This window comes from Bos grunniens, chromosome 1, assembly GCF_055505025.1.
Source record: "Bos grunniens cultivar Pamir isolate PY7600 chromosome 1, Bosgru_T2T1.0, whole genome shotgun sequence".
NCBI classification, from domain to species: Eukaryota; Metazoa; Chordata; class Mammalia; order Artiodactyla; family Bovidae; genus Bos; species Bos grunniens.
The window spans coordinates 64,537,114-64,817,111 of NC_141165.1; the positions used below are offsets into that span (position 1 = coordinate 64,537,114).

Here is a 279,998-nt window from a genome sequence, read left to right on the forward strand (position 1 = left end):
ATAGCGGTAACTTTATATAGTTAACAATTACAGAAAGTCTCCAGGTCAAAGGACTTTAATATAAGAATTATTATCTTTTAGTCATTATAGAATTAAAATATTAGTACTTGATTCCAAACAGTATTTTCAGCAAAACAATAGGAAATTGGACAGTCTATTAGCATAAAATACAGTGCACTTTATGAATTAATTTCTCTATTACTGGGAACTTTAAAATCCTTAGAGAGAAACAAATATGAATTTTATTTGTGTGTGAAGGTTTATCTGAAATTTTCAAGTGGTACAGTTCTTTATAGTCAAAATAGATGTAAATAAAATTCATAGTTAGCAGGAATTCTAAATTGTAAATTTCAGTACTTTGTAACTATGACAGGAGGATTATTCAATTTCAAAATAAATTTTCCAACTTCATCTTTTTATACATTATGGAATTATGGATACAATTAAGCATTTGTTTTGTTTCTTTAAAATTTTATTTATTATTTTTGGCTGTGCTGGGTCTTTGTTGCTGCAGCAGGCTTTCTGTAGCTGCAGTGGGTTGGGGCTTCTCTCTAGTTGTCCTGTGTGGGCTTCTTCTCATTGCAGTGGATTTTCTTGTCGAGGAGCTAGGGTTCAGTAGTTGCTGCACATGGGCTTAGTTGCTCTGCGGCAAGTGGAATCTTCCCGGACTGCCGGGGTCCAGCCCCGGCTGATCCAGGGAGTTCGAAGCAGGGATGGCGTCGGCGAGGATCAGGATACAATAGCTTCAATTAGATATTAATTAAAGATGTAAAGAGTAATAGAATAAGGATAGCTCAGTAGGAAAATTCAGTGGAGAAAAGAGGCTGAGTAGCTTGGTTTACACGGGAGACCAATAAAACTTCAAGACAAGAAGCTTACACCACTTGTATAGGCCGCAGGTGTCCTTCCGTTCTCCTGAAGGAGAGGAGACACTGAGGCCTCCCCGGTCGGATCTTAGAAGCCCAGGCATAATTAGTAAGCATGGCGGGTTCTGCGCTCCAGATGGAGACTCAGCCAGAGTGAGAGAGAGAGAGAGCAACATGGGGAGACCAGTATTTTGAGAAACTGATCCCAATTCTTTATTTTCCATGGTCTACTATTATACACTGAGATGTTATGCAAAAGTCACGTGGGGTCAGCAGTCCTGACTTTTTATCAAAGTCAGGTGCTTCATACAAATGTATACAGAGGTCTTAGGGGTGTTACATCATCTTCTGGCCAGGGGTCCTGCTGACAATTTATGGCCCTCTCCTTGTGACAGCGGTCAGTCAACCAGGACACTTATTTCTCCAGGGGTGATTATTCTTAAAACAGACGCCACTCAAATAAAGTTACATTCCTATAGGGTGAGGGTGTAGTGGGTTTTAGTTAAGGAAAGAATTTACTTAGCCTAAGGTCTAACGTGATTTATATCAAAGGTTAATACTTATTTCTTCTATATATTCATTAATGTGTATAAGGGCAGGGGATGTGGAGACTTAGCAGTAAGCATTGGCTCAACAAATGAAAAACCCTTCATCAATACAATTTCTTATCAGCCCACTATACTTATACTAATAGTTTTCTAACTTCTCAAAAGAACCTGTTTTTAGAGGGTTTAAAGCATCTTGTGCCTCTCACGGTTGGGAGGCTGTGAGCGATCACATGTGGCCGGATGAGCCTGTCAGGCAGGCCAGAGAACCTTCAGAGGAGTTTGTAGGTTAAAAGACTCTTGTCATGCCCAGGAGTTTTTATTAACTGGAGCTCTGTTAACTCCTTCTCCGAAAGAGGTGGTGGGGGACAGCCCCCCGTAAAGTCAGAGGTGTAGGTGAGAGCACAAAGTAGTAAAGTAGGCAGGCTCTGGTTATGGGGGTAGATGCTAGAGGATTTCCAGGGGGACTCCTGAGGCCCGATCCTGCCTTTGTGTATGTCGAGCCTCCTTCCTCATGACCTTTGCCACGGGCGGAGTGCATCACTCTGGCCCCCAACACCGGACCAGAGATCAAACCCATGGTCCCTGCATTGGCAGACAGATTATTTTATTTTATTAAAAAAACATCTAATTTTGTATTAGAGTTTAGCTGATTGACAAACAATGTTGTGATAGTTTCTGGTGAACAGAGAAGGGACTTAGCCATACATATAGATGTATCATTTCTACCCCAAACTCCCCTCCCATGCAAGTTTGGCAGGCAGATTCTTAACCACTGGACCAACAGGGAAGTCTCTTTTTTTTAATTATGCAAGCAGGTAATATATTTACATATTCCCTCAAAAGAAAACAAAAATGCATGCAATGAAAAGGCTCTTTTCATCCCCTTCTCAGACCAATCAGCACATTAAATTTCACCTTTATATGAGTAAATATTGCTGATTTCATACATTTCCTTTCAGAATTTTCTTCAGTTGAGTTCCGTAACTCAGTCAAGCCCGACTCTTTGTGACCTCATGGACTGCAGCACACCTGGCTTTCCTGTCCATCACCAACTCCTGGAGCTTGCTCAAACTCACGTCCATTTAGTTGGTGATGCCATCCAACCATCTCATCCTCTGTCATCCCCTTCTCTTCCTGCCTTCAATCTTTCCCAGAATCAAGGTCTTTTCCAGTGAGTCAGTTATTCACATCAGGTGGCCAAAGTATTGGAGCTTCAGCTTCATCATCAGTCCTTCCAATGAATAGTCAGGGTTGATTTCATTTAGGATTGACTAGCTTGATCTTCTTGCAGTCCAAGGGACTCTCAAGTCTTCTCCAGCACCACAGTTCAAAAGCATCAATTCTTCAGCACTCAGCTTTCTTTATGGTCCAACTCTCACATCCATACATGGCTACTGGAAAAACCATGGCCTTGACTAGAAGGACCTTTGTCAGCAGAGTAATGTCTTTGCTTTTTAATATGCTGTCTAGGTTGGTCATAGCTTTTCTTCCAAGGAGCAAGCATCTTTTAATTTCATGGCTGCAGTCACCATCTGCAGTGATTTTGGAGCCCAAGAAAATAAAGTCTGTCACTGTTTCAATTGTTTCCCCATCTATTTGCTATGAAGTGATGGGACTGGATTGCACGATCTTTGTTTTTGGAAAGTTGTGTTTTAAGCCAGCCTTTTCACTCTCCTCTTTCATCAAGAGGCTCTTTCATTCTTCTTTGCTTTCTGCTGTAAGAATGGTGTCATCTGCATATCTGAGGTTATTAATACTGAGTGCAGCACTTTCACAGCATCATCTTTTAGGATTTGAAAAAGCTCAGCTGGAATTCCATCACCTCCACTGGCTTTGTTCATATTGGTGCACCTGAGGCCTACTTAACTTTGCACTCCAGGATGTCTGGCTCTGCATGAGGGATCACACAATTGTGGTCATCTGGGTCATTTTTTGGACCCAGATTAAGATCTTTTTTTTCTGTATAGTTCTTCTGTTCTTTTCTGTATAGTTTTTCTGTATAGTTCTTCTTGCTACATCTTCTTAATATCTTCTTCTTTTGTTAGGTCCATACTGTTTCTGTCCTTTATTGTGCCCATCTTTGCATGAAATATTCCCTTGGTATGTCTAATTTTCTTGAAGAGATCTCTAGTCATTCCCATTCTATTGTTTTCCTCTATTTCTTTGCATGGATCCTTGAGGAAGGCTTTCATATCTTTCCTTGCTATTCTTTGGAACTCTTCATTCAGATGGACTTATCTTTCCTTTTTCCCTTGCCCTTTGCTTCTCTTCTTTTCTCAGCTATTTTTAAGGCCTTCTCAGACAACCATTTTTCCTTTTTGCACTTCTTTTTCTTGGGGATGATTTTGATTACTGCCTCTTGTATAGTGTTATGAACCTCCATGCATAGTTCTTCAGGTGTTCTGTCTATCAGATCTAGTCCCTTGAATCTATTTCTCACTTCCACTGTATAATCATAAGGGATGTGATTTAGGTCATACCTGAATGGTCTAGTGGTTTTCTCCTTTCTTCAATTTAAGTCTGAATTTGGCAATAAGGAGTTCATGATATAAGCCACAGTCAGCTCCCAGCCTTGTTTTTGCTGACTGTATAGAGCTTCACCATCTTTGGCTACAAAGAATATAATCAATCTGATTTTGCTATTGACCATTTGGTGATATCCATGTGTAGAGTCTTCTCTTGTGTTGTTGGAAGATGGTGTTTGCTATTACCAGTGCTGTCTCTTGGCAAAACTCTGTTAGCCTTTGCCTTGCTTCATTCTGTACTCCAAGGCCAAACTTGACTGGTACTCCAAGTATCTCTTGGCTTCCTACTTTTGCATTCCAGTCCCCTATGATGAAAAGGACATCTTTTTAGTTAGTTTAGAAGGTCTTGTTAGTGTTAGCTTAGAAGGTCTTGTAGGTCTTCATAGAACTGTTCAACTTCAGCTTTCTGCATCAGTGGTTGGGGCATAGACTTGGATTACTGTGATATTGAATGATTTGCCTTGGAAATGAACAGAGATCATTCTGGGTTTTTTTGAGATTGCACCCAAGTACTGCATTTTGGACTCTTCTGTTGACTGTGAGGGAAACTCCATTTCTTCTAAGGGATTCTTGCCCACGATAGTAGATATAATGGTCATCTGAATTAAATTTGTCCATTCTGGTCCATTTTAGTTCACTGGTTCCTAAAATCTCAGTGTTCACTCTTCCCATCACATGCATGTACAAGTATAACCATATCTCCTCTTTATAAAAAGTACTAAATTTTAAATACTGTTCTGTACTTTTTTTTTCTATTTTGTTGTACTTTCCTAAACTGTTTATAGAAAAGTTCTTGATTCTGTTTATTTTCCCTCCAACAACTGTGTAGTACATTCTATTATATAAATGTGTTAAAATTACTTTTACCACTGTCCTATAAATGGACTTTTAGGTTATTTTTAACTTTTGTTATTATAATGAATAATGTGCATTATTTCTATAGAAGCAACTCTTAAAAGCAATTTGCTAGTTCTGGAATATAATTTTGGTATTTGTAATTCTGACGATTACTAAACAGTTCTCCGTACGCTGCTAAGTTGCTTCAGTCATGTCTGACTCTTTGCAACCCCATGGACTAGAGCCCACCAGGCTCCTCTGTCCATGGGATTCTCCAGGTAAGAATACTGGAGTGGGTTGCCATTTTCTATTCCAGAGAATCTTCCAGGGATCGAACCTATGTCTCTTATGTCTCCTGCATTGGCAGGTGGGTTCTTTACCACTAGCGCCACCTGGGAAAGAGCCAAACAGTTCTCTGTAGGGAGTGTGTAATAATTTATATTCCATTCAGAAATGTGTGAGAATGCCTGTTTCCTACAGTTATTTTTCCAATGAAAATTTTAATTACTTGAGAATTCCTAGTTGTGACATTATCCATAAACTAAACCCATAAAGTGACCACTCTTCAACCTAACTAGATTGTCTAAAAAGAGCAGAGTGTTGACTTTCAGATTTGAATAGTTTCAAGTAGACCTCTGCTAAAATATGTACAATATATTGTTGTAAATAAGTATCTATATTGTTGACAGAGCAAAACAAGGATATATATCTTGAAGACTGTCCTTCCCCATTGAACTGGATTAACTCTCAATCTGGAAACAGTGCTCTCAGCTAAAGTTCAAATTTGGCTGGAGAATCTGACTTCAACTTTGATATAGTCTTTAGTATTCTTGAAATTAGTTTTGAAAACTCTGAATTTGTTAAGGCTTTTTAACCTGTGCTTCTGTTAATGTGGTGATTTAGCAACAGATAATGTCGTAACAGTGCTTGGAATGTGACATGAAAGCCTCCCTACCCTGAAGCTGTAAGTTAGAACAATATGGTCTTTTGCAGTCAAAACAATCAATCCTTCCCAAAATAATCTTATATGAAATCTTAAATAAAAATCATATTAGCACTCTAAGGTTAAAGTCAGTTGTGTAAAAGAGACTTGTTACCAAATTGATATAAATTAATATAACTGCTGTATATATAAAATGTCTTGAAAAGTGGATCACTATACTTTACATCATTAATATCAATGAATGATGAATTTAAAAGCTTTAAAAGCAAACACTTGAGTGTTTTAAAAGCAAACACTTTTGAATAAATTCACAAAATGCTCACAAGCCCATGAGGTTTAGTCTACGATGCCATAAGTCCAACTGAAAAAACACATTCATGTCATTCTGGTGACTGAGGTGTTAATGGGCACACAAAGTCAGGTGGTAGATTTTTGTCTTTACCTAAAATAAATGGATCTACCTTAGACCAAAACCTTTGAGGCAAGGAAGGCTTTTTTTAATTTGAATTGACCAGATATTCTAGGTTCCCAGCTTTAGTTTGCCTTTTTGTCTAAAGCAAATTACAGGCCTTTATATTACAGCCGAAAGTTCAAAGGTTCCCTTAGAAAAGCTTCCTAATCTCTTTATTTTCTGGGCTTTGGTTTTGTTTTCTTGCTCATTCTAGTTCAAGGGCTTCACACCATTTAAGATTTTATCTCTTTGTTTCACTTTAATAAAGGTTTAATGATAATGTTTGCTTCAGCCTGAAGGCTTAGCAAAACTGAAACAAAGAGAGTGGGATTCTTATCTTACTTGGGTTTTTCCCAATTCTGCAAAAATTAATCCCCTCAAATATTTTGCTTATGTTTCTATACTGAAAAAGGCACCTACAAGCCTTTTACCCTGCAGGAGATCCCCTAGGAATATACAATTCTATAGAAATTCTTCTAGGAGAAGCTGATAGAGGGGTTTTTGTTGTTGTTGTTTTGTTTTTCTTTGTTTTCTTTTTTCTCCTTTTTTCTTTTATTTCTATTTGAAAGCCTGGGTGATAGAGCAAGGTACCCATTTTCCTTTATCTGATAGAGAAAACTTTCATGCATTGGAGGAGGAAATGGCAACCCACTCCAGTGTTCTTGCCTGGAGAATCCCAGGGACTGCGGGGCCTGGTGGGCTGCTGTCTACGGGGTCGCACAGGGTCGGACACGACTGAAGCGACTTAGCAGCAGCAGCAGCAGCCTTTGGTGCCTACAGTAATTAGGGAATAGAACTGCTTCTGATTTCTATTTGATCCTTTCACAACAGTTCTACTACTGTTTTCTTGTTTGTGTAAAACAACATCTGATTTCACATCTGTTAATTTACCCTTGCTCTCATAAAAACTTCAACCCAAAAATCTTCTTCAAAAAGTTTGACCCTACTTACAGAGGCCTAGCTAAAATGCCTTCCATTCCCTAGTATTAATTAAAACCACTTTTCCTCTAGGCAGTTCCACTGCACAAAAATAATATAACAAAAGTAGATAGAAACACAGTGAAAGCAGAAACAAAGAGGAGGGAGAATGAAAGTGTGAGAAATGGTTACTTGTTTTGGAATCTTTAACTGTATGCTCATCAGTGGGTGGATACTCATACATTAAGTTAGTAGTTTGGCTCTTATTTTCAAGTTCCCTTCTCAAATTTTTATTCACATTCCTTTCTTCCAAAATTGACAGTACAGAGGGAACATCACAGAGTTATTAAAACTAAGCAGAATGCATCCATCTGGCATGCCTTTCAGGAATCCAGCCCACTATTTTTTGCTATGGTTTGATGACTCAACCCCCTAAGATGCAGCACAGGAAGAATTTCCTCATTTTGCAGAGCTGCCAAATCTCATTCATTGGAGCAAAGCCTCCCCATTTGGGGCTCATTTTAAACAGTTGTTTATCTCTTTAAATATTTTAAAATGTCCCTCAGTAGAGAGGGAGTTTATCATGATTTTCTAAATAGCGATAAACATGCTCCTCCTCCTATGAAGCTTCAGCTTTCTGGTCACCAAGCCTAGTTTCTTTTTTCTTCCCTCTTTCCCCCTTTTCCTCTCCCATCTCAGCTACCCCTGTTGGTCTCTTCTGTTTCTTAGAGGTTCCAGTTTCTTTTCTTCCATTGAGACATTTGTCTTATTTATACTTCTTGAAAAAAATTTTTTGTCTTTCTTTCAAAGCTGTTCATCTAAGATCTCTTTTCACTTATCCCCCCTTTTATTTTTAAAGCATAATAATTAAGCTTTAGCAAGTGGAAACTTCAAGCTCAACGTCAAGTACCTTCCCAGTATTCTCTCTTGAGGGAGGTGCTCTCATTATTCTGCTCAACAGATGAAAGAAACAAAGGCGCGGACTGGAGGAACTTGCAGAATAAAGCCCTAAAGCTGGAAGGGACAAGGCTCAGCGCTCAACCCAGCTAGCTACTTGGCTCTGGAGGCAATGCATTTAAAAGAATAACCTTTAAAAAGCCTTATTAGATACATATTTGTAAAGGATGTGCAAATTATAACAGAATCTCATCTCTTTCCCACCATGGGACAAGTTTTCCAGTTCAAAGAAACAAAAAAGCTTTCTCTTTGAGCCTGTCGCCATTTAACACCGCTACTCGAGGCCCCCTTCCCACCTCGCTCGGCAAACGTGTCTTTTATTATGACTCAGCCCAGCTCGCTCCTTGCCAAGCGGCTGACGCTCGCGGCGGAGGCGCCGGGGCCACCGCTCGGGGGCGAGGGCTCGAGCGCTCCTCCCGCTTTACGGCTGCTGAAAACCCGGCCCGCGCCCGGCAGCCGTACCGCAGACGAGCCCGCGCCCGCGCCGCTCAGGTAATCCGAGTCCTTCTGTTTCCAAAGTTTTGCCCCAAGTAGCTCGGCGCTCTGAGGCGGCGCGGCCTCGGCCCAGCCGTCCGGACCTTCCCCCTACTCCCCTCCCGCCCGGAGCGGCGCAGCTGAGGCACGGGCCGCACTGCTGCGTGGGTCCCAGCTCGCCGATGGGGCGTCAAGTCCCGGGCCAGAGGGGCGCCCGGGCGGCGGCTGGGTGAGAGCGACTTGGAGGGGCGCCCGGCGGGGCACCTCGCTTTGGCCGCCCTCGGGCACACGCCTCGAGGCCCCCGCCCACCTCCCGGAGCCCCGCGGCTCTGGATCACCCATTTCCGACACGTTCACACACGCACGCACGCCCGGCCCCCCGGGGCATCCTAGCGGGACGCAGGTAGAGACGGCGGCGCTGCGCAGCTTGCTTTAGGGAAGGCTTTTTGGAGGGGTACCGTTGAATGCCGCTCCGGAGGACGCGCACCAGGGCTTGCTGGAGGAAGTTGAGGAGAGAATGTTGAAGCTTGAGCAGGTTTCTACCCTAGTGTCTGGTTCTTACACCACAGTACCCCCATGGTCTCATTCTTCTATCCTCTTCATCCCCTAGTCCTTCTCCTGTCTTTTCTTCTTCTGCATACTTACTACTACTATTATTTTCTTCTTTATTGGGTATCTCATCCTGTGGTGTCTTCTTTTGCCCCGCACTGTTAGAATAACAAGTACACATACAGTATCCTTTTCTTTTCCATTGTTCTTAGCAAGGCTTTGCTTACCATGGCTTGTGCATTTGAGGAGCAGTCTATTGGATCCTGGCTGGACTTGTACGTGTGATTAAGTTACTGGGCTGTGTCCTATTGCCTCAGTTGGCCATGCAGAACAAAGGAGATGAATTTGTTTGAAACTGACCCTTAGTAATCTAGATGGTGGTGTTGCTTCTTTTGGTAGGCTGCTGCTGCTGCTGCTTAGTCGCTTCAGTCGTGCCAGACTCCGTGCGACCCCATAGACGGCAGCCCACCAGGCTCCACCGTCCCTGGGATTCTCCAGGCAAGAACACTGGAGTGGGTTGCCATTTCCTTCTCCAATGCATGAAAGTGAAAAGTGAAAGTGAAGTCGCTCAGTCGTGTCCGACTCTTGGCGACCCCATGGACTGCAGCCTACCAGGCTCCTCCGCCCATGGGATTTTCCAGGCAAGAGTACTGGAGTTGGTGGGCTACACCTTGACAAATAAGCAGGTGTATCAGGAGTTCCTGTAGTATTCACTCCATTCAGTTCAACCCAGTAATCTTTGAATGTCAATCATGGATAGTTGGTGACTGGTTAGGAGAGAAAGATCCAGTTCCTGTCCCCCAGAGATTACACATCCAGGAGAAGGGGCCATGGTGAGCACTACTATAGGTTAGTGACAAAGTGAATGGGGAAGGTAGGGATTAATGACAGGGTTGGGTTTTAAACTAGGCTTTGATGTTTGAGTTGGATTTCCCCCATTTTATTTATTTTTTTCCCTTTAAGAATTCTTAATAGAAAGACGGGATCTTTCAACAGTATTTTCACCTCAAACTACTCAGACTTTTCTTCTTTGCAATTGGCAGTAACTCAGATCTCAGGACTTCTGGGGAATATAGAAGTAATTCCTCTTCACAAGGGTGATCTAAAGAATTCCTGGTACCATACAAAGAGTTTTATAGACTACTATAGGACCAACAAGAGTGAAATGATAAAATTATAGCTTACAAAAAGCAGTATTAGATTCACATAGAGAGCACAATATTTGTTTATTCATTTAATCAACAAATGTTTATTATATGCCCAGCATTGTTATTGGCACTGGAATAAAGTACTGTTTTCTTGGAATATACATTCTTGTGGAGGGACACGTTATTGTTATGTATAATACATAAAAAAATATGATACTGTATAGGAGTTCCTTGGAGATACTGCAGGTTTAATTCCAGACCATCACAATGAAGAGAATATTACAATGAAGGAAATCACAGAAATTTTTTTGTTTTCCAGTGCATATAAAAGTTATGTAATGCTGTACAGCAGTCTAGTAAGTGTACAGTAGCATTACATCTTTAAAAATTATGTACTTTAATTAAAAAATGCCCTGTTGCTAAAAAGTGCTAAACATCATCTGACAATGCAGGGTTGCTGCAAACCTTCAGTTTTTAAACAATGCACTCCCTGTGAAGTGTAATAAGAGAAGGACAATAAAACGAGGTATACCTGTACAAAGTGCTATGGAAAACCTAAAGCAAGGAAAGGTGTGTGTGCATGTCTTTAGCAGTTTAAAATAGCGTTTAAAATAGCCCAAGGGAAAGCCCCTGGAGTAAGTGACATTTCAGTAGAACTTGAAGCAGGTGAGGGAGTGAGCCATGTGATATTTGGGGCAAGAGTTTTTCAGGCATAGAGAGTGAAAAATGCAGAGGTCCAGCATCTTGGTGTGTTCAGGTCTTGGCAAAGAAGCCAGCATGGTGGAGTGGCATCGAGAAAGGAGGACAGTAGGATATGTGATCTTAAAGTTAGAGGACAGGTAGTACTAATCAGCTATTATAATGACTTTGTCTTTTCCTTGAAGTGATGTGGGAAGCCTTTGGAGTGTTTTGATCAGTACTAAGAGAACTGTTTAATTTCATTACTCTTGCTATTGTTTTGAGAACAGATTAAAGGAAAGCAAGGGCAGAAGTCAGGATACCAGTTGGGCAATTATGATAATCCATGTGATGAAGATGGTGGCTTAGACTTGGGTGGTATGAAAAGTGATGGTGAAAAGTTCATATTCTAGATATACTTTGATAGTATATTACACAGGATTTACTGACAGGTTAGATACGGAGTGTGCCAGCAAAAGAAACGAGGGAGAACTTTATCACCTAAGTAACCAAAAATGTAGAACTTCCATTTACTGACATGGGGAAGATAGCAGGAGAAAGACATGATGGTGAAGATTAATAATTTGAAACTGGACTTGTTAAGGGTAGGATGCATTTTAAATATCCAAGTGGGGTATGTCAGGCATGCAGTCTGAAGAATACTGGAGTGGGTAGCCATTTCCTTCTCCAGGATATCGTTCCAACCCAGGGATTGAACTTGGGTGTCCCACATCGTGGGCAGATTCCTTACTGTCTGAACCACCAGGGAAGCCCTAAGAACAGGCTAACAATATGCATTTAGGATTCTTTAGCATCCTACATCCAACCCTAAATCCTAAACCCAACAATTTAGGATTGTTCATTATACAACTGATTTTAAAAGCTAAGAGATAGAGTAACTTCATTAAAAATATATGAGATTAGAAAACTGGAAAGGACCAGGGACTGAGTGTTGGGGGCTTCCAACATTAGGAGATGAGGCACTACCAGCAGAAGAGTCTGAAAAAGACCTCCATGCTATGTAAGAGGAAGAGCAGGAGAGTATCGGATCATGGAGAGTATTTGGAAGCCAAATGAAGGAAGTGTTTGAAGAAGTAGGGGGATTGTCAAAGATGAGGATTGAGGATTGAGAATTGATTTAGCAGAGAAAATCATTGATGACCTTGATAATACCATTTTTCATGGAGTGATAGGTGGTGAGGCTTGTTTGGAATGTTTGACAAAGGAGTAGAAGAAGAGAAGTTAAAGAGAGTGATGGTATATATCCCTTGAAGATTTTTATTGAAAAGGAAGGAAGAGAAATGGATCATTAGTTGGAGGGCTATGTGATATAAAGAGTTTTAAAGATGTGCAGAACAACAGTATTAATATATTGTTATGCTTAAGAGAAGTAACCAATAAAGATGGAAAATTGTTGATGCAGGAGAGAGAGGGGAGCAGTATTCTAAAGTATGTTTGAAAGGCTGGAACAGGAGAGGTTATCTGTTTCTAGGATTATGGGCTATTTACCTGTAGTGATAAGAGAGAAGGAAGGGACTTCCCAGGTGGCACAGTAGTAAAGAATCGGCCTGCCAGTGCAGGAGGCGCAAGAGACATGAGTTTGATCCCTGGGTCAGGAAGATCCCCTGGAGTAGGAAATGGCATCCTGCGCCAGTATTCTTGCCTGGAAAATTCCATGGACAGAAGAACCTGGTGGGGTACAGTCCATGGGGTTGCAGAGAGTTGGACACCACTGAGCACACACATAAAGAGAGAAGGAAAACTGTGTGGACACAGATGCAGGTGTGTATGTGTGTGTGTGTGTGTGTGTATGTGTGTGTTGGGGGGTAGATTTTCTTGTTGGATTCCTTTTCTTCTTATTGTGATGAGTGGCAGACAGTGCATAAGAAATTTGTAGGAAATATTATCTATTTTTCTGCATTTGGTCAGGGAAATGACCAAATTTTTGATGAGAAAATACTTTGAGATTCTAAGAATTTCTCAAAGCAAAGAACTTTGTTGTGTTTTGTTGAAGAAAGAAAAGGGAGAATTTCTACCTTGAGTTCTGCTTGGGAGAAGCCTTGGAAAGGAAGTTGAGATTATAAAATAGTAGAGGTGAAGGAGGAAATAAGATAAGCAAGATTATATCATGAAATCTGAGGAAGACTATGATGGGACTAAAAATACTGACTCTTAACCTCCAGTGCTGCTGGCTAACTGAAGTAATGTTTTAAGAATATTACTATCATATAAAACAGTTTACTTTTTAAGTACAAAGTGTAATCTAGTAGAGAACAATGTTGTTGCTGGTGATTAATCACCTTATGGAGAGGTGGTATTAGACCTAGAAAGAGATGTTTGCTAGGAATAGATTTCAGTTGAATTTTGAAAATGACTGGATTGGCAACATTCTGAATGTAAGGAAAGAGCATTTTGATAGCATTGCTCATGGATACCGAGCTATTGGACAAGATGGAGAGAATTTTGCGGTTAGAAATAGTACCTTGTTTGAGATGGCTTTCCTTCAGTTATTTAGGGATTATTTATTTATTAAAGCATAATTATAAAATAGGCTATTGTATGAGGTTTTGGCAAAAGATAGTGATAAAGTGAAGTGAAGTGAAGTGAAGTGAAATGAAGTCGCTCAGTTGTGTCCGACTCTTTGCGACCCTGTGGACTGTAGCCCGCCAGGCTCCTCCGTCCATGGGATTCTCCAGGCAAGAATACTGGAGTGGGTTGCCATTTCCTTCTCCAGGGAATCTTCCCAACCCAGGGATTGAACCCACGTCTCCTGCATTGGAGGCAGACGCTTTAACCTCTGAACCACCAGGGAATAAGCCTAAAGATAGTGATACCAAGATGCAAATGACATGATCTCTGCCTTCAAATTAAAATTTCTAGTAAGGAAGAAAAGAATGTATACAAATATCTGGAGAGAATTGATAAATGCCATATGAAGAGAACTGAGTGCGTTGAGTTTTTAAAAAATTCACTGTGGAAATTATTGGACACTCAAAATTAGAATATAATAATGAACTCCAGTGTACTCATCAGTTTTCAAAATCTGTCCGTTTTCTGCCAATCTTGTATGTTGTGTGAGAGTAAACTTCTGTTTGTAGATTGGGATAGAGCGATTTCCTGGAGGTTCTCTTATGTGGATAGGTAGAAAAAACACTGAACTGAGTAAACTGTAGAGTTCTTGCTTCTAGTTCTGTACCTGCCAGTGGCTTGCTAAACTGATTTTCTGTTGCTCAATTGACCTGTCTGCTTTTCGCTTTCTCAGTAGAGTGTGGCTGTTGTTCTGCATCAGGAGGCTGCAAACACTGGCCCTTGAGTCAAATGCAGCCTTCTCCCTGTTTTCGTGAATAGTAAAGTCTTACTGGAACACAACTGTATCCACCAGTTTATTGTCTGTGCCTGCATTTGTCATAGGTTATAGAGTTTTGTGGTTGAGGCAGAGATGGTATGACTTTTTATGGTGGGCCTTTAGAAAATCCTTGCTGATTCCTGTTCTACATGATCTCTGATACTACTTTAGCTCCAGTATGTTATTCTGTTAGCTGAGTAAAAATTAGTAATAATAGCTGTTACTTTTTTTTTTAGCATTTACTAAGAGCCAGCACTGTTGTTTGGTTTGTATTTACTCATTTAATCATCACCAAAACCCTATGAGGTGGGTTCTGTCATTTCTACAAATGAAACTGAGGCCTCAGGTGGGTAGGTTCACTTGCCCAAGTTACATCGTGGTTTACAGTGGAGCCAAGCAGTCCTGTTACAGCGCCCATATCCTTAATTATAACGCTGCATTTCTCTTAGATACATAGAAAAGTGTATATGAAAAATTTTAGCCAATCAGAGAATGAAAATAAATCAATGATTTGCACTTAGGTAAAATTCTGTATTATGATTATAGATGTATAGGCTTTAAGATGCTGACTAATCCTGAATGGATTTTAGGGATGAATGGTGTGTGAAATCCAAATATGCCTGGTTAGAAAATTCTAGTACATCATCATTTTCTCATGAAGCCTTAGTAGATTTCTGAAAGCAGAACACTTTCCTTAAAAAGCAAGTAAATATAAAGTGATATACCAACAGGAGCCTATAATTGTTTCTTCTGACAATATTTACCAGTTTTCAGGAGTCCATGCTTTTAGTATATGACTTGATTGGTACGAAAGAATAGGAGTCAGGGGCCCAGAGTTCCAGACCCAGTTCTGTTCCCAGCTTGATTTTATGTCCTTGTCTTCCCTGGCCTTTGATTTGTTTTAACTGAAAAATGAGCAGGTAGTTTAAGATTGTTTGAGGGCTTCTTACAACACAAAAATATAATGGTGTAACTTTTTACATTGCATATTCAAAGAAATAGATATGATAGCAACGTGAAAGAACTAGGCTCTGTAAAGATAAAAATTTAAGCTCTCCTTTTTTTTTTCTGTCCACCTATGCAAACACAGATACACAGATATGTATACACAAAAATAGAAGCGTCCGCATAAAACTATAAAATCAATGCGATTCATTTTATGTGTGATTTCTGGTCACATTTGATGTGCATACAGCCATGCTCAGATGCTCAGTTGTGCTGTGATCCCATGAACTATAGCCCACCAGGCTCCTCTGTCCATGGAATTTTCCAGACAAGAATACTTGAGTGGGTTGCCATTTCCTACTCCAGGACATCTTCACTACCCAGGAATCGAATCCAAATCTCTGTCTCCTGCATCGGCAGGCAGATTCTTTACCACTGCACCAGTCTTCACCACTGTGAAGCCCCACATTTGATGTGGAACCAGTTAAATTATCTATTCTATGTTAGTGTATTTTCATATTTGTATAAGAGAATGGACGACATTTTTCTCCCTTAGCCAAAAACATACAGTTGTATAGAAAGTGAATCTTGATGAATTCCTTGACCTCTCTGATCTGGCAGTGTGCCTCATGTTTTCTTTAGCAACATTTGATTCATTGCTCAATTTGTTTGCCAGTTAAAAGTAAAGAGTATGCTTGATATCAGGGTTGTCTGTTTTGCCTTGTTGCATGGGATATTGATGTTAGACAAAATTGTAATTTAATTGTTTTGACATTTTGATCTGAGTAGTTCCGATAAGAAAGATGATTTATCTTTCATAGAAACCTTGTATGTTCAGCTCAGCATAATTTTCCCCTACTACTTGCTTATAAATGTGGTTTCAATTTTTTAAATGTTGGGTTTTACTCGTAATGGGAATTTGCTCTCAGTGTTAATTACCAAAGTTTGGCTAGGAGTTTATTACAGATATTTTATGTTGTATATGTTCAGTCATGAAAAACTTTAGAAAAATTTATGAATCCTTTAAAAACAGATAATGAAAATTCTATACTCTTTAACTTTTCCATTTTATACATCATATATGAATACTTTCTATATTACAAATGGGTTTTTGCTTATTTACAGCCTTCACATAGAAAATTATTCATGAACTTCTTCAGTTTTAGGGCTTTATAATATTGGTCTAGCCTTATCTTTTGGTAAGTTGATAACTCTGCATAGCCTGTGCTCTCTTACTTTTGTGTATTGAGTCCAATTATTATTGGTGATAAAATGATCTCAATATATTCCTAAATATATTTTGGGTCTCCTTATCTTTTTACATTTACTGAAGGAAAAATGAAACACAAAGCAGAAACACTTTTAAACAAATCGTACTCTCTCTGTAAATAGTAATGATGTAAAATTTTTGTTTATTTTCAGCTTAACAGACTACCCAGTGATTTGACATCTTGGGGCATCTCCTAGTTCTAAGAAGCACTCACAGCATAGTCAGCTTCCAGAGGGGGCCATTCAGCTTTTCTGAACCAAACCTGAAAATGTGTTCCCTGCTAGGCTTCAGAACTCTCAGAGAATGCTCAAACCAAAGTAAACACCTTCTGGTTGGTGGTGCACTGTACCACTTTTTAAAAAATTGCTGGTTATAGAAGTCTGTTTGATTTTTAAATTACGTTTATGTGATAAAATAGCATCCTTTGTCTGACCTTCAGTGATGTGAATCTGATTGTGAATGACTTGTAGTCTTTGACCCTTTTCCTAAATTTAATCTTGCTAAATTCCAAGAAAACTTTGAAAACCAGGTATTTTCAAGCAAAACAGCTGCTAATTACGCAGGGAGCCTATTCTTGTGTTTGTATGTTTGTGAAAATGCATCAAGTTTTTACTGCTCCTTGTTGAGATAAGGTAGTATGTGAGTGATATTTCCTAGGGAGGCTCTGTCTATAGGAGGTACATGGTTCCTAGGATAAGCCTTTTTCTAGTAAATCACAGCTGAAATCATAGAAGGTTAGCAGTTATCTCTCTTCTAAGAATTTTCCCGAAGATAACCTAATCACCAAGGGTCTCCTGTATACCTCAGAATAGGCCAGACTAAATGATCTGTAAATCACCACCTTGGAGCTATAAAATAAGATGATGATTCTCCAACTGGGGTACTCTGAGCTATGTTGGAAGGCTCCAATTCGGTTCAGTTCGCTTGCTCAGTTGTGTATGACTCTTTGTGACTCAGTGGACTGCAGTCTTCCAAGGCCTGGTGTGCTGCAGTCCATGGGGTCACAAAGAGTTATCCCTCTTCTAAGAATTTTCCCAAAGGTAACCCAGTCGCCTAATTAACCCCTGTTAGAGACCCTTGGTTTCCTGGTGAAAACCAGAAAGTGGACATTGGTACAACTAGTGTATATAGTTCTGTCATTTTGTTTCATATGTAGATTCATGCAGTTAACACCACAATCAAGATATAGAACTAATTATCACCACAAAGATCCCTCTTATCAGTCAGTTCTGTTCAGTCACTCAGTCATGTCCGACTCTTTGTGACCCCATGGACTGCAGCACACCAGGCTTTCCTGTCCATCACCAACTCCCTGAGCTTGCTCAAACTCATGTCCATTGAGTTGGTGATGCCATCCAACCATCTCATCTTCTGTCGTCCCCTTCTCCTCCTGCCTTCAATCTTTCCCAGCATCAGGGTCTTTTCAGTGAGTCAGTTCTTTGCATCAGACGAAAGTATTGAAGTTTCATCTTTAGCATCAGTCCTTCAGTGAATATTCAGGACTGATTTCCTTTAGAATGGACTGGTTGGATCTCTTTGTAGTCCTTATCAGTTCAGTTCAGTTGCTCAGTCATGTGCAACTCTTCACTACCCCATGGGCTGCAGCACACCAGCCTTCCCTGTCCATCACCAACTCCCAGAGTTCACTCAAACTCATCTCCATTGAGTCGGTGATGCCATCCAACCATCTCATCCTCTGTCGCCCCCTTCTCCTCCTGCCTTCAATCTTTCCCAGCATCAAGGTCTTTTCAAATGAGTTAGTTCTTTGCATCAGATGGCCAAAGTATTGGAGTTTCAGATTCAGCATCAGTCCTTCAGTGAATATTCAGAACTGATTTCCTTTAGGATGGACTCGTTGGATCTCCTTGCTGTCCAAGGGATGCTTAAGAATCTTCTCCAGCACCACAGTTCAAAAACATCAATTTTTCAGTGCTCATCTTTTTTTATAGTCCAACTCTCACATCCATATGTGACCACTGGGAAAACCATAGTTTTGACTAGATGGACCTTTGTTGATAAAGTAATGTCTCTGCTTTTGAATATGCAATCTAGGTTGGTCATAACTTTTCTTCCAAGGAGCAAGCGTCTTTTAATTTCATGGCTGCAGTCACCATCTGCAGTGATTTTGGAGCCCAGGAAATAAAGTCTGTCACTGTTTCCGTTATTTGCCATGAAGTGATGGGGCTGGATGCCATGATCTTAGTTTTTTGAATGTTGAGTTTTGAATGAAAGTTTAAGCCAGCTTTTTCACTCTCCTTTTTCACTTCATCAAGAGGTTCTTTAGTTCTTCTTCACTTTCTGCAGTAAGGGTGATGTCATCTACATATCTGAGGTTATTGATATTTCTCCCAGCAGTCTTGATTCCAGCTGCCTTTGGGATGAAGCTAAGCTTCTTATCCTAGTGAACAAAGCCTGGTATAATCCGGCCTCCATTAAAGACTCTATCCTCATGTCCTGTCCATTATCCTAAACCTACTTTGTGATATAAGTAGTCCTTCTGTGCTCTCATCTTTGCACACATATGGACATTCTGCCTGGACTACCTTTCTCCTTTCTCTAAATGACAGGTGCTCACGTATCTAGCAATACCTCTTTTTGTAAATATCCACACCTATTTCCTCCAGAGCCAGTCATTCTCCCTCTACTGTGGTCCTGTATTCCTTGTGTATATGGCTGCCTTTATTAGCACCATTTTCTTTTTTTTAAGTTTTTTAAAAATTATTTATTTTTCATTGGTGGATAATTGCTTTACAGTGCTGTGTTTGTTTCTGCGATACATCAGCATGACTAAGCCATACTTATACATATGTCACCTCCCTCCCATTTCTCACCCCATCCCATCCCTTTAGGTTGTCACAGAGCACCAGGTTGAGCTCCCTGTATCATACAACAAATTCCCACTGGCTGTCTATTTTACATATGATAATGTATATGTTTCAGTCTGCTCTCTCAATTTGTACCATCTTCCTCTTCCCCACTGTGTCTACAGGCTGTTCTCTATGTCTGCATCTCTATTCCTGCCCTCCAAATAGGTTCATCAGTACTCTTTTCTAGATTCTATATATATGCATTAATATATGATATTTGTTTTTCTCTTTCTGACTTCCTTCCCTATGTATAATAGGCTCTAGGTTCATCTACCTCACCAAAACTGACTTAAATTTGTTCTTTTGTATGGCTGAGTAATATTCTGTTGTATATATGTACCACAACTTCTTTATCCATTCATTTGTCCATGGACATTAGATTGTACCCATGTCCTGGGTGTTGCAAATAATGCTGCTATGAATATTGAGTATTGACACCAGTTTCAGTATATCTTCATCTACCACCCCCATCATGCTTTGTTTGCCACATGGACAAAAACAGTGTCTTTTTATTATTTACCTCCTTACTTATCTATCATTATAGTGCCCAGAATGTGGTATCTGCTTTTGGTTCAGATGGTAAAGAATTGGCCTGCAATGTGATCTTGCCTGGGTTTGATTCCTGAGTCAGAAAGATCCCCTGGAGAAGGGAGTGGCTACCCACTCTAGTATTCTTGCCTGGAGAATTCCATGGATCGAGAAGCCTGGTGGGCTACAGTCCATGGGGTTGCAAAGAGTCTAACATGACTGAGTGACTACACTTTCACTTTTCAGAGTGTGCTTATTAAATTTATTAAATGAATTTATCTTCATGACAAAAGCTAAGTACCCTATAATCTGCTGTATCATAGCAGCCCAAATCAAAGCTACTCTCAAGTAGCCCCACCCCCATGTGAAGATGTTCTTCCCCAAATAAATTATAAACTGGTAAGTATCCTCTATCCTGGTCCTTGCTAGACACATAGAGGTTGCCTAGTCAGGTGTGTTTAGGGGTTGAAGATAGAGCTTCATCTTATCACTTCAATGCCTTTTACTGATTAAGCAAAGCTGATAGACTGAGAAGAAAATAGACTGTTAATAAATGAGGATTTCTTGACCTAAAACTGAAAAGTGAAAGTGAAAGTCTCTCAGTTGTGTCCCACTCTGCAACTCCATGGACTATACAGTCCACAGAATTCTCCAGGCCAGAATACTGGAGTGAGTGGCCTTTCCCTTCTCCAGAAGCTCTTCCCAACCCAGGGATCGAACCCAGGTCGTCCACATTGCAGGCGGATTCTTTACCAGCTGAGCCACAAGGGAAGCCCTGAGGCTGTCTGGGAGTAGCCATAAAGGTCCAGGTTTTGCCCCTTTTTAAGATGACAAAGGAGGATAGCACACACATTATGTATGTGTGTGTTTGGGAGGCTATGGTTGGGTGGGTTGGTGAATAGGGCAGAAATGAGAAGGATGATGACTCCTAGGGTCGTACAAGGAAAGTGTTTTGAGATAGTCCCCAAAGATACTTGATGTAAGTAGATAGGGGAACTTTGTAAGTAAAGAAGCAAGAAGCTTAAGAGTAAAAATAGACGTTCAAGAGTTGTATTAAGCAGGTAGACCTAAATAGGGATGAGGAGGGTTAAAACCAAATTGGAGCTGAACTTTATAAATGGGTCACATGTAGATCTCAGGAATGCCATCTGCTGGGCCCATGCTCCGGAGAAGGCAATGGCACCCCACTCCAGTACTCTTGCCTGGAAAATCCCATGGATGGAGGAGCCTGGTGGGCTGCAGTCCATGGGGTCGCTAAGAGTTGGACACAACTGAGCGACTTCACTTTCACTTTTCACTTTCCTGCATTGGAGAAGGAAATGGCAACCCACTCCAGTGTTCTTGCCTGGAGAATCCCAGGGATGGGGGAGCCTGGTGGGCTGCTGTCTATGGGGTCGCACAGAGTTGGACACGACTGAAGCGACTTAGCAGCAGCATAGCAGGGCCCATGCTCAACTTTGGAAGACACTTAATGGCAAGTTACACTGCATGGTAGGCATGGCACGGGGAAAAGTAGAAAAATAGAACAATTACCTCAGGTTGGCCATGTATTTCCCCCAAGTAAATATGAATATGTGGTCTGAAACAGATGGTGGACAGATATGGGAAATCATGGGTTTTTATAGTGATAACAGATAACTGTAGGCCATTTGGGCTTAGAATTCAGTTCAATTTAGTTAAATTCAGTAAACACTGAAAACTATTCTTTGCTGAGGGAAAAAAAAAAAAAAAAAGAATACCCTGATATGCCTTTCACAGAGGTTTTATGTGCTTGGCAGAATGAGAAAATAAAACAGTCATTACATGGTGAGATATTATTTTATCTTGTGTTTTTTTTTTTTTTAATTCACAAAACTAAGTTTTTATCTGAGACTCTGATTTATATTTTATTACATAGACGAGAGATGATGGTTTGATGCTCATATTAGATAGCAGTAGCTTATTACATATATTTAGGGTTTGCTTTTTCAAAAGTTTATTTTGCTACTCTATTTCAGCTCACTCACTGTTTCTTGTTCTGATATTGAACATGTTGAGTGTGAAAAATGAGGTTGGTAAACTTGAAAAAAAAGTTTTTTAGAATATCAGCTTTTTGTTAGAACAGTCTATGTGTCCTTCATTAAAAGCTGTATCTTATCCTTTTTGGAAATATATGACTGATTAAAGTAGGAGTAATAAATAAGCACAATTGTTGGAATATAAAAATTAACACTGTTTTACATTTATTTAGTTGTGTTCTCTAGAAAGATTATTCCTATTCTGAGAGATGTAGTTACTTTAAGAGATCATCTGGTTTAGCCCTTTTTATTTATAAAGAAGTAGTAAATGACTTGCTCAGATTCACATTGGTCTGTCTCAGATGAGATCAACCCGGGACTAGAAATTCATGTTCTGGCTTACAATCCAGGTCTTTCACACTATCCAATTTCATATATTGGAGTTTAAAACACACACAACACACACACAAACACCCCCTGTAATAAGTAGTGGCCTTCCTATTTTTTATTAAAATGTGCATTTGCATTTTCAGTGCACTTTTATTCTTTATTTTTTTATTTTTTTTTCAAGTAATGGAACTACTAAAAGACTCAGGATTGCTTCTTAATTTACTTAGTATTTTCTTCAAGCCTCTCTGATCTTTTAGAGGGCTGTGAAGATAGAATACCAAGTGACTATTTTTCCAGGGTGGAGGATAACCTGAGGAAACAGGTAAGAGAGTGAGGGGAGAAGGGTTGGAAGGAGGGATGGTCCAGAAGAATATTTTCCCCTGGTTTTTAGGAAATTTCCACTGGTCTTTTCCAAAATGAGAAAATAAGGGTTAATGATGCAGTGAATTTTTCCACTCTTGTTTATTATGTAGCCATATCTGTCCTACTCTTTCTAATAAACATTATTGATAAAAAATTGATAACCCTGTATCAGTCCTCTCATATATGTATATTTTTGTTTTGTTCTGATTTGTTTTTTAGCTTTATGGGTATGTGAAGTCTGAAAAGTGTAGGAGATGCTCCTCCAGAATCTATAGTGCTGTATAGGGAGAAAATGCCCAGTGAGGCCTCTTGTAAAAAACCACTGGATGATATTTGGGACTAGAAGTCTGGGATGAGAGAGGTGATAAGGGACAGGTGTGTTTTAAAGTGGAGGAGATGGCGGATTTGAGGATACTGGGAAGTTGGGAAAATGAAGATTGTTTCCTCAGTTGGCTTTCTCAGGGTCAGAGCTGAGTGAGGTTTACGTGGGAAGAGCGTGCAGTGGACAGTGACTTGGAAGCATGCTTGTTTGGAATTCTTTGTGTCTGCACTGGATTCGTTTGGTACTCTTACCCCAGGTAGGGAGCCACTGAGTGTTTACCCTCAAAATGGGGACTTAAAAATGCTGATTGTTAAAGTGCCTTAGGTTCCTCAAGTGAAGTATACCACTCTAAGCTTCAAAGACTGTTTCTTCACTTGGATACAGCCTTTGAAACGGGGTTCAACTGAAGCTTTACAAAGTGGCAGTAGACCTCCTAATGACAGCAGTCTTGCCTTTTGTTCATGTTTCCAACACCACCTGCATGTTATATGTGCTCTGTAATTATGAAGTGATGTGAAAAAATTATTTAATTTTTTTGGAAAGTTGCTTTAACATGTTAGTGGGATACCGGCAGCATTACTAGGACTAAAAAAAAGAAAAGAAAACTGCTTTCCAGATGATCTGACTTTATAGGAACATAAACTCATGCTGCTAAAGCAAAATGAAAAAAAAAAAACCAAACAAACCCCAAATAATATTCCTTTTCCTTCCACCGATAATATCCATAAATAATTGTCCATAATAAGAAGATACGCTAGAGAGCATTAAGAGTCAGAGCATCTGGAATCAAACATACAGAATAAAGCATACAAAAAACTAGTGTTGATTTTTTTCCTCCATATCATGTAAGCCCTAAATGTGTTTTCCTCCTGGATCAGGAAGAGAAATAATTCAAAGATCAGTTTGTGTTTGATTGGCTTTTCTGTTCATGTATAAAAGTAGTGTGGGAAAAATGGAAACATTTAACATTTATTCCTATTTGAAGAAGTTTGGATAAAAAGAGCCAAGTGACATAGATCACATATGTAAGACTTGTTTACTTATTGTGTTATTTTCTGAGAGCAAAGTACAGGTGAGCCTAAATAATTTGAGGGTTAGGGGCACATATCCCTTCTCCTCATCCCTGCCCTACTCAGTTGAAATTCCACTTTTAACTTTACAGTTGGCCTTTCCTGTTATGATACCACATCTGTGGATCCAACCAACCCAGTATTGTACATATTTATTGAAAATAACCCAGGTATAACTAGACCCACATAGTTTAAACCCATATTGTTCAAGTGTAATGCCAACAGTACCACTATATAAAAATAGAGTATTATTCTGATTTGTTACATTTGTTTTAAATTGACTTTCAGAGAATATTTTCTTTGAAAAACATTTTATTTTTATAAAATTTCTCTAGTGATCAAAATATTACAGAGTCATTGCAGAATATTTAGAAAGCCTAGAAATATATAAAAATATGTTTGCCTATAGAACTCTGATTTTTATTTTTAAATATTTTTTCTTTAAATATTTCTTATTAAATGTTGTTTCTTTTTCCCATAAACAGATGATTGGTATTAGAGCTTTTTGTTTCTACTGGTGGAAAATTCTTCAGAACTCAACAAAAAGACAGCACTATCTTTCTAAATGGAAGTCAAATCAGAATATGTAACCATTTTGTTTTCACACATCTACTGAAATCAGAAGGAAAATTTCCTGTCTGTATGATTTGGGGGTTATTTTAATTATGGAACAGTTCTTAAACTATTTAACAAATATATTGAGAATACCATAGACTTAAAAGAATATTTTTAGGGACAAAAAAATATGGAAGTACTATGAAAACCAATGAAAAATTGCTAAGATGATATAGAAAAATCATCAGTATTGTAAAAATCTCTAAAATGGCCGGTGCTCTGAAAATTAAAGGTAGGTCTGATTCAGAATTGACAAGTCTGAAATAGTTTAGAGAATTAAGTCAGTTGTTGGTGGAGAGGTGTCTGTATATGCTTCTTTGAATTAGGAGGTGGCAATGGCAACCCACTCCAGTCCTCTTGCCTGGAAAATCCCATGGATGGAGGAGCCTGGTAGGCTACAGTCCATGGGGTCACTAAGAGTCGGACATGGCTCAGCAGCTTCACTTTCACCTTTCACTTTCATACATTGGAGAAGGAAATGGCAACCCACTCCAGTGTTCTTGACTGGAGAATCCCAGGGACGGGGAAGCCTGGTGGGCTGCTGTCTCTGGGGTCGCACAGAGTCGGACACGACTGAAGCGACTTAGCAGCAGCAGCAGCAGCAACAGCAGGGCTTCCCAGGTGGTGCTAGTGGTAAAGAACCTGCCTGCCAATGCAGGAGATGTAAGAGATGTGGGTTTGATACTTGACTGTGGAAGATCCCCTGGAGGAGGGCATGGCAACCCACTCCAGTATTCTTGCCTGGAAAATTTCACCAACAGAGTAGCCTGGTGGGCTACAGTCCATGGGGTCACAAAGAGTCAGATACAGCAGAGCACACGCCTCAAATAATATAGAACGCTTATTTCTTCTTCACATAATAGTGGGAGGGTAGTTTGTAAGCTTCAAACAAGTTTTTAAAATGAATAAAGTTATCACAAGTATGTTTTCACTTGACACAATTTGTCTAACATAACAGCTAGTTACTCGGATTTTAATGCATTAAAGTGAGTTAAAACAAATGTTTTATTTGGACAGATTCCAAGTGAATGTTAAGTTAGATTATAAATAATTTTTCATTAGGTTAAATATTGTCATTTTTAAGTAGATAACACTTTAAGACATCCTACTATGATTCACTTCTCAGGTGAAAAAGTTAAATGAAATATCAAAGTATTTGCCTATATTTTCCTTCTTGTAATAATTAGAATAAATTCATGCAGAATATAAGGAAGACTTTAGTACATACTATTATTTTAAAGTATTTTCAGTCTTTATTGAGCAAATGTTTTTTTGTAGAAAGGACTAACACATTTTAATATCTTACTTCAGGAACAATGCTGTAAAGATTAAAAGGCATTAATTTGAAGTATGTGTAATGTGAATTTTCATTACACTTCAAAATAATTTTTTTGTTTTCAAACTCATTTTACACACAATGAAAACTTTTTCTTAAAAAAATCTTTGTATTAAAGAGATTTAGTGTATATGTATAATTCTCTGTGTTTTTAAAAAATAATTGTTCAAAAAATTGATAATAAGAAAGTAGTTTTCCCAAATAGGAACTGTTTTATTTACCTTTGTATCCTTAAATCCAGCACAAGTGTCTTGTCAAGCACATATTCAATGTTTACTGAGTGAGTTTCAGTATTTTTTCAGCTAAATTCTTATTTTAATCAAGCTAAGATACCATATTTGTTTTATAATTCACTGTAAATGTATTTAAATGTTTCCAAATACAGTTGTTAATTATATTTGAATCACTCAGCTTTTCTGCTTGTGAGAAATAGTCATTTGAATATAAAACAAAGTATCTGGGCTTCCCTGGTGGCTCAGACGGTAAAGCGTCTGTCTACAATGCAGGAGACCCCAGGTTCGATCCCTGGGTTGGGAAGATCCCCTGGAGAAGGAAACGGCAATTCCAGTACTATTGCCTGGAAAATCCCATGGACAGAGGAGCTTGGTAGGGTACAGTCCATGGGGTCGCAAAGAGTCGGACATGACCGAGCGACTTCACTTCACTTCACTTCATCTAAAGTACAATGCATTTTTCCTTCTAATGCTTTGCAATATTATATAAATTTTCTGAGCACAGAAGATATCTCTTTCTGATACTAGTCTTTTATTTTGGTTGGTTCCTTTATTTTCTTTCTATTGATTATTTTGTACTTATCTTTATTTCTTAGTTGTAGTCTTATGTCCTGATGCCTACACACATCTTTTTCCTTTCATTTGAACTTTAAAAAGTTTTTACCTTTTCTTAATACTTCCACTAGCTAATCTTTGTATGTGTGCATATGTTTGTGTATGTCTGTTTGTGTGTGTATTTTAGAGACAAAATTACTGTAACAAAGATATACATTGGCTTAAATAAGATAGAAGCGTGTTTCTTCTTGACATGACAATAGTAGGATAGTCAAGGCTGTCAAAGTGGTTAGTTCCACACGGTTACCAGTCCCAAGTTTTTTAAATTTTCTTGCTTTGTAGTCCAGAAGGAAGTTGTCCTTGTTTGCAAGGTTAGATCTGGGTCACTGCCATGTCTGCATTCTAGTTTGAGAAATAGGATTAAGCAGAAGTAGAAGGCAAAGAATGTCCTTTTCAGAAAGTGGCCCCAAAATTTCACATTCCATAGGAACTTTTGTCACACGGCTGCAAGGAATGCTGAGAAGTATAGTCTGTATATTCCTGGCCTCTCATTCAGCTGAATCTCCATCACTATGAAGCATGAGAAAATAGATTTAGGTGACCACTACTAGCTCAGCTGGTAAAGAATTTGCCTGCAAAATGTAGGAGACCTGGGTTCGATCCTGGAGAAGGGAAAGGCTACCCACTCCAGTATTCTGGCCTGGAGAATTCCATGGACTCTATAGTCCATAAGGTTGCTAAGAGTGGGACATGACTGAGCGACTTTCACTTTCACTTTGCAAGTCATTTTCACTGCCCATTGCATTTAAATTTTTATCATGCTGGCTACTTATTGTGTTTCATTTGTGCTGTTAAGGAAAAGATCAAGGGAAGGATAGAGTATTCCTGTTTTTCTAGAATGTGTCTACTGTGACCTAGCAGCATGATGTATATAGCATAATTAGTAGGATTCCCAATAAGAAAATTGGATCCTAGTAAATAGTAGTTGAAGGCCTAAGTGACCCCATGTAAGAATTTTCCCTTCAGGACCAGTGTTAACAGAATTTGGACTTGAAGGATTTTATTAAGAGAGTTTGGGTTTCACACACAGCATAGCTGGCTGTCCATCATTAAACACACTACTTCTTTACGTTGTTATTGTGATAATTTGCCTCATTTCTTTCATAGCACTTTGGTGAAGTCTTCATTCCCAGTGCTGCTTTTGGTATATTGTCCACTGCACTCTCTTAGCTTAATAAATGTAGGACCTATTAGAACATTTTTCGTTTATGGCTTATGTATTCTATCTTGAAATGTAACACTTTCAACATTGAAATTCTGGAATTGCTGTGTTGTAAAAGCTGAGGGAGTTCAGAGACATCATATACTGTGGATGGAACTCTAAAATGTCAGCTGTTTGGAGAGCAATTTGTTAATATTTATGAAAATTACCAATACATATTCCCTTTAGTATTTATTATATCATATCTATGTATTTAATGTATATTTCTGCAGGTATACTAACATGAGACATAATGTGTTTATAAGTTAGTTGTTACAACATTGTTTGTAATAGCAAAGATTATAAATATCCTGAATAATTATCTATCAGGGATTGGTAAAATGAACAATGATACTGCTATAAAATGGTGTACAATACAGCTATATAAAATGTTGAAGCTGTTTAAATACTGAAATGAAAAACTCTCTAATATTTATCACCATGAGGGAAAAAAGTGCAGAACACTATGTGTGTTAAGACTTCTGGGTATAAAGAATGAAATGAAATAGTATACATATATTCTTATAAGCATATAAAATATTACCTCCACAGAATTACAAATGCATTTGGCAGAACCAAAATATTTTTATTTAAGTATTACGCTATAAACTCCCTCTTAGGAACCCTAATTGTATCCTTATGAAATTATGTCCATTTCAATATGTATAGGAGATTTTTTTTCATTAAGATGAAAACCAGTGTGTTCATTTTAGAAAATGTGCTGATTGACAATTTCTGTTCTCTCTGATTTAGAAATTCTATTCAATAGTATCCACACTAATTGTTTATCCCCTGTGTGTCTGAACACTGCCACTGATAGGCACTTGGTTACCTTCCCAAGGAAGCTAGTTCTGTTTGTGTAGCTACAGTGAGAAAACAAAAAAAATCTATCTAGGGTGGGACAGAGATCTGGGAACTAGATATATTACAAACCTATCAGTTCAGTTCAGTCGCTCAGTCGTGTCCGACTCTTTGCGACCCCATGAACTGCAGCACGCCAGGCATCCGTGTCCATCACCAACTCCCAGAGTTTACCCAAACCCATGTCCATCGAGTCGGTGATGCCATCTAACCATCTCATCCTCTGTTGTCCCCTTCTCTTCCTGCCCTCAATCTTTCCCAGCATCAGGGTCTTTTCAGATGAGTCAGCTCTTCTCATCAGATGGCCAAAGTATTAGAGTTTCAGCTTCAACATCACTCCTTCCAATGAACACCCAGGACTGATCTCCTTTAGGATGGACTGGTTGGATCTCCTTGCAGTCCAAGGGACTCTCAAGAGTCTTCTCCAACACCACAGTTCAAAAGCATCACTTCTTCTGCGCTCAGCTTTCTTTATAGTCCAAATCTCACATCTAATACATAATTCCTAGAAAAACCATAGCCTTGACTAGACGGACCTTTGTTGACAAAGTAATGTCTCTGCTTTTTAATATGCTGTCTAGGTGGTCATAACTTTTCTTCCAAGGAGTAAGCATCTTTTAATTTCATGGCTGCAGTCACCATCTGTAGTGATTTTGGAGCCCCCCAAAATAAAGTAAGCCACTGTTTCCCCATCTATTTGCCATGAAGTGATGGGACCGGATGCCATGATCTTAGTTTTCTGAATGTTGAGCGTTAAGCCAACTTTTTCACTCTCCTCTTTCACTTTCCTCAAGAGGCTTTTTAGTTCTTCACTTTCTGCCATAAGGGTGGTGTCATCTGCATATATGAGATTATTGATATTTCTCCTGGCAATCTTGATTTCAGCTTGGGCTTCATCCAGCCCAGCATTTCTCATGGTGTACTCTGCATGTAAGTTAAATAAGCAGGGTGACAATATACAGCCTTGACGTACTCCTTTTGCTATTTGGAACCAGTCTGTTGTTCCATGTCCAGTTCTAACTGCTGCTTCCTGAACTGCATACAGGTTTCTCAAGAGGCAGGTCAGGTGATCTGGTATGCCTATCTCTTTCAGAATTTCCCACAGTTTATTGTGATCCACACAGTCAAAGCCTTTGGCATAGTCAATAAAGCAGAAATAGATGTTTTTCTGGAACTCTCTTGCTTTTTCCATGATCCAGCTGATGGTGGCAATTTGATCTCTGGTTTTGTGCCTTTTCTAAAACCAGCTTGAACATCAGGAAGTTTATGGTTCATGTATTGCTGAAGCCTGGCTTGGAGAATTTTGAGCATTACTTTGCTAGTGTGTGAGGTGAGTGCAATTGTGCGGTAGTTTGAGCATTCTTTGACATTGCCTTTCTTTGGAATTGGAATGAAAACTGACCTTTTCTAGTGGCCACTGTTGAGTTTTCCAAATTTGCTGGCATGTTGAGTGCAGCACTTTCACAGCATCATCTTTTAGGATGATGATGAAACAGCTCAACTGGAATTCCATCACCCCCACTAGCTTTGTTCGTAGTGATGCTTCCTAAGACCCACTTGACTTCACATTCCAGGATGTCTGGCTCTAGGTCAGTGATCACACCATCGTGATTATCTTGGTTGTGAAGATCTTTTTTGTATAGTTCTTCTGTGTATTCTTGCCACCTCTTCTTAATATCTTCTTCATTTAGGTCCATAGCATTTCTGTCCTTTATTGAGCCTATCTTTGCTTGAAATGTTCCCTTGATATCTCTAATTTCCTTGAAGTGATTTCTAGTCTTTCCCATTTTTTTTGACAGAGTGCCTGATGAACTATAGACAGAGGTTCATGACATTGTACAGGAGACAGGGATCAAGACCTTTCCCAAGCAAAAGAAATGCAAAAAAGCAAAATGGCTGTCTGAGGAGGCCTTACAAATAGCTATGAAAAGAAGAGAAGCAAAAAGCAGAGGAGGAAAGGAAAGATATACCCATTTGAATGTAGAGTTCCAAAGAATAGCAAGGAGGGATAAGAAAGCCTTCCTCTGCAATCAATGTGAAAAATAGAGGAAAACAATAGAATGGGAAAGACTAGAGAGCTCTTCAAGAAATTGCAAGCCTATAGGTGTTAAAAATTTTTAGATTGATTTTTTGTAATAAAGGGTCAGATTGTTGAGGGATATCAGGCCTACTTAAGGCCGTGCATTCCATTGTTAAATAGTATTAGAATTCCTCTTCATATAAGGCTTTAAAATCCACCCAGATTTACCACTTCCATGACTTCCACATATTGAATTGTAATTCTGTTTTGTGATTGTTATTCAAATAAAAGCCCTCTCGATATTTGAAAAGACATCAGACTACAGATGCTTTGTTGCTTTGATGTTCTTCGTGGTATGTAACTTATAGACTCTATAATTCCTCTTTCTCTTCTGCAGTGAAAACATGGTATGCAGAAATAAACACAAAGATCTCAATGTACAAAAGACAGTTGAGTCCTGTATAGATAAACCTCCCTTGTTTTAGATAGCATGTGTATTTGTGTGTGTGTGTGTGTGTGAGAGAGAGAGTTTATATATGTTTTAATGCCAGGTAAGTCTTTTGGCACCTAATGCACATTTGTTGTCTAATTTTAAAGCTAGCAGTCCATTAGAATAACTAGATATTTTTCATATGAACTGCTCTTAATTATTGTCTCTACAGTTGTCTGTAGTGCTTTTTATTTCTTACATAAAATATTCTTATATTTCTCATGTGTTTATCATAGGAAGTTAGAAAATAGAAAGGCAGAACAGAAATTCCAAATTATACTTATTATAGGCTCTGTTAATACTTCATTGTGTATCCTTGCAGGTGTTCTCTTGATCAGTGTGTTTCCCAACTGCAGGTTTCTACCTGTTAAGTCAGCTGTGACGTTAATTACAACTGGCATTTAAAGCAAGAAATAGAATAGTTTAAGTTAGAAAATATTTTATAGCATTCTACACAGAAAGAGTATTATTCTGTGAAAATGTTTCAGTTAAGTGCTTGTATCTGTGTTTTAATTAAATACTTTTATATGTGGAGTAAGATGTACAACACATTTATTAAAATGGATCACAATGAAAAATAGTTTCTCAGTAGATTCACTTTCCCTCTTTCAGTCTCACTGACCTCCTCCCTCCTTTTACTTTCTCCCTCCCTTACTTTCTCTTTTTCTCCAAAAATGAAACCTATTGTTCATGCTTTTTATAATACATACTTCATTAAACTATATTGTGAACAACTTTCTTTGTCAAGCATTTGTCTTTAGAGGCATTTCAAATGACTAAAGAGTATTCCATTGTATAGATGGCCCCATCATTCTTTGAGTTTGTAATTTAACTGTTGGGTTAGATTCTGGTGTACAACAAAGCGATTCAGTTTTATATGTGTGTGTGTGTGTGTGTGTGTGTGTTTGTGTGTAGTCTTTACATATATAATAGTCTTTTTATTTATAGATTATTATAAGATATTGAATGTAGTTCTGGCCTTTGTTGTTTATCTATTTTACATATAGTAGTTTGTATCTGCCCTGGAGAAGGGAATGGCAACCCACTCACTCCAGTATTCTTGTCTGTAGAATACCAGGCAAGATACAGGCAAATGAAATAATCCTCAGTTCTTGGTAATAGTAAGTGTTCAGTGAGTGTTGATGGTACTGTTAACAGCTCTGGTATGTCTATAATTCTAGTAGAATTATAGGTTAGTAATTCCAGGTTAATAATTACAATAAAAAAAGAAAACTAAAATTTGGTGTGATCTCTTAATGAACTCATGAAGGGTCTTGGTGATCAGTGCTTCCACTTATAAGAGCTCAGATATCATCTTATTAAATAATGATTTTTAAAAGATGTGTTCTTAAAGAAGAGAAGTGAAATGCAAAGGAGAAAGGGAAAGATACATTCAACTGAATGCAGAGTTTCAGAGAATAGCAGTTAAGAAAGGCTTCTTAGGTGAACAATGCAAAGAAATAGAGGAAAACAATAGAATGGGAAAGACTAGAGATTTTTTCAAGAAAACTGGAGATACCAAGGGAACATTCCTTGTAAAGATGGGCACAATAAAGGACGAAAAAATGGCAAGGACCTAAACAGAAACCAAAGAGATTAAGAAGAGGTGGCACAACTCTTTGTCTAGAAGAACTATACAGAGAAGATAGAGAAGGACAGGGCATGCTACTGGCATGCTGCAGTCCATGGGGTCGGAAAGAGTCGGACATGACTTAGTGACTGAACAACAACAAAAGTTTGCTAGGGATTATACAACTTTCCATTCTCTGTGGTTTCCAACCTATACTCTTTTTGAGAATCAGATTTATATTCCAGTCTCAGTCTTCTGGTACACTCAGTGATCATATGTGTACTTCATAAGAAAATTCTGAGCTATAATTTGTCAGGGATTAGGGAGTTGAAATCATTCATGTAAGACAGATACTGTTATTCTCTCTCCATCTATCTTATCCTTCAGTTAGCTCTTAACTTTGTTTATTATACCTTTTCCAGTTTGAAGATCATTCTCTTTGATAGAACTAAATAGGAATTGAGAAATTCCACTTTCTCTATATTTGTTTCCATTCATTCAGCAAATGTTTGTTGAACAGCTACAGTTTGTTGAACAGTACACAGCATCGCTCGGGGTGCTTGAGGAAACCTGGCCTTGAAAACAAGACTTGTCTGTAGAGAGTACCTCTGGGAGTGGGAGTGTGAATGTGTGTAGAGTGGAACTGGTGAGTATCACCAAAAGAAGGAGGGATCACAAAGCTCCATTTATAATATTTGCCATTGCTTTAAAATTTCAGGATCTTTATTTCTTTGCTTTACTTACTATGTTTTTTATTTCATTAAACTTGAGGACAAAAATCATTGTTCTTTGTCAACCGTGATATTCTTAGTATTTAATGCTAGGCATAAGCTACATCTCACAGTGGAATGAATTCCAAGTTTTATTCAGAATCAGATGTGGTTCTTATAAAGGCCATGTATACAACCACTGTTCCTTTTTTGTATTTGTGTTTATTTTCTAACATCACTCCCTTCAGTGGGTTGGAGAGATGAAGATGTCATCTAGGTTTCAAAGTCCTCTGGTAACTAGGACCTCATAGATTTCTTCTGACAGAATCATTTGTGAATGTGTTACAGTGGAAAGGGTCCAACTCTGAAATTTGAGAAACTTGTGTTCAAATCCTGACACCTCCTCTTGTTAGCACCGATTTTTCCCTTTGTTTCTTAAAAACTACAAATCTTAATTTGCAAAAGGGAGCTAATAATACTTATCTCTGTGGATGTTAGTTACCTTCTATTGCTCACCACACCCTATCTGCCAACTTGAATCAGTAGACATGCCTAGAGATTGAGAATTTTTACTACATATGATCTCAGCCAGAAGGCCAAGATGCAATTTTTTGATTTGTTCAGTTGCTCAGTCGTGTCCAACTGTTTGCGACACCATAGACTGCAGCATGCCAGGCTTCCTCCTTCACCACCTCCCAGGGCTTGCTCAAACTCATGTCCATTGAGTTGGTGATGCCATCCAACTATCTCGTCCTCTGTGGTCCCCTTCTACTCCTGCCCTCAATCTCTCCCAGCATCAGGGTCTTTTCCAATGAGTTCGTCACATTTGTTTTGAAATTCAATACTTAGAGAGTATTTGAAATAAAGTTTTCTTGATGAATTTATATTTTGAGGGTAGTATTAAATTATATCGCATCCTTTCACAATTCAGCCTAATGAGAATTATATATGTTCTCTAAATACTGCCTCACTGGATTTAACATATGTCTAGTGAAAGTTTCCTCAGGCCATTGATTCACAATTTTAATTAACAAAGTTAAAATTAAGATTCCTTTAACAACACTGAATGTAGTCATGAAGTTTCAGAGTTTGAAAATTAGGGTTGCAACCTTCCATTTATATGTGAAACATTTTCAGATCATCTTAGAGATGAGAATTTTTGACTGAATTACTATGTATCAATCAGTTAGTGAGGAATGAGAATTAAAGTGCATTTTGCCAGAGTGAATTTTGTCATTACTAAAAGTGTGAAACAACCTAAACATAACCTATAAAGCAGAGTTATTTGAAAATCGATAATATTTACATAGTAATTGGTGTTAATAGAGAAGTGATTAAATCTGTACTTTATAGTTTTGTGTCTTATAAAATTCTCCTGCCACCATTTAACTTCTTTCATTTACTTGGACAAATCTTCCACCTCCTTGTATTTAAATCTTTCTTCTCATAGCACTCTCTTTTTAAGTCTTGTCATAATTCTGTTCATTTCAGCAAATGCTTGCTAAGTCTCTTTGTCAGACACTATATTGAACGTGGAAACTAAAAGTGAGACAGGTATTTTGCTTTCAAGGATCTTCTAATATACTAGGGGAGAGCTACATATGTATTTCTCATTATTATATTGAAATCTCAGAGCAGGAAAAGTTACCGAGAATTTTGTTAACAGAAAGCATTTATTAAGTGCCTCGCTGTTTATTCCATTGTATTGTATACATTATTACATCAGCACAGTTCCATTTTTTTAGTCATTCATAATCTGGCATAGACATAGACCTGAGAATATGATTGGGTTATATGTAAGAATATAATTAGGAAGACAACTCAAATTTGTGAGGAGAGAAATAATATTTAATAAATGGTGTTTGGACTATTTCATAGGGATTAAGAAAAGATTTAGATCTTTACCTAATAGTTCATAGTAAAATAAATTCCAACTGGATAATAGTAAAGTTAAAAAAAGTCAAACCACTGTTACATTAAAAAAGTAAAATTGAATATTTTTCAAACATTTTGAAGGGAAAGGAATTTCAAAGTGTAAAAGCAAAGAAACATTATTAGGGAAAAGATAAATTGATTTGATTAAGGCAAAATTTCTTTACATAAAATATTTAAAAGAGAAAAGAATTGTAGAAAACAAAGTAGGCAGTATGATATTGGAGCATATATAGAATACATTTTCAGAAGATATTAGTGAATGAGTAAGATATATAAGGAATGATCATAAAAATAGTTAATATTTTATATAGCTTGTGAAATGTTTCTTTCAGTCTCGGAAAAGTAGTTATAGGGACTAAATTGGAACAGAAAAGAGTAATCAATGAGAGGATTGATCATGTTTCTAATTAATGATACAAACTTACACTTGTAAGAATCACATGCCCAGTGAAATTCTAACATAAATCATGCACTCATTCATTTGGTAAACATTATTAGAAAATTTAATATCTTCCAGATATTACCCTACCTGCTAAAATGATAAATATAAATAAGAATGAACTCTTTCCAAGGAATTGACTGCCTTGGGATGGAACACTCTTCCCCCATCCCCTTCTTCATTTTTGTAAGCTGAGTCCATCAGTCACTCATCTGTTCATTCATAAACCAGATTTAATGAGTCCCTAGAATATATAGGGTCTTATGCTAAGTGCCAGGATATGAACATAAAAAGTGAGGCTCTGTCATGAGAGAAATTAGTCAACAAGGTGAACAGAGGAAAGTGGTTAAGAGATACATGGATAGAGAAGCCTGATGGACTATAGTCCTTGGGGTTGCAGAGAATCTGAAACGACTGAGTGCACACACACACACACACACACACAGACGCCTTTCCAGAGAATGCATATCTCTAGCTCTGTGAGGGGAAAGCATACAACCAAAATACTAACACATTTTATTTATTCAACTACATTTTTATCACAAAAGTGTTATTGTTCTTTCCAAATATAAGACTTAATAATCAAATCCTTATGAGAATAGTGTCATTACTTGTCAAAGACCCCATGCATGTTTATTAAAATGTAAGCAGGTTTTGCCGACTGTCTTTGTGATTTTTTAATGGTTATTCAAAGGCTAAAAATAGAACACTACAGCTGCTGCTGCTGCTAAGTCGCTTCAGTCGTGTCTGACTCTGTGCAACCCCATGGACGGCAGCCCACCAGGCTCCCCCGTCCCTGGGATTCTCCAGGCAAGAACACTGGAGTGGGGTGCCATTGCCTTCTCCGAGAACACTCTGCTATTTGACATAAAAATCGTAATTATTATTGATTGAAGTGTGAGCAGCAGGAAAAATACAGAGGAAAATACAGCAGAAAAAATAAATCTCAGAGCTCTATAGAGCTCTATATAACATCAGTTATGTTTTTCCTATGTTGAGCTATTTTCATTTAATACTTTTATTTGTCCTGTAGTAGTTTGCTGTTTTCAGTTTTAGTTTTCCTTTCTTTTTTAAAGTTTTAAATCTGTAGTTAATTTGACCTCTTTAATGCTTCATTATCATATCTTAATTTTCTAAAAGTTTATTCAAGTGGTCCATTCATTTTATTCTCAAAATTTTTTCCTAGGTATATAAATGCTCAGAGTGAGTAAAATTCTTACATGTTTCTCTGCTATATAAACTTTGAATTAACTCTACATGTTGCCTGTTATAGAAATGCTAAGGTTAATATTAAATAATAGTAAGTGAATTCTTAGAAACTGATTAATTCTTATAAACCATTACTTGTCAGTATCAATATTTGTTACTTTTTCTTTTTTCCTGCTGATCACTGGATACATGCTTATATATTGACTGAAGTGGTTTCATGAATTATACCCAGATTGGTTGAACATAGTTCAAAAAATCTGTGTCTTAAATGGGAATTATTGAGGAAGAGGTGCTGAAGAAACTCTGGGTAGGGAAGGGATGGAAGTCTCAAAGATCAGATGTCTTTTAGCTAGGTATCTCTAAATATTTTCTGTTGAAATTAATCCCCAATGCCTTATAGTCAGGACAAATGTTCTATGAAAATTAAAGAACAAAATAGAAAAATTATCCATATACATAAACTTTGTTTCAAAAGGTGCATAACATCTTAAATTTATGGAATAGTTTTCCTTATGACCTTATCATGTAATTGATGTTTTCCTTATCATTTGACTGGTGTTTGGACCAAATACAGTTTCTTTGATATAAACCTGGGATTATAATCTCATTCTGATGATTCTTAGCTCTGTGCTCTTTTTACACATTTTTTTTTCTCAATTTTGTTTATAATAGGACTCTGAAAGAATGAAGATGCAGAGGTAGAAAGTAAAAATAAATCAAAACTTTTGTTTAACTTATGCATCCCAGTGGAATGTTTGTGTAGGCACCTTGGGTCACTTTAAAACAGTCGCTAACTATAGATATGCATTTAAAGACTGACATCTTAGAATCACAAAACATCATGTTGGGTGAAAGTAAGAGGCAGTGATTTGCATTAAGTTGCTTCCTAAATTGGTTAATTGGCTTTCAACAGAACTTGTTTAATTTGTTTTTGAAATAATAGCAGTTAAGGCATTAAGAAATATGCTTTCAGAGCAGGAATTTGCATTCTGTAACTTAGCTGTTCAGTTCTTATTATCAGGAACAAATCTGTAAGTGCCCTAGAGCAAAAATTACCCACACATAGATTTCCTCTGGGGAGGGATTAAAACTAGAAAGGCAGTGAGCTAAAGAGACTTAATTTACTTGGTTTATAAACATCATAGAATAGGTGAATAATTGTTCTAAGGAACTGTACAAGTTCTTTCACTGTTATCCATGAGTATTTCTATGGAAACTGTTAAGAAACAACTGTAGTATGACGGTGGTGAAAAATTAAAGGAGTTTTATCAATTAATGGAGAAAGGTCGTTGGTTATATATTATGTATCTATGCAGAAAGAGTTTAATGAAGAGTTGAGTGATTTCCACATTTAGCTGAAGAGGAAAATACCCTAATTATCGGTTATTTAAAGTAAAATATGGCTTATTCTTTTACACGAGGAAACTTAACTTTGTGATCTATTGATGATATGAAACTTAAAATTACCTTTGATATTATATTTTACAAATATTGACTGGTTGTGTTTTCAGAACCTTATGACTGAATTCCAAGGTGGGGCTTTGTCTTGTGTTTTGAATTGTATCTTCTGAGATACATTTATTCATAAAAGTGTACAATTGTAAGATTTATGGTAATTTAAATTTAGCCTCTGGAAAACAAGACTTCCCCCTAGTGACAGTCTCAAACAATGTTTCTGAGAGTTTGAGCATTAGAAAAAGAGTATTCTCTTTTGTACTGTGCAGTTACACAAAAACTGCCGAGAGTCTACTAACAGTTCCATTTAAACTATGCCTAATATAGATAGAAAAAATAATGTTTGCATTGTTACAGTATTGTTCAAGCTGTGGTCAAAATTGAGTCAGTTTTAGAAGTCAGATATAATTTAGGATATCTTATTTCCTTCTAATTCTACAAAAATAAATTGCTCATTGTGCATGCAAGTGTGTGCTCAGTCGTGTCCAACTCTTTGTGACCCCATGATGTAGCCCGCCAGGTTCCTCTGTCTATGGGATTTTCCAGGCAAGAATGCTGATGTGTTTTCATTTCCTCCTCCAGGGGATCTTCCCAACCCAGAGATCCAACTTGTGTCTCTTGTGTCTCCTGCATTACAGCCAGATTCTTTACTGCTGAGCCACAGGGAAGCCATATTGCTCATAGATAACCTCATTAAGATATATTAATGAACCTGGTCTCCTGCCTTGCAGGCAGATTCCTTACTGTCTGAGCTACCTGGAAAGTGCCTAAATATGTATTAGATATCAGTTGAAAAGGTATTCAATGATACTATTCATGGGTAATTAAAAATAAATATTTTTAAACACTTAAGGTACATATTTTAAAGAAATGCTAGTTTTTGTTTTAAATATGTCTTTTTTTAGTACTCTTGCCTGGAAAATCCAATGGATGGAGGAGCCTGGTAGGCTGTAGTCCATGGGGTTGCTAAGAGTCGGACACGACCGAGTGACTTCACTTTCACTTTTCACTTTCATGCATTGGAGAAGGAAATGGCAACCCACTCCAGTGTTCTTGCCTGGAGAATCCCAGGGACGGGGGAGCCTGGTGGGCTGCCGTCTATGGGGTCGCACAGAGTTGGACACGACTGAAGCGACTTAGCAGCAGCAGCAGCAAGGTACATATTTTAAAGAAATGCTAGTTTTTGTTTTAAATATGACTTTTTTAACCATCTAGCATAGCTATGTATGAGAATACATGTTTTAGCTCATCTACACTAATAGTTGTAACCTCTCTTTTAAATGTTTGCAAGCTGATAGGTGGGAAATGATTGTTTGTACTTTAATTAACAGATCTCTGAGTCTGAGCTTTTGTTTAATGTTTTTTCAGTTGGTAAAGAGTCTGCCTGCAATGTGGGAGACCTGGGTTTGATCCCTAGGTTGGTAAGATCCCCTGGAGAAGGAAATGGCAACCCACTCCAGTATTCTTGCCTGGAGAATTCCATAGACAGAGGAGCCTGGTGGGCTACAGTCCATGGGGTCACAAAGAGTAGGACACAACTGAGTGATTCACTTTCACTTTAATTTACAAATCTCTGAGTTTGAGGTTCTGTTTAATGTTTTTTCCCCCAAATTTGATCTCATATATAAATAGCCACTTAATTGCTCATTTTTCTATTGGGCTGTTCATATCTGCCTTACCAAGTTTTAAGTATTCCTCATAACATAGAGCTTAATTACACTCTTTATTTAATATTTTCCCTAAATTTATAGTTTGTTGAGTTTGTTCCTGATATCTTTTACCATTAAAAAGTTTCAAAGCTTTGAACAAATAAGTCTGTTTTCTTTTATAATTTTGTAGTAAATTCATTTTGATCATGAAATTCTTTCAGATCTCCATATTATAATACAATGTACTGTATTTTCTTATGGGATTTTTATTGTTTTATTCTTTTATACTCAAATCTTAATCCTAAATTTTTGAAGACAAGATATGAAATAGCAATTTTTTGACATTCCTCAAGACATATATTTAGTTTTGCCAGTACAAAATGGTTTTTGTTAAGCCATTGACCTCTTTCTTCTCACTGGTCTCATTACTGAGGAGATTAATTATCTGATAATAATATTATCTGATGTACTTTGTTATTACGGTAAATCCATGATTTTGATAATAGAGCCTTCCAGCAACTTTTTTTTTCCTTCAGATTTTGGGCATCTATCCTTCTGTATCGGAGTAGGCAATGGCACCCCATTCCAGTACTCTTGCCTGGAAAATCCAATGGATGGAGGAGCCTGGTAGGCTGCAGTCCATGGGGTCGCTAAGGGTCAGACATGACCGAGCAACTTCATTTTCACTTTTCACTTTCATGCATTGGAGAAGGAAATGGCAACCCACTCCAGTGTTCTTGCCTGGAGAATCCCAGGGACGGGGGAGCCTGGTGGGCTGCCGTTTATGGGGTCACACAGAGTCGGACACGACTGAAGTGACTTTGCAGCAGTAGCAGCAGCATCCTTCTGTATAAATTTAAGGTAATTTTATCTGATAAAGGACAAAAATTGGGATTCTAATAGGGATTTCATTAAAGATACATAGTGACATTGAGAGACTTACTTTTTTGTGATATTAAGAATTCTTATTCAAAACCATTAAATATCTTTCCATTTGGGGGAATCTATATCCTCTAATAAAATTTTAGTGCTTTGTTCAGTGACCATTCTTGATGAAAATATTTCTGAGTATTCTTTACTTTTTTGAGTACTATGAGTGAAATTTCAGTATGTTTATTTATTTATTTCTTTTAATCTCCTTAACCAATTCTCTTACTACTAATTTCCTTCTGTTAAAATTTTCAAGTAAGTGTTTTGTTTTGTTTTAAGTAGTGTAACTTTCACAGGTTTTCAAGTTCCATTTTAAGTGTGGTCTGGTATGTTTGGCAGTAGTAATGCTACCATTTGTAGGCAGTGAACATTAATATCTAGTCTGCATAGTAGTATTGCTCATTATCTACGGAAACCTTATGTCACATTGAGTTTGTACTTGTATTGAATCATCAGTCTCATAGATTCATTTTATTGGAAGATTTTTTTTGATAAATAGATTTCCTAAAATCAGAATGACAATGATAGTAAATTATTTGATGTCTGTCATTAAATCTTTTTTCTTCATACATACCAAATAACCTCCTTGAAATATTTCTTAAGATAGGAAATATACAACTTTTTCCTTTTACATTAACTCCCACGCCCATCCCCTTGTTAAGCACACAATCTTGATTTAATTGTTTTGATTAGTACTGCAGAAGTACTTCTACACTGAAGGATCCTTAGAGGAAAGTAAAGAGGGATACCTGAAGTATTTGAATTGCTGTGCACAGTAGCTGTTTACACTGGCAAAATGTGTGTTGGCTTTTGCCTTGGATGTGATAAAGAATATAGGATGATCAGACCTGTTGATCAGTAGCTTTACTACTTAACTAGACGATAACAGTCAGTGATTCTCCAAAAAAAAAAATCTTTTTCTCAGTTTTGTTTTGATTATGAACTCTTTTTGACACTGATGAGAATATAATACTCTTCCCAAGAAGATGTTTACATGCACATATGTAAAATTTAGCAGCTATGCATTTTGGGGGAGTTACCCTATCTCTTAAAGCCTGTCCATGAACCTATCTGTTCCATTATCTCTAGCAGGCATGAGTTTTAGTCTTTGTTCTAGCACTCTTTATTTTATCCTTGGCTAATCGCTTAAACTCTCTGGCCGTCAGTTTTTTCAGTTAAAAACGAATAGATTGATCTGCAGAGCTCTAAAGTCTATTTCAACTCTAACATTCTTTGAGCTGTAGGCAAAGGTTGTTGCAGTATCATAGCCTAATCTGATGACAGCAATGCAGTCTTATTATTCTGTAATTAAGAGCTCATCCTAGGTAGTATCTGCTGATTTAACTCTTTTTATTCATAAATTATCTGATTTAACAGATTTTATTGAGAACTGACTGAATGCAAAGTACTTCATAGTGCTTGTACAATTGAGTTCCTGCCCTTAAAGACCTTAAACATAGGAAGATGCATAATATAATAAATTATGCTTAAGAGAGATGCCAAATGGAATTTAAAGGAATAAAACTGGTATCAGAAGACTTTGCTTATAAAGGGACAGATAGTTAATATATGTTTTTGTTTGTGTACAGCTCAGCCATAGTATCAGGCATTTGGGATGTGTTATGAAGGAATCATAGGCATTTCGATGGAGTAGAAAATAGGAGTAGGAATTCGATGCTCAGGAGACAAATGATCAAAGACTTAAAGTAAGAATGTTTCAGAAACTGTTATATCATTAATTCAGACAGAGAACTGGATTTTATTAATCTCATTCGGTATTGGAGAGATTCCATGAGAAAGTTTGCCCATTATCAGAGGACCTTTTTTTAACATTCTAAATTTTTACTTCTGTTTGTGCAAGGAATTTTGATTGAGGATGGATGACTTGGAGAAAATTGTGGGCCGTTACTTTGTTTCAAACTTGACATTTACTTTTGATTGTGGTAATCAGGAGAGAAAGCTCTTCCAAAATTTTTCTATCACATGTCCTTAGATTGATAGGGATGCATCTCTCTCTTTTTTAACAGTTTGAGAATAATTGACATACAATATGCAATGTCTATTTTAAAATATACAATTTGATAAGATTGGATTTGTTTATACATTGTCATACCTCACAACAATCAGGATAGTGGACATATCCATCATCCCCAGACATTTCCCCAGGCCCCTTGCTAATCCCTCCCTTCCCACTTCTCTTGACTTCTTTCTTTGCATCACCAAGTAACAACTGCTTTGCCTTCTATCATTCTGTATTGGTTTTCATTTTCTACAGTTCTACATAAATTTAATGGAATTTAATGGTATGTACTGTTTTATTCTTCTGTGCTTTCTTTTATTTTGGGTAAATACCTAGGAGTTAAATGGCTGGATGTTATGGCAGATGTATGTTTAATTTTTTAAGAACCTGTCAAACTGGTTTCCAAAGTGAGTGACCATTTCACATTCCAGTCCGCAATGTTTGTAAGTTGCAGTCCCTCCACATTCTTGCCAACACTTGGTACGGTTAGTCTTTTAACTTCAATCATCATTCTGATAGGTTTTAGTGACAATATTGTTGCCAGTTTAGTGTGTTTTCCCCTAATAGCCAACGACATTTAGGATCTTTTCATTTACTTCCTTGCCATCTCCATACTTTCTTTTGTGACTTTTCTGTTCAAATCTTTTGTGAGAATTATTGGGTTGTGTGTTTTTTTATTATCGAGCTTTCAAAGTACTTTGTGTTTCCATATATAAGTCCTTCATCAGATATATGATTTACATATATTTTCTCCTCTTCTGTGGTTTATCTTTTTGTTCTCCTAAACAGTTTCTTTTGAATAGTAGAAATTATTTTGATGATACCTAGCTTATCATTTTAGTCTATTATGCATTGTGCTTTTGGTTTCATATCTTTTTTCCTTTAATTTTTAGTCTTAGATTTTATGATAAGGTCATGATCCAGCTTGATTGTTTTGATCCATCTTGATTAATTTTTGCAAAATATGGATTAGAATCTTTTTTTTTGCAAATAAATATATAATTTTTCCAGTACCATTTACTTAAAATCTTTTCTCTAATGAGTTACTTTTGTGTCTTTGTCAGAATATTTCATTCATATATTATGGATCTGTTTTTGGAATCTCTATTTTTTTCCATTTTTGCTTATTTTTGTGACAATACTATATTATCTTGATTACTGTAGCTGTGTAAAAAGACTTGAAATCAGACAGGATTGAATTTCAAACATTTCAAAGTTGTTTTGTCTAAGTCATGGAGTTCATGCATGCATTTTATTTTATTTTATTTTTTTTCATGCATGCATTTTAAAATCAATTTTTCAGTATTTATAGACAACTTGATGGAATTTTGTTTAGAATTATGTTGAATCTATACATTAATTTTGGAGAAGGCAATGGCACCCCACTCCAGAACTCTTGCCTGGAAAACCCCATGGATGGAGGAGCTTGGTAGGCTGCAGTCCATGGGGTTGCGAAGAGTCTGACACGACTGAGTGACTTCACTTTCACTTTTCACTTTCATGCATTGGAGAAGGAAATGGCAACCCACTCCAGTGTTCTTGCCTGCAGAATCCCAGGGATGGCAGGGCCTGGTGGGCTGCTGTCTATGGGGTCGCACAGAGTTGGACACGACTGAAGTGACTTAGCAGCAGCAGCAGCAGCATACATTAATTTGGGGAGAAGTGATATCTTGACACTATTCCGTCTTCTGATCCATTGACAGTGTTTATCCATTTGTTTATTTAGATTATTTTTTATTAGGTCATCATTAATAAATAAAGTTTTCAATGTATAGGTCTTTCCTGATTTTGACAGATTTTCCCCTAAGTATTTTATATTTTTAATGTAATTGTAAATGGTATTCTGTTATTTTTATTGTTTATTTTTAGTATATATAAACAAAATTAATTTTTAATATTAAAGTATATCCTACAACTTCTTAAACTCATTTTTTTGGTGCTAGTGGCTTTTTAAAAAATACGTTTTAGCAGTTTTTCAACATAGATAATCATGTTGCCTATAAACAAAGATATTATTACTGTTTTATCTAATTTTCAATGCCTTTTACTTATTTTTCTATTTTCAAAGGCTAGAAGTTGCAATACCATGTTGAATAGAGGTGGTGAGAGTGGACACTCTTGTTTTGTTGGTGATCAGTTAGATTTTCATGCAGACTTTTACCAGGCATTACTAAGTATGATGATAGATGTAGATTTTTCAGATTCCCTTTATCAGATTGAGGAAGTTGACTTCTAGTACTAGTTTTTTGAAATTTTTTATTAGAAATGGATGTTGGATTTTGACAGATGCTTTTTGTCTGATTATTTATCTTTTTGTTAATATGATTAAATACATTGATTTTTGCTTGTTTAATTGGGCTACATCACCAGGGTAATATCTGCTTTGTAGTGATGTAGTCTTCCTCCATGCAATGTTAGATTAGATGTGCTAAAATTTTGTTTCAGATCCTTTTACGTATGTTCATAAGGGCTATTGTTGTGTAGTTTTAAGTCTGTCTAATTTTGGTATCAGTGTGATGTTGGTCTTATAGAATCAGTTGAAAGGTGTTCCCTTATTTTCAATTTCTAGAAGATTTGTGTAGAATTTCTGTTACTTCATCATAAAGTATATTTATAGACTTCACAAATTAAGATATCAGACTTGAAGTTTTCTTTGATTTTCTCCTGTGTTTTCTTCTATGGGTTTTATAATCGTTTTGTGTTTTTTACATTGAGGTATGTCATCCATTTTGAGTTATGTGATGTGTAGTAAGTTCTGTGTCCAGATTTCTTTTTGTTTTGTATGTGGATGTTTCTGCATTGTTTGTTGAAAAGACTTTGTTTGCTGTACTAGATTGCCTTTCACGTTATTCCGTTATTCTTGCTTTGTCATGTCTGACTCTTTGCGACCCCATGGACTGAAGCACAGCCAGGCTTCCTTGTCCTTCACCATCTCCTGGAGTTTGCTTAAATTTATTCCATTGAATTGGTGATACCATCCAGCCATCTCATCCTCTTTCGTCCCCTTCTCCTGCTGACTTCAATCTTTCCCAGCGTCAAGGTCTTATAATGAGTCAGTTCTTCGCATCAGGTGGCCAGAGTATTGTAGACTCAGCATCAGTCCTTCCGATGAATATTCAGGATTGATTTCTTTTAGAGTTGACTGGTTTGATCTCCTTGATGTCCAAGGGACTCTCAGGAATCTTCTCCAACACCAAAAGCGTCAATTCTTTGGCACTCAACCTTCTTTATGGTCCAACTCTCCCATGCATACATAACCACTGGAAACACCACAGCTTTGACTATACAGACCTTTGTCAGCAGAGAAATGTCTCTGCTTTTTAATATTCTGTCTAGGTTTGTCATAGCTTTTCTAGCAAGGAGCAAGCACCTTTTAATTTCATGGGTGCAGTCACCATCTGTGATTTTGGAGCCCAAGAAAATAAAGTCTGTCATTGTTTCCATTGTTTCCTTCATCCATTTGCCATGAAGTGATGGGACTGGATGCCATGATCTTCATTTTTTTGAATGTTGAGTTTTAAGCCAGCTCTTTCACTTTCATCAAGAGGCTCTTTAGTTCCTCTGGGTCTGTTTATGGGCTCTGTATTTAGTCCCATTGATCCACTTGTCTGCTCTTTTATCAAAACCACACTGTCTTTCTGGCTTTATGGTAAGTTTTTTTTTTTTTTTTTTTTTATGGTAAGTTTTAAAGTTGGATAGTGTCAGTCCTCCAACTCTGTTCCTCTCCTTCAATATTGTCTTGGCTATTCTGTGTCCTTTCTCTCTCCATAAAAATTTTAGAATCAGTTTGTTAATGTTCACAAAATACATTGATGGAAGTTTAGTTGGAACTGATTCTACAGATCAAGTAAGGAAAAACTGACATCATGACAATATTGAGTCATCTTATACATAAAGATGGATTTTGCTCTCAATTTATATAGGTCTTTTTTGATCTTCCCTAGTAGCTCAACTGGTAAAGAATCTGCCTGCACTGCAGGAGACCTGGGTTCTATCCTTGGGTTGGGAAGATCCCCTAGAGAGGGAATGGCTCTCCAGTCCAGTATTCTGGCCTGGAGAATTCCATAGTCAATGGGGTTGCAAAGAGTTGGACATGACCAAGTGATTTTCACTTTCACTGTTTGGTCTTCTTTGTGAAAGAAGTTTGTAACTACAGATTCTGTATTTTTAATAGATTTAAGTCTATACAGAGTTTTCTATTTTTCTTAAATGAGCTTTGGTAGTTGCTATCTTCTTGTTAGGGTTTCCATTTTATCTAATAATACTCTTAATTGGTATCGAATATCTTTTTTTGGTCATCATTTTAGATGTTCATCAACTGTTTTGATTTTTCTCAAAGACTCAGCCTCTTATTTAATTGATTTTCATTATTTTTTATATGTTTTGTTGTTTTCTGCTCTGTTATTAATCTCTGACTATAATTATGGACTTATTTTTTTCTCCTCAAGTTCTATTAATTTTTGCCTTGTGTGTGTGTTGATACTGCCTTACTAGATGCATAAATCTTTAGGAATACTATGTTTTCTTGATTAGAGGTTAACCCCTTTATCATAAAAATCCCTTGTCTCTAGTATTATTCTTTGCTCTGAAATCTAATTTTCTGATATTAATATATCCACTACAGTTTTCTTTCAACTACAATTAACATAGTGTATATTTATCATCAATTTACATTTAGCCTATTTGATTCTTTATATTGAATATATTTCATGTAAGCAGTGAACAGTTGGGTCTTGCTGTTTTCTTTAAATCCAATTGTATAATTTTGCCTTCTTATTATAGTGTTTATAAATAATTACATAATGTATTGATATGCTGAGTTCTGTCATCTTGCTGTTCATCTTCTGTTGATTCCATCCTTATTTTGATCTTCTTCCCTCATTTATTTCCTTCTTTGAGATTGAATACTTTTAAAATTATTATTTTATACTATCTCAATTGTTGGCTGATTATTAGCTGTAATTCTCTTTTTTTTTAATTTTAGTGCTTGTTTTAGAATTTATGGTATACATTTTTTAACTTATCAGAGTCCACCTTCATGTGATATTATACCACTTATATACAGTGTCAGAATTTTACAGTAGTATTCTGCTGTTTTCTCCTCCCATTTTTACGCTGTTATTGTTATATGTTTTACTTAAACACATATTATATTCCCCACAATACCTTCTTCTTTTCCCCTTCTTTTCTTTAGTCTTTTTGGTTCTATTTCTTGTTTCTTTTTGCATAGTTTGCATTGTTTTGTTTTCAGATTCACTAGTCCTTTTTCCTGAGTCATGTAATTTGCTGATAAATTGATCCAACATAGTTTTCACCTCAGACATTGTACTTTTCAACTTTATTGTGTGATTTTTAACAATATCTTCTATTTCTTTTCTTAACTTTAGAAGTAAGGTTCCTTTCATCTTCCTTTTATTTTCTAGTATATTTCCATTTCTATCATTTTATTTGGGCTTTTTTGTCATAGATTTTAATTTTGCATTTATATAGAACCCAGGTCATATTATTATTTTTTTCTTTAAGTACTCCACATTATTTTTTAAGTATAGCTTTTTAAATGATAAAATATCTTTTACTCACATATCTTGGCATTTATTTTTATTCTTTTCTTTCTCCCAACAGCTGTTCATAGTAGATTTTATCAATACTCATGGTTCTCTTATCTATCTCCTTTCTTTAACAGGAAAGTTGACAGTTGACAGTTACTTGGACAACTAAAAGCCTGATTTCCCTCTGTTGTCTCCCTCTCTCAGTTGATCACTGCTGGAGTTTTTGCTGAAGTACATAGCAGAGCATTTTCTCTCCTTTCTCAAGGTCCCACAATTAATGAATTTGAATCTGACTGGATCTCCTAATAGCAAGTTTGTTGTTCTGTCCATTGCTTCACTGTATAGATATTTCACTTCTATAGTTAAGAAACTCCTTGAAGCTTGAAAACATCACTAAATGACATACAACAAATAAGGGCTGCAGAAATTCAAAGAAAGAGATATCAGTATGGCCGACAGCAGTTTTAAATGTCTTCATGACAAGGATTAAATTGAGCAATTTAAACATTTAAACTTTGTGTTACTTAAGTAGGAAGAAATAAACAAGAATACCAATAAATGCTAGCTATATTATCCTTTTAATAACATATGAAAGGCATCTATAAGAGTGAATTGATAATCCATTTTACTAACTTCTTCAGAGATAAATTTTAGGATTATATTTACCTATGCCTCCCATTAACAAAAGAATGATTCTCTTATAAAAATTAAAATTTTAAACAGAATTTTAAAGAACTGATGCCAATATTTTCTTCTGGAGAAAGTAGTCTCTACAACTGGACTGTAATTAATAGAAAACCATGATTTGATTTTCAGATCATTAGTTTTGTACATAAGCATTCATTCAATGAGTACTTGTTGAACCTATCTAACAGAATAAAAAATCAGCAGGTTAGATTTTACCTGCAGATTTGCTCTGTCTGGTATGTACAGCACTTGAAAATGTGAGTTGGTGGCTCATATATAGAAATCAAGAGGTTTCGTATATAACCCTGACTTTCTGAAATTTTTTGATATAAGGAACCATCTGATTCAACAACACTCATCTGCCTTCCCTCGATGGAACAGTTGGCTAGAGCAGCATAGCAGCTGCCCGTTTCAAGAGTAGACACTTCTCAGATCACCTTATTTCCTACTCATTTATGTTGTCTTTCTGGTAATTATATTAATGGTTACTTGAGACTATGATTCTTGCTGTCATGTATATATGATACTCTGAGATAAATGAAAAAATGTATAAATATGTATATTTCCAACAATAAAAGTAGAAGAGAGAAATATGATGCCCGAAAGTAAAAAAGTTAATTTACATGAGAAAGGCTAAAATGTATATTCAGTAACACTGTTTTAACCATCATGGAATACTGGATTCCCAAACAGTTAAGCAGTCTTTTTCTTTTTTATATCAATCTGGGAAATTTATCAACAGTTTTACATAGCCTTACTTCTACATAAACTATGCAAAATCTGAACCTGCCAACTTAGGAATGTTGAAGAAAGAACAGTAATAGGAATGGGAAACAATTGATACCATTTGTTCTAAATTCTGTTTATATACTAATAGACTAAAATTTTCCTCTCCTCCTTTTTTTTTGTTTTTAATCAACTATGCAACAGTAATCAGTTATCACTGAAACCTTTCACTACTTATAATGGATGTTAAATATTTGTTTATATCATATCCCTTCTCTCATTTTCTGAGAAAGTACTGTAACACACACACACACATACACACACACATGATTCCTTATTTTATCCATGAGGTCTTTAACTGGCGCTGCTACCTTCTTATGCTCAACTTTAACTACTGTCAAAAGTTCAGCGAATCAGTGAATTAAGCTGGGCAGTCAGAAACTTTTTTTCTGGTATTTTTTAAACAGGTGCAGGTGTCGAGGTGAGTGTTGCAGAAGATTCCTTTCTCTCTGGTGCTGAAGCTTAGAGGATAGAAACCGGTACACCACTAGTGGCCATGTCTGTGGCAAGGTAGTTTTCCTTTTCCTTAATTTGTTCATATGAGCCCCAGACAATTCTCTTTGGGTCTAAATTAGATGGATTTGCAACCAAAATAGTTCTGACTAATGCATCACTATATTTTTTCAACTTTAATAATTTAATCCAATGACGGTTTTTAATGGCCATAATTTCAAAACATCTGCTGAGTGTTTTGGAATTCAAACAAGAGTAATGCACAGGCTTTGCTTTCAGAGAACTTGATGTCTAGAAAGGGAGATTAAGTGACCCGTGAAGATATAGTAATCTACAGTTACATGAGCTACACAAGAAAAAATGTAATTAAAAGAGGAAGGAATTATCTTGAGGGAATTGGGATAGTTTTCCTGGAAGACATGGCATTTGAGAGGGATTGAATTTCAATGGGCAGACATAGGGGAGGCATTCCATGCCAGAGAAAAGAATAAATAAGTGAATTAAGTTTGGAAACATAGAGTAGTTTTCAACAATAAGTAAGTGGTACAGTTTAGCTGTAGGCAGCTAAGATGTCTAGGCTGGAATGGGAAGTCATGGGTATATTATGGAGGCCAGGAATGTGAAGGTCAGTTAGCTCTATTTGATTTGATGGATATGAGAGGAGAGTATTGAATATTTTTGATATTCAATAGTAGATATGCTGTGATCTGAACTATGTTTAAGAATTAGTTTTATAGTAGTGTATCACCTGGATTTATATAAGGACAGTTAACAGGTAGAAAGATACTACAGTTATCAAGTATGATGACCTGAAATAGTAGATCTATGACAGTGGAATGGAAAATGGGTGTCAGATGGAAGTGATAGGTTGGGAGAAGAAGTCACAGATAGCTCAAAAGTTTCATATATAGCTGATTAGTTTGATGGTAATACTAATAACCAATGAAGATTACAAACCCTATTAACCTCTAGCATCCACGGCATATACCACTTTTTATTATTTTAAGTAAAAGACTAAGCTTGATCCAAATGCAGTTTTTCTTCATCTTCACTATTATAATCAAAGACCACATAATTTGGAGTTAGCTAGATCTGGTTTTAAATCTAAACTCAGCTGTTTTATAGCTGTGCGACTTACATAAGATACTTAACCTTTTAAAAATCTTAGTTTTGTCGCCTCCTTTATTAATATAATTGAATTAACCTCCTATGGTACTCACGAGAATTAGGTGAAATAATATATGTAAAGCAATTGGGAGAGTATTTGGGGGTACAGCAAGGACTCAGTAATGCTTCTTAGTTGTAGGTATCAATATGTTGGTAAATCTTTACAAATTCATAAACCAGCCCTTTATAAGGATGAAGTATGTAAAAAGCCTCTTTCTAACCTAAGCGTAGAGACTATTCTCCACTTCACATCTACAGTATCTGGGATAAATTCTTAGTACATTTCTTTACAATCTCATGGCACTCCCCTTTTGTCATATTTGCTTTGTCCACCTGACTTATTTTCCTCCTTCATTTCTTGATTCAAAACCCTATTCTGAACCAGCCAGTAAGGAATTGATTCTCATATCCAGCTTAGTTCCTGCCATTCACAGCTATAGGCACCCCACTTCACCCTTTGAGGCTGCTTATTATCTTCAAGCTATATGAATCATATAAAATCACAGCCACTTACTTGACTTTGGTCGTGACATGATGTCAGATATACTTGGTATTATTGCCTACCTTTGAGGTTTCAGTCTTTCCCCTCCTAGTCCAATATCAACTTTGTTAGTGATATTGATGTAGATAGAGTCTCGGCATTTCATTGCTACATTGTATCTGCCAATTAAAAGTGGGAAAAGAATCTGAACAGACATTTCTCCAAAGAAGATAGGCAAATGGACAATAAGCACATGAAAGGAGGTTTATTATTACACATTAGAAAGATGCAAGTCATAGATAGCCACAATAATACAGCACTTTATATCCACTGCTATGGCTCAGATAATGGTATGTGTTGGTATGCTAAGTCGCTTCAGTCGTGTCCGACTCTATGCGACCCCATAGACGGCAGCCCACCAGGCTTCGCCATCCTTGGGATCCTCCAGGCAAGAATACTGGAGTGGGTTGCCATTTCCTTCTCCAATGCATGAAAGTGAAAAGTGAAGGTGAAGTCGTTCAGTCGTGTCCGACTCCTAGTGACCCCATGGACTGCAGCCTACCAGGCTCCTCTGTCCATGGGATTTGCCAGGCAAGAGTACTGGAGTGGGTTGCCATTGCCTTCTCCAATGTGTTGGTGAGGACGTAGAAAAATTGGAACCATCATATGTTGATGAAGGGAATATGAACTAGCACAACAGTTTTTGAAAATAGTTTGGCTCTTCCTTAAATTGTTAAACATAGATTTTCTATATGACTCAGGAATTCCACTGCTAGTTATATATCCAGGATAAACAGGATCATGTCTGACCACATGAAGACATGTACATGAATGTTCATAGCAGGATTTTTCATAATAGCCTCAATGTGCAAATAAGCCAATTATTCATCAGCTGATGCATGGATAAATAAAATATGGTATATTTATACAGTAGAATATTATTTGGAAATAAAGGAATGAAGTATTGATACATTCTACTATGTGATTGAACTTTGAAAACATATGGTAAGTCAAAGAAGCCAGTCACAAAGACCACATACTGTGTGATTCCTTTTATATGAAAGGTCCAGAATTGGTAAATTGATACCGACAAAGTAGATTATTGATTTCCTAGCAGTGGGAGAGAGGGAAATGGGAGTGACTGAAGTATGGGATTTCTTTTTAGAAGGATAAAACAGTTTTAAATTTGTTTGTGGTGATTAACATACAACATTGTGGATATAGTAACCATTGAATCAGACATTTCAAATGGGTGAATTTTATTGTATGTGAATTATATCTCAACAATGATCTTTTTTAAAAAGATCAGGAACTCCTAGTTTCAAGTTTAGAGAAAAGGGGCAGCCTTATGATTTCCAAAACATGTGGAGAGTAAAAGGAGGGAAAGCTTAGATGAAGTAAAAATAGTGGCGTGAACTAAATAAGTAGGGGGAAGTTCAGCTCCTATCCCACAGGTGGTAAGAGCCTTTTATTCAGAAAACACAGCTTTGAGAGTCTTTTTTGGGTGTATTATTAATTGAAGTGGGAGTTGGTGGATTTCTATTTCATGATTAGCAAAATAAGCTGGCCATTTAATCTCTTCATACTTTAGACTCACCCATAAAATATATAGTATCACTTCTGATCTTAATTAAAATTTGCAATGAGGCTTTCATCCTGGGAGGAAAAGGAGAGATATTTACTTGTAAAGTATGTTACAGGTATATAAAGTAGTACCTATATATTCCAGAGCTATTGCCAGCAAGAATGAATAAACCATTTTCTGTGCACACACAGCCATAAGAAGTGAATCAACCATATAAGAACATTGAGACACTCAGTATCTTGTAAGAAATTACTTGTAGAATGGGATGTTGCTTCAGTGGAAGAATTACTTTATCAATTTTGGGTGATCAGTATCTCTCAGAAAGTACATCATGAACCTCAGATCACCATAACTTATATTAATATTGCTGGTGTTCTTTTTCAGCCCTGTATCACTTTTCACCACTATATTAATTAGTAAATATTGTCAGTATGGGCCATGATTTTATAGCCATCTGCCCCACACTGTATAATACCTTTTTGTTATCCAGAACTGCAGTAAAATTTATAAATCTTAGAAGCTTCAGGTAGTCAAAGCACCTTCTTAGACTCAAGATGTTTATTAACATAGTTATTAACAAAAAGCCCAAACACACTATACTTTTCTTAAAAGTTTCATTTTGGTAGTACTTTTTAAACAATTTGTCATTATTATTATTGTCATGTGTTGGGTATTGAGACAGTTGCTTTTTGAAGTCAGCTTACTTGTTTCTCTCCAATGTCTATTATATGCTTAAGTAAATTAATGACACTTTAATGTATATCTGATATCCTTAAGAATTAGTTCCAGCAGATAATTTAAGTAGATGTCACTTTTAAGGAATTCCTTGTGTTCTAAAAAATCTTCTGAAGTATTGGTGCATTTTTCCCCCAGGGTTGATATTGTCTCAAATTGTCCTAACATATCCTATAGTCTTGTGTTGTAATATCCCATGATTATTTCTCAAAGGCAATGTTCATATGAGTCATTCTCTTTCAACACATTTTCCCCAAAACTTTTGATCACTATACTCTGTATGAAATTTATAAAAGTACTTCTATCAAAAGAAATGGATTCTTTTTCAAATGCATACTTGTTTTTCCTGTGTCAATAAAGATCATTTCATTGTCTTGATTCTGTTGTCTTTTGGTGTTTTTTAAAAATAGATACTTTAAAAATTTACGATTTTAGAATACCTGGTCACCATTTTGTAAGTTGCTTTGAATTATATCATAGAATCCAAGATAATTTTTATAAATTAATATGTAACTTAAATCCTATAACCTGTTGTGATAGGTTTTATTTTTCTAGGACTAATTTTTGAGAAAATGAAGATAGCTGGAATACTCAATCTTGATGCAAATTACTTTGGAGTGGCTTAAGGCACTGCCATGAGCCATACCTACCATAGGTATTTTTTTGTGCTGAAAGCAACATCTGTGTGCATTTACAATTCCAAAGGCAGTTTGTCCTCAGAGAATGGATGGAATTTGTCTAAGAAGTCTGGGAGGTTCATGGTCTTCAGCTGTGCAAACATTTCAAAACTCGACTGAATTTATATTAATCTCTTCATTAAATAAGGACTCCTGTGTTATTTCCAGGTCACCTCCAACAGTGCCAATTGCTGTGGCAAAATAAGACAAGGTAGAATCAGAGTCTTTGGGCTTGTGGAATTGCAGAGGGATTCAGCCTAAACACTTCCTTTTGCAGGTGAAGAACAGAAGCTCAGATTAGTTAAGGCCTTTGCCCAGATTCAATGTTTAATGTCTGAGCCAGGAACAAAATTACTTCAGTTGTTCTTGCTTCAGCTCTAGTGCTGACTTTGATGTAACAACTGGATTTCAAAACCACTGCTACAGACCTTAGGGATTTTTTTCTTCATAAAATGTTTTAAAGGGAATAGAAAATGTCCTGAAAAATCTGATTTATTGTTTAGAAATAGTTTGAATATACTGAAAAACATAACCATAACACACCCTTTTTCTGTGAGTGAGGATAGGTGTTATAGGTTGAATTGTGTTTCCCTAAAAAATCATGTTGAAGTCATACCTGCCAGTATCTCGGAATGTGATCTCATTTGGAAATAGGCTCTTTACAGAAGTGGTTAGATTAAAATGGGGTCATTAGGGTTGGCCCTAATCTACTATCACTGATACTGTTATCAAAAGAGGAGTTTTGGTCATAGACATGGACAGAGTGAAGACCCTGTAAAGGCACAGAGTGAATACTGTCTTCAAAAGCCATGGAAAGTTACCTCTAACAGATTCTACTACACCACCCTCAGGAGGAACCAGCCCTGCTGAGTCCTTGTTGATCTCAGACTTGCAGCATCCAAAACTGTGAGGAAATAAACTTCTATTGTTGAAGTCATCCAACGTGCTTCTTTTTTAATGACAGCCCTAGAAATCAATGTTTTATTTAATTGTATCTAAGGATGTGGGAACAAGTATATTCTGAAAGTTCTAATATGTAAAAAAGGAAAAAAGATTCATATGATTGAACCAGTTACACATCCAACAGAAAAGGGATCTTAGTTCTTCCATGTCTTTTCATTCATTCACTTATGAATTACCTCAGCTGGCATGTATACTCACTATGTCTTAAGCATTTTAATAGGATCTGTGGAAACAAACATCTGTTTGGTATAATCTTTGCCCTTGAAAAGATTCCAGTAGTAGAGGTGAACACGTAAACAAATAAAATTTGTTTGTTTGCCACTCTTATTCACTGCTTAAGACAACTCCCTTGTAATTATTTTCAACAAGTGCTTTTGGGAAAAGGTCCTTTCCCATTAGGTGCTTTAGGTTAAATACAGACAAGCTTGAAGTAGGTCTTTTTAGTAATCACTCAATAGATCAAAGTCTTCCTTGGTGGCTCATTGGTAAAGAATCTGACTGTCAATTCAGAAGATGCTGGTTTGATCCCTGGATTGGGAAGATCCCTGGAGAAGGAAATGGCAATCTAGTCCAGTATTCTTGCCTGGAGAAGTCAGTGGACAGAGGAGCCTGGTAGGCTAAAATCCATAGGGTCACAAACAGTCGGACATGACTGAGTACATGGATCCTTATAGTCAAAGTCTTCCAATTTTTTTTAAATTAGTAAAATTTTAAATTATTACACTAGATAAAAAATTAATAATGCTCCTAATCATCATAATATATAGAATGAAGCAGGTTTATTAAGAAAAAACAGTTTGTTTAGATTTGAGATAGAGATTTACTTTGTACAAATTCATGTTTAGTGGCTACTTGCCCTAGTCAGCAAACCCCAAAGACCACTGTTAAGCCATCTGAAAGTGAATCTAATAGTGTTATTAATTTAATGAGAGATTCTTGTTCATTAGCCAAAATATTTTGCTAGAGAGGTATCATTTCTTTTATAACAGCAATGCTGGGAGAAAATCTTAATTTGCTGAACATATAAAAGTCCTGGCATCTATTTGTAAATGAGAGCCATTTTGGAAAAACTAAAATGTTGATTGAAATTTATAGAGCATTGCTCAAGGAAAGCCAGTTAAAAAAAATAGCCTTAGTGTATTCATAAGGGGAGCAGTTCTTGAACAAGGATTCTTTCTCCTTTGGAAATGATCAGGATGATCATTTCGGGCTTCCCTGGTGGCTCAGACAGTAAAGAATCTGCCTGCAAAGCAGGAAACTCAGGTTCATTCCCTGGTTGGGGAAGATCCGCTGGAGAAGGGAATGTCACCCCACTCCAGTATTCTAGCTTGGAGTGTTCCATGAACATAGAAGCCTGGCAGGCTATAAGTCTGTGGGATTGCAGAGTCAGACAGGACTGAGCAACTAACACAGGGTGATCATTTGTTAGATGATTTATACACCAATTCATTTTTTTAACAAACATTTGTTCTTTACATATAAGGCAGTATCAATGAATATGTAGCCTTGTCCTTACATACTTACAGTCTCAAAACCTTTTTAGTTTAAAAAAATTTTAATTATTTGCATAGAACTTTCTATCTAAGGAAAGAAACATGGAACTTTTAATCAAATCCTTTTCCTAGAGTTCATAGTATTTGATTAATATCTTATTAACTGAAAAGATAAATGATACAGTCTGGAATTCTTGTATTTTCATTGGTGTTTTAGCAGAGACCTGATTCATTTCTCAATTTCCGTTGACAATATGTTCCATTTATAATAAGAACAAAAGAAGAGAAATTCAGAGAAGTAGGAAAAAAATATATTCCCTTGATGTTCTCCAGGAGGTTGAGCTTGGAGCTTCCGGCCTACTAATGTACCCTGTTTTCACCAATGTAGGTACTAGTAAAGCCATACTTTGATAAACCAAGTTATCTCACTCTGAGCCCTTACTTGCCAAAGGAGGAAGGCCAAAGGAGGTTAGATGTTGTACCCTAACATCTCTCCTCTAAGTGTCTGCAGCCTTCTGAGATTTTGACTCACCTGTACTGCCTGTTTTCATGTGAAGCAGGATTGGATTTGTTCCTCTCAGCCAAAATTACATTGTCTATTTTCTCCTTTATGTAATCTGGCAGATTTACTTTTGGCTTCTGAGATATCACTAGGGCATGAGCTGCTTATGTCAGATATTGTTTCAATTGAAAAGGTTTCCAGAACACAGACATCACACAGGTTATATTTGGCATGTTGACAAGGAAGGGCAGTATAAATGAACTCATGGAGAGCTTATTGAGTGATTACACAGAAGACACTAAATCTTTTAGGGAAGCAGAGATTAGGGATTCTAGCTGTCTGTCTTTTTCTACTACAGTTAAGACTTTAAATACTTTAATAGGAGACAGCTTGTGATAGCAAAAACAAACAGCGGGAACTCGAGATGCTATCTCCAATTTGGTACTAGTGAGTTGTGATCCAGTTTCAATGGAACTGTTTCCTCATCCAGTAAAGGAAATGATTGAACTAGATCAGTGGCTCTTGGGCATGTATACATGCAATTTTGCATACAATTTCAAGAAGTTCATGGAATCACTGAAGAACAACAATGATGTACAGACTTGTGGACACTGAACTACATGGTTCCTTAAAGCCTTTCTGGCTGTAAAATTTTTCAGATTGTATGATACTCATGATCTTGAACTCCAGTGATGCTTTCTTTTGGTTCTAGTGGGGCCCCTCAGGCTCTTCTAGGATGGCTAATGAACAGGCAGCAGGCCAGCTATGTTGATTTGTTCCATAACCTCATTAGGCATCCATCAATATTGCCCAGTTCAGTTCATGCACATACTTTATCTACTACCCAGAAATCTTCTCATTTGATGGTTTATGAAAGCATTGGGCCCTCTGAAGCACTGAATATGCCAATGAGAGAATACAATTTCCATTAGCACTTTGGCTGTGTTGTTGACATTAGATGTTGATAATGCATTTGACTCATTTCTTGGCTATTTGCAAGATCATAAACTTGATCTAGGGGTTCGTGTTCCCTTTGCCTAGATCGAACACAGAGGATTTTCTCCTAATGTAGAATTGGGTAAAGAAAAGGATATTCACCCATTTATGTATTTATGCTGAGATCTGTTCAATACTGTGTTAGAATTATTAATCTTTTAAGTATCCTCAGTTATAACTGTTAAAGTCTAATTTCTATCTCAGCTTATTGCTATCCTTGGCCTTGATGAGAGCACTTAGAGTTCTATTATTCTGATGGATGCTGCAATAGTAGAATAATTAAATAACCCTGAACCCAAATTATATTAGAATACTTCCATAACTATTCCTTTTTGCCATCATAACTTCTGTAATTCCTGGGGAACTCCTCAGGGCTAGAATACTACAAGAAGTTAAGCATGAGGTTATTGGCAGTAAGAGCTAGACTAAATGTGTTCATGTTGTTGTATTAATAGTTTATTTCCTTTGTTGTTAACTAACATTTCATTGTATGGATATGCTACAATTTGTTTACCTTGTTCCTTATTGAACAGATGGGATTTTCTGGTTTTTGGCTTTTACAAATAAAGTGGTTATGAACATCATGTACAAGACTGTATATGGACCTATGTTTTTATTTCTCTTGGGGAAATGTCTAGAAGTGGAATGGCTGGGTTGCGTGGTAGATACATGTTTCACTTCTTAAAAAACTATCAAACTGTTTTCCAAAGTAGTAGTTTCATTTACATTCCATCAGCAGTGCATGAGATTTCTTGGTCTACAACATTCTTGTGAAAATTTTCTGTGGTCAGGGTTTTTAATTTCAGCCATTCTAATAGCTGTATGGTGGTATATCTTTGTAGTTTTAATGTGCGTTTCTCTAATGACTAATGATGTTGAGCACTGACTGAACTGAACCATATATATTCTCTGATGATGTGTTTGTACAGATCTTTTAGTTTTTGTTGAGTCTTGAGAGCTTTTTATATTGTTTAGATGCAAGGGCTCTTTATACATTCTAGATACAAATTGTTTATCAAATATGTGATTTACAAATCATTTTCCTAATCTGTGGTATGTCTTTTCATTCTCTTTAACAGTGCCTTTTGACTAGTTGAAGTTTTTAATTTGATGAAATTGAATTTGCCACTTTGTTCTTTTTTTATGGGTTGCTGCTACTGTTGCTGCTAAGTCACTTCAGTCGTGTCCGACTCTGTGTGACCCCATAGATGGCAGCCCACCAGGCTCCCCCATCCCTGGGATTCTCCAGGCAAGAACACTGGAGTGGTTTGCCATTTCCTTCTCCAATGCATGAAAGTGAAAAGTGAAACTGAAGTCGCTCAGTCGTGTCCGACCCTCAGTGACCCCATGGACTCCAGCCTTCCCTGCTCCTCCATCCATGGGATTTTCCAGGCAAGAGTACTGGAGTAGGGTGCCATTGCCTTCTCCGTTTTATGGGTTATGCTTTTTCAATATCATACTAAGAAATCTTTGTGTACACCAAGTTCGCAAAGGTTTTCTTCTGTGTTTACTCTAAAAGTTTTAAGTTTTAAAAATTTAGATCTGTGATCCACTGTGAGTAATTTTACATACAGATTATGGCATGGATCAGCTTTCTTTTTTATTGAAAGAAATATTGATTTTCAGTTATTTCAGCATCAGTTATTAAAAAGACTGTCCTTTTCCCACCCAGTTGTCTTTATTCCTTTGTAAAAAAAATCAGTTGTCCATATATGTCTCTTTTTAGAAAGCCTGTTTTTTCTCTTAATCTTTTTGCCTCTTAGCCGTCACTCCTGTTTTTTCATTGCTAACTGTATAAGACGGAGAAGGCAATGGCACCCCACTCCAGTACTCTTGCCTGGAAAATCCCATGGACGGAGGAGCCTGGTAGGCTGCAGTCCATGGTTCGCAAAGAGTCGTACACGACTGCGCGAATTCACTTTCACTTTTTACTTTCATGCATTGGAGAAGGAAATGGCAATCCACTCCAGTGTTCTTGCCTGGAGAATCCTGGGGACTGGGGAGCCTGGTGGGCTGCCATCTATGGGGTCTCACAGACTTCGGACACGACTGAAGCGACTTAGCAGCAGCAGCAGCAGTAGCAACTGTGTAAGAAGTCTTTTAACCTAGTAGAATTAGCCCTAGAAATGGCACACACAGTTGTTTTGATTATTCTAGATTCTTTCATTTCTGCTTGACTTTTAGAATTAGTTTTCAAATCCCCGCTGGGATTTTGTTTGGGATGTGTTTGATCTTTGTATCAGTTTGGGGAGAAATGACATCTTAACACTATTGCATTTTCTGACATGTGAACAAGTTATGTCTCTCTGTTTACATATATATTTAATTTCTCTTAGTGTGTTTTGTGGTTTTGACTTCGAGTTGCACAGATTTTCTTGAAGAGATCCCTAGTCTTTCCCATTCTGTTGTTTCCCTCTATTTCTTTGCATTGATCGCTGAGGAAGGCTTTCTTATCTCTTCTTGCTATTCTTTGGAACTCTGCATTCAGACGTTTATATCTTTCCTTTTCTCCTTTGCTTTTCACTTCTCTTCTTTTCACAGCTATTTGTAAGGCCTCCTCAGACAGCCATTTTGCTTTTTTGCATTTCTTTTCCATGGGAATGGTCTTGATCCCTGTCTCCTGTACAATGTCACGAACCTCATTCCATAGTTCATCAGGCACTCTATCTATCAGATCTAGGCCCTTAAATCTATTTCTCACTTATACTGTATAATCATAAGGAATTTGATTTAGGTCATACCTGAATGGTCTAGTGGTTTTCCATACTTTTTTCAATTTAAGTCTGCATTTGGCAATAAGGAGTTCCTGGTCTGAGCCACAGTCAGCTCCTGGTCTTGTTTTTGCTGACTGTATAGAGCTTCTCCATCTTTGGCTGCAAAGAATATAATCAATCAGATTTCGGTGTTGACCATCTGGTGATGTCCATGTGTAGAGTCTTCTCTTGTGTTGTTGGAAGAGGGTGTTTGTATGACCAGTGCATTTTCTTGTCCAAACTCTATTAGTCTTTGCCCTGCTTCATTCCGTATTCCAAGGCCAAATTTGCCTGTTACTCCAGGTGTTTCTTGACTTCCTACTTTTACATTCTAGTCCCCTATAATGAAAAGGACATCTTTTTTGGGTGTTAGTTCTAAAAGGTCTTGTAGGTCTTCATAGAACTGTTCAGCTTCTTCAGCATTACTGGTTGGGGCATAGACTTGGATTACTGTGATATTGAATGGTTTGCCTTGGAAACGAACAGAGATCATTCTGTCGTTTTTGAGACTGCATCCAAGTACTGCATTTCGGACTCTTTTGTTGACCATGATGGCCACTCCATTTCTTCTGAGGGATTCCTGCCCGCAGTAGTAGATATAATGGTCATCTGAGTTAAATTCACCCATTCCAGTCCATTTCAGTTCACTGATTCCTAGAATGTCGACATTCACTCTTGCCATCTCTTGTTTGACCACTTCCAATTTGCCTTGATTCATGGACCTGACATTCCAGGTTCCTATGCAATATTGCTCTTTACAGCATCGGACCTTGCTTCTATCACCAGTCACATCCACAGCTGGGTATTCTTTTTGCTTTGGCTCCATCCCTTCATTCTTTCTGGAGTTATTTCTCCACTGATCTGCAGTAGCATATTGGGCCCCTACTGACCTGGGGAGTTTCTCTTTCAGTATCCTATCATTTTGCCTTTTCATACTGTTCATGGGGTTCTCAAGGCAAGAATACTGAAGTGGTTTGCCATTCCCTTCTCCAGTGGACCACATTCTGTCAAATGTCTCCACCATGACCCGCCCATCTTGGGTTGCCCCATGGGCATGGTTTAGTTTCATTGAGTTAGACAAGGCTTTGGTCCTAATGTGATTAGATTGACTAGTTTTCTGTGAGTATGGTTTCAGTGTGTTTGCCCTCTGATGCCCTGTTGCAACACCTACCGTCTTACTTGGGTTTCTCTTACCTTGGGCGTGGGGTATCTCTTCACGGCTGCTCCAGCAAAGCACAGCCATTGCTCCTTACCTTGGATGAGGGGTATCTCCTCACTGCCGCCCTTCCTGACCTTCAACGTGGGATAGTTCCTCTAGGCCCTCCTGCGCCCATGCAGCCACGGCTCCTTGGATGTGGGGTTGGTCCTCCCAGCCACCGCCCCTCGCCTCGGTCGTGGGGTTGCTCCTCCCCGCCGCTGCCCTTGGCCTCGGGCTTAGGGGTGTGGAGATACCAGAGGAACATTTCATGCAAGGAAGGGCTCAATAAAGGACAGAAATGGTATGGACCTAACATAAGCAGAATATATTAAGAAGAGATGGCAAGAATACACAGAAGAACTGTACAAAAAAGGTCTTCACGACCCAGATAATCACGATGGTGTGGTCACTGACCTAGAGCCAGACATCCTGGAATGTGAAGTCAAGTGGGTCTTAGAAAGCATCACTACAAACAAAGCTAGTGGAGGTGATGAAATTCCAGTTGAGCTATTTCAAATCCTGAAAGATGATGCTGTGAAAGTGCTGCACTCAATATGCCAGCAAATTGGGAAAACTTAGCAGTGGCCACAGGACTGGAAAAGGTCCGTTTTCATTCCAATCCCAAAGAAAGGCTATGCCAAAGAATGCTCAAACTACCGCACAATTGCACTCATCTCACATGCTAGTAAAGTAATGCCCAAAATTCTCCAAGCCAGGCTTCAGCAATATGTGAACCGTGAACTTCCTGATGTTCAAGCTGGTTTTAGAAAAGACAGAGGAACCAGAGATCAAATTGCCAACATCCACTGGATCATGGAAAAAGCAAGAGAGTTCCATAAAAACATCTATTTCTGCTTTCTTGACTATGCCAAAGCCTTTGACTGTGTGGATCACAAGAAACTGTGGAAAATTCTGAAAGAAATGGGAATACCAGAACACCTGATCTGCCTCTTGAGAAATTTGTATGCAGGTCAGGAAGCAACAGTTAGAACTGGACATGGAACAACAGACTGGTTCCAAATAGGAAAAGGAGGGAGTTCGTCAAGGCTGTATATTGTCACCCTGTTTATTTAACTTATATGTAGAGTACATCATGAGAAACGCTGGACTGGAAGAAACACAAGCTGGAATCAAGATTGCCAGGAGAAATCTCAATAACCTCAGATATGCAGATGACACCACCCTTATGGCAGAAAGTGAAGAGGAACTCAAAAGCCTCTTGATAAAAGTGAAAGTGGAGAGTGAAAAAGTTGGCTTAAAGCTCAACATTCAGAAAACGAAGATCATGGCATCCGGTCCCACCACTTCATGGGAAATAGATGGGGAAACAGTGTCAGACTTTATTTTGGGGGGCTTCAAAATCACTGTAGATGGTGACTGCAGCCATGAAATTAAAAGACGCTTACTCCTTCGAAGGAAAGTTATGACCAACCTAGATGGCATATTCAAAAGCAGAGACATTACTTTGCCAACAAAGGTTCATCTAGTCAAGGCTATGGTTTTTCCTGTGGTCACGTATGGATGTGAGAGTTGAACTGCGAAGAAGGGTGAGCACCGAAGAATTGGTGCTTTTGAACTGTGGTGTTGGAGAAGACTCTTGAGAGTCCCTTGGACTGCAAGGAGATCCAACCAGTCCATTCTGAAGGAGATCAGCCCTGGGATTTCTTTGGACGGAATGATGCTAAAGCTGAAACTCCAGTCCTTCGGCCACCTCATGTCAAGAGTTGACTCACTGGAAAAGACTCTGATGCTGCGAGGGATTGGGGGCAGGAGGAGAAGAGGACGACAGAGGATAAGATGGCTGGATGGCATCACTGCCTCAATGGACGTGGGTCTGAGTGAACTCTGGGAGTTGGTGATGGACAGGGAGGCCTGGTGTGCTGCGATTCATGAGGTCGCAAAGAGTTGAACACGACTGAGCGACTGATCTGATCTGATCTTGCACAGATTTTTTCAGATTTACCTTAAATATTTCATGTTTTTATCTGCTTTTAAATGCATTTTTTCTAAATTTGAATTTTTTGATAGTTCATTGTTATTATTCAGAAATACAATTGATTTTCATGGATTGTATATCAGTGTTGGATTTCATTGCCTTGTAAACTCATTTATTTCTAGTAGCATTTTTTGGTAGATCCATTGGATTATCTATATAGGTGATCATATTCTATAAGATAATTTACTAAGGCAGTTTTAATTCTCCCTTCCTAATCAAATTATTTTTCTGCATCCATTGAAATGGTCTTTTTTTTTTTTTTCTTTCAATCTGCTAATACAGTAAGATAATAATTACTATTTGAATGTTAATCCAAACTTGCATTCTTGGGATAAATGGATAAATCTCACTTGATCTTTATATATTGTTAGATTCTACTGGCCAAAATTTTGGTAATTTTTATCTTCTCTCTGTCTCTTTTTTTTTCAATCAGTCTGGATAGAAGTTCATTTATTTTTTTCTGATTATTTCAAATAATTTTTTATTTCATTGATTTCTTCTATTTTATGCTTTATTGATTTCTATTCTATTCTTTATTCTTTCATCTGTTTTACTTAATTTAGTTTTAATTTTATTTTTTGTTTTTAAAGGAATCATTACATTTTACAATTAGAGATTGCTCATATAAGACAGATATCTTATGATCATATTCCGGTTTTTTTTTTTTTTTCCTTTGTTTAGTTTTATGTGTAATAGGTTAAGAAGAAAATCAGAGAAGCTTGAGGGAAAGTTTCTCATTTCTCCTCTGGAAGCAGAGCAGAAGACTATTATGTGTGGTTAAGATCAGTGTTTTCCTTTCCATCCCTTTCCCATGCCAACGTGAAATCTCCTGTTAACTGAAATGCATTATCTGTTTACAAAGTGTATGCACTCTAAACTTCACATTTACTATGCTTAAAGAACATTGGTCTAAATTAATATTTATTATTTTTGTTATAAAACATAATGGTTTTAATTGATATAAAATTTACATTCTTGTAATTCTTTAAAAAATTTTTTTAAATGCTCAAAATTATCCTGGTATCCTAACCACCTGAAGTACTTCTACCCCTTGAACAGCAGCATATTCATTTAATAGATATATTATGATATTACAAACTGACATAGTGTTTTAATACACATTTGTGGTTATTAAATTATCTCAAAGCTTTTTTCTCAACTATAGTTTTCATTAGTCAATCGTTTTTATGTTTAATATTAATTATTGGCAAGTATTTATGTTATGTTTTACAGTTTTGAATGGGGAAACCTGTTAATTGGAGAGAGTAAAACCTTTTACAAGTCCTCAGTGACATGTTAAACTTTTCTAAATATGTTTCTGAGGCAAATATAACAAACTTGATGTGAATAAAAAATAGTCTTGGTATTTTTGTGTGTTCAGAAAACATTGACAGAGCACGAAAAATAGGATGGTCAATTCAGAAGCAAGGGAAATAGGAAGGAACTATTGACTCTGCTTAGTCAGTCAGATTCTCAGAAGTTGAAGCCAAATGTTGTAGAGCAGTGAACACATATAGGATGTGAGACCAGTGTGTCCAGCTCCCAGGTAGCATGCCTCACTACCAAAAATTTCTGCTATGTTGCTCCATTTTCATGAGAATTTTCCAGATACTTCATGTAGTTCTTGATATATGTGTGTGTTTTCTATTTTTTAAGAACACTTAACCATAAATTACCTATTTATATTTTCTGTTTTATTATCTTAATGATCAAAACAAAAGACAAAAAAAGGAGTTACCAAATAAACATTTGTCCTAAGGGACAGACTGTTTATTTTTGGTGATTTGGCTCATTTACCTTATTGATTAAAAAATGTAATTGTCCAAACTTTGTATTTTTCCTGATATTTATGGTCCTTCAAAATGCCTTCTTTAAATGTTAATTTAATAATTTGACTATTTAAAACTTAAATGCGTAGCTGAGATTTATACTTAATACTGCTGCTGCTGCTAAGTCACTTCAGTCGTGTCCCACTCTGTGTGACCCCATAGACGGCAGCCACCAGGCTCCCCCATCCCTGGGATTCTCCAGGCAAGAACAACTGGAGTGGTTTGCCATTTCCTTCTCCAATGCAGGAAAGTGAAAAGTGAAAGTGAAGTCGCTCAGTCGTGTCGGACTCTTCTCGACCCCATGGACTGCAGCCTACCAGGCTCCTCCATCCATGGAATTTTCCAGGCAAGAGTACTGGAGTGGGGTGCCATTGCCTTCTCCGATACTTAATACTAGAAATGCTATTTTAATAATGCAGTTTTAAACAAATGAAACTTTGGAAGTGATAAACATTTTATTGAATTTCTTTTTTTTTTTAATTGATGATTAATGTTTATGTCACTGCAGTTTCATGGGGAAACAAAGTGGTAAAACATTCCTGAATACCTTTAAATTCCTCCACTTTTTCCAAGGTTCTCCTTTGTGCAGTTGCCACATTTCTCACTGTCTTCCTCTCTCTGTCTCCAAACTCCTTCCTACTTTCAAGATGAGTGTTTCTTAAGTTTTGTAAATATTATGAGATAGTTATGAGAAATTTAATTATATCCCATCCAGTCTGACGGAGAAGGCAATGACACCCCACGCCAGTACTCTTGCCTGGAAAATCCATGGACTGAGGAGCCTGGTAGGCTGCAGTCCATGGGGGTCGCTAAGAGTTGGACACGACTGAGTGACTTCACTTTCAGTTTTCCCTTTCATGCATTGGAGAAGGAAATGGCAACCCACTCCAGTGTTCTTGCCTGGAGAATCCCAGGGATGGAGGAGCCTGGTGGGCTGCCGTCTATGGGGTCACACAGAGTCGGACACGACTGAAGTAACTTAGCAGCAGCAGCAGCATCCAGTCTGAAGTTGTAAACCATATCATTTCTGAATCCTCATCCCCTACCCTCTTGTCCTTTTTTTGATTTTTTTTTTAAACTTTTGGTTTTGTATTGGGGTATAGCTGATTAACAATGTTGTGATAGTTTCAGGTGAACAGCAAAGGGACTCAGCCATACTTTGAATTTCTTTTATACATGATGACTCTTGGTAGTATTTCTGAAAAGTAGGACATTTTAATGCTAAGTTTCTCTGTAGCTTCTGCACCAAATGCTGCTTCCTTAATGCATGGCAAATCTGAGCTTACTTGCTTTTTCTATATTACCAGTTTTTGTAGAGGAACAAACCAAATTACTCCAACTTTTGGTTCAAATGGGACTTGCTTGGTCCCATTTTTTCTATTTGGTAGAAAAAATAAATATGTTGGCTTACAGTCTATTTGTCATTACTTTAGTATTTATTACAGAAAAATACTTTGAGACTCTAAAAATTCATTTGAATACTATATTATGTTTAAAAATGTTTTTATTATCTTTCTTCTTTTGCTTTTATTATTTGTATTAAAATAACTATCTTAATCATATTCTTAAAACTGTAATGTGTGATGTATAGGATACAGATTAATAAAAAGATGATATATGATTTATCATTTTTGCCCATACTCCTTTTAAAAAGCTTAGAAGCCCTCTCTTTGCTTCGGTGTGTTAATCTCATTTCTGCATATTTTCTGGAACTTCAGTTAAAACAAAATGTTACATACGCTAAGCTGCAAAATTATCCGATCTGTGCAAATCGAAGTACTGTAGTCACTCAAAATAATTTCTTTATGATGCAGCTCTACTGTCAGTTTACATATTTTGGCAGCAGTTGGACAAAAAAAAGCAAAGTCCTATTGATAAGAAAGTTGTATTATGAAGTATTCATAATGTTCTATGGTTAAATAGCATATTTAGTTCAGTTCAGTTCACTTCAGTCATTCTGTCATGTCCGACTCTTTGTGACCCCTTGGACTGCAGCACGCCAGGCTTCCCTGTCCATCACCAACTCCTGGAGCTTACTCAAAATCATGTCCATCGAGTCAGTGATGCCACTCAACCATCTCATCCTCTGTTTTCCCCTTCTCCTCACTCCTTCAATCTTTCCCAGCATTAGGGTCTTTTCAAATGAGTCAGTTCTTCGCATCAGGTGGCCAAAGTATTGGAGTTTCAGATTGAGGATCAGTCCTTTCAGGACTGATTTCCTTTAGGATGGACTGGTTGGATCTCCTTGCAGTCCAAGGGACTCTCAAGAGTCTTTTCCAACCCCACAGTTCAAAAGCATCAATTCTTCAGTGCTCAGCATTCTTTATAGTCCAACTCTCACAACCATACATGACTACTGGAAAAACCATAGCTTTGACTAGATGTACATTTGTTGGCAAAGTAATGTCTCTACTTTTGAATATGCTGTCTAGGTTGGTCATAACTTTCCTTCCAAGGAGTAAGTGTCTTTAATTTCATGGCTGCAATCACCATCTTCAGTGATTTTTGGAGCCCCCCAAAATACAGTCTGTCACTGTTTCCATTGTTTTCCCGTCTATTTGCAATGAAGTGATAGGACCAGATGCCATAGTCTTAGTTTTCTGAATGTTGAGCTTTAAGCCAACTTTTTCACTCTTCTCTTTCACTTTCATCAAGAGGCTCTTTAGTTCTTCTCTGCTTTCTGCCACAAGTGTGGTGTCATCTGCATATCTGAGGTTATTGATATTTCTCTTGGCAATCTTGATTGCAGCTTGTACTTCCTCCAACCTGGTATTTCTGATGATGTACTCTACATATAAGGTAAATAAGCAGGGTGACAATATACATCCTTGAAATATTCCTTTCCCGATTTGGAACCAATCTGTTGTTCCATGTCCAGTTCTAACTGTTGCTTCTTGACCTGCATAGAGATTTCTCAGGAGGCAGATCAGGTGGTCTGGTATTTCCATCTCTTGAAGAATTTTCCAGTTGTGATCCACACAGTCAAAGGCTTTGGTGTATTCAATAAAGCAGAAGTAGATGTTTTTCTGGAAATTTCTTGCCTTTTCAATGATCCAGCAGATGTTGGCAATTTGATCTCTGGTTCCTCTGCCTTTTCTAAAACCAGCTTGAACATCTGGGAGTTCGCGGTTCACATATTGCTGAAGCCTGGTTGGAGAATTTTGAGCATTACTTTTACTAGCGTGTGAGATGAGTACAATTGTGCGGTAGTTCGAGCATTCTTTGGCATTGCCTTTTTTTGGGATTGGAATGAAAATGGACCTTTTCCGGTCCTGTGGCCACTGCTGAGTTTTCCAAATTTGCTGGCATATTGAGTGCAGCACTTTCACAACATCATCTTTCAGGATTTGAAATAGCTCAACTGGAATTCCATCACCTCCACTAGCTTTGTTTGTAGTGATGCTTTCTAAGGCCCACTTGACTTCACATTCCAGGATGTCTGGCTCTAGGTCAGTGACCACACCATCGTGATTATCTGGGTCGTGAAGATCTTTTTTGTACAGTTCTTCTGTGTATTCTTGCCACCTCTTCTTGATATCTTCTGCTTCTGTTAGGTCCATACATTTCTGTCATTTATCAAGCCCATCTTTGCATGAAATATTCCCTTGGTATCTCTAATTTTCTTGAAGAGATCTCTAGTCTTTCCCATTCTATTGTTTTCCTCTATTTCTTTGCGTTGATCACTGAGGAAGGCTTTCTTATCTCTCTGTCCTTGCTATTCTTTGGAACTGTGTATTCAAATGGGTATATCTTTCCTTTTCTCCTTTGCCTTTCATGTCTTTTGTTTTCTTAGCTATTTGTCAGTTCTCCTAGGATATTTTGCCTTTTTGCATTTGTTTTTCTTGTACATCACTGCCTGCTGTACAGTGTCACGAACTTCTGTCTATAGTTCTTCAGGCACTCTATGAAATCTAATCCCTTGAATCTATTTCTCACTTCCACTGTATAATCATAAGGGATTTGATTTAGGTCATACCTGAATGGCCTAGTAGTTTTCCCTACTTCAGTTTATGTCTATATTTGGCATTAAGGAGGTCATTATCTGAGCTACAGTCACCTCCTGGTCTTGTTTTTGCTGACTGTATAGAGCTTCTCCATCTTTGGCTGCAAAGAATATAATCAATCTGATTTCAATATTCACCATCTGGTGATGTCCATCTGTAGAGTCTTCTCTTGTGTTGTTGTAAGAGGGTGTTTGCTATGACCAGTGCGTTCTCTTGACGAAACTCTGTTAGCCTTTGACCTGCTTTGTTTTGTACTCCAAAGCCAAACTTGACTGTTACTCCACTGTTACTCCACGTATCTCTTGACTTCCTACTTTTCCTTTCCAGTCCCCTGTAATGAAAAGGAGATCTTTTTTGTGTGTTAGTTCTAGAAGGTCTTATAGGTCTTCATGGAACCATTCAGTTTCAGCTTCTTCAGCTTTACTAGTTGGGTTATCGACTTGGATTACTGTGATATTGAATGGTTTGCCTTGGAAATGAACAGAGATCATTCAGTCATTTTTGAGATTGTATCCAAGTACTGCATTTCTGACTCTTTTGTTGAATATGAGTACTACTTCATTTCTTCTAAGTGATTCTTGCCCACAGTGTAGTAGATATAATGGTCATCTGAATTAAATTCACCCATTCCAATTCATTTTAGTTCATTGATTCCCAAAGTGTCGATGTTCACTCTTGCCATCTCCTGTTTGACCACTTCCAATTTGTTTTGATTCATGGACCTAACATTCCAGATTCCTGTGCAATATTGCTCTTTACAGCATCTGACTTTACTTCCATCACCAGTCACATTCACAACTGTGTGTTGTTTTTGCTTTGGTTCCTTCTCTTCATTCTTTCTGGAGTTATTTCTTCACTGATCTCCAGTAGCATTTTGGGCACCTACCTACCGGGGGAGTTCATCTTTCAGTGTCCTTTCTTTTGCCTTTTCATGCTGTTCATGGGGTTCTCAAGGCAAGAATACTGAAGTGGTTTGCCATTCCCTTCTCCAGTGGACCATGTTTTGTCAGAACTCTACACCATGACCCATCTGTCTTGGGTGGCTTTACATGGCATGGCTCGTAGTTTCACTGAGTTAGACAAGGCTGTGGTCTGTGTGATCAGATTGGTTAGTTTTCTGTGATTGTGGTTTTCAGTCTTTCTGCCCTCTGATGGAGAAGGATAAGAGGCTCATGGAAACTTCCTGATGGGAGAGATTGACTGAGGGGGAAACTGGGTCTTGTTCTGATGGGTGGGGCCATGCTCAGTATATCTTTAATCCAATTTTCTGTTGATGGGCAGGGCTGTGTTCCCTTGTTATTTGACTTGAAGCCAAACTATGGTGGAGGTAATGAAGATAATGGCGACCTCCTTCAAACTGTTCCATGCACTGCAGTGCCCCCAACCCTGGAGCAGGCCACTGCCAACCCATGTCTCCACTGAAGACTCCTAGACACTCACGGGCAAGTCTGAGTCAGTCTCTTGTGGGGTCACAAGTTTTATTTACGGGAATAAAATATTTTATTCCACAATTAGATCCAAGATATCAAAGTCAGATGTTCTGAGGGGGCAGCAGCATTTTAATATTAACTTTAAAAAAAAATAATATGGGGATAATACACTGGGGATGACATACCTAGAAAATTTATGGAAGTTACAACACTTAATGTTGTTCCTAGCAAGAAGTTGTCTCTAGTTTGGTATTCCAACTTGATATTATCCTTGATGCAATTCGATGCTAATAATGAAATCAGGATAAGGTTAATCACTTGGTAACTCAAGAGGCACTTAGTTTTTTCAAGCTAGAGGATACTGATCTCCAAGAGTCCTCTCTAATTACTTATTTAAACCCTGTCTCCTGTTCTGAGAATATTTCCAAACCTAAATTTGTTCTTGACTTGCTGTACCCTTTATTATAATATATCTTTTATTTTTAAAATGAGTTTTGTTTCCTTGTTTACTGAAAGAAATGACAACTTATACTGATTTTGTGTTTACCATAAGCTATTAGTAAGTAGCATGCTGAAAGGGGATTCTGAAAGAATATGGGTATAAGTTATAATTACTGTATTGTTGGCATTGGGGCTGATCTTACGGAGATAAAGGAGGAAAAATGCACCAAAAATAGGTGCTACCTACCTGAGACCAACTCTCCATTCACTGCTGCTGCTGCTGCTGCTAAGTCACTTCAGTCGTGTTCGACTCTGTGTGATCCCGCTGACGGAAGCCCACCAGGCTCCCCCGTCCCTGGGATTCTCCAGGCAAGAACACTGGAGTGGGTTGCCATTTCCTTCTCCAATGCATGAAAGTGAAAAGTAAAAGTGAAGTCGCTCAGTCATATCCAACTCGTAGAGACCCCATGGACTGCAGCCTACAAGGCTTCTCTCTCCATGGGATTTTCCAGGCAAGAGTACTGGAGTGGGGTGCCATTGCCTTCTCCGCTCCATTCAATAGTAGTGGTATAAATCTATTTCTCATCTATGTACTGGATATCTCTATATAAAGAAGTGTTTTCTAGTATAGATAACAAGGTAGTGATTTCCAGTATAAGGGACAGGAAGGGGGGACAATACAAAGTTAGGGAAAGAAGGTTTATTATAGAATTATATGCAATAATGTCTGAAACTTCTTAAAATTGTGAAGTACTATAGAGTTTCAAGAACCTTTTATTGTTCTTTTTTTAACTATAGGCCATGGGATTCTCCAGGCCAGAATACTGGAGTGGGTAACTTTTCGCTTCTTCAAGAGATCTTCCCAGCCCAGGAGATTGAACCCAGGTCTCCTGCATTGCAGGCGGATTATTTAACAGCTAAGCCAGAAGGGAAGCCTCAAAATACTGGAGTGGGCGGCCTATAATAGTGGGTAGCCTATCGCTGCTCCAGTGGATCTTCCTGACCCAGGAATCGAACCAGAGTCTCCTGCATTGCTGGTGGATTCTTTACCAACTGAGCTATCAGGGAAGCCTATAAAGAAGTGTTTACTATTTTCACAGGCTTTTTCTCTAAACCTGTCAAACCATCTCATGAAGGCATGAAGTTGTCAAAAAGAAAATCAGTCCAAGCCATCTCTAATCAAAATATTTCCAAGTATATAAATTAGTCGTAACAGCAACTCTGTATACAAAAGGTAGCATTTAAAAAAAAAAAAAACTTAAAATATAGTTTGGTCATTACTGTTATCTTAAAGTCTGATTATGTATCTTCAGCTGGTGAGTTGTCTCAAATAGAGATCCATTTTGTAACCTAATATTATGGAGTGATGGGGAAAATCCCTTTGTAAAAATTCTCCTCTACTATCTCCATAAACTCTACTTCACTGAGTTTCATCCAAGTGCAAAAATGAAAAATTATAACCTGCCAAGCATCAGTGGCAGAGTGAAATGAAAAAATTGTGAGTTAATAACAGTGATGCCTCAAAAAAATTTCCTCGCCAATTTAATACTGCTTCATCCAAGGTCACTTCTCAGAGCTGATTATTTTTAGTAATTTGCAGATAAGACTATGCTACCTTGATCATGGTTAGTGAAGATCAAGAAAATGCTAGAGAAGGTTTAATACTCAAGGTTATCTATCTTTCACAAAAAGATGCAAGTCATAATGCCACTACTTTATTTTCTTAATACCTGGCAGAAAATAAAATCCAAAGAAAAAAGATGAAAGCCTCTGTTATCTTCTATTGGAGATATAGTAGCATAGTGGTGTTAGTTGCTCAGTCGTGTCTGACTTTTTGTGACCCCATGGACCCCACCAAGCTCCTCTGTCCATGGGATTCTCCAGGCAAGAATACTGGAGTGGGTTGCTGTTCCCTTTACAAGCGATCTTCCCAACCTGGGGATGGAACTCAGGTCTCCTGCATTGCAGGCAGATTCTTTGGAGATATAATGTAATGTATATATTATATTGGAGATATAACGTAACTTAAAACACTAGAGGTAAGTATAACAGGGGGACTCTGTTTATTAGGTCCTTCAATAACATTCACTTGGGAAAGAAATCCTTAGGGTATTTTCCTAGAATTTTAGTCTGATGCTTAAAAAATATTGTTGATGGAATTTTGTACAGACACTAATTACTATAACCACTTATAGCACATTTTTAAACTTCTAGAAAACTTCCAAATTTACTTTTTCTTGTTCAGTTTGAAATTATATTGTAAATAGTTCTTTAAAAAATAATCTTATTTTTATACATAAATAATTCAAATATGAAAGTGAAGTGAATATATTAGTTGCTCAGTCATGTCCGATTCTTTATGACCCCCATGGACTGTAGCCCACCAGGCTCCTCTGTTTATGGAATTCTCCAGGCAAAAATAATGGAGTAGGTAGCCATTCCCTTCTCCAGAGGAATCTTTCTAACCCAGGGATCGAATCTGTGTCTCCTGCAGTGGAGGCAGATTCTTTACTGTCTGAGTCATTTTTTATGGATTGTTTTCATGTCTAAGAGATCATAAGAGACACTGATCTGTAGTTTTATTTTCCTGTAATGTCCTTGCTTGGTTTTGGATCAAGATGATATTTATCGTATTATGCGAGTTGAGAAATGTTCTCTCATCTTCCTATTTTCTGAAATTGATAATATATCAATTTATATAGAATTGATAATTTTTTTTTTACTTAAATATTTGGTGGAAGTTCCAGTGATGTTATCTTGGCTTGAAATTTTGTTTTGGAAAGGTTTTAAAATTGAGTTTAATTCTATCTTTGATAAGGGTTATTTGGGTTATTTACTTCATGTTGAATCACATCTTTCAAAGAATTTCTTTTTATTTCATTGTCATTAAATTTATTGGCATTAATTATTCCTAAAAGTCTTTCCTCAGACTTTTACTTTGTGTGTAGTCTGAGAAGTATCCACTATTTCATTCCTGATATTGGTGATATCTATCTGGAAGTTTATCAGTTTTACCCTGATATTATCCATTGCTCTCAAATCTTCTATTATGATCTTAATGTAGCTGTTTAAGCTTTCTTCTGAGTAGTGTTTGCATGCCATTTCTTTCCCTACTATTTTACTTTTAGTCTGTATGGCTTCATATTTAAAGTAATTTTGTTTGTTCGATGGTGCTTTTATATGATCTCTACCTTTCAGATTGTTCAAGTCATTTATAGTCTATGTTTTTGTTTCTATGGTTATGTTTAAATCAACGTCTTGATATTTCTTTTCTTTTTCTCTTTTTCTAATTTTTTACTTTCCCCCTTTTTTTTTCTTTTAGATAAAGTGAATATATTTTATGAGTCCATTTTACTTTTAGTATTATTCCCATCTTGGCCTTTTTGTTTTATTTGTTTAGTGGTTATGCCAAAGCCTACAACATGATTTTTAACATATCAGTTCACCATCAAATACTGTTATGCCACTTCATGTAAAAATGTAAGAATCTTCTAACAGCACACTTGCATTTCCCCCTCCCTTCCTAGTTTTCTTACTTTTATAATTTTACCTCTCCATTTGTTATAAATTTTACAATGATGCACTTATTTTTGCCTTAAAATAATTATTAAAGTGATTAAAATGAGAAATATTATACTCTGTATTTACCATTTTCATAACAATTTATCTCTTGTGCAAATTCCCATTTACATCATTTTACCTCTACTTTTGGAGAAGGAAATGGCAACCCCCTCCAGTATTCTTGCTTGGAGAATCTCATGGACAGAGTAGCCTGGTGGACTGCATACAGTCCATGGGATCTCAAGAGTCGGACACGACTTAGCGACTAAACCACCACTACCACCACCACCACCACCTCTACTTTAAAAACTTTCATATTCTTTCATGTTTCTTATGTGCTGGCAAAGAACTCTCTCTTTTTCTTGTTGTTTTATTTCAGTGTTTTAAAGTGACTGCCATTGTCTTCTATCTTTCATATTCTTATGAGAAGTTGGCTGTAATTCTCATCTTTGTTCTTTTGTAGAGAATATGCCTTTCTTTCCTCTGTTGTTTTCACTAAGGCATGACCCACTGGAGTCTCTTCTAAATGTCCCAGGTATTCTTTGATTGTCTCTCCATTCTAAATGGTACAAGTCCTTCTCCCACTGTGAGCTCTGAGTAGTGCTTTCTATTGTTTTCCAGTAATTCTTTCCTTGGCCTCAAGTGGTATTCACTCACGTAGGGCATATCAATAGCCACCTAACGCCCGGAATAGACCTCCATGCAGGTATTTAGAGCTTTCTCTATCAGTGCAGTAGTGGTGTCCTTGGTATTCTCTTCCGTAATTCCTTTCCAACTTCCAGTCTCTATTTCCCCAACCTAGTGAGACAGCTCTTTGGCTTCTTCCAAACTACCTCTTAGAAACTGCCTCCAAGAACAAACTGGGATAACCATAAGGCTTATCTTTCTTGTTTCCCTTTTCTCAGAAGTCATAGTCCAGTGGTACTTGTCGTTCAGTGTCTGAAAACAGTATTTTCATATGTTTATTCTAGTTTTCTTGTTGTTTAAGGTAATAATGTACGTCTCACTCTGTTATTTCATTGAAGTGAAAGCCTACAATTTCTTTGTACAAAGATGTGTGGTGCCAGAATATAAACTTGAATTCCAGTGATAGGCTGATATCTTATATACCTCCATCTGTTTCTAGATTATTCATTCTGTTACAAGCATCTACGTGCTTCTTTATCTCCTTATTTACTTATGGGTGTTCAATTCTACACAATTATTTTATTTATTTTTAATTAGCATGTTTCTAATTTCATATAAATATTAATATTCCTTAGGATATTTTTTAATATTGGGAAGGTCAGCTGTAGGGGTGGGATGAAAGAGGTGTTTCATATTGTCATATTGTTTTCAATATGGGCTCTTGGTTTTTACTGAATAAAATTTACTTTAGAGATCCTCTTGTCATCTTGTGTCCGCTAAGTTTACTCTCTGCTGTGTTGACCCACATGTGAAACTTAGCTTTGTTTACAAAGTCCACTCACAAAAGGCATATGAGATTTCCTTTCATTAAATATGTGAGTTTGTAGGGACAGCATCGCAATGTAGAATACAAACAGTTTCACATAAAACAGGAGATGTCCCTGTCTTTAAAAGTCCTTTTATTACTCCAGTATCAGATTTTTATTTTACCACTTTCTTCAGCCTTATGCCTACCTAGTTGTCTTGCTGATGTCTATCTTTTCTCTTCTCCTTCTCTCTACCCACTCACCTTTGAAATTTTGATTATTACTAGTGCAAAGTTTAGCTATCATTTTGTCCGTATTGGAACCTATTGTACTAGAACCTCTGGTCCTGTTTTCATCCTGAGACATCAATAATTTGTTTTCTGCTGCTGATTATTAAGATAATGAATTTGTCACACCACTACATTTATAAAATAATGATCTATATTTTTGAGTTTTATATTTCTATTATAATTTTCAAAATTGAAGATATATATTATTTCTAGATTTGATGGCTGTGGAGGCACTCCAGATGCTACTGTCTTAATCATAGTCTTGAGCAAGATAATGATAATTACCAGTATTTAAGTTTCATAAGAGAAAGATAGTCATGTGAAGAGCTATATGCAAAATATCTATAGTATATTATCAACTGTAATATAAAGTTTCCAACTCAATATGGAATCTAATATGGAATGCATATATTCATTTATGCCCATGGATTTAATTGAGCTTATCTATGTTCTTACTTGTTTGGCTATTAGTATATTGATTTCTTGATAGTTACTAAATAATATTTTATAGGAAAATTAAAATGAGTTGTACACATGAATAGATCAAATTATCTATATATCATTCATGCTACTTCAAATTTGGGGCTCTTTTCTTCATAAAATAATATGTTTTCTTTCATGTTACTGCTTATTGTTTCTTCAAAATTACTTAAATGCCTTTTTTTGATCATGTGTATGTTTTGTTATCAACTGCTCGGAAGAATAGAGTCAATTTGGAAAATAATGGTACTGCTTTTTACTTAGTAATATTACATTTTTATTAATTTGTACTCGCAAAAGATTTAGAAGTCATCATTTGTGAGTTACTACACTATGTAAAATGAAGCTAGTGTACCTAGTGCTTGGAAATTAGTGCCTCCAAGGTATTAATATTTAGTTGCGGCCAGAGAATATTCACCTCTGATGTTACTTATAAAGTATATTTACAAATTAGTTCAAATTTATAAATAGATTTCAGAAATAATGACTCCAAGGGAGCAATGAGAATGAAGCATTATTAATCAGGAGGCCATCATGAGGTGAGTTTGGAATAAGTACTAAAGGAAAAGAACTTTTCAGAAAAGTTCTATCAAGTAGGGAAGAAAGAAGTATTCTAAGGCATAGAAGATGATATGAACACAGTAAAATCAAAGGGTAGTCCTTTTCTGTTGGGTTTATGCCATTCTTCTTTTATAACACGTAACTTAAAAATGTAGGCTTGGAGTCAAACATTGCTTCAAGTTCTGTTCAATCATATACTGGTTGTGTGATCTAAAGCAATCTTAGTTTTTCTTATTTTAAAAATGGGAACAAAATTAATCTACCTTGAGGATGAAGTAAACTGTTGTATCTTAAATCTTTTACACAGAGTTAGGCAAGTAGTAACTACAAAGTTACAATTCTTCGAAAGTGTTTGCATTATAATCAGTAAGTAGCATATTTTATAATGCTTATTTGTCACTCTGGTAGGCTATATTCCTTTGAAGGGGCAGTTTTTATATCAGATACTTTATTGATAAATATTACGGGTTTGCAGTCAATATTTACAGGACAAATAAGTAGCCAAAGTAGAGAAACCATTTGGAGAAGAAATTTGTGAGAATCCAAGAAATGATGGAGGAAAATCATAAAGGCTGTAAAGCAAAGTTTAAATTGAACAGAATAGTATTTAGTGATGAAATTTTGTTTGTGGAACCAAATTGGTAAGTGGTTTAATGTTGTCTGTGGAGAAGGCAATGGCACCCCACTTCAGTACTCTTGCCTGGAAAATCCCATGGATGGAGGAGCCTGGTAGGCTGCAGTCCATGGGGTTGATAAGAGTCAGACACAACTGAGCAACTTCACTTTCACTTTCCACTTTCATGCTTTGGAGAAGGAAATGGCAACCCACTCCAGTGTTCTTGCCTGGAGAATCCCAGGGATGGAGGAGCCTAGTGGGCTGCTGTCTATGGGGTCTCACAGAGTCGGACAGGACTGAAGTGACTTAGCAGTAGCAGTTAATGTTGTCTGAGACTGGTTTGAAGCTGCCTTAGTATGATGCCTGAAAAGAGGAAAGAACCCTTTTTACTTAAGTTCTAAAACTAGTCTTAGATAGCAGTGGGTTAAAGAGAAAAGATGGAGAAAGCAATGGCAACCCACTCCAGTACTGTTGCCTAGAGAAATCCCATGGATGGAAGAGCCTGGTAGGCTACAGTCCATGGGGTCACTAAGAGTCGGACAGGACTGAGCGACTTCACTTTCACTTTTCACTTTCATGCATTGGAGAAGGCAATGGCAACCCACTCCAGTGTTCTTGCCTGGAGAATCCCAGGGACGGGGGAGCCTGGTGGGCTGCCGTTTATGGGGTTGCACAGAGTCGGACATGACTGAAGCAACTTAGCAGCAGCAGCAGCAAAGAGAAAAGAGATGAGAAGAAAAAAATTTGGAATAGAAGAGAGCAAAAGAAGTACCTTAAAATGTGAATAGAGATAAAAATAACAGGTTGAGCTGTGTACCTCTTTTACTACCAGAATGCCATAGGACATTTATTACTGATTTTCATACTCATCTACAGTGGCAAACAAAACTACATTTTAGTGGTCATACTTTCTTTACTGTCTCCATTTGTTTTCTCTTACTGGAACTATAAATGTTACAGTGCTGGAGCAAGTGCCTCTAAAATATTGACATTGCTTCTTGTTAGTACTCTGATAGCAATCTTATTTTTGCTTATTTAATGGTATTTAGTAATTGTATTTTAAATATAGTCTATAGTCAGATATCATCTGATATCTGATAGTCAGTTATGCATCTACCCCTTTTAACTCACTACTGTATTTATGAAAGAAAATATTACCTTCCTGGAGATGCTATTTTTTTCCCCTCTGGAAAGAAAGGAAATTAACAGTTGGACATCAGTGCCCAGTCGGAGAAGGCAATGGCACCCTACTCCAGTACTCTTGCCTGGAAAATCTCATGGACGGAGGAGCCTGGTAGGCTGCAGTCCATGGGTTCGCTAAGAGTCGGACATGACTGAGTGACTTCACTTTCACTTTTCACTTTCATGCATTGGAGAAGGAAATGGCAACCCACTCCAGTGTTCTTGCCTGGAGAATCCCAGGATGGTGGAGCCTGATGGGCTGCCATCTATTTGGTTGCACAGAGTCGGACACGACTGAAGCGATGCAGCAGCAGCAGCAGCAGCAGTGCCCAGAAGCTCACCTTCTGTTTGTAGACACTTTAGTCCTACCTGATAATTCTACTTTATTAACCAAGAGTTGTTTTTCCTTTGGATTAATTTGAAAGGCTTCCTATGAAAGTGTTCACTGAATAAAAATGATAAAAATTGACTGGTATACTGTTTTCTAATAAAAGTGGCTTATTTTTTATATTACTTTGCTTAAAATCAGAGGTATATATAATTTGGAACAACCTCTGTGATATACAGTTCTGTTTTTGCTCAATTTCTATAAATTTTTCACTCTATAAAAGTTAAGGGAAAGTTATAAAAGGTATGTTTTAGTGATTAATGGGAACAAAAGTCAAACTTGTCATTTCTGTAATGTTGTTATACATCCAAAGAATAGCAATTTCATTATGAAATTTGAGAAAAAAAATCAAGAAATGAATTAATTTGAAAGCCTAATATTTAACAATATGATTACAAATTTCAAATTGTTTCTCAGGTTATTAAAAAATAAATGCAATTTGAAACTACAATGAGGTACCACCTCACACCAGTCAGAATGACCATCGCTAGAAACTCTACAAATAACAAATGCTGGAAAGGGTGTGGAGAAAAGGGATCTCTTTACACTGTTAGTGGGAATGTAAATTCATACAGCACTATGGAGGTTCCTTACAAAATTTAAAATACAGTTGCCATATCATCCAACAGTCCCACCCCTGGGCATGCTGCTGCTGCTGCTAAGTTGCTTCAGTCGTGTCCGACTCTGTGCGACCTCGTGGACGGCAGCCCACCAGGCCCCCTTGTCCCTGGGATTCTCCAGGCAAGAACACTGGAGTGGGTTGCCATTTCCTTCTCCAATGCATGAAAGTGAAAAGTGAAAGTGAAGTCGCTCAGTCGTGTCCTACTTCTTAGTGACCCCATGGACTGCAGCCCACCAGGCTCCTCTGCTCATGGGATTTTCCAGGCAAGAGTACTGGAGTGGGTTGCCATTGCCTTCTCCGACCCCTGAGCATACATCCAGGCAAAACTATACTTCAAAAAGATACATGTACCCTAATGTTAAATGCAGCACTATTTACAGTAGCGAAGACATGGAAGCAACCTAAATGTTCATCAACAGATGAATGGATAAAGAAGGTGTGATATATGTATATACAATGGAATACTACTCAGTCATAAAAAGAATAAATTAATGCCATTAACCACAATATGGAAGATCTAGAGATTATCATACTAAGTGAAGTAAGTAATAGAGAGAAAAACAAATATCATATGCTATCACATTTATGTGAAATCTAAAATAAGATGCAGATGAACTTATTTGTAAAACAAAGACAGACTCACACACATAGAAAACAGAGTTATGGTTACCAAATGGAAAAGAGGTAGGGAGGAGAGCTAAATAAGGAGTTTGGTATTACCAGCCACAAACTGCTGTATGTATGTAGACACAAACATCCTGCTGTATGGCACAGGAAACTGTGTTCAATGTGCTGTAATAACCATAATGATAGGAATATGAAAAAGAAAGCTGAATATAAAACAGAATCACTTTGGCATGTACCAGAAACTAACACAACATTGCAAATCAACTTACTTCAATTAAAAAAATAAAATAAATGAATTTTGAAAATTCTTTTGTATTTAAAATTTAAAATTAATTTTTAAATGGATGTCATTTTCCTATAGTTAAATACATATGCTTTCACTGTATATTGGATGTGGTTTTTTTTTTCAATCTGAAGTTTAATTGATTTTCTACGTTATTATTAGAGAAAATTAACAAAGTTTCATATTCTGATTAAGACTTGGATTTATAGAATTTTTTTGTGGAGAGTATTACTATTTACATATCATCTCCTGATTATTAAATGTAACATGAGGGAACTGCTTTTCTGTGGCAGTGAAATACTGCCAAAATAAAGCATTATGAAGTTTCATCTTTAATTGTAGTACTTCTAGAACAATTATCCTAGCAGTTCCTTTTCATAATCTGAGAATAGTATTTGCTTATTATATTTAATTGAAAATAGTGTTGATAGATATATTAAGGTGTTTTCCTGGTATAATATAACATAGCAAGTGTTTCTGCTTTTACTCTGCATATTATATTCTTTTTTTCTTAATCAGCTTAAAAAATTATATCTGAAGAAAATCCAGATGAGATATTTAGATAGTGAATAGCTGATGTTTATTTTGGATTAGTTTTGAGGAATTTAAAATTTTAAGCTGAAATTTTAAGTTTTTTTTTTTTGAAAACATTTGTTTTAGTTATAAGACCTAATTGGTACAAAGTGACACAGCACCAAACTAAATATATACCTTGTGATTACTCTTTAACTGATGGTATGATGGATTATTATTCGATTAACTTGCTCATGTCCTTCAATATGTTTCTTTCAGTATTTCCTAGTATGTTTCTGTCACGTAACTGATTTTCTCCTGAAACCAGAATGTCACTAAAAAATTACTCAAATGCTTAGAGCCCATGTAGGTAAAAATAGATAAATGAAGTATAAAGATGATCTCTAGTAACTAACAAAAGGCCTTTATTCTGGTGAGAAAGTTGTTCAGTCGTTCAGTCGTGTCTGACTCTTTGGGACCCTATGGACTACAGCTTCCCTGACCTTCACCATCTTCCCAGAGCTTAATCAATTAAGTAGCGAATGTGATCCTAAAAAACTGGAGAGTATGTGCTCTGTTAACCAAATTCAACCAGTTTTTACTATGTGAGTATGATGGCCCAGGCTTGCAGATCTTCCAATTCTATAGAGAAGCTAAAAGTGTGTGTGTGTGTGTATGTGTATAATTTCCTGATTTTTGAAGTATAGCAAATAACTTTTAAAAACCACTGTATGGACCAACACTTTTTGGCATATCAACTACTGATAAATTGCTTTAGGATCTCTGATTTAAAGTTTTATGTTTAAAAATAAGACTTTGCTAGTAATATTTTAGGTAGAGTTTATTTTGTGCAAAATGATTTTTTTTTCTGAATTTTACTTTAAATTTTAATTCAACAGAAAGTAGAACATTTAAAACTAGAAAGAGACGTGGTATCATTTCTTTACACAAAGAAGCAGATACATTGAAAAGAAAATAAGATTAAAGGTAATAAATAAAATCTAATATTCCCCCGTAATTCTGTGAATATGAAATTTAAAGTATAAAATGTGAAATTATAGATTATAGCTATTGTATAATTTGGCTTTGAGTATATAAAATGCCTTTTTGTTGTTTTTTTTTGTTTAGTGTTTTATATTACTTTCATTTTTTTTAAATTTTATTTTATTTTTAAACTTTACATAATTGTATTAGTTTTGCCAAATATCAAAATGAATCCGCCACAGGTATACATGTGTTCCCCATCCTGAACCCTCCTCCCTCCTCCCTCCGCATACCATCCCTCTGGGTCATCCCAGTGCACTAGCCCCAAGCATCCAGTATCGTGCATCAAACCTGGACTGGCATCTCGTTTCATACATGATATTTTACGTGTTTCAATGCCATTCTCCCAAATCTTCCCACCCTCTCCCTCTCCCATAGAGTCCATAAGACTGTTCTATACATCAGTGTCTCTTTTGCTGTCTCGTACACAGGGTTATTGTTACCATCTTTCTAAATTCCATATATTGTACAAAATGATTTTAAAAGCATTTTTGATTCCCAACTTTTAAAACCCATCAACCTATAAACCAGACCTGAGGTTGACAGTTTGCATAACAATAGCTGTTTGGAGACCATCTCTCTCTCTCCCTTTAACATCTCTGAGTCAATCTCCTTTCCTGTGTTTCCACGTGGTGTGTTGTACTGTCCTTATTCCCCAAACCAGTTAATTAACAAGTCTAGTTAAAATCTTCCCTGGTAGCTTTTGTTTCTATTCACCTGACATTCATCTATACTAGTTGACATCCATCTCCACATCCATCTCAACTATTTAGTTGAGTCTGCCATTATCTTTTATCTCATTAATGACACTGTTTTCTAACTGGTCTCTGTTCTTTTAGTATTTCAAATCCATTTCTCACTTGAGACAAAGAAATGACCTAACTATAAGGTAAATCATAGCCCTGCTTTAGATCTTTCAAGGATTCTCCATTAACCTGAGAATAAAATCTAATCATCTTAACATGACCCATAAGGCCCTTTGGGCTTCAAAAGTGGTGCTAGTGTTAAAGAATCTGCTTGCCAATGCAGGAGACATAAGACATGCTGGTTCAACCCCTGGGTTGGGAAGATCCCCTGGAGAAGGCAGTAGCAACCCACTCCAGTATTCTTGCCTGGAAAATCCCATGGACAGAGGAGCCTGGTGGGCTACAGTCCATGGGGTGGCAACGAGTCAGCCATGACTGAGAGACTAACACTTTTCACTTTCACTAAGGCCCTTTATTGGGCTTCCCTGGTGGCTCAGATGGTAAAGCGTCTTCCTGAAATGTGGGAGACCCGGGTGCGATTCCTGGGTCGGGAAGATGCCCTGGAGAAGGAAATGGCAATCCACTCCAACACTCTTGCCTGGAAAATCCCATGGACAGAGGAGCCTGATAGGCTACAGTCCATGGGGTCCCAAAGAGTCAGACACGACTGAGTGACTTCACTTTCACTTTTAAAGCCCTTTATTATCTGGTCTTTGGTTACAGGTCTAACTTTATCTTTTGCCATTCCTCTTTATATTTCATGCTATAGTCAGCTTGAACTCCTTCGATATTTTTATTTTTTCTTGTTTATGGACCTTTGTAAATGTGGTCCTCCCTCCCAGGCCTCTTCCCTTTCTCTATTCTGCAGCAGTTTGCTGTGTGAAGGAGAGGATGAGTAAACCATAGGAAAGTTTAGATCTATTCTGACTGCACTGAGTACGTGGTTGTCCCAGTTGCCTTTTCAAAGACTAGAAGCCTGGTCAACTTTTTAAGAAACAGAATTAGCAGCCCTGACACGATAAGTCTCTCTGTATTCTTTTCTTTTTTTCCCTCAAGATAAAGGCTCAGTGATTTGAACTATCCAGAGTATGAAAAGCTCTGACATTACAAATGTATGTCATAATTTACATGAATCAGCAAGTTCTCTCTCTGTGAGTCTCTGTTTGTGTCTATCTGTCTGTATCTGTGTCTCTTTCTCACACATAGTCACACACGCCACCCGTGAGATTGGCATATCAAATCAAATATATTAAATGAGCGTTTTATTAGAAGCAGAAATCCTGACTCAAACCAACACTTGGAGAATATGTTTAGTATACAGATTTTCTCAAACACGGGAAAAACATTTTCAAAGGAAGTAATTTTTTTGTAAGACTTTGAAATATCAGATCATTCTAAAGTTTTACCATTTAGATTGAGGGTAGCCCTTGGCAAAGTTGTTCAAATGAGTGAATGATGAGTAAAAAGTGTTTTTTTTTTTCTTGCGTGTTTGTGTGTGTGTATGTGTGGTGGGGCTGGTGTTTTGGTGCTTCCTGCCTGTCTTTCATTGCTCTTCTCTTTCCTTCTTGTTTTTAATATCCCTCTCAAAGAAATGCCACATATAGTGTCATTCTATATGTCCCATGGTACAATGGAATCATTATCTTTTGTGTCTTCTACATTGTCTTGGTATTAATAGAGTTAGTCGTTGAGTGGACTATTTTGTAGTCATATAACAGCAACCAGAAACTTAGAGATGACTGAAACCAAGGGTAATCATCAGTTAAATTCATCACACCTGTAATTACAGGTTACACCTGTAACCTGCCTTCGGTGATCAAGCTCACTTTAATCATTGCTATGAAACTGTTGCATGTCCTTGAAGCTTCACAGAGCCTGAACAATATGTTTTGCCCAAGTTACTTTCTGGGAACTTGGAGTCAGCTGTATCTAATTGGAGCAAAACTAGTTAGGACCACCGATCCTCCAACAGGGCATGAACCAATGTCTGCTCGGTGACCTTTTGATATCAGAGGGCTGAGAACTCAACCGTAACAATAATTAACTCACCTTTTTCTTATCTCTAATCACTTTTCCTTATGTTCCCCATGCCTCAGCTTGATCCCATAAATATCTAGGGTCCATTATCGTCGGGGACGCGGATTAGAGATTTGTTCTTTCATTTCCTCACTTGGCTGCTTTGTGAATAAACATGCTGTTTGCTGCAACAGTGTGTGGCTTGTTGGTTGTCAGGTAAATGGACCTGATTCGATAATGTAACCTTGTTAAGTGATGAGACTGATGTGTGACAAACTCTCATTTGTTTTATTAAAAATGCTTAAACAATGACAGTACCAATGGAATAAGCATAGAATATCCCATGAGGAAAATTTTTAAAAATCTTTTCTAATATTAAAAAAATTTAATTAATTGGAGGATAGTTCCTTTAAAATGTTGTGTTGATTTCTGCCATACAACAATGCGAATCAGTTATAACTATATTTATATATGTATATATCATCTTCTTGAGACAAATTCTTATAGCCATAACTCATTCTGTCATTTCAGTATAATTTTGGCTTAATTCATATAAGTTTTCTGTAAAAGCAAAGATTGATGATAGTCACCTAATGGAGTATTCTTAAATTTTTGTCTGCATCTCTTATACAAATGCACTTTGTTTAAGCTTTCCTGTAACAAAGATGTAATAGATAGTTTAAGTTTGAAAACTGAACCTAAGACAGATGACAACAATGGAGTGACAGGAAAAAGAACTGCTCTGTACCAGCTGGATGAACTGAAAATAGATGGAAGATAAATTCTATCTCATGGGATTTGCTGCCTGCTGGAGCTAATCCCATTAACCCACCTGAGGCTTAACACTGCCTCATCTGTGGAGAAGTGTCTTTTTCCTTATTTATAACTTTGCTTTTCATATATTTGCTAGGTCATTGCCAACTTGTGCTTAAATATAAAAATCTAATTATATATCTTACTATTTTAGCAACCACAATCATATTGTTCTGTAACATTACTTTTTCTCCTTTTTAAAATTCAGTTCATGAACAAAGTAGAAAGAATCCAATAGGTACATTATTCTCTTTCTTTTGAGGGATAAGTGATATACCATAATTGCTGTAACATTTTAATAGTTTCAGGTGTATAGTTTAATGATTTGTTATTGTATGTATTGCAAAATTATCACCACAGTAAGTCAGCATTTGTTCACCATGCATATTTGCAAGCATTTTTTTCTTGTGGGAAAGTTTTTTTCTTGTGAGAACTTTCAAGGTCTACTCTCCTAGCTACTTTCAAATATGCAATACAGTATTATTTACCATGGTAACCATGTTGTGCATCTCTTCCCCATGACCTAGTAATTTTATAATTGAAATTTTGAACCTTTTAACCTGTTAGCCACTCCTCCTGACCGCTGCACCTCGGGCAACCACCAACTTGTTCACTATATCCGTGTGCTTTTTTTTTTTCTTTTTGGTTTGTTTTAGTTTTTTGCTTTTAGATTCCACATATAAGTGAGATCATGTGGTATCTGTCTTTCTCTGACTTATTTCAGTTAGCATAATATCTTTAAGTTCTGTCCATGTTGTCGCAAATGGTAACACTTTTTTGTGTGGCAACAAATCACACTCAATTTTTTTTTTTGGTCTGAAAAATATTCTAGTGTGTGTGACACGTTTTAATATTTGTTTATCTCTTACTGCACACTTAAGTTGTTTCCTTCTCTTGGCTATTGTAAACAGTGCTGGAGTGAACATGAGAGTGCATATATATCTTTAGCTTTAGTATTTTTATTTTCTTGGCATAAATGCCCCCAAAGAATTGCTGGCTAATATGGTAGATCTTTTAAAAAATTTTTATGTTGCTTCTATTCTGTTTTCCAATTTATATTCCAACTGACAGAGCACAAATATTTGTTCTCCTTTTCCTATATCCTCACTCACACTTATTTCTTGTCTTTTTGGTTATAACCATTCTATTAATAACAGGTGTGAAATCATAGCTCATGGAAATTTTTCTTTCCATTTCCCTGATAGTTATGTTGAGCATCTTTTCATGTGCCTTTGGCCACTTTTATGTCTTCTTTGGAAAAATGTCTATTCAAACAATTCTTTTAAGGGGAAATTATAAAATAATTTTTTATGAATATAGGTGTTCTCTTTCTTCCTGTATCGTCCATATCTATCTATTTTTTCCCTCCTTTGAATTAAGAAAAGCTGCTTGAAATATGATCTGTTTTTTTAAATGATTATTCCCAGTGTTACATAGTTACTAGCATCATATATTAAAAATTTTACTGGAGTATGATTTGACTACATTAAAATACAGTTGCCACCACCTCCTCATTTAATGATGAGTACATCAGATGGCATCCTAATGCTATCTTTGGTGTATCAAGGAATGTATAGACAGTTCTAAAATGATGATATTTTTATGGTACTTTGGGAAAAATGGATGAAATTGTTTGAAATAAGTGGATGATGATAAGAGAGGGTGTTCAGCCTTCTTGACCCTGTGAAGCTATCCCTCAGGAAGGGATAGCCATAGACAAGGTAGGAAGCTATGTGGATTGAAATAATGTCTTAACAGTTGTGTACATGTAATATCTTCAGATGAAAGTGAAAAAATCAATTTTATAGAGAGTTTGTCTTTATGACTAACCACAACTGAGTTTTTTTTTTTTTTTCTAATAAGGTTTAGCACATGGTAGATAATCAACAAATTTTGAGAAGCTGAAAGTTATATGGACAGGCCATTCAAATGACTGGATACATTTTTAACTTTTAACATATTGTTTGATACTTACATTTAAAAAAGAACAAAACCCTGAATGATAATAGTAGCTACCATCTTGAGGGCATGCAGTATGTATCAAGCCCTCATGAGCTCATTTAATCTTCATAACATCCTTGGAAAACAATCTGGGTTCTTATTCTCATTTTATGTCAGAAGATTTTGTTTCAGAAATTTTAAGCAAGTAATAGAAAAACTACCTGGGAGGTAGTAGAGCAAGAATTTAATGAGACCGATCTGATTCCAAGCTGAAATAAATACGTTTGTCCTGTTTGTAAGGAGGATTACTGACCTGTAACGTTTGTTGAATAAATGATATTTGGATCTCGTCTCTCACTTTCTACCACTTTTGGCTTGTATGTCTCTGCGTTCACCTCCATCTCTTATTTCATCATCCTCTGTCAGTAATGATATTTCTCAGACAGAATGTATGGTATACTCACTGTACCAGGAGACTAGCATTCCTGTGCAGACACTGAATCAAGGCCTTAACCTCATTAGCACTCGGAGCCTAGAACTCCTGCTTTCAAATACTAGCTCTGCTTCTTAGAAACCCTGTGATTTTGTACAAGCACAGTTTCTTCATCATTGTATAATAAGAGTAAAAATAGTATCTGCATGATTATATGCTTGATTATTAAATGATTTAATAAATGTAAAACATTACATACTGCCTGACATACAGTAATTAATCAATATTTATTAACTAATGGTCACTTTTCATAACTTTTCTAAAGGAAATAATATTAGGGAGAAGTAAATTTTAATAAGTGACATTTTAAAATAGCTAACTCGTGTTTAGTGATGCATTTTGTAACACTGAAATTTTTCTTAGTCTTTTATTACTGAAATAACTGAGAAGCACATGACAATTGTTAGCATTTCTGTTCAGAATTTTGAATGTGCTGTGAAGTATTCCATGATGGAGGATGGAGTGAAAGGAAGTTGTCATGATGTTTCAGGATACTTGTACTTAATAAGTGTGTTCTATTCTACTTTCTTTTGTAGTTAAATATTGATTTCTAGGAAAGCAGTAGAAAATTGGGCACAACTGAGTGATAATAAAAGGACTTTTACTTTTATTTAAAAATGCAATTCAACTTTTAATTATCAAATTTGATGTGCAAACTCTTTGGTCACAGCTAACTCTGTTGTCAAGGAAATTCAATGACAGAAACTTAGGAAGAGATTTATGTGGTTGGCAGGTTCTAAAGAATCAGTCCTAATGTAGGGAGGAATTTGCATGGATATTGTAGAACAATGGTTAGCAAAGCATGTATCCTATTTCATTGAAATTACATTCAAGTATAAGTATTTTGGGTGTTCTGGGAATTCAGGGTATATCAACAAAAACATTCCACTTGGCCTCCATCCTGTTCATGCCTTCTATTTCGTTTTGAAAATGGGATGCATAACTTCTCAATGATGAACCTGACTGGGAATTGTCAAGTTATGTCCCCCAAGCCAACTCTAGTTCTCAACTCCAGCTGTTTTCAAAAAAAATGTTTTATTGGAACATATGCAACCATGCAAATGTGTTTACACACTATGACTTCACCTTGCAGCATAAAACTGAATAGGCACAACAGAGACCATATATTCAGCAAAGCCAAGAATAATATATTTATGATCTGGACCTTTACAGGAAAAAACATTTGCTAATCTCTAAAGCAGATAGATTTAAATACACCCACAAGAGCTTATTCCAACTTGATATTTCATACTTTCTCTTCAGAGAAGATTACCTCTCCTCACTAGGTTTTCTGAAGAGCATCAATAGTATGGGTTAAATATGACTACTGTTTCATGTGTTAGTCTTTTCCTTTCCTTTAGATTATAAACACTCATAGCATGTTTAGATTTATAGAAATAGCCTTATATAAATTACAAGTTATCACAAACATAGAAAATGTGACTATTAAAATATTGAATAGTACAACTGATTCATCTCTTGTATGATCACCTTATTTTGTGAAATGACAAATTTGTTGAAGTAATTGAAATTAAGCACATTGACTTATTGTTCATGAGACTTGAAAAAAGACAAGACTATGGGTATTAAAAAACTTTAAAACAAAAAGGCATTCATGAAATTATTAATTTCCATTAGTGTCATTAACGGAGAAGGCAATGGCACCCCACTCCAGTACTCTTGCCTGGAAAATCCCACGGGTGGAGGAGCCCGGAAGGCTGCAGTCCATGGGGTCGCTAAGAGTCGGACACGACTGAGCGACTTCACTTTCACTTTTCACTTTCATGCATTGGAGAAGGCAATGGCAACCCACTCCAGTGTTCTTGCCTGGAGAATCCCAGGGACGGCGGAGCCTGGTGGGCTGCTGTCTATGGGGTCGCACAGAGTCAGACACGACTGAAGCGACTTAGCAGCAGCAGCAGCATAGTGCATTTGCAGGTGAGGATAGTTTACCTGCTCTGGGGAGATGATGCTGATTATTTAAAAAGTCAGAGATAAAATAAGAAACCACTAAACAAAATGATTTATTTGATTTATTTGCTTTTTGGTAAACTTGATTCTGTTTTGTAACCTTTGAAACATGGATTTTATGGGTGACGGTATTAAAATTTACACTCCCTCTAGACTGTGTTGTTAATCATTATTGCTCTGCTGGGCTTTAGGATTACCTGCCTGCATTGCAATACAACTTCCTTAATATTTACAATTGAAATACCAATGGTTCTTAAGACATCTCATATATTTCTATGAATGAAATGGAAGTTACAAGAAATAGAGACTTGCCATCAGAAATAAACTTCAAAATATTAAATTCTTCCTAAAAATCTGTAGAACTTTTTAAGACCAATGTTGATTTTTATACTTCTGAAATAAAATATCCAATCTTAATGGTTGTATATCTGATACCAGTGGTTGTATTTTAGTGCTTCAAAAGATAAATGAATTCATTATCTAAGGATAGTTATGGTATAAATAAAAACAGCAAACAATAGGTGCTTCATTTATAATTTAGTTCAGTGTGCCAGACATTTATTAAGTCTCTACTTTGTGAAAGTCCCTGCAGAGATGATGTCAGGTACTTATCTTTGGAGGAGGAGGATTGAAGACAGACACAAGCACCTATGATACTTTAAACCATGCAGATCTATTGCTATAATTTTAGAAGCTCCCATCTTTTGCAGAGAGCAAAAGATACCAGAAATGGATCTTAGAGCTCCCAGATGACATTCAGGAAAACATTCTACACTTTTGGGAATATTTCTTACTCTTATTATCTAGTAGCAGTTGTCAAGGAACTGTGTTAAGACCAGGGCTTGAGTTGTGGAAGCTATCCTGTATCTTTGACAAAGCAGTAAGTGATCTGGAGATACAAATTTGACCCTGAACTAAAGTCGTCCATGAGATTTTCAGCTCTGCCAAATTCTTAGCATTATTGAGACATTGGTCTTATTCGTATCTTTGGTAGGAACTTCCCTGGTAGCTCAGTGGTAAATAATTGACCTGCCAATGCTGGGGACACAGATTCTATCTGTGATCTGAGAAGATCCCACATGCTGTGGAGCAACTAAGCTCATATTCCACAACCATTGAGCCTGAGCTCTAGAGCATGGGAGCTGCATACCTAAAGCCTATGTTCTGCAATGAGAGAAGCCACTGCAAGTAGAATCCTGAGCACCTTAACAAAGAATGGCTTCTGTTTGCCACAACTAGAAAAAGTCTGTGCAAAACAACAGAGACTTAGTACAGCCAAGATTAAATAAAAATAAAAATAATAAAAAAATATTTTGGGTAGAAAAGGAAATTTGCATACAGAACTTGCTTAAATTTGGGAGTTAGGAGGGACAAAGACTGTTTTGGAGGAGCTTGCCCACCAGAGCTTGCCCAAGTTCATTTATTGAGTTCTGTTACGATTCAAAGAGTGAAAGGCAGCATTGATCTCAGGAGCTCATAGAATAGTGAGGGAGATAAAATGTACATTGAGGTTTTCCAAGCTACTGAGGGAAAATTGGCTTGCGTAACTGTTTTACACTCAAATCTCTTCTGGGGAGGAGAATGTTCTCAGAGTTTCTTTTTTTCCAGCACTCTTTTTCTGCTCATGGAACCCACTTTGTTTCAGCTTTTTACATTCACTTGGTCCTGCACCAAAATTATATCCCCTATTGGCTTTCACAATAAATCCATCATATTAAACTTGCCATGACAGTTTGTACATTACAGATTTGGTGGGTTGTGTAGGAAGAGATCACTTTATCATGGAGCCCCCCATCAGCTCTACTTCCTATTTTCCCCATCTGATCATCTCTGCTGGCTCCCAAAAGCTAAGACTCCTAATACATGATACTGTCTTCTTTATCTACCAAATACCACCTGCTGCCGCTGCTGCCGCTGCTGTCGCTGCTGTCGCTTCAGTCGTGTCTGACTCTGTGCGACCCCATAGATGGCGCCCCTGTCCCTGGGATTCTCCAGGCAAGAATACTGGAGTGGGCTGCCATTTCCTTCTCTACCTGCTAAGGGCAGTCTAATATTTTCCCCCTTCCCACAAAAGTTCTGGTGATTTTTTTTTATTGTTGCATAAATATTATAGAAATTGCAGATGGGATGGAGAGAGAGAAAACAACACAAAAGAACTTAGAGAGTTTGGAAGAAATCAGGTTTTAAACTGGCAGACTGGAGCATGGTGATACAATACAGCCTGTGCCACTTTAAATCTCCATTGTAGATCTTGGAACAGATTCCTTTTAATCTCATTCCAGCTGTGTGGTTGATAGTAAAGTGTCTTTCCAAAGTATTCCCAGTATTCTCTGAAGTTAGGAAATAACTGCTCTAGTAAAAGGATAAAAATTATAAAATATGGACCTTTGATAGTAAAATCTGCTACTTGAAAGAAATGCAAGTTATGCATAGAATCTATTACAAGGAGAAGCACAATTATTAGGAAATGATGGGGTTATTGTGATTATTAAAAAACCTCATATTCTTTATTTTAAGCACCAGATCATTGGCAACAATTTAAAAAAGCAAATACCTGTATATATTTACATATATGAAGTGAAAAAATATATTTAATATTTTACATTGTGTGTGTATAAAGATTAGCACAAATTAGTACTGCTGAAAAATATTTGAGTGACAGGATCCATATTAAATTTCTTATGTATATTACAATACAATATTTCTTAGTAAAAATAAGTGCTATAAAGCCACTTCAATAAAACTGACACTATTTAGTTTTTAAGAAAAATTGGTATTTTTCACTAGTTGGTTTAGTTCATAAAGGCTTTAAAAGTATAAACAAAGACATCTTTGAGCTAAACTTAAGCTTGGGATATAGATTTTTTCTTATTTAATATTTTTTGTGATGCTGTGTAAAAATAAAAGTACTTTGATGCTATTTGAATTTATTTTACATGATAATTCAAGAAGTTGGACAAATTAATTCAGTAGCTGAATGACATTGTCGCAGAATCTGTTTCTACCCTTCTCTGCCATTCTCAAGATGTTACCTATGTCCTAATATTAACTTTCTTTATGTTTTCAAGATGAGTAAAGTGGTTCTAGGAATCATATCCATATACAACAGCAGGAAAAAAAAAATTTTGTTAGAAAGGTGGAAAACTTTGCTCAAAGCCCCAAAATACCTTTCCTCCCATCTTGTTGACTAGATATGGGTAACCTATATACCCTTAAATCAGTTCCTGGCAAAGGATATGGGTTCACTATGATTGGCTGAGTCTAATCAGAGTTGTCTTGAACCTGGGCATAATCAACCTCCTCAGAGCTGTTTGGGAAAAAAATATAGACACCTAAGATGAATCAGGGCTGTAAAGAAGAGAAAGCAGTGGGTAGGAAGCCAGTAGCGTCTGTGGGAGAAACAGCATCAGCATTTAGGCTGGTGCTTCTAAACCCTAGCTGCACATTAGAATTACCTGGAAAGCCTTTAAAAAAATATGTTGATTTACTTGTGTTGGGTTGCACATAGATATTAACATTTTACAAAAATGTTCCTGGTAATTTTAAGTTTGAGAACCACTGCACTAGGTAATTGAGGGTAGAATAAAGAAACAAAAACCTTCATGAGTTTGCATACGTTAGCTGCTCGAGCAGTTTTCCATCTCTACTAAGCAGTACCTGAAGTTACCAGCGACCATCAGAGTAAGGTTACCAACACAAATCTTAGACCACAGTTAATCTGCCAACCTGAGATGATGATGATGTTCACTGAGATGATGTTCACTGCCGTGGTCAGTGAACATTTTCTGAGAATGCACGATGTTTGGGTACTTAAATACCCAGACAGCCTTCACAGCCAAGCAGAGATGGTGTTTTATGTAAAGGTAGGAACATTAGTTCCATTTTTGTGATGAGAGAGCTGAGTTTCACAGAGGGAAGAGATAGAACTAAAGGTTTTATCTTAGAATTCTTACAGCCATGGTTCCCTCCTTCCACTTATTTATTGTTGCTACTTTTGTTGTTATATTTGAGAAAGATGTTATTTGTTCTGGTCAAAGTAAAACCTTGTAATTATAATAACTATTGTTTATTAACAACATATTATGAGCCAAGAACTTGTGCTAGGTGCTTTATTCCTGCCCCAACATTTATTTAATCATTACAGAAATCACATGCAGTAAATAGTACCAACTCTATTTCATAGAAAAGCAAATTGGAACCCAGAAAGTTTGTTATGTCTCTGAGGTTTCTTATTTAGTTCATTTCTCTGTGATCTAGAATTTGAACCCATAATGCAGTGAAATGCCAAAATGTGTTTTGCTATGCACAAAGATTTGATTTTGTGCAGCTTATCAGTTCAGTAAATATCTATTGGTTGACTAATAGGTGATAGATACTGGGCTACCCTGTGTTAGATTGTATTTTCCTTGCACAGTATAATTTACATTTTTTAAAGAAATGGGTTGAGGACAGTTACTTTGCACCAAACAGTTAATATATGATCAAAGGAAAATTGAATGAATACATGAAGTGGAATCTTTAGACTGCTTAATTTGGAGTTGCTCAAATTTTTAAGACTAGTGAAACTACCTTGGCAATAATTTCCTTTTCCAGAGGAACTTGTTAAAACATAGAAAGTAAAGTCTTTAAAATATATCTTATATTGTACTCTGTGATATTTTCAAACAAATATTGAGTTACTGGAAAGTGTGTCTTGAGTTGTTCAATCACACACCATATTACTGTTTTTGATAAAAGAGTACTTTTTTAATAAAAGACATAATTGGTCTGTATGGCTGACATTTATTTAGATACTTGCTTTAGAATGTTTTCTTCTAATTGAAAGACAAGAGGAAAATCAACTGAACAATAGCTAATAAGGACTGACTGGTTTAGTTTTCACAGAGATAACATTTTCCAAATTACTGAGTTATGATATTGAAAATGAAGGGCAGGCTCCTTGTTGGGAAAAGTGTTAGAATAGCCCTAAAGCAGAATCTCATTAAAGCAACTGTCAGGATTCCTGTATTTTACCATCACCTCCCCTCTTCTGTAAGAAGCAACTGTCGTTTTGAGGGAGTGTACTGCCAAAGAGGCATTTACAAATAAATGAAAAATGTCACAATTGATTTCACTCCTTCCAGAATACTGTGTGTCAGCTTTGTCATAAACTGTCTTTGTTACTCTCTGTTTTAGATCTCCCAGCTGGACATTGGAAATAGCTTTTGATGGTTTAGGGCCTCTTTCACTTGACCTCAGGTAAGCCCTCTATTGGTGACATTTTATAAATATTTGTAAAATGGTTTGAGGAGTTGAGAGTATAAAAACCTTTTTTTATCTCTTTTTCTCTGTAATGGCTGTTTTTGTCAAAAAGCATTTCGATGTCAATATTGTTTGCTTGCATTTTTGGACGTTAGAGAGAATTATTCTATGCCCTATGGAGTATCGTAAAATTATGCGACTATAATGCACATTCTCTTTCCTAATGCAATAATTTGTTATTATCATGCTTAGTGTAAGAATAATGCCAATAACAATTACTTGGAAAAAAGACATGTGATTATGCTTTTCCTATATCTTGAAATAGATAGATGTCCAAATTTTTATCCTTCTTTCTTTATAATATTATCTTGGATACATGTCTTTCAAATGACTTATATATAACATTGTTGATACACATTCTTTATCGCCATCACCATAAACTGGTCCATTGGTATTACTACTGTCATGCTGACATTAGTGAGGACTTACTCAGAGCCATGCTGTACACTGTGTATAGCTGAACACTATGCTGTACAATTATATGTTTAGCTTATATAAATGTATCACACTGATTTTTGAATCCTAAGTTAATATGGATTTGAAAAAAGAGAAACTAATTAGAAATTGCTAGTTGTTATTTTCATTGTGTATATTAAAGAAAAGTAAATATATAATTATACTTTAAGAGATTTTAATCAGTATATTTAGTTATACATCATGGATCATTTGGGATTATTTAGCTTTCTACCTCTGGAGGAGGAAATAGCAACTTATTCTAGTAGTCTTGCCTGGAAAATGCCCATGAACAAGGAGCCTGGTGAGCTACTGTCCATGGGGTTGCAAAGAGTCAGACATGACTGAGCACATATACATGCACGCTTGTAGCTTTCTACTTGAAAGATAATGGAATGAATCATTTAGCAATATTCTGTTTCTCTTGTAAAACAGAAGTTGAAGCAATTCACTCATTCATGCAACAGATATTTATTGAGCACCTACTAAGCGTAAGCTACTTACACTGAGGACATAATGGTGAAGAATAAGTATCTTTTTCTCAGGGACTTACAGATCAGTGGCAATCAGTCAAGAAAATAGACAGGTACAGCATTATGTGATGTTTTGAAAACAGTACAGGTAAGCATGGGATACAAAGTGAGGAATAAAGTGGATCTCTAAGTCGGGCTAGAGATAAATTCTTAAGGACAAATGTGGAAGATATTAAATTTTGGTTACAAAATAGTTATGGTATCTGACTTATAGTGTTTAAGATAGGGAGGTATGTCTAAATAATTCAGGAAGGGGTACCTCAAGAATGTCCTTCTGAACCACATCAAGGAATGCAGACATAATTCTGAACGGTAGCCATTAAATTGGAAAGACTTCATCTGATACTGAACATTTTCTTCAAATCAGGCTGACCAGATTCTAAGGCCAGCTTCCTATATCTAACAACCAGGAAGGCGAGCCATTCTTCTTCCTGTATACCTACATAAACAGAATATACTTCCTAGAATATAAAGTCTTTGTGAGCAAGGACTTTGTTTTCCCAGGATCTATTGCAGTACTTTGCACAGAGCAGGCTCTCAGTGCTTACAGTGTGTGATGACAGGATCAAATGTAAAACTCTGGGGAATGGGTAGGTTGACCCAACAGAGGGTCCCCACAAAGACTGTCTACTTAAAACCCATATACTCCTTTTTCTTTGATCAGTTGTCTCAAATGGCAAAATTGATCTCTGCATTTCCTCTTGATTTTTAGATTTATAGTAAGGGGACTCCATCAAAAGCAATATGACTTATAATTAAAAAAAATAATGTATCAACTTATAAATAAAAATTATATGTTTTCATAAATTCTCTTTGAAAACATGAAAAAGTTTTGGAGAAAACTAAGATTAAGTGAAAAAAATGATTTTTAACAAAAAAAAGAAATCAATATATCCAAGTTTTATTTAACTCCAGAAAATTATATAGTCAAAATACATTATAAAACTTTCTTTTATAATGAGAAAGAGATGAAATGGTAACTATCATTAAATTAATCATAAATTAATGGGTTCAGTTATAATAGTAAATTCTGTATTTCTTACCATTGTAAAGTCCTGAATTCTAGAGATTTTGCTTTGACCAGCTTTTCTGGGGTTATTCCTTTAAAATATGCTGTCCTATTGTCCACTCTAGTATTCTTGCCTGGAGAATTCCATGGGCAAAGAAGCATCGTGGCCTACAGTCTATGGGGTTGCAAAAAGTCAGATATGACTGAGCAACTAACACTACTACACTGGTCATCTTGCTGCCAGATTGTCCTTGAAATCATTTGTGAATTTTTTTGGTATAGCCACAAAAAAAAAATTCTGGAAGGACTGAGACACTCACTCAAGGCTGCACAGAGTAGGATAGTGGCCTAAAGATAGACATAAACTGGAAGTTTCAATAAACTCAGTAATTTTGGTAAGACATTTAAAATTTTTTTCAAATGAAAATAAATTTTAAACATGTAAAATCTAACTGTATAACATATTTAAGAAATAAAATATGAACGAGAATGCCAGTTTGCACATGGAATCTGTCCACCATCCATAGGGTAATGTTAACATTTTGCAAAGTGAAGATGAGGTAGTTATCAAAGAAATGCTGGCTAATGTTTTGGAAAAATGGACATTTCTCTGGCTTGCTATTACTCAGAATACAGGTTAAGAATAGCCAAATTAAAGAAAGTCTAATGAAAGTAGAAAAGAGGTATAAAAGAGAGCAGTAGAACTGGAGAATATTGAGAAAGATCAGGAAATAACACCCCCAAAATAGTCTTGTTTGACATAAAAATGACTTTTTTGTTCTTAGTCTTTATTTTTATATTTTTTATAATTTTTATTGAAGTATATTTGATTTACGATTCTGTTATAGTAGTTTCAGATGTACTCCAAAGTGAATCATATATCCACTTTTTTTTTTTAAGATTCTTTCCCCTATAGGCCACTATAGAATATTAAGTTCCCTGTGCTATACAGCAGGTTCTATTAGTTTTCTATTTTCATACAGTAGTGTGTATATGTCAGTACTTTGGAATTGGGCATCAAAATGATTTTGAGTTGACTGCATTTATGTTCTGAGATTCCTTATTTGCCTAAAAGCAGAGTCTCTTCAAAGATCTCAAAAGTCACTAAATCTTCTGCAGAGCAACTGTAATCTTCTCACCACACCCAAACAAATTTTGTTACACAACTGGCATATCCCCATAGATTTGTCTAAGATCTTTTTTTTTTTTAAATCATTTCAGTGTGTCATTTGTTTTTCTGTAATTGCCTTTCCTCCCCATTCACTTCCCCTAGTGAATTAGATATAAAGTGAAGTGAAGTGAAGTGAAAGTCACTCAGTTGTGTCCGACTCTGTGACCCCATGGACTGTATAGTCCATGGAATTCTCCAGGCCAGAATACTGGACTGGGTAGCCTTTCCCTTCTCCAGGGGATCTTCCCAACCCAGGGATTGAAACCAGGTCTCCCACATTGCAGGAGAATTCTTTACCAGCTGAGCCACAAGGGAAGCCCTTCAGACCCCGAATTCCAACCATTCCTTTGAGGTATTCATTGCTGAGTGCTCCCTTGTATATGCCCTATGTACATGAAAATGAATTTGTTTTTCTCTCATTCATCTGTCTTTCCTCAGCCGAATTTACAGGACCAAGCCAATTAACCTAAGATGGGGAGAGGAAAAAAATTTGTTTCCTCCCTACTAATTGACTACTTAGGGTTCCATAACACACAGTCACACTGAGTGCTAAGGACTTCACTTTGGAACAGTCACTGTAGGAACTTGCTTCCCATATTAAGGTCACTTGATAGAAGGGGACAACGGAGGATGAGATGGCTGGATGGCATCACTGACTCAATGGACGTGAGTCTGAGTGAACTCCGGGAGTTGGTGATGGACAGGGAGGCCTGGTGTGCTGTGATTCATGGGGTCACAAAAAGTCGGACACGACTGAGCGACTGAACTGAACTGAACTGATCTAAACTGACTCTTAGTATCTGATCTCAGTTTAGCAGCCCCGCCTCTAGGCTAAAGCTTGTCCAGGTGAAATGATACTAATGAAGAGATCAAAGCTGAACCACAGAGAGATTCTAATTGTCCTTATAATCCTGCTAAAGGGTTTTAGCAAAAATACGACCTGCTGTCTTTAACAGCAAGTATGATTTCTAATTATAAAATGAAAACTTGATTACTTCCTTTAAAGTAAGAAAGTACCCAATCCTAAATCCTTCAAGAGCATCTTTTAACAGCAAATTTCTAATAGATAACACAAAAATGATTGTTTTCTTTACCGTGACAAGAGCTCAAACATATCAGAAGCACCACTAACTCCTTTATATATTTAGAGTAGGAAAGTGAATCAACAGTTCATAAAATAGGCTTTCTTCTAGTAAGAGAAAGAAATTTTTTAAAAAAGAAAGAGAGGCAGACGATGCGGCCAGGCCAGCCAGTGGGATGTGTAAATGACTGCGAGCTGGACAATTGGTGGAGGGTTGGCCCTGGCCCGGCCAGGTGGTGGGAACAGTGTGAGGCGCTGGCTGCCTTGTTTCAGGGTCATTTCTTGTGCTTATTCCGTCTGTTGGTTTCCTTCTTTTTTGTCCGCCTTCTGACTTGGACAGCACCTGTTCTGTACCATTACCTTGGCAGGCAGCTTTCATGTACATTTTAACAAATTCTCTGTGCCAAATTCTCTCCTTAAGTTACCAAAAGCAATTGTTAAAATAACTTGTGGAGCAAGTGAGACAAAAAAAAGTTTTCTATGAAGACTTGGTAGTCAGGTATACTACTGGCAGGAAGACTGCTTGTGAAATTTACACACAACATGTGAAGCTGGCTTGTTGTTGAGAGAAATGTTAATTGTTTTTAATTGTCTGAAAAAAGGGGTATAAATCTCCTCCATTCTGTTGCTATTTATTGGCTGTCTATTCATGCTAACATGCCCAGTTTGGTTTCTCTTTTTCTTTAATATAACTCTGCAAATATCCAGGAACTGAGACAAAAACAGTTCTTTTTACATTAGGACATTGCCTTTTCTCAGCAATACAGTGTGGCTTATGCTAACCTGTTGCCTGGAGACTAGGGACTTTCCACGTGGGTTTTCTTAATGATAGTTATTTTGAAAATTTTCTATAGAAAATTTGATAGAATTTTTTTCTTTGTAGCTGCACTCATTTATGTACCTTTTGCCTTATGGAGATGGAAGGGGACAATCAAAACATCCATTAAAATTGGAATAATATGGTTTTAGGTGCGACACATAGTCCTACTAGAAGTAAGATTTTGCACACAGGAGAACCAAAGCTTTTCTCACATTTTTTTTTATCTTACCATATCTCTTTTCTTTAATCCTATATTTACTCGATGTTTAGTCCTAAAATATTAACACTCAGATAACATGAATTTCAAAGTAAATTTTTCAGAGGTCTATTATGCCACACTCCACTTTCCATTAAACTTTAAAGCCATTTAGTTTTAATTGGGAATGAAGTAAGATATTATGAAGAGAATTTAGTGATGAATTCTGGTAACAGATTATTTTTGATCACCATATACCTGAATCAATATTTTATAAAATTTTAAAATTCTGACTTATTTTCTTCTAAATTAGAAAATTGAAATATGTGACAAAACAACTAAAGCACAGATTCAGCTCAGAAGGATGAAAGGTGATGGTTAAATAACATAAAGGCTTAGTCAAGGTATCTCACAGCTGTAAAATTACAATACGTAATGGTGGGTTAATGGGTTAATCAATCAACCATTCAACATATCTAGAGTGTGAAGGATGTGTACAAAAATGCACTGAGTGCTATAAAATACACATTTTTAAACAATCCAAAAATGTTACTGGGCTTCACTTATGATTTTAATTATTCTAGAATATAGAGGAGTTCAGTGTGTTTCCTGCTATGGAAGTTTTTAATTACAGGAAAACAGAATAGGCAGCAAAAATATAATACAGAAATAGAGAATAGAAACATAAATAGATGTTAATTATGAGGTGAAGATGATGTGAGAGTCATTAGAAAAGGGTTAAATCTGTGCACTGTGGAATTTTGAGAGGTGTTTTAGAGGCACACTATGGTTTGAGCTGGATTGTAACAGATGAAAACTGGGTAACGAATTTGTAGAGAAATAGAAATTTTTGTTTGGGGGAGTGGGGTGACCAAGTAGTGTAAACAAGGGCAGTCCGTGGTTTTGCAGTTAACATGAGGGAGAATGGCAGTGCAGGAAGGAGGCATGAGCGACTGGCACAGAGTATATGTCCTGGGAATTTACTGTATGTGAGGAGAAGTCAAGGAAGGGCCTTCAAGGCCAGGCAGTGTGCTTACAGTGGATTGCTGTAGGTTCTTGGGCTGGAAGTCCTGTTATGAAGATAGGATCTTCTGTAGAATGAGCCTGAGTGGGGACTAGAGGCAGGATGTCTGGCTGGGAGGGAGTTGTGGACATTTATGTGCAAGAGAAGTAGGCTGCATTAGTGTATTGATGGGGGAGTGAATGAAGAAATACAGTGGAAGTAATTAAGCCATATTTTACTGATTTATTTACAAATATAGCACAACAATTAACACATTCCAGAGACAGTAATTAACAATCAGGTTAAATTACTTTGATTACCTCTACATTTAATGAAAAACATTTTAATAAAGCTTCTTTCTACAATATTTTATAGCCACTCTACATAGTTACTCATTTCCTGATCCTCTTGTTATTTCCTTCTTTGACATCTCTCACCATTTTTCTCTGTCCTCTTCCACTTTCTCTTCTAAAGAAACAAAAATTTAGGTGCATTCTATTAGGTTAACTAAATAAATTAATCACCATTTTATAAAAGTATTATCTTAATATAGTTTAAACAGCATATGAGCTTAAAATGTAAAAGTAGCATTTTTATTAAAAATAGCATTTAATATTTCTTTCCAGGCTGCTCTGGAGACAATGATTTTCAGCTGTTCTTTTTCTTTTTTTTCTTTTTCTGAGGTTTAAGTAATTTCTTGATTATAAACAGTTGATACTATCTGTTGACTTCTTGTTTTGTTCATTGAGAATTAATTTTTCTAAGATTTCACACCCAGTCATACAAAATGTCATCCCTTTTTAAAAAATTACAAAGTTATATCACAATTGTTAATTAAATTGTCTTTACATTAGTAATAATAAATGAATATCATTTACTTCTAAACCAAGATATATGATATTTTTCTTTCACATTTATTTCTAAACATTAACCTCTTTGCTTTTTTGTTTGCTTAATTTGTATATATCTGTTGCTATTCATTCCCAAGTGTTCTATAGAAGATCTATTAAATGGCTATTAATAACATTTTACAATAATTTTTTTGTTCTTCTCAGAAAAGTTTGGCCTTGAATGGCTTCATTTTTAAAGACAAATAGAGACTAGATTAAAGCATTTAATCCTCACCTTAGGATGCGAGAAAAACCAAAGAATCTAAAAGAAACTAGGGAGTGTTCTTTTGAAATAGTAATGAAATAAACTCCTCTTAAACTTGATGCAAGAGAGAGAAAAGTTAATAATAAAGAAGGGGAAACATTCAGATGAAACTCATAAAATGCTCTATTGGCTACATTGAAGTTTTTCTGATTTTGGCCTGGAGATATTCCTGTTGATGAATTGTGGCCATTGTTTCTATGCCTGGTACAACTGTCATTCTGGGATATTTCCTGCTTTTTTGTATTAGGATGTGGTCAGTCATTTCAGTTACTAGGTTGTGGCTGACTCTTTGCGACTTCATGGACTGCAGCACGCCAGGCTTCCCTGTCCAGCACCAACTCCCAGAGCTTGCTCAAACTCATGTCCATTGAGTCAGTGATACCATCCAACCATCTCACCTCTGTCGTCCCCTTCTCTTCCCACCTTCAATCTTTGCCAGTATCAGGGGCTTTTCCAATGAGTCATTTCTTCGCATCAGGTGGCCAAAGTATTAGAGCTTCAGCATCAGTCCTTCCAATGAATATTCAGGACTGATTTCTTTAGGACTGACTGTTTTGATCTCCTTGCAGTCCAAGGGACTCTCAAGAGTCTTCTCCAACACCACAATTCAAAAGCATCAATTCTTTGGTGCTCAGATTTTTTATAGTCTAACTCTCACATCCATACATGACTACTGGAAAAACCATAGCTTTGCCTTTGTTGGCAAAGTAATGTCTCTGCTTTCGAATATGCTGTCCAGGTTGGTCTGGGCTTTTATTCCAAGGAGTAAGCATCCTTTAATTTCATGGCTGTAGTCATCAACTGCAGTGATTTTGGAGCCCAAGAAAATAAAGACTGTCACTGTTTCCATTGTTTCCCATATATTTGCCATTAAGTGTTGGGACTGGATGCAATGATCTTAGTTTTTTGAATTTTGAGTTTTAAATCCACTTTTTCACCCTCTTTGACTTTCATCAAGAGGCTCTTTAGTTCTGCAAATTCTGCCATAAGGGTGGTGTCATCTGAGTATCTGAGGTTACTGATATTTCTCCCAGAAAACTTGATTCCACCTTGTGCTTCATCCAGCCTGGCATTTCACATGATGTACTCTGCATATAAGTTTAATAAGCACAGTGACAATATACAGCCTTGACATACTTCTTTCCCAATTTGGAACCAGTCCGTGGTTCCATGTCCAGTTCTAACTGTTGCATCTTGACCTGCGTACAGATTTCTCAGGAGGCAGATCCAGTGGTCTGGTATTCCCATCTCTTTCAGAATTTTCCAGTTTGTTGTGATCCACACAGTCAAAGGCTTTGGCATAGTCAACAAAGCAGAAGTAGATGTTTTTCTGGAACTCTCTTGCTTTTTCGATGATCCAGCGGATGTTGGCAATTTGACCTCAGGTTCCTCTGCTTTTCTAAAACCAACTTGAACATCTGGAAGTTCATGGTTCACGTACTGTTGAAGCCTGGCTTGAAGAATTTTGAGCATTACTTTACTAGCGTGTGAGATGAGTGCAATTGTGCGGTAGTTTGAACATTCTTTGGCATTGCCTTTCTTTGGGATTGGAATGAAAACTGACCTTTTCCAGTCCTGTGGCCATTGCTGAGTTTTCTAAATTTGCTGGCATATTGAGTGCAGCACTTTTACAGCATCATCTTTCAGGATTTGAAAGAGCTCACCTGGAATTCCATCACCTCAACTAGCTTTGTAGTGATGTTTTCTAAGGCCCACTTGACTTCGCATTCCAGGATGTCTGGCTCTAGGTGAGTGATCACACACTATTGTGATCATCTGGGTTGTAGAGATCTTTTTTGTATAGTTCTTTTGTGTATTCTTGCCACCACTTCTTGATAACTTCTGCTTCTGTTAGGTCCATACTGTTTCTGTCCTTTATTGTGCCCATCTTTGCATGAAATGTTATCTCTGACTTTCTTGAGATCTCTAGTCTTTTCCATTCTATTGTTTTCCTCTATTTCTTTGCACTGATCACCTAGGAAGGCAATGGTCAATTAGGATGTGGTATCTGCATCTAATTTCTGCCTCCAGTGATTTTCTAATAAATGGTGCCTGGGAAAGTCTTTTGTCTCCTCATAAACTAGACATGTCTTACTCTATCCTTCTGCTTGACTGATGGTTTGGATGATCATAAGCTGCTTCCTCAGTGTTCTGAAATCTCTACTTTCCAGTAGTCTTTCTGAAGTCAGAGGCCTACTACTCTAATAGTAGGTGCTTTTTTTCTTCAGAAGTTTTTGATCTCTTTATTGGACATCTGTTTGCCTTTTCAAGGGCTTCCCAGGTGGCTGTAGTGATAAAGAACCTCCCTGTAAATGCAGGAGACATAAAAGATGTGGGTTTGACCCCTGTGTCAGGAAGATCCCTGGAAGTGGAAATGGCAACCCACTCCAGTATTCTTGTGTGGAGAATCCCATGGACAGAGGAGCCTTAGTGAGCTGTAGTCCATAGGGCCCAAAGAGTTGGACATGACTGAAGCAACTATGCATGCATGATATGCCTTTTTAATCTGAATTTTCAGTTTGGCATTTTTCTAATTGTAATACCACTGTGATTTTCTTTCCTCTTTGTTTTAGTGATATCTATTGAAAAACAATGCTGGCTATTCTGGATTAGTTCTCTGACTTTTTTTCTTCTGTTACTTTCCATTTCTTTTCGTCTCTGGTGATTTCTTTGATTTTGTCTTTTTTATTATTTTCTTAATTTTTAGGGACTGTATTCTGTGACTGTTCCTATTTTATGGTATTCTGTTCCTATTTTATGCTGCACTATAGTAATTTTATTTTGTTGAAATATTTCTCACTCTGCACAGTCTGTTTCCTCCTGGTTCTTTTTTTTTTTTTGCTGTCTGTTTTTATGTTGGAAGCATTCTCCCTATACATCTATTTTAAGAATAAACAGTAAAAGCTGATAAGTATATGCTTAGATGAGGTTTGGTAAGCTTCACTATAGAATGGTGATGAGCAAGACTTTTCATTGTCAGTAACTGATGATTTTATATGTGTGTGTGTGTGTGTGTGTGGTGGTTTAGTCATTAAGTCATGTCCAACTCTTGTGATCCCATGGACTCTGCAAGGTTCCTCTGTCCATGGGCTATACCAGGCAAGAATGCTGGAGTGGGTTGCCATTTCCTTATCATATATATATATAGTACATTTTATAACAACCCAGAAAAGTAGATATTTTTCCCATTTTAGTGTTGAAAAAATAGAATCAAATGGGACTAAGTAGTTTTCTAAGGTTACATATCTCATTAGGTTTATGTGAATCAAAATCTTGCATTCTAAGACATCATTGTCTAATTTTTTCCCTCTGTAGCTACAGTTCTGTGTCAAGTGGCATTATGGTAGCATTTTGTGAAGAAAAATCACAGCTATGTTAAGTAAAGACAGCTTAACAGAAGTGTAAATGCATTTGAAATGTCCTCTTGTAGGCTTTCAGTTTATAGCATTTAAACTGAATGTTGGACTAGTAAATTACAGAGCAATTTAAATGCTTCATCAGTTTGTACTTTGCTAATGTTACCATATTCTTGAAACATAAAGCCAGAAGTTGAAAGAGAACCACCTTCATAAACTGTAAAATTTAATAAAAATATGTATAACCTTTTGAGAAAATAATTCGGTAATGTAATATATATCAATAATCTTTAAAAGTTTGGTAATATATATCAATAGCCTTTAATATGTATCAATTTGGTGATATATATCAATATCTTTAAAAGCCTAAAAAATCCTCTGACCTACACAACTGATTTTAGAAATCTCTCCCACAGAAGGAAAACAGAGGTGTAGATAAAACTACAAATAAATATTCAAAATTATGATTCATCATTAAATATGCAAACTTAAAGTTAGAAACAACCAAAATTCCTACAATGGCAGACTTTGAAAAAATTAGGATACAACCATATGAGGGAGTTATTATGTACCTGTTAAACATGGTATTTTTAAAGGGCATTTAAAATAAGAAATATCTGGTGTGTTAAGCGAAAAAGTCGAATGCCAAACTGTACTCACAGTGCAGTGCAAAGTAGGTTAAAATTCATGTACATTTGCATAGAAAAAAGACTGAAAGAAAGTATGCCAAACTGCAAGCCGTATTTGCCTCTAGCGTCCAGGATTATAGACAATTTATATTTTCTCATTGATACTATTCTGTATTTTCCAAATTTCCTAAATAATTACATAGTGTTTTAATAATAAAAAAAGTATGTGTCTTTAAAAATACTTGAAGACTCTTTGCTGTGGAGAATAAGTGAGTCTAAGAGTTCTTTGGTTCTTTCCTGCTTTCATATAACTATCTGTGGACAGTACTAATGGGACAGAATTGGGCTCTTTTCTGCACTGTATTATTATTAAGGACTTCCTAAAAGGTGCTTTTTCCTGTCATATTATCACCCCATTTCTTCTATTTCCTAACACTATTCTCTCATATCTTATACCTTAAACACTCATCATTGGAGTCTCATAAGTATGATTTATTTGTCACTAATGTACATTTTAAATTGATTGTGCATTTTTATTTACAGATCATCTCTAAATATTATTCATATACCAATTGGAACTAGTTTCTGAAATATTTTGTAAAAATCTATTAATGATTTCCTAGTGACAAAAATTATATATGAAAAAAGTTAAAGATGTGTAACTGGATTTTATGAATAAATCATAACGGGAAAAACCATCCTGATTACCTGTAATTAATACTGGCCTAGCTTTTAGGCAGTTTTCTAGGTAAACAGTCATTTCATGTAATTTATTTACTAATTGCAGTGATTTTAAACACCTGGGCTCCCTTTGCACTATAAAAATCTTTAGGAAGTAAGAATTAAGGAAGGTATAATGTTGAAGAGGAGTGAAATGGGTGGCATCAAGGTATTCTAGTTGTCCCTTGGTTTCCTTGGGATCTAGGCACCCTCATGAACACCAAATCCACAGATGCTCAAGTCCTTTGTAGAAAATGGCATAATACCTCACTTTCCCTGTCCACGGGCATCCCACAGATACAGGGGCTGACTGTGCTGACACTTTGATGAATTTCAGCTATACTGAATTCTAGAATGGAAATTATGTAAACAGCATTACCAGTTTTGTAGATAATTTTAATGAATATTTTAAAATAGATGTTTTTTAAAATTTCAAAGCACAGATAATTTGGCCACATTAAATAATTAATTCTCGTAAGGGTGGGTGATAGATACTATGTTCCTGAATATTCAAGAGAAATTGCAACCCATATTTTATTTTTTTTATGATCACTATGCAAACGTTCATTAAGCAACCAAGAGCTAAAGCCTTGCTCACTCTACTGAAAAATGGAATTATAAAGTATATTGGCTAGTATTGGCTGCTATGAACAGAAGGAAGTTTGGAAGGTTGCTGCTATTATGCAGCAAAGTAAAAATAGTACTTAAGGTCAGAGGCAAGGAGCATCTTTTGCACGGTTTCATTTATGAAATACAGCAAATTAAATGACACAGATTTGTCTAATTTTGTCACTTCCCCTAACAGATTAAAGAATCTTACGTTTGGTCTAACTGAATTAATAATTATCATGTTTGTTAGTTTACAGTGTTGAAAGGATGCTTTTAATTTCACTATTTTCGGTTTGACTTAGATAACTTTGCCAGTTCCTACACTGAAATGAGGCTGACAGAGTAAGTGGCTTCACTACCTGGGGGGAATGCTTTTCTTAATTACAGCTTCCCATCTGCCTCAGAATTGTCACACACTTTGGTTCCTCCTGTCCCCAAATCCTAGATGTGACTCTGTTTTCCCCTTTTGTAATCATTTTAAGTTCTGATTCTGCCCCCAGGTTTAGTTTGTCTACATTTCAAAAAGAAAAAAAAAAAAGTTTTCTAATGGTCTCATCCTGCAACACAGAGGATTAACTCTTCCTGCAACACAGAGGATTAAATGACAGCCTCTGACTTGTTCTCTATTGGCTAAAATACCTTTTCCGTTTGTTAAGAAGACAATTTTTCTTTTTTTTTCTGCATATCTGAAAAGAAAGGATAATATAAACAAAATTTAGTTTATGTAAAGAAGACAATGAAGCATTGAAAGTCTTTATCTTTTGAACCATTGATCTCTGTTATTCAGGATAAAGGCAGAGATTCAAGTAAGTCTTTAATTGTGAGGTTTAGGAAGTATTTACGGTATGCTTAGTTACCATGTGTCCAATGAATATTTTGTTTAAAAAGGAAATTTTACTGGGTTGTTCCTCTTTATGGGGCAGACATTCACTTTTTCCCTTAAGTAAGCAAAGAATCCAATACATACTTTACAGCAGTTTAAAAAAATCATGAAATGTATATGATAAAATGAATATTGTTTAGTTCTCTATATTTTTATCTATTAACTTTGGATTGCTTATAAGAACCATGACTTGAATAACAAAGGATTCTACAGCATATGTGTGTGTTACAATTACATACTTTCTTCATTTTTGCCAAAATGTCAGTGTAAACGTTTTCCATCTGTTCTTGACTTTGAACAGAAACAAGTTCTTTCAGTTTTCTTTTGGTGCATTATTTAATGATAATAATGCACCAACTTTTTGTACTGATGTCTGATATATAAGGTGCTCCTTATAAAACATCTCCCAGGATAACATACAGTTAATGGCTAATGTATGGTTAATGGTTAATGTGTGGGTGGTATTCCCAGACCATTGTTTATTTATTTATGGCTGTACTGGGTCTTTGTTGCTGTGCCTAGGCTTTCTCTAGTGGCAGTGAGCAGGGGCTACTCTTCATTGTGGTGTGTGGGCTTCTTATTGTGGTGGCTTCTTTGTTGTGGAGCATGGACTTTAGGCATGTGGGCTCAGTAGTTGTGGCTCACAGACTCTAGAGCACTGGCTCAGTAGTTGTGCATGGGCTTAGTTGCTTCTGGCACGTGGGATCTTCCAGGATCAGGGACAGAGCCTATGTCCTCTGCACTGGCAAGTGGATTTTTTACCTCTGAGCCATGAAGGAAGCCCACCAGACATTATGGGTTTTTATACACGGTCCTCAAATATGTTTTTCAGCTAATGTTTATATAGAAAAAAATATTTATCTAAATTCAGTGCATGATTTTTAAATAAAGTAATGTTTGAGTAGAGACTAGATATAGTTGTTAGGGTATCAGGATCAGGTACAGCCTCTGCAGAAAACATTTCACATCAGCATCAGTGATGATCTTGGGTGTGGCTGATGCTGGGAGGCCACACAGTTGCATCTAAATCTGCCATCTGCCCACTAACATGTTAACCACTTGATGATCACCAAACAATGTTTTCAGCAGTTTATATATATATCCCAATATGATAGTTTATCACTTAGATTTTTAATGTATTTTATAAAGCTTATCATGTTGGGGCTGCTGCTGCTAAGTTGCTTCAGTCGTGTCTGACTCTGTGCGACCCCATAGATGGCAGCCCACCAGGCTCCCCCGTCCCTGAGATTCTCCAGGCAAGAACACTGGAGTAGGCTGCCATTTCCTTCTCCAATGCATGAAAGTGAAAAGTGAAAGTGAAGCTGCTCAGTCGTGTCCGACTCTTCTCGACCCCATGGACTGCAGCCTACCAGGCTCCTAGGTAACAAATACTAATATTTCCTATTCATTGAAACAGGAAAAAAAAGATTAGCTTTTTATGTCTGATTTCTGTAATACTGACATTCGATGGGAGAGATGCCTGAACTCTGTTTTGAAAGTCTGATGTGGTGGAAAAACATTAGGATTTAGCATCCATGGTCCTTGGTTCAAATTCTGCCACTACTACCTTAGGTATACTTGGATAAGTTCCTAAAGTATCTTGAGTCTTATTTTTCTTCTATCTCAAATGAGAACAATACTATTCATCTTTTATAGTTGTTTTAAAGGTTAACAAAAATATACAGAAAACATCCTAGTGCCTTGCACATAGTAGCCACTATACTGTGCTTAGTCGATCAGTCATGTCTAACACTTTGTGACTCCATGAACTAGAGTGCTCCAGGCTCCTCTAGATGGGGATTCTCCAGGCAATCTTCCCAACCCAGGGATCAAACCCAGGTCTCCCATATTGTAGGCAGATTCTTTATCTTCTGAACCACTAGGGAAGCCCAAGAATACTGGAGTGGGTAGCTTATCCCTTCTCCAGCGGATCTTCTCAACCCAGGAATTGAACCTGGGTCTCCTGTATTGCAGAAGGATTCTTTACCAGCTGAGCTACCAGGGAAGCCTGTGGCCACTGTATTAGTGAAGGCTATTATGATTAGTGATAACTTGCAGTTATTTATTAATAGTATGTAAAAGTTAATAGTGGCAAATTTTGGAATGCCTTTTAGTTTGGTAGAGCACTTTGTTATACAACATATTTAATCTTTCCTAAAGCATTTAGGGGCATCTTATTATTCTTAGCATGTCCTATATACAGCTTATATGGGAGGTTAACTGATGTGGCTAGTAAATGATAGAGTAAAAATGTGAGCCTAATCTTGTAACTTCCAAATCTCTTGTCTTTGTACAATAAAATATGTTTTTTATTAATAATTATTAACTTCACATTCCAGATGACAAACATTTATTTGACTTAAAAGTTTTAAACGGATATATAGATGAAAAATTTTCTAGTGGAATCATATACAAATTTTTACTAAAAATCAATAGTGTAAGGAGCTGTTGGCACTGGATATATTACACTGGGATTTCTATCCCCTAGTGTCTTCACAAACTTTAACTTACTGTGGCACATGTGGGGACCGAGTGGATAGCTACCGTACATATGTTACAGGTGATGATCCTGACATCCTAAGAAGCTATGTTTTGCTGAATGTGATGCTTTTAGTAAATAGCAGAATGTTGTGTCTCCAAGTATAGGTTTTACATGAATTTCCCCAAATCTAGTTTATTCAGCATTTACTGAATATTATGTTTAGAGTATATACTGTTAGAAGTACAAAAATAAACAAGGCAATTTCCTTGCCTTTACAGATTTTAAAACTTGTGTGTGCTTCTGAGGGGGAGACAAAATGCATTTAAATGATCACAGTGGAAGATGTGATATGTCAAAATTAAAATGAAAGTAATACAGTTCCAACTCTTTGTGACCACATGGTCTGAACAGTCCATGGAATTCTTGAGGCCAGAATACTGGCGTGGATATCTTTTCCCTTCTCCAGGGAGTCTTCCCAGCCCAGGGATCAAACCCAGGTCTCCTGCATTGTGATCAGATTCTTTACCAGCTGAGCCACCAGGGAAGCCTGAGAATACTGGAGTCTGGAGCCTAACCCTTCTCCAGAGGATCTTCCCGACCCAGGAATCGAACCGGGGTCTCCTGCATTGCAGGGAGATTTTTTACCAGCTGAGCTACTATGGAAGCATGTGATATGTCTAGGATTATAAAAATTGAAAACCTAAGTTGAGTATGATGTGGAAGAAAACGGAAGAAATCTAGGTTACATATTCGGTCAGTGAAATTCCTAAAAGGTGTAATGGTTTATGTGGAAGAAAACTAGAAGTGACTGTATTTTCTTAGATTCTAAAGCTATGAAAAAACTGCATTTCTGTTCTTAACTGCATTATGGACTATAATGAGTGCACACTGCAAGGTGCCAAAATTTATGATAAGAAAAAATAATTAAGCAAGATAATTGCATATTGATGCTTACTGGAAATACTTATGTATCCATTAAGTTTAGAAAATGAAAAACTTAGTTCTGTATCTTAATTCATTCCACTTATGTTTAGGTGGGAATTAGGTTTAATGAATTCTAATAATATCTTGAATTTGATTATTTATCTTCATCTAGAACTCTTAGCTCCATAATACTTTAAGTAGCACATTAAGAAAAAGATAAATTCTTCCTTTACTTTCATCTATTCCTGAAAAATTTGAGTATATGTGGTTTGGGATTACTCATTTTCCATTTCTTGTGGTTAATTCAGGAAACAAGCAGTCTGGGCTTTCTAGGTACATTCTTTTTAGTAATGGGTGATTTTTTGTTTTTCATTTGAAGATGTGGCCCTCAGATGCATGTTAGGCAATTTTCTGTCCTCAAATGCAATGAAAACTGATTAATTTGTTCATCTTAATTTAGCTAATAGTGTTCCCCATGCTGTATTTTACATGCACAATGGAAATCTTTATGCCTTAAAATAATTTGAACCAATGCAATTAATGATATTTGATGTAATTGCCACATTATATTTTACATATTTTACAAATATCCTTAAAATATTTATATTTTCCCCAGAGGAAAACAAGAAAAATCACCCATTCTTTTGCCACTCATACTTATTTAGCCTTTCTATCTATAAATGAAAGGGTATCATATCATTCATAGTTTTCTCATTTAGTTAATATCTTGTGGATATCTTTTACAGATAAAGAAGCTGAGACTTAGACACAAGATTTAAGGCTAAGTATCTATGGCTTCAAAGCCTGTTATCTTAACCAGTAAGCATACCAACCTTCTTTAAAAAAAAATAGAACTATACTGTGATTAATGAATACTATAATTTGGTATGGTTGAAAAGGAGATTTCTTGAGGAAGGGATTGACTTTCATGGTTGATGAAGAAGCTCAAGAGACAAAAGGAACCAGAGGTAGTTCCTGCCTTGTCTTATGTAAGCCCAAGCCACTGCAGGCTTCTTCACAGCTCTTCACATAACTTTTTTTTTTTTTTTTCTGTCTTTCCTATATCACACTTTTATTTTGACTAGCTTATCTTCTCTGTCATTAGGCAACTGTAGTTATATAAGTTTTCCTATTTATATAATACAAATTTAAGGTGCTGGGTGATTGCATTCCATATGGAATTATGAGCAATTTCAGTTCAGATGTCAGGAAAAGGAATCTCTTTTGCAATTGAGGTTAAAGGTCCCATAGAATAAAGTGGAATGATTCACCACCTACAAGAGTTTTCTCTCTGCTGTTATGATTTATCCTTTTATTAAAAAATATTCTGAATATATTAGGAGACTGATGCTGAATTTTCTCACATGGTTAGAAAGTATGTATCACATTTGTGGTTTTTTTTCTCCTTACAGTTCAATATTAACATTTCCTATTTGAATATTTAATATCATTGGAAAAATAGATAACATTCTTGCTCTTTTTCATTGTAAAAATATTGTCTTATTTCTAAAGTAAAAAAGAATGCATTCTCTTGGTTAAGAAAATAAAGAAGTAGCAATTTTAGAAAATATTAATCTGGCTTTTAAATCCAAATGTTATCTTTCTTAATTTATAAGAAACCACTGTAGAGTTGTGTAATTTTTTTCTCAAGAAATAATTTACATTAAAAAGGGTATGATATTTGTGAAACTCCCTTTTTTAGAGTATGTGTTTTTGAAAAGCAAAGATCCATAAATTGAATAATTTTTATGGATTATAAAATTTATAGTACATTTTTATAGAAATGTATCTTGATTCTATAAAAATCTGTAGTTATATTACAAAACAATCTTTGATGCCATATATTTTTATATTTGTTAAGATACTAATAACAGTAGATATCCCCTAGCAGTCCAGTAGTTAGGACTCCACACTTCCACTGCCAAAGGTGCAGATTCAAGCCCTGGTCGGGGAACTAAGATTTCAAAAGCTATGCAGAGCAGCCAAAGAAAACAATAAGATTTAATAATTATGTTCAAAACATGTTATAAATTATATTGTGTTTTGGCCTTTTTAATAGCCACCCCCCCAATAGAAACTCAGTTTTCTTAATCATGACCTTCCGGAAATCATAGACCTACCGGCAAAATAAACCTTGTGTATTGGCTTTTCAAAAATGAAAATTTATTTTTAGGCTACTATGAATATTCCCATTGTGAATATAGGACATTTAACTTTTTTTCAGGGGTTTCATCTCATGCAATAGCTCATGAATTTTTTTAATATCTCTTTTCTATTAATGTTATTCTTGTCTTAGATTAACATTAGAAGAAAGATTTCTCTGTTAAAATGTGAAATATCTTTTTAAACTCTGAGGATCACTTTCTTGATTTTTTAAAAAAAATTACAGAATCCTTTAAGATGTGCTTCTTCATTAGGTTTTTAGTAAATATATCATGGATTTTTCCTCATTTTTCATATTTGCCTATGGGGAAATAGTTTCATCCATTCACTAGTTGGTTTCTAATGTCATGGTGTACGAGTCTGGAGGAGCCTGTACCCCTATTGGTGGGAGAGCTAGTACATAAAAAAGTGAAGCATTTTTGTATTTCTTTTTAAAATATTCCTTTGTCAGAAGGATCTCAATATCACCACAAGGTTTGATGGTTCTCTAAGAAGGACTCGGAAGACTCAGCATGTAGTCAGATGAATGGCTATGATTTATTACAGTTTAAGAAAACACTGGTGGCTCAGATGGTAAAGAATTTGCCTGCAATGTGGAAGACCTGGGTTAGGTCCCTGGGTCTGGAGAAGGGAATGACTACCCACTCTACTGTTCTTGCCTGGAGAATCCCATGGATGGAAGAGCCTGGCAGTCTACAGTCCATGGGGTTGCAAAGAGCCTGACACAACTGAGAGACTAACACTTTCATTTACATTTTTTTAAGGAAAAACACATGGATTGGTATCTGAGAGAAACCATACACAAGCTTCTGGAGTTCTCTCCCAGTGTAGTCACCACACAGGAAGCAGTGATTCTTCCATGATGAGTTGTGACAAATGTGAAATGTTGACAACCAGTGTAGAAGCTCAGTACCCAGAGTTTTAGGGGAAATGGTCATGTAGGCTCCTTCTGCCTAGCATATACTAAAATTATAGAAGAAAAGCAGGAATTCAGCCATACCTATATTACTTCTACAAACTGTCTAGGCACAGGGAGCCTTTTATCAGTTCCTGGAATGTCGGGACCCTTCCTGAAATCCAAATTCTATCTCTATCGCTAACACATTATGTCTTTGAGAAAATCACCTTTACCTTTCTAAATCTCAATTTTCTTCTCTCTTAAATAGTGAGATATGCTAGATAGTATTAAAAACAGTCTCTAATTCTGTTAGAATTGGAGCTCTAAATAGATTTTTTCTTAATCTATACAGATCAATGGGATTCTTTTAAATTACTTTTTCCTCTAGCCCCCAGTGGTGATTTATTATAGATGAAGTTCAGAAGCTTCTATTACACTTAGGGCATTTTTATTTAAATTTTTCCTACTTACATAGTTTCCACATCCAAACATAAAGTTGTGTCTTGTATGTTGAAAAGTCAAAGAGAGAAGTTGAATTATGAACTGTGTGGCCTTAATGACAATAGATATGAATGATGACAGGACAAGTATTTAATCTCCATTTAACAGAGGGAGGGTACAATAACTCAGAGAGAATAATTAATTTGTAAATGTCTGTACAGCTAACACATCAAAGAAATTAAGTATAAATAGTTCTTCTAGCTACTCCATAGGATGTTCTTTGAAGGCAGACACTGCCATTTTTCATTAGGAAACTGTGGCTCCATTCTTGCCTGGAGAATCCCATGGACGGAGGAGCCTGGTGCGCTACAGTCCATGGGGTCTCAAAGAGTCGGACAAGACTGAGTGACTTCATTGGGCACTGGGACTCTGGCTCCATAAATAGGAGTTACTCAATAAATGTTAGACAGGTAATAGTTGTATGAACATGGAGCAATTCACTCATTCTGTCACTCAACAAACTTTAGAAACATAATTATTAAACACTTTCTTCCTTTTAATATTTTCGTTGATGGTTTTGTAATTGCATTTGGTGCTTTTAGTTCACCTGGGGCCTGACTTCTGCTGTTGGAGACTTTAGCCCTCCTCTTTAGAACATTAGTTTCTGCCCTAGCAGTTGTGGCCCCTTCTCTTGCTGTCTATCTGTGTGTGTGTGTCTCTCTGTCTCAGGGTACTTAGAGGCTACTTGGTAAACAGTAATTTTTTTTTTTTTTTTGGGTCTCCTGGTCCACTTTCATGTACCAATCTGGTCTAGAACACAGAAAAATATCTCTTTGTCCTTGCTCAAGCCGTGATTGAGATAGAATCTCCCAAACAGCACTATTTTAAAGAAAACCCTCTGACAGAATAAAGCAATTTGTCATTTCCACTGAAGATCAGTGGTCATTTTGATAGAAAATGTGTTCAATCACTCTTGAAAGAGAATTATGGTGCTGCTGTATTATTTCATTTAGTACTTTATATATCCTGTACTGACATTTTTCTTTTTAGTTAATTGGAATTAAAGTCTAGCTCTTTACGTGTGTTTTGGGAAGTATATTTTATTCAAAACTTCTTTGGCACTTTTGAAAATTCTTTAATTCTGTTTTGAAATTTTTTTCCTAGAGCTACATGGAAAATAAGTACTGTAACTGAATTTTTGGTTTTAAAAGGTACCTACTAAATTATTTTAAAAGATGCATTTAATTGAATATTGAAAAATGATTTCATATTGAAAATATTGTATGTTGACAACTGGACTTTATCTTTTGGAACTGTATCTTTGTAATTTCAGTACAATATTTAACAAATTGCATTTATTGTTCTCTACTTAGATGAGCTCTTAGACATTACATGAGGATACATTTTTAAGTACCAGTACTTGAAGTTTTATGATTAAATCTATTCATACAAGTTTCATGCTTTGAGACTGTGCAAGAAAAATATTAATTAGTTTGTAATTTAGAATACCAATAGCCTTAGAGTTGTACTGAAATAGTGCTATTTTTGGATCACTTGAAATAGTAGAGTCTAAGAGATTTTGAAGTGTTAATTTAAAGCAAAAGTCATTTAAAAATAATATGTTACATATAAGAAAAATTCAGAGTTGGGTATAAAATATCTAGACTTTGGTGGAACTATAATTTTAACTCTTATATTATCTGTATGCTTCAAATTTATTTATAATTTTGAAATAGTAATGTATTTGCAGTGCTTTTGCATAGCTGTCTACTAATAGGGTCTCAATATTACCCTGCCCTAGGGGTCCTATTTTAATTGTAGTTTATATAAATAATATATTAAAATAATCTATATAAATAATGCCTACTGTAGCTGCACCAGGAGAAGCAATGATCTTAGGAACATGCCATTTTATTTGGCAACTGGAGACTGAGTATTTAGGATAGAAGTAGACCTCCTGTATAATTTTATATATTTAAAAATAAGAAATACATCAGTAATGATATAGAAGTATTCACCATCTGACCCTTCTGAATCTAGTTGGGAATTCTAAAGTGTCTAAAAATACCCTATTTTCAGATACAGTCAAATTTCACACATAAACACAAAGTCATATTTCTGGATAACTATATTTTAAGATATAACAGCAATCTGATTTTTATAGTGATGTGGCAGTTTCAAAGCAGATTTAAGTGACATTTAAAACTAATATGTTGTTTTAGCTAAAATGATTCTGCTAATTTGCATGGTTTTCCACTGAATTTTCTACATTAAGTCATCTGTATATTGAGTCTTTTTATCTATTTCAACATTAATTTCTTGTTTATAATTGCTTAAGTGATGAAATTTTTTTCTGGTACTATTAAGTACAAATTTAGCATGGTTATTATCCCTTTTTCTGGTTTTTGGTAATATAAGCATTTAAGGTTATAAATGTCCTGCTGGACATTTAATTTATTATGTTCTGCAAGCTATTATATGTAATATTATTTTAATTTTTGTCAGTTCTAACTATTTTAAAATATCCATTATGATTTATCTATTTTCTGACCCGAGTTATTCAACCGTATGTTTTTAAAATATATGCTTTCATTTTTTTTTTACAAATTAATTTAATTGCATTGTGATTAGTGAAGGTGATCTACATTTTGAAATTTCTTGAAACTTATTTTTTGTCCTAAAATATGGTCAATATTTGTTAATATTCTGCCTCTGCTTGAGGAGACTAGACTATTGTTGACTGCAGTGTCTCCCATCCAAGTACTAACCAGGCCTGACCCTGCTTAGCTTCCAAGATCAGATGAGATGGGGCACTTTCAGGGTGGTATTGCCATAGACTTGACTGCAGAGTCTAATGAAAGTCATTTAATTAAGTTTGCTAATTTTATTATTGTAAATTCTCTATTAATTTTGTCTAATTAACCTATCAGTACTTGAAGGAGCTGTATCAGTGTCTCTCAATGCTATTGATTTACAAATTTCTCCTTTTATTTTTCTTACCTGTATTTTATACTTTTGGGGACTTTTAAATTATGTGCAATGTGCATATAATTTAGGATTATATATTTTATATATTCCTAGTGAACTGAATGTTTTTATTATAATGAAATTGCCATCCTAACTCTAGTAATAATCTAGTTTTATTTTATCAGAAATGTATTTGGCTATTCCAGATTTCCTGTGGTTCATATTTGCTTTGCATTTCTTTTGTCATGTGTTTTCACCTAGAATTTAAAAATCTATTTAAAATAGATTAAATAGATTAAAATCTATTTAAAATCTAGAATTTAAAAATGCTTTACATTTGTCTATATTTAGCTGTATTTTTTCATATAAAAATTGTATATTTTTTCTCTTTTAAAAAATTTAATAGACTTTTTCTTAGCAGTTGTAGTTTTACAAAAAACTTCAGTGGAAAGTACAGAGAAGTTCCATATATTTACTTATTTCTTCTTCACTTTGTTACAGCTGAAGAGCCAATATTGATACATATGTTATTATCAACTAAAGTTTATAGTTTACTTTAGGGTTCACTTTATGTTGTTCATTCTTTGGATTTTGATAAATGTGTAATGACATGTATCCACCACTCTCATATCATACAGAATAGTGTCACTGACCTAAAATATCCCCTGTGCTCTACCTTTTTATCCCTCCTTCCCCTCTCCTGAAACATTGGCAACCATTAGACTTTTTTACTGTCTCCGTAGTTTTGTGTTTTCCAGAATGTCACATAGTTGGAAACATGTGGTGTGTTACCTTTTCAGATTGGCTTCTTTCATTTAGAACTATTCATTTAAGATTCCTCCATGCCTTTTTGTGGTTTGATAGCTCATCTCTATTGCTAACTAATATTCCATTTTATGTTTAAATAAGCACGGTTGTTTATCCATTCACCTATCAAAGGACTTTTTAACTGCTTCTAAGGCTTGATAATTAAGATTAAAGTTGATCTATGCATTTGTGTGTAGGTTTTTGTGTGAACTGAAGTTTTCAAATCATTGGGTGTATACAAAACAGTGTGAGTGCTGGATCATATTTTAACAGTTGAATTTTGTAAAAAAGTGCCAAAGTGTCCTTTAAGGTGACTGTCATTTTGTATTAGCAACGAGTGAGAATGCCTGTTACTTAATCACATCCTTGTCAGCATTTGGTGGTGTCAGAGTTTCAGATTTTAGTGTAGCTGGAGTCACAAAAATAGTCAATCAGATGTTCTCTTTTGTATAACTGATGAATTATTACATTTATATTTATTTTGATTATTGCTATTTATCTTACTGTGTATTTTTTGTCTTTGTCCTACTTTTTCAATGAGCCATTTTTGTTTCCTTCTTGGTTCATGTTGGATTGATGCATTTGGGATGTGTTTGTGTGTGCATGTGTTTTATATCCCATCTTCTCACTTCTCTGGTTTGGAATTACTAGTTTTATGGTTATTCTTGTTATTTACCACATATATTAAAGTTGAATGGTAAATTTAAGACTGGGATCTTAGAACACTCTGATATGATCATCTTCTGATTTACTTGTTATTTTCATTTTTTTCTGATTTACTTGTTTTCATTTTTGATTTGCATATCCATTAATATTTTTAATTTATTAAAAAATTTTATTGGAGTATAGTTGCTTTACAATGTTGTATTAGTTTGTGCTGTACAGGAAAATGAATCAGTTATGTATACATACATGCCCACTTCGTTCTCCAGGGGATCTTCCCAACCTAGGGATTGAACCCGGGTCACCTGCTGCAGGCAGATTCTTTACCGAGTCCTCATTAGTTATCACTTTTCACTTTCATACATTGGAGAGGGAAATGGCAACCCACTCCAGTATTCTTGCCTGGAGAATCCCAGGGACAAGGGAGCCTGGTGGGCTGCTGTCTATGGGGTCGCACAGAGTCGGACACGACTGAAGCGACTTAGCAGCAACAGCATTACTTATCTGTTTTATACAGAGTAATGTACATATGTCAGTCCTAGCCTTCTAATTCATCCCATCACTTCTTCCCTCTTGGTATCCATATGTTTGATCTCTACATCTGTGTTTCTATTTGCAAATAAGTTCATCTAAACCATTTTTCTAGATTCCACATATAAGCGATATCATATGATAATTGTTGTTCTTTGTCTGAGTTACTTTTCTCTGTATGACAGTTTCTAAGTCTATCCATGTCTCTGCAAATGGCAGTATTTGGTTCCTTTTTATGGCTGAGTAGTATTTCATTGTATGTGTATACCACTTTTTCCATTCCTCTGTTGATAGACATTTAGGTTGCTTCCATGTCCTGGCTATTGTAAATAGTGCTGTAGTGAACATTGGAATGAATGGATCTTGAATTATGGTTTTATCCAGGTATATTCCCAGGAGTGTGATTGCTGGGTCATATGGTTGTTCTGTTTTTAGCTTTTCAACAGTGTAGGAGGGTTCCTTTTTTTCCACATCCTCTCTGGCATTTTTTTAAACACCTGCAATTTTCACATTATTATTATCATATATAGATAATATTTGCACAGGTTTATTTTACATCCATTCCAGAAAGACAGTTTATTCAAACACAATTATATTTTTGTGATTATTTCCTTTCAGTACTTTGAAGATATTTTAAAATAGTTTTGTGGCTTTCATTATAGATGTAGAGGAGTCAGTTACCAGAATGGCTTGTATTCATTTTTAGATTTGACCTGCCTCACCTCCTCCTCCTTTGCCTTTTCATCCACAGTTTCACCATAACATGCTTGGGTGTGTGTGTTTGTGTGTGTGTTATTTCCATTGCTCTCACCATTTGAGCATTTTTCAGTCATTATCTCTTCAAATACAGACACTTCAGACTTTTCTTTACACTCTCCTAGTCTCTGTTTAAAATTATCGTACATCTTTTCATTCTATTTTCTGTGGCTTTAACATTTTTTCCCATCTTTTTCTGTCTTGTTTGCTTTTTGTATTCCAACTATGTAATTTCTTCAATTCTGAAGTTTATTATTACAACTCTGATTATTTCTTTAGTTCTAATTTGTTGTTTAATACTTCCCCTTTATTTTCAAATATCATATTTTATATCTGAAAGTTCTGTTTGATTTCTTTTCAAATCTGCTGGCATTTTGGGATATTTAAATAGTTCTACTCTATAATTGATTTTAAACAAAGCAAACCAAAAAGGTGTGTTTTATAGAGGATAGATTTTCCTCTTCCCTAAATTCACTCCTATAGGTACATACAAAGATGCTTACACTGCTATGACCATTCTAGTAGCCATCTGATTTCCCAGTGCTTTGAGAACTGAACATGTCATGTAAGTATACAGTGATAATTCCTTACCTCTCATAGAAGAATGCAAGATTGGTGTGGCAGAAATACATGTTATCAAAGACAGGAGAAGCAGGTGGCAGAGAATGAGATGGTTAAATAGCATCACCGACTCAATGGACATGAATTTGAGTAACCTCCAGGAGATAGTGAAGGACGAGGAAGCCTGGTGTACTGCAGTCCTTGGGATCACAAAGAGTCAGACACAACTTAGCTACTGAACAACAACAAAAGTCAGATTATGACACGTGTAATTTGATACTGTTCTGACATAAGCTATGGCAGTTTATACATTATTAAGATTTTAATTATATTTTGTTTTTGGTAAAATTAAAAGTATAAAACCATAAAAAGATCTAGGTTGTGTATATTTTAAGCAAAGAGTTACACAAGTTTAACAAATAGTTCATTAACTCTAAAATTAATACAGGATTTCTCTGCATGGCATGTCTAATTTTTAGTTATTGCTATCAATTAAAAACAGATATATGCATATACTTATAGAGTATACTATATCAATTTTTCAATTATACCATGACATCAGGCACTGAACATCTGATTAGAGCATTTTCCCTAATAGATCTTACTTATGCTTAATTGAATTGCAAATTTTACTTCATGTTTTATTTCTCATACATTCCAAGTATTACCTTACCTATATTTATCTTTAGAATTTTAAATATTTGGTTCAATAATACTAAATGAGTTATCAAATTTGATAATCTCAGGAGGCAATCTGATATAGTCAGATATCTCACATCTAATTTTAAATTATACTTCTGCTTTAAAAATAAACTATATGAGCATATGAGAGTTGTTTCGTTTTTTTGGATATCAATTTTGTCCCTTATAAGATGAGGCTAATAGTGTTACTATAAGTAATAAATGAAACAAAGAAAACTTACAGTGCTTCAGTTCAGTTCAGTTCAGTCGCTCAGTCGTGTCCGACTCTTTGTGACCCCATGAATCGCAGCACGCCAGGCTTCCCTGTCCATCATCAACTCCCGTAGTTCACTCAGATTCACGTCCATCGAGTCAGTGATGCCATCCAGCCATCTCATCCTCTGTCGTCCCCTTCTCCTCCTGCCCCCAATCCCTCCCACCATCAGAGTCTTTTCCAATGAGTCAACTCTTCACATGAGGTGGCCAAAGTACTGGAGTTTAAACTTTAGCATCATTCCTTCCAAAGAAATCCCAGGGCTGATCTCCTTCAGAATGGACTGGTTGAATCCCAATATTTTCCCAAGAAATGAAACTTGTGATTGTTTTTATCATCATTAATGAATAGATACTTGCACGATTTTGTATCGAGTTTTTTTCTTCAAAAGTTACATAAACTCTACAATGTGAAACATAAAATAGAAATTATCCTTGTTATGGTTTTCAGTACCATTTCCATTTGTTTGAAATGTTTATAGCCATTTCCAGGTATAAATTTATATAATATTGGAATTATAAAGTAGATAGAATATCTCCGTTACTATATTTTAAGGGTTAATGTTATTTAGGAGCTACTGTTTCCTCTTTTGAAAAACAAAGAGATTCATTTAATATAGAATTTACAAACACACTAATCTCTTTTTTTTTTGTTCTCCATCACTATTAATTTCTATTTTTGACACAATAAATTAGCAAATTATTTAATCATATACATATTGATTACATACTTACCTCGGAAAAATCACCAATTCATATCTTGTGAATTATTATAAGACATAACTTTTGAAGGTACAAGGAAGTTTCAATAGTGGAATAGCAAAGATTAGAACTCAGTTGCTCTAAATCAGTTATGTAGAATTTTTTCACCACACCATATCGCTTACTATAAAATATAGTCTCTGAACTGAATTTTTATACATATATGAAAAGTTCAATTATAATATTTGATGTAGTAATAGTTCAAAACAAAGAGTGATAAGTGGAAAAGACTTATCTACAAGGCATTGCATGATTAATTGCCAAATGAACCATGAAGAAAATCATGCTTTAGCAGTTCAGAAAAAGAAATTATAACTTGTTCTGTGATTTTATTAGCACTGTTATATGTTCATATTTCTGGGATACCTCAATTCTGGAATATGTCTTGTCTTCCCACTTAGACTGTAAACTCGTGTAGTTAGGAATTATTGTTTTTATTTTCCTATATCGCCATGAGGTATGACATCAGGCACAACTGTTGAAAATGATTATAGATTTAATCAGTATTATAATTTTCCCTTTTTAAAAATAAAAATATATTCTAATATATAACCAAATAAGTCTTAACACAAGATTCTCTTTAAATTATACTAGAATTAAATCTATACTGAAGTGTTTTCAACATTTTGTCCATACAAAAAATAAGCCATCTAATGCATGCTGTTTGTGTGTCTGTGCTTAGGTGCTCAGTCATGTCTGACTCTGCAACCGCATGGACTGTAGGCAACCAGGCTCCTCTGTCAAATGAATTTTTCAGGCAAGAATATTGGAGTGTGTTGCCATTTCTTCTTCCAGGGCATCTTCACCACTCAGGGATCGAACCTGCATCTTTTGCATCTTTTGTGTTGGTAGGCAGATTCTTTAGCACTGTACCACCTGGGGAGCCCCCTAATGCATGATACACCTTCTCATTTATGTATGGGATTATATCAAATCTCCTTTGCCTAATGATGGATTTTCTCAATGTCAGCTATCAAAAAAACATGTCATCATTTAGCCTTCATGAATGTTAATGAACTATATTTAAAAATGGAAAGATGTTAAGATTTGCTAACAAAAAATTATAGAAGAGAGAATATTACATGTACACTATATTTGTGGAAAGTAACTTATTTGTAAATCATTTTCTATCAGAAATTCATCTTTTAACAAGAGACAAGTATCGCTCCAAACAGAACTCATTAAACATGTAAAATTAATTATTGTTAATCTAGAAATTAAAAATATTAAGTATCACATTTAAAAAATCAATTTTTTGATAAAGAATCTACATCTAAAAGAGCACCTATGCTAAGTGTGCAGTCTAATGAATTTTGACAAATAAATGTTTTCCTTTGTAACTATGACCATATATTAACAATAATTGTTTTAAAATCTCTGTCTACACAGGCCATCAATGCTGCCATTTCAGTATCTGTTTATGTTATCTGATTTTTCTCCTGATGGGTGTGATTTTCCTATTTCTTTGCACATCTAATAATTTTGATTAAATGATTATGAGTGTTACACTGTTGCATTTGAATTTTGTTTTTAAGATTGTTGAAGTATGTTTTGGCAGCCAGTTAAATTATGGTAAGCTGTGTTAGACAGGTTTAAAATATAGTTTATCCTAGGCTGGCTAATGTCTATTGCTATGGTTTGATATTTTTGGTTTCTCAACTGAATGCCTTGGATGTTTAGTCTCTACATTTTCACCAGTTAGAGCTTTGGGAGTTGTTTATCTTATAGCTCCCCTTTCTTGTTCTTTGCTCAGCATCGTGGAGTTTCACCCTCTACATGCACCACTTGTTATTGAGCAAACAACTCTGAGATTCCTCTCTTTGCAGCAGTTTAGATCTTTTTCTTTATGTAGCTCCACCAACTGTAGTACTTTCCCCTGCAAATGTAACTTGCACAGCTTCCCCAAACACTAATTTCTGTTTCTTCAATTTTGTGTGACTCCTTGCTTGCTTGGTTTTCTTTCTCCTGTGCTACAGTCCTTAAAGCACTTTTATAACATTTGCTGATTTTCATGGTGTAAATATTCTCCCCAGGGCTTAGTTCAAGCTGCCAATGTGTCATTACTGAACACAGAGTTGAGGAAAGATGCACACAATCAACTCTTGTGAGCCAGAGCAACTGGCTGTATATGCCACTAAGCTTAGAATTTATGCCAGTTAATTTCTTGTTGAAATAAAGTATCCTACTTAAAGACTGTATAATCCCCCATGAATTTTATATATTGAATACTTTTCCATGTTTGCTTAAGTATTTTCTTTCACATAATTTCTATTTATCTTCAGATTAAGTTGGGTCAATTGATATAGTTTTCTAAGTTGTACTAGATATGTTCTAAAAAGCTTTTTAAAAGAAAATTCAAAACAAATTTTATGTAATTTTATATGAATTTGATAAAATTTTTATTACATCCCTTATGTCACATGAGATTTTATACAATATTTTTCTTATACAGTATCAGATCAGATCAGATCAGTCACTCAGTCGTGTCCAACTCTTTGAGACCCCATGAATCGCAGCACGCCAGGCCTCCCTGTCCAACACCAACTCCCGGAGTTCACTGAGACTCACGTCAATCGAGTCAGTGACGCCATCCAGCCATCTCATCCTCTGTTGTCCCCTTCTCCTCCTGCCCCCAATCCCTCCCAGCATCAGAGTCTTTTCAATGAGTCAACTCTTCACATGAGGTGGTCAAAGTGCTGGTTTCAGCTTTAGCATCATTCCTTCCAAAGAAATCCCAGGGCTGATCTCCTTCAGGGGACTGGCTGGATCTCCTTGCAGTCCAAGGGACTCTCAAGAGTCTTCTCCAACACCACAGTTCAAAAGCATCAATTCTTTGGTGCTCAGCCTTCTTCACAGTCCAACTCTCACATCCATACATGACCACAGGAAAAACCATAGCCTTGACTAGACGAACCTTTGTTGGCAAAGAAATGTCTCTGCTTTTGAATATGCTGTCTAGGTTGGTCATAACTTTCCTTCCAAGGAGTAAGCGTCTTTTAATTTGATGTCTGCAGTCACCATCTGCAGTGATTTTGGAGCCCAGAAAAATAAAGTCTGACACGGTTTCCACTGTTTCCCCATCTATTTCCCATGAAGTGATGGGACCAGATGCCATGATCTTCGTTTTCTGAATGTTGAGCTTTAAGCCAACTTTTTCACTCTCCACTTTCACTTTCATCAAGAGGCTTTTGAGTTCCTCTTCACTTTCTGCCATAAGGGTGGTGTCATCTGCATATCTGACGTGATTGATATTTCTCCCGGCAATCTTGATTCCAGCTTGTGTTTCTTCCAGCCCAGCATTTCTCATGATGTACTCTGCATGTAAGTTAAACAAACAGGGTGAAAATATACAGCCTTGACGTACTCCTTTTCCTATTTGGAACCAGTCTGTTGTTCCATGTCCAGTTCTAACTGTTGCTTCCTGACCTGCATACAAATTTCTCAAGAGGCAGGTCAGGTGGTCCGGTATATACTTTTATCTTATAATGAGTGTTTTAATATTGCTTCAGCAATATTAAAAATGATGATTAGATAACTCTGTTTCTATACGGCAGAGTGAGAAGTAATGAGTACAAAGGACAGCTGAAGCAATATTGAAACACTCATTATAAGATAGAGGTATACTGTATATGAAAAATATTATATAAAATCTCATGTGACATTAGGGATGTAATCTCATAGCTCAGTAGGTAAAGAATCTGACTGTGGTGCAGGAGAACTGGGTTCGATCCCTGAGCTGGGAAGATCCCCTGAAGAAGGAAATGGCAACCCACTCCAGTATTCTTGCCTGGAGAATCCCAATAACAGAGGAGTCTGACAGTCTACAGTCCTTGGTGTCGCAAGAGTTGGACAAGACTTAGTAACTAAAGAGAGAGAATGTAGATATAAGAGTATCTAATGGGTATTATTTTTTTTTATTTTATTTTTAAACTTTAAAATATTGTATTGGTTTTGCCAAATATCGAAATGAATCCGCCACAGGTATACATATGTTCCCCATCCTGAACCCTCCTCCCTCCTCCCTCCCCATACCATCCCTCTGGGTCGTCCCAGTGCACCAGCCCCAAGCATCCAGTATCGTGCATTGAACCTGGACTGGCAACTCGTTTCGTATATAATATTATACATATTTCAATGCCATTCTCCCAAATCATTCCACCCTCTCCCTCTCCCACAGAGTCCAAAAGACTGTTCTATATATCAGTGTCTCTTTTGCTGTCTCATATACAGGGTTATTGTTACCATCTTTCTAAATTCCATATATATGCGCTAGTATACTGTATTGGTGTTTTTCTTTCTGGCTTACTTCACTCTGTATAATAGGCTCCAGTTTCATCCACCTCATTAGAACTGATTCAAATGTATTCTTTTTAATGGCTGAGTAATACTCCATTGTGTATATGTACCACAGCTTTCTTATCCATTCATCTGCTGATGGACATCTAGGTTGCTTCCATGTCCTGGTGATTATAAACAGTGCTGCGATGAACATTGGGGTACACGTGTCTCTTTCCCTTCTGGTTTCCTCAGTGTGTATGCCCAGCAGTGGGATTGCTGGATCATAAGGCAGTTCTATTTCCAGTTTTTTAAGGAATGTCCACACTGTTCTCCATAGTGGCTGTACTAGTTTGCATTCCCACCAACAGTGTAAGAGGGTTCCCTTTTCTCCACACCCTCTCCAGCATTTATTGCTTGTAGACTTTCGGATCACAGCCATTCTGACTGGCGTACCACTATGGTACCTCATAGTGGTTTTGATTTGCATTTCTCTGATAATGAGTGATGTTGAGCATCTTTTCATGTGTTTGTTAGCCATCTGTATGTCTTCTTTGGAGAAATGTCTATTTAGTTCTTTGGCCCATTTTTTGATTGGGTCATTTATTTTTCTGGAGTTGAGCTGCAGGAGTTGCTTGTATATTTTTGAGATTAATTCTTTGTCAGTTTGCTTCATTTGCTATTATTTTCTCCCATTCTGAAGGCTGCCTTTTCACCTTGCTAATAGTTTCCTTTGTTGTGCAGAAGCTTTTAAGTTTAATTAGGTCCCATTTGTTTATTTTTGCTTTTATTTCCAATATTCTGGGAGGTGGGTCATAGAGGATCCTGCTGTGATGTATGTCGGAGAGTGTTTTGTCTATGTTCTCCTCTGGGAGTTTTATAGTTTCTGGTCTTACGTTTAGATCTTTAATCCATTTTGAGTTTATTTTTGTGTATGATGTTAGAAAGTGTTCTAGTTTCATTCTTTTACAAGTGGTTGACCAGTTTTCCCAGCACCACTTGTTAAAGAGATTGTCTTTAATCCATTGTATATTCTTGCCTCCTTTGTCAAAGATAGGTGTCCATATGTGCGTGGATTTATCTCTGGGCTTTCTATTTTGTTCCATTGATCTATATTTCTGTCTTTGTGCCAGTACCATACTGTCTTGATGACTGTGGCTTTGTAGTAGAGCCTGAAGTCAGGTAGGTTGATTCCTCCAGTTCCATTCTTCTTTCTCAAGATAGCTTTGGCTATTCGAGGTTTTTTGTATTTCCATACAAATTGTGAAATTATTTGTTCTAGCTCTGTGAAGAATACCGTTGGTAGCTTGATAGGGATTGCATTGAATCTATAAATTGCTTTGGGTAGTATACTCATATATATATATGAGTATATGAGTATACTCAATATACTTTGGGTAGTATATTGATTTTTCCAATCCATGAACATGGTATATTTCTCCATCTATTAGTGTCCTCTTTGATTTCTTTCACCAGTGTTTTATAGTTTTCTATATATAGGTCTTTAGTTTCTTTAGGTAGATATATTCCTAAGTATTTTATTCTTTCTGTTGCAATGGTGAATGGAATTGTTTCCTTAATTTCTCTTTCTGTTTTCTCATTATTAATGTATAGGAATGCAAGGGATTTCTGTGTGTTGATTTTATATTCTGCAACTTTACCATAATCATTGATTAGTTCTAGTAATTTTCTGGTGGAGTCTTTAGGGTTTTCTATGTAGAGGATCATGTCATCTGCAAACAGTGAGAGTTTTACTTCTTCTTTTCCAATTTGGATTCATTATCATTTATAATTGGATGTCATGATTTAAAAATCTGATCACAAAAGAACAGTTTTCTGTTATGCAATTACCTGGGTAATGTTTTCTAATTGCAATATAATTTATGTACAGTGCAATATTCATATATTATATATACTCATCAATCATATTTGATATGAGAATTTCCATCACTTCATTGGGTTTCCTTGTGTCCCTTTTCAGTCAATCTTCCGCATCGAAGCAAACAGCTATCACAAGTTAGTTTACATGTTCTAGCATTTCAAATTAATGAAATCACATAACATGAGCTGTGGGTAGTTTCACTCGGCGTAACTTTTTTAGATTAATTTTTATTGGAGTATAGATGTTTTACAGTGTTGTGTTAGTTCCTGCCATACATCAGAGTGAATCAGTTATATATATCTCCCCTCTCTTTTTGATGTTCTTTCCATTTAGGTCCCCACAGAGCACTGAGTCGAGTTTCCTGTAGATTGTCATTAGTTATCTCTTTTATACATGGTAGTGTATATATGTCAATCCCAATATTCCAATTCTATCCATGCCTTCTCCCCCCACACTCAGTGTCCTAAGTTTGTTCTCCATATCTGTGTCTCTATTTCTGCTTTGCAAATAAATTCATCCATATCATTTTTTCTAGATTCCATATGTAAAGCAGTATTATATGATACATTTTTCTCTTTCTGACTTACTTCACTCTGTATGATGGTCTCTAGGTCCATCTGCATCTCTGCAAAAACTTCATTCTTTGCTCTTATTTTTGAAAACTAACGTGATTTAATAATTTAAAAGAAATAGTTAAGAAATGTTAAAAATTTATAAAAATGTTCATTTTATTGATAATAATATAGAACTTTATATTAATTAATCTGCCAGCAGATGTCTAATATAAATAAAGGCTAGTATTGAAAAGATTGGATTAAAAGTAGGCAGAACCTAGGGCAGCATGACTGGAATAAGTCTGGTTCACATGCTCCCGCTCCACTCTCTGCCTAGGGCTCACTTGTCTCCCCTGAGGAGCCGCAGCATCCTGGGAGCAGCAAACATAGTGAATTAACAGACGTGGCTCCAAGCACCCTTGGGTCGCGATGGTTCTGGCTTCTGGCACCACCTTCAGTCCTGCCTCCCTGGTCTTTCTGCTGTTGAACTGTGTCTTCCAGGTCTGCAGTGACTTTCACACTATTCAGTATGACTTCACTATCAATCCTAAGCTCAGACCTGGACAACCACGATGTGAGGTCCAAGGCCATGTCAATGGAAACAGGTTTCTTTATTTTCCATGTGGTAGCAAGAAGGCCAAACTCTTTGGTCCTCTGGGGATGGAGGTGAATACCACAAAGTCCTGGGAGTGACATATAGAAACTCTGAAAGCCCTGATGGAAGAGCTGAAAAAGGAAATTGCTTGACATTAAACCAGAAATTTTCACAGAGGATGGCCCTCACCCTGTGGGGCAGGATAATGTATTAATGTATAATGTATTAAAGATGATGAATGCTCCCATGGATCCTTGTGGTTTGGCTTCAATGGACCAATATGCCTCTTCTTTCTTTTGGAGGATAGACACTGGATAGTAGTACATTCTGAAGGCAAACTGTTAAAAGAGACACTGGACAATGACAGAAATGTAACTGATTTCCTTACAAGGATTCCAAACAGAGATTACAAGAGCTTGAGCTAGTTTTGGTGACTTGGAAGACAATGCTAGAGATAACACCACCACCAAACATGGCTTCTGGCACTGCCTAATACAAAGCCATGGCCATCACACCCAGCTTCTGGATCCTCTGTGGTATCCTGACTTACTCAATTCTCCTTCTCATCCAAGATGGCTGAAATAAAGACAAGATGGACTGAGCTTGTGCAGCCATCTTAGAATGTGAGGTGAAAACAAGGCTAAAGATGATAGAACAAGATAGAGCCTGGATCCTTTACTCCAAGATCAGAGCCCAGAGTGGGCTCAGGATTCCTCTGTAAAAGTGACATAAACTCCATTTTGACTTCCTCACTGTTGTTTCATGTTCTTTCACAGATAATTTTAACCAAAGCTAATGCTAACCAGTACCAGCATTTAATTCCCTGCTGAGCCTCTTTGCCCACTTCCTTGCTAACATTCTAGCTAAATTCTGAACTACAGTCCCTATCATTCTCCAAAAATTAGAGGGGAACCTAGTTGCTATAGCTTCCACTAAAACATATTAGAAATGATCATTCTGAACAGGACTAACACTAATAAAACATGGGACAATAATGAAAGATTATTTTTATTCCCAATGTCTCTTTATTTTATGTTCTTTCTTCATTTCCTTCCATGGACCAGAGTTCTTTGTTTTATACTACTTAAGTGGTGAGGGAGGTGCCAATAGTGGTCATTTATCTCTTATTGAGAATATAAAAATGATAGGTTGGGGTAGTTCCCTGGTGGTCCCTTGACTAAGACTATACGGTTCCACTGCAGGGGGCCTGTGCTCAATCTCTGGTCAGGAAACTAAGATTCTGCATGCCTTGTGGTATGGCCAAAAAATAAAAATAAAAGAAATAGTAGGGCAGAAACTAGAAGAGATACTTGCAATTTTATGATTTCTCAGTCAAAAATATTTGTTAGTTTGTGTAAGGCAGAGTGGTCAGAACCTAAGAAGGTTATGTGCAAATTCTGATAAATCCGTGATAGACCTTTGGACTATATGTAGTATGCCATGCTCCAGAAGATCTGGTAGAAGGCAACAGCTGGAAGATTGAAAAAAAAAAAGTACATTTTTTTGCAGAAAGTACTGCTGCTGCTGCTGCTGATGCTAAGTCGCTTCAGTTGTGTCCAACTCTGTGTGACCCCATGGACTGCAGCCCACCAGGCCCCTCCGTCCATGGGATTTTCCAGGCAAGAGTACTGGAGTGGGGTGCCATCGCCTTCTCCGGCAGAAAGTACAGTTCAGTCGCTCAGTCATGTCCAACTCTTTGCGACCCCATGAATCATAGCACGCCAGGCCTCCCTGTCCATCACCAACTCCCGGAGTTCACTCAGACTCACGTCCATCAAGTCAGTGATGCCATCCATCTCATCCTCTGTCATCCCCTTCTCCTCCTGCCCCCAATCCCTCCCAGCATCAGGGTCTTTTCCAATGAGTCAACTTATCACATGAGGTGGCCAAAGTAATGGAGTTTCAGCTTTAGCATCATTCCTTCCAAAGAAATCCCAGGGCTGATCTCCTTCAGATTGGACTGGTTGGATCTCCTTGCAGTCCAAGGGACTCTCAAGAGTCTTCTCCAACACCACAGTTCAAAAGCATCAATTCTTCAGCGCTCAGCTTTCTTCACAGTCCAACTCTCACATCCATACATGACCACTGGAAAATCCATAGCCTTGACTAGACAGACCTTTGTTGGCAAAGTAATGTCTCTGTTTTTGAATATGCTATCTAGGTTGGTCATAACTTTTCTTCCAAGGAGTAAGCCTCTTTTAATTTTACAGCTCCAGTCACCATCTGCAGTGATTTTAGAGCCCCCCAAAATAAAAAAATACAGAAGGTACAGATACTGTCTAATGCAAGAAAGACATTACATTAGAGTTTTAATCTAGCAAAGGTAAATAAATGCTAGAAAATAAAAGTCATTCAAGGATGGTAGTGGAATTCAGTGACTACAATGTGTCTTTTACAATATACATTATACAGCAAATATTTTCTAGACATGTGAAGAAATAGAAGACTATTGCCATAATCAAGAGAAAAACCATGAATAGAAATTGACCCTGAGATGAACCAGGGGTAGAAATCAGCTGAAAATATTTTTAAAGCAGCCATTTATGAGTATATAGAAGGGTTTAATGGAGAAGGCAATGGCACCCCACTCCAGTACTCTTGCCTGGAAAATCCCATGGATGGAGGAGCCTGGTAGGCTGCAGTCCATGGGGTTGCTAAGAGTCGGATACGACTGAGCGACTTCACTTTCATGCATTGGAGAAGGAAATGGCAACCCACTCCAGTGTTCTTGCCTGGAGAATCCCAGGGATGGGGGAGCCTGGTGGGCTGCCGTCTATGTGGTCACACAGAGTCAGACATGACTAAAGTGACTTAGCAGAAGGTTTTAAAGGAAAATATTGTCCTAATGAGTAAAGACATAGAGAAATCATAGTAGAGAAATAGATACTATATTTTTAAAATGAAAATTTTAGAACTAGAAAGTAAATATACAGATGAGAAATTCATTGGGTGGGCCCAAGAACAGCTAAGGAATGCAGAAGAAATGGTCAATAAATGTAAAGATAAATCAATAAGAATTATCTGATCTGCAGGACAAGGAGAATAAAAGACTAAAAAAAAGAACAAGTTCTCAGTGATCTACAGAACAATATTAAAGTACAGTGTATATATATTTGCAATCTCAGAAAAGAAGAAAGAAATAATGGGGCATAAAAGTATCTGAAGATATAGTGGCACCAGTAGTCTCTAATTTTGTGAAAATAATTGATTTCAGATCCAAGAAGTTCAAGAGACCCTAACAGTATATATACAAGGTATATCACACCGTGGCACATCATTGGCTAGCTCCTGAAAACAAATGTGTAGTTGTGTGCTATACTTGATCACTCAGTTGTGTCCAGCTCTTTGCAACCCAATTGACCTTAGCCCGCCAGGATCCTCTGACCATGGGATTTTCCAGGCAAGAATACTGGAGGAAAACAGATGTAAAAAGGGAATATTGAAAGTAGCCAGAGAAAAAGCAGCACATTATGTACAGGAAAAACATGACTGATGACTTTTCATCAGAAACAAAGAGGACAACAGACAGTAGAACAACATTTGTAAAGCAAAGAAAGGAAAAAAAAAAAAAAATCTGTTAACCTCAGTTCTGTATCCAGTGAAAATATTTTTCAGTTTGAAGATGAAACAAAGATATTTTCTCTTTAAAAACTGAATGGACTACAAGAGCATATTTGCACTCTCCTAAATGTTAAAGGAAGACTGAGAAGAATCAATACCTGATAGTAACTTTATAGGAAGATGTGGAGAGTAGCAGAAATAGTAATGATTTTACAATCATCTTAAAACAAGACATTCTTTATGATTTGAGTTCAGTCACGTTACTGAAGCCATAAAAAAGCATTGTATAAATAAAATTTCATTAAAATTTCTGATAATCCAAAGACCCCATTTGAAAAATGAATGCTTAATCCATAAACTGGGCAAAAATATTCACAAAATATGTATTTGACAAATGATTTATCACCAATTGAAAAAAATGATAATTAAAAAAGATCAGCAAAAGATTGGAACATATACTTAACAAAGGAAAATATGCACATAAAAAATAACTGCAAGCAATTATCAGGAAAATGAGTATTCAAATCAGAGCAATAAAAAGGAATACAAAACGATAAAAACAGAAAAATAAGAATGTTGAGTGACTTTCCAGATGCACTTTTGCAAAACTGGTTACTACAAAAAAATTTCAAAGTGACTGGGTATACGCACATGAACATTGTTTACCTTAATTGTATATTTGTGCAACAGTCATCGCTCAGATCTTTAGATAATGGCATGAACTCTTCTTATGTTGGCATAATGTTTGCTTTCTGTGGAGGCTAGAAAATACATGTTTTCTACCCTATTTTGTGATAATGTGTCCACTAAGAAGAAAAAATAAATTCTTTTTTTTTTTCTCTTAAGGATGATTAACATTCCCAGATATCTCAAAGTCATTTTATTTGAAAACATTCATGCTCATCTATCAGGCTATAAATTAGTTACGCTTCTGCTCCCTTAAGAGACACTATGAGATGGGTCAGCTTTGTGTCTCTCCGTGACAGCAGTGGACCTGAGACTGAGAGTGTGGAGCGCGGAATGAGCTTCTAAGTTTTGTCTGATTCTCACATGGTTTGTTCCTGGTTGTGTAGAGAGATAACCTGCGTGGAAGTCAATTTGCAAATAATGCTAATTTGGAAAAAATGAATAAATCGCTTCAGAACTGGCACCTGAATTAATCAATTTTCAGTGTTATTGTTATACTAATTTAAGATAAGACTCATGTTTGAGCATTAAGCAACAAACCAAAAAAAAAAAAAAATCATGTAGCACCAATTCTTCTCTGTATTGATTTTCATTCTTTTCAGATGTATGCCACACGTTTGATCTTACCCAGATTTTACAATTGTGCCTATAACATTTTAGATATTAAAATGCCAATTTTTAAGCACATTTTTACTTTTTAAAGAGGATCGTTTTGAACTCTAAATAATTCAGTTTAACTTTGTTTCTGCCATAGTGTGATGCCCTTTTTATAATTTTTGCTAAAATAAAAATAATGTTTATTCCTTGTTGTAAGGTATATTAGGGCTTCCCTGGAATCTCAGGGGTAAAGAATCCTCCTACTAATGCAGGAGATGTGGGTTCAATCACTGGATCAGGGAGATCTCATGGAGAAGGAAATGACAAACCTATTCCAATATTCTTGTCCAGGATATCGCATGGATAGAGGAGCCTGGCAGGCTACAGTTCATGGGGCTGTGAAAGAGTCGGTCATCACTTAGCAACTAAACAACGAGGTATATTAGTTTTAAAAGATATTTAACTTTTGTGGAAGTTTCTGACAGCTAACCAGTATCTATTTCTTCTTTAGGCATGTAAAATCCAAAGAATCAAAATGTTAAATTTTAGATAGTAAATCTAATTTCTGCACAGACCATTTCTTTGTTTTTATTGAAATAATTATTTATACATTTAATATCGAATTCATTAAGTGAATAAAGGAGACAACATTTATATCATTGGACTTTAAAAAATTTATTGTTTTAAATCACTGATAGATCTTTAACATTTTTTCCTGCAAAAAAGTTGTGTAAGGATATAAACACAAGTATCTAATCTTGAAGAAATGTATAATGGAAAAGAAGCATTAATTAACAACATTTTCTGGAGCTACTGTGTAGTCATGGTTACACTCTTAAACATTTGTAAGTTTTTTTCATGTAGAAGGGTTTTTAGTTCTTAATAATTGCTATTTTCCTTTCAAAATTATGTCCAAAATATTTCCAAGATGAAAAATAAATATATGGTTTATTTTAATGATTTACATTAGGAAAGCCATTTAACTTTTTAAAAACAGATCTGTGGAGGAATATTTGTCATATAATACATTACACACAAAGTGTGTAATTTCTGAAGTTTTGGGTCATGTATACATCTGTGAAATCATCAGTAACTACAGTGAAGATAATAAACATGTGCATCACTTCTTTTAATTCTTTTCTCCTATTATTCCCTGTCCTACTCTTTTGTCCTCAGGCAACCCCTGATCTGCTTTGTGTGTCTGTAGTAATCTCCTTCATATTCTCTATCTCTGTGTGTGTCTTGCTTCTTTCATCTCACGTAATTATTTTGAGGTTCATCCATTTTGTAGTGTATTTCAAGACTTCATTTCTTCCTTTTCCTGAGTAGTGTTACACTGTGTATGTATTCTGCAATTTGTTTATACATTCAGCTATTGAAAGATATTTGGGTGTTCAGATTTGGGCTATTAACATTTGAGTACAAGAGTTTTGTATGATCGTGTCCTTCCTTTCTCTTGGAGAAATACATAACAGTGAAATAGTTGTATTATGTGGTAGGTGTATTTTGACCTTAAGAAACTGTTAGTTCCCACCAGCTATGCATGGTGGTAAGAATCTGCCTGCAATGCAGGAGATGTGGGTTCAATCCCTGAGTCAAGAAGATCCCCTGGAGAAGGAAATAGAAACCCACTATAGTATTCTTGCCTGGGAAATCCCATGGACAGTGGAGCCTGGTGACGACTTCGAGACTAAACAACAACAAACGTATGATAGATTTCCATTTCCTTCATATCTTCACTTAAGTATTTTTCATTTTGTCTAGTCTGATAGAAGCAGCGATGTCCTGTTGTAGCTTTAATTTACGTTTCCCTAGGAGGGATTTTGTTGAATACCTTTTCCTGTCCTTACTAGTCATGTGTATATTTTCTTTGGTAAAGTGTGTAACTTTTGCCAATTTAAAAATTGTGTTTGTTTTCTAATTGTTGACCATGGAGGATTATTATGTTCTAGACACAAGTATTTTATCAGCTACATGCTTTGTAAGTATTTTATCCTCATCTATGGCTTGTCTTTTATCATTTTCTTAAAGTATGTTTCAAAGACGACAAGTCTTTCTTCTTGATGAGGTCTAGGATCCACTTTGAGTTAATTTTTGTGTATGGTATAAGTTATTGATCAAAGTTCATTTTTTGCATATGGATATATAACTGTGTATTCATATGATAAAAGACCCACTTCTCCACTGACTTGCCTTTGTCCTTTTGTGTAAAGTAATGTGTCCATATACTTGTGGGTCAACTTCTAGCTCAGTTCTCTTCCACTTTTCTGCTTTTCAGTCTTGGTGCTAATATACACAATCTTGATTACTGTAACTCATAACAAGCCTTTCAAACATAGAATGCTAATCATCCAGATTTTTTTCCCAGTTATTTTGGCTCTGGTAAATTCTTTGAATCAGATTGCTAATTTTTACAGAAAATCTCCTGAGATTTTTATTGGGATTATACCAAATCTATGTATCAGTTTGAGGAAAACTGCATTGTAATAGTGTTGAATCATCTAAACCATGAGCACAGTGTTTCTAGTTACTTTTGTCTTTAATTACTCTGTATTATTTTGTATTTTTCACTCTATTAATCTGCATTTCCTATCAGATTTATTCCTATTTCCTATATTTGATGCTATTTTATATGGCATTTTATTTAAATTTTGACTGTTGCTAGCATTTTTTATATTAATCTTATATACTGCAACCATGCTAAAATGCTTGTTTTTGTTGTTAAGTTGCTAAGTCGTGTCTGACTCTTTGCTACCCCATGGACTGCAGCACAACAGGCTTCCCTGTCCTTTACTATCTCCTGGAGTTTGCTCAAACTATGTCCATTGAGTTGGTAATGCCATCCAACTATCTCATCCACTGTCACACCCCTCTCTCACCCTAAATCTTTCCCAGCATCAGGGTCTTTTCCAATGCGTTGGCTCGTCACATCAGGTGACCACCAAGTATTGGAGCTTTAGTTTCAGCATCAGTCCTTCCAATGAATATTCAGGATTGATTTCCTTTAGGATTGACTGATTTTATCTCCTTGCAGTCCAAGGGACTCTCAAGAGTCTTCTCCAACACCACAATTAGAAAGCATCTATTCTTTGGAGTTCAGCCCTCTTTATTGTTCAACTCTCACATTTTTACATGACAACTGGAAAAACCATAGCTTTGACTATATGGGCCTTTGTTGGCAAAGTGATGTCTCTTCTAATTTAAAATGCTTATTAGTTTTCATATAAAAAAAGAAAAACCTTTAATTTTCAGATGAGTTTTAGATTTTTTGGGGGAGGAAGAAGTTTCCCCCTCTACCCTTCTTGAGTTCTTATGGCTGGAAATGGACACAAGACAGATTAACAGGAAAAACAGAAACAAATTTAAATTGTTCACAGAGAGGTCTCAAAGAAATAAAACCTAAGCAGATGCTAAAGCAGGTAGCTTTTATACTTTTTAGCTATAGAAACAATAAATTTGAGAGGAACTGACAGGGCAAATAATTAAGATTACAATGATTAATTAGTACAAAAATAAGCAAAGTTTGGGCTTGGGTAATAAATTAGTTTGGCCACCTCATGTGAAGAGTTGACTCACTGGAAAAGACCCTGATGCTGGGAGGGATTGGGGGCAGGAGGAGAAGGGGACCACAGAGGATGAGATAGCTGGATAGCATCACCGACTTGATGGACATGAGTTTGGGTAAACTGTGGGAGTTGGTGATGGATAGGGAGGCTTGGCGTGCTGCGATTCATGGGGTTGCAGAGAGTCAGACATGACTGAGTAACTGAACTGAACTGAACTGAACTGGATAAATTAGTAAAGACATAACAAGGTGTTTTTATACAGGCTTATTGGCCTAGAATTCCTGATCTCTCTGGTAATAAGGATTATCTTTCTGCCATCACCCCATAGCTGAACCCCCAGCCTCCACAGGTACAGAGGGAGGGTACCTTTCACATGGAAAGTTTATTTTCTGCTTTCAGGGAGATAGGACGGGAAGTTTTGCTCCTGAATCAGTCATAGCTGAAGTAATGGTAATTAAGGTAATTAGTATACCATTGAGGCATATTTTGGTTTTGCTTCCCTGGACCCCAGCAGTTTCATAGCAAAACTGAGCAGAATATACAGTTCTCTTCTGTCCTCTTGCCCCAAGCACAGCCTTTCCAACTGTCAAAATGACGTTACTTTTAATTATTTCTTTTTTCTTATTCATATTTCTTGTACTTGTGTCTCTTGAGCTTCTTAGATATGTGGATTTAAAGGTTTCCAGCCCCCAGAATGGGAGAAAATAATAGCAAATGAAGCAATGGACAAAGAATTAATCTCAAAAATATACAAACAACTCCTGCAGCTCAGTTCCAGAAAAATAAACAACCCAATCAAAAAGTGGGCCAAAGAACTAAATAGACATTTCTCCAAAGAAGACATACAGATGGCTAACAAACACATGAAAAGATGCTCAGCATCACTCATTATCAGAGAAATGCAAATCAAAACTACAATGAGGTACCATTTCATGCCAGTCAGAATGGCTGCTATCCAAAAGTCTACAAGCAATAAATACTGGAGAGGGTGTGGAGAAAAGGGAACCCTCTTACACTGCTGGTGGGAATGCAAACTAGTACAGCCACTATGGAGAACAGTGTGGACATTCCTTAAAAAAACTGGAAATAGGGCTGCCATATGACCCAGCAATCCCACTGCTGGGCTTACACACCAAGGAAACCAGAATCGAAAGAGACACATGTACCCCAATATTCATCACAGCACTGTTTATAATAGCCAGGGCATGGAAGCAACCTAGATGTCCATCAGCAGATGAATGGATAAGAAAGCTGTGGTACATATGCACAATGGAATATTCAGTTCAGTTCAGTCGCTCAGTCATGTTCAAGTCTTTGCGACCCCATGAATTGCAGCACGCCAGGCCTCCCTGTCCATCACCAACTCCCGGAGTTCACTCAGACTCATGTCCATTGAGTCGGTGATGTCATTTAGCCATCTCATCCTCTGTCGTCCCCTTCTCCTCCTGCCCCTAATCCCTCCCAGCATCAGGGTCTTTTCCAATGAGTCGGCTCCTCGCATGAGGTGGCCAAAGTATTGGAGTTTCAGCTTCAGCATCAGTCCTTCCAATGGACACCAGGACTGATCTCCTTTAGAATGGACTGGTTGGATCTCCTTGCAATAATGGAATATTACTCAGCCATTAAAAAAATACATTTGAATCAGTTCTAATGAGGTAGATGAAACTGGAGCCTATTATACAGAGTGAAGTAAGGCAGAAAGAAAAACATCAGTATACTAATGCATATATATGAAATTTAGAAAGAAGGTAATAATAACCCTGTGTGTGAGACAGCAAAAGAGACACAGATGTATTGAACAGTCTTTTGGACTCTGTGGGAGCGGGCGAGGGCAGGATGATATGGGAGAATGGCATTGAAACATGTAAAATATCATATGTGAAATGAATTGCCAGTCTAGGTTTGATGGATGATACAGGGTGCTTGGGGCTGGTGCACTGGGATGACCCAGAGGGATGGGATGGAGAGGGAGGTGGGAGGGGGGTTCAGGATGGAGAACACATGTACACTCATGGCAGATTCAAGTCAATATATGGCCAAACCAATACAATATTGTAAAGTAAAATAAATTAATTAATTAATTTAAAAATTGGATAAATTTGGGCCATTATTTCTTCAAATTTTTTTTTCTGTTTTATCACTCTCTTGTCCTTTGAAGAATCAAATTACATGTGTATCAGGCCACTTGTAGTTGCCTCACAGCTTGCTATTCATTACTTTAAAAGTAAAATCCTCTTTCTCTTTGTGTTTCATTTTGGAGTTTTTCTATGGCTATGCCTTCAAGTTACTAACATTTCTTCTAATCTAATCTAATTTCTTCTAATCTATCATTAATTTCAATGATTGTATGTTTTCACCTCACTCATTGTAGTTTTTATCTTAAACATTTGATTTAGGTCCTTTTTGTTTCTTTCTCATGTCTTCTCAAATTTTCAACACATACAATACAGTTACAATACATAATCTAATGAAACAGTTTGAATTCAGAATAAGAAATGAGAATTCTGTTGTCTTCTAATATGCTAGGCAGGAGGAGAAGTGGGCAACAAAGGATGAGATTGTTGGATGGCATCACCAACTCAATGGACCTTATTGGATGGCATCACCAACTCAATGGACATGAGTGTGATCAAGCTCTGGGAGATGGTGATGTACAGGGAAGCCTGGCATGCTGCAGTCCACAGGGTTGCAAAGAGTCAGACAGTACTGAGTGACTGAACAAGAAGAATTAAACTAGATATTAAAAATACTTGCAAAATTGTGAATAATACCAGTGTTTTTACTAAGCATTTTCATAAAAATATACTAACTTAATATGTAATGAGTTTTTATGGTTATTTTTAAATGAGTTAAATATTTTTAACAGGTTTTAGTTTTAAATTTCCAATATAATGCTGCTGCTGCTAAGTCGCTTCAGTCGTGTCCGACTCTGTGCGACCCCATAGACGGCAGCCCACCAGGCTCCCCTGTCCCTGGGATTTTCCAGGCAAGAACACTGGAGTGGGTTGCCATTTCTTTCTCCAATGCATGAAAGTGAAAAGTGAAAGTGAAGCCGCTCATTCGTGTCCGACTCTTAGCGACCCCATGGACTGCAGCCTACCAGGCTCCTCCATCCATGGGATTTTCCAGGCAAGAGTACTGGAGTGGGGTGCCATTGCCTTCTCCATCCAATAAATATCCATAAATTTAACACGTATAAACAAAAGCACTTTGAAGTCTTCAATGCTTATTAAAAGTACACAGTGGTCCTGAAACAGAAAGATTTGAAAAGTACTGATTGATTATCTACACATCCCTGCATTACCATGAAGGATAGTAACTTTGACATTAGGTAGTTTCTGGAAGGTGTTTTTCTGAGATTTACAGATAAGCTGTGTTCTGTGGTCTGAATGTTTGTGTCTCCTCAAAATTCATATATGGAAATCTTAATTCCAATGTGATAGTATTAGGAGATGGGGACTTTGGGAGGTGATTAGGTCAGGAAGGTGAATGAGATTAATGATCTTATGAAGGAAGCCACAGAGAACTCCCTTGCTGCTTCTACCATGTGAGGACATGGAGGAAAGTTGGCAGTCTGATATTTGAAAGAGGATCTTCCTCAGAACTTGACCATACTGGCACCCTGCTCATGGTCTTCAGTCCTCCAGAACAGTGAGAACTAAATTTATCTTGTTTAAGTCACCCAGACTTGGTATTTTGTTAGGGCAGCCCTAATGGACTAGGACACTATAACAAAGTATTTATTCATAAATTTCACAACTATAAATTCTAATGGATCTGATTTGCTAGGAAATAGAGCATCATTCAGAAATAGCCTGGGATAAGCCTTAAAGATCCATGAAGTGAGAATGTAGTAGATCATGTAATATGAGGCTAAAGCTTTAGTCTAGCTCTTATCAGTTGGGGCATATGCAATTTTGTTTACTCAATTTTTAAATGAATCAAATTGATTGAACATCGTACAGTTGTTCTGAGAATTAAATGAGATGACAGAGTTTGCAGTGTTTAGAAAACTGTTGCAGCATACTTGTGCTAAGGTTATTTAGCCCTGGTGCTATTTGCACTTCTAATTTAAAATAGAAATATGGTCTGAGATAAGATATAGCTCTTCTGGGCAAACTTTTGAGGTTTTATGTTTGTTCACATTTAGGTATGACCATTAAGTAAAATTCAAATTACTATCTTACATGCTAGGACAAAATATGTTGATTTTATTTTTCTGGTGAAACTGTATGTTTCAATTAGCTGAGATTCCTAAATTTTTTTTCTTTTTCCTTGCACAGTTTTCTAACTGCTTTTGTCCAATATGTTCAAATAATTTAAAAATACTATTAAATTTTAAAATATGATTGCAGATACTATTTATATCTTTATTGTTTCCCCAGACTTTGAACCTTATGTTTTAGAAGGAAAATGGAATTGCTTTCATGTGTAGTATATGTGCTTTCAATTCACTATAAACTTTCTTTTCAGTAAGAAAATAAAGGACTTTTTCAAGGTTCATAAAAGTTAATTTTATTTAGGTTGTGCTGTGTTGTGCTCACTGGCTCAAATACTTTAATAAAGAATCAAGAATTAAAAATCTTAAAATATGTATTGATATTGGTAGAATCATTTACCTAGAAGTATAATAGTAAGAACTACATATTAAAAAGTACAACAAATTAGAGTGTTTCTTGCTATTCCTATTTTATTTATATGTTTATTGACTGTATTATTTCCCATTTTGGAGATCTGAAGAAAAGGATATTCATAGTTGGAAGGGATTTTGAAATAGTGCTTACTACAGTCACCAACAAAGGTTCATCTAGTCAAGGCTATGGTTTTTCCAGTGGTCATGTATGGATGTGAGAGTTGGACTGTGAAGAAAGCTGAGTGCCGAAGAATTGATGCTTTTGAACTGTGGTATTGGAGAAGACTCTCGAAAGTCCCTTGTACTGCAAGGAGATCCAACCAATCCATTCTAAAGGAGATCAGTCCTGGGTGTTCTTTCGAAGCAATGATGCTAAAGCTGAAGTTCCAGTACTTTGGCCACCTCATGTGAAAAGTTGACTCATTGGAAAAGACTCTGATGCTGGGAGGGATTGGGGGCAGGAGCAAAAGGGGACGACAGAGGATGAGATGGCTGGATGGCATTAGGGACTTGATGGACATGAGTTTGCGTGAACTCCGGGAGCTGGTGATGGACAGGGAGGCCTGGCGAGCTGCGATTCATGGTGTCGCAAAGAGTCGAACACGACTGAGTGATCTGATCTGATCTGATAACCTATTAGAATTTAGAATAACAAAAGACTTAGCTTTATTATGTTTGAGAATACTTTTAATACTCAAATAATACTCAAGTTTTTTATTTATAAGAAATTAATTTTTGGTGGTAATTGCTAATTCTCTTAGTTAAATTTATAGTTAAGACTATAGATTGTGTTGAAATTTTGGTAATTGTAAATATGAGCTTTAGTGCCATGGATATTCAACAGAAGTAAGAGAAAAAGGTTTATTCTACAACTTTTGTCCTCTAGTGTTCAGCAAAGGTGGGTAAATGAGCTATGTCAAATTCTACTTTAGCAGTGAAGGAGTTAAAGTAAAAATATCCTAATAGAGCTTAAGGTCAGATCTTAAGAAGCTTGTTTATTCCAGTTTAACTGTGTAAAAGTGTGATAAATAAATCATTTTATGTGGGCTTTGGTTGAAAAGGATAATTTTTCTACTTGAGATATTGAAAGTTTATAGCTTTTTTCCTTCCAGTTAAAAATACTAAACAATTTCATTATTTTGACCCTTATTAATTTGACAATTATAATAGCATAAGAGAAATTTACTAAAACGGAAAGTGATTTATGTCAAAAAGTGTTCTGCCCTTTTTTCCTTTAGAAGTCTTATACTATCATGTCTTCTATTTATAAGGTCTTATATCTTTAATCCATTCTGAGGTTTTTTTTTTTTTTTAATAAAAAAGAACGAAAAGTTGCATTTTGCAGAAACATGGATAGACGTGGAAGACATTATGCTAAGTAAAATAAGTCAGTCAGAGAAAGAGACATTACTATATGATATCATTTACCTGTGAAACCTAAAAAGTACAACTAACAAGTAACTGTAACAAAAGAAAAGCAGACTCACAGATACAGAGAACAAACTAGTGGTTACCAGTGGAGAGGGATCTGGGGTAATACGGCCGGGGAGTAAGAGGACAAACTATTAAGTATAAGATAGGCTCAGGGTATATTGAACCACATGGGGAATATAGCCAATGTTTTGTAGTAACTGTAAATGGAAAGTAACCTTTAAAAATTGTATAAAATTTAAAGATTTAAAAAGTAAATAAAAGAGTGAAAATTTTAAACAATGAACAGTGAGGTTTTGAGTGATATAACTGTCATTTTTTTTGGTCATTTTTATTTAACTCCACCTTGTATTAGGGTTCCAAAAGACTAATTGATTTTCTTAGCTTTCCTCACTTTTTACCACCCATTGCTTTTTAAAAAGAATACAGACTCAGGTGGAAGCTGAGGCTTTTAAAAATCATGTTTATTGCTTTTTATTGTTTCCATCTCTTTTCCCTTAGATTTAGAGGGGGAGCGAGTGAGAGGGACAGGGAACAGAGACAGAGAGAAATAATTATGAATTTCACCATTAGATCTCTTAGGTATATATGGAGTACTTATAAAACAAAAATACAGAACAGCAGAGGAACAAGACGACGGAGGAGTAGGTGGACATAGAATACATCTCTCTCCACAGGTACATCAGGAATATACCTTCAGACACAGAAATGCATGCAGAACACCAGCTGAGAGCAGACAGGAGTACCTGACCAGCAGAAATAATGTATAGACATGTGCAAAATTCGATAGAATGAAGGAACTAGGGGGAAAAACAGCAGTGTTAGTAGGAGTGGACCTGCCCTCGGCAGGTCGCAGAACTGAAGCAGGGGTCTGATTTCCCACATCAGGGCTATTGTCTGAGTCAGAGGAAAAATGTTTAAGGCTGAGACGGAAACAGCTGATCTGTGGCAGCCTAAAAGGAGTGAGAATCAGACAGTATTTGCTGTAGCCATACTTAGCCTAGATGACCCAGTAGCTGGGAGCTGGAGTGTAGGGATTGTGGAGCAATCCCAGGGCACGAGCTGCTGTTGACTGTGGAGAGACTGATCAAGGGGAAGTGAGGGAGGAGATTATGGTGGGAAATGCCTGTGGAAGAAAGCCAGGCAGCCATGGAAGCAAGGCAATACTGCCGAGTCACACTAGAGTGTGGAGCCATCACCATAGCCTCTCTCCCCCTTCCCGCCAGCATTGGCAGCTGAACAATAGAGAGGCTGGCCCATCAAACGCCTGATGCACTGAATTACAGAGTAGGATTCCACCCAGGATGCCCCTTTAAGTCCCTGATGTGCCAATCTACAGAGTAGGGCCCAGGCGGGGGGCCCCTCTATGTGCCTGATGCACCAAACAACAGAGAAAGATCCCAGGCAAGGAAGCCCTCTAAGTGCCTGAACAGGCAGAGCTGTGGAGAAATACTGGCCAAAGAGGCCGTCTGATCACCAGCTACAAGAGGCTCAAAAAAAGACTCTGATAAGGCCATAACTCCTGTGGCAGAGGCAGGCCATGTCTCTGCTCACTTAGCACCACCAGGGTGCCTGTAAGCCAAGCAACTGCACTGCCTTTATGCTCAACTCTTACTGGGGCAGAGCTGCCACAGGCAAAAAGTCTATGCCTATGTGTGTAGGGTTGCTTCAGCAGTGTCCAACTCTTTGCGACCCTATGGACTGTGGCCTGCCAGCCTTCTCTATCAGGGATGGGGGTTCTCCAGTTAAGAATACTGGTGTGTATTGGCTAATATTGGTTGCCATACCCTTCTAGAGCACTATATTTCTGGCTGCCTTAGCTGCCAACTGCCCTGAGTACCTGGCACTGCCAGAACCCTTGAGACTCAAGCAGATGCACCACCTCCACACCTGGCCCTCACAGGGGCAAACCCAAGTCCTCCATGGCAGCCTCATGAGCAAACCCCAGTGGACAACCCATATCCAGAGGTGGAAATAAAATCACAGTTGAAACCCAGGGGCAGTGTGACTAAGGAAGATGACTCAAAACCCTCCCACCAGCTGCAAATTAAATCCACATTATCAGCTAGGCAGACTCTGTGTCTGTGGAATGTATAAAAGGTCATTGAGAGCTCCTACAAAGGAAAATGCACTAGTTCTGATAGCTGTGGACACTGGAAGCAAGAACACAGAGGAGTAGGAGCAGATTAGAATCTGAGCTGCCCTCACAGCTGGTCCAAAGATCAGCACAGTATTGGAGGGCATCCTAGGGAGGTGAGGAGGAGTGTGACTCCCAGCGAGGGAAAGGACTCTGACCACAGTGACTCAAGAAAAACATTTATTATTATCTTTTGACTTGTCCTGTAGATTCTTTTGTATTTGTTTTGGAAATTGGATTTCTTTTTTTCCCTCCTTCCCCCTCACCCCACCATTGTACTTGTCAATTTTATTGGTACTATGAAATCTAACTAAACTTTTGAGCTTTTTCTCCAATATGTTTTTTTACTGTTGTTATAAACCTCTGCCTCTATATTGGGCTTTTGAAGTTCTTGGAAGGCTTTTTATTTCTCTCTCTTTTTTTTTTTTAATTTTAATTTTTTAAGCCTATTATTACTTTTCTATGTTTATTCCTTTGTTTGCTTTTCCTACTGTTCTTTCCCCTTGCAGTTAATCTTTAATATATATAAATCATCTTTATCTACCTCTATTTAACTTTGCACATCTATTCTTTCTTTCTTTTTTTTCCTTTAGTCTCAACATATTTGTTAGTTTTATTTTCATTGCTTTATACCCCATTTGGCACCTTGCTTCAGTTTGTTTTCCAGTTTGTGCTTTAGTTAGTTTTGTTCTGGTAGATATAATTTTAGATTTCCTTTCCTGGTCAATCTATTGTACTTTATTTTTGTTGTACTGTTTTGATTTTGCTTATGGGTGTTTATATATGTGTGTATATTCAGTCACACTTTTTATTGTTGTTATAAACCTCTTCATCTACATTGGGCTTTTGTAGTTCTGTCGAGTTTTCCTTTTTCTCTTTCTCTTTCTTCTTCCATTTTTTAAAATCTTTTCTCTTTTTTTATAATTTTAACTTTGAATTTTTTTAAGCCTGTTATATTTTTTCTACATTTATTCCTTTGTTTGCCTTTCCTACTGTTCTTTCCCCCTTGCAGTTAATCTTTAATATATATAGATTTTCATCTACCTCTATTTAACTTTGCATATCTATTCTTTCTTTTCTTTCCTCTCAACATATTTGTTAGTTTTGTTTTCATTGCTTTATTCCCAACTTGGCACCTTGCTTTAATTTTGTTTTCCAGTTTGTGCTTTAGTTAGTTTTGTTCTTAACTGGCAAATATAATTTTTGATTTCCTTTGTTTACTGGGTCAATCTATTGTGCTTTATTCTTGTTGGACTGTTTTGACTTTGCTCATGGGTGTATATGTGTATATTCCATTTTTTAAATTACTATTTGCCTGATTTTGTAACTGTCAGTTGTCTGGGGTTCATCTTTGGTTTCTCATTTAGAGGGCAGAAACCAAAAAGAAGAAAGAATTCAACTTTGAATCCTGGGAAAAGGAGACCTCAAACACAATAAGTTAAAAAAATAATGGAAAGACAGAGAAATATTACACAAATGAAGGAACAAACTAGAAACACAGAAGCCCAAATAAATGAAGAGGGAAATAGGCAAACTACCTGAAAACTGATTCAGAATAATGACAGTAAAGATGATCAAAAACCTTGAAAACAAAATGGAGAAAATGCAAGAATCAATTAACAAAGACCTAGAAGAATTAAAGAATAAACATGCAGAGACAAACAACACAATTATTGACATTAAAAATACTCTAGAAGGAATCAATAGCATAATATCTGAAGCAAAAGAACTAATCAGTGAGCTGAAAGTTAAAATGGTGGAAATAACTTCTGAAGAGCAGAAACAATGTAAAAAGAATAAATAGAACTGAGGATACTCTCAGGGAACCCTTGGAGAATATCAAACACACCAATATTTGAATAAAAAGGGTCCCAGAAGAAGAAGAGAAAAAGAAAGGGTGTGAGAAATTTTTTGAAGAGATTATAGTTGAAAATTTGACTAACATTGAAAAGAAAATAGTCAAGTCCAAGAGGCACAGAGTCCCATACAGGATAAACCCAAGGAGAAACATGCAAAGACACATACTAATCAAACTAACAAAGACTAAACACAAAGAAAAAATATGAAAATTAACAAGGGAGAAGCCACAGGCAACATACAAGGAAAACCCCATATGCTTAATAGCTGAGCTTTCAGCAGAAACTCTGCAGACCAAAAGGGAATGGCAGGATATATTTAAAGTACTGAAAGTGAAAAATCTACAACCAAGATTACTGTACCCGGCAAGGATATCATATAAAATTGATGGAGAAATCAAAAGCTTTTCAGACAAGCGAAAGTTAAGAGAATTCAGTACCACCAAACCAGCTGTACAACAAATGTTAAAGGGACTTATATAGTCAAGAATTACAAGAGAAAAAAGATCTAAATAGTCAACCCTAACAGTTAAGCAAATGGCAATAGAAACATATATATCAATAATTAATTTAAATGTAAATGGATTAAATGCTCCAACACAGACTGGCTGAATGAATACAAAACACAACCCATATATATGCTGTCCTCAAGAAACTGACTTTAGACCTCAAGACACATATAGACTGAAAGTGAGAGGATGGAAAAATATATTCCATGCAAATGGGAAGCAAAGGAAAGCTGGAGTAAAAATCCTCATATCAGACAAAATAGACCTTAAAATAAAGAAGATTACAAGAGATAAGAAAGAATACTACATAATAATGAAGGAATAAGTCCTAGAGGAAGACATAACAATCGTAAATATCTATGCACCCAACATAGGAGCACCTCAATACAGAATACAAACACTAACAGACATAAAAGAAGAAATTGACAGTAAAACAATAATAGTAGGACACTTTAACACCCCACTCACACCAATGGACAGATCATCAAACCAGAAAATTAACAAGGAAACAGAAGTCTTAAATGATACATTAGAGAGATGGATCTCATTGATACCTTCAGGACATTCCATCCACATGCAGAAGAGTACACCTTCTTCTCAAGTGCACAAGAAACATTCTTCAGGATAGACCATATATGGGGTCACAAATCAAATCTCAATAAATTTAAGATAATAGAAATTGTATCAAGCATCTTTTTGACCATAACACTATGAGACTAGATGTCAATTACAAGAAAAAAAACTAAGAAACACAAACACATGGAGATTAAAACAACATGTTTCTAAATAACAGACAGGTTACTAAAGAAATCAAAAGGGAAATAAAAAAATTTCTAGAGACAAATGACAATGAAAACACAACAACTCAAAACCTATGGGATGCAGCAAAAGTGTCCTAAAAGGGAAGTTTATAGCAATACAACCCTACCTCAACATAAAAGAAAAACATCAAACAGACCACCTAACTTTACATCTAAAACAACTGGAAAAAGAACAACAACAACAACAACAACAAAAACCTCAAGATTAGAAAAAGGAAAGAAATCATAAAGATCTAAGCAGAAATAAATGAAGAAGAAATGAAAGAAACAAGAGTAAAGATTAATAAACTAAAAACTGGTTCTTTGATAAGACAAACAAAATTGACAAACCTTTAGCCAGACTCATCAAGAAAAAAAGAGAAGAATCAAATCAACAAAATTATAAATGAAAAAGGAAAGGTTACAGCAGACAATGCAGAAATACCAAGGATTATAAGAGACTATTATGAACAACTCTATGGCAATAAAATGGATAACCTGGAAGAAATGTAAGATTCTTATAAAAGTTCAATCTTCCAAGACTGAGCCAGGAAGAAATAGAAATTATGAATAATTAAAAGCACTGAAATTGAAGCTGTGATCAAAAATCTCCCCCAAAATAAAAGCCCAGGATCAGATATCTTCACAGGAGAATTCTATCAAACATTTAGAGAAGAGCTAATGCCTATCCTTCTAAAACTCTTTCAAAAAATTGAAGGGAAATGAACACCTTTCAAACTCATTCTAAGAGACCACCATCACCCTGACACCAAAACCAAAGAAAACACAAAAAGAGAAAACTATAGGCCAATATCATTGAAACATAGATGGAAAAATCCTCAACCAAATTTTAGTGAACAGGATTCAGCAATACATCAAAAAGCTCATACATCATGATCAAGTTGGGTTTATTCCAGGAATGCAAGAATTCTTCAATATATGCAAATCAATCAATGTGATACACCATATTAAAAAATTGAAAGATAAAAACCATATGATAATCTAAATAGATGCAGAAAAAACCTTTGACAAAATTCAGCACTAAATTATTATTAAAATTCTTCAAAAAATGGGCATAGAAGGAACCTACCTCAACATAGTAAAGGCCATATATGATAAGCCTATCAGATCAGATCAGATCAGATCAGATCAGATCATTCGCTCAGTCATGTCCAATTCTTTGTGACCCCATGAATTGCAGCACGCCAGCCCTCCCTGTCCGTCACCAACTCCCGGAGTTCACTCAGACTCACGTCCATTGAGTTAGTGATGCCATCCAGCCATCTCATCCTCTGTCGTCCCCTTCTCCTCCTGCCCCCAATCCCTCCCAGCATCACAGTCTTTTCCAATGAGTCAACTCTTCGCATGAGGTGGCCACAGTACTGGAGTTTCAGCTTTAGCATCATTCCTTCCAAAGAAATCCCAGGGCTGATCTTCTTCAGAATGGACTAGGTGGATCTCCTTGCAGTCCAAGGAACTCTCAAGAGTCTTCTCCAACACCACAGTTCAAAAGCATCAATTCTTCGGTGCTCAGCCTTCTTCACAGTCCAACTCTCACATCCATACATGACCACAGGAAAAACCATAGCCTTGACTAGACGAACCTTTGTTGGCAAAGAAATGTCTCTGCTTTTGAATATGCTATCTAGGTTGGTCATAACTTTCCTTCCCAGGAGTAAGCGTCTTTTAATTTCATGGCTGCAGTCACCATCTGCAGTGATTTTGGAGCCCAGAAAAATAAAGTCTGACACTGTTTCCACTGTTTCCCCATCTATTTCCCATGAAGTGATGGGACCGGATGCCATGATCTTCGTTTTCTGAATGTTGAGCTTTAAGCCAACTTTTTCACTCTCCACTTTCACTTTCATCAAGAGGCTTTTGAGTTCCTCTTCACTTTCTGCCATAAGGGTGGTGTCATCTGCATATCTGACGTGATTGATATTTCTCCCAGCAATCTTGATTCCAGCTTGTGTTTCTTCCAGTCCAGTGTTTCTCATGATGTACTCTGCATATAAGTTAAATAAACAGGGTGACAATATACAGCCTTGACGAACTCCTTTTCCTATTTGGAACCAGTCTGTTGTTCCATGTCCAGTTCTAACTGTTGCTTCCTGACCTGCATACAGATTTCTCAAGAGGCAGATCAAGTGGTCTGGTATTCCCATCTCTTTCAGAATTTTCCAGTTTCTTGTGATCCACACAGTCAAAGGCTTTGGCATAGTCAAGAAAGCAGAAATAGATGTTTTTATGGAACTCTCTTGCTTTTTCCATGATCCAGCGGATGTTGGCAATTTGATCTCTGGTTCCTCTGCATTTTTTAAAACCAGCTTGAACATCAGGAAGTTCAAGGTTCACATATTGCTGAAGCCTGGCTTGGAGAATTTTGAGCATTACTTTAGTAGCGTGTGAGATCAGTGCAATTGAGCGGTAGTTTGAGCATTCTTTGGCATTGCCTTCCTTTGAGATTGGAATGAAAACGGACCTTTTCCAGTCCTGTGGCCACTGCTGAGATTTCCAAATTTGCTGGCATATTGAGTGTAGCACTTTCACAGCATCATCTTTCGGGATTTGGAATAGCTCAACTGGAATTCCATCACCTCCACTAGCGTTGTTCATAGTGATGCTTTCCAAGGCCCACTTGACTTCACATTCCAGGATGTCTGGCTCTAGGTCAGTGATCACACCATCGTGATTATCTGGGTCATGAAGATCTTTTTTGTACAGTTCTTCTGTGTATTCTTGCCATCTCTTCTTAATATCTTCTGCTTCTATTAGGTCCATACCATTTCTGTCCTTTATCGAGCCCATCTTTGCATGAAATGTTCCTTTGGTATCTAAAATTTTCTTGAAGAGATCTCTAGTCTTTCCCATTCTATTGTTTTCCTCTATTTCTTTGCATAATCACTGAAGAAGGCTTTCTTATCTCTTCTTGCTATTCTTTGGAACTCTGCATTCAGATGCTTATATCTTTCCTTTTCTCCTTTGCTTTTTGCTTCTCTTCTTTTCACAGCTATTTGTAAGGCCTCCCCAGGCAGCCATTTTGCTTTTTTGCATTTCTTTTCCATGGGGATGGTCTTGATCCCTGTCTCCTGTACAGTGTCACAAACCTCATTCCATAGTTCATCAGGCACTGTATCTGTCAGATCTAGGCCCTTCAATCTATTTCTCACTTCCAGTGTATAATCATAAGGGATTTGATTTAGGTCATACCTGAATGGTCTAGTGGTTTTCCCTACTTTCTTCATTTTAAGTCTGAATTTGGCAATAAGGAGTTCATGATCTGAGCCACAGTCAGCTCCTGGTCTTGTTTTTGCTATCTGAATAGAACTTCTCCATCTTTGGCTGCAAGGAATAGAATCAATCTGATTTTGGTGTTGACCATCTGGTGATGTCCATGTATAGAGTCTTCTCTTGTGTTGTTGGAAGAGGGTGTTTGTTATTACCAGTGCGTTTTCTTGGCAAAATTCTATTAGTCTTTGCCCTGCTTCATTCCGTATTCCAAGGCCAAATTTGCCTGTTACTCCAGGTGTTTCTTGACTTCCTACTTTTGCATTCCAGTCCCCTATAATGAAAAGGACATCTTTTTTTGGGTGTTAGTTCTAAAAGGTCTGGTAGGTCTTCATAGAACCGTTCTACTTCAGCTTCTTCAGCATTACTGGTTGGGGCATAGACTTGGATTACTGTGATATTGAATGGTTTGCCTTGGAAACGAACAGAGATCATTCTGTCGTTTTTGAGATTGCATCCAAGTAGTGCGTTTCGGACTCTTTTGTTGACCATGATGGCTACTCCATTTCTTCTAAGGGATTCCTGCCCGCAGTAGTAGATATAATGGTCATCTGAGTTAAATTCACCCATTCCAGTCCATTTCAGTTCACTGATTCCTAGAATGTCGACATTCACTCTTGCCATCTCTTGTTTGACCACTTCCAGTTTGCCTTGATTCATGGACCTGACATTCCAGGTTCCTATGCAATATTTCTCTTTATAGCATCGGCCCTTGCTTCTATCACCAGTCACATCCACAGCTGGGTATTCTTTTTGCTTTGGCTCCATCCCTTCATTCTTTCTGGAGTTATTTCTCCACTGATCTCCAGTAGCATATTGGGCCCCTACTGACCTGGGGAGTTTCTCTTTCAGTATCCTATCATTTTGCCTTTTCATACTGTTCATGGGGTTCTCAAGGCAACAATACTGAAGTGGTTTGCCATTCCCTTCTCCAGTGTACCACATTCTGTCAGATCTCTCCACCATGACCTACCCATCTTGGGTTGCCCCACGGGCATGGCTTAGTTTCATTGAGTTAGACAAGGCTGTGGTCCTAGTGTGATTAGATTGACTAGTTTTCTGTGAGTATGGTTTCAGTGTGTTTGCCCTCTGATGCTCTCTTGCAACACCTACCGTCTTACTTGGGTTTCTCTTACCTTGGGCGTGGGGTATCTCTTCACGGCTGCTCCAGCAAAGCGCAGCCATTGCTCCTTACCTTGGACGAGGGGTATCTCCTCACCGCCGCCCTTCCTGACCTTCAACGTGGGATAATTCCTCTGGGCCCTCCTGCGCCCGCGCAGCCACGGCTCCTTGGACGTGGGGTTGGTCCTCCTGGCCACCACCCCTGGCCTCGGGCGTGGGTTGCTCCTCCCGGCCGCCGCCCCTGACCTCGGACATGGGGTAACTCCTCTTGGCCGCCATCCTTTGGGCATGGGGTCCTCTCAGCTTCTGCCCCTGACCTCGAACGTGAGGTGGCTCCTCTCGGCCGTGCTTAGCATGCCGGTCACAGCTGCCTGCGCTTTAGTGTGCCGGTCACAGCTGCCTATAGCAAACATTATTCTCAATAGTGAGAAACTGAAAACATTCCCCCTAAGATTAGGAATAGCACAAGGGTGTCCACTTTCACCACTATTATTCAACATAGTTCTGGAAGTCCTAGCTACAGCAATCAGAGAAGAAAAAGAAATGAATCCAGATTAGAAAAGAAGAAGTAAAGCTCTCACTGTTTGCAGATGACATGATACTGTACATAGAACACCCTAAAGATAGTATCAGAAAATTACTAGAGCTAATCAATGAATTTAGCAAAGTTATAGGATACAAAATCAATACACAGAAATCATTTGCATTTGTAAATACTAACAATGAAAAATCAGAGAAATTAAGGAATCAATCCCATTCACCATTGCAACAAAAAGAATTAAATATCTAGGAATAAACTTACCTAAGGAGACAAAAGAGCTGTACACATAAAATTATAAGACACTAATGAAAGAAATCAAAGATGACATAAACAGATGGAGAGAGATTCTATGTTCCTGGGTAGGAAAAAGAAAATAGTGTGAAAATGACTCTACTACCAAATGCAATCTACAAATTCAGTGCAATCCCTTTCAAATTACCAATGGCATTTTTCACAGAACTAGAACAAAAAATTTCATAAGTCATATGGAAGCACAAAAGACCCCGAATAGCCAAAGCAGTTTTGAGATAGAAGAATGGAGCTGGAAGAATCAACCTTCCTGACTTCAGGTTATACTATAAAGCTACAGTCATCAAGACAGTATGGTACTGGCACAAAAACAGAAATATAGACCAATGTAACAAAATAGAAGGCCAAGAAATAAACCCATGCACCTATGGGTACTTTATTTTTGACAAAAGAGGCAAGAATATACAATAGGGCCTCTGTATTGAAGACAGCCTCTTCAATAAATGGTGCTGGGAAAACTGGACACCTACATGTAAAAGAATGAAATAAGAACACTTCCTGACACCATACACAAAGATAAAAAATGGATTAAAGACCTAAATGTAATACCAGAAACTACAAGACTCTTAGAGGAAAACATAGGCACAACACTTGATGACATAAATCAGTGCAAGATTCTCTATGACCCACTTCCTAGAGTAATGAAAATAAAACCAGAAGTAGACAAGGTGGACCTGATTAAACTTAAAAGCTTTTGAACAGCAAAGGAAACTGTAAGCAAGGTGAAAAGACAGCCCTCAGAATGGAAGAAAATAATAGCAAATGAAACAACTGACAAAGGATTAACTTCCAAAATATACAAGCAGCTCATACAATTCAATACCAGGAAAATAACCCATTCAAAAAATGGGGAAAAGACCTAAACAGACATTTCTACAAATAAGACATACAGGTGGCTAACAAACATGAAAAGATGCTCAGCATTGCTCATTATTAGAGAAATGCAAATCAAAACCACAATGAGATACCACCTTACACTGGTCAGAATGGCCAACATCAAAAAGCCTGCTGCTGCTGCTACTGCTGCTAAGTTGCCTCAGTCGTGTCCAACTCTGTGTGAACCCACAGACGGCAGCCCCAGGCTCCACCATCCCTGGGATTTTCCAGGAAAGAACACTAGAGTGGGTTGCCATTTCCTTCTCCAATGCATGAAAGTGAAAAGTGAAAGTGAAGTCGCTCAGTCATGTCCAACTCTTAGCGACCCCATGGACTGCAGCCTACCAGGCTCCTCTGTCCATGGGATTTTCCAGGCAAGAGTACTGGAGTGGGGTGCCATTGACTTCTCCCATCAAAAAGCCTACAAACAATAAATGCTAGAGAGGGTGTGGAGAATGTATTGTTGGTGGTAATGTAAATTGATACAGCCACTATGGAAGACGGTATGGAGATTCCTTAAAAAACTAGGAATAAAACTACCATATGACCCAGCAATCTCACTACTAGGCATATACCCTGAGGAAACCAGGGTTGAAAAAGACCCTTTATGAAAAAGACCCATGTATCCCATTATTCATTGCAGCACTATTTACAATAGCTAGAACATGGAAGAAACCTAGATGCCCATCGACAGATGAATGGATAAAGAAGCTATGGTACATAAACACAATGGAATATTAGCCATAAAAAGGAGCACATTTGAGTCAGTTCTGAGGAGGTGGATGAACTAGAATCTATTATACAGAGTTAAGTGAGGCAGAAAGAGAAAGATAAATATTGTAAATGCACATATACAGAATCTGGAAAAATGGTTCCGAATAATTTATTTACAGGGCAGCAAGGGAGAAACAGACATGGAGAATAGACTTATGGACATGGGGAGAGGGGAGGAGAGGGTGAGCTGTATGTAAAGAGTAACATGGAAACTTACATTACCATATGTAAAATATATAGCCAATGGGAATTTGCTGTATGGCTCAGGAAACTCAAACAGGGACTCTGTATCAACCTAGATGGGTGGGCTTGGAAGGGAGATGGGACAGAGGATCAAAAGGGAGGGGATATACCTATGTATACCTATGGCTGATTCATGTTGAGGTTTGACAGAAAACAACAAAATTCTGTAAAGCAATTATCCTTCAATAAAAATAAAAAAATACAGAACAGAAAATAATTTTTTTAATAGACAAAAGGATTAGTCATATTAGGAAAAAGTAGAACTTACTTGGACTTCCCATGGTCAATTATTTTGAATTATATATCTTCCCTTCTAACTCACTCAGTAAAGAATCTGCCTGCAGTGCAGATTTGATTCTGATTCCTGGGTCAGGAAGATCTCCTGGATAAGGAAATGGCAACCCACTCTAGTATTCTTGCTGGAAAATCCCAAGGACAGAGGAGCCTGGCAGGTTACAGTCCATGGGCTTGCAAGAGTCAGACACGACTGAGCACTTAAACCACCATGGAAAAAGTAGCGCATTTTGTTGGTTGCTCAGGTAGGGAAAAAAAGATCAGCCTTTCCCCTGGCTTGTGCCATGTTTATGTCAAAGGAAACAACCTCTACGTTGGGAGACAGACTTGGTATGAAAGCTTTCTGGTCCATTTGAACATCAGTAGACTATGGGAGTGTACTGAAGGAATTTAAAGCCAGGAGACATAGAGGAGACATGCTTATGAACTGCGTCTTTGTTCTCCATCAGTTCTGTTCAGTTCAGTTCAGTTCAATCACTCAGTCATGTCCAACTCTTTGTGAGCCCATGAACCGCGGCATGCCAGGCCTCCCTGTCCATCACCAACTCCCGGAGTCTACCCAAAGCCTTGTCCATCCAACCGTCTCATCCTCTGTCATCCCCTTCTCCTCCAGCCCTCAATCTTTCCCAAAATCACGGTCTTTTCAAATGAGTCAGCTCTTTGCATCAGGTGGCCAAAGTATTGGAGTTTCAGCTTTAGCATCAGTCCTTCCAAAGAACACCCAGGACCGGTCTTCTTTAGAATGGACTGGTTGGATCTCCTTGTAGTCCATGGGACTCTCAAGAGTCTTCTCCAACACCACAGTTCAAAAGCATCAATTCTTTGGTGCTCAGCTTTCTTTATAGTCCAGCTCTCACATCCATACATGACCACTGGAAAAACCATAGCCTTGACTTGATGTACCTTTGTTGGCAAAGCAATGTCTCTGCTTTTAAATATGCTGTCTAGGTTGGTCATAACTTTCCTTCCAAGGAGTAAGTGTCTTTTAATTTCATGGCTGCAATCACTATCTACAGAAATCTTGGAGCCCAGAAAAATAAAGTCAGCCACTGTTTCCCCATCTATTTGCCATGAAGGGATGGGACTGGATGCCATGATCTTAGTTTTTTGAATGTTGAGCTTTAAGCCAACTTTTTCATTCTCCTCTTTCACTTTCATCAAGAGGCTCTTTAGTTCTTCTTCACTTTCTGCCACAAGAGTGATCATCTGCATATCTGAGGTTATTGATATTTCTCCCGGCAATCTTGATTCCAGCTTGTGCTTCCTCCAGCCCAGCATTTCTCATGATGTACTCTGCATAGAAGTTAAATAAGCAGGGTGACAATATACATCCTTGAGGTACTCCTTTTCCTATTTGGAACCAGTCTGTTGTTCCATGTCCAGTTCTAACTGTTGCTTCCTGAACTGCATACAAGTTTCTCAAGAGGCAGGTCAGGTGGTCCGATCGTTCTCCATACTCTTCTCCAAACATTTATGTGCCATTGTCAAGGCTTTCCTTACTAAGTATTATAAGTCATTTTCCCTCTGGGCTTTCTCTTCTATTAATTAACTGATACTTAGTAGTTTCCAAAGCCACATGAATACAGTCAGTTCAGTTCAGTTCAATCACTCAGTCGTGTCCGACTCTGCGACCCCATGAATCGCAGCACGCCAGGCCTCCCTGTCCATAACCAACTCCCGGAGTTCACTCAGACTCACATCCATTGAGTCAGTAATGCCATCCAGCCATCTCATCCTCTGTCGTCCGCTTCTCCTCCTGCCCCCAATCCCTCCCAGCATCAGAGTCTTTTCCAATGAGTCAACTCTTCGCATGAGGTGGCCAAAGTACTGGAGTTTCAGCTTTAGCATCATTCCTTCCAAAGAAATCCCAGGGCTGATATCCTTCAGAGTGGACTGGTTGGATCTCCTTGCAGTCCAAGGGACTCTCAAGAGTCTTCTCCAACACCACAGTTCAAAAGCATCAATTCTTCGGTGCTCAGCTTTCTTCACAGTCCAACTCTCACATCCATACATGACTACGGAAAAACCATAGCCTTGACTAGATGGACCTTTGTTGGCAAAGTAATGTCTCTTCTTTTGAATATGCTATCTAGGTTGGTCATAACTTTTCTTCCAAGGAGTAAGCGTCTTTTAATTTCATGGCTACAATAACCCCTACTTTATAATTTTTTACAAAATAGTTTATAGTACTTACTGACCTGGAATTGGAGCCTATTATAAAGTGTTATGTGGAGAAGGCTATGACAACCCAGTCCAGTATTCTTGCCTGGAGAATCCCATGGATAGAGGACCCTGACAGGCTACAGTCAACAGGGTTTCACAGAGTACGACATGACTAAAGTGACTTAGCACACATAAAGTATTACGGAGTCAAAGCATCTGAAAAATAAAGAAACATCAACTTTAACACAAACAAATAAAAAATTAAATAATTCTCTATGCCTATGACAAGACACATTTATTCAGCATGATATTAAGAACATTTATTAATTATATGCTAGCGTGCATGTGAAGTGAAAGTCACTCAGTCGTGTCCAACTCTTTGCGAACCCATGGACATGGGATACTCTAGGCCAGAATCCTTAGTGGGTAGCCTTTCCCTTCTCCAGAGGACCTGGAGGGTGCATGTGAGGTGACATGATGTATAAATGAGATAATCAGTCAGTGTTAAATTGATCTCTTTGTCCAATAATCATCCAGTTAATTACAATGTCTGTCTCTTTCCGCAGTTATGCTTATATCCCAAGAGATTTCGATTGACTAATTAATTTTTCCTCCTTCCTTTTACTTCATTTCTCATGTACTTAGTGTTTGCAAATTTTAAAGTTATATCTTGAAAAATATCATATATTCTAACTGATACTGTAAGAAAGATTTTGAGTATAGTTATGCAACAGGTTTAACCATCTTCCCTTTTGACTCTATGTGAAATTGAGTATGATTTTACTGAATGTCTAAATAAATAGCTACCTAATGATCCTAACTTTTGTATTTAAGAGAGGCTAGCAGTGACCTTTTAAAAAAGTATGGAAGCAAACATATTCTTTCATTCATTCTTAAATTTTCTTCTGTTTCTGTAGCATGATTTTCTACTCCCTGACTTTTCACTCAGCCTTTAAAATTCAGAGGGAATGATTTCTAAGCGTCATTTCTTAGGCACAGGTTTTGATATTGCCCACATCACAGTTGCCCATTCGATGAATTAGGTTTTCCTTGATTCTGAGAAGAAGCACTATCTTACTCAAACAACTTGCTTGTCAGAAGTCAAGACCACTCACAAATGTGACCTTCTTCCAGACAGAGAATTCACAGAGATGGAATTAATACCTGAGCAGGTAATTAACAGCAGAGCACCAGTCCATATCAGATTTTGTTCACGATCTGGGAAGTCACTATATCAATGATGAGTAGTAAGGTCAATACCTGCCTTTCAAACACACTCCTTGAGAAACTTTCCAGAAGTCAAAATCATACATCTCAAATCTCAAGTTAGACAGAATTGAAGTGGAGCCCCTAATACATAATTAAGTTTTGAAGGCAAATGCTGATGATTAGATATCATAGAGTGCTTATAAAGTTTTTGTTTCTTTCTTGGGCTAGTTTTGTTTGGCATATCCTTAGTTATCCTTTTGCTCACAAAACACCTTAAAGGAATTGTTTAGTCTCAGAAAAAGCATATCTTTTTTATACATTCCAAAACACATTGTATAAAGAAACAAAATATATTTTATAACTTAATAGGTGACAATATATTAATAAGATTTATTGAAATATTATAATTATAGAAGTTTTAATTTGCTATATATTTAGAAATGATTAGTGTACCAGTTATAATATAATATATAATAAATTAGTTATTAAAAGGAGAAGGCAATGGCACCCCACTCCAGTACTGTTGCCCGGAAAATCCCATGGATGGAGGAGCCTGGTAGGCTGCAGTCCATGGGGTCGCTAAGAGTCAGACACGACTGAGCGACTTCACTTTCACTTTCCACTTTCATGCATTGGAGAAGGAAATGGCAACCCACTCCAGTGTTCTTGCCTGGAGAATCCCATGGATGGAGAAGCCTGGTAGGCTGCAGTCCATGGGGTTGCACAGAGTTGGACACGACTGAAGCGTCTTAGCAGGAGCAGGAGCAGTTATTAAAAACTATTTGCAATTATGTAGCCTAAGTTACCTATAGAGTTACAATTTTTTTTTTTGTTGTTGTTGCCATTTTATATACAAAAAATGGTATGGACCTTAGAAGGAAAAGTTATTAAGAAGAAGTAGCAAGAATATATAGAAGAACTATACAAAAAAGAGCCTCATGACCCAGATAACTGATGATGTGATCACTCATCTAGAGCCAGACATCCTGGAATGTGAAGTCAAGTGGGCCTTAAGAAGCATCACTATGAACAAAGCTAGTGAAGGTGATGGAATTCCAGTTGAGCTATTTCAAATCCTAAAAGATGATGCTGTGAAAGTGCTGCACTCAATATGCCAGCAAATTTGGAAATCTCAGCAGTGGCCACAGGACTGGAAAATGTCAGTTTTCATTCCAATCCCAAAGAAAGGCAATGCCAAAGAATGCTCAAACTACTGCACAATTGCACTCATCTCAAACACTAGCAAAGTAATGCCCCAAATTCTCCAAGCCAGTCTTCAACAGTACGTGAACCATGAAGTTTTTTGTATAGTTCTTCTGTGTATTCTTGCCACCTCTTCTTAATATCTTCTGCTTCTGTTAGGTCCATACCATTTCGGTCCTTTATCGAACCCATCTTTGCATGAAATTGTTCCCTTGGTATCTCTAATTTTCTTGAAGCGATCTCTAGTCTTTCCCATTCTATTGTTTTCCTCTATTTCTTTGCATTGATCTCTGAGGAAGACTTTCTTATCTCTCCTTTCTGTTCTTTGGAATTCTGCATTCAAATGGGTATATCTTTCCTTTTCTCCTTTGCTTTTCACTTCTCTTCTTTTCACATCTATTTGTAAGGACTCCTTAGACAGCCATTTTGCTTTTTGCATTTCTTTTTCTTGGGGATGGTCTTGATCCCTGTCTCCTGTACAATGTCATGAACCTCTGTCCATAGTTCATCAGGCACTCTGTCTATCAAATCTAGTCCCTTAAATCTATTTCTCACTCCCACTGTATAATCCCAAGGGTTTTGATTTATGTCATACCTGAATGGTCTAGTGGTTTCCCTCACTTTTCTTCAATTTAAGTCTGAATTTGGCAATAAGGAGTTCATGATCTGAGCCACAGTCAGATCCCAGTCTTGTTTTTGCTAACTGTATAGAGCTTCTCCATCTTTGGCTGCAAAGAATACAATCAGTCTGATTTCACTATTGGCCATCTGGTGATGTCCATGTGTAGCGTCTTCTCTTGTGTTGTTGGAAGAGAGTGTTTGCTATGACCAGTGTGTTTGCTTGGAAAAACTCTATTAGCCTTTGCCCTGCTTCATTCTGTACTCCAAGGCCAAATTTGCTTGTTACCCCACGTGTTTCTTGACTTCCTACTTTTGCATTCCAGTCCCCTATAATGAAAAGGACACCTTTTTTGAGTGTTAGCTTAAAAAGGTCTTGTAGGTCTTCATAGAACCATTTCAGCTTCTTCAGCCTTACTGGTCAGGGTATAGACTTGGATTACTATAATATTGAATGGTTTGCCTTGGAAATGAACAGAGATCATTCTGCTGTTTGGTCTGATCATTCTGACCAACCTACACAGCATATTAAAAAGCAGAGACATTAATTTGCCAACAAAGGTCCCTCTCATCAAAGCTATGGTTTTTCCAATAGTCATGTATGGATGTGAGAGTTGGACTATAAAGAAAGCTGAGCACTAAAGAATTGATGGTTTTGAACTGTGGTGTTGGAGAAGACTCTTGAGAGTCCCTTGGACACCAAGGAGATCCAACCAGTCCATCCTAAAGGAAATAAGTCCTGAATATTCATAGGAAAGACTGATGCTGTGGCTGAGACTCCAATACTTTGGCCACCTGATGTGAAGAAGTGACTCATTTGAAAAGCCCCTGATGCTGGGAAAGGTTGAAGGTGGGAGGAGAAGTGGATGACAGAGGATGAGATGGTTGGATGGCATCACTGACATGATGGACATGAGTTTGAGTAAGTTTCTGGAGATGGTGATGGACAGGGAAGTCTGGCATGCTGCAGTCCATGGGGTTGCAAAGAGTTGGGTGTGTTCGAGTGACTGAACTGAACTGATATACAAAAAAGAGGGCAATTTGTATTACTTGTTCTAAATAGGTGAAAGAAAAATAGACCTCAATATAATAATGAAAATGATGATTGGATTACATGCAGAGAGCAACGGGAAGAGCGAGGAAGGCTGAGAAGACCAGAAGAAAGTGATAGTTTAAAAAAATAAAGCAGACTTAGTTAAATTTTAGTAAGTAGAGCCTTTTATTTGTGCTCTCCATCAGTGTCTTCTGTACTGAAGTGAAAGTAAACAGTTTTAAGTGCATAACCCATTTAAATTTACTGTTCAGTCTTCTGCATTACAAATATGTCAGTAGTTAAGATGTAAAAATGTTTCTAGTAATTCTATTTAATAATTATTAAGCACTTACTTGTACATAGAAAGAGAACCATATATGTTCTGAGTGATATAGGTTAAGTATAAATGGTGATTTACTCAAAAGGCTTATAAACACGTAGGTTTTATCTTGATGAATGCACCATCCTTATAGCTCTGGCACATTGTCATGTGAGTATCCTCAGGTTGACTAGTATCAGATACTTAGGTTTATAAGTCACATGCCTAGATTAAAAAAAAAAAAAAAGGTTATGAAGGAAACTTCCAATTTGTTTATTGTGTTAAGATGGAGGCTATAATCCTTTTCTGGGAATCTTCTTTCTTGGTATTGATTTATCCAGAAAGCCTAGTAAGTACTCAGAAAGCTGCTTGGGAATTAAAGTTTGGATAAAGTTGAGCAGGTTTTCTTGTCTCTTTTAATTTTATTGCTTCTTGTTCTAATTTTAGAATAAGTAACAAATTTATATATTTTTATTAAAAAAAAACCAAAAAACCAAAGAGGTATAGAATAAAATCTCTGCTTCTATCAATCACACATTCATGCAGTCTCTGTCACTGGCATGGTAGAATTTTTGTTTGATTTTTCCCCTTGTAAATGAAAATACAAATAATATTCTTAGTTACCTTATTATATACAGAAGGTAGCATACTAAAGACTGCATTTCATTCTTTGTATTTGTCTTTTAACAACAAATCGTGAATATATATCATATATATATATGTATATATATGTATACACACACACACACACACACATACACATATATAATCCCATAGACTATGTCTCGCCAGGCTCCTCTGTCCATGGAATTTGCCAACAAGAATACTGGAGTGGGTAGCCATTCCATTCTCCAGGGAATCTTCCTGAGCCAGGGATCGAACCCAGGTCTCCTGCATTGCAAGCAGATTCTTTACCAGCTGAGCCACCAGGGTAGGCCAATGATTTTGATTGGAAGATAATTGCTTTATAATATTGTGATGGTTTTTGCTATACATAAACATGAATCAGCCATAGGCATGCAAACTTTCCCAGGAAGCTGTTAGGGAAAATGGGAAGAAATTTTAAATACAGTGTTCTCATAGAAACAAAAAAAAAATCCAAATAATTTTAAAAAGTAAAGTTGCAGGATATAAAATCAACACAGAGAAATCCCTTGTATTCCTATACACTAATAATGAGAAAATAGAGAAATTAAGGAAACAGTTCCATTCACCATTGCAATGAAAAGAATAAAATACTTAGAAATATATCTACCTGAAGAAACAAAAGACCTATATATAGAAAACTATAAAACACTGGTGAAAGAAATCAAAGAGAACACTAATAGATGGAGAAATATACCATGTTCATGGATTGGAAGAATCAATATAGTGAAAATGACTGTACTACCCAAAGCAATCTATAGATTCAATTCAATGCAATCCCTATCAAGCTACCAACGGTATTCTTCACAGAGCTAGAACAACTAATTTCACAATTTGTATGGAAATAAAAAAACCTCGAATAGCCAAAGCAATCTTGAGAAAAAAGAATGGAACTGGAGGAATAAACCTGCCTGACATCAGGCTCTACTATAAAGCCACAGTCATCAAGACAGTATGGCACTAGCAGAAAGACAAAAAGATAGATCAACGGAACAAAATAGAAAGCCCGGAGATAAATGCATGCACCTATGGACACCTTATCTTTGACAAAGGAGGCAAGAATATACAGTGGAGAAAAGACAATCTCTTTAACAAGTGGTGCTGGGAAAACTGGTCAACCACTTGTAAAAGAATGAAACTAGAGCACTTTCTAACACCATACACAAAATAAACTCAAAATGGATGAAAGATCTAAACGTAAGACCACAATCTATAAAACTCCTAGAGGAGAACATAGGCAAAACACTGTCCAACATAAATCGCAGCAGGATCCTCTATCACCCACCTCCCAGAATACTGGAAATAAAAGCAAAAATAAACAAATGGGACCTAATTAAATTTAAAAGCTTTTGCACAATGAAGGAAACTATAAGCAAGGTGAAAAGACAGCTTTCAGTATGGGAGAAAATAATAGCAAATGAAGCAACTTACAAAGAATTAGTCTCAAAAATATACAAGCAACTCCTGCAGCTCAATTCCAGAAAAATAAACGACCCAATCAAAAAGTGGGCCAAGGAACTAAATAGATATTTCTCCAAAGAAGACATACAGGTGGCTGATAAACACATGAAAAGATGCTCAACATCACTCATTATCAGAGAAATGCAAATCAAAACCACAATGAGGTACTATTTCACACCAGTCAGAATGGCTGCTATACAAAAATCTACAAATAATAAATGCTGGAGAGGGTGTGGGGAAAAGGGAACCCTCTTACACTGTTGGTGGGATTTCAAACTTGTACAGCCACTATGGAGAACAGTGTGGAGATTCCTTAAAAACTGAAAATGGAAGTGCATACGACCCAGCAATCCCACTGCTGGGCATACACACCGAGGAAACCAGAATTGAAAGAGACACATGTACCCCAGTGTTCATCGCAGCACTGTTTATAATAGCCAGGGCATGGAAGCAACCTAGATATCCACCAGCAGATGAATGGATTAGAAAGCTGTGGTACATGTACACAATGGAGTATCACTCAGCCATTAAAAAGAATACATTTGAATCAGTTCTAATGAGGTGGATGAAACTGGAGCCTATTATACAGAGTGAAGTAAGAAAAAACACCAATACGGTATACTAACGCATATATATGGAATTTAGAAAGATGGTAATGACAACTCTGTATGCGAGATAGCATAAGAGACACAGAACAGTCTTTTGGACTCTGTGGCAGAGGGAGAGGGTGGGATGATTTGGGAGAATGGCATTGAAACATGTATAATATCATATGTGAAACGAATTGCCAGTCCAGGTTCAATGCATGATACAGGATGCTTGGGGCTGGTGCACTGTGATGACCCAGAGGGATGGTATGGGGAGGGATTTGAGAGGGGGGTTCAGGATGGGGAACACGTGTACACCCGTGGCAGATTCATGTTGATGTATGGCAAAACCAATACAATATTGTAAAATAATTAGCCTCCAATTAAAATAAATAAAATTATATTAAAAAAATAAAAAGTAGTCTTCAAATACATTCAATGATAGAAAAGTCAAGTAGGATTTTGTCATTACCTGTGTTTTTCAGTTTATGTTTTATATCAGCTATCAGAGACTTAAATTTGAAATGTTGTACTCTCTGACCTCATCGTTTACAGTCTAGTGGGAAGAGAAGTGCAAATGGTTCAGTAATATATTTTTTTAAAAAAAGAGAAATTATATACAAAGTAGGAAAATTTTTGTGGGGTCAGGGACGATTTCAGAGGAAAGATATATTTTGAGATAAAACTGGAAAAACAAAATTTTCTAGTACCAGAGAAACATACGGAATAATAGGTTAAAAAAAAAAGAAAAAAGAAAAAAATCATACATGCATGCAACATGTCATTTTCTTAAAAAATTGCATGTATTATGGTATCACTAGAACCCAAATTCCCAGTAGTGGGTGTGAAGATAATTGGGACAGAAAGGGATCAGAGAGAGAGAAGAGAGTTAACATATAGGAAAGTAAATTTGATTTTGTAATCAATAAGAAGCCATGCTGCTACTGCTGCTGCTAAGTCACTTCAGTCGTGTCCGACTCTGTGCGACCCCATAGACGGCAGCCCAGCAGGCTCCCCCATCCCTGGGATTCTCCAGGCAAGAACACTGGAGTGGGTTGCCATTTCCTTCTCCAATGCAGGAAAGTGAAAGTGAAAGTGAAGTCGCTCAGTCGTGTCCGACTCTTAGCGACCCCATGGACTGCAGCCCACTAGGCTCCTCCATCCATGGGATTTTCCAGGCAAGAGTACTGGAGTGGGGTGCCATTGCCTTCTCCATAAGAAGCCATAGTGTGTTGCAATTAGTACTTCCAACAAATATTTGCAGATACCCTAGCTCTCCTTCCAAGCACATGTGAAGTGAAGTGAAAGTTGCTCAGTCGTGTCCAACTCCTTGCGACCCTATGGACTATACCATCCATGGAGTTCTCTAGGCCAGAATATTGGAGTGTGGGTAGCCTTTCCCTTCTCCAGAAGATCTTCCAAACAGAAGAATCAAACCCAGGTCTCCCTCATTGCAGTTATTTTAGTGTGTGATGATGAAGAAAAGAGTTTCGATGGACTATAGAGTTCAGTTCAGTTCGGTCGCTCAGTTGTGTCTGACTATTTGCGACCCTATGAATTGCAGCACGCCAGCCCTCCCTGTCCATCACCAACCCCCGGAGTTCACTCAAACTTATGTCCATCGAGTCAGTGATGCCATCGAGCCATCTCATCCTCTGTCGTCCCCTTCACCTCCTGCCCCCAGTCCTTCCCAGCATCAGGGTCTTTTCCAATGAGTCAGCTCTTCACATGAGGTGGAAAACTATTGGAGTTTCAGCTTCAGCATCAGTCCTTCCAATGAACACCCAGGACTGATCTCCCATACAATGGACTGATTGGATCTCCTTGCAGTCCAAGGGACTCTCAAGAGTCTTCTCCAACACCACAGTTCAAAAGCATCAATTCTTCAGTGCTCACCTTTCTTCACATCCAGCTCTCACATCCATACATGACCACTGGAAAAATCATAGACTAGATGGACCTTTGTTGGCAAAGTAGTATCTCTACTTTTCAATATATTATCTAGGTTGGTCATAACTTTGCTTCCAAGGAGTAAGCGTCTTTTAATTTCATGGCTGCAATCACCACCTGCAGTGATTTTGGAGCCCCCAGAAATAAAGTCTGACACTGTTTCCACTGTTTCCCCATCTATTTGCCATGAAGTGATGGGACTAGATGCCATGATCTTAGTTTTCTGAATGTTGAGCTTTAAGCCAACTTTTTTATTCTCTTGTTCCACTTTCATCAAGAGGCTTTTTAGTTCCTCTTCACTTTCTGCCATAAGGGTGGTGTCATCTGCATATCTGAGGTTATTGATATTTCTCCTGGCAAACTTAATTCCAGCTTGTGCTTCCTCCAGCCCAGCATTTCTCATGATGTACTCTGCATAGAAGTTAAATAAGCAGGGTGACAATATACATCCTTGAGGTACTCCTTTTCCTATTTGGAACCAGTCTGTTGTTCCATGTCCAGTTCTAACTGTTGCTTCCTGACCTTCATACACATTTCTCAAGAGGTAGGTCAGGTGGTTTGGTATTCCCATCTCTTTCGGAATTTTCCACAGTTTCTTGTGATCCACACAGTCAAAGGCTTTGGCATAGTCAAGAAAGCAAAATTAGATATTTTTCTGGAACTCTTTTGCTTTTTCAATGATCCAGAGGATGTTGGCAACTTGATCTCTGTTTCCTCTGCCTTTTCTAAAACCAGCTTGAACCTCTGGAAGTTCACGGTTCATGTAATGCTGAAGCGTGGCTTGGAGAATTTTGAGCATTAGTTTACTACCATATGAAATGAGTGCAATGGTGCGGTAGTTTGAGCCTTCTTTGGCATTGCCTTTCTTTGGGATTGGAATGAAAACTGACCTTTTCCAGTCCTGTGGCCACTGCTGAGTTTTCCCAATTTGCTGGCATATTGAGTGCAGCACTTTCACAGCATCATCTTTTAGGATTTGAAATAGCTCAACTGGAATTCCATCACCTCCACTAGCTTTGTTCGTAGTGATGCTTTCTAAGGCCCACTTGACTTCACATTCCAGGATGTCTGGCTCTAGGTGAGTGATCACACTATCGTGATTATCTTGGTCATGAAGCTCTTTTTTTGTACAGTTCTTCTGTGTATTCTTGCCACCTCTTCTTAATATCTTCTGCTTCTGTTAGGTCCATACCATTTCGGTCCTTTATTGAGCCCATCTTTGCATGAAATATTCCCTTGGTTTCTCTAATTTTCTTGAAGATATCTCTAATCTTTCCCATTCTGTTGTTTTCCTCTATTTCTTTGCACTGATCGCTGAGGAAGGCTTTCTTATCTCTCCTTGCTATTCTTTGGAACTCTGCATTCAGACTATAGAATAAATGGGGATAAAGAAGTGTAGATAACTAGTGTTGAAATTAATAGAATGCAAAATAGACAACCTGACCATTAAATATCAAAATCTGCAAAATATAAATATTTGCTTCTCTTTTAAGAAAATTTTATAAGCTATATTGCCAGAGAGTGAAATTAATGTAGTGTAAAGCAACAGCAACAAAACTATGGCTACACTTAATAGTTGAAATGAAGTGAAAATCACACAGTTGTGTCTGACTCTTTGCAACCCCATGAACTATACAGTCCATGGAATTCTCTGGGCCAGAGTACTGAAATGGGTCAGTTCAGTCGCTCAGTCGTGTCAGACTCTGCGACCCCATGTACTGCAGTATGCCAGACTTCCCTGTCCTTGGCCAGCTCCGGGAGCTTATTCAAACTCATTTCCATCAAGTCAGTGATGCCATCCAACCATCTCATCCTCTGTCGTCCCCTTCTCCTCCTGCCTCAACCTTTCCCAGCATCAGGGGCTTTTCAAATGAGTCACTTCTTCGCAGGTGGCCAAAGTACTGGAGTTTCAGCTTCAGCACCAGTCTTTCCTATGAATATTCAGGACTCATTTCCTTTAGGATGGACTGGTTGGATCTCCTTGGTGTCCAAGGGACTCTTAAGAGTCTTCTCCAACACCACAGTTTAAAAACATCAATTCTTTAGTGCTCAGCTTTCTTTATAGTCCAACTCTCACATCCATACATGACTACTGGAAAAACCATAGCTTTGACAGGAGGGACCTTTGTTGGCAAAGTAATGTCTCTGCTTTTTAATATGCTGTCTAGGTTGGTCATAGCATTTCTTCCAAGGAGCAAGCATCTTTTAATTTCATGGCTGTAGTCACCAACTGGAGTGGATAGTCATTCCCTTCTCCAGGGGATCTTCCCAACCCAGGAATTGAACCCAGGTCTCCTGTATTGCAGACAGATTCTGAGCTACCAGGGAAGCCCCAATGGCCTAATGGGTAAGTCATTAGCCTCCTAAGCCAGTGATTGTGGGTTTGAGCCCCACCTTGGGTGGTTAGACTTTGGGTTTCCCTAGTGTCTCAGATGTTAAAGAATCCACCTGCAATGCGAAAGACCTGGGTGTCATCCCTGGCTTGGGATCCCTGGAGGATGGCATGGCAACCCACTCCAGTATTCTTGCCTGGAGAATTCCATGGACAGAGGAGCCTGGCAGGCTAAAATCCATGGGGTCACAAAGAGTCGGACACGACTGAGCCACTTTCACACTTAATAGTTAAAATATATAAATAGCATTGGGAAATGAAGGATTCTCATTGGCTAATAGGATCTATATCCATTTCTGCTTTCCTTTACAAATTCTATCTTTAATTTATGTGGCATTTATATAAAGACATTCATCATTTATTTCTAAGACTTCAGTTTTTGATTGCTTTTCAAAACATTTCTAGTTTGCTAAATTTAATATTTAAAAAAATGAAACAAGCAACATCTAGGTTCCATTTAGCTAACAATGCAAATGTAATTCAAACTGCAAGATAGACACCTTGTCCATTGTAGTTGTTCTGCAAAGGCAAAGAAAGCCATATTTACATCTTATTGATTGGCACCTGTATAGGAAACATAATGACTTAATATGAGATTATTAAATAGCAAGCAGCTGAGATAACACTAATGCAAAGTGATGGCAAAGACCAGCATAAATCCATAATATGATAAGTGATGGCAATTATATGATTTTTATTCTGAATCATATATAAACTATCAAACAGAACCTGTGTGCACTTTTATGCATGCTGCTCCATGAATATTTTTTTCTATTAAGTTCTTTAAATCTTGAATAATCACCAAAGTACTACATCATCCTATTTTTATAGTATACATTGAGTCTACAGATTCTGGCAGGCAATACACCCTTGCAAGGAGAAAGCAAGATATTTCCGATAACCAAAAATGTAATATGGGATGGTTCAATATGGCTTATTTATTAAATATATAGTGACAGTTGTCAAAATAGCTATTGTGGAATTGTATTAACATAGACTCTATTCAAGGTTAAGCATTTACAGTAAGTGTTTTATTACAGCAAACATGGCAGTATACTCCTTAGGGTCAAATCTGCAGGCATTTAATTTCAGCAATTGCCATAATAGAGGCATTATGATAATGTCTCAGCCTCTTGGGTACACAAAGAGTTTGGATGCTATTATATTTTTCCTTTTCCTCTCTTTTAAAGCTTTTGTCTGTAATTCACACAGTACTTGGAAAAGCAAGGATTTCTATCCTTTCTTCTATGAATGTTTGGAACTTGGTTTCAAAGGTTGAAATGAACATAACTATGAACAAAATAATGGCATATTATAGAAAGGGGAATAATTTTCCATATGTTTTAGATCTTTAGACACAAGGGACTCATCTTTATCACAAAGACCACATCCATTTTTTCTGAGTCCCACCTTCAAAATTAATGAATAACAAAATGCTTTATATTCCCCACAGGTAGGCTTAAACTCAGTTATTCTGTCATACTATTTTGTTCATTGATTTATTACCATTATTTTTAAAAGAGCATATTTTAATAAGGTATTATCTTTTATCACACAATAGGCATAATTACGGTCAGCAGGATGCCTACAGTCTAAGATAAAAAATACTCTTTTTAAGAATTTGATATTGTTTGATAGTCACATATGTAGCTATTTTAAATCTTTTATTTACCAAAGTTATACCAAGAGAAATGTGAATCTATTATTTTCTTTGCTTAGACATCTGGAAAATGTACAGTCTTGCCTAATTCTTACAGATTTCCTCACTCACCCAAAAGGATATTCTGATTCCATTTTTTTTTTTTTTATTGTGAATTTCTAGTATCAGTAACAGCCAGTAGATACATAATGTGTTTGGGTTCTAGTTCACATTTATTTGTTAACTAGTTTGCATTTTAAAAGAGTAGTTGATCCTATGTTTTTAGTTACTATTTTTTTTTTTTTTAATAGCAGGAACTTTTAAAGTTTAAAACTATGTTCAAAGGGGATGTGTTACATTTTTTTCATTGGGTCACTCTAGTTTCAAGAAAACAGCATCAGAATTTTATCTGTTGATGTTTTAAAGTTTTCCTTAAATTGAGTATTTGCATCTGTTTATTTTTTTAAATGTTCTTAAATCAAGTATTTAGGATTAGCAAGGAGAGATAGAAAGACTTCCTCCGTGATCAATGCAAAGAAGTAGAGGAAAACAGTAGAATGGGAAAGACTAGAGATCTCTTCAAGAAAATTAGAGATACCAAGGGAACATTTCATGCAAAAAATGGGCTCAGTAAAGGACAGATAGCATGAACCTAACAGAAGGAAATGATGTTAAGAAGAGGTGGCAAGAATACACAGACTATACAAAAAGATCTTCACGACCCAGATAATCACGATGGTGTGATCACTCACCTAGAGCCAGACATCCTGGAATGTATAGTCAAGTGGGCCTTAGGAAGCATCACTATGAACAAAGCTAGTGGAGGTGATGGAATTCCAGTTGAGCTATTTCAAATCCTAAAAGATGATGCTGTGAAAGTGCTGCACTCAATATACCAGCAAATTTGGAAAGCTCAGCAGTGGCCACAGGACTGGAAAAGGTCAGCTTTCATTCCAATCCCAAAGAAAGGCAATGCCAAAGAAGGCTCAAACTACTGCACAATTGCACTCATCTCACACGCTAGTAAAGTAATGCCCAAAATTCTCCAAGCCACGCTTCAGCATTACATGAACCGTGAACTTCCAGAGGTTCAAGCTGGTTTTAGAAAAGGCAGAGGAACCAGAGATCAAGTTGCCAACATCCGCTGGATCATTGCAAAATCAAGAGAGTTCCAGAAAAACATCTAATTCTGCGTAATTGACTATGCCAAAGCCTTTGACTGTGTGGATCACAAGAAACTGTGGAAAATTCTGAAGGAGATGGGAATACCAGATCACCTGACCTGCCTCTTGAGAAACGTGTATGAAGGTCAGGATGCAACAGTTAGAACTGGACATGGAACAACAGACTGGTTCCAAATAGGAAAAGGAATATGTCAAGCCTGTATATTGTCACCCTGCTTATTTAACTTCTATGCAGAGTACATCATGAGAAATGCTGGGCTGGAGGAAGCACAAGCTGGAATATCGATAACCTCAGAGATACAGATGACACTACCCTTATGGCAGAAAATAAAGAACTAAAGAGCCTCTTGAGGAAAGTGAAAGAAGAGAGTGAAAAAATTGTCTTAAAGCTCAACATTCAGAAAACTAATATCATGGCATCTTGTCCCATCACTTCATGGCAAATAGATGGGGAAACAGTGGAAACAGTGTCAGACTTTATTTTTGGGACTCCAAAATCACTGCAGATGGTGATTGTAGCCATGAAATTAAAAGACGCTTACTCCTTGGAAGGAAAGTCATGACCATTCTAGACAGCATATTAAAAAGCAGAAACATTACTTTGCCAACAAAGGTCCATCTAGTCAAGGCTATTGTTTTCCCAGTAGTCATATATGGATGTGAGAGTTGGACTATAAAGACAGCTGAGAGCCAAATAATTGATACTTTTGAACTGTGGTGTTGGAGAAGACTCTTGAGAGTCCCTTGGAGTGCAAGGAGATATCCAACAAGTGCATCCTAAAGGAGATCAGTCCTGGGTGTTCTTTGAAAGGACTGATGTTGAAGCTGAAGCTCCAATACTTTGTCCACCTGATGCAAAAAGCTGACTCATTTGAAACAGCTCTGATGCTGGGAGGGATTGGGGGCAGGAGGAGAAGGGACAACAGAGAATGAGATGGATAGATGGCATCATTGACTCAACAGACATGAATTTGGGTAAACTCTGGGAGTTGGTGATGGAAAGGGAGTCCTGGCTTGCTGTGGTTCATGGGATCACTAAGATTCAGACACAATTGAGTGACTGAACTGAACTGAACTAGCAGTAAACATTAGAAGTTTTATCAATTTTTAAAAAATATTATAAGGCAAACCACAGTCCTCATAGCTAATCATATGCACACTTACATTATGCATTTCTGGAAATGTCTGGGTCAAAAAATATGCAGATTTCAAAGGCTTGTATTATTTACTGGCAAATTGTGATTCCGGGAGATTTTTTCATTTATTGTCATACTATAAATTATTGAGAATTGAAGATACAGATCTTGAGTAAATGTATTTGACTAAGGCATATCCTTTCAGAAGGATAACTTTAGTTTTTCAAAGATGTGGAATTAGAAAGGTAGAAAGAGCCAAAGAAATGCATTCAACAAATCAAAACAGTTGGAAAAGTTTTGATCCTGAGTTAATCATTTTGGTCAACTTACAACAAGCAGAATGCAAGATTATAAATATGAGGACCCAAGATGTTATTTTTGACCCTCCTTGGTATTTCCTGTTAGAGATTTTTTGGTAAGTGGTCATCTACATATTTTAAAATGCCACAAATGAAAAAGCCTTTTATTTCTTTCAGTTAGAGGTTTTGGCATTATTTGTGTCAAGGCTCAAAACATCATGTTGTTTTGGGTTGGTGATAGACATTCCTACTCTGCACAAGAGAATAGAGAACAGTGTTTAGGAAAACATTAAGAAGTAAGGCAACTTTTTTTTTTTTTTTTGGTGGTGGGGTGGGTGCTTATTTTCTAAATCTCCCTGTTGTCTACAGGAGTGATCCTATCTGCCTTCCCCTTTTGTGGGCCTTGTCAATTGATTAACCAAAACCATAGTTTTCCCACCATGGTTATATGCAAATATTTAAAAAATCTGCCTTGATAATTGATCCTACTTGATCCTTCTTATCTTATGTTGAATATGATAAGACAAGGGAATTCATTCTTGTTTATTCCAAGTTACAGTTACTTCACCTTTTAATCTGGTATCAAAAGTATTCATCATCTATTTGGTAGATAAGATTTTAAAAGATATTGTATAAGACTTTTCTTGCTTGGATTTTTTAAACACTGGAATAAAATAGAAAATTGGGTGTAAATACAAATTATCCAAATATTTTAAAAGTCTTCAAAATTAAATTTTATATTTTATTCATTGTATTCGTCTCATCAGTATTTGTAAACAAAAATGAGGCTTATGAAATGCCAACAAAACAAAATGCACAGTTACATAAGTGAACAAAGCAATGACTAAATTCTTTCAGTAGAATAACATAATTGTTAAGTTATGAAGTTGTGAATTTCATTAGTCTGTAATGAATGCAGAGACATTACTTTGTCAACAAAGGCCCATCTAGTCAAGGCTATGGTTTTCCCAATGGTCAGTTATGGATGTGAGAGTTGGACTATAAAGAAAGCTGAGCACTGATGAATTGATGCTTTTAAACTGTGGTGTTGGAGAAGACTCTTGAGAGTCCCTTGGACTGCAAGGAGATCCAACCAGTCCATCCTAAAGGAGATCAGTCCTGAATATTCATAGGAAGGACTAATGCTGAAGCTGAAAGTCCAATACTTTGGCCACCTGATGCGAAGAACTGACTCATTGGAAAAGACCGTGATGCTGGGAAAGATTGAGGGCAGGAGGAGAAGGGGACGACAGAGGATGAGATGGTTGGATGGCATCACCAACTCAATGGACATGGGTTTGGGTGGACTCTGGGAGTTGGTGATGGACAGGGAGGCCTGGCGTGCTGCGGTTCATGGGGTCGCAAAGAGTCGGACACGACTGAGCATCTGAACTGAACTGAACTGAAGTGGTGAATTTAGTCTTCTGGGTTCAAATTCCAATACCACTCTTACCTTGGATAAGCTATATAACATCTCTAAACTTTTATGTCATGAACAGTAAAATGGACACAGTAACAGTACTCTTCGCAAAGTTCTGTAGTTTTGTTGTTATTATGTGTGGTGGTGGTATGATGAGAATGAATTGAGACAATGCCTGGAAACCTTTAACACTATTTGACTGGCAGTAAGTATTCAACAAGTGCTAGCTATTAGTACTTTAGTGAAATGCAAGGAAAACATTAAAAACAGGTTTCCATTAGTATCACATATTTCCTTTCTCCACAGTTGCTGCTGGTATGGAATCCACAGAGGTGAACAGATTTCCCCTTCCTAGTAATACAACCACAGCAACAAAAGCAGTGAGTGAGGAGAAAGCAGAACTAACATCTCTTCAAGAGGGCACCCCCTGGTTCAACAGACATTATTCATTATCTGATGCTGTGAAGGGTATTTATAGACTAAGAAGGATATTGGCTCATACTCTGGGGAATTACAAACTGAAAGACACTGAATGATAATTGTTGTTGTTAATCTTGAGATAGAAAAAGACACTTTGAGCCTGCCAGTGGTCTTCTGAACAAAACATCACAGACTATATTCTTTTTCATCCTGGCTTTTTGTATGTATTTCCTAGGTCCCTAAGAGGGAGAATGGTGAATTAGGAATTGTGTTTGGATTAGCTGCACAAATAGAAAAGCATAGTCCATGACAGTTAAAATCACAACAGATTACAAAATATTTTTCAACTCATGGTTCTGTAGTAGTGTTAGAATGAGAATTCAGTATAACTGTCTGTCAAACCATAATGAGTTCAGCAGACATCCTGATGATCTCATAGGAAGGACAACTTGTCACTTGAAGTTGGTAGCATACCGGATGGATGGAGCATGGAAATGGAAACTTCGTTTCTTCCTTCTGACAGGGCTTCTTTCTGGTACTTGGATCAGCTAAATGGGATGAGACAGAAGTGCAAAGTTCAACTTACACACTTAAAGACCTTTGGAGATTTTTGGTTACCACCTCAGGATTTGCTGTAAAATAACACATTTTGTGCTTTTTTCCTTGTGTTGCAGAAAGTTCAGTCTTTAATAGACAGGAGTTTCAAATTCTCATGTAAGAATAAAACATTGGCACAGAACATACAGACATTTTCAAAGATTACCTTTCTAGTTTTTTATTTGTTTAGCTGGTTAGTTGATGTATGAGTTTTGATATTTTGAAATTTTGTTTTCTGTTGTTTTCATTTCTGTTTTGCTTCTCTTTGCCAAAATACCTCATCAGACTTGTCTGTGTACTTTTCAACAATTATCAAAATTCTTATTCTCTCAGCTGAAATAATTGTAAATATTTCACTGCTGCTTTAATAATGCTCTTAAAGAAAGAGATAGTCCTGTGTGAGTTGTTTTTTAAAATGAGATTTCAGCATGAAATAGGTATAATCATGAGTCATGTCCAAATCTTCATTATGGAAGTTGCTTGAGTGAAACATGTTATTCAGCAGTTTATTAGGAAGAAAGCTGGCCTAGAGTTTTATAAGATGTTTTACAGACTAATGGAATTTTTATTTTAGAGTGGAGTATTTCTGTTTTAAAGAGAAGTGGTAGGCTATATTTTTAGGCCATCTTGAGGGAGCAATACCTGAGAAAGTAATTAGAATCAGTAGTTGGGGAAGGACTGGGGCCAGTGCTCAGGAATGATCTACATAATTCTGATATCAAAGGAGCTTCTCTTAGAGACTTTTTCATCTTTGGGTGATTAGTCAGATATTTAAAGTGCATACATTTACTTGATCTCATCTAGAGAGAATGTTTGAAAGTGCAACATACAAAGAAAGCATTGCAGAGCTGCACAGTTTTCTAACTTGGCTCCTGACTAAGAGAGATCTTTGCTCCTGGCAAATTTTCTTTTTTTCCATTATTTCCATATCTGGATAATAGTGTCCCCTAAAACAATAGTTTTCATAAACCCTGAAAACTGAGTCTAAAAATTCCCTGTAGGATCTAGTATGGTCTTTTTTTTTTTTTTTTTGGCAAGGATAAATGTGTTTAGTAAAAGATTTTAATGTGTTCAACTGTGACTCTACTTGCTGTGTGTGTGTCTGTGTGTGTGTCTGTGTGTGAGTTGTGTGTGTGACAGAGAGCTAGAATTGAGAGAGAGAGAGAGAGAGAGAGAGAGAGATTTTTCAGTCCTCTACTTCCAACTAACCAAGTTGGACAATTAGATAGTAGGTTCACAAGATAAGTACTCAGACTCACTGTAATAAAGGTTTTCAAATTCCTCTGCAGGACAATATCAATAATCATACCTCTTCCTTAGATTTTGTATGATAGCTTGTTATATTCTAGAGACTTCTTCCTATTAATCTTCCTAATGGATTATTTTGATGGCAAATTGCTAAATAAGTTATCATCATAAACTCTTACTCATATATGGCATAGTTAGGCTTAGGAACAGTTTGTTTCAAAGAGCGATAGAATAATTATTAGCAAACTTTTTCTTTGTGGTTAGAACATGTCAGACACTATTCATAATGTTTTGAGAGTTTTGAATTAATACAGTCTTTGCTTTTGAGGAAGGAATTGCTATCAATGCCCTTATTTTGCTGATGGAGAAACTGAGGCACAAATAAATTTTTTTTTTATATATATACTTGCTTAAAGTTACACAGCTATTAAGTGACAGAGCAGGAATTCAGACCCACACAGTCTGGTTCTAGAGCTACACTCTTAATCAGTTGCTTTCCTGGAAGAAGTGGGAAGCTAATTTTTGTCTAGTAAGAAATGCTGGATTTTTATTTTAAAAAGTAAGCTGAAGACTTTAACCTCAGGCTGTGGTTTATCCATTCAAACTCACGAGTCAGCAATCCTTGGTGTAGGCCTATCTTGGAGCATTTCATTGTCTAGTTCATGGAATTTTATGCTTGCCCCTCACCTTTCTGGGATAATGGAATACAGATCTCTAGTTAAGTCACCTATCATGTGCTGCGTGTCAGCACCCTGAAGAGTTATGATGGGTGAGGAATAACTGAGACCAATATTGAGGCTTGAGGAAAATTACTACCAGATGTTGGCAGAGTTCTGGGAGCTCTATCATGTTACATGTACGTTGCTATTATAGTTTATAAAGTAGTTTACAGATTTCTTGATTTTTCTGTGATATTTACATGACTATGGATGTTGAAATTTAGTGGTTCACTTATTTTAGGTTGCAAATAACTAATAAGACTGACAGGGTATTTTTCTTTTTTATTGTCTGCTTCTTGAGAGCGTAATTTAGAGAGAAAAAAGAACTCATCAGTTTGATTATCTGTGCCAAAGATAGTGCTTTGATATAATCATTGCCAATTGCAATTGTTTGATCATTACAGTTTGTTTCCTAAAACTTTAATTCATCAAACCATATAAAGGCAACTCAGTGAAGCGGTTGGAACAAGGAACCATCTTTGTTTAAAGTCTGTCTTTACTACTTACCTTTGGTGCAACTATAGCAGCTTTCTTAGCCCCTTCTACTTCCCCATGAGGGTTCTTTTCCTCTACTGCAAAATGGAAATTATTTCATGGGCATTGTTCAGAAGATTTGCAAAGCCTAATCATCTCTGACCACTAAAGCGTCATATTGAGAATAATTCCAAGTCTAGGCAACCTTATTCTGACCATTAGAGGCTGTTCTTCCTTCTCTGCTGCTGCTGGTGCTAAGTTGCTTCAGTTGTGTCCAATTCTGTCCGACCCTATAGACGGCAGCCCATCAGGCTCCTCTGTCCCTAGGATTCTCCCGGCAATAATATGGGAGTGGGTTGCCATTTCCTTCTCCAATGCATGCATGCATGCTAAGTCACTTCAGTCATGTCCGTCTCTGTGCAACCCCATGGACAGCAGCCCACCAGGTTCCTTTGTCCACAGGATTGTCTAGGCAAGAATACTGGAGTGGGTTGCCATTTCCTTCTCCAGTTTTTCCTTCTCATTCTTTACATATTTCATGTATCTAGTACCCAGTTTTTAGTACTGGATTGAACTGTGGTTCTGACTCCTATTATAGTAGTAACCCAGACAAGTAAACCAAAGAAGCGACTACAGAGATAGTGATATAATGAACTAACTTCCATATGTGCCTGCTAATAACAGTCATGTAGGTCATACAGAGTTTCAAGTCCTTCCCTTAGAGATTCTTATTTTGTCGGCCTAGAGTGGAACATAGAAATATATGTGTTTTAACCAGAGATTCAGATGATTTTAATGATAAGGCAAGCATGGGAAAGGTAAGAATGAGTTTTAGAGTTGATAGATCTGAATTTAAATCCCTATGCTACCTACGAGCTATGAAATGATTTAAATTTCTGAGAACTAGTTTATAAGTGCCTAGTGCAGATGACAGTTACATTTCTCTTGGCTTTGCTGATGGAGTCAGAATAAGTAAACATTAGATGAATGGCCACTTAGCATTTTCCAGTGGTGTGCTGGTAATATTAAACCACCAGTTCTCCTGAAAAGCAGGCCCTGTGTTTGCCCATTTCAGTGATGTAAATACACCCACGATTGCTAATCTCAAGCTACCACAATTCCATCACCGAGTGCAGGGTGGAGAAGAGCTTCTGTGAGCTGGAAGGAGTTGTTTAGCACAAACCTCACTCCATTTTTCTCTTCTCTCTTTCCCCCTCTTCTTCTTGTTCCCCTTTCCTCTCTTGCTCTGAAAATGAGATGAATTGTTAATCATTACTTCATATATTTTACTTTAAAGCAGGGGTCCCCAACCCCCAGGTCACCAGCTCATAGCCTGTTAGCATAGCAGGAAGTAAGCAGCAGACAGGTGAGCGAATCTTTGTTGGTATTTACAGACACTCTCCAGTGTCCCCAAACCATCCCTGCCTTCCATCCCATCCATGGAAAATTGTCTTCCATGAAACCAATCTCTGGTGCCAAAAAGGTGGGGGACCACTGCTTTAAAGGATACCTAGCATAAAATCTGCCCTCTTAACAAATTTTTCTTTTATGAAACATTTATTGAATATCTCCTACAGTTGGTACTGGGAATGCATAGAAGATTATTATCATTCAATCTCTATGCTTTATATCTGCCCAGATGAACAACATAGAAGGAAAATCATGCCTCTTGGGAAAAAATGAGGATACTGCAAGTCAGTGGTTTACACTTTCAATTGAACTCCCCAGTGGGAGTGAAGTTCCCTTCTCCAAATCCTTCTCTCCACCTCACTTTCCTGCTTATTCTCTTTTTTTCTTTGTCCTTTATTTTGCTCTACTGGTTTTTCCTTTCATTTTATCTATGCACCATCAACTTCCTTCCCTCTGTTGCTTTGGTCAAGTCTCTCTCACCTTAAAAAATAACAAAAACAGTATCGAATATCAACCACAAAAAAACTGACATGACTCCTGGTCCTTTGCACTTAAAATTCTTAAGAGTAGTAGGCTCTCTGTGTTTTAATTTCTTCCCTTTCCATTCTTTGGTCTTCACCCTCTGCCACTGGACTTTTGCCCTACACTTTAGTGAACCTGTTTTTGGTAAAGCTATGTTGCCAAATGTAGTAGGCATATCAAAGCTCTTGTCTTGCTGGACTTCTCTGTGGCCACTAAAATTGCCAATCCATCCCTCGACAGTCTTCTCTCACTTACTGCCATTCACATTATTGACCTGGTTCTTTGCAACTTTATGACTATATATCTAGATTCTGACTTACTCACTAGATTTTTAAACACTATTTCAGTGGTTTTGAAACTTTAGCATCAATTAGAACCACCTGAAATATTTGTTAAAACACAGATTGCTAGACCTTGATTCTCATCTGCTGCAAGTCTTGGAGAGAGTGAAAATTTGTATTTCTAACAAGTTGCCAGGTGATGCTGATCCTGCTGATCCAGGACCTACACTTGAAGAATCGCTGCTTTATCTCCACCTTGGGCTCTTTTATTTATTGCCTCTGTTAATTTGGCCTGTGATTTAGATCTGGACTTACTCTTCTCACTAAAGACATTCTGTCTAGGTGAACTCATCCCTTGTCATGGTTTGTGTACCAGGACCCAGAGACCCCACAAAGACTGAGACAGAACTGTGTTTGAGTGTCTCCTGAGGAGGTAGACACTCAAGTGGACTGCTGCAGGGGCAGGGGCTCTGGGTGCAGTAGACCTGGGTATGGCATAAGCCCTCTTGGAGGTGGTCACCATTAACGCCACCATAGAACCACCAAAACTTACACAGGACTGGGGAAATAGACTCTTGGGGGCACAAACAAAACCTTGTGTGCACCAGGGCCCGAGAAAGGAGCAGTGACCCCACAAGAGACTGACCCAGACTTGCCTGGGAGTATCCAGGAGTCTCTGGTGGAGGCATGGGCCTGCTCTAGGGTTGGGGGACACTGAGTGTAGCACCACATGAATGGGACCTTTTGAAGGAGGTCCACATTATCTTCATTACCTCCACCATAGTTTGGCCTCAGGTCAAATAACAGGGAGGGAACAAAGCCCCGCCCATCAAAAGAAAATTGGATTAAAGATTTACTGAGCATAGCCCTTCTCATCAGAACAAGACCCATTTTCCCCTTCTGTCAGTCTCTCCCATCAGCAAGCTTCCATAAGCTTCTTATTCTTCTCTATCAGAAGGCAAACAGAATGAAAACCACAATCACAAAAAACTAACCAATCTGATCACATGACCACAGACTTGTCTAACTCAATGAAACTATGAGTCATGCTGTGTAGGGCCACCCGAGACAGACGGGTCATGGTGAAGAGTTCTGACAAAAAGTGGTCCACTGGAGAAGGGAATGGCAAACCACTTCAGTATTCTTGCCTTGTGAACCCCATGGACAGTATGAAAGGGCAAAAAGATAGGACACTGAAAGGTAAACGCCACAGGTGGATAGGTGCTCAATATGTTACTGGAGATCAGTAGAGTAATAACTACAGAAAGAATGAAGAGATGGAGCCAAAGCAAAAACAACACCCAGTTGTGGACATGACTGGTGATGGAAGCAAGGTCTGATGCTGTAAAGAGTAATATTGCATAGGAAACTGGAATGTTAGGTCCACGAATCAAGGCAAATTGGAAGTGGTTAACAGGAGATGGGAGGACTGACGTCGACATTTTAGGAATCAGCGAACTCAAATGGATTGGAATGTGTGAATTTAACTCAGATGACCATTATGTTTACTACTGTGGGCAACAATCACTTAGAAGAAATGGAATAGCCCTCATAGTTAACAAGAGTCCAAAATGAAGTACTTGGATGAAATCTCAAAAATGACAGAATGATCTCTGTTCATTTCCAAGGAAACCATTCAATATCACAGTAATCCAAGCCTATGCCCCGACCAGTAATGCTGAAGAAGGTGAAGCTGAATGGTTCCATGAAGACCTGCAAGACCTTTTAGAACTAACATCCAAAAAAGATGTCCTTTTCATTATAGGGGACTGGATTGCAAAAGTAGTAAGTCAAGGAATAACTGGAGTAACAGGCAAATTTGGTCTTGGAGTACAGAATGAAGCAGGGTAAAGGTTAATAGAATTTTGCCAAGAGAACACTGGTCATAGAGAACACCCTCTTCCAACAATATAAGAGAAGACTCTACACTTGGACATCACCAGATGGTCAATATTGAAATCAGATTGATTATAGTCTTTGCAGCCAAAGATGGAGAAGCTCTATAGTCATCAAAAACAAGACCAAGAGCTGACTGTGGTTCAGACCATGAAATCCTTATTGCCAAATTCAGAGTTAAATTGAAGTAGGGAAAATCACTGGACCATTTATGTATTACCTAAATCAAATACCTTATGATTATACAGTGGAAGTGAGAAATGGATTCAAGGGATTCAATGTGATAGAGTGTCTGAAGAACTATGGACATTGTATACATTGTTTGTGACATTGTATACGAGGCGGGGATCAAGACCATCCCCCAGAAAAATAAATGAAAAAAACCCAAAATGGATGTCTGAGGAGGCCTTACAAATTGCTGTGAAAAGAAGAGAAGCAAAAGGAAAAGGAGAAAAGGAAATATAAACCCATTTGAATGCAAAGTTCCAAAGAATAGCAAGGAAAGATAAGAAAGCCTTCCTCAGCAATCAATGCAAAGAAATAGAAGATAACAATAGAAAGGGAAAGACTAGACATCTCTTCAAGAAAATTAGAGATACCAAGGGAACATTTCATGCAAATATGGGCTCAGTAAAGGACAGAAACGGTATGGACCTAACAGAAGCAAGTGATATTGAGAGGTGGTGGCAAGAATACATAGAACTGTACAAAAAAGATCTTCATGACCCAGATAACTGCAATGGTGTGGTCACTCACCTACAGCCAGATATCCTGAATGTGAAGTAAAGTGGGCCTTAGGAGGCATCGCTACAAACAAAACTAGTGGAGGTGATGGAATTCCCATTGAGCTATTTCAAATCCTAAAAGATGATGCTGTGAAAGTACTGCACTCAGTATGCCAGCAAATTTGGAAAGCTCACAGGACTAGAAAAGGTCAGTTTTCATTCCAATCCCAAAGAAAGGCAATGCCAAAGAATGCTCAAATTACTGCACAATTGCACTCATCTCACACACTAGTAAAGTAATGCTCAAAATTCTCCAAGCCAGGCTTCAACAGTACGTGAACCATGAACTTCCATATGTTCAAGTTGGATTCAGAAAAGGCAGTGGAACCAGAGATCAAATTACCAACATGTGTTGGATCGTCGATAAAGTGAAAGAGTTCCAGAAAAACATCTACTTTTGTTTTTTTGACTATGCCAAAGCCTTTGACTATGTGGATCACAATAAACTGTGGAAAATTCTGAAAGAGATGGGAATATCAGACCACCTGACCTGACTCCTGAGAAATCTGTATGCAGATCAAGAAGCAACAGTTAGAACGGGACATGGAACAACAGACTTGTTCCAAATAGGGAAAGTAGTACGTCAAGGCCATATATTGTCACCCTGCTTATTTATCTTATATGCAAAGTACATCATGAGAAATCTTGGACAGGATGAAGCATAAACTTGAATTAAGATTGCCGGGAGAAATATCAATAACCTCAGATATGTAGATGACATCACACTTATGGCTGAAAGCAAAGAAGAACTAAAGAGTCTCTTGATGAAAGTGAAAGAGGAGAGTGAAAAGTTGGTTTAAAACTCAACATTCAGAAAAGTAAGATCATGGCACCTGGTCCCATCACTTTATGGCAAATAGATGAGAAACAATGGAAACAGTGACAGAATTTATTATTTTGGCCTCCAAAATCACTGCAGATGGTGACAACAACCATAAAATTAAAATATGCTTGCTCCTTGGAAGAAAAGTAATGACCAACCTAGAAAGCATATTAAAAAGCAGAGACATTACTTTGCCAACAAAGGTCCATCTAGTCAAAGCTTTGGTTTTTCCAGTAGTCATGTATGGATGTGAGAGTTGGACTAGAAAGAAAGCTGAGCACCAAAGAATTGATGCTTTTGAACTGTGGTGTTGGAGAAGACTCTTGAGAGTCCCTTGGACTACAAGGAGATCCAACCAGTCCATCCTTAAAGAAATTAGTCCTGAATATTCATTGGAAGGACTGATGCTGAAGGTGAAACTCCAATACTTTGACCACTGATGTGAATAATTGACTAATTTGTAAAGCCCCTGATGCTGGGAAAGATTGAAGGCAGGAGGAGAACGGGATGACAGAAGATGAGATGGTTGGGTGGCATCACCAACTCGATGGACATGAGTTTGAGCAAACTCCCGGAGTTGGTGATGGACAGGTAGGCCTGGCATGTTGCAGTCCATGGGGTCGCAAAGAGGCAGACACAACTGAGCGAATGAACTGAACTGAATGTTTATATTAATACTGTCTGACTGCAAAAATGCTTTTCTTTTATAAATAAATCTCCTGACTGTCTTCAGATTAAGATATCCAGCTTTTTGCTAGATATCTCCTAATAAACTTTTAGTATGAGCATGACTTGCTGTTCTTGGGCTTCCCTGGAGGTTCAACTAGTCAAGATCTTCCTGCAATGTGGAAGATCTAGCTTCGATCCCTGGGTTGAGAAGCTTCCCCAGGAGAAGGGAACAGCTGCCCGCTACAGTATTCTTGCCTGGATAGTCCATGAGTGGCAGAGTGGGATGTGACTGAGAGACTTTCACTTTCACTTTCTCATGGTTAATCAGTAATGGAGTTGAAATTTGTATCTAAGTCTGTTTGAATCAGATGTCCCTTCTTTCAGCCATTTCCTTTTATTGATCTTGCATCCCTTTTATGATTATACTAGTTCAGACCTCCTTCATCTTTGGGAAGACAAAGCCATCTGTGTTATGGTCCCCAAGACCATCCCTATGTCTGATGTTTTGCTGGGAGAATTCACAGGCCTCAGCATATAGTTGTATTCATTGCTGTGATTTATTACAGTGGAAGGATATCAAACCAAATCAATAAAGGCAAGAGGCACATTGAGTAGAGCCTAGAGGAAACCTAAGGCAAGATTTCAGGCATCCTCTCTCAGTGGAGTTACATAGGAAATGTGTAAGCCCTCTAGGAAATGATTTGTATCAACATGGGTAAAATGTTGTCTCCTAGGGAATTTCATTGGAGACCTGGTACTCACAGTTTTATTGGAGATTGACTACATACATACTTTCTGCCTGACACATACCAAGATTCTAGTAGTCACCCAGAAGAAAATCAGGTGTTCAGCATGAGCTATTGTTTGCATAAACACTTTGGACACACACAGTTACATATTTTTTTAAAAAAATTTTAAACTCTTTTTTTGTATTGGAGTATAGCTGATAAACGATTTTGTGATAGTTTCAGGTGAACAGCAAAGGGACTCAGCCATATATATACATATATCCAATCTCCCCCATACTCCCTTCCCATCTAGGCTGCCATATAAAATTGAGCAGAGTTCCATGTGTTATACAGTAGGTCCTGGTTGGTTATTCATTTTTTTTTTTTTTGGTAATATTTATTTTTTAATTTATTTATTTTAGTTGGAGGCTAATTACTTTACAATATTGTAGTGGTTTTTGCCATACATTGATATAAATCAGCCATGGGTTTACATGTGTTCCCCATCCTGAGCCCCCCTTCCACCTTCCTCCCCAACCCATCCCTCAGGGTCATCCCAGTGCACTAGCCCTGAGCACCCTGTCTCATGCATCGAACCTGGACTGGTGATCTGTTTCACGTATGATAATATACATGTTACAATGCTATTCTCTCAGATCATCCAACCCTCGCCTTCTCCCACAGAGTCCAAAAGACTGTTCTATACATCTGTGTCTCTTTTGCTGTCTCGCAAATGGGGTTATCATCACCATCTTTCTAAATTCCATATATATGTGTTAGTATACTGTATTGGTACTTTTCTTTCTGGCTTACTTCACTCTGTATAATAGGCTCCAGTTTCATCCACCACATTAAAACTGATTCAAAGGTATTCCTTTTAATACCTTTTAATACTAATGGAGTAATACTCCATTGTGTATATGTACCATGGCTTTCTTATCCATTTGTCTGCTGATGGATATCTAGGTTGCTTCCATGTCCTGGCTATTATAAACAGTGCTGCGATGAACACTGGGGTATATGTGTCTCTTTCAATTCTGGTTTCCTCAGTGTGTATGCCCAGCAGTGGGACTCCTGGGTCATATGGCAGTTCTATTTCCAGTTTTTTAAGGAATCTCCACACTCTTCTCCATAGTGGCTGTACTAGTTTGCATTCCCACCAACAGTGTAAGAGGATTCCCTCTTCTCCACACCTTATCCAGCATTTATTGTTTGTAGATTTTTGGATAGGAACTATTCTGACCATCGTGAGATGGTACCTCATTGTGGTTTTGATTTGCATTTCTCTGATAATGAGTGATGTTGAGCATCTTTTCATGTGCTTGTTAGCCATCTGTATGTCTTCTTTGGAGAAATGTCTGTTTAGTTCTTTGGCCCACTTTTTGATTGGGTCGTTTATTTTTCTGGAATTGAGCTGCAGTAGTTGCTTGTATATTTTTGAGATTAATTCTTTGTCAGTTGCTTTGTTTGCTATTATTTTCTCCCATTCTGAAGGCTGTCTTTTCACTTTGCTTATAGTTTCCTTCATTGTGCAGAAGCTTTTAAGTTTAATTAGGTCCCATTTGTTTATTTTTGCTTTTATTTCCAGTATTCTGGGAGGTGAGTCATAGAGGATCCTGCTGTGACTTATGTCGGAGAGTGTTTTGCCTATGTTCTCCTCTAGGAGTTTTATAGTTTCTAGTCTTACATTTAGATCTTTAATCCATTTTGAGTTTATTTTGTGTTTGGTGTTAGGAAGTGTTATAGTTTCATTCTTTTACAAGTGGTTGACCAGTTTTCTCAGCACCACTTGTTAAAGAGATTGTCTTTTCTCCATTGTATATTCTTGCCTCCTTTGTCAAAGATAAGGTGTCCATAGGTGCGTGGATTTATCTCTGGGCTTTCTATTTTGTTCCATTGATCTATATTTCTGTCTTTGTGCCAGTGCCATACTATCCTGATGACTGTGGCTTTGTAGTAGAGCCTGAAGTCAGGCAGGTTGATTCCTCCAGTTTCATTCTTCTTTCTCAAGGTTGCTTTGGCTATTCAAGGTTTTTTGTATTTCCATGTAAATTGTGAAATTATTTGTTCTAGTTCTGTGAAAAATACTGTTGGTAGCTTCATAGGGATTGTATTCAATCTATAGATTGCTTTGGGTAGTGTACTCATTTTCACTATATTGATTCATCCAATCCATGAATGTGGTATATTTCTCCAACTATTTGTGTCCTCTTTGATTTCCTTCATCAGTGTTTTATAGTTTTCTATATATAGGTCTTTTGTTTTTTTAGGTAGATTTATTCCTAAGTATTTTATTCTTTCTTTGCAATGGTGAATGGAATTGTTTCCTTAGTTTTTATTTCTGTTTTCTCATTGTTAATGTATAGGAATGCAATTGATTTATGTGTGTTAATTTTATATCCTGCAAGTTTACTATATTTGTTGATTAGCTCCAGTAACTTTCTGGCAGTCTTTAAGGTTTTCTATGTAGAGGATCATGTCAGCTGCAAACAGTGAGAGTTTTACTTCTTTTCCAATCTGGATTTCTTTTATTTCTTTTTCTGCTCTTATTGCTGTGGCCAAAAGGTCCAAAATATTTTGAATAGTAGTGATAAGAGTGGACACCCTTGCCTTGTTCCTGAATTTAAGGGAAATGCTTTCAATTTTTCAGCATTGAAGATAATGTTTGCTGTGGGTTTGCCATATGTAGCTTTTATTATGTTGAGGTATGTACCTTCTATTCCTGCTTTCTGGAGAGTTTTTATCATAAATGGATGTTGAATTTTTTCAAAGCTTTTTCTGCATCTATTGAGATAATCATATAGCTTTTATCTTTCAATTTGTTAATGTGTATTACATTGATTAATTTGCAGATATTAAAGAATCCTTGCATTCCTGGGATAAAGCCCACTTGGTCATGATGTATGATCTTTTTAATGTGTTGTTGGATTCTGTTTGCTAGAATTTTGTTAAGGATTTTTGCATCTATGTTCATCAGTGATGTTTGCATCTATGTTCATCAGTGATGTTCATCAGTTTTCTTTTTTGTGGGATCTTTGTCAGGTTTTGGTATTAGGGTGATGGTGGCCTCATAGAATGAGTTTGAAAGTTTACCTTCTTCTGCAATTTTCTGGAAGAGTTTGAGTAAGATAGGTTTTAGCTCTTCTCTAAATTTTTGGTAGAATTCAGCTATGAAGCCATCTGCTCCTGGGCTTTTGTTTGCTGGAAGATTTCTGATTACAGTTTCTATTTCCGTGCTTGTGATGGGTCTGTTAAGATCTTCTATTTCTCCCTGGTTCAGTTTTGGTAACTTGTACTTTTCTAAGAATTTGTCCATTTCTTCCAAGTTATCCATTTTATTGGCATATAGTTGCTAATAGTACTCTCTTATGATCCTTTGTATTTCTGTGTTGTCTGTTGTGATTTCTCCATTTTCATTTCTAATTTTGATTTGATTCTTCTCCCTTTGTTTCTTGATGACTCTGGCTAATGGTTTGTCAATTTTATTTATCTTCTCAAAGAACCAGCTTTTCAGTTCAGTTCAGTAGAGTCACTCATTCGTGTCTGACTCTTTGCGACCCCATGAATCGCAGCATGCCAGGCCTCACTGTCCATCACCAACTCCCAGAGTTCACTCAGACTCACGTCCATTGAGTTAGTGATGCCATCCAGCCATCTCATCCTCTGTCGTCCCCTTCTCCTCCTGCCCCCAATCCCTCTCAACATCAGAGTCTTTTCCAATGAGTCAACTCTTCGCATGAGGTGGCCAAAGTATTGGAGTTTCAGCTTTAGCATCATTCCCTGCAAAGAAATCCCAGGGCTGATCTCCTTCAGAATGGACTGGTTGGATCTCCTTGTAGTCCAAGGGACTCTCAAGAGTCTTCTCCAACACCACAGTTCAAAAGCATCAATTCTTGGGAGCTCAGCTTTCTTCACAGTCCAACTCTCACATCCATACATGACCACTGGAAAAACCATAGCCTTGACTAGACGGACAAAGCTTTGTTGATTTTTGCTCTGGTCTCTTTTGTTTCTTTTGCATTTATTTCTGCCCTAATTTTTAATATTTATTTTCTTCTATTAATCCTGGGGTTCATCATTTCTTCCTTTTCTGTTTGCTTTAGGTGTAGAGGTAGGTAATTTATTTGACTTTTTTCTTGTTTATTGAGGTAAGCCTGTATTGCTATGAACCTTCCCCTTAGCACTGCTTTTACAGTGTCTCATAGGTTTTGGGTTTTTGTGTTTTCATTTTCATTCATTTATATGCATATTTTGATTTCTTTTTTGATTTCTCCTATGATCTGTTGGTTATTCAGAAGTGTATTGTTTAGCCTCCATACGGTGGAATTTTTAATAGTTTCTTTCCTGTAATTGAGATCTAATCTTACTGCATTGTGGTCAGGAAAGATGATTGGAATGATTTTATTTTTTTTGAATTTACCCAGGCTAGATTTATGCCCCATAATGTGATCTATCCTGGAGAAGGTTCCGTGTGCCCTTGACAAAAAAGGTAAAATTCATTATTTTGGGGTGAAATATCCTATAGATATCAATTAGGTCTAGCTGGTCCATTGTGTCATTTAAAGTTTGTGTTTCCTTGTTAATTTTCTGTTTAGTTGATCTATCCATAGGTGTGAGTAGGGTATTAAAGTCTCCCACTATTATTGTGTTATTGTTAATTTCCCCTTGCATACTTGTTAGCATTTGCCTTACATATTGTGGTGCTCCTATGTTGGGTGCATATATATTTATAATTGTTATATCTTCTTGGATTGATCCTTTGATCATTATGTAGTGTCCTTCTTTGTCTCTTTTCACAGCCTTTATTTTAAAGTCTATTTTATCTGATATGAATATTGCTACTCCTGCTTTCTTTTGATCTCCATTTGTGTGAAGTATCTTTTTCCAGCCTTTCACTTTCAGTCTGTATGTGTCCCTTGTTTTGAGGTGGGTCTCTTGTAGACAGCATATATAGGGGTCTTGTTTTTGTATCCATTCAGCCAATCTTTGTCTTTTGGTTGAGGCATTCAACCCATTTACATTTAAGGATGACTATGCCAAAGCCTTTGACTGTGTGGATCACAAGAAACTGTGGAAAATTCTGAAAGAGATGGGAATACCAGACCACCTGACCTGCCTCTTGAGAAATTTGTATGCAGGTCAGGAAGCAACAGTTAGAACTGGACATGGAACAGCAGACTGGTTCCAAATAGGAAAAGGAGTTCGTCAAGGCTGTATATTGTCACCCTGTTTATTTAACTTATATGCAGAGTACATCATGAGAAACGCTGGACTGGAAGAAACACAAACTGGGATCAAAATTGCCGGGAGAAATATCAATAACCTCAGATATGCAGATGACACCACCCTTATGGCAGAAAGTGAAGAGGAACTCAAAAGCCTCTTGATGAAAGTGAAAGAGGAGAGTGAAAAAGTTGGCTTAAAGCTCAACATTCAGAAAACTAAGATCATGGCATCCGGTCCACCACTTCATGGGAAATAGGTGGGGAAACAGTGGAAACAGTGTCAGACTTTATTTTTCTGGGCTCCAAAATCACTGCAGAGGGTGACTGCAGCCATGAAATTAAAAGATGCTTACTCCTTGGAAGAAAAGTTATGACCAACCTAGATAGCATATTCAAAAGCAGAGACATTACTTTGCCAACAAAGATTCATCTAGTCAAGGCTATGGTTTTTCCTGTGGTCATGTATGGATGTGAGAGTTGGACTGTGAAGAAAGCTGAGTGCCGAAGAATTGATGCTTTTGAACTGTGGTGTTGGAGAAGACTCTTGAGAGTCCCTTGGACTGCAAGGAGATCCAACCAGTCCATTCTGAAGGAGATCAGCCCTGGGATTTCTTTAGAAGGAATGATGCTAAAGCTGAAACTCCAGTACTTTGGCCACCTCATGCGAAGAGTTGACTCATTGGAAAAGACTCTGATGCTGCGAGGGATTGAGGGCAAGAGGAGAAGGGGACGACAGAGGATGAGATGGCTGGATGGCATCGCTGACTCAATGGACGTGAGTCTCAGTGAACTCCGGGAGTTTGTGATGGACAGGGAGGCCTGGCGTGCTGCGATTCATGGGGTGGCAACTAGTCGGACATGACTGAGTGACTGATCTGATCTAATGGTCCCGTTGCCATTTACTTTGGTTTTTTTTTTTTTTTTTTTTTTTTGAGTTTGAGTTTATACACCGTTTTTGTGTTTCCTGTCTAGAGAAGATCCTTTAGCATTTGTTGAAGAGCTGGTTTGGTAGTGCTGAATTCTCTCAGCTTTTGTTTGTCTGTAAAGCTTTTGAATTCTTCTTCATATCTGAATGAGATCCTTGCTGGGTATAGTAATCTGGGTTGTAGGTTTTTCTCTTTCATCACTTTAAGTATATCCTGCCATTCCCTTCTGGCCTGAAGAGTTTCTATTGAAAGATCAGCTGTTATCCTTATGGGAATCCCCTTGTGTGTTATTTGTTGTTTTTCCCTTGCTGCTTTTAGTATTTGTTCGTTTTGTTTGATCTTTGTTAATTTGATTAATATGTGTCTTGGGGTGATTTGCCTTGGGTTTATCCTGTTTGGGATTCTCTGGGTTTCTTGGACTTGTGTGATTATTTCCTTCCCCATTTTAGGGAAGTTTTCAATTATTATTTCCTCGAGTATTTTCTCATGTCCTTTCTTTTTGTCTTCTTCTTCTAGAACTCCTATGATTCAAATGTTGGGGTGTTTCACATTGTCCCAGAGGTCCCTGAGGTTGTCCTCATTTCTTTTGATTCTTTTTTCTTTTTTACTATGTGCTAAATTTATTTCTACTATTCTATCTTCTACCTCATTTATCCTATCTTCTGCCTCCGTTATTCTACTGTTAGTTCCCTCCAAGTGTTTTTGATCTCATTTCTTGCATTATTGATTATTAATTGACTCTTTTTTATTTCTTCTAGGTCCTTCTTAAACATTTCTTGCATCTTCTCAATCCTTGTCTCCAGGCTATTTATCTGTAACTCCATTTTGTTTTCAAGATTTTGAATCATTTTTATTATCATTATTCTAAATTCTTTTTCAGGTAGCCTCCCTATCTCCTCCTCTTTGGTTTGGTGGGCATTTATCGTGTTCCTTTACCTTCTGAGTATTTCTCTGCCTTTTCATCTTGTTTAGATTGCTGTGTCTGGGTTGGCCTTTCTGTATTCTGGCAGTTTGTGGTTCCTCTTTATTGTGGCGGTTCCTCCCTGTGGGTAGGGTTGGATGATTGGCTTCTCAAGGTTTCCTGGTTAGGGAAGCTTGGGTAGGTGTTCTGGTGGGTGGAGCTGGATTTGTTCTCTCTGGAGTGCAATGAAGTGTCCAGTAGTGTGCTTCGAGATGTCTGTGGCTTTGGTGTGACTTTGGGCAGCCTGTATATTGATACTCAGGGCTATGTTCTTGCGTTGCTGGAGAATTTGCATGGTATGTCTTGCTCTGGAACTTATTGGTTCTTGTGTGGTGCTTAGTTTCAGTGTAGGTATTTAGGCTTTTTGGAGAAGGCAATGGCAACCCACTCCAGTACTCTTGCCTGACAAATCCCATGGATGGAGGAGCCTGGTAGGCTGCAGTCCATTGGGTCACTAGGAGTTGGACACGACTGAACTTCACTTTCACTTTTCACTTCCATGCATTGGAGAAGGAAATGGCAACCCAAGCCAGTGTTCTTGCCTGGAGAATCTCAGGGATGGGAGAGCCTGGTGGGCTGCCATCTCTGGGGTTGCACAGAGTCGGACACAACTGAAGTGACTTAGCAGCAGAAGCAGCAGCAGCAGCATGTAGGCTTTTGGATGATTTCTTATCAATTAATGTTCCCTGGAGTCAGGAGTTCTCTGGTGTTCTCAGGTTGGGGGCTTAAGCCTCCTGCCTCTGGTTTTCAGTCTTATTCTTACAGTAGCCTCAAGACTTCTCCATCCATACAACACTGATAATAAAACTAGGTTAATGGTGAAAAGATTGTCCACAGTGAGAGACACCCAGAGAGGTTCACAGAGTTACATGGAGAAGAGAAGAGGGAGCAGGCAGATAAAGGTGACCAGGAGGAGAAGAGGGGGAATCAAAAGAGGCGAGAGCAATCCAACCAGTAAACAATTCCCTATTTGCTTTCCACAGTCTGGAACCCTCAGAGACGTTCATGGAGTTACATAGTGAAGAGAAGAGGGAGGAAGGAGATAGAGGTGAGCAGGAGGAGAAAAGGGGAAATCAAAAAGAGATATAGGTCTAGGCAGTACTTCCCCCAGACCTGCAGGTGAGAGGGTTTCCTGGTGTTTGGAAACTTCTCATCTATTAAGACTCCCTTCCAGGGATGGATCTCCATCCCTAACTCTTTTATTTCTCTCTTTATCTTTTATCTTTTGTCCTACCTCCTTTCCAAGACAATGGGCTGCTTTGCTGGGTGCCTGATGTCCTCTGCCAGCCTTCAGAAGTTGTTTTGTGGAGTTTGCTCAGCTTTAAATGTTTTTTTTGGTGAATTTGTGGGGAAGAAAGTGGTCTCCCCATCCTATTTCTCTGCCATCTTAGGACCACCTCCCTGGTTATCCATTTTAAATACAGCAGTTTGTACGTGTCCATCCCAAACTCCCTATCTCATACCCCATCCTTCACCCTGGTCTATAAGTTTGTTTTCTAAGTCTGTGAGTCTTTCTGTCATCTTCTGATGTGCTATCTTTTTGCCTTTTCATACTGTTTAGGGGTTCTCATGGTAAGAGTGGTCTGCCATTCTCTCCTCCAGTGGACCACATTTTGTCAGAACTCACCACTATGACCTGTCCCTCTTAGGTGGCCCTACATGGCATGGCTCATAGCTTCCTTGTGTTATGCGAGCTCATAGATCCTTGCAAGATATATATATATATATATATATATATATATATGAATGAAAGGCCCATGAAGGGGCTTGTATCCAGTATGTAATTCCTATTATGTTCAGTCATTCAGTCATGTCTGACTCTTTGGACCAAAGCCTACTAAGCTACTCTGCCCATGGAATTTTTTTTTTTCTTTTTAGATTTCACATATAAGAGATATCATACAATATTTCTCCTTCTCTAACTTACTTCACTCAGTATGATAATCTCTCAGTCCATCCACTTTGCGGCAAATGTTATTATTTTATTCTTTTTAATGGCTGAGTGATATTCCATTGTATGTATGTACCACATCTTCTTTATTCATTCCTCTGTTGATGGGCATTTAGGTTGCTTCCAAAATAGTTACATATTCTTATCAGAGATTCTGGAACCCTCTTGATACTGAAGTTCCCAGACGCCAGCTAAGGTCCAAGCTTGTGTAGGCCTTTGTAAGGATAGCAGTCTCAGGCTGTTTTATTAACTCTTATCTCTGTATCTTTTAATGAATATTTCTATATGCAATCTTTTCTGTCTCATTGCCATCTCTACACTTCAGCAGAGTGAACCATCTAAAATGCAAATCTGATCTTATCCTTCCTTGGCTTACTATTTTCTGCATCTTTTCTAGTTCTCCATACATGGGATAAAAGGGACTATCTCAGAAAATTCTTTCAGACCATAATTGTTACTGAAGTTAATGTGTTTTGATTTTGTATTGTGAGGTATTCAATCACTTATTTTTACTTTAGAACTTGTAAGAGCTTCCTATTGGACACCATGGTTGAGATACCCTTTTCCATCACTGCTCATTTTCTGGACAGAATAGATCTCTCCTGGCTTTGAGCTGTTGTGATAATTTAAGTTTTCTTCTCATGGCACTCTTTCTCCTATATTATAGTTATTTGTGTGCATAACTCATCTTTATATTATAGTTCTTTGAGAAAATTGTTCATCTCTCTCTTGCTTTATTCCTCAAATTAACCTCGAATAGCTAAATGTTTATCACTTAGCTTTCAGTAAGTATGTTGAATAAGTGAATAAATAACTAAAATTGAAAATAATGGTTGTATTTTATCCTGAAAAAGTTACTTATCTAACTTTATGAGTAGCCACTTGTAAATATTATTCAGATTAAAAATCCTAATAAATTGAAAGAAATATAGAAGGCTATTTAAATAGAAATTAATTATGTCTCTATTTTAAAAATATCTAGTCATGTACTTTGATTTAGTGAAACTAGATTTAAGTGCATTATTTGTTTTCATTCTTTGAATCAATTTTTAAATAATCAGAGTTTCTTGTTTTCATTTTCTCCCTCTTCAGCCACATTTCTATACAAATTTTTGTTTAATTGTGCTGTGCTAAATTACATATGCAGGACTTGTTTTTAAGTGAAAGTAATGGATGTCTGCATAGCCAAAAAAACTACAATTTAGCTTGGTATCAGAGACTTAGATAAATTAGTAGTCTACTCTCAAGTCCTACTTTTATTTTTCTTGTCGGTTAAGCAAACACACGTATTCTCAGTGTCCTGATAAAGAGGGTGATGAGAATATATAATTTGTTCATGAAAATTTTTTGTGTTTATCAGGTTTTTCAGTATTAGCCTGTGTATATGTTATTAATAATAAAATCAAAACCTCTTAGATTTGCATAGAAGTTAACCAATGAGAATTTGACTCACAGATATTGTTTTATGTGTGTGATTATGTATGTGTATGTGTGGATGATTTCTCCATATAAATATAAAATAAATATATAGACTGTTAAGCAAATGTATATACTTATGAAGATATTATCAAGTCTTCATGGGCTGCTGTCACTTTTGAAATGCTACGGGTGGAATGTCAAACCCTCATATCTATTGTGTGATTCAAGTCTTTTGAGAAGATGCCATTGTCATGTGTCTGTGGCAACCATAAGCATGTTGTCTCTGTATGTATGGAGACAGTATGGTAGCAGCACCATGTGCCATTCTTTGGTGCTTTCTGTAGTCTAGTGTGACAAATAATTCTACTCAGCTTGTCAGTAGTGACAGCTGAGACTTTTTGCTTAGATGCTTTGACAGTGCTTGTATTAAACAGCTAGAGCCATACACTCCATTAAGTTTCTGTAAAATGAACTGTCTGCTTCTTGCTGTTTTGCTGATAGTGGCAACAGTTGTAAGCTAATCCTCTCCACTGTGGATTGCTCGACTGAGTGGTTTCACTCATCGACTAGTACTAGATCTCATAGTTTTAGTGGAGTGGCTACAAGGTAGAAAGCTATGATCCATAAGAAATCATTTGTTTCAAAACAGGGTTTTATTCTTAGCAGTTATTTACTCTAAATTAGACTCCAAATATGGCCCTAAATAGGATAAAAAAAAAACTAGCTTTCTAGAGAGTGAAGTGATTGGTGCTTTTTTCACAACACATAATTACTCATAGGCTCTTGGTGCAAAAGACATAAACATAAGAATGGTATGTCTCTCACCATGTGGACATTTAAAAACGTGTGCACTAATGAAAGCTTAATGTTGTTGTTGTTCGATTGCTCAGTCATGTCCTACTCTTTGCGACCCCATGGACTGCAGCACGCCAGTCTGCCCTGTCCATCACCATCTCCCAGAGCTTGCTCAAACTCATGTCCATTGAGTCAATGATACCATCTAATCTTCTTGTCCTATGTCAAGGACAAGATGGTTATCCCCTTCTCCTCCTCCTATCCCCTTCTCCTCCTGCTATCCCCTTCTCCTCCTGCCTTCAGTCTTTCCAAGCATTGGGGTCTGTTCTAATGAGTCTGCTCTTCATATCAGGTGGCCAAAGTATTGGAGTTTCAGCTTCAACATCAGTCCTTCAAGTGAATATTCAGGACTGATTTCCTTTAGGATTGATTGATTTGATCTCCTTGCAGTCCAAGGGACTCTCAGTAGCCTTCTCCAACACCACAGTTCAAAAGCATCAATTCTTCAGTGTTCAGCCTTCTTTATGGTCCAACTCTCACATCCATACATGATTATCAGAAAAACCATAGCTTTAACGAGATGGACCTTTGTTGACAAAGTAATATCTCTGCTTTTTAATGCACTGTTTAGGTTTGTCATAGCTTTTCTTCCAAGGAGGAATCATCTTTTAATTTCATGGCTGCAGCCTCCATCTGCAGTGATTTTGGAGCCCAAGAAAATAAAGTCTCTTACTGTTTCCATTGTTTCCCCATCTATTAGCCATGAAATGTTGGGACCAGATGCCATGATCTTCGTTTTTTGATTGTTGAGTTTCAAGCCAGCTTTTTCACTCTCCTCTTTCACCTTCATCAAGTGACTCTTTAGTTCCTCTTCCTTAATATGTTTCATTAAATAAGTATTCTTCCATTTTGTAACCAAAATCATGTTACCGGAGATATGGATACCTGATTGTTTTCAACATATGGGACATGTATAACTTTGGATTGTTTTCTCATTTAAATAAATGGTAATTCCTTTAAACAGTTCTTATTATATTTATGTATTCTGTTAAACTCTCATGCTTCTTTAGTTTCTCCTCCACGGAAATGTGTAAGTGTGATCATCCTTTTCTAGGTGCTACAAAGACCACTTATGTCAATATATAGCTTAGAATTTTCCCTGAAAAGCCAATGAAAGTCTTGGTGCTCTATTTGTAGGCAGCTTTTACAGTCTACCTATCATCACTGGGCGTTATTAATGATGGAGTAAGTCTTTGAAGAGGACAAATAAGGACAGATGGATTTAGAAGATTGAACATCCATTTTGATATAATTTTAAGAATTCAATTCTTAAATTTAAGAATTGAATTCTTAAAATAAATAGGAAAAGCATATTCATTTACTTTGCAGTATTTTACTTTTTTTAAAAAAAGTTAATCTAAGTCCTTATATAATGTAACATAAGAACATCTTGTAATGCCTCATTAAATATATTATGCCTTACAACACTTCAATGAAATAAAGTTTTGATATAGTTTCTGAATACATATATTTGCAGATATTAGTGATTATACAGATTTGGAAATTAAATTTTGCTTCTGCCTCCAAAGCTTTCAAATCTCTAGCACAGGATAAAGCACATTTCTAGTTGTATATGAGGAATCCTTAATGCATCGCTATCTTTGTCCTAGAGTATATAAACTTTTTGTTCTTAAGATGAGGAAGAATTTTATTTGACTTGATTGGGTACATTTTATGGTCTAATAAACTGTTCTCTGGTATGGAATTCATTAACTCTTCAAACTACATAGCTAATAATTAGAGATGTAAAAGCAGTAATCTTACAAATAACTTAGTGCTCTATAATAATCCATTTACCTCAGACAGGTGATGATTTCCTGCCGTAGACCATTCTTCAGGCAAGGTTTCCCTAGGGCAGAGAAAATTACTTTATTATTATAGGAGAAAAAAAGGGTTTTGATGAATCAGAAAGTAGACCCAGAAGAGGCTTGTCCACAGGTCCAGCTGCATATTAGTTGGGAAGAAGCTATTCGGTGACTTTGAAGAATGAAATATGTACTCTCCTTTTAAGAGAGATCAGGAACTGGGTATGATATGCCTTTCTATCAGATATTAGAAAGCCATCTTCTACTGATGGTTTAGACAGTATCCCACAAATCTTTCTGCCTGCAGTTTTTCTGCCCGTGGCTCACTTTGAAATGTTAGCTGTGCCAGCAATGTATAGAGATGATTTTTCTCCCTCCACTACTTCCATCAACAAAAAAATAGATTGGAAAATTCAGGGAAAGCAGGAAACAGTTCCAAGGAAGCAGTATCACAACTGAAAGGATTCAAAGAATGTCTAGGTGAATTAAAGAAGATTTTTAATCTTCTTATGAGCCCAAGAAAAAAATTACAGGAAAATGTTGTTTGCTTTTCTTAGAGACTTATGTCATTGATTGTATTAGCAAAGCTTTCGCTAATATAACTGACTTTCATGTATGACTTTTCTTCTCTCTCTCTCTACTCCTACTATTGCCTCTCATCCTCCATCTCCATTTCAATTTCTATCTTTATCTCTATCTCTCTCCTACTGTTAACATTTGGGATCTCTGCTAGGATCTTCAAGTATACACTTTAAAGTGAGAGAAATACCTAATATTTCTGAGTCACTTAAAATTTGCTAAATAACTGCAAACAGATGTATAGTTTTATTGTAAGTAAAATTATAACTCTGAACCTTATCAAAAGAATCTAGAACAATGAAACTAAAATATTACACAATACATTGAAACGTTCTGTGGAATTTTAACCCCAAAGCACAGAAGTAAATCTCAGTAGTTTATGTGGTATCGATTGTGTTGTAACATCCTGTAAATAACATTGAATACAAGAGAACTAATAACTACACAAAGAAACCTAACTTGAGCTCTCGCACCCAGATGTGAGGCTCAGGATATTAATGAGGTGCTCATAGTACTTGATGTTTGTTAAAGGCATAATAAACAGGTGTTTATTATGTACATGTAAAATGATAACTTTAACACTGTAAGGAATTCACCCAAATACTTCAGTGCAGTCCGGTGCTCAGTTGTGTCCAACTCTTTGTCCAATCCCATGGACTGTAGCATGCCAGGGTTCCCCGTCCATCACCAACACCTGGAGCTTGCTCAAACTCATGTCCATTGATTCAGTGATGCCATCCAACCATCTCATCCTCTGTTATCCCCTTCTCTTCCTGCTTTCATTCTTTCCCAGCGTCAGGCTCTTTTCCAATGAGTCAGCTCTTTGCATCAGGTGGCTAAATTATTAGAGATTCAGCATCAGTCCTTACAATGAATATTAAGAAATGATTTCCTTTAGGCTTGACTGGTTTGATCTCCTTGCAGTCGATGGGACTCTCAAGAGTTTCTCCAATACCATAGTTCAAAAGAATCAATTCTTTGGCACTCAGCTTTCTTTATGGTAAACTCTAACATCCATACATAACTACTGGAAAAACCATAGCTTTGACTAGATGGACCTTTGTCAGTATTGTCTCTGCTTTTGAATATGCTGTCTAGGTTGGTCATAGCTTTTCTTCCAAGGAGCAAGCATCTTTTAATTTCATGGCTGCTGTCACCATCTGCAGTGATTTTGGAGCCCAAGAAAATAAGTCTCTCACTGTTTACATTGTTTCCCCATCTATTTACCATGAAGTGATGGGACCAGATGCCATGATCTTAGTTTTCTGAATGTTGAGTTTTAAGCCAACTTTTTCACTCTCCTCTTTAACTTTCAGCAAGAGGTTCTTTAGTTCTTCAGTTTCTGCCATAAGGGTGGTGTCATCTGCATATCTGAGGTTATTGATATTTCTCCTGGCAATCTTGATTCCAGCTTGTGTTTCATCCAGTCTGGCATTTCACATGTTGTACTCTGTATATACATTAAATAAACAAGGTGACATACAGCCTTCACCCACTGCTTTCCCAATGTGGAACCAGTTCTTTATTTCATGTCCAGTTTTAACTCTTGCTTCTTGATCTGCATACAGGTTTCTCAGGAGGCACATAAGGTGGTCTGGTATTCCCATCTCTTTAAGAATTTTCCATAGTTGTAATCTACACAACAAAGCCTTTAGTGTAGTCAATGAAACAGAAGTAGATTTTTTTTTTTTTTTCTGGAATTCTCTTGCTTTTTCTATGATCCAACAGACATTGGCAACTGCCTCCTCATAGCTCAGTTTGTAAAGAATCTGCATGCAATGCAGGAGACCTGGGATTGATCCCTGGGTCAGAAAGATCCTCTGAAGAAGGAAATGGCCACCCGCTCAAGTATTCTTGCCCAGAGAATACTATAGACAGAGGAGCCTGGCAGGCTGTAATCCATGGGCTCACAAAGAGTTGGACACGACTTAGGGACTAAACCACCACCAATGGATGTTGGCAATTTGATCTCTGGTTCCTCTGCGTTTTCTAAATCCAGCTTGAACATCTGGAAGTTCTCAGTTCACATACTGTGGTAGCCTAGCTTGGAGAATTTTGAACATTACCCTGCTAGTGTGTGACATGAGTGCAATTGTGTGGTAGTTTGAACATTCTTTGGCATTGCCTTTCTTTGAGATTGGAATGAAAACTGACCTTTTCCAGTCCTGTGGCCACTGCTGGGTTTTCCAAATTTGCTGGCATATTGAGTGCAGCACTTTCACAGCATCATCTTTGAGGATTAGAGATAGCTCAGCTGGAATTCTATCACCTCCACTAGCTTTATTCAAATTGATGCTTTCTAAGGCCCACTTTACTTTGTACTCCAATGTATCTGGCTCTAGGTGAGTGAGTTCTTCTGATTACCCTTAAGAAAACAACAGAACTTATAGATATTGGGTGCTATAAAGTGAAGCTGGAAGTATGGTAGAGACTATTATAACATTATACTTATTGTTATTCAGTTGGGAATGGCAAAATGAATTTTTTCAGAGGCCCTGAATGACAGCTGGCTGACTGTTTATACATCACCTCAGAGTATTTCTCTGGTGTTATGGGACCATTCATTCAGTCATTCTGAATTTAAGCTGGAAATTGCAGTTTCAGTTAGCAAGAGGTATGAGTATACTTTCAGTGAAATAGAAAACGATCCCCTCTCTCTGTATTAGTGTCCAGAGGACACACTGGTTGGTTGTTTTAGTATTTTTAGTTACTTGTATTTTTAATGTAAAGTTTGATTACTTGTATAGAAATGTACATGAAACTAAAAGACACTTGTTCCTTGAAAGAAGAGCTATGACAAACCTCAGTTCAGTTCAGTCACTCAGTCATGTGCAACTCTTAGCGACTCCATGAATCACAGCATGCCAGGCTTCCCTATCCATCACCAACTGCCAGAGTCCACCCAAACCCATGTCCATTGAGTCAGTGATCCATCCAACCGTCTCATCCTCTGTCATTCCCTTCTCCCCCTGCCTTCAATCTTTTTCAACATCAGTCCTTCCAATGAATATTCAGGACTGATCTCCTTTAGGATGGACTGGTTGGATCTCCTTGCAGTCCAAGGGACTCTCAAGAGTCTTATCCAGCACCACAGGTCAAAAGCATCAATTCTTCGGTGCTCAGCTTTCTTTATAGTCCAACTCTCACATCCATACATGACTACTGGAAAAACCATAACCTTGATTAGACGGACCTTTGTTGACAAAGTGATGTCTCTGCTTTTTAATGTGCTATCTAGGTTGGTCATAACTTTCCTTCCAAGGTGCCGGGAGCCGGCATATTGCATATTGAGTGCAGCACTTTCCACAGCATCATCTTTCAGGATCTGGAATAGCTCAACTGGAATTCTGTCACTGCCGGAAGCCAGCGTGAGGAACTCCGCCCATGACAAAGGTCATGAGGAAGGAGGCTCGGCATAGGCAAAGGCGGGATCAAGCCTCAGGAGTCCCCCATCTACTCCCAAAACCAGAGTCTGCCTACTTTCTGCTTTGTGCCTTCACCTACACCTCTGACTTTACGGGGGGCTGTCCCCCACTACCTCTCTGAAAAAAGAGTTAGCTTACAGCTCCAGTTAATAATTCCTGGGTGTGACAGTGTTTCAACCTACAAACTCCTTTGGAAATCCTCTAGCCTGCCTGAATAGGTTTTTCCGGCCACACGTGATTGTTCAGAGCCTCCCAACTGTGAGAGGCATGAGATGTTCTAAACTGTCTAAATACAGATTCCTTTGAGCAGTTAAAAGATTGATTAGAAACTGTATTGGTGAAGGGATTTTCACTTCTTGGGCCAATGTTTGCTGCTAAGTTTCCATATCCCTTATCTGCTGTGTCCCTGGCAATGTATTGATTAATATAATTGGTTTAAGTAGTAGCTTTAATGTTTGTAACCTGGGACCCTTGAGTTAATTCTTTTTCTCGTTATAGCCCACCACACCTTTGCTCTGTAGGAATGCAACTTTATCTAATGCTTTTTGGAGGCTGGCGCCTGACTTTAGAATAATCACCTTTAGAGAAAAAGGCCTCCGGGCCAGAAGATGATGCAAATCACCTAAACTTTTGCATATGATAAGTTTGCAGGAAGAAAGCCTGGCTTACTGCATGACTCTACCCCTTCCCCCATTATCCTCTATGCATAACTTAAGGTATAAAAACTACTTTGGAAAATAAAGTGCGGGCCTTGTTCACCGAAACTTGGTCTCACCATGTCGTTCTTTCTCTTACCTTCTGGCTGAATTATTCAGCCTCTTTTCTCCACTGAATTTCCTCACTGAGCTATCCTTATTCCATTACTCTTTATATCCTTAATTAAAGTTTAATTAAGCAGTTGTTTCCTGATCCTCACTGACGCCATCCCGGCTTCGAATTCCCTGGATCCACCGGGGCTGGACCCCGGCACCAAGGAGTAAGCATCTTTTAATTTCATGGCTGCAATCACCATCTGCAGTTATTTTGGAGCCCCCCAAAAATAAAGTCAGCTACTGTTTCCACTGTTTCCCCATCTATTTGCCATGAAGTGATGGGACCGGATGTCATAATCTTAATTTTCTGAATGTTGAGCTTTACGCCAACTTTTTGACTCTCCTTTTTCACTTTCCTCAAGAGGCTCTTTAGTTTTTCTTCCCTTTCTGCCATGAGGGTGGTGTCATCTGCATATCTGAGGTTATTGATATTTCTCCTGGAAATCTTGATTCCAGCTTGTGCTTCCTCCAGCCCAGCGTTTCTCATGATGTACTCTGCGTATACTCTATACTCTATACTATACTCTGCGTATAGTTAAATAAGCAGGGTGACAATATACAGCCTTGATGTACTCCTTTTCCTATTTGGAACCAGTCTCTTGTTCCATGCCCAGTTCTAACTGTTGCTTCCTGACCTGCATATAGGTTTCTCAAGAGGCAGGTCAGGTGGTCTACTATTCCCATCTCCTTCAGAATTTTCCACAGTTTATTGTGATCCACTCAAAGGCTTTGGAATAGTCAATAAAGCAGAAATAGATGTTTTTCTGAAACTCTCTTGCTTTTTCAATGATCCAGTGGTTGTTGACAATTTGATCTCTGGTTCCTCTGCTTTTTCCAAAACCAGCTTGAACATCTGGAAGTTCATGTTTCACATATTGCTGAAGCCTGGCTTGGAGAATTTTGAGCACCACTTTACTATCATGTGAGATGAGTGCAATTATGCGGTAGTTTGAGCATTCTTTGAAATAAAACAGAGACATCACTTTGCCTAAAAAGGACTATATAGTCAAAGCTATGGTTTTTCCTTTAGTCATGTATGCATGAAAGAGTTGGACCGTAAAGAAAGCTGAGCACCGAAGAATTGATGCCTTTGAACTGTGGTTCTGAAGAAGACTGTTGAGAGTCTATTGAACTGCAAGGTGATCAAACCAGTCAGTCCTAGGAAATCAGTCCTGAATATTCATTAGAAGGACTGATGTTGAAACAGAAGCTCCTGTACTTTGGCAACATGCTGCGAGAAGCTGACTGCAAAAAACCTTGATGCTGGGAAAGATTGAAGGCAGAAAGAGAAAGGGACAGCAGAGGATGAGATTATTGGATGGCATCACTGATTCAATGGACATGAGTTTGAGAAAACTCCAGGAAATGCTGAAGAATAGGGAAGGCTGGAATGTTGCAGTCCATGGGGTCACAAAGTCAGACACAACTGAGTGACCAAACAACAGCAATAGTAACTTAAAATTTCAATATACACACATTTACATTTTTGTATGCTTAACTTATATTCTTAGGTACACCAGTGTTGTAGCTTTAATACTCATTCAATATTAATACTCACTGTGAAAACTCAGAAGCATGCACGGTCTTGGTATCTAGGTTAAGTAAGTGGTTAAAGTGATACAATTTGAAAATTTTTATTTTGTTCAGTCATTCAACTTCTGGAGGTGAGGGCATGAGAAACTCTGCAAAGTCCCAATAATACAAAGATGAATAAAATATAGCTTATGCCTTAAATCAGTAAATCTAGTGGGAAAGGCTTTTAATCAATTATTTTAGCTTCCTGAGAGGGTGAATTTGATAAAATGCGGTCCAAATTTTCTTATTTAACTTAGAATATTTTTGCATACTTACAGAAATAATTCACTTAGCATTTTAAAAATGTGTCTTGGGGCCAAGCTCTGTGCTATTTGTGTACCTTAAGTAGAAAAAAGAAAAAGCAAATCACAAATTCAGTCATTGGATTCTCATTAGATTTTTCTTTTTAATTATGGTTTTACATGAGGATAGAAAAACTTGGACATTTGCAAACAAATTGTAAAGTTAACATTAGAAAATGTATGATAGTAAAGGTGCTTCTTTATTGGAAAGGGTTTTTATGTAGCACTGCAGTGATTTGACCCGTCACTCCAATTTTGGGAAGTAATAAAAACAACTGTATGTAAATAATGGAATTGATTGGAGTCCAAAAGTGATCATCCTGACATTATTAATTAGACCTACATCTACAGTGTAGTTCTTCTTTCTATTATACATACTATTATCTATCATAGATAACTCTCCCTTGAAGGGTTAAATGAAAGGCATCTTTAGTTCTGCATACGAGACAGCAAAAGAGACACTGATGTATAGAACAGTCTTATGGACTCTGTGGGAGAGGGAGAGGGTGGGAAGATTTGGGAGAATGGCATTGAAACATGTAAAATATCATGTATGAAATGAGATGCCAGTCCAGGTTCGATGCACGATACTGGATGCTTGGGGCTGGAGCACTGAGGCGACCCAGAGGGATGGTATGGGGAGGGAGGAGGGAGGAGGGTTCAGGATGGGGAACACATGTATGCCTGTGGCGGATTCAATTTGATGTTTGGCAAAACTAGTACAGTTGTGTAGAGTTTAAAAGTAGAATAAAATTAAAAAAAAAAACAAACTACTAATTTAAACAGGTGTAAGAATCAGGGTTGACTTGCCAAGAAAAACTTATAAACTGGGTTAGGAGTGGACCTATCTTTTGGTACAATTTTAAAAAATCAATTAGTGTAACTCTGTTTACATACTTTCAATTTTGTCTAGCTTATACTGTCTATAAAAGGGGAATATATGGTTTGCGAACTTGTCTTCCGAAAGGCACATAGCTTTTAATACTCCATCTTATTGTGTTGTTGTGTTAGTCGCTCAGTCGTGCCCAACTCTTTGCGACCCCATGCACTGTAGCCCTCCAGGCTCCTCTGTCCATGGAATTCTCCAGGCAAGACTATTGGAGAGGATTGCCATTCTCTCCTCGAGCAAAACTCCATCTTAACTGAGGTTAAAAGAAGAGAAAAACATCTTACATTGTAGAAGAAGAAAACTTGTTTAGACACAAAGAAGAAATTCTTTATAGCATCAGATCCAGAACTGGCTGTCTTAGAGGTTTTAACTGTTTCTTTCTGGATGCCTTTTAAAAAGTAATAGATAGTAACTCAACATGAATGGTAATATACAGTATGATTTCTTGAGGCCAGTCCTGCTCCATAATTCTGTGTTTTCATTATCCATTAAAAAATTTGTTCCATAAATTGCTTGTCCACTTTTAGTAAATTGCTATATTTTCTAGCAAGGAGGGTGAACAAAGATTCTCATAAATTCAGTGATCCTGTACTTGTGGCAAAAAAAAAAAAAAGTATGAGTTAAGTAAGTATCAAAGTATTAAATTCTGTCAACTGTTCATGATCTCCATCCACAGGGGCTTTAAAATTTTTTTATTCACTCTACTTAATTAGGTTTCCCAGACATAAATAAGATTTTGTTTACTGTAACATAGCAATACCTAGAAGGATAATCTTTTGAATTAAAACGTGTATTTCCTGCCTTCAAGACCACATGAACCAACAAAGCTTAGGACTCAACCTTGGGTTGATCTACTGAAAGGAACCTAGAAATACATGAAAGGTTCTGTATTGTTGTAGGCTCTAGAAAAGTGATGGCCTCCTATCTTTTTCTGAGTCAAAACTTTTAAAGATTTCTTTATAGCTGCTATACATTTTATGTGGCAATCACAATCAAAAATAAGTTCAAAAGCACCTTTGAATATCTTCAATATAATTCTTCAAAGATTTCTTTTCTGGTCCCATCTACATTGAGACCTAATTCTTTTAAGGATCATTTTAGTTGTAAGAACATCTGTTAAAAGAAAAGTATGCATTGGCTTAAGTAATTGTAACAACCTGTAGTACTAACAGCAGTTTTAAAAAGCTAACAATTGTTAGTAAAACCAAAGTCAAAGCAAAAGACATTTAAGAAATGAAAATAGCCACATTAACCGTTCAGTGCATATGACAGAAAGCTTACAAATAAATAATGGTGGCTGAGTAATTCTTTAAAAACAATTTAATGCAGAGAATGGTTCAAAATGAGAACAAATGTTACCTTTTTCAAAACTCTGGCCAAATTTGAAGCAGAAGCAATCCCTCATAGATATTGAAATTAGATTTATGCCAGTATTTACTAATGGGACTCAGATGGGTAGACCATATTACTTCTACTGTTTGTTACAGATGTTTGGTGATATTTCTTAAATTCAAATGTGTATTTTCTCTTTAATTGGTCTGAGATGGGTTTTCATTTATATGTTACAGCTGAAATGAGCTTGAGCACCCTTTCCAATCCCAGCACCCTGGGTTTTCTTGACTTTTCACTGTTGCCTTTCTGTTTCTTTGTATTTACAGTTGAGAAGTTGATGCCAAATTTTGTAAAGCATGTTCCCTTCCATGCTGAGATCCTCTATGCCAACAATCCTCTGTGCCAAACAATCTATGCCTAGAGTATGTGCTTTAGTAATAAGCCTGAAAATGGGAACTGACAATGGAAATACTGGCAGCCCCCGTACAATAGGGTGCTAGCCTGTGTTTCTGTAATTAGGAATCTGATTAGAAATGAGATGCTTTTGGTCTTCAATTCAAGCTATGAAATGAAAGGATTTGAGTTTGTATCACTTTTGGCAGAAGGCAGATTTCAGTCACACTGCAGCTTTCTGAGTCTGGCCCTGAAGAACCTGCACTTTGAATATGTTTTCTAAGCAAACAGTAACTGTGCTTTCTTACTCTGTGTAACTACAGTTCACTTTTTGAAAATAATTATTTCTTTGGTTCTCTTCTTAATGTTTTTATGATCTATTCTCTTATTTATTCCCATATTTTCCAGAGTTGACTGTCTTCCCATCTATGTATAAAGCATAAAATAGCAAAATATTAACAATAATATTTACTAAATAGTGTGTATGGCTTCCCAGATGGCTCAGTGGCTCAGTTTAGTTTGGTTCAGTTGCTCAGTTGTGTCTGACTCTTCGAGACCCCATGAGCTGCAGCATGTCAGTGACTCAGTCACCACCAACTCTTTACAACCCCATGGACTGCAGCACATCAGTGGCTCAGTGGTAAAGAATTTGCTAAGAAGTCACAGGTTCAATCCCTAGGTTGGGAAGATCCCCTTGAGAAGAAAATAACAAACTACTCCCATAATCTTGCCTGGGAAATCCCATGAACAGAGACACCTGGTGGGTTACAATCCATGGGGTCCCAATGAATCAGACATTAATTAGTGACTAAACCATACTACCAGCAAGTGCTGTGCTTGGTGAATTGCATGTATTTCTAATTTAATTCTCTTATGAGTTTTATGAAATTGATATTGTAATTATCTCCATTTTATAAATGTTGATGTTAAGTTGCCAGGTCTCATTTTATATGTGAGAGACATAATCATATATCAAAAAAGTGCTAGAAGCCAATATTCTCCAACACTGTGCTGTATCAGTTCAATTCAGTTACTCAGTCATGTCCAACTCTTTGCCACCCCATGGAATGCAGCACACCAGGCTTACCTGTCCATCACCAACTCCCAGAGCTTGCTCAAACTCATGTCCATTGAGTTGGTGATGCCCTCCAACCATCTCAGGCTCTGTCTTCCCCTTCTCCTCCTGCCTCCAATCTTTCCCAGCATCAGGGTCTTTTCCAGTGAGTCAGTTCTTTGCATCAGGTGGCCAAAGTACTGGAGTTTCAGCTTCAGCATCAGTCCTTCCAATGAATATTCAGGACTGCTTTCCTTTAGGATGGACTGGTTGGATTTCCTTGCAGTCCAAGGGATTCGCAAAAGTCTTCTCCAACACCACAGTTCAAAAGCATCAATTCTTCAGCGCTAAGTTTTCTTTACAGTCCAGTTCTCACATCCATACATGACTACTGGAAAAACCATAGCTTTTATTAGACAGACCTTTGCCAGTAAAGTCTCTGCTTCTGAATATGCTGTCTAGGTTGGTCATAGCTTTTCTGTCAGGGAGCAATCATCTTTTAATTTCATGGCTGCTGTCACCATGCAGTGATTTTGGAGCCCAAGGAAATAGTCTCTCACTGTTTCTGCTCTTTCCCCATCTATTTGCTATGAAGTGATGGGACCAGATACCATGATCTTAGTTTTCTGAATGTTGAGTTTTAAGCCAGCTTTTTCACTCTCCTCTTTCACTTTCATCAAGAGGCTCTTTAGTTCCTCTTTGCTTTCTGCCATAATGGTGGTGTCATCTGCATATCTAAGGTTATTGATATTTCTCCCAGCAATCTTGTTTCTAGCTTGTGATTCATGCAGTCCATCAGGCATTTTGCATGATGTACTCTGCACATAAGTTTAATAAGCAGGGTGACAGTATACATCCTTGCCATACTACTTTCCCAATTTGGAACCCGTCTATGGTTCCATGTCCAGTTCTAACTGTTGCTTCTTGATCTGCATACAGATTTCTTAGAAGTCAGGTCAGGTGGTCTGGTATTCCTATCTCCTGAAGAATTTTCCACAGTTTGTTGTGATCCACACAGTCTAAGGCTTTGGCATAATCAGTAAAGCATAAGATGTTTTTCTGGAACTCCCTTGCTTTTTCAATGATCCAATGGATGTTGGCAATTTGATCTCTGGTTCCTCTGCCTTTTCTAAATCAAGCTTGAACATCTGGAAGTCCATGGTTCATGTACTGTTGAAGCCTGGCTTGGAGAATTTTGAACATTACTTTACTAGCATGTGAGATGAGTGGAATTGTATGGTAGTTTGAACATTCTTTAGCATTGCCTTTCTTTGTGATTGGAATGAAAACTGACCTTTTCCAGTCCTGTGGCCACTGCTGAGTTTCTCAGATTTGCTGGCATACTGAGTGCAGCACTTTCACAGCATTATCTTTTAGGATTTGAAATAGCTCAACTGGAATTCCATCACCTTCATCATAGCTTTGTTTGTAGTGATGCTTCCTTTTTTGTATACCACCCAGTATTACAAAGTACTCTATCCCTAGATAATCATTTAAATAAAATCAGCATTAATCCCCTTGGTCATTCATCCATACTCATCCTCTTTCATTTCACAAGTATTATTTGAGGCCTACTATGTGCAGACATTGTGTAAGTCTCTGTGAATGAAAGCATTGTGTCCACTCCCTGCCACGCAATGCTTACAGACAAACTAAATACAATTAACAGTGCCTAAAAGTATGGCCCACTCCAGTACTCTTGCCTGGAAAATCCCATGGACAGAGGAGCCTGGTAGGCTGCAGACCATGCGGTCGCGAAGAGTTGGACACGACTGAGCGACTTCACTTTCACTTTTCCCTTTCATGCATTGGAGAAGGAAATGGCAACCCACTCCAGTGTTCTTGCCTGGAGAATCCCAGGGACGGGGGAGCCTGGTGGGTTGCTGTCTATGGGGTCGCACAGAGTTGGACATGACTGAAGCGACTTAGCAGCAGCAGCAGCAAAAGTATGGATACCAAAATATGGAGAAGTCACCCCAAGTGCCGCAGCAAATGTGCAGGTGTGCTGAAAAATTTTTAAAATACACAACAGCATCTATTGGATATCAATCACATGAACTACTTTCAATTTGCATGTATTTTTTCAAATGTCTGTGAAATTAATATGAAATGATTACTTTAAGTGTTTAACCTAACCACTTAATAAATAAAACTAGATGGTATTTCCTTTGGCCTAGAATACTAAGAAGAAAATTTTTAAGAACATCATAAACAGAACAAATTTAGGAATATCTGGCCTGAGGAAAGCAGTTTTTATATTTTCATCAGAGTAGTTTAAAGAATGAGCCAAATGAAACTGAGCTAGGGAACTCTTGTAGGAACTCAGGATTCAGGAGAACAAAATGAGACTGAAATTGATTAGAAAAGTGATATCCAGTCGGAGATGCAGAAATACTTGCATATTTTTCTCATGAGGTTATTTAAATCTCATTTAAAGGAATTTTAGTGTCTTCAGGATAATTGTTAATGTGAATTCAAATTATAAAAGATATTTGGGAATACTTCTCTTTTAGTGATATACTTGAATGTTTTGCCTTATGTATAAATAATAAAAACATAAGTGGGCTATCAATCTTATTAATTTGAAGATGACATGTTTTTGATGTTTAGGCTATTGCTTTTAACCTCAGCCAAACTGAATGCACTGAATAGGAAGAGCATATCATACTGTCACCTTAAGAATATATGATTCTAACGTCTCCTTGGATACATAGACATCTCAAAGAAAAATAATGGTAAATCTGAGGTAGAGATGTATTTGACAGTCCAGTGTCTACACACTTCTAATTTCCTCTGTTCAACTGCAAGCTTCACTAGTAATTTGAGTCCTAGAGCATGTAGAAATTGCTAGCAATGTTCCCCTAGCTACTTTTTCATGAAAAGATGATTATGTGATGCTAAGAGGATTTGTTGACAAGAGGAGGAATTTTTATTGCATAAGTCTGCTTTCAAGGAAAAAAAGAAGAGAATCAATGGAAAATAGCAGTTGAATCATTTTCTGGAAGATTAGAGAAATTACCACTGGGACTTGCTTCCATTATCTCAGAGCTTAGACTTAACTATGTTTTTCATATCACCAAGTGAGGGAGTGAAAATTGAGAGAATATGAATGATCCATCAGGGAGAACATATGTAGGATAAAACAATATTCGTGAAATACATGATTGCACATTAGGTCTCTATGTGCATGCATGCTAAGTCACTTCAGTCATGTCCTACTCTTTATAACCCTATGGAGTATAGCTCACCAGGCTCTTCTCTCCATGGGATTCTCCAGGCAAGAAAATTGGAGTGGGTTGCCATGTCCTCCTCCAGGGAATCATCCCAACCCAGGGATGGAAGCCATGTCTTATGTCTCCTGCCCTGGCAGGAGAGTTCTTTACTAGTGCCACTGGGAAACCCTAAGGTCTCTATATGCATGTGTAAAGGGTAGAGTGACATTTTAGAAAAGGTCATTTGATTAAGAGAAGATCTAGACTCAACCCTTATTTCTGCCATTTATTTATAAATATGATCTTAAACTTGTTTTTGTTTAGTTGCTTAGTCGTGTCAACTCTTTTGAAACCCCATGGACTGTAGCTGTCCAGGCTCCTCTGTCCATGTGATTCCCCAGAAAAGAGTACTGGAGTGGATTGCCATTTCCTTCTCCAGGGGATCTTCTGGACCCTGGAATCAAACCTGTGTCTCCTGAATTAGCAGGTGGATTCTTTACTGCTGAGGCACCAGGAAATACCCATAAACTTGTTGCTTAACTTTGTTCAGCCTCAGTTTCCACAGCTATAGAAATACATTGTAGGAAGGAGCCACAGATCCTTTTAGAATTATTATAAAAATTGTGTTCTTCTAAGTCCAGTGTACCTTTCATTCTATGACAGTGATCTCCATTTTGAATATCAAGTGCATTGTCATTGGCATCGTGCAGAGATTGGACTATACTGATAATTGGACTGCACTGATTCTATGTCATAAACTTAATATGTTAATTTAGAATAATTAATGGTTACCTGGATTACCATCTCTAAAAGGCAGAGTTATGATTGTCATATGTCACTTTGAGAGTGCCAATTTATGATTATTTAAACATTTTTGAGTACTTATTTACTTCTTCAGAATACTGGCCTTTATATACAATTATTTGAAATTAAGTAGTTTATTTGAAATACTGTTACATCTTGGTGTTCACATTGTTATTGTTTACCTAGGGACAGTATATTGGAGAAGGAAATGGCAACCCACTCCAATATTCTTGCCTGGAGAATCCCAGGGACAGAGGAGCCTGGTGGGCTGCCATCTATGGGGTCACACAGAGTCGCACACGACTGAAGTGACTGAGCAGCAGCAGCAGGGACAGTATATTCTACATTCTGTTCAGAAAATGTTTGTTGATCACATCTTTATATAGATTCTGAGATAGTGAATATTTATAGATAGAATGACCTAAATAATATATTTAGAATTCTATTTTTTTATGTTTCTTTGATTTAGTGACTGTAAATTGAAAATTCAAATCATTGCTTTGTATTCTCATGATATATACAATATACCAAAACCAAAAGTCCATAAAATATTAAAAGATTGGTGTTATTTTTTCCTTTTGAAGGCACTTTGTTTCTACAAAATAAAACTAACCTGAACAAATTTCAAGTGGTAAGGAAAATTTAGTGAAAAAGTGAAAGTGAAGTTGCTCAGTTGTGTCTGACTCTGTGTGACCCCACGGACTGTAGCCTACCAGGCTCCTCCATCCATGGGATTGTCCAGGCAAGAGTACTGGAGTGGGTTGCCATTTCCTTATCCAGGAAAATTTAGTAAAACTTGATAAAAATATTTTAACATTGGAATCCATGTTTATCTTAAATATTCAGAAATATACACAAGGATGCTTACTTATTGCTCATTAAAATATACTGATACTTGTAAAACATGCTATGTTGAAAAATGGTGCAGAACTACACCTTTAGCTAATTGTAATTGTGGTTTACAGAAATACACACACACACACACATGCACACACACCCCTATGTGCACACACACTGTATTTGAAATGGACTGGAAGACTATCCACACAATAGTATCTTTAATCAATAGAATGAAGGTTGGGTCATTTTTATCATTTATGTTTTTACATTTTTTCAAAGTCTCTATAATTAAATTATAACTGAAATGCATTTAACTATAAAATGACAGAACAAAACATCTTCACTTCATCTTTTGTAGTCTGAACAAATGAGGATCATATAATAATTTGGATATTTTTATAATTTTCTGTCCAGTTCCCTTCTATAGGAATTTCACTTGTGAGACTACTTTCGTAAGAAAAGATTCAGTAATGAGATTTTGAGTCAAAGGCTAATGTCAAGTTTAAGTTTGAAAATACTACGTAGTCTTCCATAAAATTCTACCAACTCTGTATGACTTTTCATACACTTAATAATTCTGACTGTTGTAGAGAGTTTTATCTTTATCTACCTGAGAGCAATACATCCTATTTTTGTTTCACTATATGGATTTGGTAATGAGATTATATTATATTTAAGTGATCAGAATTTTATAATTTACTTATTTGTGTTTTGCCTAATTTTCTGTTAGTATGTTGGGTTTTAATCTATTGATTTACAAGAGTTCTTATGTAGTAGACTCTTCCTGTCAAGACTTTCCCTCTACGTATTTTCCACTTTTAATGTTAAAAAAATTTATTTATTTAGTCTATTCAAGTATAGATGAGTTACAATATTGTTAGCTTCAAGTGTATAGTAGAGTGATTCAGTTGTGTACACTGAATATTGTGTACACTGAATATAAATATACTGTGTGTGTATTCAGTAATACTATTATTTTTATTATTCAGACTCTCTTCCCTTATAGGTTCTTACAACATATTGAGTATAGTTCCCTGCACTACACAGTAGGTCCTCGTTGGTTATCTATTGCCATGGACAGAGGAGCCTGGTGGGCTACAGTCCATAGGATCGCGAAGGCATGACTCAAGCAACTTTGCATGCAGGCACTTGTTTTATTAACCCCAAACCTCTTAATTTATCCCTCCCCCCACATTTCCCCTTTGGTAATCATTAATTTGTTTTCTATGTCTGTGAGCCTCTTTATGCTTTGGATATAATTTCATTTGTATCTTTTTTTTTTCTTTTCATTTTTAGATTCTACATATAAACAATATCATATGATATTTTATTTCTCTGTTCTCTGTCTGGCTTGCTTGACTTAGAATGATAATCCCTAAGTCCATCCATATTGCTCCAAATAGTATTATTTCATTCTTTTTATGCCTGAGTAATATTCGGTCATATATAATATGCAGTCATATATAATATACAAGTCATATACAAAATACAAGTCATATGCAATACAAATGTATGTATATATTATATATGTGTATGTACATATGTGGATATATATATATCATCTTCCCTCATGGTAAAGATGGTAAAGAATACACCTGCCAATGCAGGAGGCATGAGTTTGATCCCTGGGTTGGGAAGATCCCTTGGAGCAGGAAATGGCAACCAACTTCAGTATTCTTGCCTGAAGATTTCCATGATAGAGAAGCCTGGTGGGCTACTGTCCATGGGGTTGCAAATAGGACATGACTGAGCAAATAACACTTTCTATATAAATATAAATACATATATATATACACACACACACATAATCTTTATCCATTCCTCTGTCGATGGACAGAGAACATTTAGGTTGCTTTCATGTCCTGGCTATTGTAAATGGTGCTTCAGTGAACATTGGGGTGTACACATTTTTTTGAATTATAGTTTCCTCTGGATATGCACCTAGGAGTTGGATTGCTGGATCATATGGTAGCTCTGTTTTCCATGTTGTCCTCCATAGTGGCTGTACTAATTTACATTCCCATCAACAGTGTAGGAGAGTCCCCTTTTCTTCACACCCTCTCCAACATTTATTGTTTGTAGAATTTTTGGTGATGACCATTTTGACTGGTGTGAGGTGATAACTCATTGTAGTTTTTATTTACATTTCTCTAATAATTAGTGATACTGAGCATTTTTTCATGTTCTTTTTAGCCATCTGTATATCTTCTTTGGAGAAATGTCTATGTAGTTATTCTTCTGGTTTTTGATTGGGTTGTTTTTTTTAATATTGAGCTGCATGAGCTGTTTGTATATTTTGGAGATTAACTCCTTGTCTGTTGCTTTGTTTGCAAATATTTTCCCCTATTCTAAGGGTTGTCTTTTCCTTTTTTTTTAAGTTTTCCTTTGCTGTGCAAAAGCTTTCAAGTCTAATTAGGTCCCATTTACTTATTTTTGTTTTTATTTCTGTTACTCTTGGAGATGGATCAAAAGAAGATATTGCTGCAATTAATGTCAACCACTTTTATTTTAAAACCTTATTTATATTAAACTTTTTCAATACATCATTACCATTTTTTGAACGAGTAAGGGTATCTTGGTTAAATATATCATGGTAGTTAAATACTTTCGTGGTTGTAGAACACGTTTAGAGGGGCCTTTATCACCAAAGAGTATATAAAATATTTAGTAACTTATTTTATTTATTTAAATTTAAATTTATTTATTTTAATTAGAGGCTAATTACTTTGCAATATTATATTGGTTTTGCCATATATCAACATGAAACCTCCATGGGTGTACATGTGTTCCCAATCCTGAACCCCCTTCCCACCTCCCTCCCCATACCATCCCTCTGGGTCATCCCAGTGCACCAGCCCCAAGCATCCTGTATCCTGCATCAAACCTAGACTGGCGATTCATTTCTTATATGATATTATACATGTTTGAATGCCATTCTCCCAGATCATCCCCCCGCTCCCTCTCCCACAGAGTCAAAAAGACTGTTCTATACATCTGTGTCTCTTTTCTCACATACAGGGTTATCATTACCATCTTTCTAAATTCCATATATATGCGCTAGTATACTGTATTGGTGTTTTTCTTTCTGGCTTACTTCACTCTGTATAATAGGCTCCAGTTTCATCCACCTCATTAGAACTGATTCAAATGTATTCTTTTTAATGGCTGAGTAATACGCCATTGTGTATATGTACCACAGCTTTCTTATCCGTTCGTCTGCTGATGGACATCTAGGTTGCTTCCATGTCCTGGCTATTATAAACAGTGCTGCGATGAACATTGGGGTACATGTGTCTCTTTCCCTTCTGGTTTCCTCGGTGTGTATGCCCAGCAGTGGGATTGCTGGATCACATGGCAGTTCTATTTCCAGTTTTTTAAGGAATCTGCACACTGTTCTCCATAGTGGCTGTACTAGTTTGCATTCCCACCAACAGTGTAAGAGGGTTCCCTTTTCTCCACATCCTCTCCAGCATTTATTGCTTGCAGACTTTTGGATCACAGCCATTCTGACTGGGGTGAAATGGTACCTCATTGTGGTTTTGATTTGCATTTCTCTGATAATGAGTGATGTTGAGCATCTTTTCATGTGTTTGTTAGCCATCTGTATGTCTTCTTTGGAGAAATGTCTATTTAGTTCTTTGGCCCATTTTTTGATTGGGTCATTTATTTTTCTGGAATTGAGCTGCAGGAGTTGCTTGTATATTTTTGAGATTAGTTGTTTGTCAGTTGCTTCATTTGCTATTATTTTCTCAGTAACTTATTTTAGTATTCCAAGTTTTAATGTCTCTAATGGATTTTTTGATTTTTCTGGAATGTATTTTTCTGAAATGAGTAGAGAAAGAAAGGAAAAGTGCTACTTTAAAAAATTTTCCAATGGACATTTAAATTTTGTAATGTTAATTTTTGAATAATGGCCTTATCCCAGCTTATTTGAAGCACAAATTTTATCATGCATAATTTCCCTATCTGCTTGATAACTAAGATAAGTGTATATTTTTAAAATGTGAACAGTTAACAAAGGTGATTCATTCACTCACAGAGCTATTAATGTCCATCTTCTTTTATTCTCACCCTGTTATTCATTTTATTGAAGTGTCAATTTACTGAGCCTGCTCAGTACTGTTAATAGATACTCATGGTTTCTGGTTGGTCTCTGACTTCAGGGATCTCAAAATTGAGGCCATCTTTACTTACATGCAAAATAACTAGTCTAAGTACATCAGATAGATATGTGTATTGTAATAGAATATTGCAATAAAAACTTCATTCCTCAAGTTTTTGAACACACAGATCATAGAGTATTAGAGTTGAAAATGATCTTAAAGATTGTCTATGTCCAGTCTCTTGTTTTATATTTAGGAAAACTGAGACCCAAAGAAATTAAATGGCTTAATCAAGACCATATTTTGAGTTACTTACAGAAGTTGATTTAAAATCTGGATTCCCAAATGGTCCTTGCATTTTGATTTATCAAGATATTCCTATAATATGAAAAAAAGATTCATGGTGAAAGAGCTATTATTGTTTCCTCTTCTAATATTTTGAACACCATTATTTCTGAAAGTGAACCATGTTTTATCGTACATCATATAGAACCTTTGGTGCCCATCTCCCTCCATTATTCAATGATACTGTCTTTAAGTGTATTGGTTCTCTTCACTGTTAGATTGATTCTTCTGCCTTCTATGTGCCATGATCTTAGAACTTTTTCAGGGATATACATAGGGAGATATTACTCATTTGTTCTTTCTCTGTGCATTTGTAAGATTTCTGATAGTTGGTCTTAAAATATCTGCATGGTTTTGGGATGAAGAAAGAGAAGAAGATAGGATTAGAAACCAAATTTTTAAAAACTGTGTTAAATCCTTCTAAATATTTCCTATAAGAACAGACCTTTGGACTCTGTGGGAGAAGCCGAGGGTGGGATGATTTGAGAGAATAACATTGAAAAATGTATATTAATGTATATAAAATAGATGACCAGTGCAAGTTTGATGCATGAAACAGCACACTCAGAGCCGGTCCTCTGGGACAACCCAGAGGGATGGGGTGGGGAAGACGGTGGGAGTAGGGTTCAAGCTTGGGGACACACATGTGTACCCGTGGCTGATTGATGTCTATGTATGGCAAAAAACTTCATAATATTATATAGTAATTGCTCTGCAATTAAAATAAATTAATTTAAAAAACCCTCAAAGGCAAACATCTTTCATCAATCACTAATATCTGATGTACTACACAGTATTATTCTTATCACAGAAATAACATACAGATGAGGCAATAATATTACTTAGGGATAGTTATGTTTATATTTAATAGTTGGCCTTCTTTGCTGTGGAGAGAAAGATTGGAGACCTAGCAGAGTTATTTCAGGGGTCCTAAATGAGTCTGCAGTTGATTAATTAGTGGTGTATGACCTTTGGTTACCATGCCCTTAAGACAATGACCGAACAAGTGCTGAGAGCAGTTTATCTTTGGAAGACAAAATCAGTGTTTCAGAACAGAGAAAAATAAATAGCTTGATCATTGGCTTAAGCATTTCCTTTGATTTGCGGGCTTATTCTATTTAATTTTCCTCAGTAATTTTTTCAGGGCATTATCAGAAGTAATTTTTAATTTGCATATAATGTGTGAAGAGGATAAAACTACATTCTATGATAATACTTTTGAACTTATAATTTTATATAATAGTACATTTATAATATACTTTTAAGAAAAGATAGGTATTGAAAACAGTCACCTTTCAGGATGATCTGTTCTCTTAGATCCTAACTCTGATGCCATGATACCTTTTGTATATAACAGGGCAGCTCCCTTCGTAGAGACTGTCCTGCATCTCTACTTGCGGGCTTGTGTTGAGGGGCTTAGGGTTCCCTTCTTACCCACTTATGTATGCATATGTTACAGAGACTGTGTGATTCCTATGCATGCAAAGCCAGTGTTCAAATAAGCTTGTAGTTCTTGATTAGTGGGTAAAAGAAAAACTGAGCAATTTTACCCTGGACCAAAAAGTGACTGATTAACTCAGGAATTCTGAAGTTGAAAGGATAGTTATTAGCATAAGGTTATGCCTATTGAATGTGGTGGATGTCACTCTAAAACTTTCAGTATGATATGCCATTTTGGGCAGCTTTTAAATATATTATGGTAGAGTGTTTTTTTTTTTTTTTTTTTTAATTAGCTTTTCCTATAGTGTAATTGAAAGGTAATGTATTATATATGTAATGCTTACTCATTAAAAAAACAAGCTACATATTTCTGAAACACAAATATTATTGTAATTTTTCATTTTGTTGGTTAAATTAAAACATTATTTAAACAACATTAAAATATGACTTTCATTATTAATCATTTAGGGACTTGCTCAGATGTCATTAATAAGATACTTAGTAGGATTGCTCTTTAATTGGAATACACAAGAGCTCTGTGGTTCTCGTTTTTGGAGGAAACCTGAGCCATATTTTTATTATCTCTTATGTCATCTTAGAGTAAATTTTAGAAATATTTAAGTATTTTAAATTTCCATCTCATTTAAACCTAATATTTTTCCCAAGTTTGTGTGATACATTTATACTTAAAAATGTATCCTCACTTTTCCTGTTATTTTCCATTTTCAAAAAGATAGGAATCGAAAAATATATTCAAACATTTGATTCATGATTCACTGTTTTTTTTTTTCAGCCTGTATCCCTCTTTGATATTTTCAGCCACTGCCATTAGCAAGATTTTGACTTACCCCAAAGTTAGTGTTAAAAAAACAAATCAGTTTGAAGAGTGGTGGTTGTAGAGAAATTATTACGTTCTTTACTTCAGTAGCCCTGTGTTTACTAAACAGAAACAGAGAATTGGAGGTGAGTTACAACCAACTTTGGAAGCTACAGATTATCTTTATGATGTTCTTATATAACATGTTTTATAATCAGGTCCCTTGGATTTCAGGTGGAATCTGCCAGTTCATAAAGCTAAATGAGTCTTCCTAATAGAACTTTTTGGGTCCAGTTACATAATTTTCAGTTTCCCTGGGTAAGGAATTGATTCATATTTACTTTTTTTCACTTTCTGAAGAGGTGGGTTTATTTTTGGTTCTACTTTACACTCACCACTTGGAGGAGCTCATTATGACATGACATACTTTTGAGTGACTAATAATGTCTAGGGAGTAACTATTCTCATTTCCCATAGATTCATCCCTCACATATGCTTAACATCATTTATTGGTCAGTTTCTGTTTTCTTTAGGTTACATATTCTTTACTATATTAGTAGTGTTTATGGACAAAAGAGTAAACAATGGTTCAGAAAAACTTTCTCAAAAGGTACTCAGCTCTGCTAAACTTTAAAATTCCAACCTTACAACCCCTAACATACCTGTCACTCTAGTCCAAGGGACTGATGAGAAGAAATTGGTCAGTAGGAAAACTTTGAGCAGTTGGGTGAATATTGATTATTTCAACCATTCTTTATGGCTATGATACTTTCTTTGAAGTAGTTCCTTTCCTAATTTAATCATCTCTCTCTGTTATGTCAAGAGCAAAATATATTCTCCTCATCATGTTCCTCAAATGCTGACTAATCTTTGCTCTGTCTCTGACTGTGGTTTAAAAGCTTGAAAAGATAGAATATAAGTGCATATATGTGGTGTGTATAATGGGAAACTGAATTACTTGATTTTATTTTCAAAATGGGCTAGAGAAAGTTGAAAAATAAAATAAACAAGACAAATACATATTGCAGAATGAGTGTGTATATTAAATATGTATCATATGGTATATAAAGATTTCAAATATGTGTAGTTTTTCACTGTTTTCTCTTTTCTAATAACGTTCCTACATAAGCTTAAATTTTGTGCATACTTCATTTCCTTATCTCACCAAATGTTTCATGACATTCAGGTTACTGGTTATGAGGGAAAACAGGCAGTGACATCTGTCAACACATTGATTTCCAGGGTTGATACAGATGGTCTGAGCTGATCCCTGCTCTCCCTCACACCCCATTTGTGTGCCTTCCAAAGCTACCTGCTCATCTACATGGATGACCTTCTCAAAGAGGACCAGTCATGAAGGGTATTTAAAGGGTGATTTATTTGCTATAATTTCTAAACCTGTTTATTATTTATTCAAAGATCTATAAATCTGTAGAACAAATAGGCAAACTTTGGTTAGGATGATTGTGTTTTCCAGAAGCAGTATAGAGAATTAGAGAGGTTTCAAGTTGAGAGTCCATAAACCTGATTCAGTAGTTATTTGCTTTATGACTTCAGTAAGTCACTTTTGTATGTCTTTTAGTTTTGTACTTTAAAAAAAATGGATTAATAATATACCAGTAGCAATGATGGGCTACTGTCATAGGCTTTGGGCTACAACCCTGAAGAAAATAGTGTAAATAAATCATAAATAATCACAATAAGTTTGGCTTCTTGGTGATTACATTTACATTGGGAGAGATAGGAGATAAACAAATACATTTGTAGAATGTATACGATATCTGATAGTGATAAATTCTATGGGAAAAAGTAAAATGAAGGAAAGACAGTAGACAGTATGAAGAAAGGAGATGTTGCAGTTTTAAGGAAAGTAAGAAGGGAAAGCTTCACTGAGGTATTTTTAAACAAATACTTAAGGAGGCAGGGAGAGCCTCTAGTTATCACGGATAAGAACTATCACATTAAGTGTGACAAATTAGGTTAAAAATATCTTAGCACCGTTGCTGGCTAAAGTACAGCAGTGTTTAAGAGTATTGCAAGTAGTATTATAAATACATTAATCTTGGTTTTAAGAATTAAAAAAAATTTTTTAATTGGAGGAAAATTGCTTTACAATGTTGTATTGGTTTCTGCCATTCAACAATGCAAATCAGCCATAATTAAAGATCTTTTATGTGCAGCTGTGAGTTTCACTCTCATCACAGAAGTAGCCTGTGACTATGTGGGTTGTGCCAGTATTTGGTTACTTTTCTTTTTGTTATGTGAAAACATAATCCAAAGAATGAGTCATAATCTCAAAATCTTGTAGTCAGAAAGACAATTTAATTGTTTCAGGTACATTTATTTTTCCCAAAATTGGAAAAATAATCTTTAGCATATTGGAATAGAAACTATCTTTTAGAACTTGATACAGAAACTGATAAAGCTATTTTTCTTTTTCTTTCTTTTTTAAACTAGAAGAGTCTTTAAACACACTTAAAGCTTGTTTTTACCTCATTATAGAAAGAAAGCTAGAAGTAGATGAGCCTGAAACATTGACTTTAACCATCTTGAATTTCATGGAGCATCCAGAATGATGCATCTTTCCCTTCAAATATTTATCCATCACTTTCAGACAAGTGGTGTATGAAGCAATAAATAACAGATAGCTAGAACAGGAGAAAACAGTTTTTTAATGCCTTGTGCTTAAACTGTCACTCTGGCAGGAAGTAATAACTGAATACTGCATTATTTAGGGCAAGGTAATAGACTACTTCCTTATAGAGGCAAATTACTTTGGGATTGGCTGTCTTTCCCTCAGAAGCCAGGGTTTCCTCAGTGAAAGACTAGATTTGGAGGTTTGATTTGAAGTGATTGGCTACTGAATCCTCATGCTATATACACCAGAAAAGTGTTTCCTTTGAGACTCTGGTCATCATTTATCATTAAATAAAGAGTCATGCCAAGTGCATGCTTTTCCATATGGTAGGCGGTGGGATGCTTGATAAAAGCAGAGACCTGGCACTAGAATGATCTGTGTTTAACTCTGTTACTTGCTAGTATGATTCTAGATAAATTGCCCAGTGTTCTGGGACTCAGTTTCCCTGAATCCCAGAAAATTGGGAAGTATAAGTAGGTACACTAATTTAACTGAGTAACTGCAAGGATTAAGTTAAATGATGGGTGTAATGATCTGGAACTTACATTTTGGTGTCAACAAATAAATATTTACTACTTACAGATGATTTAAAGATCTTAAGTTACATAATGGCTTCCCTGGTAGTTTAGATGGTAAAGAATCTGCCTGCAATGAAGGAGACCCAGGTTTGATCCCTGGGTTGGGAAAATCCCCTGGAGAAGGAGATGGCAACTCATTCCAGTATTCTTGCCTAGGAAATTCCGTGGACAGAGGAGCCTAGGGGGCTAAGTCCATGGGGTCTCAAAGAGTTGGACATGACTGAGCAACTAACACTTCTTTCACAAGTTGCATAATATATAGACGTTTAGCTGTTGATTTTTGGTAATAGATGCTATTTCTATATGTATCATAGAAGGCACCCAGGTAATATTAGTGTTTTTTTTCTGTTCCCTCTCTCCCTTTGAATTTTACAAACCATAAGTAGTTTATGATCCCAAAAGATCATGTTCTATTAAAGGCTTTGTATTAGCCTCCACCTGCACAAATCTTGTGTGTCAGTATTCTGTCTAGTTTTAAAATACTATCTGGTAAATATAAGACAGCAGATTTGTAGAGTTGCATACTATTATGCATAGTAATAGTGCTGGTTGATGGCGTTTGGGCCCGCATGCCAATATTTTAAAATCAGCTTCTATTCAGTTGAATAATTATACTTTGATGCATGAAAAGTCCATTATGAATAGGACTAGTTCTAGTTTCAAATACTCTTATTCATAATGTTATTCATAATTTACTTGCTTTTGGATGGTAGTTATGATGGTTTCCCAATTGTAACTGCAAAATTCCTCTTTTTCAAGGTGCTCATTACTTTGGTCTATAAAGTAAGCCAAGTTGGACCAATAAATAGAAAATGAAATTAGTTGTGATTTTCACATTAATTTCCTTATTATGGAAATATATTTTTAATAAGTGATTGAGTCTTACTTTTTCTACTTTTTACTCCTTATTAAAATATTTTTACCATTTTTTTGGACATAATGTGAACATATATTTGACAGTGTTTATAATGTGTGTGTGTGCTCAGTTGTGTCCAACACTTTGCGACCCTATGGACTGTAACCCACCAGGCTTCTCTGTCCATGGGATTCTCCAGGCTAGAATACTGGAGTGGGTTGCCATTTCCTCTTCCATGGGATCTTCCCAACCCAGAATCAAACCCACGTCTCCTGTTGCTCCTGCATTGGCAGATGGATACTTTACCACTAGTATTTCAAATTGTTACAGGATCACACAATATTTCTATATTTACTTGGGAGTTTAATCACTTTTAAAGTTTTTAATTATCAGAATTTTATAAAATTAAACTGTATTTTATTTCCTCTGTTTTTACTACTTTGATATTTTAAACAATATTGGCAAGAATATGACCTTGTTTGCAAATTTTTTTTTCACACTCATGTCCTAGGAGTCATTGATCTTTTGAACATGTAAACATTTGAAATTTTCTATATTAATTCTTTTGTGTATAATGGTATTTTAAGTCCAGTGCATGTTTTATTTCATGGCAATACATTTTGAAGAACAGGTGTAAAATCATTGGCATCATGTGGAGACTGGATTATAGTAATCCTATATCACTCTTAAATTCAGAATAATTAAAAATTACCTGAATTGCAACTTTTAAATGCAAGATGACATTTGCTTCTTTTCTGTAACTTTGAAAATGCCTCACTAATAGTTATTTGAACTTTTTTTTAGCACTATCTGCTTATTTTATGCTATTAGCCATTAATTGGGTTTATTTAAACTAAGTAGGTTATTTACTGTCTCTTTAGGAAGACTTACCTGGTGATAACACTCTCAGATAAGATCTGAAAGAATGGATATTCAAAGACAAAATGATCTAAATAATATCTCAGAATTCTGTTGCCATAAATTTCTGTGATTTAAAATCATTCCATTTACTGTCTATAATACAAATGCCATAACTAAAAAACAACCAGCACAATATTGAATTGCAAATGTTATTTTTTTCACATTGAAGTAATTTTATTTTTACGTAAAAAAAATAGCTGAAAAAAATACCCAAATGTTAAGAAAACAGAAAACAGCGAGAAAACCAATTTCTCAGCCTAAATAATCAGAAAGGGACACAAAATTTATGCATAATGTTCATTGAAGAATATATTTGTAAAGAGTTCCCATGGATGCTCACATTCAGTTGTGTTCGACTCTTTGAGACTGTAGACTGTAGCCCATTAGGCTCCTCTGTCCATGGGATTTTCCAGACAAGAATACTGCAGTAACCTGTAATTTCCTCCTCTAGGATATCTTCCCAACCCAGGGATCAAATCTGTGTTTCCTGCTTGGTAGGTGGATACTTTACTACTGAGCCACCTGGGAAGCCCATTTCCAAGGATCAGTTCAGTTCAGTTCAGTCATGCCAGACTCTTTGACAGCACATGGACTGCAGCACACCAGCCTTCTCTGTCCGTCACCAACTCTCCATGGACTGTATTTCCAAGGATAGAGAATAGTTAAATAATTTACAGCATATCCACATGAAATGTGAAAGTCGCTCAGTCATGTCTGACTCTGCGACCCCATGGACTATACAGTCCATGGAATTCTCCAGCCAGAATACTGGAGTGGATAGCCTTTCCCTTCTCCAGTGGATCTTCCCAGCCCAGAAATTGAACCGGGGTCTCCTGCATTACAGGCAGATTCTGTACCAGCTGAGCCACCAGGGAAGCTCAAGAATACTGCAGTGGGTAGCCTATCCCTTCTCCAGTGGATCTTCCCAACCCAGGAATTGAACCAGGGTCTCCTGCATTGCAGGCAGATTCTTAACTAACTGCACTACCAGGGAAGCCCCATATCCACATATGGAACTTAAACAGTTTTAATATTTTATGAGATTAGTTCATGTGTGTGCTTAGTCATATCCAGCTCTTCAAGACCCCATGGTCTGTAGCCTGCAAGGCTCCACTGTCCATGAAATTTTCCAGGCAAGAATACTGGAGTGGGTTTCCATTGCCTCCTCCAGGGGATGTTCCCGATACAAGAATTGAACCCAAGTCTCCTGCACCTCTTACACTGGCAGGCAGATTCCCTACCATTAGTGCCACCTGGGAAGCCATTGGGAGGTTAGTTTATGACAGAGGAAGTATTCACAATATAATGGTATGTTAAAAATACAAAACTATATACTCACTTTGATCTCAGTTTTGATTTATAGAAATATATGAATGCACATATGTATGTATCTTATATGTATGTTTATTTCAGGATATAATAATAAAGCTGAGTGTTGTTTGATTTCCTTTGCCAATGCTATTTTATTTTTTCAGATCATATATGGCCTTGTTGCAAAATATTTTATACACATTTCCAAATGTTTGTAATCTTTTGAACATGTAAATGTTTCATCTTGGTGATTCTTTTATAAGTAATATGTCAGAAACAATCAAAATGGGTAGTTTTTGTAAAATTACTAAACATTCAAAGTACTCATATTTCTTTATTTTAAGATAAAGAAATAAGTATCAGTAAAGTGTATATTAATGTACTAAGTTGTGTTTTCAAATGGTATCACAGTAACAATGTGATAATTGAATTTCACACCTTCCAACAAGCTGCCTTTTATTGCCATGAACATAGAATCTAAATAAAAATATTTGCTCTGGTTTTGCTTATTAAAACATACAATGTAAGCTTATTACGTGATTTTAATCACAACAGAAAGATTTTAGGACCTTTCTGCATGTCCTTCATTCAGTAGATAATTATGAATGTCCAGTTGATATATATCAAGAACTTTGATAGGCCCTGGAGATAAAAAGAATAAGAAAGGTTTTTTATTTTAATGTGAAGAAAGAATTTAGTAAAGAACAATTTTATACTATAGTGCTTCATTGTTAATATAATAGAAGTACATATGAGAAGCTATGGGACAAAGGACCCTAACTCTGAGTGGGGTTGTCAAGGAAGACTAAAGTGATGTATCTAATCTGAGGCTGAAAGTGAAGTGAAGTGAAGTGAAAGGTACTCAGTCATGTCCGACTCTTTGCAACCACCTTGACTATACAGTCCATGGAATTCTCCAGAATACTGAAGTGGGTAGCCTTTCCCTTCTTCAGGGGATCTTCCCAACCCAGGGATCGAACCCAGGTCTCCTGCATTGCAGGTGGATTCTTTACCAGCTGAGCCACAAGGGTCTGAGACTGGAGATAGGAGTTAAAGAGGAAGGAAGAAGGTAAAGGGCATTTCTACACAGAAAATAGCATGAACCAAATTATGACTATGGCACTAGGAGAGATTACAGAAGAAGATCAGTGTTTTAAAAAAGCTGTTAATACTTTGTTAACAGTATCAGCATAAACAATTAAGGAGACTATGTGAGAATATCAAATTATAGACTTATTAAAGGTAACCATAAAAATATGCTTTGCATATTAACACAATATTCAGAAATGTTAGTGAAAGAATTTGTTCCACATGAATTATTTTTCTAATAAACATTTAGGAAGGGGAAGGTTAATTTATTCGTGCTTGATAAAAATATATTTTAGTACTTTTGCTTCATTAAACATGATTTTTCCTCCTTTGTTCATTTTGCTTCTTTTGGAGATTTTGGAATTGGTGTAATTATGAAACATCTGTTTTTGCCCTCTGCTGTAATACAGTCATGTCTTCCTGTACTATTTAGATACTCGGCAATTTTTGTGTTTGTTTGTTTTTTTTTTTAAACTGGCTTCAGCTTCCATGGTACTTCAGACAGTAAAGAATCGGCCAACAAGGTGGGAGACCCTGGTTCGATCCCTGGGTCAGGAAGATCCCATGGAGAAGGAAATGGCAAGCCACTTTAGTATTCTTATGTGGAGAAATCCTATGGACAGAGGAGCCTGGTGGGCTACAGTCCATGGGGTCACAAAGAGTAGGCCGTGAATGAGAGACTAACATTTCACTTTTTTTCACTTTCACTTTACTGGCTTCAGATTGTTCTTTTTGCCTTTTCTTTTTTCCCTTCTGATAAGGAGTCCTGTACCTATTTCCAAAAGTTCTTCAATTGACTTTGGAATTTTGACAATTCTTATGGTTAGTTAAAATTCATATTATTGCATTTCCATCTTGAGCTTATGCTAGGTAAGTGGTTTTCAGAAGTCCTGAAGTATATGTATTTAACATCCCTCCATACCTCTCAGACTGTCCTTTTGTAGCCTGTTCTCAACGTTGGCTTTTTACTTGTAACTTTAAAATTGTGTCAGTGCAGGAAGAGATTGGTATACAGTCTGATTTAGTCTAGAAATGTCAAAATGTCAAGGCCCCAGAGCACATCTCCATCAAGGGTCCCCATCAGTATCGCCTGAATGATACTGAAATCTTGGCTTTCAAACCCCATTCTTAGTCCCTGCCTCTTATCTGCCTCTCAAGTAGGCAAATGTGCCCTGCATTGTACTCAGCAGAAAAGGGAGAATTAGTTCCTCTTTAGCATTGCTTCAGAGGAGGGATTCATAGTGTCTCCAAGCCTCAAAGGCTATGTAGTCCCAGGGAGGCCTGGTAGAATGTGTCTGAGGAGCTTATCACCGCCATCTATGATATCTCTTAGTAGGCAATGCCCCCCAGATTATTTTTATATGGCCTGATCAAAGGCTGGGCTTCTCATAGAAACTGACATAATTTGAAGGGAAAGAGAAAATGACCACAGTGTTGACTTTGGAATATTAGAAATTTGTTGTATAGTGATTCTGTTTCCTTGCTATGGACTGCCTTTGGAGATACTAATCAGGATCATGCATAATCAAAAAAGAAACTTCAAGTGCTTCATATCTAAAGCTTATAATATCAAGTTGCTATTTAGCTATAACAGTGAAATCACAGAAGGCATAATGATTGTAGAACTTGAATCTAACAGCAGTTAAAGCAAATGGAATACATAATAAGAATACATGGAAAGAAGACAGGACCAGGGTTGGAAAGATGTTATATTTCTTTTATTCTGTGACAGACAGTACAGACTTCCATTTAGCTCTGTTTATGGAAATGTATTAAATTGATGGTTACCATCATATTAGTTCACGATACAGTTCTATTTTGTTCTGTTTCAAATTTGTTCTAGTTTTAACCAAAGAGATCCACTTAAAATGATCTTAATAAGCTTGAGTGAATGTAAGTATGCAGTTGGGAAGGTGTAAGTCTGTTTAAGAAGAAATATATATGAGTCCACAATGACTGCAGCTCAAGAAAAACAGTATGAACCACTTTGGGGAAGGTTAATTGCTACAATAGGAGACCTCTGTAATATCCCCCAAGTGGGTCCTGTATATAATGATTTTTCGGTCCTCTATGGGATACAGCTAGAATTTTAAAAATTGTATCTGTTGTTTGCAAGCAAGATTGACTGAGATACTTGTATTTCTCAGACTTACTACATGTCTGCAAAAAGATAATGGAACAAATGGCACCCATAAATTCTCTGTTGAAAATACTTCTTGGTTTAAATTTTCATGCTTGCTTGAAAGATTGTGTTTGCAGGTTACATTTCTAAAAGAGATCCCAGGAGACCTGAGATAAGAGTTGGGACTGGACATCCTGATGGGACCACTTTCTTTGCCATTAAGAAACTAGTGGAAGGATGGGAGTGCCTTCTCTCACACCCTGCCACACATAGAGGCTGGATTATAAAGCAAGAAGCCCTTGGTCATTCCTTGATTGAAAAGAGAGAGGCTCCAGCTCCAGGGCCAAGCTCTTCATACTGATAAAGAGCTGCAGTGTTGGGCAGCACATAGGAAGGGTACAGGGGTAATCTAGATTTAACTGAGTGCCACACAAAGGAAGGAATACCTGAAGAATAGAACTCATTGCAAGGGTTTCCCAGGTGGTGCAGTGGTAGAGAGTCTACCTGCCAATGTAGGAGATGTAGCCCCGGGTCAGGAAGATCCCCTGGAGAAGGAAATGGAAACCCACTCCAATATTCTTGTCTTGAAAACTCCACGGATAGAGGAGCCTGGTGGGTTATAGTCCATGGGGTAACAGAGTTGGGTGTGACAGCACTGAGAGCCCATTTCAGTCTCTTGTGTCTTGTAAATTTGACTCTGTGGTGAAAAACAACTGAAACAGTGTGGCTAATACAGTCCCTAAAATATTTGTGGTCATAGACTAGTGGCCTTAATGCTAGACTAAACTAGACTAAGTGACCTTAATGCTAGCCCAGTGGAGTTTGAGCTTTGTATTAACAGGCAAAAGGCCAGAAAAATTGAAACTTTTGTTCATGTTGTTTTGATTATAAGAATGACTTGCTCAGAGTTGTGTATGAAGACAATGCATTTGCTGTTTATGTGACAATGGGTTCAGAGAAGAAGCTTCAGAGTCTATGCCCATGTAATTGGTAATACTTTTCCCTTATAAAGATACTTATGTACCTTAGAAATTTTGAAGTTAACTTGTTTTTCTACATTTTTAAAACAAATATATTGGAAGATCTTGGATCAACTTAAACATATTTTTCTGGTAAGGACATCATTATTAAATAAGTATATTTTCCAATATCAGCCTAAGTGAGTTTCAACTTTATATGCTGTGATTGGAATATATAATTCATGCATATATTAAAGAGAATTACAGTTTAGGATGGATTCATAATGATACTGCCATCAAATTTTATGGATCAATGGAGAGTATTAGAGTTTCTGGAATCATGCTGTGTTCTTATAAAGGCCTTAGGTGTAGAATGAATATATTATTTCTTTTTGCTAACCACAAGACCCTAGATAGTGGATGAAAGACCGTGAATGCTTTCATGTTATGTTACTCTGGGCACAATCTTAGAAACATTTCCAACTCCTAAATGTGTTTATTTCTTAATGAAAGAGATTATGGTATCTCCACAGCTCTGAAAAATCAGTTTCTGTCAACAGTCAGCTAAGACCACACACCAAGGAAAAAAAGTAAAGGGATTCCCAGTGAGGTTTATGATCAGAATTATTGGCGAGTTAAAAAAAAAAATTCTTGAGTAGGACTCTTCAGAAATTCTGATTCTATAATCCCTATGTGGCCTCAGACTCTGTATTTTTCAGATAAGTTCAGGTTTGAGAACCACAGCAATGTTGTGTGATTGGGAAATATACAATAGAAATAGAAATGCAATAGAAAATAAAAGGTAGGAATTTTGCCTTTATTTTGCTTTCTGGTGTGGTCAAAGGAACACATAAAAATGAAATGGTACTTTCAAAGCTAGTGAATGATGAATTAAAATTAATATAAACAAAAAAGTACATTAGAAGAGTAAGTCAAGTATTCTTTTTTAATTTCTTCTTAAATTGTAGAAAAACATATATGACATAAAATTTGCCGTTTTAGCTATTTAGGGTGTGCTGTTCTGTGATATTAAATATATTTGTATTTCTGTGCAATCACCACTACCATCCATCTCAGAATTTTTCATATCCCATAACTGGAATTTTTAAGCAGTAACTTTCAATTCCCTCTTCCCCATCTCCTGACACCACCATCCTAGTTTCTGTCTATGTAAATTTATTCTAGCCCCTCATTTAAGTATGCTGCTGCTGCTGCTAAGTTGCGTCAGTCGTGTCTGACTCTGTGCAACCCCATAGACGGCAGCCCACCAGGCTCCCCCATCCCTGGGATTCTCCAGGCAAGAACACGTGTGGGTTGCCATTTCCTTCTCCAATGCGTGAAAGTGAGAAGTGAAAGGGAAGTCGTTTAGTAGTGTCCGACCCTTAGTGACCCCATGGACTGCAGCCTACCAGGCTCTTCCATCCATGGGATTTTTCAGGCAAGAGTACTGGAGTGGGGTGCCATTGCCTTCTCCATCATTTGAGTATAATCATACATTATTTGTCCTTTTGTGTCTGGTTTATTGCCTTCAAATTTCAACCATATCATGTTTCAGAGCTTCATTACTTTTTATGACTGAATAATATTCCACCATATCTATATATACAACACTTTGTTTATCCACTGATGGGACATTTGGGTTGTTTCTAGCTTTTGGCTATTGTGAATAATGCTCCTAAGAGATTGGCATACAAATATCTGTTGGAGCCCTGCTTTCAGTTCTTTTGAACTGGAACTGCTGGATCATGTGGTAATCATATATTTAATCTTTTGAGGAGCTACTATACTATTTTCCATATCTTCAGCACCATTTTATATTCCTGCTAGCAGTGCACATAGTAAACCAAGCATTCTCACCTTTCCAATAACTTCTCAACCTTTGGCAGAAATTGCCTTTTGATTCTCTTCTGTTTTTTTTTTTTCCTACTAAAATACCCTGGTATGGTGTTTACTATTTATGGCAGAAAGTGAAGAGGAACTAAAAAGCCTCTTGATGAAAGTGAAAGTGGAGAATGAAAAAGTTGGCTTAAAGCTCTACATTCAGAAGACGAAGATCATGGCATCTGGTCCCATCACTTCATGGGAAATAGATGGGGAAACAGTGGAAACAGGGTCAGACTTTATTTTTCTGGGCTCCAAAATCACTGCAGATGGTGACTGCAGCCATGAAATTAAAAGACGCTTACTCCTTGAAAGGAAAGTTATGACCAACCTAGATAGCATATTGAAAAGCAGAGACATTACTTTGCCAACAAAGTTCCATCTGGTCAAGACTATGGTTTTTCCTGTGGTCATGTATGGATGTGAGAGTTGGACTGTGAAGAAGGCTGAGCACCGAAGAATTGATGCTTTTGAACTGTGGTGTTGGAGAAGACTCTTGAGAGTCCCTTGGACTGCAGGGAGATCCAACCAGTCCATTCTGAAGGAGATCAGCCCTGGGATTTCTTTGGAAGGAATGATGCTAAAGCTGAAACTCCAGTACTTTGGCCACCTCATGCGAAGAGCTGACTCATTGGAAAAGAGTCTGATGCTGGGAGGGATTGGGGGAAGGAGGAGAAGGGGACGACAGCAGATGAGATGGCTGGATGGCATCACTGACTCGATGGACGTGAGTCTGGGTGAACTTCGGGAGTTGGTGATGGACAGGGTGGCCTGGCCTGCTGCGATTCATGGGGTTGCAAAGAGTCAGACATGACTGACCGACTGAACTGAACTGAACTGAACTGACTGAACCACATCTCAAAGGCGAAAAACTAATAGACAGTTAATTATTGTTGGCTCATCTTCACTCAGATGCATTATATTTATGTGGTTATAAATCACAGCGTGTAATAATCTAGTCTGGGGCATTCAGAATCAAATAGAATTCTGAACCAAATAGAAGTGAATTTAACCCATCACTGTTAAATTAGAACAGTTCCAAAATATTTGTGGCAGTATTTTTGCGTTAATGTTGACACTTCTAATAACTTGTAAACATTACCTATATATATCATTAAATATTGTCTGCATGTATGAAATAATTTTGTGTGAAATCATCAGTAACCATGAAAAATGTTGTAGTGTTAAAAGTTATAGAAATATGAGAAATATTTTCAGTTATTCTGACAAACTGAAAATGTAGTTGTTGCTGTAAAGAATTCAGCATCATTGTCTGTTTTTGTTGTTGTTGGCTACAGGGAGGCTCAGAGATAAGTTTAATATTCAATCTTAGTAACTACTTTTCATTTTAGCAACCTGATTGTCTGCATGCCTGTTAACATGAGGAACTGAGGAATCTGGAGCCACTAATCATTTTTTGGTGTGAAGTAGAGTATATATACATATACATGTGTATACATGTACATATATAAAGAATGAATGGATCCTTGACCAAATGAATAAAATAAAATAAATCATGTAGATATTTATTTCTAAAACCTATACTTTCCCTTGGTTACCAACTCTGGATTAAACTGGAATATGTAGGCTTAAAAGGAGAAACAAGCCTTCAGGACCAATCTCACATGTCAGTCTTTTGGCTTTGAATTTCAGAATTTGTGTTCTGAATATATAATCCTGAAAAATGTCATTAGTTTACTATTTGTGTAAACATTTGTATATTTCATTAAAAAATTATGTGTAACATTAAAAAATGCAAGATACTTTAATTAAGCTTTAGTTTTTCTTAATTCATGAATAGATATACAAAATGCATTGAAGACGAAATATAGGAAAATCAATATAATTTTGGGGTTTATTTTACAAAATGAGATTCAAATTGTCACAAAAATTAAATAGGATATAAAAATTGTTTTCTTTTAAAAAAGTACTTCTTCCTATTTTTAATTAAATAAATGAATTGAGAGAAATATAAACGTTAGTTTGTAGTATATCTTACTTGTAAATAATGATAATGAAGCACATGTCAATCATTGAATCCTGTCATCTTTAGGGATTTTCATTTCAACTCACATAATTTATACTGCCTTCAAAATGGGCTCATAAATCTTTAGAGATTTTTTTCAACATCCACTATTTATATAAGGATCTATGACTATTATCAGTTTCTTAGGGAATTTATTCACCTCTGAAGACAATGGAAACAGTTTGAAAGCAGTTGCTTGGGAAGCACTGGGGCTTTGGGATCTGAAAAGACTTGGGTTGTAATTCTGTCTCTGCCACTTACTTATGGGGTGTGAGGCAATGATCAAGTTACTTCACCTTCCTTAGTTTCGTTTATCTCAGTTGTAAACTAATGTTACAATATGTATAGGGTTACGGCAAGGATTTAGTCACTTGATATATAAGTCTGCTCAAGATAGGCACTCAAAATGGTAATTATTATGGCTAATAGATAAACACAAAAGTAAGCTGCTTGCATCCTAGCATTCAGTATGTTTTAATGGTACACCTAATAGGAATCTATCATAGTAAACTATGGAGAAAATGAAAAACATCTTTTTTATGTCTGAAAGTTGAAGTTATGATCATGCTTGCCAAAACTCGGTAGAGATCCAGAGGAAAAAAGTGCAAGAGATTTGTTGTTATATGAAACTAAAGGGTTCACTCTAGCAATGGATTTTGATCAAGTTAATAAAGTTCATTAAGTAAATGAGGTACCCCAGTGACATATATTCAGTTATGAAAAAATTGACCAATGGAAAATCTATTTTTGTATAGAAATATATTTATATATGACAGCATAGTATTTTTGCATATTGTTTATGATAGTATGAATATAATATCAAACATCTTTAGCACAAGACATGAAGGATTCAAACTTGAGTAACCATTATCATCATTAGGCAAGATAAAGTTAATAAGAGATGTGGAACTCTAAAGGAGGAAAGCACACAACTGAAATTTGCACCTATATACTGTGAATAGAAATGATTTTTTGAAAATTTATTCAGAAATAGAAGTTCTCATTTTAAAAACTGAATACACACACACTCATATTCAAAGGAGAATTTGAGATAAAAATAAGAACAATAAAGAATATAAAAATACATTTACAATTAATAATTTTTACTGTAAAATTTTAGGTAAGAGTGATATTTAAATTTTAATTCTATAAATCTTTATTATAGCATTTCTTTAAGCTTAGTTACTTTTCCTTAAGACACTTTACAATTAAATGTGTTTAAGATATATTATTAATTTGCTTAGTCACTTAGTCATATCTAACTCTTTTGTGATCCCATGGACTGCAGCCCGCCAAGCTCCTCTGTCCATGGAATTTCCCAGGCAAGAATACTGGAGTGGATTTCCGTTTCCTTCTCCAGGGGATCCTCCCAACCCAGGGATTGAACCTGTATCTCCTACATTGGAAGGAGGGTTCTTTACCACTGAGCCATCAGGGAAGCCCTATATTTTTAATATTTCATGCATAAGACAAATATTTATTATATAGATAAGTTGGGAATAATTAATGAAAATACTACATATGCTGCTTGCTCTTTTATTTTAATGAAGTAATTTGATTAAATTATTTTAGCACAGGTGGATTGAACAAAACTAATGTGAAATCTGATGATCTATTCTCTGCTTGCTTCTAAGGTTTATCAGTTTTTAATTGTACATCTAAGACACTGTTAACCTTTGTAGTTTCTTTTCTTGCCTATTAATCTAAGAAGTTTCAGTTTTGTTTAGAATATATCATAGTTTAAAGATGATCACTATTTAACCTATTAAAACTAATAATAAAATAAAAATAGTAGTTTATATACACGTGGCTTTCATGGCCTTTGAAGTTCACAAAGCCTTTTCATATATAATTTCATTTCCTTCCCACAGTCACCCTGTGATGTGGCAAGGGATTACTTTCACAGCTTTATAGGTGATGAAATTGAGACTCCATGAGAATAAATTACTTGCTCAAGGTTGCGCTGTTAGTAATTACTAAAATTGAGATTTGGATTCATTACTGGAAATGGATTGTGCCTAGCAGAGTTTACACAATCAGTTGCTTGTAGTGGCCCCACAGTGAACATAAACTGGTGAAGTGAATTGAGTCTCAGACACTGAGGAGTGAGTGATATGGTTACTGGGTAGCACAGGCCCTGTTTGGGGGGAGCCACAGCATTTGGGTGTAACTTTTTGTTGTCTTGAGCAACTCTGGGTACAGCATTGCCAGACATTTGATTTCTTAAGAGAAGCTCAAAATCCAAATATTATATGAAACACCTTTGTTATAAATGGCAACTAATTTGAAAGTTGACAAAAAGTGGTCTAAGTGAGACAAATCCAAGGGCTGATGTTGCTATCAACTTAAAATGTGTAGTGTATCCTTCATTTTTAGGTGGAATAAGTGTACATGGGGAACCTCGCATTTGGCTCTAAGTGTAAGGTGAAAGAGATATCACTCTAAATCCTACTCTCTAGGATTGAGCCCACATTTATAACTCAAGTAGGTATTTAGACAATCTTTGTCTCTTGATTTCCTTAATAAACTACTTACTCTTTTGTTTTCTCAATCCAAATGTGTTACATGCCAACCTCGTACCTGGTACTGTTAACACAAAGAATATTACATAGTATTTTCCTTCAGGTCTTACCCCAAAACATTCTAGTCATCAATAAACTTCAATAAATGAGTGCTGGAAGCAAAATAGAAAGCTGCATAGTGAAGGTAATGTTTACCAGTGTTGCCCATGTAAAATCAAATATCATTTAACACAATAGTGAAAGGGTGCCATGTGGATGTGTAGACTCATATGTGTGAGTAAATAAAAGTTTACTCTAACATGTATTTCATGATTCCTATAACTCTTCCTCATATAGGCCCCTTAAAATAAAAATGTTACTTTATTAAAAAAAAAAAGAAGAAAGAAACTGCATTTCTAGTATAGTACTGTCTTGTTCCTAGGCAGATAAAACTGCTATATGGAACATTTCTACTTAAAAACAATGTGGATTTTCAGAATCTATGTATTTTCTACTCATACTCAGTTTTTGTTTTTTTTTTTCATTTTTGATACCACCGGCTTTGTAGGCTTTCACACACATAATTTATTCAAAGATTTATTTGCTTTTTGAAAATAATAAATATGAAATATACAATAGGTTAAAAGTTAAAAATGCGTATATTTAACTCTTGCATGTTTATATTTGTAGAGATCATACACACATGTGTATATGTGTGTCTGTATGGACTGAAACTGTGAGAGAGAGAAGAAAGGAGAGAGGGAAGGATAGAGAAAGTGTTTTATATCATTTGATGAATTGCTCTGAGTCCAGTAATGAAAACCTGTGATTGTATTTCTCTGTTGCCCTTCTGCCAGAGAGTTCAGAGCCTAATTTGATATATGGTCTTAGTAACTATGTTTTCATACTTGTACTTTTCTTTAGTCCTTATTTTCTATATATAGTAAAAAAAAAATATATATATATATATAATATATATTATATATATGTATAATAGATGTATATATATATACATTTGTGTCTTCATCCTTGTATATAAAGGTATACATATATGACTTTTAATATGCCTTTCAATTGCATGCATATACATACCAGACATACATACATTTTCTGATTGTTTTTGTCTTATTTTTAATACCCTTATGTATGTCTTTTAAGTATATTATATTATTAGTGGAAATAGGTTACAGGGACAGAGGGAAAGAATAGCAGAGAAATAATCCCCAAACCTTCAGACACACATGCACAGACACTCACATACACACACACACATGGCTGAGTGGAATATAAACTAGCCCAGCTGTTCTCATGTGACAGAGTAAGTTCATTTGAGAGCTGAGGATGAGACCTAGGGTGCCTATTTCTTATATCTTTTTTGGCATAAATAAGAAATTGCTTTAGATAGAATATTAACAACTTTTATCCTCTTTGGCAAGACATTGTCTATTTCTATCTTATACATGAAAATATTTCTTGCACATTTTCAGATAATTTGAGATATATTATAAAGCAATAGATAAAGGAAATTTATAAATCTTATACAATAAAGCTGACTGTTTTAGTGTAAGTGGCCAGTAAGTAATAACAGTGATGATACAAGGCATTTTTTGACTTTTTTTCTTCATCCAGTGTAATGAACTGAAACTTCTGATAGGGGAGAAATATGGTCCAGGGATTGGTGGGGGTGGAACTTTAACATTAATCCAAAGGTATCTTCTACTGATAAGAACCTGTTGTGTGTATCCTTGTCTTTAAAATTGCTGTAAGGGACTTTGAATGAATATAATGTTGTTTTTGAGACAACATTCTTTAAGATGTTCCATGAAAAGTTGATCATATAAGTGTGCAAAACACTGTATGCCTGTTTTGTCACATGTGTAAGCATTAAAGACTTTTTAAAGAGTAAAAGTCAGCCTTGAAGTTTGGAATTTCTTTTAAGAAACTTGTTTTCATTTTCAGTATGTCTATAACCACAGATGGGTACTCATGGTCATAGTAGTCAGCTATTGCTGAAGAAAAGAATTCATGTTATAGGACATATGAGTAGAGTCCTGGTTATTTATAGATTAAATTAACAATGCAAAATATGGGAAGATACTGCTGCCAAGAAATTAAAAGATGCTTGCCCTTTGGAAGGAAAGCTATGACAAACCTAGACTGTATTGAAAAGCAGAGACATCACTTGGCCGACAAAGGTCCGTACAGTCAGAGCTATGGTTTTTCCAATAGTCATGTATGGGTGTGAGAGTTGGACCATAAAAAATGCTGAATGCCAAAAAATTGATGCTTTTGAATTGTGTGCTGGAGAAGACTCTTGAGAGTCCCTTAGCTTGCAAGGAGATCAAACCAATCAATCCTAAAGAAAATAAACACCAAATATTTATTAGAAGGACTGATGCTAAACCTGAAGCCCCAATACTTTGGCCACCTGATGCGAAGAGCTAACTCATTGAAAAAGACCCTGATGCTGGGAAAGATTGAAGGCAAAAGGATAATGGGGCAGGCAGTAGAAGATGAGATGGTTGGTTGGCATCATTGACTCAATGGACATGGATTTGAGCAAACTCCCTGAGATAATGGAGGATAGAGGAGCCTGTTACTTTGCAGGGCCTGGGGTTGCAAATAGTCGGACACAACTTAGCAACTGAACAACAACAACAAATAAACAGAAATGCCTTGACACACCAAGCTTAAATGAAGTTATGTTTTCCATTTCAGATATAGCCATTGACTGATTATTTTATGCTACCATATAAAAGTCAGTCAGTCAGTCAGTTCAGTCACTCAGTCGTGTCCAGCTGTTTGCGACACCACTAATCACAGTGCACCAGGCCTCCCTGTCCATCACCAACTCCCGGAGTTCACTCAGACTCACGTCCATTGAGTCGGTGATGCCATCCAGCCATCTCATCCTCTGTCGTCCCCTTCTCCTCCTGACCCCAATCCCTCCCAGCATCAGAGTCTTGTAGTTCCATATAAAAATAACTTATCATGATTAGTTTCTTTTAAAAAGTTTTCCTGCATTTGGTTCCGTTCATTTATTTCATACTTACTGGAAGAACTGATTATTTAATTTAATAAAGTATTTGGTATTCCTTTACTTCTTTAGGAAAAAAAGAAACAATTCTCTTCTACCTCATATAAGCTTTGGTTCTATGTCCTGTTTCTATACCTTTTTATTAATTTGAAATCATGCTAACATTTAGAACATGATTTTAAACTATGTTTTCATGATATTTGATTTGCCCATGTGGTATCAGTGAACCCAGATTTCCTGCTCCATTATTATGTGGGTTATAAATAAAATTATGTGTGAAGTCTTTTATTTCTTCCTTATTTCAATCACATTTTTCATCCATGTTGATGTAGACAGTGAGTCCAGAAATACCCACCTTTGGTACTTTCGGTGGGTATAGACCAAAGTTTTATGGCCTTTGGTTTATGAAAGAGACAACACTGAAGAACAGTAGAGAATGGACAGCTTTTTCCATAAAGAATGCCAGATCGATTGAATATCCACGTAAGAAAAATAAATTTTGTCTCTTCTATTACACCACACACAAATCAAAATTTGAACTGTAAAATGGCAAACATTCTAGAAGATAACTATATTAATCTGGGTCAGTTGAGAATCAAAGCCCTAAAATAAGAGTCAAGTACAAAATAATTGTGCATAGAAATACCTTGAAGGCAAATGGAAAAGCAGGCAGGGGAGACAGGAAGAGTTATGCCTCTAATACTGGTCTGACCTGTTCAAGAAGAGAAGGAAGGAGAGTTGGCTAAGAGGGTATTAGACTGCAGTGTGGCTCTAACTGAGTTAAGCCCTGGATTCAGGCCTCCAGTCAAGCCCATCTATGAGAGCAGTCTCACCACTACCAGGTGCAGGCCTGCCTTAGTGTCCCTGTCACACTCAGTCAATACTAGAAGTAGGCTATGGCAAGTGTAGTTTCTCTGAATATGGTGTTAGACTTCAGAGTGCAACATCTGGAGTTTCCAGTTAATTATGATCTACCTTCATAGCTACTACAATGCCCTGGTGGGGCGGGGGAGGGGGAGGATATCTTCCTGATTTTATGATTGATAAAGACTTCATAAAGAGAACACAAAAAACACCAGTCATAAAGTGAAGAAAAAAGACTTCACTCAAAAACTTTGTAAATCAAAAGACATCATTAAGAGAGTGAGAAGGAAAACCAGAGAATTTAAGAAGATATTTGCAATCCACATAGTCCACAAAGGATATATATATAGCAAATATAAAGAATTTCTGCAAGTTAAAAAAAATAACAACCCCATGGAAAAATGGGCAAAAGACTTGAACAGGCAGTTTATAGAATAGAATATTCAAATAGCCAGCAACCATATGACAAAGTATTCATTTGCATTAGTTATCAAGGCAGTGCAAATAAAACCATATTGAAATACCACTATACTAGTATTACTTGTTCAACTGTGTCAGACTCTATGACCCCACCAGGCTCCTCTGTCCATGGAATTCTCTAGGCAAGACTTCTGGACTGATTAGTCATTCCCTTCTTCAAGGGATCTTTCTGACCCAGGGATTCAACCTGGATGTCTTGCATTGCAGGAAGATTCTTTACTGTCTGAGCCACAAAGGAAGCCCAAAATACTGCTATCAGATCAGTTCAGTCACTCAGTCATGTCCGACTCTTTGTGACCCCATGAATCGCAGCACGCCAGGCCTCCCTGTCCATCACCAACTCCCTGAGTTCACTGAGACTCACATCCATTGAGTCAGTGATGCCATCCAGCCATCTCATCCTCTGTCATCCTCTTCTCCTCCTGCCCCCAATCCCTCCCAGCATCAGAGTCTTTTCCAATGAGTCAACTCTTCGCATGAGGTGGCCAAAGTACTGGAGTTTCAGCTTTAGCATCAGTCCTTCTAAAGAAATCCCAGGGCTGATCTCCTTCAGAATGGACTGGTTGGATCTCCCTGCAGTCCAAGGGACTCTCAAGAGTCTTCTCCAACACCACAGTTCAAAAGCATCAATTCTTCAGCACTCAGCCTTCTTCACAGTCCAACTCTCACATCCATACATGACCACAGGAAAAACCATAGCCTTGACCAGACGGAACTTTGTTGGCAAAGTAATGTCTCTGCTTTTGAATGTGCTATCTAGGTTGGTCATAACTTTCCTTCCAAGGAGTAAGCGTCTTTTAATTTCATGGCTGCAGTCACCATCTGCAGTGATTTTGGAGCCCCCCAAAATAAAGTCAGCCACTGTTTCCACTGTTTCCCCATCTATTTCCCATGAAGTGGTGGGACCGGGTGCCATGATCTTCGTTTTCTGAATGTTGAGCTTTAAGCCAACTTTTTCATTCTCCACTTTCACTTTCATCAAGAGGCTTTTTAGTTCCTCTTCACTTTCTGCCATAAGGGTGGTGTCGTCTGCATATCTGACGTTATTGATATTTCTCCTAGCAATCTTGATTCCAGCTTATGTTTCCTCCAGTCCAGTGTTTCTCATACATACACCATAATTGGCTTCCCTGGTGGCTCGGTAAAGCATCTGTCTGCAATGCTGGTGACTGGGGTTCGATCCCTGGGTTGGGAAGATCCCCTGGAGAAGAAAATGGCAGCCCACTCGAGTACTTTTGCCTGGAAAATCCCATGGACAGAGGAGCCTGGTAGGCTACAGTCCGTGGGGTTGCAAAGAGTTGGACACGGCTGAAAGACTTGGACTTCCCTGGTGGCTCAGACGGTAAAGCGTCTGTCTACAATGCAGGAGACGTGGGTTCCATCCCTGGGTCGGGAAGATCCACTGGAGAAGGAAATGGCAATCTACTCCAGTGCTATTGCCTGGAAAATCCCATGAACAGAGGAGCCTGGTAGGCTACAGTCCATGGGGTCACAAAGAGTCAGACACGACTGAGCGACTTCACTTTCACTTTCCTTATACACCATAATGATTAGATTTTATATACTGATAATTAAATGAGTTTTGATGACTATATGGAGCAACCAGAAATCTCAAACACTGCTAATGGAGGTATAAATTAATAAAACCAATTTGGCCAATGTCTACTAAATATGAACATATGCATATCTTAAGCTTTAACATACATATTATCCCCAAAAGTAATATGAAAGATTATTCACAGCAATTGTTTGTAATAGCCCTAATTTGAAAACAACCCAAGCATTTATCTGCAGTAGAATGGATAAGTTATTGTACATTCACCAGATGGAATGTTATATGTAACAAAAATAAACAAATGCTTCTTTCCTGTTTTAATTCTGTTTATAGTTTTTGGGCTGTGTTCCCCATCTTCATGTTTTCGTCTTTTTGTTTTTCTTAAATCAGTAGAGTAGGAGTTGGAGTGGCATAAATGCAAGGATTTCTATCCTTTGTGAGTTGAGAGAAAAACATGTAAATTGCAATAAGTGGTAAGAGCACTCTGCTTTCACCACAGAAAATTATTTTCTTAGTGGTAGCGCTAGATTTCCTAGGGGCAGTAGCATCTGAGCTCATTTCTGAATTAATGAGTGTTTATATGTATGTACATAGCAGAGTGGAACAAACTATTAATAAAAATTTAGGAAAATGTTGAATTAAAGTTTGACAAGTATTTGAAAACAGATACTGGAAGGCCTTTAGCATCATTAGTCAAACAGTAAAGTTTTAAATTGAAATTTAATGTTGAGAAGGCATTGATTTTTAAGGTTTGTAAACAAAAGTGATGTTGTCTTCTTATTTTCCACTACTTCTGTCTAATTTCATTGGATTCATAGGATTCTGAGCTTCTGTGGGTCTGAGAATTTCATTGAAGACACATGAACATTTTTTCTCAGTTATTCCCAGGAAAGCAGCTACAGATCTTAACTAACCTTCCTCTTTATTTTACCAACAAAGGTCCATTTAGTCAAAGCTATGTTTTTTCTAGTAGTCAGGTATGGATGTGAGAGTTGGACTATAAAGAAAGCTGAGCACTGAAGAGTTAATGCTTTTGAACTGTGGTGTTGGAGAAGACTCTTGAGAGTCCCTCGGACAGCAAGGAGATCCAACCAGTCCATCCTAAAGGAAATCAGTCCTGAATATTCATAGAAAGGACTGATGCTGAAGCTGAAACTCCAACACTTTGGCCACCTGATGCAAAGAACTGACTCATTGGAAAAGACCCTAATGCTGGGAAAGATTGAGGGCAGGAGGAGAAGGGGATGACAGAGGATGAGATGGTTGGATGGCATCACCGACTCGATGGACATGAGTTTGAGTAGGCGCTGGGAGTTGGTGATGGATAGGGAAGCCTGGCATGCTGCAGTCTATGGGGTCCAAAGAGTCGGACATGACTGAGTGACTGAATTGAACCAAACCTTCCTCTCCTGGTGTGTCAGAATATTTCATAATGGGATAGTTTACTTTTTGTGTTAGGTATGTGGTTTGTATCATTTATATCCTTGGCTAAATTCCTCTAGGTATGCTGAAGAAGAGAAAGTGGTCAAATCCTTATATTTGCACTATCCACTACCATGCATTTGATAAACTGTAGAACACTGCATATCTTAGTCTGCACCATAGTTTCTCTAAGGTTAGCAGAATAGATATGGGTGCCCAATAAATATTATCACAATAACAAAGTATTGTGAGCAGAAGTAAAAATGTATAAAGCATATTCAACTTTTCAAAGCTATTTATTATGTCCTGATTTTTAAATCAAGATTAATCAGAGATTATGGTAATGAAATCAATGACCATCTTAAAATTAATTAAGGGTCTTGTTGTTTGGTAATGAATAGGAAAGGACTAACTTGGCTTGACAAGAGAGGTTTCTTTTCTCAATTGCTATAATTATTCTTGAGAAATATGGAGCAGTAACCTGTAAGGTATATAAAATCTGGCAAAACAGAGAAGTGATCCTGGCAGTTTAGAAAGCTTGTCAAAACTCTGCATCTAACAAAAATTTCCCTTTAAAATACTCAAATTTAGAAGCAGTTCCTATGTTGCATTATTGTTACTATTACTCAGATATTTTTGATTGAGCCTTCTCACTTTTGAATTGGTTCCAGGACCAGTTTATGAGCTTTGTAGTAAATTACTTATTTTACAATTCTATCTGTATTTTGACCAAAATTAGTATCACATTGCTTGTCTACATGCATACTGTTTTTTAAAATCCAAAATTGGTGGGACAAGGAATTCATGGTCTCTTAAAGACTTTGTAAGATAGTAGTAACTAACAAAAGCTAAGTTTTTAGATTGTTGTATAAATATGCAGAACAGTGACAAGAGTCATTTAAGTTCTTTTGTTGTTGTTAGAGAATCATTGTATTTGCTTTACGGTGCCACCTCAATAGGAATCCTGTTAAAGATGATTTTCAACTTTTTTCATATGATACTAAAGAAGGTTCTATAAATATTATATGGTGAGATGTTAATGATGAAGTGCTTTGATAAATAGCAAACAGTCAATGAATGTTAACTGTTGAGTTGTAAGTCTCTGAATATTTTTTCAAATTAAATGATTAAACTTTCAGTAGCTTTCATTTAAAAATGAACTATAACATAGTGTTAAGTGTTAGTTGCTCAGTTGTATCTGACTCTGAGACCCTATGGATTATAGTCTGCCACGCTCCTCTGTTCGTGGGATTCTCCAGGCAAGAATACTGGACTGAGTAGCCATTTCCTTCTCCAGGGGACCTTCCCGACAGGGATTAAACCAGGGTCTCCTTCATTGCAGGCAGATTCTTTACCACCTGAGCCACCAAGGAGCCGAAAGTATAACATAGCTTTGATGTAAATAGAATAACTCAGATAATTTGATGTAAGTTGCATTATATTGAAAATATGCTTTGTATGTTCAACTGCTGAATGTATCCCTTTAATGATGAGGATTTAAATGACTGTATCTTCTCAGTTTTGAAATACAAATAAACATTTTAAAGTATAAATAAAACACCTCTTTACATCTCAGAATTCAGAAGATGCCCTACGATCAATGGTGTCTTCAAATTACTAGTATCCAGGTAAGGCTGGTGGAGAAGGCAATGGCATCCCACTCCAGTACTCTTGCCTGGAAACTCCCATGGACAGAGGAGCCTGGTGGGCTGCAGTCCATGGGGTCTCGAAGAGTCAGACACAGCTGAGTGACTTCCCTTTCACTTTTCACTTTCATGCATTGGAGAAGGAAATGGCAACCCACTCCAGTGTTCTTGCCTGGAGAATCCCAGGGACGGGGGAGCCTGGTGGGCTGCCGTCTATGGGGTCACACAGAGTTGGACACGATTGAAGTGACTTAGCAGCAGTAGAGGCAGGTAAGGCTGGAAATGTAGTTGTTACTGCTTGTGCATGTACAAACTTGTCATAGCTGTTCATGTTGTCATCACTTTGTAAATTCATCCAAGTTATTGTGCATTAATGGTGCTTCCCAAATGTTGAGATTAATTATTATTTAAGATGTCCTTATAAATATTACTCTATGACTTGGCATTGAAATGAAAAGCTATTTTGTACAAAGAAAGGCATGGTAAAACATAGCTGAAATAGCTAGCATATGGAAGCAACCTAGATGTCCATGGGCAGACAAATGGATGAGGAAGTTGTGGTATATATACACAATGGAATATTACTCAACTATGAAAAGGAACACATTTGAGTCCGTTCTAACAAGGTGGATGAAACTGGAGCCTATTATACAAGAGTGAAATAAGTCAGAAAGAGAAACAGAAATACTGTATATTAATACATACATATGGAATTTAGAAGATGGTAACAATGATCCTATATAAAGGGCAGCAAAAGAGACACAGATGAAAAGAATGGACTTTTGGACTCAATGGGAGAGGTAAGGGTGGGATGCTTTGAGAGAATAGCATTGACAATGTATATTACTGTATGTAAAATAGATGACCAGTAGAAGTTTGAGGCATGAAGCAGGGTATCCAAACCCGGTGCTCTGGACCAACCCAGAGGGATGGGGTGGGAAGGGAGGTGGGAGGGGGATTCAGGATGAGGGGACACATATGTACCTGTGGCTGATTCATGTCAATGTAGGGCAAGAGCCATCACAATATTGCAAAGTAATTAGCCTCCAATTAAAATAAATCAATTAATTTAAAAAAAGTTGAATAAACATTTTTTGTCAATTAAGCAAATATCCATTATTGGAGGAAGAACTATGACTTCATATTTTCTTGCAAAGCAACAATGAACAATGCAACAATGAAATACTATACATGGACCAAGAAAGAAGAACATCCTGAAGTAGAGAAGGTCAGCAACATTTTGCTACTAAGATTTATGCATAAAGGATTGCTCATCATGCACAGAGAAACAGAAATTAAGGAAAGAGAAATTACCAAATTTCTCAGAATATGTAAATTTCAAAGCAGTCTTTAATGAAAAGAAAGCTGAGCACTGAAGACTGATGCTTTTGAACTGTGGTGTTGGAAAAGGGACTCTTGAGAGTCCCTTGGACTGTAAGGAAATCCAACCAATCCATCCTAAAGGAAATCAGTCATGAATATTCACTGGAAGGACTGATGCTGAAGCTGAAGCTCCAATACTTTGGCCACCTGATGTGAAGAACTGACTCATTGGAAAAGACCCTGATGCTGGGAAAGGTTGAAGGCGGGAAGAGAAGGGGACAACAGAAGATGAGATGGTTGGATGGCATCACCAACTCAATGGACATGAATATGAGTAAACTCTGGGAGTTGGTGATGGACAGGAAGGCCTGGCGTGCTGCAGTCCATGGGATTGCAAAGAGTCAGATACAACTGAGCAACTGAATTGAACTGAACTGAATGACTGATGCACACACTGTGCAGGTCGTTGAATTTATTGTAATGAATTTCCCAGTGACACTGAATGAAAGCTGCTTAACTTCCACCCCAGTATGATTCAGTTGAGAAAGAATGAAGATGTAAGTGCCACCAAACAGGGAAACAACAGAACCAAAACTCACAGAACTGGTGTTACCTACTTGGAATCAAGAGCTTCCCAGGTCCCTCTGCCAATGCAGGAGACTTAAGAGACAGGTTTCATCCCTGGGTTGGGAAGATCCCCTGGAGGAGGGCATGGCAACCCACTCCAGAATTCTTGCCTGGAGAATCCCATGGACAGAGGAGCCTGGCAGGCTACTGCTCACTGGGTCCTAAAGAGTCAGACATGACTGAAGCAACTGAGCACACATGCTCTTGGAAGCAAAAACTGGAGACAAAAATGGAGCACTCTTTTAAGTAATGCTATATCACCATTGCTTTTGATGGTAAAGAATACTGTGTGGAAAATTAGGAAAGTTTACACTCTTGAGCTTAAGAGATTCAGAAGATGTGGACTCCAAAAAGTGAGAAATTTTGGGGGCACCTTTACACCTTTCTTTAGCTTAACTTTAGATTAACTTTTTATAGTAAACTGATGTGTTATAAAATGATGCCTAACTAATAGTTCTTTCAGTAAGTATAAAATAAAAATTCCAAGTGGTGAGAAAGCATTGTGTCATGGTTTCATTGACAATCATTTTTCATTCTGGTACATAAGAAATGGTGTATCTACAATGGGTGGCATCTTGGAGTTGATGAAATATGATATGAAGAACGGCAAAAAATTATAAATACAGTTATAAGGTAACATCACACTGTTGTAAGACTCTATTATTATCTCTTAGTGTACTATATTTAATTTTTCTGCCTCCCTTTTGTGTTGAAGTTATAATAATCGAAGATCTCCTTCTTTTCCCCTTTCTATTAAACTTTACTATGTATACTTATTTGGATGGGTTTCTCAAAAACTACAGATAAAGGCAGTGATTACTTCCAATATGTTGCTTCTTTATGCCCTTAATTGGTCCTTGTCTGATCCTTGCCAGATTTACCCTGGCACCCCTGTAGACAAAGTATCTATGTTTTATCATATCCTCAAAGGAAATTGTTTTCTAAGAAATATTAAGGACCACTGTAAAATAATATATGTAAGAAAAGAATATGATTTTTAATAGAAATCCTTCTTTATACTTTTAATTTTGTATTTAAATTTAAAATTGGACTTGATCCATTCTTTAGGTCCTAGGAATAGATGTAATAACATAAAAAAGAAATAGCTGGTAGGCAGAAAAGGATAATGGCTAAAAGTTTCTGTCCTTTGGTATAGATGATTTCATTTTAGTGAAGGTATGCTTTACAGTTGTCAATTTGATAGTCTTTTGTTATGGACTTTTTAGGAGGTTGAGGTAATTACTACAAGGGTTTTGATGCAGTAATTCCCTATAGATGACATTTCCTGGATAAATAGATAAAAAAGTAAGAAAGATCATTTCTGCATACAAATAAGTAATTTTATTTTTTGGCAATAAATACAATTTATACTGGAACAAGTTGATTTACAACTTGAAATCAAAGCTATATAAATATTATGTTGGACTTCTGGCAACCCACTCCAGTACTCTTGCCTGGAAAATCCCATGGATGGAGGAGCCTGGTAGGCTGCAGTCCATGGGGTCGCTAAGAGTTAGACATGACTGAGTGCCTTCACTTTCACTTTTCACTTTCATGCATTGGAGAAGGAAACGGCAACCCACTCCAGTGTTCTTGCCTGGAGAATCCCAGGGACAGGGGAGCCTGGTGGGCTGCCGTCTATGGGGTCACACAGAGTTGGACACGACTTAAGCAACTTAGCAGCAGCAGCAGCAGCAGCAGCTGTTAAATTTATATTAAACATAAAAAGCAAAGAACTTTTTTATGAATTTTCCAATATGAATATATTGCATGTTCCTAAATTTTGTTTTCAATTTAAGTTGAAACCTAGTTCATATTTTTACAATGTTCATTTGAAAGAAAGAAAATGATCTCATAAAACTGAATTCTTAAAGAATGGGGTCAACAGCAGTCTTATTTTTAGAATTAAAAAAATTATTTTATAATGGAAGATAGTTCCTTAACAGTGATATGTTAATTACAGCTGTGCAGCAAAGTGAATCAGTTTTACCCATACAAGTATCCATTCTTTTGCAAACTCTTTTTTCATTTAAATTATTATAGAATGTTGAATTTAGTTCCTTATGCTATGCAATAGGTCCTTGTTTGTTATCTACTTTGTGGGTCTCCTTAACTTGCTCTTATCTCTGTTTAGTAGTGTGTACATTCAATCCTGAACTCCTAAGCACACTCATTCTTGTATTCCCAGAGTTTGCCTCTTCAGAACCATTCTCCTCTCTGCTCTGGACTCTGCCCTTAAAGGTCCATCTCAATAGGTGGAATCATCCAAACTCACTAGCCTTCTGTCTCTACTGGATTCAGCCAAAGGGAGGCACAGACAAAAGAGTTTGGTGGGTGGGACAAATAAGAGTTCAGGATATTTGTCTATAACCTCCATGGGGTTGTGTTTGATAGATGAGAGAAAACTCACTACTGAGGCCTCATTTCCTGTATGTGGCTCCTTTTCAACAGTTCCCACACTTACTAGGTTCCTGTAACACTGCCCACTCTCCTTGACCCCTTGAAGACTTAGAGGCTACCTTATGGCTGAAAAATATTCCATTCTGTGTGTATATATATATTGTTCAGTCACTAAGTCATGTGCAACTCTTTGCAGCTCATGAACTGCAGCTTGCCAGGCTTCTCTGTCCTCCACTGTCTCCTGGTGGTGCTGGGTTGGGGGGTGTTAGTCACTCAGTCATGTCCAACTCTTTGTGACCCCATGGACTGTAGCCCACCATGCTCCTTTGTCCATGGAATTCTCCAGGCAAGAATATTGGAGTGGGTTGCCATTTCCTTCTCCAGGGGATCTTCCCAACCCAGGGATTGAACTGGCGCCATTGAGTCGGTGATGCCATCCAACCACCTCATCCTCTGACACCTGCTTATCCTCCTGCCCTCAATCTTTCCCAGCATCGGGGGCATTTCCAGTGAGTCTGTTCTCATCAGATGGTCACAGTATTTAAGCTTCAGCATCAGTCTTTCTACTGAATATTCAGGGTGATTTCCTTTATAATAAATTTGATATCCTTGCTATATATATACACACATATATACACCACATCTTCTTTATCCATTCATGTGCTGATGGACATTTAGATTGCTTCCAGACAATGGAATATTACTGAGCCATGAAAAATTAAACAGTGCTGTTTGCAGCAATATGGATAGATCTAACAATTATCACACTAAGCGAAGTAAGCCAAAGTTAGACAAATATTATATTGTTTATATGTGGAATTAAAAAAATGATACAAATGAAATTAGATACAGAATATAAGTAGATCCACAGACATAGAAAACAAACTCATACTTCAGTTCAGTTCAGTCGCTCAGTCGTGTCCATCTCTTTGCAGCCCCATGAATCACAGCACTCCAGGCCTCGCTGTCCATCACCAACTCCTGGAGTTCACCCAGACTCACGTCCATCGAGTCAGTGATGCCATCCAGCCATCTCATCCGCTGTCATCCTCTTCTCCTCCTGCCCCCAATCCCTCCCAGCATCAGAGTCTTTTCCAGTGAGTCAACTCTTCGCATGAGGTGGCCAAAGTACTGGAGTTTCAGCTTTAGCATCATTCCTTCCAAAGAAATCCCAGGGCTGATCTCCTTCAGAATGGACTTGAGAGTCCAAGGGACTCTCAAGAGTCTTCTCCAACATCACAGTTCAAAAGCATCAATTCTTCTGTGGTCAGCCTTCTTCACAGTCCAACTCTCACATCCATACATGACCATAGGAAAAACCATAGCCTTGACTAGACGGACCTTTGTTGGCAAAGTAATGTCTCTGCTTTTGAATGTGCTATCTAGGTTGGTCATAACTTTCCTTCCAAGGAGTAAGCGTCTTTTAATTTCATGGCTGCAGTCACCATCTGCAGTGATTTTGGAGCCCTGAAAAATAAAGTCTGACACTGTTTCCACTGTTTCCCCATCTATTTCCCATGAAGTGATGGGACCAGATGCCATGATCTTCATTTTCTGAATGTTGAGCTTTAAGCCAACTTTTTCACTCTCCACTTTCACTTTCATCAAGAGGCTTTTTAGTTCCTCTTCATTTTCTGCCATAAGGGTGGTGTCATCTGCATATCTGAGGTGATTGATATTACTCCTGGCAATCTTGATTCCAGCTTGAAAGGGAAAAAGGGAGAGGGATAAATTAGGAGTTTGGGATGAATATATATATACTATTATATATAAAATTGATAACCTTATATAAAATAGATAACCAGCAAGGACCTACTGTATTGCACAGGTCACTATACTCAATACTTTTATAATAATCTTTAAGGGAAAAGAATCTGAAAAAGAGCTAAAAGTGAATATATATATGGGTTTCTCAGGTGGCACTAGCAGTAAAGGACCTGCCTGACAATGCAAGAGACTTAAGAGACTCAGGTTTGATCCCTGCATCAGGAAGATCCCCTGGAGGAGGGCATGTCAATCCACTCCAGTATTCTTGCCTAGAAAATCCCATGGACAGAAGAGCCTGGTGGGATATAGTCCATAGAGTTTCAAAGAGTTGGACATAACTGAAGTGACTTGGCACACATGCATACATATATACACAAAGATATATATGTGTGTATATTTACATACACATCAACTGTACTTCAGTTAAAAATATAAAGTTACTCTATATACTAAAAAGAAAAGAAAGGCATTCAGGGGCTTCCTTTTGTCAGTAGTCCTTGTGTGTTTCACTATGGATTTCCTTAACTTGCTCTCAACTCTGTTTAGTGTGTCCTCTGCTTACTTCTGGGATTCTGCTCAAAAGAGTTTTTATTCAGTTTATGTTCTCTGAGACTGGATTTTGAAATGAATGTTAAGAATCTGAATATATAGAATATAATAAACATTTTCATTTTAGAAATGATAGAAGAATGTGTGCTCTAAGCTGTGGGCCATTAGAAATGTAATATGTAGCTACTTTTCTAAATACTTTTAACTTTATATTGAAATAGATATTTATAATAGAATAATGCATTTTTCTTATTTCCAAAAAGATTAATAGAAAGTTATTTAAATGATTACAGTTGTGAATTTAGTTAAACTATTAGTCCAATGACTGAGATTTCTCAATGTTTTTTGCTATCCATTTTGACTGACAGAATACAATTTTCACTGAATAAGCTTAACTTATTCAGTGTTAATATATGTATTAAGTTTTACTTTTCTTACAGAACTTTAAGATACTTTATGATTGGTAATTTTTTTACATTGGCAAATTCATTATATATAAATGAAATAATTAATTTATTAAAAATAAACTCCGGGAGTTGGTGATGGACAGGGAGGCTTGGTGTGCTGCAGTCCATGGGGTCACAAAGGGTCAGACATGACTGAGCAACTGAACTGAACTGACATACAGGAAGTTGTCAACAAGTTACAAAATGACTTGTTCAAAGTCATATTTGTTAAAAATTTGTATATTGGTTCTGAATATTAGTTTTTAAAGATCTTTATTCTTATTTTAACTATATGCTACATCTCTGATATGCAAAAAAATGAATGACCAAAAATGTCATATAATTTTAAAAGTTAATTATTGAACATTTTTTATTTTATGCCTTCATCCTGAGAAATTAACCTGAAATTTATTTCCCTCTACACAGTTCTATTAAAAAAAAACACATTTTACCTTTTTAATAAACAAGAGAAACATAGTTTTTTGCCTTATAATTAATGCTAAGGAAGTAAAATTAGTTTTGGAGCAAGGGCAATAATATTCTGTGCTAAATAAAAAGGCATTGACCTAGAGACCTTTTTGAAAGTATAATTAATTTATCTTAAAAGAAATATTATATTAGAACCTGCAATTTCTTTTGAGTTATTAATATGAGAGCATTATTTAGAATTGTCAGGAAAATCAATATTGAAACACATACTAGGTAAAATTTATGTATCATTATTAATGGTTATTTGATAGGGAAAAGTGTAGCTTTTACATATATAGGAATCTCAGTCTCAATTAAGCACACTTAAGTGAGAAACTTCAACTTTATTAAGTAATTTTGTGCCCAAATAGCTCATTTTTTATAGTTGAAACTTACCTATAACTATTTTTCGGGGAAAGTCTTATCCTGGTCCATAGTTACTTCCTCAGATGGCATCTGTTCAGGATGGGTATATATTCAAAATCTTTAATGTCAATCCCAGAGTCTCTTTGCTTGATTTTTTCTCAATAACATAGATTATTATATTCCATTATTGGAAAATTTTATAACTGAACTCATAATTGGCTAGCTTTTGTAAATAGAGTATTTTTATAATTAATATTAAAGGAGAAATATTTAAAGGATACACGGTTTATTGATTCTTCTGGATTATTGGTACTGATTTAATTTTTTCTGTTTTTAGTAATTATTATTTGCTTTAAGTTCTAGTTAGTTCAGTCATTCAGTCATGTCCGACTTTTTGCAACTTCATGAACTGCAGCATGCCAGGCCTCCCTGTCTGTCACCAACTCCCGGAGTTCACCCAAACCCATGTCCATTGAGTTGGTGATGTCATCCAGCCATCTCATCTTCTGTCGTCCCCTTCTCCTCCTGCCCTCAATCTTTCCCAGCATCATGGTCTTTTCCAATGAGTCAGCTCTTCGCATCAGGTGGCCAAAGTATTGGAGTTTCAACTTCAGCATCAGTCCTTCTACGAATATTCAGGACTGATTTCCTTTAGGATGGACTGGGTGGATCTCCTTGCAGTCCAAGGGACCCTCAAGAGTCTTCTCCAACACCACAGTTCAAAAGCGTCAATTCCTTGGTGCTCAGCTTTCTTTATAGTCCAACTCACACATCCATACATGACTACTGGAAAAACCATAGCCTTGACTAGACGGACCTTTGTTGGCAAAGCTATGTCTCTGCTTTTTAATATGCTGTCTAGGTTGCTCATAACTTTCCTACCAAGGAGTAAGCGTCTTTTAATTTCATGGCTGCAGTCACCATGTGCAGTGATTCTGGAGCCCCCAAAATAAAGTCAGCCACTGTTTCCACTGTTCCCCATCTATTTGCCATGAAATGATGGGACCGGATGCCATGATCTTAGTTTTCTGAATGTTGAGCTTTAAGCCAACATTTTTACTCTTCTCTTTCACTTTCATCAAGAGGCTCTTTAGTTCTTCTTCACTTTCTGCCATAAGGGTGGTGTCATCTAAAAATCACAAAGTAGTTTCAATTATGTTGTCTAGCTTTATTGAGATGTAATTGACGTACATCACTATTTAAGTTTAAGGCAAATAACATAATAATTTGACTTACGTACATTATGAAATGATTACCATAGTAAGTTTAGTGAAAATTAATCATTTCTTATAGATACAGATTTAAAGAAATAGCAAAAAAATGTTTTTCCATGTGAGAACTCTTGGTATTTACTCTTAACAATTTTTATATGTAACGTTCAGCAATGTCAATTGATTTATCATGTTGTACACTACATCCCTATTACTTATTTTCATTATAACTGGCATTTTGTACCTTTTGACTGACTTCATACAAGTTCTCCTCCCCCTACTTCCTCTGGTAACCACAAATGTGATCTCATATGAGTTTGTTTGTTTGTTCCTAGTGTACAACATAGTGATTCAATATTTCTATACACTTCAAAATGACCACCATAATAATTCTAGTTACCATCTGTCACCACACCAAAATATATAATTATTGACTCTATTCTCCATGCCCTGCATCTCATACCAGTGACTCATTTGTTTTGCAACTGCAAGCCTGTATTATACCTCTTGTTGCCAAAACTCAGCCTCTGTTCACTGGTGCCAAACAGAAACATGGGGAGAGTTTTTGGTGAAGTAGAAAAGAGTGGCTTTTATTGCTTAGCAGGGCAAAGCGGGCCAAGGTGGTCTAATGCCCTCCAGACCATGTGACCCACCTTGGAGGGGACAGTGAGGAGTTTTATAGTGTTCAAGGAGCAGGGCGTGATCAGCTCATGGACGATTCTTGTACTGGTTGGGATAAAGATGAAGTTTCAAGCATCACCAGTTTTCTAGTTTCAGCCAGTCTAGGTCTGTGTTCTTGTGGTCAGCAGTTCTCATCTGGAGATGGTCTGCTTCCTGTAGAAACAACTTAGGAATGTGTGTTTGCCTTTTATCTATATCTTTCAGGGAACTGGAAGTTTGGTGATTCTGCTATGTGGGAGAATTATAGTCTAAATTTTTTTACCAGTTCCCTAGTCTAACAGCTGTTCTTTCTATATCTTCATATTTCCCAATCTTTAACTCTTGAGTCAGAATTTTACTTCAGAATACAAGGACACAGGGCCTTGTTCACCCTCCCTCACCTATTTCTCTACTCCCCCTATCTCCCTTCCCTCTGGCAACTACCTGTTTGTTTTTTGTATATATGACTCTGTTCCTGTTTGGTTATCTCTTCATTTGTTTTGTTTCTTAGATTTCACATATAAGTGCAATCATAGAGTATTTATCTTTCTCCTAGCCTAATACCTCTAGGTTAATCTGTGTTGTCATAAATGGCAAAATTTCACTATTTTTACGGCTGAGTAATATTCATTTGTATGTATATACCCCTCTAGGTTGTCTTTCCAACCCAGGGATATACCACATCTTCTTTATCTATGTATCTATTTATCCATGTACCTGTTGATTTCCCTGTAGCTCAGATGGTAAAGAATCTGCCTGCAATGCAGAAAGATCCCTGGGTTTGATCCCTGGTCGGGAAGATCCTCTGGAGAAGGGAATGGCAACCCACTCCAGTATTCATGCCTGGAGAATTCAATGGACAGAGGAGCCTGGTGGGCTACAGTCTGTGGAGCCGCAGAGTCAGACATGACTGAGTGACTAACCGTACTACTACTATCGATGCACACTTGGGCTGCTTCCATATCTTGGCCATTGGAAATAATGCTGCAATGAACTTACGTGTGTGAATGTCTTTTTGAATTAGTATTTTTGTTTTCTTTGGATAAATACTCAGGAGTAGAATTGCTAGATCATATATTAGTTCTATTTTTAGTTTTTAGAGGAATCGCCCTACTGTTTGCATAGTGGTTGCTCCAGTTTACTTTCCCACCAGCAGTGCTTGGGGTTTTCCTTTTCTATACATCCTTGCCAACTTGTTATTTCTTATTTTTGTTTTTGTTTTTTTGACAATGCCATTCTGGTGTGAGGTAATATCTCATTGTTGGTTTTGATTTGCATTTCCCTGTTAGTGATGTTGAGTACCTTTGCAAGTGCCTATTTGGCCAACTGTATGTCTTCTTCAGAGAAATGATTTGAACTTTTTTTCTTAATTGACACACTTGAGTGGCAGAACGTTTTCTAGTTAGTAGCTCTTTACTGTAGTGACTTAGAAACAGGAAGAATCCCAGCTAGACTGGATAAAATATAAGATGTTACAAAATAAATAAACAAACAGAACCATCTTTTGGCCAACCCAGTATAGACATATATTGTTTTATGTATATATCTATATCTATATATATATATCTGTGTTGAGACATCTGAATTTCTTTCAAGTAGCCCTGATGCTTCTTGGTGGTTTTTGTATTTCTTCTCTGCCAAGTTGACAAGTAATGAAGACAGTGATTAGGATGATGTAGACTATTCTCAATCTCTGAGGAAACCTCTGTATTCTCTTCTTTACTATGGTGCTAAAATTAAATAAAAAATTCAGAGTTATTTTGAAGATTAAAGAAGTTAATTTATCTAAAGTTTCTAGCATTAGTACATTATATATTATAAATCTGATCTGATGTGCTATGGAGCTTCTCAGGGGGCTCAGTGTTTTAAGAATCCACCTGCCAAGCAAGAAACATAGGTTAGATCCCTGTGTTGGAAAGATCCCCCTGGAGAAGGAAATGGCAACCCACTCCAGTATTCTTGTCCGGGGAATTCCATGGACAGAGGAACCTGGCGGGCTACAGTCCATGGGGTTACAAAGAGTCGGATACAACTTAATGACTCAACAACAACAACAACAAATGTGCTATCAGTTGTGATTATTATTGAATGGTTGATACTATTTTAAGCTTTATCTCAGATAAGTCTATATTCTTTTAGAAATACTGTACTGAAGTCCTTGGTCTTATTATTTCATCTGAAAATGAAGAGCATAAGGAGTATGAAATTTGCTTCTATTTATTTTATAAAAAGTTAAAAGGATATCATCAAAATTATAGCTTTTCCTTTATGAGCCCTCATAGGAAAAACTCTGAATAACTTTATAACAATTTACTGCCCTTATTAGTCAGAAAGCTTAAAACAATTTCAACCTTTTCTAGCTGACTCATGGTTATTAACAATAGCAATTATTTTGCAGAAGTGTGATTATGTCCTAAGGCATATTGAGTAGCAAAGGAATATTTGCCCCAAAAGAGTGATAAGATAACTTGACTGGAGTTAATAAAACCAATCTTGTTGAGAAAAAAGTTGGGAATAGATAAATGAAAATTTTTAATATGATGAGCTGGTCTGCAGGGGAAAGAAAAATGAGAAAAATCCTAATTTTATGATGAATGTGTAGAAATTCCCTTCCTGGAAAATTTAACTTGAGTACATCATTATTATTACATTTGAAATATGTGCTGTGGTGTTTATTTATGGCCACTAAATAGATGGTATCATTTTATGAAAAGATAGGCTCGATAAAGGACAGAAATGGTATGGACCTAACAGAAGCAGAAGATATTAAGAAGAGGTGGCAAGAATACACAGAAGAACTGTACAAAAAAGATCTTCATGACCCAGATAATCACGATGGTGTGATCACTGACCTAGAGCCAGACATCCTGGAATGTGAAGTCAAGTGGGCCTTAGAAAACATCACTACAAACAAAGCTAGTGGAGGTGATGGAATTCCAATGGAGCTCTTTCAAATCCTGAAAGATGATGCTGTGAAAGTGCTGCACTCAATATGCCAGCAAATTTGGAAAACTCAGCAGTGGCCACAGGACTGGAAAATGTCAGTTTTCATTCCAATCCCAAAGAAAGGCAATGCCAAAGAATGCTCAAACTACCGCACAATTGCACTCATCTCACACGCTAGTAAAGTAATGCTCAAAATTCTCCAAGCCAGGCTTCAGCAGTACGTGAACCATGAACTTCCAGATGTTCAAGCTGGTTTTAGAAAAGGCAGAGGAACCCGAGATCAAATTGCCAACATCCACTGGATCATGGAAAAAGCAAGAGAGTTCTAGAAAAACATCTATTTCTGCTTCATTGACTATGTCAAAGCCTTTGACTGTGTGGATCACAATAAACTGTGGAAAATTCTTCAAGAGATGGGAATACCAGAATACCTGACCTGCCTCTTGAGAAATTTGTATGCAGGTCAGGAAGCAACAGTTAGAACTGGACATGGAACAATAGACTGATTCCAAATAGGAAAAGGAGTACGTCAAGGCTGTATATTGTGACCCTGCTTATTTAACTTATATGTAGAGTACATCATGAGAAACTCTGGGCTGGAAGAAGCACAAGCTGGAATCAAGATTGCCAGGAGAAATATCAATAACCTCAGATATGCAGATGACACCACCCTTATGGCAGAAGTGAAGAGGAACTAAAAAGCCTCTTGATGAAAGTGAAAGAGGAGAGTGAAAAGTTGGCTTAAAGCTCAACATTCAGAAAACGAAGGTCATGCATCTGGTCCCATCACTTCATGGCAAATAGATGGGGAAACAGTGTCATACTTTATTTTTTTGGGCTCCAAAATCACTGCAGATGGTGACTGCAGCCATGAAATTAAACGACACTTACTCCTTGGAAGGAAAGTTATGAGCAACGTAGATAACATATTCAAAAAGAGAGTTATGAGCAACGTAGATAGCATATTCAAAAGCAGAGACAGCTGAGCGCCGAAGGATTGATGCTTTTGAACTGTGGTGTTGGAGAAGACTCTTGAGAGTCCCTTGGACTGCAAGGAGATCCAACCAGTCCATTCTAAAGGAGATCAGTCCTGGGTGTTCTTTTAAGGAATGATGCAAAAGCTGAAACTCCAGTACTTTGGCCACCTCATGAGAAGAGTTGTCTCATTGGAAAAGACTCTGATGCTGGGAGGGATTGGGGGCAAGAGGAGAAGGGGATGACAGAGGATGAGATGGCTGGATGGCATCACTGACTTGATGGACGTGAGTCTCAGTGAACTCCAGGAGTTGGTGATGGACAGGGAGGCCTGGTGTGCTGCTATTCATGGGGTTGCAAAGAGTCGGACATGACTGAGCGACTGATCTGATCTGATCTGATATATATAATACCATCAAAAATAGCAACATAAATTTTAAATTACGTGTAAGATATAAGTTTAAGTGATTAATATAATGGCACTTCTTGTTCATATTTATAAAATATTTCATTATCAAAAAATTCATAGTCTTTTATTACTTATTCCTATAGCCACTTGACATTTTGTACATAATATAGGCAGACTGTGGTTAAGCAAATATTCTCCCATTGACTCTAACACTTTATCAATATATAAATTGTGGACTTTAAGAATTTTTTGTGAAGTGTTTAGATGCACAGCCTCATACCAATAAGCAATTGATGATTTTTAAGTGAGTACTTTTAATTTCTGTGATCATAACTATTTTAATTAGACATTGTATTAAAGTAGAGTGCCTTTTTTGGGTGTCATCAGTTAAATACTGTGTGTTTTCAAATGTGTATACCTACCTATGCTTTGCATGTTATCCACTCATTGTGTTACAGTGGACAGTTTAAATGTCTAAATGTTGAATTTCTGATATTTGGGTAGGATGATAATTCTGTTTGGTGCTCTTATCTCTGGCAGGTGCTTTGCTCCTGGTCTTGATGCTTTGTCTCATAATTTAAGGGGATATTGATTTACTATCTCACTGAGTTGAATGTATCTGGCATTATAGATGCCAAATGATGCAAATTTTTCAGCTCCTGAAGTTATTTGATAGATCACTGGAACCAGCGAAGTCCCCCAGGTCTTCATTCTGTCTTTTAGAGCTTAAGATGGAAAAATTTATAGCCTAGCGAGCAACTTGTGCCATAGTGGAACATTCGGTTGCTGAGCCACAAGGCTAACTTGCTATTTTTCATTTTCTAAATATCAGCACCATTTTTCATTTCAAGGTAGACTCTTAGCTCAGTCTTGTGGAAATTGTATCCATCCTTTAAACATTTATGCAGTACTTCTCAGCAGACTTGGGAAAAAAGAGGAAATTAAAACTGGTTGATCCAAAAATTAAAGGAAAAAGATTTTCTTTGGAATTATTGTGAGAGTTAAGTATAGGTTTGCTGGCAAAGATAAGAAAAAAGGAACAAAAGCCCTGTGGTTATAAAAAGACAATCCTGAATTTCCAAGGTAGAAGGAACTCATTAAACCTGGAGTCAGGTGTCTACATTCTGCGCCTGGTTTTATATCTAGCTATTGATTGATTTTAGGAAAAACATCCCTTCAGGCCTCAATTTCTTTCCTGTACCTTTTCTCTTAGCTCTCACACCTGGATTTGGGGCAGATAATTTCTATGACTACGTAAGGTTCTAATATTCTATATTTCTATAAGCAACACTGTGTAAGGAAAATGTCTTTGCTAAATTCTCTTGAGATTTGATGAGAAAGTATAAATATTATTATCTGGATGTCCACACACATTCTTCTGATTTTACAGAGAGCAAATTAACTTTTCTCTAAAAAAATTAATCATTTTATTGAATTTTGACCTATAAATAAAAATTATGCCAATTGAAAGTGTTAAATTCAGTGATTTCTTTTCAGAGTAAAAATTGCACCATGAATTCTCCACCCATCAGAAAATAGAGTATATCATTACTCCAGAAATCCTTCTTAAAAATCTTGATTTCTAACACCATATATTAGATTCCTATAATGTGTTGAACATTATAAAAATTGAATCAAGTGTATTATTTGTGTCTGACTTTTTTATTCAAAATTATGTTTCTGTGTTGTTCAGTTGCTCAGTCATGTCTGACTCTTTGTGACCCCATGGATTACAGCTTGCCAGGCTTCATTTTCCTTCACCATCTAGAGCTTGCTCAAACTCATGTCCATTGAGTCGATGATGCTATCCAACCATCTCATCCTCTGTCATCCCCTTCTCCTTCCACTTTCAGTCTTTCCCAGCATCAGGGTCTTTTCAATGAGTCAGTTGTTTGTATTAGGTGGCCAAAGGATTGGAGCTTCAGCTTCAGCATCAGTCCTTCCAGTGAATATTCATGATTGATTTCCTTTAGGATGGACTGGTTGGATCTTCTTACAGTCCAAGGGACTCTCAAGAGTCTTCTCCAACACCACAGTTCAGAAGCATCAATTCTTCAGCACTCAGCTTTCTTCACAGTCCAACTCTCACATCCATACATGCATACTGGAAAAACCATAGCTTTGACTATACAGACCTTTGTCAGAAAAGTGACGTTTCTGCTTTTTAATATGCTGTCTAGGTTTGTCATAGCTTTTCTTCCAAGGAGAAAGTGTACTTTAATTTAGTGGCTGCAGTCACCATCTGCAGGGATTTTGGAGCCCAACAGTGTTTCTGAGATTCATTCATATTTCTGCTGGCTTAGTAGTAAATTTGTTTTTATCTATATATTATTGCAATAAAAGAATATATCAATTTATCTTTTGACAGACATTTTATTGTTTCTATGAATATAATTCCTCTGAATATTTGTAAACATGTTGGTTAGTGAATATTTGTATGAATAGCAAAGATATATAGCTATCATATAATTTCTAGATGATATGATATGCATATTTTTAGTTTTAATAGACACCAGCAAGCATTACAAAATGGATGTCCCAGTTTACATACTCAGCAACAATATACAATAATTCTGGTGACAATACTTCTTATAAACACTTGGTATTGTCAGAATTTTTAATGTTAGCCATTCTGCTAGGTGAATACTTGTTATGTTTTTTCTCAGTGCCTAACAACACTGATCAACTTTTTATATTTTAGGACATCGTTTGAGATTTAACTTTTTGAATCAGGAAAGCCAGTTTTTTTTTTATTGAGGTATACTTGGTGTACAATATGACATAAATTAAAGGTGTACAATATGGTGATTCAAAATTTTTCAAGGTTATGCTCCATTTATAGTTATAAAATATTGGTTATATTCTTATAAAATATACGATTATTTTTTGAATAATATTGTAGATTATTTTATGCATAATAGTTTATACCTCTTCATTCTGTACCCCTATATTACTCTTCCTCTTTCCCCTCTCCTTACAGTAACCTTAAAATTTGGTCTCTATATATGTGTCTGTTTCTTTTTTAGTATATTGATTAGTTTGTTTCATTTTCTATATTTCATGTTTAAGTGATATCATAACGTATTTGTTTTTCTCTGCCTGACATATCTCACTTAACTTAATACCCTCAAAGAACATCCATGCTATTTAAAATAATGAAATTTCATTCTTTATTATGATAAAGTAACAAATTAGCTGTAAAAGTTCCTGTCTAAAACGTTTTGAATACATGAGACGCATAAGTTTCCCTAGCTCAGTAATACAGCATCCTTGGCAGATGCTGAGACAACCTTTACAGAAATATCTCTACTGTTTTGAGGCAGCTCATTCTATTTGCAGATAGTTCAAATTGTTATAATGCTATTTGTCATATATTGATTCAAAATATGCCTTCGTCATGAAGACCCCAATATTGATTTTCGAGCAAAACAGAATAAATTGACACACTTTCCCATCTGCCAAACCTTTGCATATGTGATTGGAACCATCCCTTTTGTGCCCTTTAAGCTCTGTCTCTGAAAGCTAAACCTACATCTCACAACAATTTCGTATTTGTCTTTTGCTTGCTAGACAATTCACTGTTCTACATACATTTCTATGGGCATACCTGAATTCGTCCTTGACTTTTCAAATCTGTGATGTCTAAAATTACACTTAGTTTTCCATGTATCAGCCTTAAATGATGAATTGCAACCTCTGTGATCTATAAACTATTACATTTTCAAGGTTATACAAGTACTATAATTAATGGCAAGTTGCTCTGCTATCAAAAGAAAACTAATCTATAGACATATAAGTTATTATTTAATAAAGGCCTGAGGACATAGTTCATTTTTATCATAAATAATACAACATCTGAGTGTATAGTGAATAAAACTGGTCATTGAAAGCACAAGTGTTGGTGTTTGCAACCATATTTATTTTGCATTAAATACTTTTTATTATTTAAAATATGTAGGATATGGTTTAGGTATCTGACCTTATTTTATTCTTTTCCTAGGAACTGGTTTTAATATATTTAACATAAAGGAAAAACAGAAAGTCAAGTAAAGTTATTGGCATATGTGAGTGTAATGTGTGTAACCGAGATCTTACGTCAGTTGTTATTACTTTTATTATATGTTGAACTCATCCTGTGACAGGCTCTGGTCATTACATTCTATTTCATTCAATCTTCACAACACAATTATTGCCATTTTACCAGAGAAAACTGATGGAAGAGAGGATAAGTAACTTACTCAGAGTCACACTGAAAGTAATCCATAGAACAAAAATTTAATCCCGATTTGTGAACCACCAATGCTCTGTCAGGGAAATTTTGCCCCCTGGCAAATGCACATATTCATGTGTTGTGTTGTTTCCCTAGAGATGGCATAACAAATACCACAACAAGATTGTTGTGGTCATCGGTTATTGGATTTACGGTCCCCCTTATCCAGTATGATTTCAATTTTTCTTTATTACAAGTATAAATACCTTGTTTCCAAATGATGTCATATTCACAGGTACTGGGAATTAGAATAATTAGAATAATAATTGGGAATTAGAATTCAATGTGTCTTTAGGGTGGAAACGGTACAATGTACAACGTGTCTAGATAGAGGAAAATGTATTTATATAATGCTCATATACTCATTTGTATTTATATACGTTAACCCCCAGTAGCTCAGTGGGTAAAGAATCTGCCTGCAATGCAGGTGACATAGGAGACTCAGGTTTGATCCCTCAGTTGGGAAGATCCCCTGGAGGAGGAAATGGCAACCCACTCCAGTATTCTTGCCTGGAAAATTCCATGGACAGAGGAGCCTTTTTGTGACATGGGGTCCCAAAGAAGATCCCCTAGAGAAGGAAATGGCAACCCACTCCAGTATTCTTGCCTGGAAAATCCCATGGAAAGAGGAGCGTTTTGTGACATGGGGTCCCAAAGAAGATCCCCTAGAGAAGGAAATGGCAACCCACTCCAGTATTCTTGCCTGGAAAATTCCATGGACAGAGGAGCCTTTTTGTGACATGGGGTCCCAAAGAAGATCCCCTAGAGAAGGAAATGGCAACCCACTCCAGTATTCTTGCCTGGAAAATCCCATGGAGAGAGGAGCCTTTGTGACATAGGGTCACAAAGAGTTGGACATGACTGAGCATGCTAGTACACACACAGTTAACCCAGAACAGCAGGGCAACTTGTAGGTACCAGATGTTTACATTAAGTCGAAAATAGATTTTGATTATTAGCATTCTAATTAGTATACGTCTATGCAGTCCTTGTAAATGTTCTGCACTTGCCAATCATAGGAGGATGAACCCAAATTATTTCTCAGCTATTTGCAAGCACCAAAAGTTAAATATTAAATACTTACAATAATTGAATTATTACATTAGAAGCAACTACAATGTCTTCCCTAATTTAAACATAACTAAGTTTTGACATAAAATTCATTATCATTTTTAAGAAAGTCCATTTCTTTATAGATAATTGCCCTTGAAGAGTGGTTTAAAATTCATGGCTTCCAATTGTCATTAAATGATTTTATGTGGCTGTAATATCTGCTTTCTTTAAATAAATCAACATGAAAGAAGCCTTTGAAAACACAGATATGCATATATGGATAAAAATGTGATCCATTTGCCACTGCAGATCTATAGCCGTTCATTTATTTTTTTCTCAAAAAGTGTTTTAATTGTGATCAAAATCACATAATCTAGAACCAACCATCTTCATGATTTTTAAATGTACACAAGAGTGTTAAATATATTCACAGTGTTGTGCAGCAGATCATTCAATTTTCTTCATCTTGCAAGGCTGAAGCTCTGTACCCATTGAAAAACTCCCCATTTCTTCCTCTCCCTAGTGCTTGGAAACCACCATTCTACTTTATGTTTCTGAGTTTTACTACCATATAAGTGGTGCTATATGGTATTTGTCATTTTGTAACTAGCCTGTATCTCTTATCATGAAGTCTTCAAGGTACATTCATGCTGTAGCATGTGATAGGATTTCTTTCTTCTTTTAAGGCTTAATAATATTTCAGAGTGTATATATATTATATTTTCTTTATCTGTTCATCCTTCAGTGAGCATTTAGATTGCTTCTACCTCTTGACTATTGTGAATAGTGTTTCCGTATCTGATATGTGCATATACATTACCTAAATTTTAATCTAAGGATGTTCTAAACCTTCCTATTAATTAAAATAATCCAACAGACCACTGTTATTCTCTGACCTTTTGGGAATCTGCTTCCTCAACACAGTACATTTTGATATTTACTTTTCCTCTTTCCCACATTGAAGAAGAGCTAAACTTTGCTTCTGTAACTTAAAAGTTTGGAATATAGACATTTCCATAAAAGTTTAAAAGTCTAATAGGACTGCATATGCAAAAACAAAAATCTGTTTATCAACCAGGCACTTACCTTGTCAAAAATGTGTAGAAACCGTTACTGATCCAATCAGAATTCATTGTATGTTTATCAAAGGCCTACTGTGGATTAGATTCTATCTGTTCTTTAGAAATGAAACAATGAATAAATCAGAAAAAAAAGTGAGTATAAATCATGGTGATGATGATGGTATGTTTATTTGTATAGGACAGTGAGAAAAACTTGCTAATGAGAAAAATAAAGTAGTGAGCATAATTTTATGTAAGATAGGTTGGAAATGTTTAACTGAGGTGACTATTGAGTAAAGACCTAAGGAGGCCAAGGAGTAAACCTTGTGGTGATCTAAGAGAAGAGCGTTCCGGGTGTGAAAGCAGCAAGTGCAAACATCCTCTAGTAGGAAAAGTCTAGTGAGGAGGACAGTTCAGTTGCTCAGTCGTGTCTGACCCTGTGACCCCATGGACTGCAGCACACCAGGCCTCCCTGTGTTGACCAACTCCTGGAGTTTACTCAAACTCATGTCCATTGAGTCAGTGATGCCATCCAACCTCACTGTTATCAACTGGTGAGGAGGACACTGTGATTCAAAAGATGGGGTGGGAAGAGAGTGAAAAAGGATGAGAGTGGGACATAAATTAAGTCAGGGAGGTCATGGGACTTGTATTTCATTGTAAAGACCTTGAGTTTTACCTTGAGAGAAATGGGGAAACATTGTGGGCTTGTTCGCAGAGTAGTGACACTCTCTGCCACGTGCTTTCACAAAATTCCTCTGGTTACTGTATTGATTGTTTAGTAACTCACTTATGCCCAACTCTTTTGCAACCCCATGGACAGGCTCTCTGTCCATGGGATTTCTGAGGCAAGACTACTGGAGTGGGTTGCCATTTCCTCCTCCAGGGGACCCTCTTGACCCAGGGATTGAACCCACATCTCTGCGTCTCCTGCATTGCAGGTGCTTTATTTACCACTGAGCCACTGGAGCCACCTTAAAGGATGATCAGTCTAAACTAATGATATGTGGATTTTTATTTTTTTAATGACAAAAAAGAAACATTTTGATATATGAAAATTAGTCCAATAAAATACTTTCTGCTGGAGGAATTTCAACATAGATCACCAAATATGTTTTACCTGTCCTTTATGTAAGGAATTGATCAAACTTTTGGGGCTACTAGGTAAATGCCATCATCTTCCTTTAAGAAACTCATAATTTAACTGTAATAAAAATTCAGTTTGATAATAAAAGTAAAAATAAGTATTATAGGAATTTGGAAGAAGAAACATTTAATTTAGATTGTGGAAATCTGGGTTATCTTCATAGATGGAAATACATTTGATTTGGGTCTTGAAGGAATCATAGAAAATTGGCAAGTTAAAAAGGCACAGAGATGGTATTCCAAAACAAGGCACAAATTTTTTAGTACCTACACTGTAGGTACTAAAAGTGTACAAATAATGTAATCATGAGTGTCTTTGTTTCAAGGGAAAATATCTCAGTTTTACCCAATCACCCTTCCACCCTCCCCAATATATTTTATGGTCTTTCTACTTTTAAACAATTTCCAACATGCTACTAAGTTCATTGGAAGGACTGAAGCTGAGGCTGAAACTCCATTACTTTGGCCACCTCATTTGAAGAGCTAACTCATTGGAAAAGACCCTGACGTTGGGAGGGACTGGGGGCAGGAGGAGAAGGGAACCACAGAGGATGAGATGGCTGGATGGAATCACCAACTTGATGCACATGAGTTTGGGTGAACTCCGGGAGTTAGTGATGGATGGGAGGCCTGGTGTACTGTGATTTATGGGGTTGCAAAGAATCAGACACGATTGAGTGACAGAACTGAACTGAACTGTGTTATTTTCTTTTTGTGGAAAAACTCAGACTTCCCTGTAAGCAATATATTTGCCTTTCTACTGAGACATACTGACCTGCCTCTTGAGAAACCTGTATGCATGTCTGGAAGCAACAGTTAGAACTGGACATGGAAGAACAGACTGGTTCCAAATAGGAAAAGGAGTACATCAAAGCTGTATAATGTCACCCTGCTTATTTAATTTATATGCAGAGTACATCATGAGAAACGCTGGGTTGGAGGAAACACAAGCTGGAATCAAGATTGCCGGGAGAAATATCAATAACCTCAGATATGCAGATGACACCACCCTTATGGCAGAAAGTGAAGAAGAACCAAAGAGCCTCTTGCCAAAAATGAAAGAGGAGAGTGAAAAAGTTGGCTTAAGGCTCAACATTGAGAAAACTAAGATCATGGCATCCGTTCCCATCACTTCATGGGAAATAGATGGGGAAAAAGTAGAAATAGTGGCTGACTTTAGTTTTCTGGGCTCCAAAATCACTGCAGATGGTGTTTGCAGCCATGAAATTAAAAGACGCTTGTTCCTTGGAAGGAAAGTTATGACCAACCTAGATAGCGTATTAAAAAGCAGAGACATTACTTTGTCAACAAAGGTCCGTCTAGTCAAGGCTATGGTTTTTCCAGTAGTCATGTGTGGATGTGAGAGTTGGACTGTGAAGAAGGCTGAACGCCAAAGAATTGATGCTTTTGAGCTATGGTGTTGGAGAAGACTCTTGAGAGTCCCTTGGACTGCAAGGTCTGACCAGTCCATCCTAAAGGAGATCAGTCCTGGGTTTTCATTGAAAGGACTGATGTTGAAGCTGAAACTTCAATATTTTGGCCACCTGATGCAAAGAGCTGACTCATTGGAAAAGACCCTGATGTTGGGAAAGATTGAGGGCAGGAGGAGAAGTGGACGATAGAGGATGAGATGGTTGGATGGCATCAGCGATTCAATGGACATGGGTTTGGGTGGACTCTGGGAGTTGGTGATGGACAGGGAGGCCTGGTGTGCTGCAATTCATGGGGTTGCAAAGAGTTGGACACAACTGAGTGACTGAACTGAACTGAACTGAGACATAGGAGATATAGGAAGAGGAAAGTGTTTAGGCTGATGAAGAACATGGATTTGTTTTTCACATTTCACTTTCCTCTTCCTTTTTTCACATTTCACTTTCCTCTTCTTTTTTACTTCCTCTATCCTTTCACTTACTTTCTTTGTCTATACTATTTTGTCTGAGTGTCTTTGCTTACCCCAGAATTTACTGCATGACCCAAATATAATACATAAAGGTATGTTATTATTTATGTTTATAAATGACTTCATTCTATTTTAACATAGTAACATTTTATAAATTATCAAATTAAAGAAAACATTGTTAGTGTTCCCATTAATTTTGTTTCCTGTGATTTAGTAGTCCTGGGCAGGAAAACTTTTCCCAACTTAATATATTATTATATTAATATATTACAGGTTATATGATATTTAGCTGAATGTAGTTCATTTTTAAGATATGATTTAAGTTATAGTATGCTCCTTTCTTGTTTTAATGATTTTTGCTAGGAATTCATAAAAACACTGTGAATTTCCTTTACATTTATTACACAGCAGCTCTTGAGTATATAATGTGACTTTCAAGAGATGGTTTGTTCATTTAGTGACTTTTGGAAATAAGTGTTCTATTTTTAAATTTACCGTTTAGGAGAAAAATACCCAAGGAAGATTTGAGATTATTTCTAGTTATGAAGAGAGATTGTTTAGGGATGACATTTGCACTTAAGAGCTGCTGCAGAAATGGGTTCATCTAGTTAACCTTCATCTGAATTGCAGTCCTCTACTTTATCCTATGAAACAACTGGTGAAGGAGAAAATGTTAATTAGGAAGCTTTTCAAGATTAATTTTTTTCATTTTCAGAAAGTGAAGTGTTCGCCACTTTCCATGTTAAATAAGGTTCCTCGCTTGGCAACATAGGCTTTGCTGCAGTAATTGTGTGCTCCCAGCAAATACTTGATGGTGGAAAAGACAAGTGCAAAAAGCAATTTTTGCAACAGCCAACCAGAACAGCCTGTTCTGTTCCCAATAAATTAATGGATTTAACCTTGCAGCTGTAGCAGTGTTATTATGCAAATATTCTCTGAGTATTATAAAAGCCAACTGATTCTCTATAGAGAAAGTTGTTTCTTTCTTCCTGAAAATTCTAAATGACTAGATAATTGACACATTGTATAACCATGTTAAGTGAAGGAAAAAAAAATATTTTCAGTAAATCGACTGAGTTTCATTTTATGTTCCAATGTTTTCGGCAATTTACTGAGGCTTTTACTTAGAACAATATTATTTAGCACAGTAAATTCAAGTGTCCATAGACAACCTCCTAGAAAAAGAAGGAATGAAAAATATTGTATGACTCTTTACTTTGTATTTTGCTGATTTTAATTCATGCAAAAATTAAAATTTGCCTTAATATTATTCAAGTGCAGTGGTCTGGTCATGCTGAATGTCTTCAAAGCATTGTAGTGAATATTTGCATTCTGATTAATGATGGGCTAGAGAATTGTGCCCTAATTATTTGATCAAGTTGATAGCCACTTTGATTTTTAAAGCTGATCTTAGATGTATGCCACATATAAGACACTTAGAGTTGAAAGTTCACTCTGAGTAATTGACCAGTTGTAAAGATCACTCAGAGTGCTCTTCACTAGATTGAAGTTCCATGGTTAATGAAATCTTTGATGATTTAAAAATATTTAAAAAAGAGAAAGTGTTAGAGTGGGAACAGTGGTGGCTTCATTGTGATAAGGCTCTAGTCATTTGATGGGGAATGGATGAAATTGGGAATTGTTTCAACATTTCTTATGATCAATTTGCATATAAAATTTTTGGTTTTGTCATAGCCAGTATTCATACTATGTGAACTTTATATTATTAGGTCATATAAAATCAGTTTTTAAAAAGTATACCTTGAAGTGTTTTGTAAACCATTATAGACATACATGCAGATAAGATTATAATTGCAGCTATACAATTTAAAGACTAGTACATTTCAGTTCTGAAGTCCTACCTTTTTGTACTTTTTAAAATTTTAACCTATTACAGATTTCTCCTTTGTATATAAATAACAATGCCAGAGAGTATGTTAAATGAGACAGTATATGTAGAAGAACCTTGTAAACTTTAACTTTCAGGATAGATATTTTATTATTCTTTAATGATGTTAATCTATGTTTGTTTTTAATCTTTCAGTAAATTACTTATAAGTCAGCATTTCACCTCAAGTTACTAATTCTTATATTTGTATTCCAAACAAAATATTTAAAAATGTTTATATTGCAGTTTAAATGTATCAAGTAGTAAGTCATTACAGAAAAACATTTGTAAAAGCTAACAATCATATTTAATAAGTATAACACTGCCATTGCTTTTAAAGACTCTGTTATATATAGCTAGATTCACCAAAATTCTTGATTCTTGATACATTTGTTATGTATGCGTTTTCTAGCGTACTATCCGTCCATTCTTTATTCCTTCCCTATGTTTTTATAATACCTCTGTACTCACTATTGAACTTTTACCTATGTAAATGTTTCTCTTCTATCATATCTTTCTGTCTTCCCCTAGTTCTGCAGAGACTCTATCCTGCAATAGCATTTGTGATTTCTTTGCTTTTAACCTTCATAATTTGACATATGTGTTTGTGTCCTTAAACGATATATTATTTAGTTTTGCATGCTTTTGAATTTTGTGATCCAATGTTGAATTTACTCTTGAAACTTTTAAAATTCAACCTTGTATTACTTTGTCATTCATATCATAGTTTTAATTAACGTAATTAATATATTAATGCATCATGTTATACATACTAATTCATGCTATTAATTTTCACAGCTGCATTACTTTTGAATATATATAAATATATTCAAAATGAATATATCTTTTGTATATACTTTTAAATATATGTCAATATATTAAAAATGAATATATATATATATCATGAATATATCTTTATTGATTTAGTTTTTCCCCTGGTAACATTTGTTTTCTTATTTTATATGTGTATATATATATTTCTTTTCTTTTTTATTTCTAATATAGATAGTGCTTATATACAGTCTGTGTGTTCTGTGTGCTCAGTTGCTCAGTCATGTCCAACTCTTTGCGACCCCATGGACTGTAGCCTACCAGGCTCCTCTGTCTATAGGATGTTCCAGTCAAAAATACTGGAGTGGGTTGCCATTTCCTCCTCCAGGGCATCATTCTGTCCCAGGGATCAAACTCAGGTCTCTTGCATCTCTTGCATTGGCAGGCAGATTCTTTACCACTGTGCCAACGTTTTATGCTTATATACAGTCAATTCTCATTATTTATGGCTGTTATGTTTTATAAAGTTGACTAGAACACTGAATTAGCCAATACTAAATCATTGCCTGGAAAAATACAAGGTTAAGTTCCTAGGAATTTCTGGTCACATTTTCCTTAATTGATCAGTATATAACCTTATATGTGTTTCTGCTTAAACACACCTTATGTGATACATATTGTTGATTCGTTTAACACTACAGTCATGGCCAACAGTACTGTAACTCATGAATTATTTCTAACAGATGTATTTTCTCCATAAGCCATATCACAGCTTCTTGTACTTATGAATACCAGACAGCACTTTAGTACTACACTTGGGAGCCATTATAGAAGGCAGAACAAAACAAGAAGCACAGAAATGCAAAGTGTGTAGCACTAAATAGACTGCAGAAAGGACACGTGTTTATAGTATGGGAGTTGTTCAGTCTTAGCTGGGAGTAGGAATGGAGGTACATGTAGGATGGTATAAACTTTTGCCACTCTGTGCACGCACTTATCTTTGAATGACAACAAAGACACAGCAGGATACAAATAAATTTTAAAGAGTAACTGAATTCATAAACACAAAATTCATGAATAAAGAGGATAGATCATATATGTTTTTCTCAAGTGCTCCTCTCAAATACTAGCTTGGTAAAAGTCAGATTCCTGAGCTCAGACCCCGAGATTCTGATTTAGTAATCTGGGGTGGGATCTGAGATTTTGGATTGCTAACTAGTTTTGGGGTGATGCTAATGATGCCGGTTCTTGGAACACACTTTTCATTGCTCTTTCTTAGTGATCAGGTATAACAACTCTCTAAGGAATATGCCTTCCTGAAGTTGCCTTTCAAAATGGGGAGGTCCAAGATATGAAGTTAAACTATCAAAATTTTTATAAATGTTTGTTTTTTAGGTTGTTGTTAATACAATCACCACACAAACACACAAAATATATTATAACAGTGGAAAATAAGAGAAAGGATTATTATTTGCAGATGATTCAATCAGAGATTTGGAAAATTAGTAATTGGTTAAAACACATAAATGAGTAAAGTAAATAGATTCAAGGGAAAATATTTATATATTAAACCTATTTTTTTTTACCATCATGAAATATTAAAAAATTGAAATAAAAAATCTTGTTCATAATAATGAAACCAGTTTTAAAACAGTTAAAAACATTTTACTGTTTTACACAAATGGTCCAGAATCACAAAGTTGACTTTATAATATTATTAAAGAATATAAAAATTTTGAATAATTATAGACACTTAATTGCTGTGAAAACATTCTATATTTCTAAATGGAGTGATTTAACACACTTTAGAACCAGTCCCAACTTTTTAAGGTGACATATCATCCTATTTCTGAGGTTTAAGAAAATCTTGGGAGGAGGAGAGATCAAGATGTCAGAGTAGGAGGACACTGGGGACTCACCTCCGCTCCTGAAAAACATCAAAACTATAACTATGTATAAAGTGACTCTTGCCGAAATCAACCTGGTGACCAGCAGAGCTCTTCAAAAACAGGTCTGTAAAGAAAGACCCACATGGACTC

At 36.9% G+C, this 279,998-nt stretch overlaps 1 protein-coding gene and 1 pseudogene across 5 annotated transcripts; both read left to right on the forward strand.

Annotated features, from left to right (window-relative positions):
• Window positions 1-7,159: 7,159 nt before the first annotated feature.
• LOC147379552 (uncharacterized) lies at window positions 7,160-208,683 on the forward strand. Of its 4 annotated transcripts, none has more exons than XR_015161935.1 (4): window positions 7,160-8,537; window positions 50,710-50,812; window positions 97,761-97,823; window positions 180,508-208,683. XR_015161935.1 is itself a non-coding variant. In XM_086394907.1 (3 exons), the coding sequence occupies exons 1-3, from the start codon at window positions 8,368-8,370 to the stop codon at window positions 180,554-180,556; spliced, it is 282 nt and encodes a 93-aa protein (XP_086251033.1). In that variant the 5' UTR covers window positions 7,160-8,367; the 3' UTR covers window positions 180,557-208,683. The 4 variants fall into 4 exon arrangements, 2 of the variants coding, with proteins under 2 accessions (XP_086251033.1, XP_086251023.1); XR_015161938.1 differs by lacking the exon at window positions 180,508-208,683 and adding an exon at window positions 151,699-158,636; XM_086394907.1 differs by lacking the exon at window positions 50,710-50,812.
• On the forward strand, window positions 97,830-137,831 carry LOC147379553 (UL16-binding protein 1-like; annotated as a pseudogene). Its single transcript, XR_015161926.1, has one exon. The product of XR_015161926.1 is annotated as a UL16-binding protein 1-like (transcript).
• Window positions 208,684-279,998: the final 71,315 nt, after the last annotated feature.

Excerpts from the sequence above, each read along its gene's own strand:
- LOC147379552 (XM_086394897.1), top strand. The coding sequence starts at position 8,368 with ATGACTCAGCCCAGCTCGCTCCTTGCCAAGCGGCTGACGCTCGCGGCG. Across the intron at positions 8,538-97,760 it reads CCCGCGCCCGCGCCGCTCAG|ATCTCCCAGCTGGACATTGG; the intron begins GTAATCCGAGTC and ends TCTCTGTTTTAG. Across the intron at positions 97,824-151,698 it reads CCTCTTTCACTTGACCTCAG|AGGGCAGAAACCAAAAAGAA; the intron begins GTAAGCCCTCTA and ends TTTCTCATTTAG.